Here is a 233,272-nt window from a genome sequence, read left to right as displayed (position 1 = left end):
GCATTAGTTTTTCAGGGTGTTTGTTAGCAACGTAACTCAAAAAGTTATGGGAAAAAATTATTTTCCGGAAATGTCAGAAGTGGAATAGAGGAATAAGTGATTGCATTTTGGGGGTGACTGGGACCACCGTATGGATCAGGAATTTTTTTTAAAGATTCTTTACTATTGGGAGATGGGGATCATTTTGCCATTACAGCAACAGATACAATTGTTGGCAAAAAACACCATGACATCATGGTAGATGTTATAAAGATTTTTTTAATCCCGATCATGTTGATATTCTGGATCTGGTGATTGAGAGGTTTCAAAATGTAGGGGGTACTGGGTGGACTGTTGGGCCTTTTTCTCAGGTGATTGACTACATGGCTTGGCGGAGGTCTGTGCTTCTATTTTTATACATTTTTTTTTTAATTTTAGTCTTCAATACAGGTGAAGGTTGTTTGCTTTTACTGTTAGAGACACAAGGTGTGTTAAACATGAGGTGTTGACACCATGTGGAAAATGACATTTGTGTACTTGTATTTAGAAAAAAATGCAAGTGGACACTTAATTACTTAATTACTGTTAGAAAAATTTCTCAATGAACGACAGACACTCAGATTGGGGAGAAGACACAGCTGTTTACTGCAATTGCAGGGGTTCACAACACAGACCAGCTGACAATGCTGGAACTGGCTCCTAGTTCAGGACACATGGTTATATACCCCATCCCCTCTGGGAAAGGTGTCGCTCGTCCTCTGGTGCTGGACCCCTGGAGTGAGGTTCACGTTGACCGAGCACAGAAGAAGGCAATAAGGTCCTTTGATGTGTTTTACAATTTTATTCACTCAAAGAGGTTGACCTTAAAATAACACTGTCCCATGAAAGCAGCTCTGGCCACAATTAATAAATGAGTGGTTGTCTTTCAGATTTATCACAATATCATCAAAAATCAATTGACAAATTATTCACCAGCAGTTTTAAGCTTTTCTTATATTTTCCACTGAAGTCAGATTTGTCTGTAATGAATACTGTAAATAATGTAAATGTATTACAGGAAACAAGTGAATTAAGTCTTGTAAGACTTACATATTAAGTAAACTGGTTTCTTGGAAAGAAGAGGAAATAACATTTCCTCTTTCCTTATTGCTGTGTTCTCCAGTGTTTCCTTATTATAAACAAGAGAACATATGTTAGCCAGGAGAGTCAATGAAGCAGCTTATGGGAAAGATTATTATGTGGTGTCTTTAGAATCTTTTCTTGTTCACAAGTCTGAACTATTTTGAATAAAAAGAAAAACTAAATGAAAGCAGTCATTGTGTTCCTTTGTTTTATTGACAAAATTTCCAGAGCTAGAACATGAAAAAGATTAAACATCATGACATTCGTGCTTGAGAATTTGTTTAGTACATACTGTTACCTTCCTTCTTAAAAGGCTCACTTACTTTACTCACTTGGCTTAACAACAAACTTTCATACAAAACAAGACAAAAATAAATCCAAAAACCTACAACAAATCGAGTAAAGATGAGACTTCCTCAAGCCCATTCAAGCAGCTGGAAGGTGGGTCAGGCAGGGGAAGCACAACAATGCCAGGAATAGAAAAGTTGCTCCATCACTACAAAACAATGCTGTGAACAGAGACTCCACATCTGCTCTCCCCCTACATTTCATCACGGTGCACCGCTGGCTGTCTTCTGAATCTGTTCTTTGAGTATGAGGATGCTTTGTCGCTGCTCGGGGGGCAACATGGCGATCTGTTCTGGGGTCAGTTGCAGGACCTGCATGATCAATGCGGCCTAAAAAGATGGACAGAGAGAATGATAAATGATAATAAAAAGAGGAAGAAACTGGTGCATCAAACTGGTCGTAGCCAGGAGAATCAGAATATCTGATAAGAAGGAAAAAAGTTGCCAAAACTTAACCTGATACAGCCAAGCTGATTAAATAACCACACAGTGAAAACCTTGTTCATGACAGATAAACTGAAACCCACCTTCTCCTGGTCTTGTGTGGAGACCTGACTCTGCCCTGGACTGAAGCCTCCTCCTGATGGGGGAACACCAGAAATACCAGGACCCTGCACAAGAAAACACATTGAGCTCCTACGGAAAATAAGCCTATTTGAGCAGTGTGTACAATGTGTAACAGTATATGCTTTCACCAAATCTAGCCAAATGGACACATTTTTCTTTTTGTGTGAAAAGTTGAAAACCTTGATGTTAAGGGGGGAAAAGAAAAACTGCAGGACAATAAAAACCAAAACAACTAAAGACGAGAAGCTGTTACCGGTCTTGCAGGTGGAGTAGCGTTTGAACCCATGCCATGAGGCACAGGGCCTTGCATCGCTGTTGCCATGGGAACCCTTTGACCTGTCACTGGGCCGCGAGCATCCATCGCCCTCGGGTCACGGCCTGTGGAAAGAAATCAATAACAGCTCACCAAAGACTGAGTGAATCCTTGAAGGGTTATGGCCATGAAGACAAAAACAACAGTATAATAAAATATTACATGTGGTCTAAAATATTAAAAATATGAGTGTTCTCATTTCATTAAAAAACTTCAGGTAGGATGAATACAGTTTACTGTCGCTGAGTTTGTCTGCCACCATGGGCTGAAAGTGACCTGTTACAGATCTGAATGTGCACCATACCTGCTGTTGCTGGACATAATGCAGGCAAGCGGCTATGTGCCAAGAGCAATGGTGTCTCCACAGTCACTTTGTGGGCTTGATCTGAACTCTGCCACCAGATTCAGATTTTGTCAGTGAGACGTTTTGCCACCAGTTTTTTTTTTTAGCTTGGCAAGTATTCAACTGGAAGTCTGAATGTGGAGCAACAAAACTTAACCTTAATTAGCAGTAGCTGGTTTACTCATATCCTTGACGGATGTGCGATTAACTGCCATGTGGATCTATTTTGAGCTACTGAGCTGACATCTTTATTATGATTTGTGTGCAGCTTTTCCTTATACTGGTGTTGTGGTAAGTTTGCTGTGGGACACGTTAACATCTATCTGTCTGAAAAGATCTGCTTTTTAATAGTATTAAACCGTCGTTTACTATTATTTGGGTTGACTGAGTACTTTGTGATTAGTATTCAATAGTACTTTGAAAAACAGCTGGATGGAATTAACATGTTACATTTCCACATCAGTTTCTTTCGTTTGACAACAGTTGTCTCCTTTTAGGAGCATGATTTATTTGCATCCCTGTCTTCTGCTGTGGAGATATCACATCTACAAATTACAAAATCGCAATAACACAATAAAAAAAGACTGGATATATAAAATTGACAACGAAAAGCATATTATGAAATTAAGAGATTCAAAATAGGACTTATCTTCCTGTGTTAAAAACGGAATCATCCAACAGCAAAATGACTCAATTAATTAAATATATTTCTGAGAAAACTGCGTTACTGTAGAAAACTTTGCACAAGCCTCCTTCACAGCAGCCAGAAGTGTTCCTCAATAATCTATTTTAGCCCTCACTTTATTTTCTGTTTTCAGTAATGTTAAGACGGGAATTAAATCAAACCGACCTAAATTTCTATACTGATGACACAATCATTTATATAGTGGCACCACCTTTGAGTCAAGCTGCAGACCTCTTGCAGGAAACTGTATTTCAGTCACTGTTAGGACTAAAACTGGTTTTAAACCCCCCAAAATATGTGATCTTCACTAATTCTTGCCTTAAACCAGCTGATTGTTGTAGTTTGAAACTAGATGGTAAATTGAAAGTCTCACCTCTTAATGTAAATGTTAATTAGCTGTTTAAAAGTTTTGTGCTAAAGTGTGTTTTGTTTAAAAAATTTTTGTCTTTGTGGCCAGAAAGAAAAACCCACAAAATTATTATTTCTGAGCTAGATTATGATGATGCAATCAATGTGCTTGCATCTCATTCTTACTTAAAAAAAAAGAAAAAAAAAGGCAGATTTGGGATTTCAATCTGTATTTCGTTTTTGTAATCAAAGTAGAGTCAAACATTCACCATTTCCCCCTGTACGTGTCTCTAGGAGGGTTTTCTCTAAACCAAAAGCGGCAAATAAACACGTTGCTGTTTATTGCAAAGACATCACTAGATAAATTACTAACCTACATTTCTAGCTCTCTATCATATCACACCGCCCAGTAAGATAATAAATCTGCTAACAGAATTATTTTAAAAGCTCCTAGGGTCCTTTATATAGTTTTAGGACAGGTAGAGAATTTTGCTAGATTTGGTTGTGATGGTTCTGTATTTTATTTTTAGTTATTTTAATTTTAAAAATGTTTGAAATGGACGTTTTAGTGAGGCAATGTTTTAGTTTGCCATCTTGAGCAGGATACAAAGATCTTGTATCTCAATGAGCTTTTCTTGTCTTAATAACAGAAATAAAGTTAAATTAACTAAAAAATTAGGGTAATACATCAGAATCAGCAACTCCACAACTGAAATACATAAAAGGTTTTTGGCTCAGAGCTACAATCCCCTGGTTTTAAAACAAGTCTAGCTTGCAGGGGCCCGATGGCGTATCTGAGACTAATATAACTTCCTGATCTTACACTATGAATCTTTACTGGAACAGCTACCTCTGGTTTCCATTGGCGGTCCCCGTGGTTCCATCATTGGGGGCCCTCGTGGGTCAACCATCATGGTTCTTGGTTCAGTCATAGTTGGGCCTCTCATGTCCATCGGAGGCCCTCTCATATCTGGAGGCGGGCCACCTCCCATCTGTGGCATGTGTACAGGTGGGGCTTGGTGAGGTGGTGGAGCTCCCATGTAGGCCCGGCTTAATGCAAACAAACAGAATATTTCTGAGACTAATATGGAAAATGCAGATTTTTTGTTATAAAGTGATGGAACAAGCTAAAAATTCTTTAGGTTTTTACGACATTTGCATCCAATAAGTACTTCTCTTTAAGCAGCTTTAACTGCTCATGGAAGAGTAGCAAGTTCATGACTTCTGCCACAGCAGAGAAAGCGTTTCTGACTGGTGATCTTTGTTCAAGTGGTCAAACAGGATGCCTTTTATGTATTTATTAATTAATGGAAAAATACATTCATAATCTAAAACAAATACAGCTGATCATTTATTTTTTTTAGAGCTGGATAAACTTGCTGTTAGGGTTACAAGGATGTGTCCTTGTATGTGTCATGGCCATGCGTTCCTAGCATTCATTTGGCACGTAGGCCGCTCACATTTACGCTCGCTAACTTGTCACGTGCACGAGTTGCAATATGGATTTGAACACTAGGAGCACTCATGCGATCAAGAGAATAAACACGGCAGGTCTGAAGTAAACACAATGGTAAACAGTTTTTAAAACTGTCTGAATTTGTCTGCAACTACCGGTGCGTCCACCTGATGACATGAACAAGGACAAATGACACCTCTACTGAAAGCACACATCTCATAGATCCTCAAACTCTAAATTTCATCTAGCTGTTACCAAGATTTACCAAACCAGAGGCAAACGAAAGTCCAATTTATGCTTCGCGTTTGTAAAATACAGTCATAAAATGTCTTTCCTTTGCTGTCTTGCCTCAAAAACTTATATCCACCATAACTACATTTAGTTAAAAAATAAAAATAAATAAATAAATAAAAAAAAAGAACCTTGTACGTATCTCATTGATTAATGTGGTGATCCATACATGGATCACCACATTAATCACTAGTTCCACCACATCATCCAGACTGAAGTATTGAGGATGAAAGGAGTAACGGCTTAGGGCAGGGGTGGCCAACGACGGTCCTCGAGAGCCACAATCCTGCAGGTTTTCCAAATTTCCCTGCTCCAGCACACCTGACTCAAATTAAATGGATCCAACAGCCTATAAGGATCTGCACAATGACTCATTAGTTTAAGTCAGGTGTGTTGCAGAAGGGAAATTTGGAAAACCTGCAGGATTGTGGCTCTCGAGGACCGACGTTGGCCACCCCTGGCTTAGGGAGACAATCCTAAAAGCCACATCTGTTAATAATACACTGACACAGGTTAATGTCTTACTTGGGGTCTATGACCTCTCCAGTAACAGACAGCAGAGTTCCTCCTCTCGGGTCATTGGGACCATCCCCCAGCAGCCCTCTTGGGGGAATACCACCTGGTCCTGCAATGAGAAAATTACATGTTCAGCTAAACAATCAGAGCAAACATTCACAAGCAAGAAAACACATGAATATTCTGTCAACACCAGGAGGCAACTCTGAATGGGCTGAAATTCCCAACTGACGCGCATTTTAAAAGGTGGGTGTTTGCTCAGGTTTAATATATCCACAAACAGATTTGTTTTGGGGACTGATAAAACACATCACAACAGAACAACGTACAGAGACATGAAGATGTGAATACACGGACACACAGACACACACACACACAGAAAAACCTGCATGTAAAACACAAATCTACTTTAGCAAACACAGAAATCAGACTTATGAGATGTTATTTGGCCATGAGAATGTCACACAAAGGAGGCAGCAGTTTTCTATCATTATGGACTGGCGCCTCCTCTCTGTCGTCACATCAAATCTTACATTTAGTACTGTGACATCAGTTTATTGAAACACTCCATAGGACTTGTTGCCAGTCTGTTCACGGTGTCGTTTAGCAAACCTCAACCTTTTCTCCAGTTTCTTAGAGCAGCAATACTGAACTTTGGCAGATTTTCTTACTTTTGTCCCTCCAAATGAAGGCTAATTCGGCATCCACTCTCTTCTGTAATTTGTGTCTGGTGTTCACCCTTGTCTTATTTCTTACTCTGTAACTTTATTTCTTTTCCCCACTTCCTCCAATAATGTCTTTGTGGGTTTCTTTGCTAAATCAGCCATGGTGCATGTCCAAAACGGCCATTTTGTTCATATCCAGTTGCTGGTGTGTGGCATTTTGTCATAAAGCCAAACACAGTTGTCAGGTGATGCTCCGGTTTGGAACACAAAGTTAAGTGCAGCTTCTCAGCCACAGGATGCTGCAGGGCAACGATGGGCCCATGAATGTGAATAATGGATGTTGGGGTGCGATCAGAACAAGTCAGAACACGGTTTTAAGGTAAGAAACTTATGTGGCGTTGCTGTAAAGACCATAATTGATAAGTTTCAGTTAGGGTTGGGTGATATATATCGGATATATATTATCCCAGAAATCACAACAATGACAAGGAGACTGATTGTTCAGCTGTGCGTGTTTCCCATCAGATGTCATCTGCATGTCAATCAGCTTTGCAGTGGCCTGGTAACAAGCCAGTCATTTGATTCAGGTGTGTTGGAGAAGGGTTGAGAACATATATATATATGATATAATGGTCAGGAAAACACTGGGTTTTATTTAATGTTTTGAGAGCAGCTCCCTGGTTCAAAATAAAAAGTTTGTTGAACGTGAAAAATCACAATAAAGATCTATTTTGCTGAGCTTGCTTAAATCCTACTGGTGTCTTTTTATGCATGATAATGATGAATTCAATATTTACACAGTGTTTTAGAGGAGATTTCAAAACAGCATATACATATTGCATATTGGGATGAGGCAAAAAGAAAGTGCCAATGTTTAGGTACAGGGACTGAACAGAAATTTAGGGGGAGAAAAGCAGCCTGAAGAAAAGCTTTGAAGGATTTTCAGAAAGTCCTGAGAATTATGGCTCAAGGCCATCTTTAAAAAGTAAAAAATCCTGGCTCTTTGGACTCAAAATGTAAATAAATTATTGTTGGCTCAAGACCTGTGCATAGTACTTCATCTTTAACCTTTGAGCATCCCAGCTTTTACTGAATGTCTTCATGTTCGTTTCTACTCAATTAAAGAAGTGGGAGTTGTGTAAAAGTCCTCAACACATGATCAAATATAATTTCAGAATGACATCTCATTTGATCTACATGCTAAACAAAAGGTCTTGTTTGACTTTGTGTAGAAGAAACTATGTCTATAAGCACACACAGTTATGGAGGAGAACCTCCATTTCCCCAGACTTGCTGACCCAAATTTTCCACAACGCCATGGCAACAGCACCGCAGCTAAAAACAGAAGATGTGGCCTCAACGTGCAAGATGCCACCGAGTGTTAAGCAGAACATCTTCTATGGTCAGCGATAATCAGTATCACAATTAACTGAACTTGTTACCTTGATTGCAATTCATTCGCAATTATTTTCGTGTTTAATGTTTTAGCCCTCATAACTAACTGACAGCATTTGTTGCAAATATTTTCATAATAGAAGAGCAGATACTGATTTTATAATTAGGGAAAAGAGGCATACACAGTTTAACTATATATGGTTATTTAATAAATATTTATAAAATATATTTAAGAGAATTTAAATAGTTGACATGAGCAGGATTATTAGTTCTAAATGTCGGTTTTGATTCACTTTCAATTAATTGCCCGTCCCTAGTCTGCGACTAGTCTGAAATTGCATCTAATCCCAACTTTGCAAAGATGTACAAGGGAAGCTTTGCAAACTAACTGGAAGATTTAATGCTTCATGAAGATTTCATACACAGAATGACAGTTGGTATCCTTTAATAAAATCTTAGCTCTTAATTATAAAGAGAGCAATTTGCAGCAAGAAATGCTAATGGCTCCACTTTTTTTCAAGTTTAATGACACTCAGCTGGGTAGTTTTGTTTTTTAAGACGAGCTTTAGCCTTTATCTACCAACCAGACTTTGGCAAGCTGTTTAAAACATTGTGCCAACGACGCCTGTACGTGTAAAACAGGTCACAAACCGGTTGGTGTGTTGAACTGATGAGACATTGTCTTCTCAGGATGGATTCAAGTGCATTTGTGACAAATCCTTCTCCAAGTGCAAAATAGGTTTTGTGCATACATTTAGCATATATAAAAGTTTGCATTTCAATCATTTGGAAACCTTTTAACACTTTTTTGATGCCATTTGTTCAGATTCAGATTGTAACTAAAAGTAATTATGAGAAGAATGCTCTGGTTTCTGGCCTGTAGTGGTAAGTATGCAGCATCATCCACGTCATTCTGCTAAAGTTACAATATTGAACTGAAATCACATTTCTCACAAAAACAGGCTGAATAAAAAACTAAGATTGAAGGCAAACAGTGGGAGAATTGACACTTAATCCAATGTGTGCAGTACATTTGGACAGTACCCACTCCTCAATGGTGCAATGAGCTGACTGGAGAACTAGACTGAGGGGAGTACAGTGATACCTTGAGGCCGCTCGATAGCAGCTTGACCAGACGATCCTGTGGGAGAATGCTGAAGGTTCCCTGAGCCAGCATTAAAGTGAAAGAACAGGAGACACAAGACTCAAGAAAACAAAGCAGCTTTGTGGCACTAATGAAGTCACTGCATGCACAAACAAGGACACACAGGGCTTAGGGGGGTATAAATAGTACTAGAACCCCCAAAACATATAACAATATAACAATATACAGAATGTTGCTGTGCGACTATCAACAGTCAACCTGACATTCCTCATGCAAGGTCTCTGCTAACTACACAGTTCTGGTGACATCTAGTGATCCCTGTCAGCCATGACACATGGAAAGAGTTCAGAAAGCATTCAGACTTCTTCAAGATTTAAACATTTTACTGTTGTTTAGATGTAATTGTTTGCATTAGAAATGCATTTAAACAACTCAGAATAGAGAAAGGGAGTCTGTAGTTTAATAAAACACAAAATAACTCATTTTCATTTAAAACTTCTTATTTAGACTTAAATGTTGAGACTTCCCAACAGACTTTTTGGTTTGTTTGTTTGTCTGAAAAACAACTTTTTTTTCCCCCCATAGACCTTTCAGACCTGGAAAATGATCAAAATCAGTTTTCACTAGTTTGGGAAGACAACCCATTCTAGAAAGAATCTAGGTGGTTCAAAACTTCTTCAATTTTACATATACTGAAGCTGGACCTTTCTAGGACAACTCAAAGCTTAAAAAATGTACAGTGATGTGTGCCTGCAGCAAATTCTATCTAAGATGTCTACAAAGAGTTTGTCAAACATCTTGAGTGAGATTTTTATCTTTAAAATGCTGTGTGAACTGTGAGATCTTTAGCTACATTCATACTGCAGCACATCAGATGTGTTTCACAAATCTTTCCACATTGTTCATCAATCCGCCTGTAAGGCCCGCTATGAAAACATGTATTATAATGGTGGGCTCCTTTCAGATTTTCTCACACAGAACATTTTCTACAAAACTGAAAAAGAAGCATATCTGCATCCGTCCACAATCTGATGTCCTTCATGGTGCTCTAAAAGATCATGTTCAGTATTGCTGTCGCTCTGGATTTTATATTTTCTATTTGTCACAGAGGACACTTTGAAACAGGTTTTGAGCAGCTGGGGTGCCCTCACTCTATCCATCACATCTTTCAAACCACTTCCAGATGTGATTAGAATCTAGCAAATCTGATCATGACCTTATGGACACCAGTGAGCCTTATAAACTATGACTAGTCCCCTAGATTTGCCACCACAAAAACAAGCGAGATGCATCTGCAATGTGAGCAAAATGTCATTTTAGCTTTAAGAGAATTTTTTAATCTGTAACAATTCAAAGTGTTTTGAAAACATATTCATGTTGTAATTACAGTGTAACTTTTTTAAAAAGGCAATTTCATCCATTTAAAAAACAGAAAGGTCTGAATACTTTCTGAATCCACTAAAGAAAAAGTCTAAATGTTTATCAAATGGCCACTAAATGTAGAAATGCAGTACGCATTTGAAATAATGCTCTGGAAAACAACCAAAACTGCACAATAATATGCAAATCATTGTGCTACCTTTTTTTTAAATTAAATATTTAAGACAACATGTCGTGTGATGCCTACCTGGAGGTCCGACAGGTCCTTGTCCAGGTCCTGGTACAGGTACTGCACCTGGCACAACACCCATGTTGGGCGGCTGCATCATCTGAGGTGCTCCATTGACATGCATGCCAGGCTGATCAGATGACACAGTGATCATTATTATCATAAAACACAAAATAAATAACTTAACAAAATTTACTGTCCTTCTTCAGGGATTTTCAAACAAATTATGATGTACTATTTCATGTTTTGACTTTTGGGCATACAAAACTAATCGAATACTAATAGAAAGTCATATAATGATTGGAGAGAAAAAGAATAAACCTTATTATCAGCGGGTGGGCAGGCAGGTGGTCCATGAATAGATATTCTAAATTTCATTCTACGAATAACATTTGGGATGTACGCAAGTATGAACAGCAGAGTTCTTCATTAACCCCACATGTTCTACAAGCACATGCTCACCCGTTCATGGTCATTTGCACTCAGGAACGCCCTCATTCAACCATATATGGTAACAAAAAAAAACCCACCTCTTTAGGAGTCAGGAGAAATTGGTGCAGAGTTTATAGCTGATCAGACATCACTGTTTAGTTCACCTTGCTCATTTATTCAAATTAACATTTCATGCATGTAGTAACACAAAAGAAAAAAAATTGAAGTGCAATTAAAAAGTGCAATAAGAGGAGATAAATAATATTTAACAATCCTCTAAAACAATGTACTGTCAAAAAAGGTGTAATTAGCAAAAAAAAAAAAAAAAAAAAAAAAAAAACTTTCATCTTTGGGTGCTATATTTTCATTCAGTAAAGTTCTTTATTTAACCGTGGTTTGTTTTAAATTTACTGCATAAATAAAAGTGGCCTGCTTTGACTTGCACACACATTGCCAGAATTACTGCAGATGCAGATCTGTTTGATTTCAGCTTGATGTTGAATTATTCTGGGGAAATGAGGGTATTTTGAACCCAGAGAAAAAACACATCCAAGTTAGCCTCGTGATCGTTAGGAAAGGCCTTATCAAAAAACCACTTGTGAGTTTAACTCTGCAACACAGGACCCGAATCTCAGCCAATTCTACCAGGATCTGGAAAGTGGCACTTGATCAGAAGTTACAGCTGTTGTTGGAAGTTTTGAAACCAACTAGGCTACATATCTGCTTTTGAAGAAACATGATTAGTAATTGCTAATATTTCAATTAGATAAATAACATGTTGGACACTGTGTCAACAGCAAATTTAAGTGTACTTCTACCACCAGATTGCCACTATGTGCAGCATGGTCAGAGCTGGTTTTATTGGGTCTACTTACTGTACTGTTAAGCACATTTCAGGACTGGTCTGTATATATGAAATGACATCAATCCGGTTTTGCAACAGCACGTTCAGTATCTTTTTTCACGTTCAGTGGAGCTGAGGGACCATTAAAGTTCGATCAGTCCACTTAACTAAACCACTGTCCTTGTCCCAGTGGACGTGCAGAGTAAAGAAATTGGTTGCCACAATGCTGACAACTGTGTTGGAGAATGCTCAAAAAAACCCTGCCACTTTTAACTTTTTCTGTGGGAGACCACCGTACATCCAAGTATAGCTGAATTCACTGCACAGATGCTGTCTTTAATTTCTGTGATTCTGACGACAATACAACCAGGATTAGCTTAAAAAGCAGAGTGATAGTCTGGAAATGTTTTATGTGACTGCAAGCTAACACAGAGTCTTAATAAGCTGCTTTTTTAGTCATACTTCCTGAACCATTTAGCTGTCTGACAAAAGCAGGAGAATAATATGTGAATGACATCAAGCTTTATTAGTAATTTGGCTGGATGCCTAGACCTATTCGAGTTTGGTTCAGCATATACATGTAGAACTGTTTTTAATCCCAGCCACACTATCACCACATTATCTGGTATGAGGCAGTCCAGCTTTGGGAGCCTTGATTTTGTATATTTTAGTTCTATTAACTGCATTTCAAAAGTCTGGTGTTGGCAGAGCTACCAAAATAATTAATTTATTTCAAGTATCATTTAAACATGCTCATTGTTTAAGCATATAAACCTGCTCTACTTACCACAGGCTGAGGCTGAGACACCGGCGTGCTGGGCTGTGCGGGAGGAGGATTGCCTGGCGGTGCTCCTCCACTCTGCCCACTTGGAATCAAAGGCTGGACTGTAGTTTGACGGTGAAGCATTTTCTGCACACATAGTTAAAACAAGAAAATGGCAATTAAAAGTGAAATTTTGAAGCACAAGATTCCACTTATGTCCATTGACAAATGTTTTGGTCAAAGCCATCTTATTCTTTTCACTTTACATCAGATAATCATCAGAAGATTTCACTAAGCTCTTCTTCTTACCAAGGCTATCTCAGGGTCAACAATCCGCATGACCACCTGAGCCTGCAGCAGAGCATAGGCTAGCTGAGGGTTCTGCAGCAGCATGTTTCTCGCCTCCTGAGGACTGTTTTGAACACACAGCTGGAGAGAAAAAACATATGTTCACAAATCAGAATATTTAGTACATAAATATATATCCAATAATACTTGTGTCTGAGACAGCACAACAGATGTAAATGTAAGACAATGAAAAGCATCTGCATGTAGTTTTCAGACTGGGGGGCATATTTGTACCCCTTTTTCCCAAACACTCAGGCCTAGTTCAAACATTTTCAGACATAATCTCTATGCCAATTTAAACAAGAAGCAAATGGCTGGTTTGCTTAGGTGTGACGGGCATGTGATACAAGTGTGATGATTAAGTGGTGATTAAGCAACCCAGGCTTTTAGTGCTCTTGTTGCCAAAAGTCTACAGTTTTCCAGATAAGAAAGCAGCAGTAAAAATAATCTGTTGTCTGAGGAAAACCTAAAGTTGGCAGTAGCTGTTCTTACATTTTAAAATCTGCATTTAAAGAAAAAAACTAACATTGAAACAATCATTTTACAGACAAAAATCAACTTTATTTAAATGTGGCTGCATTTATAGCAGCGATGAAAACAAACTTATTTAAATGCCATGAATCTATCTGACCCAGAGATGGATTTAAAATACGAAGGACTCGATAATACAACCCACTTAGCATTAGTTGGGACAGGTGTTGGATTATAAATGCACCTCTTACTAACCCTCATGCACTATAAGCTGTAAAAGCAGTTAAATATCTATGAATATAAGTTAATCAAAATAAACTGTCTGCCAGAAAAATATTTGAAGACCCGCTTTTACAGATGCAATAAAGCAGCCCACCTTCATCTGTTTCATCAGTTCAAACATCTGCTCAGGTGGCAGACTGGCCACAGCTCTGCTGATGGACTCTGGGGCCTCCTCGGGATGAACGCTGTCTCCATAAGGAGACTCAATAATCGGGGCTCCTGTTCCCAAACCTGTGCAGGATAAATAGATAGTTTTGGGGTTTTTTTTTTTGCACCGACACCTCTCAGTCAAAAGTAATACTTGGTTACATTCTGAACTGTTTTAGCTCTGCTATGAGTGTTTAAACAGAACTCATCTGGGTCAGTGTGTTCTTCAGCTAGAACATCCAGTACATAGTGACAGATAAGCAAGAACCAGATGTAATTAAGAATCATCAGTTAGATATCAGTCTAGTCTGTTGCATTAGATAAATGACTCAATTCAACATGCACACATATTGTACAGCACATCCCAATCTTTTGCGTGAGCAGTGGGTGACCTGCTTATGTCTATGATAACTCGCCAATTACAATCAGTTGTTAAAAAACAAACAAACAAAAAGAAAACACAATCATAAATTAAGAATAACGACCTACTTTTGAGCTCTTCCTTGTTTTTCTCACTGGCTGCGTTGTCAACTCTGAGAGCCCGACCGCTGAACTCTCTCCCATTCAGGTTCCGCATGGCACTAAGGGCTGTCTCTTGGTCTTGATATTCGCAGAATCCATATCCTTTTGGCTTTCCCGTCTCCCTATCATACACTAATCTGAGGAGAGAGAAAAGATGCACGTGTGACCATGATAACAACACGATGGAATCTGAGTAACGCGAGCAGGGAAAACACAGAAACTCCTTGACTTACCTGAAGCTAACAACAAGTCCGACTTCTGAAAATATGTCTTTTAGCTGTTCCTCTGTGGCTTCATATGGAATGTTTCCCACTGAAATAAGTATTACAGATAAATGAACAACGTTAGAATACAAAAATAAAAATACATTCAGAGTTGTTTTCCTAGTTTTCCAAGTAACTTAACTCAGGTTTTGTTGCCTCGTTCCCTAGCTAATAGCAACACTAGCAAGATATGCTACCAAGCTTTCACTGATTAACTGTTCGTTTATCTAATTAACATACGTCTAGCGCGTGAAACCACCCTTTCTTGACAAGTAGTGAAAACAGGCTTACCAAACACTGATCGTAATGACCGATCAACGGCTGGGTCTCTATTTGCGGCGGCGGCCGCTGCAGCAGCAGCCGCGGAAGCAGCTACGTTCGCCATTTTGGGGACAGAAATAAATGTGACACCAGGATATCGTTGGACATAACATCCGTTCTGGAAAGGGAGGGATATTTTCAAATACCAATAGCTCGACTCTCCCCTTACGTCTTCAGAAATTACATTGTTTGCATTTTATTTAGGTTTTAATTAACAAGCAATGAACAGCACTTTGGAAAAGCAGAGAAAGTGTTGCAGAGAAACGGTCACCGTACTGTAATAGAAAACAGGTGGCGCTGTTGCTACGGTGACGTCGTTCGTTGTTTCCTCACTGCTTTTTTTCCAGAGCAAAATATGGAAGGTTACAAGTCTGCACATAAATGTAAATCAAGTGAACAGACTCCCACAGTTCACGTTTTTCTACAACAGGAGATTTGGTGAGTAAATATCGAAGCATATCCATTTTAAAATAGCTTATTAGCTAATGTTACTTAAAGTGCCGTTGGTAATATCAGAAGGCTGTTAGTTTACCGTCAACACCTGTAGAGTGCGAGTATATTAAGACCAGACACACTGTATATAAAACAGGTTTATTAATTCATTACAGTTGAGTATTTTACTCACTAGGTGAACTTGTAGTGACATTTAAACACAAGTCAGTGGACCTGGATCACCAAACTCCCGCTCCTATGTATTTGTAATATGCAGGTAATTGTAATGATAGGATTTGATTTAAACATTACAAAGAAAAAAATTAAAATGATATTTAATTAAAAAGCTGTTCCCACAACTCTCTAATAGTTAAGGAAGGTGCGACCCACAGAAACAAATAATTTAACGTTCAGACCAAGAAGGAACTCCGAATCTCTGTCTTTTGGGTTTCCCTACATTCTCAGGAAAATAATTTATAAAAAGTCAGTCTAATGTAAATTAAATGTTATGCATACATTGCTAGTTCACAGCAAAATAAATAAGTAAATAATCTGGGTAATTTGGAGAAACTTATATTGTCAAGCGTTCGGCAATAAGAAGAAATAAGACATGTGTTTAAGAGGTAGCAATGTTTAGCAAAATCACTCAGGAAGGGCAGCCATCTTTTTTTTTTTATTAAGGACAGAGAGACAACAAACAGTGGACATTGGGCAGGTCAGTCAGGTCTGTCACAGTAGGTCAGAAACATGCAGAAGTGGTAGAGACTTACAGAAAGGTGCAGGAAGGGAAAAAGCACTAACTACAGATGAGTTCAAGTTACTGAGTTGCAAAAATGGCACAACAATGCACAGAGTGAGAAAGAAGAGGGGATGTGCTCAGACCACCATGGGAAATGGCTCGGGTCATCAAAGCCAGCCCTGATTTTATCAAAAAGTAAAGTTTCCAAACCAATCTTAATAGTAGAGGGTGTGCACTCTAAATATAGCTGGGAATGTGACAATTACATCGAGAGGCAACTCAGCTGTGCCCAGACAAATATGTAATAATAGTTTGTGTTGTCATGTGTTATACAGCTGATTTGGTGTTTTCATTACATTTCCAAGCTATTTGTCAGGCTAATCTGAGATTTTACAGATGCTCATGTTTTTTTCTGATAAAACAAACTGCTTGGTTGTGTTTGTATGAAGCATTTCTTCATTGCTGCCAGTGTATGACTATAGATACTTATTTACCATAATGTATAAACAAAAGTCAGGCAGATGTTGAAAATGAGTTGTTATGAACATCTATTATCTAGACTTCAAATAATCATTTAGTTCTTAGCTGTTTATGTGATTATTGGTCTCACTCTGAAAATTGATATTTACTTTAAATTGGTGGACGTGAAGGCCTTTGTCAGTAAAATGAGCATGTTATAGGCTGTAGGTACTTAAATACTAGGGTTATGTTTGCTGATTTAATATTTTTTGGTTTATATAATTTATTTAGGTATGTACGTATGTGTGTGTGTGTTTTGTTATCCGCTAATAATCTTCACTTAAGCTATGCCTTTTTAAAAGAAACCCATTATCATAAATACCTAATGTTTTAGGTTCACATCCAATCTTAATATAAAGCAAAGAATGGCTGGTAGATGTGGAGAGCACAGCAGTGAAAACCTGAGCAATGTGATAAGGAAATTTATTAGGGCTACTATTATTGTTTCAGAAATTATTCTCAGATACAGATTCATTACGTTAATCATTTTCCTATATCTTTATTTTGATTTTTCCTTTTATTAAACTACTCCTTTTTTGTGTTGTTGTATTCAAGTAATAAAAAGCTATCATAACCTTACTATAACTCAACTTTTCCTTGCTTTCTTACACAAACTGCAGTAAAAACATTTAAAAAATAGCCAATAACTGATTTTTTTAAATTAATAACATTAATATACTAGCTACAAATTTCCCTGAGGACTCTCCAAAGGGATTAATAAAGTATTTCTATTCTATTCTATTCTATTCTATTCTATTCTATTCTACTGTATTTAATTATAATGTCAGAAAATAAGTTAGAAACAAAAAGACTGCATTCTCTGATATATGTACATTCACACACTGTGTTGATGTTTTGTCTTATTGGAAGGACAGGTGGCACTTGGTAGTATACAGAAAGGCAGAATAAGTAGTTTACACTCCAAAATAACCAACAAATAAATAATAATATTTTAATTGGTGCTGATATTTTCATATAATCCAGTTCAACAGTACTTCTACAATTTTTTCCCCAGTTGTGCTTTTTTAACATGTAGTGGACACATAAAGTATGTCTATTACTTGGTCATGAGAATTAGAAATGGACAGAGATGATTTTTTTTGTGGCAGATTGCATAGGTTGAGCATAGAAACACTATCCTAAAGTGAAAATTCATAAAGTATTTAAAGTCCACACATTCAAATCAGAGCCTGAGAGCATATGAAAATGCAGGATCCATCCAAACAAACTAACATAACGTCACCTTCACAATTTAGGTTGTATTAGAATTGTACTGAAATCTGTCCTGAGGTCCAGTTTAACAAAATTTCAATCAATATCTTATAGTTAAGGTGTAGATAGATTTATGCTGCTGACATTTCTTTTGTTAGAAACGTGTAAAGTGAGGGTTTGTAATAACTTGCATGCCACTGCTGTCGTATATGGTTTGACTGTACAACACCGTGATGATTAACCACAATTGGAAGGAGTCAGGAGACTGAAAAATACACATGGTTCCACTGGGGCTCGAACCCAGGACCTTCTGCGTGTAAAGCAGACGTGATAACCGCTACACTATGGAACCATAGAATACCGTAGTCCAATAAAATCAATATAAACGTGACCGTATATATTGTTTTCATGTACTATTTCTGTATTATTCCTGCAGTATCATAAAAGAACGACAACGTCCACGGTCCGTAGACATTCGCTGCGCCGCCCTTTAACGTCTGCGATTCTCCGCTTTCTGTAGCAACGGAGCGCTGCAGTCCCACGGAAATCCCCGCCTCGGACAATAACCCAGCGTTGAGTTTATCTGCTAGTGTTTATATTCAGCTGGGAGTGGAGCCTTCTTGGGACGGGTTTCTCTTGTGGCGGATTCCGGGACATTATAGTAGTTATCACAGGAAAACCCAACTGCCATGTGTGTGGAGAGAGAGAGAGAGAGAGAGAGAGAGAGAGAGAGACGGAAAAGCAGTTCGATGAATCTTGACTCTGCTTCTCAGGACACTGGAACTAACGACATAGCTAGGCAGGATTAGCGTTTGCAAAGCAGAGATCTGGTTTGGGGTTTCTATCTAGCATTAATAAAGTTTGCACAAAGGAGAAAAGGACTGTGCAGTGCAGCTTACTGTACTGTCAAAAATGATATACATGACATGAAGCAAGATCAAAGCTCTCTGACAATAGCAGTTCACAGATTTAACATTAAAGTTTATAATGACTATATTTTATTTTACAGAAAATTCAATTTACAGACCTGCCTACAGTGCTTTATAACAAATAAGGAGTATGCAGCCTGCTATTTATTCAACGCAACCGTGTATTGTTTATGTTTCACAGCAGAAACACAGCACACACGTGTTTTAACATTACACATCACACATTGACTGTGTGGCATTTAAAGAACCAAAATATCACTACAGAGAGCAGAGACATGTCTGACTGAATCATTCCATCTATAAATGTGTTAATAAAGCTCCTATGATACTGCACCATCCTTGTCACACCTCTTTTAATGCAAGGTCATCAGTCGTGCTTAGCATAAATGCTGTAGAACAGAACATCAGTGCAGCTGCTTTGTGATAGCTCTTTATCTCCAACACTGTTTACTTGTGACTACATGCTTAATGTTTTTGGATGTAAGAATGCACATTCATTTATCTTAGCAGAAGTAATTTCTTTCCCTTGGCTTCTGCAGTGCCCTGGCTGTCAGTTACATCTGTGAAAAACTGATTTTCTAAGCAGTCAGTCTGGTTGCAATCGGCTTTGAGATGCACTTAACGTGAATGTGCAGACATTTTAGGATTTGTGTGAGCTTGTCACTGATTGATGCTCACATTAAGTAAGTCAGTCAAGTAACTGTCCAGATTCTATCAGAATATCTGTCAAGATGACTGTCCCTGAAATCAGTGATTGCAGTTCTAGTCTTTGAATTGACTGAGTCTCTTGGAAAGGACACTTTTACACAGCGTTTATCACACTCCTCTTGACATAAACGCTCTTTGTCCAATTTTAGCCATTGTGATGACAGCTCTTACAGGTTCAGATGAGGCCAGTAAGTAAGGTTTTGTTAAAAACGTAGAGCTGAAAGCTGCATCTATCATTTAGGGCAGTGGTTCCCAGCCTGGGGTCCGGGACCCCCCCAAAGTGGTCACCCAAAGAGCACAGGCGATCCCCGAGGCTTTGAACATTCAGAGCCATTGGGGCAGATATTCCATGGCTTTTTAGTATTTGCATGAAGGGTGTCCCCAAACAAAATAGGTTGGGAAGGTTGGGAACTTTGTTCATCAGCAAATGTTTACCTCAACAATGTTCTCTGTGTTCAATTACAAATTGACTAGAATACTTGCAGGCAAATGTTTTCTGGTCATAAAGGAGAGCATGAAAACATGTAAGACTGTAGGAACAAAACACTGCTTTACTGCAAGAAATTTTGTTAACAATGTTCCATTATAGTAATGTTTCTTGATTTTCCGACAATGGACAAATAAAGTTCAACTGTGAAATTGAAAATAACATTATTGTTGACATGTTTATGATTTTTGTCAATATCAGGGCATTCAAACTGATTTCTGAAATAATTATAAATAAACAGGGAGTTTATAATTATCTGACTGCTTATATTCATTGATGAAGAAAGTAACAATGGGCAGTGATAAAGAAAACTGAGGATGTAACACATAGTGATGCATTGCTGAATTGAATCGTATTGTGAAACCAGTTAAGATGCACAGCTCTACAACCTACATGTATGAAAACAGAAGCCAAACCACCATCATATTTGTAATATAAAGTAAGCATGTAAATTGAAAATCAATTACAAAGAAAACTTGCAACATGCTAATGTTTATGGTTATAATTTCTGTTACCATAATGGTAAAATGAGTACAAGATAATCTCAATTTCAAAAGACTTAAAGTCAGAAATGACACATTTCTGTAACGTTTTTGACATGACTGCTGCTGTGTTTCAATTAAGGCCCAAGCAGTTTTTTTACATGCATTTTTTATTTCTCTTTGCTATTTGGGCATGTTTTAACCCAATTAGAATAAAAACCAAGCTTCATATATTGATGTTATGTACTTTTAGAGAAAAATGATGTCCACATATGTGGACCAATGTTCTGAATTTTCATAAAGTGCTGTCCATATATATAGCCGCTAAGCCCTAAGAGGTTAAAATAACATTAAGGGGGGAAAAAGTCGGACACAAAATACACAGAGTATCTAGAAATACCCTGTTTTTGAGAGTATTATTGCTGAAAGATGAAGTTTTGTCTTGGCAGCTAAGTATTTAAAAACTATTACACACATAAGAATTTTCTAAATCTGAAGAGATTTTTTTTTATCTGTTAGAAACACCACACATGAGGATTAAAAAAAAATCTGGCATTTAACAGTTCTGATCATACTGTGTGTGGTGTGGTGTGCTCCATTAATCTTAGTACAGAACACCACACACAATGATTCTGTTCCGCAGCCGATCTAGAATCTAGTACTCCAAGCCAGAAGTCTTGCGTGATTAAACATGATCTAACAAAAACAAAGAAGAAGAAACACAGCAACAACTGGAAAAACGGAGAAGAAGAACCATGGAAACAACCGGAAAACACAACACAACAATGAAGTAATGATGGTGGTCTTGCAACTATGGCTAACAGAAAAATCCAAAACTGAAAACATTAACAGACTGGAGACAGCGTGAACACTGACTTTATATCCTTCCTTGCTCCTCAGTCAGCTTGCTCTCTGGATTGGCTTCATTCTGTTCCACGTCACAATCCACAGAGTCACAACTCAGGAGTCGTCGGCTTTCCCCACACATAAAGATTTTTGGTCGTAAATATTCAACATGTTTAATTCTTGTGATTATCGGCCATGACCCATTTCGGAGCCGATATTCAGGACAAATTCGCTCTTAACACACCTCGGACCACAGGATAATTTTATAGGATAATCTTACAAGACTTAAGATATTTAGGCGTTTGGCGTCCTTGGTCGGGAAGGGGGAAAATATGGACAAAAACAGCCCAATAATTTTTATGTGTGTGCCCAGCTTAACTTCTTGTTTTAAGAATTTTGCAGATTTTTTTTGCGAAAGGCTTATAGTATCGTGAGAGTATTGGGCTATCTTGCATGCACTTTTGATGTCTTTTCATGGATTTTTTTAAAAGATTTATTTCAGACGGATACAAAGCTTAACAGATGGATTTTGACAGATTGGACTACTTTTCAGTATGCATCAGCACAGTTTATAAGTTCATTTGCAAACATCTGATACAAAATTGTGTGATGATTATACAGTAATGGTGTCAATCCATGGCAGCTTTTACAAAATTCAAAATTAAAGAATATAATTAATGTCGTTTTTGATTTTATTGTGATTTTTGCTATTTGAAGCTGCCTTTTTACTACTTCTGAATGCTTTCTTTGCACCATCGGTAATCCTTTTAATGTTTTATGTAAAGCACTTTGAATTGTCCTGTACATGTAATGTGCTATATAAATAAACTGCCTTGCCTTGCCTTACCTTGCCTTACACACAATACACTACTGCCTCCAAGGCTAAATTGGCTTCACATGATTTCAGCATTCATTATTAAGACTTGCACAACCAAATGAGAAATAGTGTGATTAGACAGTCATTGTATTTCAAAGGGAGTATGGTATAAGTTAATATATCACATATTTCACATGAGTAAAGTGTAATGTATTAGCTCATTTCACTGTGTGGTCTAAACAAAATGTCTGATATGTTTACAGGTGTCATCACCTGTTTTTTTCTTGTATCCACTGTCCTCTAGGTGTCTTTAAATATTTTTTGAAAACTTATAAAAAAAAAAAAATCAAACACAGAGCTTGTTCTGACCCTTTGCTCATACTACAACTTTGTCTCGTGAGAGTTCATACAAGCTTTTGACTAATGTTAATGAGGTGCACTCTGATTGGCCGCAGGTAGGCCAGAGTTGGAAGGGGGGCTGGCCCAATGCATTCACAGTGTGTCAGACTCCAAAACATCTACAGCTTATGCCTGGTACACACATAACGATATTTGGGCTGTTTTTGTCCTTCCTTTGGTTCTTCCTGACCTCGGACTTCAAACGCCCGATCATTGTGAGATTTCCCTGTCCAATCATCATTTGGTCTGTGGTGTGTTACGAGCCGATTTGCTCCAATAATCCACTCCGAAACGGGTCGTAGCCGACAATTGGGAACATTGAACATGTTTAATATTTCAGTGCCGATTTCTGAAGAACGCCGACGACTCATGCATTGTGACTGCGTGGGTGGTGATGTGGCACGGAATGTAGCCAATCATCGAGCGAGCTGGCTAAGGAACAAGGAAGTAAACAAAGTCCGTGTTCACGCCGTCTCCAGCCTGTTACTTTTTCAGTTCTGGCTTTACTTTTTCAGTTCTGGCTTTTTCTGTTAACAATAGTCCCAAGACCACCATCATTCCCTTGTCCTATATATCCCCTTCCATGCTGTGTGTTGTGTTTTCAGATTGTTGCTATGTTTCTTCTTCTACGTTTTTTGCCAGTTGTTGCTATGTTTCTTCTTCTACGTTTCAACGTTTGTCCGGCTCAGAGGACTAGGTTGTAGATGAGTTGCTGGACATCATTGTCATGTGCGGGTTGTTCCGTGATTACTTTTTCGGAGCACACCACACAAAGTACGATCAAAACTGGGTTTTTTTTATCTTCACGTGTGAGGTCACGACCAGAGTAAAGGGCCCAGACGGAAAAATTGACCTTACAAAAGGCTTTCGGGGAAGTTAATAATTCAGTTCAACACCAATACACATTCTTTAACTTGAAAAAGTACAATTTCTGGGTGATGACTCCTTTAAACAATCATTTTGAAGACTTTGATACAGCAAGGTATTCTGGGAAATTAAGTCTGTCCTATCACTTTCTAATTTCACAATTTCTTGCCTTTGCTGTTACAAACTTGGAAAGAGCTACCTGAAAACTCTTTGCTGTACTCTTCTGCATTGTGGGCATCAGTTATTTAAATATTAAGTTCTAAACAGCTAATATGACATCCAGTCTTCTACAAATTTTCTACAACTGTGCAGTTGTAGAAAATTACCATTATTACAGCAACTACCATTATTTTACAGCTGTTGCCTGTAACCATTTTATACGTCTATTTTCTTGGTCACACTGGTGATTCTGGTGACTCTGTAGACCAAGGGTTGAGTCATTTTCAACTGTTTTAATTTAACTTAATATTCCTATTTATTTACTTTTCCATGTCATTTTAAGTAAAATGGATTTATTTGGTCATTTTGTTTTATTTATTTTTTTCTCCTTTATTTTTATGTGAGTATTTATTTATGTATTATTGTCCTTTGACATATTCTTATCCACAAAATAGTTTATTTTTGTATTTTATTTTCATCTAACATTTTATTTATTTATTTATTTACACTTTTTTGTATTCACAGTCATATTTACGTCTTCATTATTTCCGATCTGACATTGTCTTCCTCTTTTTTTATCTTTCCGAGCATATTTATTTCTGGGTCTTCTTTTTACATTTCTCTGTCTCCTTTTTATATTTCTGCATGCATTTCTGCCTCATTATGCAAATGTAGGGTGGGGTGGGCTTTCAAGGCATGTCCTTGGGGCAGATCCTCGCCTAATGGTCAGTCAACACTGAACCGGTTACAGGCTGTTAGTGCATGGATAGCTGTCCACCCGATCCTTCCTGCATGGCTCTTCCACGTGTGGCTTCAGGAAATGAAGGTTTTAAGCCAGTAGAAATGAAATGGCTGACTATCGACAGGAGACTATACAGTATCTTTGGCATGATGCTCGTTTAGCTGAAAAAAAATCACACATTCACTGATGACTGTTTACTGCTTGGTGTGGACGCAGAGAGGGTGTTCTAGGTCAGCTTGGAGCATCATCTTCTTAGTTTTGTCCTCTATTTCAGCTCTACATCACTTAGCAGCGGTGTTATTCATACATCCGTTAGCTGTACTTGCTTTGTACAGTTTGAATAAAAGTGAATAAAAATTTAATAACATCGATTCACAGCCTCTGAGATACATTACATGGCCCAGCGGTGTTTTATGAAAAAATTTAGTAATTTCACTGTAATAATAATAATAATAATGTAAAAATGATCTTATTTACTTGACTGAACTGAACTAAATAAAAATGGCTCAGTTACTCAATTGGGAAACTCGCACAGGGTGCTGCGGCACGCTTCATAATGCATCTCAGAGGCTGTGCATCAGAAACCAACTCCACGACTGCTGGGGTGCAGTGCGCCCTGTCCTGACCACTGGTACAATGGGACAATGGCCACGTTTGCACGAGTTTTAATTCCCCTTTTACTCAGAATAAAAATTAAACCCTCTTTAAAAGCACTTAAAATGCTTTCATAAACACCCAATTACAAATTAAAATGACCATTCCGAATTAAACTTAAACCTGAAGTCAGTGGCTGGTCTATTCTGATTTTAAATCTGAATTTAATAATTCTTCGATCATGTATACGTTCATTACGCTTTAAATTAATTCTGGTTGTTCCGTGCACACTCGTTCCCTTTTCTTTAATTAATGACACACATATGGTACTCTATCTCACTTCGCCTCAGCTGACGAAACTGAAGTTGTATGCTAATGCCAAGCCTTTGCTTTAAAAACTATATTTAAAATCAAGGCGAAAATACTGCTTACTATGTGGTCTTTCATGTTGTAGCCTAAAAGAAAGGAAGCAGGAACTGGAGTTTGTTTTCGTCTGGTAGATGTAAGTACGTCACATCCACCCCCTGTTCAATCAGAACCCTTCCCAACCCCCAGACCTTAACCAGAATTGAATAAAGGCGATCAAACATGTTTTCTATGTAAACCTCAATTCGGAATTACTATTTCCATGTAAACATAAAGGAAATACTTTAATTACGAATGATTTAATTCTAAGTAATTAATTCCAAATTTAAAAACATCTAACCATGGCCAACGAGAGCTGTATTGTTTAATCAAATAAAAAAAATTACCATGTAGTTGAATTTATTTATTTTTTCTGTATACTTGTCCTTACCAGTGAGGGAAACTGTCAGGGATGCAGGCTCACAAGGCAGACCAGCGAAAGAATGAAGGTTTTATTCACAGACCAACCATGAAACACAACAGGTAAATGACATGAAGACTACAATGGATTCGCAAGGTGAATAGGAAATCAAGGGGTATGCAAAAGGACTGTATACAGTCTTTTCTGTATATAGAAAACAAAACTCAACTCAAATTTATAGATAGAGCACTTTAATATGTCAGTTGAAACAAAATGCCAAACACAGCATAGAAGCAAAAAATTTAGAAGTAAAATAAAATGCAACGTAAAAACAGACACAATAGCAGTAAAATTATAAAACAATAAAACACTAAAAACAATAAAGCAATAAAAGCAAGAGTCTCATGTTAAATCGAAAGCCAGGTCATAAAAATGGGTCTTCAGGCGGGTTTTAAAAACGGACAGGGATGGGGCTTCTCTAACCTGTAGTGGCAAAGAGTTCCACAGTTTAGGAGCAGCGATCGCAAAGGCTCTGTCCCCTCTGAGCTTCTGCATAGACCTCGGTATACCTCCAAAAGGAGCTGGTCAGCTGAACTGAGGCGTCGCCAAAAGCAGCTCAGAGAGGTAAAGCGGGACCAGACCATTTAAGTGTTTAAAAACAAATAAAAGAATCTTAAAAATGCACAGGCAGCCAGTGAAGCGATGCTAAAATAGTCATAATGTGGTATCTCTTAAGCGCTCCAACCAGAAGACCAGCACCAACATTTTGGATGAGTTGGAGACACAAGAGAGATGACAGGTTGACTCCAAGATAAAGTGTGTTACAGTAATGCAGCTGGGAAGTGATGAAGGCATGAATTATTGTCTCAAAGTGCAGATCATTTAAAAATGATTTTGCCTTAGTGAGTTGACAAAGGTTGAAAAAGTTATACTTTACCACCAATTTAATCTGGCGGTCTAGTTTAGAGTTGTATACACCTTCTTGTGCTACTTGGACATGTCATCGGTGAAGAACCCGGGGTCATAGGGTGTTTCGGGTCTTTAATCTTCATACACTCTTGCCCGGGTGACCCAGACAGGGGGTATCTGTCCCTGCCTTGTGTCCAGGTGGTGTTTTTTTCCACGGATCCCCTATGGATCCACAGTCACCTGGAATCCCTCTCTGCGGCCTCTAAAGTGTTCTTGATGGCTCTCCTAGATCGCAGTAGTTTGATTCCAAGGAGTATGGGTAGCAGTAGAGAATGGCCAGCAAAGCCTCGGCCCCTGACCTTGACTGTCTCTCAGCGGGCTCTTCAGCCATTACTCTGGCACTCTGTAATGAGCTCATCATACTTAGCCCTCTTACACTCATTGGCCTCATCCATTTGGTCCTCCCAGGGCACAGTCAGTTCCAGAAGAACTACTTGCTTAGTAGACACTGATGTTAATATCATGTTTGGGTGGAAAGACGTAGATGTGATGTTGACCAGAAACTTAAGCTGTTTTCTGAGGTCTGCTTGAAGCTGCCAGCTCCCCTGCAGAGCTTGGCTGATGTTGGTGAGCCTCCTGTCCCGTTTGAATATTTGGGGGCAGCCTGAGTTTTACTGAGCCTGATTGCTGTGCAGATGGAGTCTGCCAAAGTTCTTAAAACTTGGTCATGGTGTCAGTGGTATCATCCCTCTCCGAGCGCTTTTGGGCAGCAATTCAAGATGTGTTCTAGGGTTCCCCTCTTCTGGCATAACTTGCACTCAGGGGTGTCGGCTAGGTCCCAAGTGTGCATAGTTGGCCAGGCTTGGTAGGATGTTGTAGACTGATTGGATGAAAAACTTGATGTATGATGCTTCAGCCTTTTAAAGCTCTGCTTAGGTGACCTTGCGGGATTCTTCCCACTCCCATCAAATTCATATGTAATAGAACAGGGTTGCAGTGCACAGCACAAAAAGGCAACCAGCTACGCCACTGAGGGACTTTACGCTGCAAAGCAGCCCCGTTTAACATACAGACATGCAAAATTATCAATATGCAACAGACAATAAGAAGCCAATACGAACTCATGCAACTAAATAAACAAATTAATGCGAACAGAGAAAATTAATTTAAAACAGCATAAGCCTGCTTGGCCAATTAGTCCATGCTTTGGCAGCCAAGCAGAGTCAATGCGGTTCGTGCAGTGGACAGCCAACAAGCCCACATCAGAACCGAACCGAGCAGAATGGAGGCCGAACAGACAGAGCATAAAGCTACACAGAGCCAAAACAGCAGCATTCTTCCAAGGAGTGGTGGCGGAAAGCAGCCCAAGCAGCCCAAGACCTGCCGCCTTACTCTGTTGGCATGGGCACAGCCCCGGAAAGCATGCAGAGGAGTTTCAAATGTCGCAGCTCAATTGTACTGTGATCGGAGGGGACTTTTAGCAGCGAGCACAGCATCCACAGAGCAGTTGATTTCCATGCCTCAGCAGCCAGCCACTCTGCACGCAGAAGACTGGCCGTCACCCACAGCATGCCAAGACAGAAGGCTTAGCTGCGCCAAACCACAGCCACCCATGAGATGAAGGGAAGAGAGGCCGAGAGAGCTCCACTTCTGCTTGAATCTTGTCCTGAACCAGCTGGCACCTCTCCTTTCCACGGGCAAGTCATTCCGCAGTTTTTGAAAACACCAAAAACCTGCTCACCCCCTTGCCATGGAGCCAACAGCGTCTTGTGTCTCAGTCGTGCCTCTGCTATGGTGATGCCCTCATGTGCTTGCCACTTTCTCCCGGTCTTCACAAGAATTCCTGCTGATGCAACTCTGACATTTGCAGAGTCCCTATACATCAACTCCTCTCTGGAGCAGATGACTTTAAACTCCTTTGTTAGTCCACTGAAAGGAAGCTGCAGTTTGGTGGAATGGCTGTACAGGGCGATAGGGCTGCTCGATTATGGAAAAAATGATAATCACAATTATTTTGATTGAAATTGAGATCTCGATTATTTAACACAATTATAGATAAGAGGTTGGGGGGGAGGGGGGGGGTGACATTTGAAGTGTTTACTGTAGTAATGCCGACTACTTTCTTTCCACCAGGTCCCCATAGCTATTGTTTGTCTCAGACCAGCAGCTATGTTCTGCCTGGTGTGATCTGGAAAAAAATAGTCTGGAGACATTTCGTTTTCACGTTGAAATCTGCGTCAATAAAATGTAGCGCAACATTTCTATACGGCTCTGGTGCGGCTTTACCACAGGTCCGTAGCGGTGGCGAAACATCGGACTGTCACCACGTCTTTCACAACACCCTCATACACTCATCATGCAGGGAAGAAAGAGACAGTCCACTCAAATGGTGTTGAGATGGCAGTGATACCGTTTGTCCAAAGTGTTGATGAGTTTCTTAAATCCCAGATTGTTCACTGTGTTAATTGAGAAAAAAGTTCTGTTTGTTTATAACGTTTGTCTCTCTGTAACTCTGGGAGCTGGTGGATTATTTAGTTGCGACTCACAAAAATTGAACATTTTTCTATTTTTTTGTGTTGCGTCGCAAGCCCACGTGTGCACGTCTGCGTGCACGAACGTAACATTTTACATGCACGACTGTCGCCTGTCGCTTGGCTGGAGGAGGGCAGCGATTTTCGCTTCCTCGCGCAAGTTTACATAGAAAATGGAGATGGAGAAGGAGCGACGCCGCCTCCCATGTGTCCAGGTGTCTGCAACTCGTTCTGAATAAAACTAAAGCGGTCGGGGCTGTGGGAGGTGTCTGCACCAAAGCGCTGCAGTGACAGCTGTGCTCGATTTGAAAACAGCACAAATCAAAGGACAAAAAATAATCGGACCATTTCATTTTTATGATCGTTGAAAACCCAGATCATAATTGCGATTAAAATTTGATTAATTGCCCAGCCCTACAGGACGATACTGCTCAGGGACTGTGGTAGCCCCAGCCATCTCCTGAGATACTGGCTGATGGACTTCTGTTGTGCCTCCACTGTTATTAGTGGTACCTCGTAGAATAGAAGGGGCCAGAGTATTCTAGGCAAGACTCCTTGCTGGTAGATCCAGGCTTTAAATTTTCCTGGAATACCAGATTTGTCAGTGTCTGTGAGCTAGGTTGCCAGGTCGCACTTTGTTTAATGTATGGCTGCTGAGTCCTTCAGGGAGCTGTCAAAAGTCTTCCCCAGAGTCTTTACAGGTTTTTCCAGTCACTAATGGAATTTTGGTCCCTCCCAAAACAAAGGGCAAAGTGATACTTTGCCCTTTTTCAGGACCAGAGACCTGGACTTAGTGGGCTTGAAGCTCATCCTTGCCCACTGAATGAGCCATTTAAGCCCCTGAAGGAGCTACCTGCACCCTGGAACCGATGTTTAGTCATCCATAAAGGCTCTTTATGTGTTGTGTCCCTGACATTGAGTTTAAAATCACTGTCCAATTTAAAACCTAAATTAGTTGGTTTTATAAAGCTAAATAAGGGGCCCAGATCAACCGGGAAGGAGTCGCTGGAACCATTCATCCCAAACACTATAGCTGCTGTTTTTTTTCTCATTACAGTTCAGAAGATTCAGGGCCATCAACTCCTTGATGTCATGAAGGCATAAGAGAAAAGGCATCCTTTATTTTTAGAGGTAGGTAGATATATCTGCATATCGGCATACAAATGGAAAAATACGCCATGCTTTCTCAGGATGAACCCTAAAGGAAGCAGATATAATGAAAAAATGAGGTCCCCCAAAACTGAGCCCTGTGGAACCCTGTGGATCCATAACAGACTTGAAGCCAGCTATAATGACACACGTGGTTCTATCCATCAATAAGACCTGAACCAGTCTAATGCAGTACCTTGGATCCCTACCAGGTTCTGGAGCTGTGACAACAGGATCATGTGGTAAAAGTGATGGCGAACAGACTGGCAGTGAAGGAAATCACTGCACATCCTGCAGCAACATTGCGGGCGCAAGATTTAAATGCAGCACAAGAAAATCCATAATCAAACACTATTGGCATGTTGCCAAAACAAACTGTTCTGGTAACAGGGCTCTGGAGGGTGGCTGGAAGGTCACACTGACAGGAGACGGAGATGAGATCGAGGGGGCTGCCCGGGGGTTGTGACAGCAGGAGACTGGGCTCTGGAGGGCATTCAGAGGCTGCAACGAAGAGCAGCCAGAAACCAGATGACAGAGTAGCAGGATCAGCTCTGGCAAACCACAGGGCACCTAGTGAGCAGCAATCCCCTCAGGAGCAACCCCTCAGATTCAAGAACCAAGGGTGGAGGGGGAGCGATCCCTGCCAGGACCAAGAACCAAGGGGGCGGAGGAGCGACCCCGTGGGAGACAGGAACCAGATGTGGGGGAAGATCAACCTCTCTGGTCACAGGAACCAGAGGTGGAGAAAGAGCATCCTGCTTGGGCGCAGAAAACAGAGGTGTAGGGAGAGTGATCTCCTCTGAGATAGGAAAAACAGGAGATGGAGAAGCATCCCATCTTCATCTGGATGAGGAACGTCCCCTTGCAGGACCCCCTCGGAAACAGGGACAAGTATACCATGGGTGTGGATCGAAAACTTTTTTTTTTTTGTTTATCATTTTGCTCTTGCAGATGTGAATGGGGACAGCTCTTGACATCAGCAGAGCGGAACTTTCTTCTCGTGGGGCTCCAAAAAGTATTGTGTAATTGGTCGAACATTTGAAGTGGGCGATGTTAATGTGGAAATGAATGAAGTGGAAAGTTGCGGCTTTCGTATTTCCCCTGATGCAAGGCTGAAAGGATAGTTAACAACTGATTGAGGTGGTGAGAAACTACACTACCGTTCAAAAGTTTGGGGTCACTTCCCTATTGAATCCCATAGCAAAGTGACCCCAAACTTTTGAACGGTAGTGTATGTAAATGTATACAACACATGTGGGACAGATACCGCCACATGCTCAACACTGCCCTGCCATGGACAGAGTTTCTCGTTAAATATGAAATAACCCGGTCAGCCGTTCATTGTACATAAAAACACAAACATCTGCCCTGCAGACAGAATACACAAGTGGAAACATACTAAAAGACATGAAAACAGAACTATACATGACAAGACTACAAAACCTAAAATAAAACCTACAGATCATGACAATAACTTGCATGATAAGAGAATTAAATTAAATATGCTCGAATATGCTCTGCAATCAGAGAGCGTGTTATTCTCTGGGAGCAGCGGCTGCAGTGGACTGGAAAAGAGGAATGGAAACTGTAGGTTGGGGGAAGGTTCTTTAAATTTTTGTTGCGACCTTCAATGGACATAGAAAAGTTTTCATCTCAACTATCCAGGAAACATTCTCTAAGCATCACAGCCAACTTTACCAGAACTTTCAGCCCATTTGTTGTGCACATACGCAGCTGGAACATCCTCTCACTTACTGCATCCGAACCAAACAGTAAACAGTCATCAGTGATTGTGTAATTTTTCAGCTAAAAGAGCAATGTGCCGAAGATCCTGTAAGATTTTCTGTTGAAAGTCAGCCATTTCTGCCAGGGTTGTACTGCTTTAAAACCATCATTTCCCTGCTGAAGCCACACTTGGCAGAGCCGTGCAGGAAGGATGGGCTACACAGCTCTCCCAGCGTTAACAGCCTGTGACTGTGAATAAAAAAAGGTGTCAATAAATAAATAAAATGTTAGATGAAAATAAAATACAGAAATTAATATTTTTGTAGATAAGAAAATGTAAAAGGAAATTATCATAGAAATAAATACAGACATAAAAACAACAATAACAAAAAAAAATCACCAAATAAATAGATAAATTGACCTGAAAATGACATGGAAAACTAAAATAAAACAGGCATATTAACACAGTTAAATTAACAGTTGAATTACAAAAGAAATATAAATTTGTGTCATATTTTAAAGGTTTCTTAATGGAAAAACAGTTTATTAGTTTATTTATTTTTTGTATCATTTATTGGTTTGTCATTTGTTTAATGAGCCATATTTATATTTCTGTATTTATTTTCCATTTTGTTTTGTTTTTTTCTCACCCCTAAACCCAGCCCAACACCTCTCCCTACAATTCCCCAAACCCCCCTCAGTCCCCCTTCAAACCCCTACCCCATTCCCTGTCCCCGGGTCGTACCCTTAGCCCTGGGGTGACAACCAGACCCTAGGGCACGCACCAACCTACCCAATGGCGGCACATCTGGGCAGGCCCAGACCCCCCGGCACCAACCACCACCACTCCACCCCACCGCAAGAGTGGGAGCCACTCCTGGGCACCAGAGCCCAGAACCCCCACCCAGCTTGTCCCAGAACAGCCCAGCCCACAGCAAACGCCATCCAACCCAAGCCCCACCAGCGGCCAAACCCCACTTCCATGAGGCGGCCCCATCCGCAGGCCCCCCACAGCCTCCAACAGGACTGGACACAGTGCCACCCTCACAACAGAGCAGCCCAGATTCCCACTGTGCGAAACCACCAAGCACCCGCAGCCATCAGGCACCCCCCACCAAGATCCAACCCCCAAAGCGTCTAGGTCACAATCCTCCACCTACAGTAAGTGATGGAGCTAATCACAGGGGACCAGATGGAGTGAAATTCATCTAACTGATTCTTTGAGAAGGCAGACATTGTCTCAGTACTGACATGGTCTACTAAGAGATTACTAAACTTCTTTATAAATATATTAATTTAGTTTTCCAGTTCAGAAGGATAGTTTTCTTTGCGATGCATAAGACAGTGATTTTTCATTTTGGCAGTTTCGGTCCTCCATAATCAAGACCTTTCTGGCTGAAAAGGGCCAAAAGTATCCAGAACTGGAGGACGAGAAGTGGATGTGCTCTATATGGATGGAATAAAATTACATATATGTTGGAAATGTTTTTGTATTTTGTTGTCATAATTTAACTGTGCGTTACAGTTTATAATGGCACACTTGTTGAGAAGAAAATTTCAAACTGGCACTCCAGGTCACAAAGGATGCCGACCCCTGCTGTAGACACAGCAGAGCGCCTATTGTTGAGTGTCTCAGTCAACATAGTGCTTTTTATCTAGTGGATTTCACAGACTTTAAGTGACCATTCTACTCAGACTCTTCAGTCCCATTTGTCATATTTCTTGGAAATAAATGCACCAATCATCATCTACTGTATAGTATTTGTGGAATGATAAAGTTATCAGTATTACACAGGAACATTTTATCCATGAATCCAAACTATCTGAATATGTACATCATTGCAGGCTTACGTGCTGCGTTTTCAGTTAACCCCTTTGAAATCCTTCTCTAAAATGGATGCGTGCAGTTTTATTTGTGCTGATAAACATGTTTTTAGGAAAATGCATCTTAAAAATTCTGCTGCAATGTCCCAGTCACTCAGGATAATACTCAGAAGTCACTGTCAACAGTTTCCATTGGGTCGGGCTCTGTCAGTACAAAGTACAGTAATTCCAGTGACAGTTGCTTACAGCAAGATCTCTAGAATATGCAGAGTAACCAGAGTATTAATTCTAGAAGGTCATGTTGCTTTTGAGTTTTCCATGATAAATTTGCATTGACTGAACATACCTTGTGTTAGAATACCATTAGACAAGTCAGAGGCATACTCTTAAAGCTTTGCATTTTGACAGTCTGACATTGTGTTAATTATTGTGCCACTTCTGGCACATTTTGATTGTGTCCACATAGTTTTAGTTTTTCTCAAGTCAGTTCATTTTATTACATTACACATGAAATTGTTTGAGTTAGGACAGGTTGTTTTTTATTGAAACTGTCCGGCATGAAATGACAAATTAAAAAGTGAAGTGAAAGTATGATAGTAATAACATTCAGCATAACTTACAAGCCACAAGATAGGAACTATAAATTGCATTTAATTACAGAGAAATGCATATTGAATGGCTATATGTGATCAAGAACAATCATATACTTTTAAATATACTCACAGGCCACTTTATTAGGTATGCCTTGCAGGTACTGGATTGCTTTTGCTTTCTTGGTGGCGTAGATGCAATATGATGTTGAAAACATTCCTCATCAATTTTGACCCATATTGATGAGATAGTGTGACGCCTTTGCTGTGAATTTGTGAGCTGCACATTAACGATGAGACTCTTCCCTCCCACCACATCCCAATGGTGCTCTATTGGGTTGGGATATGGTGACTGTGGAGGTCAGTGGAGTGTAGTAAACTCATTGTAATGTTCATGAAACCAATTTGAGATTATTTGGGTTTTGTGACATAGTTCATTATCCTGCTGAAAGTAGCCATCAGAAAATGGGTACACTGTGGTCATAAAGGAATGGACATGGCCAGCAGCAGTACACGGGTAGGCTGTGGTGTTTAACTATTCTCATTTGTTACTAAAGGGCCCAAAGTGTGCCAAGAAAATATCCCCTGGACCCATATTCTCAAACGGTGGTATGCGTACCACTGATTGTCTCCCTCTAGTGGTAAGCTAAAGAATTTTCCAGTATAATCGATATAATGCCGATGTAATCACAGATCTAAAGATAACATCTCTGCAGTTAAAAGTGGGTTGGAATGGACAGGCACTACATTTCTTTCGATAAATCTGTCATTTAAGTAAACGGGTAAAAAAAAAAGTGTTTGGTGGTTTTATTGTAATAAATAGTACTTTTTTCAGTTCGGATTTGTTAATAGATGAGCAGTTTCTGAAATATTCAGAGAAGTCAGTCTGGCACCAACAACCATGTCACATTCAAAGTCATTTAAATCCCCTTTCTTACCTATTCTGATGCTTGGTGTGAACCTAAGCAAGTCATCTCGGCCATGCGTGCAATAAGATTTACTGGCAGTTAAAAAGGTGTGCCTGATGAAGTGGTCAGTGGTGTATATCTTTTTGGATTTTGGGTGACTTGAGCATAAATATATAGTTTTTTGTAATTGTGTTCAAAAACAGCTCAAATGACACGCTAATGAGATAAACAGAGTAGAGTCCATTTAACCTAAATTGCTTGGGTGTAAAATCCAAAAACACACACTATAGATACGATGTATTTGGGTCTAGGCCTGTCACGATAAGCAATAAGTCAATTAACTGCACGGTAAGAAAAAATTAGTGCGATGAGTTTGCCGGCCGCTATTACTTTTTATTAATTTATTTTTTTCTATCTTACTTTACCATAGGCTGAGTATGCCAACAGGTTTCACAATGGAGTATCCCGACTGAACACTTTTGTTTCTTGCGGAGTTATCTCTCTCGTGTCATACTTGACAGCAGCATGTTGCAGCACGAGACTGTGGTGAAGCACTTGTGGTGAAGCCGCATTGTTTACAGGGCTGCCAACTCTCACGCATTGACCGTGAGACTTGCGCATTTGAGTGGCTTCTCATGCTAAACCTCCGATTTCTCACGCTGAAATACACATCAAGAGCAATGTTGACTAATGGAGAGTAGGGCTGGGCAATTAATCGAATTTTAATCGCAATGACGATCTGGGTTTTCAACGATCATAAAAATGAAATGGTCCGATTATTTTTTGTCCTTCGATTTGTGCTGTTTTCAGATCGAGCACAGCTGTCATTGCAGCGCTTTGGTGCAGACTCCTCCCACAGCCCCGACCGCTTTTATTCAGAACTAGTGATGCGAAGTTCGACTCTTTTCACTAACCCAGGTCTTTTACTATCGAACAGTAAAGTGAACGAATCTTGAACGAATCATGTCGTTCATTTTTACAGCAGGTGGCGTTGTAAAAAAGTCTGCGATTCTCAAGCAGTAAATACTGAAGGCAACAAAACTACTGGTAATGCCACAAGCAATTCAAACCATGTGAAAACGTAGGGAAGCAAATACACACCACAATAAAGTGATTTGTGTCCTACATCCTCCCTGCCTTTGTTTAACAGCGCAACAGTGACTCGGTAGCTATCACGTGACAAATGAACAAGAGACCGAGCCGAGAGCGAACGTACTGCTGAGCTTGATACAGCTTGAGCTGTGAACGAACGAAGGAAGACCCGTTCAGAGACCGAGTTGCCTGTCACGTGACAGAGAGAAGAATTAGAGAGACCAATCCGAGAGCGAACATACTGCTCGCCAAACAGCCTGAATGATGAACGAGACCGAGAACGAGACCGTGCACCCTGAGCTGTCTGTCACAAATGCCTGAGCAGCCTGGCTGTCACGTGACAAAAGAACGAGGACCTGAGGACGGACCTGAGCGAGTCCTGAAGGAATCATTTCTGTTTCCTGTCCTGACCTACTGACTGAGTTTATGCAGCTGCCTGCCATGTGGCGAGAGGAGGTACCCCATGAAAATGAACGAATCGCTCACTGAGAGGACCCGTTACTCCCGAGTCATATAAAGGATTAGTTCATACTGAACGAATCGTTCGTGACCGACACATCACTATTCAGAACGAGTTGCAGACACCTGGACACATGGGAGGCGGCGTCGCTCCTTCTCCATCATTTTCTATGTAAACTTGCACGAGGAAGCGAAAATCGCTGCCCTCCTCCAGCCAAGCGACAGGCGACAGTCGTGCATGTAAATGTTGTGTTCGTGCACACAGACGTGCACACGGGGGCTTGCAACGCAACACAAAAAAATAGAAAAATGTTCAATTTTTGTGAGTCGCAACTAAATAATCCACCAGCTCCCAGAGTCACAGAGAGACAAACGTTATAAACAAACAGAACTTTTTTCTCAATTAACACAGTGAACAATCTGGGATTTAAGAAACTCTTTGGACAAACGGTATCACTGCCATCTCAACACCATTTGAGTGGACTGTCTCTGTCTTCCCTGTATGATGAGTGTAGTGAGGGTGTTGTGAAAGACGTGGTGACAGTCCGATGTTTTGCCACCGCTACAGACCTGTGGTAAAGCCGCACCAGAGCCGTATAGAAATGTTGCGCTACATTTTATTGACTCGGATTTCAACGTGAAAACGAAATGTCTCCAGGCTATTTTTTTCCAAATCACACCAAGCGGAACATAGCTGCTGGTCTGAGACAAACAATAGCTATGGGGACCTGGTGGAAAGAAACTAGTCTGCATTACTACAGTAAACACTTAAAATGTCACCCCCCCCCCCCCCCTCCCACCCAACCTCTTATCTATAATTGTGTTAAATAATCGAGATCTCAATTTCAATCAAAATAATCATGATTATCATTTTTCCCATAATCGAGCAGCCCTAATGGAGAGGTTTGGTAGGATTCCCAATGGGCCGCGTTACTTGTGGGCTGGTGTCCTGGCAGCAGCAGCATCGCGTCGCAGCAGCGTCGCGTCGCAGCAGCATCGCGTCGCTCTATGAGCAGTTCACTCACTGCTCATAGAGCAGTCTGACAGCAGTGATGAGGGGAGATATTTCAGCTTCACACACACACACAGCAACGATGTGCAGTATTTTTTCCCCCTCTCTTTTTTTTAATACAATGGTACTAACTGGCAGTTTTACCTAGTTTAATATTTTTATAACATATTTTTTGAAGGGCAGTTTTGTTTACAGAACAGAGACTTTATTATCTATCATACCTATTGTTTTTGGTTGTGTTTGGTTTTCATTCATGGTTAATGAGACTGAGATAGAGATGTGTGATAGAGGTGGAGTGTTATAAAGTATTGTTGAAATGGGGCAGAGCTATATAAGTTTATACTTCTGGCTACTCCTTGTCAGACATGGAATGTGAAAATGTACAAATTGTTAATAACACAACATGTTTGAAATATCTATCCATCCGCCTGTCCGTCTGTCTGTCCAAAAAATAAATGACCATGACAATGAAAAAAAAAGACAAAAGACAGGTAAACAGTCTAAATTCACAATTCAGAAGTAGGCAGTTCTTGGCCTTTTAACATGTTTTAACCAACCACTGACTAACACATAACTTGATGCAAATCTCTGAACTTGGATTACCCAGATTTTAACACCATAATGAAGAAGTCAATGACAACATCAGGAAAGGACAATTTGGCGTCTTTTTATTTGTTTGATCGTAATTTAAGACTCCAAATAGCGATGCTGATTTTGTCACTGAATCAAGCCATTTCTACAAAATTTATAGTTGATGTCCAACACTGCTTATGGGTTTCACTCATGTTGGGTGGTTATGTACATGGAGGGATTTAAAAAGATGTTTGAGGCAAAAGCATCCATGCTGCTTTTTTTTTAGTTTAGTTTGTTGTTTTACCAGTTGACAGTGTAGAGAGACACAGGGGACAAGCCAAGAGACAGCTAGGAATCAAATCACCATGTTTTTTTGTCTGCCACTAGATGCCTCAACTTACTGTAGATTGAATATACAGTAGCTGTCAAGTTCTGCAGTTGTTTGCAAATGGCGTCTCAGTATCCATATTTTTTTTCATAATCAGGCTCATGTCTACAGCCTCCTTAACAGCAAATCTGCAAAAGTTTAACTAATATTACAAAATACAGACAGGGGGTTGGAGTATACATAACCATTTTTCTAGCGACAGAGTTTTTAAACACTTTTAGAAAACATAGAAATTTCTGTATACCTGCTTTACCCTGTTTTTGGTTTGCTGAGTATTGAAGTCTATCTAAGCTGCTATGGTAGGGATGGGCGACTCCAGTTTTAGAAGGCAATTGTCCTGCAGGTTTTAGGTGTTTTCCTGCACCAACCCTGATTCTAATCAAATTGATCCAAATGTCATTCAGACTGGAGAAATGTGGCAGAATGGTGACAAAGCGAGGGAAAGTAGTTTATGCAGAGAGCCTTGCATTTCCAGAAAGCAGAATATTGAGGAGAACTACAAGTACCTTGGAATACCACAGGCAAATGGCCACAAGGAAAACAGCAACAGTCAAATACCTGTAACGAGTAAGGCAAGCCCTGAGAAGCCAGGTTAATGGTTAAAACAAGATCCGGGCAATTGACAGCCATGTCCTGTCAGTGCTCCCTGCCAGTGGATGGACTGGAGACACCTAGGTAAAAATGGGAAACATCTCCGAAGGAGGTGGTGAATGAGAATGGGAGAGATAAGATCCTCTGGGACTTCCAAATAAGGAAGGTCAGACCAACCATCTGGACATTGTGCACATGGAAAAGCAGCAGAGGAAAACTGCTATGTATGGTTGTAGCCATCCCTAACTATGCCAATATTAGGAAAAGGAAACATGAAAAACTGGAGAAATACTGAGGACTCAAGGAAGAGCTGGAGGAAGCCTGGAAGGTGAAGGCAACAATAGTGCCTGTGGTCAACAGAGAACTGGGGACAGTGGGCCTCATTCACCAATATCTTCTTATGGAACTTCTTAAATATGTTCTTAAGTTGTACTTGAGTACAAAAGCCCTCTGTCAGATTCATGTTCAACATGTTCATAGGCTGCTGAGATGTTCATATCTTTCCTCTTAGATTGGTGAATGAAAAGACGGACCAGACAACCCCTACTTTGCATAGGTATACGCCCAAAAAATGACCATAAAATGGTCATGACTTAGGCCATGTGCAAACAGACACAGAGGAGAAACAGATGAGGAAAAATAACAAACAGAATGACAAACTGATGAATAAAAACTAAAAATAGTAATAACGATGTGCAATGAAGATTTATTTTCTTAATTTTAAAGTGTTTACTTGATTATAAATAATCACATGGTGAGCTAAAAATCATTAAAAAACAGCTTTATATACAAACAAATATACATATATTCCTTCTGAACTTGGACAGCAGCCTACAGTCTGGTTCCATGAGCAAGTCAAGATTCACATCGTAGTGGTGCCATGGCTAAAGGGGGACGTAGTACACTGTAGAAGAAAATGTCATCACATAGCCCACTGTACCTTATAAAGTTTGTAAAGCAAATTTCCACCTGCTGTGGCATCATTTTAAGATGAGGTTCACCTACGGAGTGAGGGGTGCATCTGACGAATCCTTTGGGTGAGTCTGATAGGTGTTATTAACCAGGAAATACCCTTTATTTCTTAATGAAAGTAATTATAATAATAAAAAGACACAGTTTTAGTAAATTTTACTAACTAAAGACCACATTCAACAGTTGGATCTGGGAGTCATTGGTGACTTGGACATTTGTGGAGTGATATTCTTTTAGTTGAGGAAACGGATCTTGCATGTGTGCAGTCTTTTGGACTGATTGTGTCAAGAAGACCTGAATTAGATCTGTCTTGACTGTGACTTGTTCTTGAATGAATGAAAAGGTTGAAAAATAGTGTAATTGTCCCTTGAAGGAAATTAGAAAGTTTGGATCTACAGTATTGTTATTTATCTGAAATAGCAAAACGTTTTGTACTTCACTCAAAGTTATTTAAAAATCTGACAAAAACATTACTGTAGTTTTATTATTGTATGTTTAAGAACAGAACAGTAGAAAACAACACAAATGTTGATTTTGTTCGACGTGTCAGCTTTCTAAGAACAAATTTGTTATATTAAAGGTTGGTGAATGAGGCCCAGTGATCCCCACACTGGAGAAGCGGCTCCAACAGATACTTGGAGAAATATCTCATCTCAGTCCAGAAGAGCGCTTGCACAAATGCATTTGTCCAAAGGACATTGTTGCAGAAGTCTTGTGGTTTGATGAAACTAAGCCATTCTGCCATATTCTTTTAAGAGAGAAGTAGCTTTCTCTAAGAAATCTTTCCTAACAAACCATACTTGTTCTTTTTTTAAGTGTGCTGTCATGAACTTCAACATTTAACATGCTAATTAGGTCTGTAGAGTGTGAGATGTAACACTTGCGTTTATTTCAGTTTCTCTGAGTATTATACAATCTGACCTTGGAGGGTTCTTACTGGGACACCCATTCCAAAAAAACACTGGCAAATGTCTTAAATAATTTCCACTTTTCAATAATCTTTTTCAATCAGTAGTTTTACATTCCTCCATCGATCTATTTTCTGTACTGCTTAGTCCAACTCAGGATCACAGGAAAGCTGGAGTCTATCCCGAGAGGCATGGTACACCCTGGACAGGTCACCAGTCCATTTTTGCCCAAATATGTGACTCATATCAGACTTTTTAATGAAAGTCTGATTGGTGCAAGTCCGATTTTTTTTAAATCCGACCCAGGTCACTTTCATTTGTGGTCCTAGATTGGATACGTATCCGATCTGTGTGACAGCAATCTCAGCATGAACGGTAATGCTGCGTTTATCTGACTTTGACATCACAGAAATCAAATATTATAATTTTGCTGTTTCATAATATGTGTTGTTGTCTTTTCCTTTTTTATTGTAAATGAAAACGACGACAAAACAACACCATCACTTTAAATATATGAATGAATTAAGAAAAGTATGCAAGTAAAGAAGAGGTGTATTTACACTTAGAATGTGTAAACATGCGGGTCAGGTCACGTTTCATATCCTACATCATCGGGTCAGGTCCAGATTCCACTGGAAGATATCCATGAGTCAGGTTTGGTAATCATCCTAATGGGTTGCGGGTTGGTAAAATTGGACCTGTGCAGGACTCTGCACAGATGAACTCAGCTGCATTGTTTGTACATGACTCTGTACAAAAGTAGGGGCCACTGCTCCACAAAAGGCCAGTGGTGTGCTCCTTTTTCTCAGTCTCCTTCTTTCATTCATCAGTTGGGCATAATTCAGAGTGGGCAAATACTTCCAAATTGATAAACAGATGTAAAGCATCCATTACATCCATAACTATTAGGCACTATGTGACGTTGTCTTATCCTCTGTGCATGTATGTCACTTCGGGCCCACATACCGTTCACACTTCAGCATGATCAAAGTTGCATTGAAATGATAATGTGAACAATCATGCAAAGAAATTGGACTTTTATTTAAAAATTGGATTTGAGCAGTAAGACCTGCAGTGTGAATGTAGCCAGAGAGACAAACAACCAATCATGCTCACATTTGTTCCTATGGAGATTTAGAGTGGCCACTTAACCTAACATCTTTGACCTAACGTCTTTGGACTGTGGGAGGAAGACGGAGTACCCAGAGACACAAGGAGAACATGCAAACTCCACACAGAAAGGCCACTGTTTAAAACCATCCTGCATTAAACCTCACAATAAGATCTGCATTCTCCATCACTCATACGTGAGACATGCATCAACATATAACTTTGACTTATTTTGTCCTACTGTTTTAGTTTACATAAAAATGAGAGACATATTTTCAACTTTCACTGGTGATCCTGGTTTGAGAATTTTGTTGTACTGGCCCACAGAATGTTACAAATGAATAGTCCAGAATCAGACAGTGTTCAAAAGCAACACTCATAACATTACAAGAAAAGAAATTTAAAATGTTTTAATTTAAAAGATTAAACTATCAGCAACATACATTTAAGCATTGCATTGTAAACCCCAGCTTATTTAAATAAATTGTACAACTTGTTAATTTTATTCTAAAATAACTGGAAAATAATGCAACTTTTGGATGAAAATGAAAACATTTCTGTAGTGGGCCAAGCCTCCAGTGTTTTAAGGTCTTAATAGCGCCCCTGTGTCATTTTGTTATTAAAATAATGCTCTGCCCGTGTAATTAAACTTGAAAATGTTCATATTTCAAAATAATTCTACAGCATGTTTTCAGTGTGAGAAGTAGGGAAACTCTCTGGGTCCCTGAGGGGACAGCTTGACATGCTGCGATGGAGAGACGATTGTTTGTGTTTTATTCGAGCCTTTAAAGAGTGAAACCCACTGAGCCCCATATCTGTTTGTTATTCACCTGTAGGGCTTTACCCGGCGCTAGGACCCAGGGTGCGCGATTTTCATCTCCAGCTGCTGCAGACTGAAAACTGGCAATAAGGGAAGATCGCGAGGACAAGCCAAAATTGCTTACCATATTCATTCTACTTCGAAATCACACCCGTGCCCCCTCTCCGAAGCCTCCCTGCAGACAACAATAGCTTGTTGCGCTGCTTGCAGGCTTTGAGGCTGTCGACAGCTCGGAGCGCAAGGTAAGACGGTGCAGTTCCATGCGATTACTAATAACAAAGGCGTTACGGGCGAGCAGGGGGCATTAAAGGGGGCATTGCACAACGCTATTGAGGGCGAGTGAAACTCTGCCAAACTTTGACCTGGATATTTGCGTTTTTACTGTAGTTTAGTGTCTTGCTGGAGCTGCAGTAGTTACGGTGATGTTTCACTGGTATCCCGTGGCATTATATGTAGGCTCGTGTCACATGTATGGACAGCCAAGTTGTGTGTCGAGATGACATCCATTAAACGGCTGTCCATGCGTGCCGGTTCTGGGTGACATCAGCTACCTAATCCCTGACACGGTTTCAGACATTAATTGCAGAATTTGATTTTTCAGACACAAATTAAACGTCTTTTGGACATCGGGCCATCCATTAACCTGGAGAACAAGAACATCACTCTTGACTGTTCCCGTGATCGGCTGCCACCCTCCCTTCGTTTATTGAAGAATAATCCATTACTTATACCACGATGGGAGAATATTGCCTTTGATTCGTACCAGACTTCGACCCCCACCGTCCTCACAACCTCGACATTATTGACCAGGTGAAGCTCGAACTTAGACGGGACATCCGCGCCGCTGTAAAGCATGGCGGCCTAAATAGGGTCGATAATCTCCGATATGACTCACAGTTAGATGACCATGTGTGCCCACTTTTGAAGACACACACACAAAAAGGCCTTCCAAATAAACATGTCTTCATCGGTGCTATCGCAGTTGTCATAGTGCATGTGCGGAATACCACATCCCTGCTCGACAGATTTATTATAGCACGCATAACAAGTTTTTTCTTTTAAATCCCACAGCTTCAGACATCAGTTGTGGAGCTGTGAATCAAACTCGTCTAGTAGGTGAAGCCTCGAGCAGCCGGTCACTACAGGGATAGCTCCTGCGCGGTCGTTGAGGTCTCCGGGTTACCCCGGCTCAGACACAATGCGATGTGTCAGCTGCCGACTTTGTGACACTGTTTACACGCTTCTCTACGGCGTTCCCCTTTTTACTGGTCGGCGTTTTTTTTCTGAGTTTCCCAATTTCACATTTAGCCAACGATTTGCCCGCATGCACGCAGCCATTACTGAGCGAATGGCGAAGGGCATGTTGGAGGCGCTCACACAGCGACCCGCTCCGCGACAGCAAAGCCTCGAAGTTGTTTCTCCCGGATGGACGGACAGGATGGTTGTCTTGCACAGTCGGAGTGGTTCGGAACGACAGCGATCACGCATGGCAGTATAAACTGTCAGTCATACAACGATGTGAGATTCACTACATGCTTGGTTATTTCCTCACCAAGCAAGTGTTGAGAAAAGTAGGAAATTTGTTGAACCTAAGCAGTGGATACCCGTGTAAACAGCAGGCCTGCTCTGCTTTTAGGATTCAGGTAAGACAAGTGGCCTAATTACAGCACAGCAACCTGTACTGCTTAACTACTGTGCCAAAATGTGATTATGGAATAAGAGAGCTAAATATCCTGTGGTTGTTTATCTTTGGAGGTAGAATCAGGCAAGAGTAAGTGCAAATCCCCTGTTCTGTTGACTGTTATGAAAGAAATATTAATCAATTTCAAACCATTGTTTATCTGTGTGTTAATAGAAGCTGCAGATGTGTTGACATTGACCTCTTAAAACACAGGCTGCTGGTCCAGGTTTTATCAACTCTCGTGTTGTCTGGCAGCATCTCAGTGTGAACGTTTTAAAAGTAAAATATATTTTAAAATAAATTAAAGACATGTTTTTATAAGTAATTATGTCCCATTACCAATAGGGTGTATATATTACTCTCACAAGAAGCTAATATTACCCTTAAAGCTGTTTGATCATGATGATTCTTAGTGTCTTGAATTTAAGTTACCCATAACATCTTCTGTGTTAGACATAGTGCAGTTGCATTGTTTGGATTGTTGCCAGTAGGTTGAAGTCTCTTGTCCTTGTTTTGAACTGGTCCGGCTGTCTTAATTTGTGTACATAACATATGAAAGGAAAATCACAGCTAGATTAAGATCCAATACCTGAATAATATATCTTCCCAACTCCCTAAAAACATTCTTTTGCATTAGTCCAGTTAAAACTTGAACTGACTTGATAGTAACAGGAAATGTGATTTTGACACACAGCACTGCAAAGAATGGATGGCAATAAACTAAAGACGCACTGCAGAGAGAATGGTGCTGCCTTTGTTCTGATATTCATTATAATTTATTATTAGCCTCTGTTTTTTTGGGCTGCTATTGCCACATATTTCCTGAATCCACTGAGTTCTGATTCACAAGGTTCCAAATTATTTTGATGCAGTTTATGATATTTGAGTTGCTGGATCTAAAAGAGATGAACCAAAGGTTGCTGTCACTTTGTGAGCCTTTTGGATAAAGCAAAGGTTAAGTGTATTATGGAATTTACATAAATTGATATTTGATCATTAACATGTATATTGATTTGAATAATAAAATAATTTTTAAAGGGAACTCTGACTAGTAGCGACTGTAAACCTAGTTTGATAAACATTTGCTTCAGCTGTAAAAACATATTATGAATTCTCCACGCTACAGTTTTTAATAATTTTAAACAACTAATTTCACTCGAACAGCACCAGTGTTGTTTACTTTATGTATGTTCTTGGTAAAGATGTATAAAGGTTGTAGCGGTCTCAGTGCTATATAGCAGTATACTGGCTCAATTTTTTCTGTTCGGTCTTTTCAATGTGAAACCGATCTTATGGACTAGGGAAACAGTGAGGAAGAAATCACTGAAAACACACTTAAAGATGAGGGACGAAGAGGACAGAATCAACCAAAATGTCTGTTTGTTTAAAAGGTACTGGCTAATAATACACACTGAGACGTTTACTGCAAAGATCTCTGCTTTCTGTTAGCGGCAGTTCGCGGTAAGTTCCAGGATCAGGGTTTTCTAATAGCTGCAGATTACATTAGTGCCTTACACATTTTACAATAATAAAAAATGAACACGGTAAAATCACACAAACAAGTAGATTACCTTTAACTGCATCAACAGATATGTGCATAACGGCACGTGAAAACTTCAAGGCAGTTTATCTTAGACTGAGAAACAAGACTGACAGTTTTCCTCTTATTTTTCCAGCTGCTTACCTGCGTAAATATGATCCGTAGTTATAAATATGATCTTTAGTTATCGGGAAACAGACATCTGCTGCCGTTGTACCGCTGCATCTGATGGGCTGTCATCTGTTTGAGTTGCAGCATCGGTCATAGTTGAAGAAAAACTGGAAGCTTCCAGATTGCAGGCCTAAATGAAGCGGTGGTTTGTCAGGTTCCTCCATGTATAGGGTCGGGCTGATGGTTCTGGGTTGGTTCGGTGGTTCAGAATCGGGTTTATGGTTCAGAGGCTGACAGCAGGACATCCAGCATCTCTGATGTTTCTCTGCATGTTTTTTGACGCCAGCCTGAACTGCGATCTGGCGTCTTGTTGTTGATGTTTTGTTGTTAGTTTCAGACTATTAGCATCAGTGGTCACTAAGTTAACTCAAAGACGGAGAGAAGTGTGGAGAACATAAACCTGGTTCTTTGGGAAGTTTTGTTCTGTCCACAGACTTTATCCCATAAAGCTCTCCTCTTCTTATCACTCAGAAAACAGGGAAGACTAAAGTTGCTGGTTTTTTGTTTTGTTTTGTTTTTTTTTTTTGCCTTTTGACTAGAAACTGAAACCAAGAACAGCTCAGTGCAGCATTGTTCATGTGGATCTACAGTTTAAGAAGAAAAACTTGCCAGAAACAAGTCGCATTTGCTTCGCCTCCATGTATTCTAGTCTACAATGCAACCCTTTTAATACCCAACTCAAATATTGACAGTGTCATGCGTCCTCTGCAGTGTTGGCCCGGTACAAAACTTTAGAAAGCTGTGAGCAGTTACCATGTTTAGTTGAGATCTTGTCAGGTTATTTCACTATTAGCCCTAATTAATGTGAGGTATGTACACAGAACAGTAAAGGATGCTGATAAGCATCAGCTGTCTACTTTATTTACTTTTTATTATGATTTTTTTTTTTTTTTGTATTTTAGTAAGAAGATTAATAATAAAAATTGGATGAAAATGATTGGCTAATTCTGGCTCTACAGGTTTGTAATCCCACTTTGCTGAAATCGTTGCTTCACTCATTCCCTATCAACCAAAGTGAGCACAGGAGGCATAATTGGAAATTTTTTAAAATAGCCTTTTGTCAAATTCAGTAGAAAATCCCCACATCTTCTCTAACCTATAGGTCCTCAGTCTACAGCCTGCAGTTGGAAAGCCTCCAGGTCCTACAGTCTAGGTTCCTTGTGTTAATTGTCAAGCAACAGACCCACATCTCTCCCATTTTCTCTTTTTAGTTTATCTATTTTTTAAGCCCACGCAGAGCCTTATTATCTATAGCTAACTGTTAATTGACCTGGCTGACACTGACTCTTTCCAGATTTTTTTTTTTGTCTCTCTCTTTCTCTCTCTCTTTAGTTATTTATTTTTTAATACAGTTTATTACTTTGTTGCCCCGATAAGCTCTTTCAGTTTAGCGCACCGTTACACTCTTTGATCGCGATCCCCCATTCCCCTTGAGCGGCTGGAGCTCGCGTTGCATGCCGGTACCTGCAGTCCCCACCCCTCCTAGCTTCTCCAGCGACCAATGCTGGGCGTGGGTAGCCGAACACTACATCTCCCATGCTGTCACCGTGCACCCTTCTGCCCCTCTCCCTCCGCTCTCTCACCAGACTGGAGGCTGGAGATACGGAACGGACTGTCTTAACGAGCCCCCCACCCCCACCCACTCCCACCCTCCTCCTCCCTTCCTCCCGCCCCCCCCCGGACTTTTAGAACCGAAAACCGTCGAGATTAGTGAGCAGCCACGAACGGCAGAGGCGAAAGCCTGGACGCGGCCGTACCACAGTCGTGCTTGTACGTCGTTCACTTGCCATCTGGACAAGAGGGTTCGTAACTGTTTGTGTCATTAGACATCTTTTACCTCGCCTGCTGATTAGCATGGGAATGATTCAATATTTCAGATAGAGTGTAGAGGGGCCCGGAGAGGAGAGGCTTGGTGGGTCGGGGGCTCGCTGAATGCCTTTCAACGCCGAAGTGGCTCAGTCAGTCCACTAAAGGGCCGATAAGAGAGACGGGAGCACTTCATATTAAGGCGACCGGAGAAAAATAACAGTAGCCTGCCTGAACATGTAAACCACTGGCAGTAGTGTGAGGGCTTCGCGGAGACTCCGCTGCGCAGGGAGCTGGACCCGTGCTGGAGGTAGTGGCGGTCAGCAGAGTTAATATTGTTTGCTCCCTTTTCTTTCCGTGGTCACTCCAGCGGCACAAGCCTGTGTAATAAGTTGTGTCACCCACCCCTCTGGCCCTTTTTCTGACGGATACTTTTCACACATAATATAGCAGCAAGTCCATGCCTTCAATTTGTGACATTAGATGGAAATGATTATTTGTTTGTGGAAACGTCCGACGACAGAGTCACTTTGTTGGGTTTTTGTTGGTCGACGAAACAGCCTGATGGTGGTCAGGAATTTACTTTGGTTCTCGTTTAGGTCTTTCTCTGTGTGGCTTTACATGATGTTGACTTACGTTATCAGGAGATGTGACACATTACCACATTGTGTTCCTACCTAGTCCAGGCATCCACTCGGTGGGGGGAAATCTCCCCTGTCACTTGCTGTTACCTCCCCAAACATCTGTCTTTCATCTCGAAACATCTCAGCCCCTTCTCCTTTGTGATACTTAGACAAGGTCTGGTGGTGAGAACAGCCTGTCTGCTCAGTTAGTGTCCGTGTTTGTCAGCAAATGGACCGATCACCTGGGAGCCAGTTGCTTTCCTCTTATTATGCTCGCCATCTCCAGCCAGAGGGGCTGCGACCCGGAGCTCTCCAGAGTTTTTACGTGCTGATATTTATAACAGAGACACACGCGTGTATGTTGTTTTTATTATGCACTTTTCAGATGCGACATTGGATCGTGTGTCTTTAATGCCGTGGGCAGGACAGCGATCTGACCGGGTGGAAGTGGGCTACAGTAGGATAATGTGGTGTCTTGCAGGCTGTTTTTCCTCAGAGGTATTTCCAGGCTCGACTTTGTTTCGTCTGGGCAGAGCTACCCACGGCGTGTGTGCGGACCACTGCATGCATTTGCTGGCCTACATCAGAGCAGATGAAATCAGATGTTGCGGAGCAGACCGCGATCGGAGCACAAAGACAAACTAGCTGTGAGCAACTGTTGTACGGTAATGTATGCAGACCCTCCTTTCACGGAGCGCTATCTGCATCGCTGGATTCTCCCCTCAGTGCTCGCAGATTACAGCAGAGATCGGTGTGTCTGTCACTATGTGCAAAAATTTCGTTGTGTCTCAATGACTCAAAGGTGAAACATTTCCATTCCCTCAAAGCTTTCATATGGATTTTCTTTTTTACGTACTCCCTTTTGTAATCGTCTCATGTACTTGCAGATGCGCTCGTCTGTGCTCACCTCTTCCACACACGAGGGTCTGTTCTAGCGTGGGTCCCGGTATACACGGAAATGTTTCAGATGTTGCGTTTCAGATTACAAAGATTTATCATTTAACGTGTCTCTTAATCATAATTGCATGTATGGGTATTTTTTATTTGTTTTTTGTTGTTCAAAAGCAAATCAAACATCAAGACCTTAATATTATAAATTTAACTATCCATTTGCTTGATATCCTTAAATCTATAAGCAAGCGTAAACTTTCACTGATTTCCAGCCGCTCACTGGTGTGCTTGACTCAATCAACACAATACACTCTTATAATAGATCATTTGAGCAGTCACAGGTGATTGTCTCATGATGGATCACTGTATGAGCATACAGGCAGGACCCTGGGGTCTGAGAGGTCAGGGGCCATCTTGACGCACACATATATTACCCTGTCATTTGATTTAGTGAATCTTCATAACAAGAAAATATTAACTGCTCTTTTATTTAATTATTTTGTTAATTTGTTTTTATTTTCAATATAGCAGGGTAAGGCATACCTGGCCTAAAAAAACACCACTAACATTAGTAACACAATTTAAATTCCCTTTCCACTCAAATGTGTTTTTCCCTTTGTTCCTTGACTTGAGTGTTTGACCTTCGATGATGCATGTTGACCACTTTCACATTTATCTGCAGAACAGGAAAAAGTTTCACTCTGTTCTTGTGTCTATATATTTTAATTAAGCTCAAAGCCCTCTTAGCAGGTTTCTGTTACATCACCAATATAATTCCTTTTCCCCAAAAGGCAGGTTGCTGAGATGCAAATACACACATGAATCAATAATCTGCAAATCATGTACAGCTTATATTTAATTGAATACAGTAAAAACTACAAATCAAATGTAAAAATTGAGAAAAAGGTATTAATTTTGAAATTAAATGTTCAAGTTGAATTTGATGTTAAAGTTTGGGACAGGCCCGTTAACTACAGCGTTTCATCACCTAACAACATGTTTGTGTTTGGGAACTTGGGAGACTGAGTTCTGTAGTTTTACAGGTGAAATGTTGATATTTGCTTAATATGATTTCTGTTGTAATGTGTGCAGATTTTGGTTAGGCATGGTATTTCCGAATCAAACAAGGCTTACTCTAGAAAAATAAACATCATGAGGACTGTACAGCAAAGCAAATTTAACACATGAAGACTTTCTTTATGTAAAGCTCAACAAAATCTAAGGCCCCACTTAGATATGAGACTTAGATTTTAATATTCTTCACATCCACAGATGTGAAGAATATTAAAATAATTATGGCAAAAGCAACAATGTTGTCACAGTTCAAGACAACAGAGATCCGATCAGAAAACCGATAGTGTGCAAAGTGGTAACTTAATACATTACCGGCCTGCTGTGTATGTCCAGCTGCACAACAGTCTTTAAACTTTCAACTTTGTATTCAGGAAGATGATTTAGCTTTGATACTGCTATATACAACATGGAAAGCCCCAGAATTTCAGACCAAACCCAAGTTAAATAAATTTTATTAAGTGAATGTTCTTGATAAATTAGCATAACTAGTTCTCTGGCCTCTGTTAGATCCAGTATCTGTTATATCCAACATAACCTTTACAAATCAGTAAATAAGGAAAGTTTTGTAAACATATGTAGCCTATTCTGACTCCCCAGCTAACTGCATGGTTCCCATGGTAACGTGACACACAGTCTACAGTTTCTTTTGCTGTATCTGCAAAGCTTTTTTGGTGGCTTAACTTACAGCTCAACAGGTTTCATATGTAACCTGTTTTCTCAGGTGAGAGCCACCATAAGTTTTTATTAGACCACTGAGCTCTGGCCAGAAGGTTAGATTTATGATTCAGGTAACTTACTATATAATCGATTAAATGCTGAAAATATTGTATTATGATTAACGTTGATTCTAAAATGTGTTCTAGACCTAAATTCACTGACTGTTAAGAAGATAGATAAATAATTGATTTCTTTCTGTTGTTTAACTACTTGACTTCAGTTTTTAATATCAGTCAAGCTCTTATATTTGGGTTATAATGTCAAGCTTCAGCATAAACTCAGTAGTTCTGTGTGAGGACATTTTAACATCTCAGTGGCAATATGCTGTCTGGGGTATCCTCAGTAAAAATAATCAGCAAAAGTATAGCACATTTTACAAACAATTTTATGTGAACGCTGATCATAAACTGCTTTGGAGCAAGATATGAGTCCAGACTAAGTTACCATGGTGATCTAGCAGGTTTAAAGAGGGTCACCTTCATGACACTGAAAGCTTCTTGACATTGAGCTCCACATACCTTCCTAAGCCATTTATCTTTCTTCTAGTACACCCCTCTGGATGGCAGCACATATTGCTCTGAAACCTTATTATATACAAAATCATCAATGATGTCTACACAGGTGTACTAATGCCCCAACAAGCATCATGGATGTTGAATTTTTAAGATCACAGCTTTTCACTATTAGTTTTGATTTTCTTTTCTTTTTTCTTTGCTTTTGGTTCTTTGTGTACAGGGACTTCTCCAGAGGTTGTAATATGTGCCATAGACAATGAAACGTGTTGTTGGCATCAACTTTTGAATGAACATATATATATACTAATTAACATCAATAAAGGGGATCCATGTGAATCTGCTGTGACTGGCACATTGTTTGATTTAAATTTTGTTTTGGATTTTTATCACAAAGCTGTTTCAGCAAAACATTACAGGTGCAGTTAATTTGCAAAGTAACAGAAAAAGTAATAAGGTGTGTTTAGGTTAAGTTGTAAAATTTTTCTGAAAGCAGAAACTCAATGTGAATATAATAATAATAATAATAATAATAATAATAATAAATCCAGCCTCTGTTTTGGACAGATTTGTCTAAGACAGCTCAGATTCTAGATTGACAGGCAGTCACACCAAGACAAAAAAAACACTTCTCTCTGCTGCCCTAAAATGCTCTGGTAATATATATATATATATATATATATATATATATATATATATATATATATATATATATATATATATATATATATATATATATATATATATATATATATTAGTAATATATTGGATTTTCAAGCATCTCTGATGAAACAAAGTTTTCAATCACCCATCAAGCCAATGACTGTTGCATAAAATATTATTACTACTTCACTTAGGTTTAAATATAACCTCTTTAATTAAAAAGAAAAGCACACCCCAATGTCGGTTTCATATTTTTTTCTTTTCCTGTGTATTCTGCAGCATATCAGTGCATTTCAAAGAAAACTGTCCTGACTGGCTCAGCTACCACCTGAGGCATGTTGTGCTAAAGAAACACCTATGCAGGTAATTAAATTTTTTTATGTTAGCTTATCTGATTAGAAAATGTTTACCTCTTAACAAATGTAACACTGGCCTAATGGACTTTTCTTATTACTCAGGTGGATTCTACACTAATGAATGTAGGGGATGGAGGCACGGTGAGCAGAGAGATCAGTGCTCCAAATAAAGCGTCGTCTAGTATGGTGGGAAATCCCCCCCAGGCGCTACCTCCTGAGTTTAGAGGAGATGTAAACCTCAGTCAACAAAACAAGACCACTCCAACAAGAGACTGTAAGACAGTAAAAGCATGCCTGGACACTAGCAATTGCAACCACACCCCTGAACTTTCTCCGCCTAAACAGCCTAATAATGCACCAATGTCCAGCTCAGTTCTCACCAGCTCAGAGAAGAGAACAGACAAAAGGACAGAGGCCCCTAAAGTCCGAGCCAACAGTGCTGGGGTCTTCTCCACTCCTCAGTGGCCAAGCAGTGTAAAAGCAAGCCGGGAAGACTCTCTCAACCCTTGTCACAGCAATGTGACATCCAGTAAGAAATCACATCCGCAAACACAATCCTTGCAAAGTGTTCCTCCAGGGTTTCAGTGTTCTGCCATGTTTAAACCAGCCCAGTCTGTTGCCTTTCTTCCCACTAATTTTTCTTCTCCACTTTGTAAAATTACTCTTCCACCAGCATTAGGTCAGATTGCAGCTTTGAGAGAAGCCACAGCTAGTCAGTTTCCGAAAGAAATCCATGCTCAAAGCTCAGGTGTTGGAGGGACACCTCTCATGCGGACCTATCCCTGCTCATTGTCTGTGGGCCGGACTCCAGACAAAAAGGCAGGTGGATCAATGTTAAAGCTCAAATCTAACCACTCATCAAGTAAGAATGCCAAATCTCTAGAACATAAATCTTTAGCCTCTGTGGTAGCCTCACCAGCTATTACACTACCGTTGCAGCACCCATCATTAACTTCAACAGCACCCACCCACTACACCTTGTCTCCCACTGCTGCTATTTGCTGCGGCTCTGCACTGGCCAGCATCACCTCTCAGAGCAGACTGCTGAACCATGTGGAGAAAGGCAACAGCATGGATAAGACAGCCACGGGTTGTCTTAACACAGCACCCCCTACTGCTACAGGGGACCAAACATCTAGCTCAGTTGAACAAAGAGACGTTCCTCTCGATTTGTCTGCAAAATCAAAACGTCCAAAATGCATAACCGACGCTCCAGTTTCCATGATGGTGACTCATATTAATGAGTCAAATCCAAGAGATTTTCTGAATTCAAAGAGGACTCATTCTACAACCTATAGCTCAGCTCTGCAATACCCCGTCTTACCAAATACCCACAGGAACGGATCTCATCAGAAGCAAATAAATAGGACTCAGAATCACCAGGTCCCAGAACCTAAGCCAACGTGGGGTAAAGGATCTTCACAGGACTCAATAAAAACCATCCCTGGTACATATGTAGGTGTGGCTAGTCCCATACTGGCTTCTACCCTAAGAGGCAAAGATGGAAAAGGGACCTTTGCTGATGAATTTCAGAGTTTTGCAAAGCAAGAGTTTATATCTATAATTGACCAAGGAGAGCATCTGGCCTCAGGGGGAAAGAAGCCATCCTGTCTGATGAAGGGTAACCAACATGCGCACAGTGTCAAGCATGTTAAAAACACCAGCACAGCCATAACTAAGAACTGTCCCCCTAAAGGAGCCCTCACAACTGCACTGTCAAGTTCTGCTAACGCTCAGAGTCATCAGAAATCTGGATCTGGCAAAACTCTGGTGCCATACTCTACTGCTGCTGTCAATCCTTCTTGGCAGCAGCCGCCTCATCTTCCACACCAACCCTCACCTGTTCAGCGAAAAATCTCACAGGGATCTCCAAAGACAAAGGGCACTACAGTTACAGAGGGATGTACATTTCAAACCGCCCATCACAGCCCGTCCAAACCTGAGGAGGATAAGTGGGAGAAGATGAAGTCTCCTTTGTCCAACCTTGCGTCTATTGTAAAGCAGCAGACTCTCGAGACAGCACTGGCAGGTGAGGGCAATACTCACGTCTCGCCTGGTGCTACAAGACAAGTCGATATTCTGAATTCACTCACTGGGAGCCAAGATCCTCAATCCAAACACACTTGTGCTTTTGAATACCCACCATACTGGTCTGTGGACAAATGGCCTGGTGTGCAGTCTCAAGGGGAACTGACTCAAGCCATGAAAAGACCTGAAAAGGTAAACCCTGCTGAGCCCCAGGAGAATGATACTGCCATGCACACCAGTCAGGAAGAGCACATGGGACAACAAGCAAAGCAAGGCTCCTCAAAGCCTCCTGGTCAGTGTCAGCTCTTTGGAAGCAATGCATCAACAAATGGAAACAGGATGGAGAGCAAGCTAGCCCAGGTGTTAGAGGGGGAGATAACAAAGAAGGAAAGCAGGACATCGGACAGTCCGCACAGTGAAAAATTGGAGGGTATGGTTGCGTCCATTCTTACGGGCCAGTGTACTGGTGGAGGTGGCAAGTTTGTAAAGAAGGCTAACAGAACCAAAGAGGATTTGCCAACCAAAGCAAAAACTGCTGCCATGAAACAGAAGAAGACCACCCCGAAGAAGCCAGCAAAGGAGAAGTCCCCAGCAGACCCATTAAAAAAAACAGCAAGGCAGAAAAAGCAGGACACAGAAAGTAACCCTGTCAAAGTGTCCCAAAATAAAAAGGTAAATTTAGTACATTACGTTTCCCTTTTTCCTGTCATATGTTAAATTATGGAGGTAAATCTTTTAAAATATGAATTTCATTATTTTAATTATTGAGTTTGTCATTTAGTTTACTTTCAGCATTTTAATTTACGACTGATGATATATTGTGAGTTCTTTTTTCCATTACTATGTGAAGTTCGTGATCAGTATTATCCAAAACTATGCGCTCAACACTGTCCCTTGTGTATTTCAGCAGAAGAAACAATGTGCAAATGTGCCGGATCAGAACCTGTTGGAAGAGAAACTTTCCCCACAGTGTAAAAGGGTGATTCCAAAGGCAAAAATCAGCCCCAACGAGGCTGAGCAACCAACCCGCAACAAAGCAGGTACAGGCTTTGTTCCTCATAATTGTGACATTTACTGCCCTTAAAAGTTAGTCTTAGGGATAAATACCCTGCAGTAACTCAGAGTGCCATGTGTGCACAGACAGAAAATGTCTCACATTTCCTCTGGTATGTTGTTATTCCTCTTACATTTAAACCAGCTTCTATGCCTAAAATATAACTATCAGATGTGATTTAATCACTTACAGATAGCAGGAGCCGTCCTCAGAGTGAAGAGACTTCAGTGTCTCTCAGTAAATCTGCCGTATCCAAGAAAGAGGTAGATGCAACAGAGCTCTCCATCCCGAGACTGAGGAGAGGAAGACGACGAGCTGACGATGCTCGACTTGACCTCTGGGGCTTTGCAACACCTTCTCCTCCACCCCCACCAACGCCTCTTCCTGCTGCTTCTCCCCCACTGTCACCCTCATTGACTCCCACCCAACCCGCCCGCCGCCCAAGAGGGAGGCCTCGATCGAACAACCTGCCAGAGCGCATGTTTCAGGGCAAGGCCAAGACAGCCGGTGCAGTGGGTGTCGCCCCTCCTCATAAGAAACGCCGTCGATGTTCCAGTAAGAAGTATGAGACTGGTGATTACATCACAGAGAGAGACAAGCTGGAAGACGGAGAGCACCTTGAAGACTCCACGAGACAGGAAACTGGAATTCCAAGAGGTACGCAGCTCTGTTTTTATTTCACTATTTCCAGACAGCTCCAGTCATGGTCATAATTACTATAGTTTAAGAGTGGGTCTTTTAAAATTGCATAAAGCTGCAGTGCTTAAAATTGAATTCTGGGTAGAAATAAGTAGCCGATTGACAGGAAATTTAGATCTGAGTTTCAGTGATAATTTAAGCATTCAGTTCATTGACCGACAATGAATCAACAACTATGTTTATTATGTCTAGATTATTTAAAATAATTTATTTTTAATTAAAATAATCAGTATATTGATTGATTGTAGCTGTAATTTTAAAATATTTTTTAGTAATCATTCCAGTTAATTTAAACACATCAAAAATCAATTGGTAAAAGCTTGATTTGTAAGGCTGAATCATTCTTTCTTAAGACCTTATTATTCATTAATTCTTTTTTGGCAGCTGAACTCAGCAGCGGTGACAAACATTTGGGCAGGTTTTCTTGTGATGGTATTTATCATCATTTGACGTTTTATAGATTAAGTGATTATTCATTCTCTTTGAAAAAATCATCAATGAATCAGTGCTGACTACAGCTGAAGTGAATAATTGTGGGGAAATACTACAAAAAATATACTTATATGTATATTTTCTGTATAGTTTTCTATTAAATAGATGTAGAACAGCTAGAATAACCTAACATTTGCATCCACGTTTTTAGGTACACCTTGCCACTAGCAGGCAGGGCCTCATTTTTTGACTTTTCGAACTGCCTTAATTCTTGATGGCATACTGTAGGTTTAGTAAGGTGTTGAAAACATTTCTAAGAGATTTAGGTCCATATTGACATAGCATCACATAGTTGCTGCAGATTATCTGGATGTGCATCCACAGTGACACTTTTCTGCTCCACCACACCCCAAAGGTGCTCCACTGGATTGAGATCTGGTGACTGTGGAGGTCATTGGAGTACAGTAAACTCATTGTCATGTTCAAGAAATGATTCACAGATGATTTGAGCTTAGTGACGTGGTGCATTAATCCTGCTGGAAGTACCCATCAGAAGATGCTACACTGGTCATGAAGGGATGAGTGTGATCAGTAGCAGCAATTAGGTAGGCTTTGGTCTTAATCTTGCTCAGTTGGTACCAAGGGGCCCAAAGTGTGCCAAAAACTGTCCTACTATCCTACCTACTACACCAGAGATCCCCAACTCTGGTCCTTAATGCCTGCTGTCCTGCTGACTTTTGATGTTTTCCTGCTGCAGCACACCCAACTCAAATTAATGGCTCAATAGCAGACTTGTGCAGCGCTTGTCAGATTTCCATTTAATTTGAATCAGGTGTGTTGCAGCAGGAAAACATCTAATACCTGCAGGGCATCGGGCCTTGAGGACAAGGATTGGGTATCAGTGCAGCCTACACCATTACACCAGCATCACCAGGCTGAACTGTCATTACAAGGCAGAATGGATTCATGATTTTTATGCCAAATTCTGACTGTCACAGCAGAAATTGAGATTCATCAGACCAGGCAACATTTTTCCAGTCTTCTGTTGTCCAATTCTGGTAAGTCTGTGTGAATTGTAGCTTTAGTTTCTTGTGTTGTAGCTGACAGGAGTGACACCCGGTGTGGTCTTCTGTTGCTGCTTCAAGGTTTGGCATGTTGTGCTTTCAGAGATGGTATTCTGCATACCTTAGTTGTAACCGGTGGTTGAGTTCCTGTTGCCTTTTTGTCATCTCCAGCCATCGACAAGGCATTTTGTTCCAGACAACTGCTACTTACTAAATATTTTCCCCTTTTCTTACTATTTCCTGAAACCCTGAATATAATCCTGCTTTAACAGCCCAGTGGCTCAGCAGTTAAATGTGAAATACAGCAGTGAAATACTCAGACCAGTCTTTCTGGCACCAACAACCATGTCACATTAAGTCACTTAAATCCCCTTTCTACCCCGTTCTGATGATCAAGACGACTTCAGCAGGTTGTCTTTATCATGCCTACATGTCCAAATGCATTGAGTTGCTTCCATGTGGTTCACTGATTAGCTATATGTGTTAAGCAGTTGAAAATATATACCTAATAACGTAGCCAATGAGTCTATTAAGATAGATTTGGGATTCAGATAAAATCAAATTAAAAAGGTCTATTTAAAATAGTTTTACACATCTTTGGACAGTACATAGTCAGTAACTGACTTTGAATTACAATAGGCTACAACCTAATAGTGTTTAAAAAGTTTATTACTGATTTTCAAACTTATTTAAATACTGATAAAGAAATAATAAATATATGGGTCTTTGAGTTTTCAGGTGAAATAAGGTTTGCATTTAAAAGTAAAACCTTTAAAAAAAAGACAATTTAAAGCTCTTATTATTCTTAAAAAATATATTAAAAAGTGCAGTTTTTGTTTAGCCTTTCTTTTTTCTTGTTTCAGATGTAAACAAAGACCACATTTCTTCCTTTCTTTCGTCATTTTTCATCACTTGTAAATCTGGGCTAGAATGAAGTCTGGGTCATTCTTATAGTCACAAAGAAGCTCATCTGTGATTCTTGAAAAATATTTATTATTTATTTTTTAAAATGTGCTCATTGCGAAGAGATGCCTCCTCAGTAACTAGAGTAGGGGTGCCCAAGTCCGGTACTCGAGATCTACTATCCTGTAACTTCTAGATGCAACCGTTTTCTAACAAACTCAATCAAATGAATGGCTCGTTAACCGTAGTCTGCAGAGCTGACAGACATGCGGATGAGAGAATTCAGCCACTGAATTCAGGTGTGTTAGAGAAGGTTGCATCTAAAAGCAACAGTGCAGTAGATTTTGAGGATCGGATTCGGGCCCACCTGAACTAGAGCAAACGTGGCAAAGAAGCTCAGTGCTGCTTTCCTCAGGCCTGAGTAATCTGTTGCTAAGACCACTTGGAGCCAGAGAGAGGCAGGGCCAGTTTCTTTAAATTATTCTTTAAATTATCACCTCTTAGAGATCAATGATTTGCATCTGGAGAGAACCACAGTTGGCCCATGTAAAGTGCTTTGACTTCTTTTGATAAACTGGTGAAATCTAGCTTTCATCATTTATATTCAGTTCACTCTCTTTAGAATTTAGTAGCTCTAATTGTTCATAAAATTTGTGTCAAGTTTTAAAGTGATGCATTACAGTCGACTTAAAACAATCTCTACTGCCTCAGAACACAACGCCAGGCTGGATTATAATCTGTATTTTTCTGGCCAACTTTTCCCATTTTAGAGCAAGTCATGTCAATATTCTTTTACTCAGTTACAGTATTTCTTCCTCTGACTTGGGTGTCATTTCTCGTCCTCCGGCTGGCTTCTGCATTTTTAGAGGCAGACAGCTGGCAGATTGGTTAATGGGAGTCCTGCTTTTAACTGTAGTTATATTCACACCCTTACATCTAGCATAAACGTGAGAAAGGCATTCACAAGCTAAAGTGTGAATGCTCCATCACTATCTAACAATTGGTCTGATTCCAGATAAGACTATTTGATCCAAACTACTGTCCGCCAGTAGGTGACCGATCTTTTTATATATATATATATATATATATATATATATATATAAAAACATCAGCAACTTGTATTCTTTTCATCCCTACCTCTCCATCCACTTGTCTGCTGTCTTGTGTCTCGTGTTTTGACTGAAGGAAAAGTTACCGAATTTGCCGATCTGGCCAACAGGGAAAAGGAATTGTGTAGAAATGTGTTTATTTTTTTTTATTTATTTATAATGTAACTGCTGCAGCTCAATTAGAAAATAATGTGTAATTTCTTTGATTTATGGCTTTATACTGCTACTAGAGTCATGCAGCTCACGCTGTGACACTTAAAGACATGACACTTGAACATATCTGCTGGGAAATTCTGGGAGGATGGAGTGTTGCATTTACATGCAAATTGAGAAAATTGGGCCCTTGGATACCTTGTAAAACTGCTTAAGTATTTAAATATATATCACTGAAGATCTGCTGAGTTATATGTCCCATGATGAAAAAAACGTACGTGTCTGGGCTGAGTCCAACTCAAACTTGCAGTGAACATTCCTGAAATATGTCAAATCTCCATCATGAAGTTTGCATGATGTACCCAAAACAGCAAACTCTAGATTCTGATTAGAAAAGCAGAGTAGTTCATAGAAAAGAATTTCAGCAGATAAAATGGCAAAGACAAGAAGCACTGCATGTCTGATGTACAGCCCATAAAGCATTCAATTCTCCATGTTAAGTATAATGATATTAATGGTGAATTCATTGAATTAATGATAAAATGAAGAGGTTTGGCACTTTGAACCAATAGTAACATATCTAGTTAACCTGTTTGGTACCAGTCAGCATATTTAATCTTATTTGTCGATACAGATGCACCGGCAGATCAGTGTCCAAGCCCGGCTGCCTCTAGTCCAGAGTCTCCCCTGAGGAGACCCTCATTCACGCGCTCAGGATCAGTCCGCTACCAGGAAAGCAAGGAATCTCCGGAGCGCAATGACAAACCTTCAGGAAAAAGGAAGTTCAAAAGCAAACATTTATGTGACAATGAAGAGCAGAAGGTAAGCTTCAGATGCTGTCTGTTGGATTATGGTTCAGTTTAAATCATGCAACATTACATGAATATATAAGATTCCAGTGCCCCCTTGTGGCCTGATAAAATGCCATTTGTCCCAGTTATGATAGCAGCTGGGATTATAAAGTGTAGTTCCATGATCTGTGGAGCCTATTGTCCTAACTTGGCAATGCATTACAGATAGATGAAGTTTTACACAGCACTCTTATCAGGAAATATTCTTTTCAGAGTAAGACCAAACGCAGCAGCTTGGGGAAACGTGGTGCCTCCCACCCCCTGGACGATGATTGTGAAGGTGTAAAAAGATCAGTTACCCCACCACCCACTCCAAAAAATTTCCCATCTTCTCCATCTCACAAGAAAAGTTCATCGGGTAAAAGTAGCAGTTCAGACTTGCCACCAAAAAGGCCCGTTCCCCCAGAGGTCCGTCGGCTGATTGTCAATAAAAATGCAGGCGAGACTCTGCTGCAGCGGGCTGCCCGCCTTGGCTATCAGGTAAACTCCCACCTGTTAGCTTCTGTCATCAGTAACAATATGATTGTGGAAAACACTGCAGTCTGACTCTCTGTCCTTCCTCTTTTCTGTTCGGCAGGACGTGGTTCAGTATTGTCTTGACAAGGACATCAGGGAGGTCAATCGGCGTGATAATGCAGGTTACACTGCCCTTCATGAGGCGTCCTCACGAGGGTGGACTCAGATTGTCCAGCTGCTTCTGAAACATGGTGCAGATGTCAACTGCAGTGCTCAGGATGGAACTCGGTGAGTCTTCATGGTGGATGATGGTGTTTCTTAGTTCATTTAACTTTTTGTTGTCGTGCATGTACAATTATCCATGTAATAAATTAAGCATGAATGTTACCTTTTGACCTTTTAAACATGTTTTTTAAAAAATATAGAAATGTCATGGGGTAAGGTCTATCTAGATTTTTGGTATCACCTGTCCAACATCTCACAATCCCCAATAAACAAAACAAACATGCTGTGATATTTGGTTGTACAAGTTCATGTAGTGTCTGAACTCTTTTTTTTTTTCTTCTTTTCTTTTTTTTCCCTTCAGGCCGCTTCATGATGCAGTAGCAAGTGATAACCTTCCGATAGTTTGGCTGCTCCTGAACCACGGTGCAGATCCGACTCTGGCAACCTATTCAGGACACACACCGGTCAAACTGGCACATAGTCAGAGCATGAAGACCTTCCTCATAGGTACATGAGCTTTTTAATACGTCTTAGTTTCTGTCAGACAAGCTAACTTTGGCTAAATTATCAAAGAGCTGAAATGTTTTACCAGAGTTGAGAATATTTTTTACATCATCAACATTTCAGACACAATAACCATCACAGCATAAAGACTTTCATCAAGAAAACTGAAAGTACACATAGAAATAAAAATTTACCCCGTATGTGCCAACTTGTCTTCAACTCGTTTACAATTGCTTGATTAATGAACTCCCTTTACATCTCATCTAACACAGTAAGTTTAAATTAACCAGTTGAAGCACAAGTGAAAAGTTTGGTGCTAAATCTCAGTTTGACAGCAGCTGTTGTCAGACATGACTCCAATAAGCTCAACTTTATGATGCAAGTATTAACTGAAGTAACTGAAATGAACATGAGTTTGCCAGGTGCAGATGTTATTGATAAAATAATTATAAATTAAATGGCACATAGAAATGTAATCAATCAAACCAATATGAACTGACAAGGCTGAGCTGACTTAGTTCTTCCTGCTCATCTCTGGAATGCCATTCCATGCATCTAAGATTTGGAGGTTCTTTATTGCAGGGATATAAGTGAAACAGGTTCATCTTGGTGCTTTTTTTTCTTTTCCTGAGCATCTTGTGTTTTTTTAGTCCGAAATTTGCAGTTAGATGGCTGAACACAGGACTCGCTAATAGGTCCTCCAGTTAAGACTTGTTCTAGAAAAAAATGAAAAAGATTCCTCTCGAGATTTTGCGTTGCGTCGTTTTGAGTGATTTTTTATCACAGTAAGACAGCTGGCTGCTCACTTTTAGCTCTGCTGTTTAAGTCTGAAGGCTGCAGTCCAGTCAAAAATAATAAACTTTGACTAATCATTACAGAAAATGATTGTAAAGCCATGTTCCAACAAAGCCTGTAGGATATAGTGTAATACCATCCCTTCATGTTGTCATAGTTACAGTCTTGTCCCCTGGGAGTTTGTGGTAGCCTAGATTCGGGACCGGTTCTGAATACATTGTGGCTTGCTTTAGCAGGTGTACCTGCACTAAGTAAACACATTCAAACCCACTACATTTCATATAAAAAACAACATATTTCTAATACAGACTCAGTCTCAGCTGATATCCATTAATCATCTGCACAGAGCTGCAAATTGACCGTATCACAAACACCAGTTACAGCTTTCCGTACAGGCTGATTTTTCTTTAGCAGACTTTTACTGTGAAGGAGCTCTCCAATTTCTCCAATTTGCTTCTTCCTGACAAGATGATGATTGTTGTCAAACTGTGTTCTTATGTTTTCAAACAAATTGTCATAATCATTACAAAAATAATTCAACTTTTGTTTCTTTTAGACTATTTCACAGACCTGGAAGGCCGCAATGGACAGGATCCAGGTTTACCTTGGGATTTCTACAGCAGCTCCCTGTTTGGTAAGAAACCTGCGTTAATGAAATGTCAGCAGATTCATCATCTAAACATCCCGTTTTCATTTATAAGTGCAGTGAGAGAAAAAAAGTTGTTGAAATCTCATTCCTCTGCTGCTCTTGAGGCAATTTTATTGACACTTGTGAGACTTAATGAGCAGGTTGATGCAGGCTAAGAGGTCGGACTCATGTTCGGCCACAGGCACCCAGTTCTCCATCAGAGGCAGAACAGAGTTATGTGGTTGCCAGGAAGAATGTTGAGAAGCCTCAGAAAATGAGGGCCCAATCCCAGTCTTCACTCTCTTGGCCCTAACCCTAAGTTTTTATTTTGGGGATCGAAATAAGAATTTGATAACTACTAAACTCGGATCTCTAAGAGAAAAGGGACCCCTACTCTAGCCCAAGAATGAAAAGTAAGGGGCTAGGGCCAAGAGAAAAACTGATATTGGACTTTGGGGTGTAGCTTAAATAATTACCTTAAATACAAAACGTGAAGTACTTTTAATCAATGATGAATATTAATTATCAGAATAAAGTATTTAAGTCAAGGAAAAAAATGTAATTATTGTGCTGAATTCAGTGGACTGTCAGCCTGTGGAAAGAAAGCGCTCCTGTATCAACTGGTAAAGTTAAAGAGGCTGTTTACCTGTTTCTCTGCTTATCTGTACCTTTACAAAGGATTGATTGTTGATGTAGTCTGATCAGTCTGCTGATCTACATGCAGCTGTTTGTCTTAACATTGTTGTTAGTTTGTGCAATTAGTGTTGTCACAGTGAACTAACAAGGCAAATCAGCCAGTTTGTAAGTAAGTAAGTTTGTGAGGTTGATCATGCTCACCACCAGTAGTCCCTTAGTACAGGCGGCACATCCTGCTCTGTTGGTGTTAACATAATCCCTCTCCTGAGAAGCCTGTGCACAGTGACTGGAGATATTGAGGATATTTTAATTGGCAGCAGAAAATATTAGTGCTCACACAGAATAGAAAAAACAGCCCTCAGCAGCAAAAAGCCAAGAAAACATAGAAAATATTTAAGCTTGTCAAGGTTTTATTGGATTAATCTAATCTTGATATCAGGATATAAATAGTAAGCAAACAAAACAATACCCACTAAGATATTTTGCTTGTTATCACTTTTTTTCATTTCAATATACTTCTTTGTGACTGCAAGTATTTCAATAAAGTTTGTGTTTGAGCTTCAGTGTATTGGTTGTGTTGAATAAACTGGCCACTAGAGGGCGTTCAGACATCGTGTGCTGCAGCAGCGAGCCTCGCGCTCTCCTTTTTCTAACCTCAGCAAATTTTACTCCACAGAGACTGAGCAGGAGCCGTGCTGGGACTTCCTGCTGTCTGAGCAGAACCAGGAGCAGGAGGAGAACAGAACTGGGAAGACTGAGAGGGATTTGGACAAAGATTGCCTTCTGTTTGAGTTCTCCTCTGAGCCCCTCCTACCCTGCTATCATGTTCAGGTGTCATTAACACAGGGGTGAGTTCACAAAGATGAGAAATCAGCATGTGGATATAAGAATAGTGAAGGGTAATGCTAGCACGAGTGCAAAACTGTTTAAATGAGTCAGCGGTTTGACTGCTTTGAGGGAAATTAAGACCACTTATAGCATTACAATCCTCTACCTCTATACAATCCTTTAAAGTGGTTCAAGTTTCACATTATTTTTATGAATTACTGCAGTCTAGGTGGGACGGCTTAAGATTGAAGCAGATACCATGATGCAGCTCTGACTCATATCTATATGGCAACCATCTTGGCTTAGTCTTAGTTTTCTCTGTTTAATAGAAATATACAAGCTCCTCTACACAACCCAGTTTCCAAAAATGTTATAACAATGTAAAAACATGAAGTTCAAAATAGTACAACAGCTTGGTGGCAGGGTCATGTTTACCACTGTGTTGCATCAGTTGTTTATTTAGCAACACTCAGCTGTGGCTGTAAAAGGGAAAGGTATCCATCCATCCATCCATTTTCTGCCGCTTATCCGGAGTCGGGTTGCGGGGGCAGCTGCCTAAGCAGGGAAACCCAGACTTCCCTCCCCCCGGCCACATTCACCAGCTCATCTGGGGGGATCCGAGGCATTCCCAGGCCAGCCGAGAGATGTAGTCCGTCCAGCGCGTCCTAGGTCTTCCCCGGGGCCTCATTCCAGTGGGACGTGCCCAGACCACCTCACCAGGGAGGCGTTCAGGAGGCATCCTGACCAGATGCCTGAGCCACCTCTTCTCCCGGATCACCGAGCTTTTCACCCAATCCCTGAGGGAGAGCCCAGCCTCCCTGCAGAGAAGACTCATTTCGGCCGCTTGTTTTCTCAATCTTGTTCTTTCAGTCACTACCCACAGCTCGTGACCGTAGAGAATCAGCACCTCCAAATCCAAGACCATGGTCCTCAGCTGGAAAAGGGTGGAGTGTCTTCTCTGGGTCGGCAATGAGGTCCTGCCTCAAGTGGAGGAGTTCACGTATCTCGGGGTCTTGTTTACGAGTGAGGGAAGGATGGAGCGGGAGATCGACAGGCGTATCGGTGCGGCGTCTGCAGTGATGCGGACTCTGCATCGGTCTGTCATGATGAAGAAGGAGCTGAGCCAAAAGGCAAAGCTCTCGATTTACCAGTCGATCTACGTTCCTACCCTCATCTATGCTCACGAGCTGTGGGTGTCCATGCTTGTTTGATATTGTTGGAGTGCCAGTAGGTCATTTTGACACTGTTGCTGTAAAATGTGGTTTTGCATTGTCTTGCCAAGCATGATTTTCCCACAAAACACTGGTTGTGGCAGCATACTTACGTCTTCCCCTTAACCTGAAGAACACATATAGCAGATCATCAGACCACAGAAAAGTTTTTCACTTTGTCACCATTCATTTTAAATGTAAAATGAAAGTGTTTCTAGATCTTGGGGATTACTTTTCTTTGCATGTTGTGTTTTGGGAGGCAGAGACAAAGTGATCCCGGACAATGGTTTACAGTTTTACTGACTGAAGGTTGAAACTTTTGAGTTGTCATGGAAATGCATTAAAAAAAGTTGAGTGTGTTTAGCATGATAACTGTACAGAAAGAATATGTTAATATGACAGGATTTGATAATCTAATGAAGGATGTTGTCTCACCAGAAAATGTTTATCGTCAAATACATTGAAGCTAGTAACACTTAACTCATACCTAAACCTAATTACAAATCGATAAGCACATTTACAAAACAATAGTTTACTTTATTCTCTGCTTACTGGAGTTAAGCTCCAAAGCACATACGTAGCTGTTGTTCTAGTTTTGAAAATATGTAAAATATTAAACATACACTGTTCTAAACGGCAATCACACACTCTTACAATGACTTCACAACACCACTGAAAAACAGCTGATTCTGCTCATGTTGAGGTGATTCAGTCTGCACTTTCACAGAAAGTACAGAAGCTAATGTGACTACTTTGTGCCTTCACAAAAACCACAGATAAACATTTTCTTTGTTGCTGAACAAATGTAACGTTATCTGTCAGACTCCCTGCTGCTTTTTCTTGTATAAAATGCTGCAGTTCATCGCTCATGTTTAAAAGAAGAAGCCTAAAATGGCAGATGTTACGTTTTTGTGTTCTAACGTCAGACATCTCTCCTCTTCCAGCTTTTGTAACTGGTTCCTCCTGACAGACGTGCTGAAGCGTCTGAAGATGTCAGCACGGATCTTCCGGGCCCGTTACCCACACTTCGAGGTAGTGAGTTTGTCTCAAGCTGAGCTCTGGAGGCAGGTTTCTGTCAGCCAGGTGAGCTCCGCTTTAGCTTCTCCCCACAAAGGCAAAAATAAACAGGAAGACAAGGAAGAAGAGGAAGAGGGACTTGTAGATCTGGTGTGTTGTGTACCAGAGCTCCAGAGACTACTAGGCTCCTCCATTCACATCCTACAAGAGGATGAGGAGGAAGAGATGCTGAAAAACACAGGGAAGCCTAAAAGCTGATAGCCTCCTCCAGCATGCAGACAGACTGCTGTCGTCTTATCAGGCCAGGTCCTTCACGCAAGCAGCAGCTTATATGAAGCTTCTCCGTCCGATGTAATGAGGGTCATAGGTTTAACTCCAGCTACAGTAAAGACTTGACACTCCACCTTTGACCTCATGCACAGGAGTGGTCAGTGTTGGAAAGCAGCTTTCAGGTTCCTATCTATAGGTATATTTGAATACACAAGAAACTTTTTTATTGAATATGTATGTATATGGTAGTGTATATGTATATCTTGCCATCAGGGTTAACATGTTTGGTTATTAAATGACTTCTTATGGCAAGGGACGGATCATTTTTGGACTTTTTGTTTGAGTTTGTTCCTGAGGAAAAGCGATATTTTTCATCAGGAGATAATCCAAGGCTTTTTATCTTGGTGAACTCCTGTGTAAAGCTAAGACGCTTAAGTCAGGGAGGCCACCTGCCCAGATGGTTTCTTTGAAAACCTCAGAGACCTGCAAAGAAAGGAGACCATGGAACATAATGATTCTCCCAGCTCAGAGCTACATTTCCAAACGCTCCTCTGTTATACTTCATCATCCTCAAGAGATCATGACTGGATGCATCTGAGAGCTCATCTTTCCTCAGCATTTTGCAAAGTAAGCCTAGGCAGCACTAAACAGTCTCCGTCCCTTCTTGCAGTATGAAATAATGTCATTTTGGAGCTTGAGATTGATAGTTTGTTTACAGAATGGGACACCGTAGTTCTCCAGTCCTCACAAAGTGATACAGAATCCTGTGGATATCTCTCGGAGGAAGAACTGTACCATCTCTGGAGCCCAGAGGAACTGAAACGCCCTCTTAACTGCAGCCACGATTGTCCCCCCACTTCCTGATATAGTGTTTTCAGATCCCAGAGTGCTTTGTGTTGCAGTGTTTTATTTACATTGTTTGTTGTGCTTAATTTAATAGTCATTAATATATTTGACCTCTTGTGTATTTGAAAACCCTATCTATGAAAAATGCTTTCTATGGTTGGTGCTTCATTCTAAAATGTACTTACTAGGATCCCTTTATTATGAGATTTTCCTCCCGCATTCAAAAACAGTATTTCAAAAAGCAAAAGTACAGTTTTATTGTACTGGTGCTAAGATAGATTTTGTGTTGACAATCAATGAAGTTTTGGTTTGAAGTCACAAACTTAAAAAAAAATGTTATTTAAGAGACTTAAGGTGTAAAATATAGTTTAGCTGAAGAAAATGGGATACAAGACTGGGAGACTAAGAAGTGTGTGTGATCCTGAAAGAGTCTTTTATTTGATTCTTTTATAAGAAATCCAGCAGAATAAAGCATGATTGTTAATCATAGTTTGTCTTTGTTTTGTCATCTTATTATATTAAATATGTTCAGGGTGTGATTCTTTCTCAGGTTTTAGTTAAAAGGTCTTGCCGTGAAGTTTGCAGCAGCTTTTTTTCATCTCTTCATAAAAATGAGCCTGACCAGAAACAAAAGCAGGACTGCTGTTGCCTGCTCTGACCCTTTTCAATCACTTCTTGGTTGGCCTTGAGCAGTTTTATCCCTGGCTGTGCTTTAGACACTTGTTTTAAAAAAAATATTTCTGCCAAATGTCTTCTCACGAGGGATTAGTTGAATTCACATTCTCAATAATATTCAGTACCTTCAATACGTTTACTTGTTTCAATCTGAAGTTAACCAGTTACAGTCTAGCCATCCATTTTCCCAGTTTTTCCAATGCAGAGTTGGACCTATCCTACAGGTAAGAGGCAGGGTACATCCTGACAGGTCGTCAATCACACTCATTAGGAAGAAATTAGAAACTCTAGTTCACCTAGCATGCATGTTTTTGGACTGTGGGAGGAGGCCAGAGTACCCAGAGAGAACTTGTACATAAGCTCACGTCTGTCTAGTGATTGTGAGGTTTGATTTTATTTTATCCACTAGAGGGAACCACTGACAGCACCTCCGGTCATACGAAAGCTAACAGGAGAAATCCTCTGTCTGCTGCTCTGGTCTCAATCATCACAAATTTATTGGTCAGTTCTGACTTTAATAATGTTACTGCTTCATGTGTTTTGTAATAAACCTGAGGTATCACAGTGTTCAGATAATACAGTCATAAGCTACTCTGCCAGCTCACACTGAATCTGAATTTTAGATATGGAAGCTAATCACTGACCTGATACTGCTGTTCAAGCACACAGTAAAGCTTCATTCTGCCAATTATGTTGGGAGTCTTTACTCAGCGATATACAAAACATACAGAAATGTGATACCTAATTAAATCTAGTAATCCTGTGTACCGCTAGTACATAGGCCCTGTTTGTAGCCCCAGTGTGAAGGAGAAGCAGTGACATGTTTCATTGTGCTGAGACTTGAAATACCAGTCGCAGCCCCTGGCAGGGCCTCCTGGCACAGATGGTTCTGACTACAGTGTAACCTGTACAGCCTCTATCTGCCAGCACTTCCAGAGCTCTCTGTAATGCTCATATCTGACAGGTTTTATGTACAACTGAGGAGCAGCTTATATATATAAAAAAAAATAGCAAAACGTTTGTAGTTCAGAGTTAAAAACTCCACGGTTTGCTGTTTTTATAGGTTTTTTTCCAACTTAAAAAAAAATCTTGTCAGCCACTGTTAACATCATTTGGCTGACTCACTGTTCTAAGGGGAGGCATCGTGTTTCGCAAGGGTGTCGGGAGTATTAGGGAAATTTTGACTCTCCTGTAAATCAAGCGCCATCCCACATGGACCTGGGCCCCTCTGGTCCGCCTATTCACCAAGCCCCTGCTTTACCTTGCCACTCATTGGCCTGCTGTAAGGGAACAACAGACTCTGACTGGATAAAAACGGGGGGCAAGTCTGCACAAGGCCAACTGACAGACTGACATGGAATGAGGAAGGAAGACTAGCCTGCATGTTTGCACTGTTCTTAGGAATATGAGGGGGGGGAGTGCGTAATACATGTTCAGGGAATGTAGACAAACAAGATGTCTGCTCTTTGTCTTCAGCTTTTCTTCATGTTTAGTGTTTTGGATTTGAGTTCTTCTGAAAGTATCATGAATCGCTTTTGGTTAACTTTAACTCTCCTGAAGTTGAGCTCCCTCTCTGTGCTTGTTGTTGGCTGTATTTGTTAGAAAAATCCAACAAACAAATTTTCAAAGGTTTCAGGCCAATTCCAGTTCCTCCTTTTAGCCCTAGTTCAGCTTTTCATTCTTGCTGATGGAATAGGTTCTCCTTTCCTTCTTGACATTAAGCTGTTAGCAACTATCAAGCCATCCTAACTGAACCTCAGTGCCCCCACATGAAGGACTACATGTTTACTCTTTCTTGATCTCTAAAAGAATACCAACATCTTTACCTGCAAAATGAAATGATAGGGACAAATCGTAACAGCAAAGGTCAGAGATGGGATCTGGTCCAAGACAAAAAGAAGATGCAGGTTCACTGTTTCTGTTGCTAAAATCTTCAAATACTGGTTCAGTAACATCAGTATCACTGACCCACTCACAAGAGGCTGTTATTTACTTTCCAATTACAGATTGCACAGTATTTAAATAAATAAATTTGGATATCATTCTGGTCTGCTGTCTTTTATCATTAGTCTTGGGCTATTTGTTAAGCTTTTATTCACTGGATGTGTGGGAGTTTTAAAAGTTGCCCCAGGCTGCAGAAGTTCACTGAGGACATTTGTTGTCTTTGTTAACAGCTTCTGGATCAGGTTATGTAAGAGGACTCTTTCAAAAGAACATAAAAAAAAGTGCGAAGCACCCCGAACAGAAAGGGGAAGTCCTGCTCTCAGCCTGCATGTAAAGCTGAGTCTAGAAGCCTCCCAATTGAAATCAGCCTCTCACTGTTGCTTAGTCGACCGCTCACCAGAATCTCAATGATCTAAGAATGAATATTTTAATCCATCTGAGTTGTCCCTTGAGTGTTTCAGGAGTATTTCAGTGTTAGAGACACATGAAACCTGCTTTCCTAACATAATCTGTTTGTTATGATTTAGCATTTAGATGGATGTGTTACCTCTGTGCCCGTTATGTGCTGAACAAACTGATAAATCACACAAGACATAGCCCAACTTTAAAAAACACTCCCAGCAGTGGTGTCGAATGTCCTTTGTCTGAGCTGATATGAAGACATCTAAGGGTGTTTAATCCAGTGCCTCCCTGACTCCCAGCCCTGCAACTCTAAATATAACTCCAGGGGAATATAACACTGTCATGCACTGCCTCCCCACTATGCTGCAATGAGGATGACCTTGTCCAGACATCTGAGTTTTCTTCTGTATGCGGCCAGCTCTTCATCCAGTGTTCACATCTGACAAACCATGTAGACAAATGAATAAAATTGAGAAACACTAAATCTAATTTTTTTAGATGTGTTGCAGCCATCAAATTTAAAATTAACACATTTTCCATTAAATAGTTACAAATTTTTTATAACACGTCTTGGTGAAAAATGCCACATAGTACCAACTATAAATGTACTTTTCTTCTCATAGCAGCCAGTTTTATGGTGTGAACTGAACTTTACTTTGCCCTCTCTTCCTCATTTTTTGCCTTTTTTTTATGATTGGCTTACATTTAATTATGCTATATGCTGTATTGGGTAATGCTACTTAAAAAAGTAACTACTATACTTTTGGAAACAAGTACTTTTGCATTACCAAATATGAACAGCTCTTTGCAATTCATTTAGTTCTTTGGTTATAATTCTAAATCTTATTGGATAGTCTGTTCTCTGGTGTATAATCTGACCTTGTAGAAGGATAACAGATAAAAGAGCACCTTATTGATTATTATGTTTGCAAATAAACATCATCTCAACTTCGTGAGGCTCAATGCATTACAGAGATCTTAACTATTTTAGAAGATGGACAATCTAAAGTTGTTGGTTGCTGTAACGCGGCTGGAGTGGACCCAGCAGTTATAACAGTTACAAACATGTTATTACAGAAGGAGAAAACATTACTTGCTCTGAGAGCTCACACTAGCACATGCCAAACAAATAGAAATGTATTTTGCTGGAGTTTGTATTTTAAGATTCTTATGTTTCCGTCATCTACAGTTCATTCGTGTTGTGAGTCAAACTGGGTTCTATTGCTGTGTACTTGGTGCTGAGTTTAATAATAAATGAGAACTGAAAAAAACATTTAACAAAATCATTAGACAGATTTTCTATTTAGGCTATAACAGCCAAAAACAAGAATAAAATGTATTATTAGCAAATTTCTATCATGGCTACAGATGATTAAATTTTATTTTTTATATGTCCACTTAAATGCAAATTGCTTTGCTAGTTTCTTGTGTTTACAATAAAGTTACCACACAACAAATGTTGTATTATCTATATTCTGCCAGAGAGGGAATTTATCATCATTATCATCAATAAATCATCATTTTATTGAAAAGATCAGAGGGGAATCTTTTTAAATTAGTGGAAATGACTTCAGGGAGCACTTTTCCAAGAACACACATAGTGATCATGTTATGGAAATCCCTGCATTGTGTCAGGAAAACTTCTGGTCACTCACAGTGGATGCAGATTAGCACTACAGACAAGTTAAAACTATCTAGCAAAAGATAAAAACATTAAACAATATGAAGAGTAAAATTTACCCGTTGTTTCATCTGTTTAAATGAACTTTCTAAAACTAATATATTTTGTATTCTCTAAGCTAAACAGCACATAGCTCATTGTAGCACATAGCATCCATGATGGCATGAAGGTGAATTAGTGCACGACATGTTAAGTAAATTATTTAAATGCTCAAAATATCACAACAAAACAAAGGCACATTTCTGCTCTTTGTCCTGCATCATATCTGAGGTCATGTTGTTCCTTCCCAATGAACAAACACACTCATTAACCGCTAAAGCTTCACATCTAAAAGCAAAGCAGGAGCCACATTCAGCAAACAAACACCAGTGTTAGAAATCTGATAGTGGTGTTTTCTAAGGACTGCAGGAGTTTCCAGTGGCTCTGCTGACAATAGAGACTTTCATGTGGGTGAACTCTCTCACAGGAACAGCCTCCCCCCGTCTGCCTACTGCAGATTGAATGCAGCAGCCGAGCAGAGATGGACAGAAGCACTGACCTGCAGAAACCTCTTTTATCTGACTGGATGATGACCCTGATTTTATCACCTATCTACCTGATTATTAAAGCAAACTTTGGAACAGCGGCTGTACACATGGGGTCGGTGGTGCAGTGTAATTCTACTTTTGAGTGGCAGAATTAAATATCAGAAAACATACAAGTAATATCTGACCTTAATATATAATCAACTGTGTGCCTTTACTTCCAAAATCTGGGTTTTTTTCATACAAGCAAAAGCTCTGAGCTGCACTAGTATCTTACAAGAAGCTATCACAGAGGTGATATGAAAGCATCTTCAAATCCTTCATACATGACAGGAGGCTGCACTGACCTACATAAGTTGCACATACAGCGATAGGGTTATAAGCATGTGCAAGCTGCATACAAGGCTGAGAGGATTGTTCTCTCTCAGAGACGCGCTGTGTCAGTCTGTAAGCAGCTCCAGCTGGACTCCACACCCTCCCACTCGCCTCTTACATAATCTCATACGTTCCTGCCTAAAATGATCTGCACGTAGCGGGCACAGACTGATTGTGGAGTGACATTAAACAGCATGGCAGAGGGATCTCTGGTGCTCTAGTCTAGTATCTAGGAAAGTATTCTGTGCAAAAGTAAATAAAATAAAAAAAAAAAATCCAAAAACTTATGGTGTTGTAAGGAACTCTCCATTTTCTTCTTTCAAGTTAGTTTCACTCTGGCATTGTATGCTAAAGACATGGGTGGGTTCTTTGCCTCTGAGCTGTAGTGGTTTAATTGGAAATCCTCTGGCTAAAGGGGAACATAGTGTTCCCAACTTCACAGCTGTCTGTCCTTGATGACATGGCAAAAAGCTGAAACTGAAAGGCTGGACAGCAGTGTAACCCGACACATAGAGTTTATACTCAGGATTTATAGTTGCAATCTTTAAACCAAGGCCTTGTTCAAATGTCTGAATAATAATGAAAGAATAAGAAAACATTCAGCTGGATGTTCATCTGATGTACCAAGTTCAGACTTTAGTAAAACCACAGTTCATGTGTCATACACGGCAAAACATCAAATAATCTGTGAGTATTGTAATACTGGATCATTGTTACTAACACAGAAGCAGCACAAATGTTGTCGATGTAAAGATGTTTAACTACTTTAAAAAAAAAAGCATGAAATTCATGAACAATTGAACAAATACTTTATATGATCTATAAGAAAACAAAATAAACAACATAGACGCAAGATGCATCACCTGGTATGTTAGTGAACATAAAGTGAACACAAGTAGTAAAAAAAATTCTACCTCACAGAAACAAAACAGTCACAATGACCCTAAACAAACAATCTGAGACAAAGACACACAAAGTTCACCAAAGCAAAACAAAGTGACACAAGGCCTCCAAAATAAAGACATGGAACGACCATAAAGTGGCAGAAAAGAAGCATAAAGAGAGACTAAACAATCCCTGAGAGATGCAGAATGACTCCACATTCAAAGAAATTTAAAACATATTCAGAAATTATAGTGGACAGACCTCAAAAACACAAAAAGAAGCGAAATAAAGCCACAGAGCAGAAAAAAAGAGTTTTTAACAAGATACAAAGTGACAGATCATTTTATCTGTACGCTCATTTATGACACTGTGTAAACAACATAAGTATTATTAATGTTGGGTACACAAGGACCTGATTTTAATGCCTACTGCAGCTAAAATGAGTTTATTTATGCTGCCCAGAGCTGACTGAAAACAACATTAGCTATTGATTGACGCTAAATATATTCGGACATCTAACACTCTGGTTCAAAGTCCAACGTTGAGGCAAACAATAACACAGCAGGGTTTTTTTCACCTGCCTGAGCATGTTATTCTCCTCAGTAGTTACTGGCTGTAGCACAGTTCAAAAGCTGTGCATTATTTACATCTTCTGTACTCTTTCATGAAGTTTCATGCTGACCGTTTAGCTGTTTTATTATTTCACATCATGAAAAAGTGGAGGTGCGTTTTGTCTCCAGGAATGCTCTCTGCAGCCTGAGAGAAGTCAAACACACAAATGTTAATGACATCAGTGCGTGTCATGCTGGTTCACATTATGTCTGCAGCACAAGGCAGAGCGTTGTCTCTGAGCTGTGCCGAGCGATGTGAGCTTCACATGGGATGATTTTACGTCACTGACGATGCCTAGCAACATTAACTCTACTGCACACAAGCAAAATGCATCCTATTGCAAAACAACAAACTTGTTTTAATCACAAGCAGTCACTACCTCAAGAACAAGTTAAAACCTGCAGGAAGGCCGTTCAGGTTTGCCTTTCTCAACGATGGAAAGACACAGAGCTCCAACAAGCTACAGTGAAGAACATTTTCCATGTAAAAACTCCACTCAGTATCAGATCGATGTTAACTCAGCTGTGAGAAAGTAAGGCTTGACTTGAATTTCACTGTTTACAATCAAATGTTTAAACAGTTGATAGAGCGGTGTGCACCTCTACGACTCTAAAGCTTGGTGGAGAAACTATTATTCTTTGGGTTTGTATTGCTGGTATTTCATCGTGTGACTTATGCAGGTTCATGGTCCTCCAGCTAACAAAGAAGTGGTCAAACAAACCAAAATGGCTATTGTTCCGCAAGGACAATGTTAGAGATTTTGCATATTTTTTACAGTTTAGATGGGAGTTCAAGCACTACATGCCTTTAAAAGGTTGTGCTATGTGATGAAATAGATCCTTATACATCATCCAACAACAGTTTAAGTAAAAAGAAAAATATCTATCATTCAGTTCCCTGATGTCTCTATGTTGTGTTTCAGATTCTTTGTGGAAGTTTAGTCTATGTTATTTGGATCATGAAGAAGGCTGGGTCATCCTGGTGAATAAAATTTGCTGAACTCGCATGCTGTTGCCTATTTCTTGCTCAGCTACCTTAATCTTTATCACTGCAAACTTTGGGATGCTTTGCACTTTTTTATCCCAAAAAGAGGATTGCAGCCACTTTTCTCTACATATTTTCATAAAATCCTTGTCTTGTACTCCCTTTTTATATGGCTTCATGAGGAATTCTAAGCTCCATCAGTTTCACCATCTAAATAACTGGAACAATCAAAAGCAATGCAAACACACCACATATAATGTGAAGGTGACATCAAGTAAATGCCAGCAGTAGCAGCCAGTGGCAATGGATGCTTTTGGATAGAAGAATGAAGTGAATAATTATTCTAAACAAGCATAATTCAACCTGAAGATTTCTCCATGGAGCATAAATATCATCAGAAATCCCTAAACAGACCTCACTGACCAAAATGAATGCTTTATACTATTCTGTTTTTTAAATATTATGAGACTTTAAGAGGTGCAAATTAAAATTAATCCTGCTGAAAAGAAATTCTCGGTATCTAATTGATCAGACTCTCTTAGGTGCCAGGAAAAAAAATGATTGAAAAAACATTTGTGAGCTACTGTAAAACATGATAGTGGTTATAGATTAAAGATTCACCCTTAGACAGTAACCAGTAACCAATAAAACTCTGCTTACGCCTCAAAGTGCACCAGTTTTAACACTGGAAACAGAAAAGTTTTCTACGTTTACCTTAGTAAAACATCAGATATTACATAAATATAAGCAAATGTTTCAAATAGTTTTCCCAAATGCATTTACAGTGTCAACGTTTGTGTCTGTTGTTCACGGTTTACTGAAGGTGCCTGTATTTTAAAGCAAAGAGCACAGTGAATGCACCCGGCTGTTTGCTCAGGGAGCAGTGTTGTTGCTATAGAAATAGAAAATGACTCTAAAAGCGATAAGAGCAAGCATAATGTAGGCATGATAGCAAGAAAGATGTTGGTGATGTAACTGCAGATACATGCTGATGATTGACCTTTAGACGTCACTCTCCATCACCTGTACATGACATGATCTGGCTCATAAAGTGATAATCTCTGCTTCTGCTCTGCCTGGTTTTCCAGCTTTACAGCCATTGAGCAACACAAGTTCATTGCTAAAGAAGGAACACCAGACGCTGCCTCGGCATGCCAGGTCTGCTGTCACGCTGATGGCAGGCTGGGCGGGGCAAAGACCTGCCGTCCACACCAGTCTTTCAACACAAACATGTCCCAAGATCTGTCTGTCACATTGCACTGAACCCAGAGCACGTTGCAACACTAGAGCCATGCCAAAATTACATCACATCTGAACATTTTGAATTCAGGGCCAAACCAGGGTGAATAAGACTTAAACAAAAAACCCAGTGAACTTTGAAACGTCACTGCTTCACAACAGCATCCTCCTCTTCCTTGTGCTCTAAAGCCATTTCAAATCTAGAGTGTGCTAAGTGGTTGCAGTCTTTCGCTCTCAGATTTCTTAAGCCATAAATGTGACTTGGCAGTGAGTCTGTATTACAGAATATCAGTGTCACGGTTCAAGTCCTTTGAGATTTCTTTGATGAGAACATGTGATGAAAAATACTGCTTTTAAGAGACTTTACTGTTTGGATGCAACAGGTCTGTTAAATAAATCAGCCAGAGATCCTTTGTTATTAAAGGAAAGGTTTTAAAATTTTGGGGGGTAGTTTTTTTCTTTATTCTGAAAATCAAATTGTTTAACCTTTTGCAGTTATTTTAGAACAGAACCTAGAGATTTCATCATCTTTAGGCACCCCTCCTCATCTATTTCATTAGTCAGTGGATTCAGTGGGAACCTTTACTATATGGAGTAAAAAGCTTTTAAATTTGGGACGTTTAGTCTTCTCACCAAGTTTCACATTTGAACTGTGAACAGTCCAGAACAACCACTGTGTTAAAGTTGGGGGGGGCTTTCTTGAGGTAAATAAATTTAGTTTCTGACAAACTACAACAGAAATTTCTGACACAACTGCAAGTCAGTGTCTAACAGTTCAGGTAAACATTTCATTTTAAGGGTTTTTTTTAATTAGTTGCTTCCAAACCAGCAAAATAAATAAACAAAAAATAAAAGGACAAGAAAAGCTATGTGGTGTGGCCTAAAATACCCCTGTTCATTAGATTAACTTTGCATGTTTGATAAAAAATACACTGTTTTACTAAAGTTAATCTGGCACTTTGCAGTCTGATGTGTCTTAAACAGCAATACATAATGCCACTAGAGGAAAAATGGGGTGGATCATTTTTAAGATGGTAAACTGCAGCTTGTTTCCCCTCTAGAGGTGTTGAAATATGCAAAAATGTGTTTTTCTCTCATCATTGCTAATGAATTTTAAGAAATAATTTTGTTTTCTGTTGAACCTTTTGCAATCGAATTAATGTTGCAACCACTTTATTAAAATATCATTTAAAGGTTTAAGTTGTAGTAGTGTACAGTTTTTAGAACAAATTTTCATGTTCTTTCATAAAAAGATTAGTCATAACCTTTTTAGCTCTGGAGTTAAGTGTTTCAGTTTAATGTATTTTTTATTTCAATTACTTCTATGAAAAAAATCCTCTATTCAGGTTTCCAGTGAGTGTGGGGCCAGCTGTCACCGGTGTAGGTGACCCAGTTTATCCGAGTGGTTAGAGGCACACTGACCGCTACAGCCATTTTGATTTGCATCCTTTTGTGTGGTCCATTGTGAGTGGGAACGGAGAACTGCAGCCTCTCACTACAGTGCACATCCATTTTACCCCCCCTTTTTAGTGCCCCCAGCATGCTGGCTATTGTTGCTGGTCAGTAAAGCACCAGTTTGTTCGGTCATGTTGCTGCCTGGATGCCCTTCATCACACTACAACCTCTTAAAATCATGGCTGTGCCTTTGGGTGAAACAGAGAAGGGGGGGGGGAGTTAAGAGGATTGGTGGAGCTGTTGCTAAGGGGAGGGATTCACCCACTGATGGACAGATGTGGTTGAACACACAGCAATACGAACATTTTTTTACTCCACTGCCATTTCATTCAATGTTCCAAACCTGCAGAAATATGCAGCATCACTTAAATCTTAAAAACCCTTCATGTTTACAAACTTGCCTTGCTGCCATCGTTTCTCAGCATTATGAGATTTTGGCCTTACTTGCACCTTTGGGTAGACAGACTGCATTGCAGTCAGACAAACTTTAGTTGCACAACATGTGGGGGTGCTGAATTTGCAAGAAGACAGATGCCTGCTTTTGCAATACTCTTTATTAAATCCGTATGTGTCATTTGCATAAAATGGTGCAAAACTTGCTCCAAACATCTCAGCTCAAGAGTTTTGGATTAGAGGAAGAGGCTCAAACTCTATTACAGAAGTAACCAAAGACAGCATAATTCGGTTTTTTTAAAATTATTTATTTCAGTTATACTGCATTTTGTATTAATATAAAACTGGTTTTGAAATATTCAAAGGACACAAAACACCATTACAAATCACAATGAACTGAACAGGGCAGGATAGTAAAAAGAGTCAAGGCACATAACCAAAGGAAAAGATTTAAACCTGCTGCAGGTAAGAGCCCTTCAGCTCAACATTAAAATCATTCACAATTTAAAAAGAGGGACAGAATAACCAGCATTCAGCATCTCCTACAGGCAGAAGCCTTTATTCATATACAACTCCACTTATGTGTTAAAGTTTCATAGAACATAAAGTGAGGGTGGGGTTCGGCATAAACCAGAACAGTGCTTCATCTAGCATCGAGACAGAGAACCTCCGCCAAGTACAGCGTCTCTGCAAACAAGCAGGTCAACACATGCTGGCATCACTGGTTTCAGGGGGGAGGGGGCAGAGTGAGGGTGGAGTGTCATTCAGAAGTGAAAGAATGGATGCCCTGATCAGTTCACTGTCCACTGACATTTCACAAAACGCCCCATTGTTCTACATAAAGCAGTCCAGGGTAAAAGCAGAGTTTATCTCATGAAGTTTCCTCCTCCGATTTCTCTCTTATATCTGTTGGTGAGGTGGTCCGCCTGCATTGTGAGCTTGGACAGAACTCCAAACAGTCCTCTGAGGTGATAATGAAACTGATATTCCAGGTCAGCATTGTCGTCCAAAGCTAGATCCCCAGTCATCCGCTGCTGCTCTTCCTGCTTTACTGCCATCTCCAGGAAGCTGGCACCACTGCTCATCTCCTTCTTTAGCAGACCCCACTCCATGTCATTCTTTATGGACTTGAGGAGCAGGTAGTGCTCGTACATGTCCCTCTGCTTGTTGGTACACGGCGGTTCATTATTGTTGGCCTCTGCCTGGGTGCCAGCCTGCTCCTCTAGAGGCACATCTCGTAGCAGGCTGGGCACCATGATGGTCTCATCCATATTGTTGGCAGCTGCTATGAAGCGGTGCATGACATTGATGAGCGAGTGCTTGTTGCTGGTGGAGTCACTGCTGATTTGCATCATCTTGAAGGGTTTAAAAGCTGGCTTGGTCACAATGGGGAAAAAAGGGAGCTTTAAGGCAGAACTGAGGTGGCTGATCTGCAAGAGAAAAAGCATGAACATGAGGATGTAGAGAGAAAAAAAAAAAAAAAAAGAAAAAAAAAAAAAAAAAAAAAAAAAAAAAAAAAAGGCTATACATGGACAAGTCATAACTCTGCTAATGTACACAACAGAATGCATATACTTCACATCTAACAAACTCCTTTACTGGATACATAATCCCTTATCTTACTGCACCCGAATTACATCAATATGACCTTGACTTCCGGCTACTAAAAATCCTAATTATATACATACACACTTTCAGAACAAGACGACGACGACTGACCTGAAATATGAGAAAACCGGAGGCGAGTTTTTGTTGGCGTATTGGTTAGATTAAACCAAATCTTCACGGGAACCGGACAACACCTACCGGGAAGGAAAGTAATAATTTCCTCAGCTGTCTGGTAGCTTAACTCGTTTTTTATACCCGACTAGCCGGTAGGAAAAAAAGAAAACTCCTCCTTTCTTCTATGCTGCTATTGAATTGATTGGTCTGTGTGAGGAGATGTGGGCGGACCCGAACAGCATCTGATCCGCAACTGACCAATGACACTAGACCTCGGAGCAGCCAGTCAAGTGTGTTAAGGCTGTTATCTGCAGCCTGGTTACTTGTCATTTCTCCACAGCTGTTAAGGGGCGGCGTGGAGGCAGTTCTGATACTAGGCTGTTTGTTGCACATCAGGTTTGTTAAAAGGTCCGATCTGCCAGGCATTTTACCTTCAGAAAACAATGGTTACTGATTTAATCATATTAAATAGGACTCCCCCCAAACGTCACTAAAGTCTCGAAATTGTTGCGCAACGCTGCCCCCTGCTGGCCGAGCTGTGTCAGTTCAACTTAACCTGACAGCACCGAACTGCACTTTGCTTTTCACTGGTTGATTCCCATTTGTGGATAATTAATCCGGCACTCATAAAACAATAACCCTAGTGCAATAGTTCTGCTAGCATAATGAATTATTGTGGAGATAAAAAAAAAAAAAGAAGAAGAAACACCTCTTACCGGATACTTTAGTGGGAAATTATTCCGGGTAGCGACCTCGACCGACAGGTATAAATCGTGCAGGTTTCTATGCTTTTATGAAGCAGACAGAAGCAGTGAGCCGAGTAACAGGAACAGCGCAGGTGTGTCTAATGAAGTTAATTAATAAACAGGTGTACTGGGATTATCAGGCGCGAGCAGACCCGTGGTTACATAAAGTCTTTTGTAATTTTCAAAACTATTCAATCATATTCAGCATTAAATTTGTTTTCTGATGAAGAATGTTATATCTACTTCAGGTGAGCTCTAAAGGTCAACGGAAACTTAAGAAATATTTTTATATTTAGAAGTGAAATGCTGCAAGTGTTTGTCATCTACTTTAAAAGGAAAAAAATAACTGCTCTAAAAGGTTGTATGTCAGCCATTAGACAAAGCTGATTGATCAACGCATCAAAATATGTCAACCCGTATAAACTGAAAATAAAGGTTTCCACAGTTTATCAGGACCAGTCAGTTTAAACACCCTATTATTACTAAAACCAGGCTCAAAGTGTCAGGTGTGTGCTATTTAGTTTTATGGTAGTAAATCACCTGGCTGGAGAATGAGAGGAGATAATGCCACTGTTCTCATGAAGTAGGCAGTACTACATGTTAGAAATGACATGCTAAAAGCACTTTTATTTATTTTTAATGGGAATTACTTTTAATGTGGATATTTACTTGTATAAAAGTATATTTGAAAGAGTTGGCAAGTGTCAAACTTTGCTGTTTCGACACAGAGAGAACTTTCAATTATTCAGGTTAAACAGTCAAATCTTCTGCAGAATATCATCTGTGCATGCACACACAGTACGAGAAGTCCACTGATTAACCCTTTAGGTACGATTCTATCGCCGCCGATAGAAAATGACACCCGCGATTCAAATTAGCGTAACTCCGCGACCATTTACGCTATCAACGTAATTCCAACAGATTCTGAAAGCCAAGAAACGTAGCTTTCTGTTGATATATGGCATGTTACGGTTTTCGCGGGTTACGCACGAGTGGGCGGGGCAAAAGGAGCAGCGGCGGGAAACAACTGTGGGAAGCAGCAGCGGAGAACGAGAGAACATCTGTCGGATCGTAGCGGTGATTTTAGTGCCATCTAGCGGGTTTTCTCGACGTGTTTTGTGTAGATACCTTCTGTAAATAATATTTTGTAATTGTAAATAAAAGGATTAGTATAGTTTTTTATTGTTTTAGTGTGTTTTTTCTCTTTTTTGCTGTAATTCATCTTTTTTCTTCATCATTCCACTTTTCTTGCTGAAGTTAGTTTTTTTTTCCATATTTCCTGGCCTAATTATTTGTAGTCATTGTAGAATTGTGTAAATAAATCTGTAAATAATGGAAAGAGATCATCTGAGGAGATCAGACAGAGAGAGGAAAGTCCCCCAGAGATTTCTGGAGAAGGATGAACAGGATGAGACCGGTGCAGCAACATCCTCTCAAACACAGTAAGTGACAGTTTGTATGCACTGAACATCTATTCCTATTTTCATAATAATAATAATAATAATAATAATAATAATAATAATAAAAATAATAATGATGATGTGCTTTCATATCTAGTACATGTTTTTTACTGGCTTTGTCTGAAATGACTTTATTTATGCTTGATAAATTTTCTACATTCTGTGTATTCGTGTAGGCCTTCATTTTACTGTAGAAACAAGATTATATTCTCTTTTTGTGAATATTTTCTAATCTCATGATTTTTATATATTTTTTAGATATTATACTGATGAAGGTCCATTCAGTAAGGATGATAAAAGGAGGGGACGAAGTCAGATCCGTGGCCAAGGTCCAAGGAGCAGAGGTGATGATACTGCTGGAGATGGCCATCGTAGCAGGTCACCACATCATCACGAGGCCTGGAAAACAGAGGCAGACCGCGATACTGCCAATCCTCACCCACCTAGATTTAGCCCTAAACGTAGCACTGGCGTCCAACCCCCTCTGACCACTGGCACACATGCTCCAGATGAAATTTTTTCCCTCTTTTTTGACACTGAGGTCCTCAAGCTTTTGTGTGACAACACGAACCGAAATGTCCAGAAAAATTTGGAGAGGGGAAAAAAGTTTGTTTGGACTAACCTAACCCCACAGGAGCTTTCAAAATACCTGGGTATGATGCTGTTTATGTCTGTCTGCAACCTCCCAAAAATGTCCGACTACTGGAGGACAAAAACAATTTTTCATGTGGCTTTTCCTGCTTCAGTCATGTCAAGAGACAGGTTTCGGGCAATCACCTCAAACTTGCACATGAGTGATCCAGAAAAAGATGCTGTCAATGAACTGAAGAAGGGTACAGAGGAATATGACACCCTGCAAAAGGTCAGACCTCTCATTGAACTGATCAGAAACCGCTGCAAGAGTGTATATCATCCAAAGCAGCACATCTCAGTTGATGAAAGGATGGTGGCCACAAAAGCAAGGCTCACACTTAAGCAATACATGAAAGCCAAGCCTACAAAGTGGGGAATTAAATTTTTTGTGTTAGCTGATGTAAATGGGTACACAGTTGACTTCAAGCTGTACACAGGGAAAAATCAGGATGCCTCAGGTAATGGGCTTTCTTTTGACGTGGTGGCAGAGCTGGTGAATAAGGAGTACCTGGGGAGTGGCTACATTGTTTACTGCGACAATTTTTACACAAGCCCTCTCTTGTTCCGTCATCTTAGCCAGCAGGGGTTTGGGGCATGTGGAACCTACAGGAAGGGCAGAGCTGGAGTCCCAAAAACTCTGGAGAATAGCCTGGACAAAAGATCTGAGAGAGGCTCCATCAGGTGGATCAGGGATGGTGACCTGCTGTTCATAAAGTGGATGGATACCAGGGAAGTCTCCATCATCTCCACTCTTCATCCAGTTTACACTGGTGAGACTGTCCTGCGGTGGCAGAAGACTGCTGATGGGCATAGTCATAGGGTCCCTATCCCAAGACCCACAGCTGTGGGTGAATATAACAAGTACATGGGGGGAGTGGACACCTCTGACCAGATGCTGGGGACAAACACGGTGCACAGGAAAACAAAAAGATGGCCCATGACAGTGTTTCAGCACCTTCTGGACATAGCTGTCACCAACAGCTTCATTGTGCACAAAGAGCTCAGCAAGAGGCAGCAGCAGAAGCCGATGACGCGCCAGGCTTTTCAGGAGGAGCTCTGTGCAAAGCTGCTTGGAATGTCTGGTCCTCCTAAACCGCCGACTCAAGGCCATTTTCCTGTCCCCACTAACACCAGGGAGGACACAAGCAGAAGTCAGAAGGCAAGCCAAGGGAGGAAACAATGCACTCTGTGCAAAAGATGTACACCCTGGATGTGTTTGGAGTGCAAAGTTGGCCTCTGTCTTCAGCTAGACAGGAACTGCTTCACCATCTACCATGGCTGCTAAAAAACGCCTGAAAATTTACAAATATAAAAGCCTCAAATATGAAAACTGAAAGCTGCAGGCAAACAAAACTTTTTGTGATGTTGTAAAATAGGTTAAATTTCATTTCTGTAATATTGGATTTTTTGTTCCTATACATTTGAATTGTTCATAAAGCAAAACCTGGTGATATTTCAAATCCGTTTTTTTACTTTTTTGTATTTAGACACTGTTATAAGCATTAAGAATACATTAGAATGACAAATACTTGATATATTTTTAAAGGTACATTTGTCCTCAAAAAAAGTGCAAAGTATTTCACTAAAATACTATTTTCTGACACTTTTATTGAAAAAAAAAGACTAAAAGGACTAGGCGGACTGCCATAATTACAGTACTTAAAGGGTTAATAACCACTGTTTCATTGTTCAGTGTGTTATCAGGAGACTCAATCTAACACACTGCAAATGAAAAACTCTGCCGTCTGTTTTCATTTAGCTATGTATTTTGTAGTTTGTCTCAAACACGCGTCATTTCTCCAAAGTACCGAGGTATGTTAAATACATTTAGTTGGACATAGGAACATATACTGAAGTTGTTTTGACAACTTAGGTCTATAAATGAGTTTTCTTTAATATCTACCTTAATAGAGCCACAAAAAAAACAGCAGCTGTGTTCATCTAAAGACCCTTCAATGATGATGAAATATGAAAATTGACTTTTCACCTGGTTATGTAACTCCTGTCTCGTCTTTAGCTAGCATTACTGAAATAAAATGTAAAACTAGGAACAGTAAATTCCTTTTCAATCACAAAACAGACGTCATTAGTGTTTTGTTTAAAGCTATCATACTGTAAAGCACTGTGCTGATTAAACAAAGTCATCCTTCAGTGGAAAGCAAACAGTCTTCCACTGCTTGGATTTTACTTGACGAGGCCAGTAAAGAATATTCCTCCACTCTTGCTGGTGTAGAACAGACACATCCTGAGACCACACACTGTTAAAGATACACAATTTCATCTTTATTTTTTCACATATTTCACATGAATCCACAGAAGAAAAACACTAACACTGAAAACTGTCGTACGAAGTTGACAGAAATTGGCACATATGAATGCAGGCTTTGGACAGATCTGGACTAGATAACCGGTAAGGCTTGTTATCGCTCAGACTTGATTTCATGGTACAGCCTTCAGGCTTCTGGGAGTTTTACACATATATTCGTGGTGTTGAAGTTGAACTTTTACCAGCATATTTTACTACTGTAAGAAAATAAGAGAACAAGACAAAAAAAATGTTGACAAATAAACTCAAAAATAAGTGACAGCTATATAGAGATTGCTATACATAAATAAATCAGAGGAGTAACAGAACTCTGAAATGCCCGGGGTCCCTTTTCTTTTTGGTCAGACAGCATCACAGGTTATTTCCTTTTTATCTTCCCTCCAACATCTTCCCTTTAGCTTGTTTGTCATTAATGAGAATGAATAAAGATTAAGTCGTTAGTTTTTCCTCTCTAAAATGATATCAACTAACACATAATATTAAAATCCAAAATCAGTTTGCAACAGCAGCTTCATCAGAAACCTGCAGACAAAGAAAACACACAGGTTGTGGCAAAAAACCCAAACAAAATAACAGCTAATGTGCATCCAAACAAGAATTCACCTGTGACTGTTAGACCATCTCATACTGGTTGCTGGTGATGTAACGAGACAAGCAGCAGGCCAGGAAAATCCCAATGAGCTGAAAGACATTTTCAAATTGAAACATCAAAAGTTTTAAATAAAAAAAATAAATAAACAAATGTCCTTCTAGGAGTAAAACTATTGAGCATTTCACTCAGACTATGTAAAACTACAAAACAACTTCACACACACAACTAATAAAAAGTGATAAAACGAGAGGTCAAAGTTGACGTTATTATCAAGCTGCACAACATGAAGGTTCAACTTTAACCTGCTGTCCTTTTACAATACGATAACTGATGGTACCAGTGGTCACATGACCTGAACACGAACAGTTCAGGCCCAAATGATCCAACCAGCACAACACCACTAACTAAACAAGTTTGTAAAACAAGCTCGTTGCTGAGGACAAGCAGAAAAGTGCATTAGAGGCTGCCGCTTGCGTGTCGTGGCATGTAGAAAATATAGCTGCTTATTTAGGACATTGATTTTCCCCGAGCACAAACCCAAGCCTGGAAAGGAGGATGCTCTTAATAATCTAAACTGCTCACAGGGATCCCAGTTTGGGAACCACTGACTTAAAAGATTATTTCTTTTTTTTTTTAAAAATGCATTTCAAGCTAGCATTTTTGTCATTTATGGAGTGTTCAGCTGACTTTGCACTTTCCAAACAGATCAGAGAAATTCAAAGTAATGCAGAACATCACACATCCGGAGCTCCTTATTTCCATTTCATGTGAATCACTTTGTATATTCGACCTTAAATGTTATCAAAGAGGGTAACTACACTGAAATCCTGCACTACTCGTTCAAACACACAACATGAATGAGGGAGCAAGAGCTGCTGGAGGTGTCATCTTGTGAGTATCGAGTGTGTGATGGGGAGGATTTGTGATACTGACTGATGGCCACTCAAAGAAAAAACATAAAGTACAATGATGGAGCTTGTAGTCAGAGTTGAGTCAGTCAGTTTCTCGGTATAAAAACTAGAAAGGTGAGAAGTTTGTTGGAGCTTTAGCAGCCTACAGAAGCCTAATTATCCTGTTCAGCTCTGAATACACAAGTTAAAGGCAGACTTGTGCTGCATTTACTTCCACTGAAAAGCAGTAAGTGATAAAATAAAGTTCTTGCTGCTACCAGTCAATGTGTTTGTGTGCTGCAACAGCCCAGCTTGTATTGAGTAAACTGGGTTGACTATTCGACACACCTGAAAGAATGCAATCCCAAAGGAGATCCCAGCAATGATTCCCAGGTTGGCTTCCATCACACTGGTCACCAGTGCAAAGCAGCCCTACACAGCAGGAAGACAAAGACTTAGTGCAACTTGAAGCTTCATATGATCACAGTAGGACGGTTTCTTTTAGTTGAGCTGATCACCGCAGCTGTTCCTAACTTACCGTCGTGTACACTATTTCCCCAACTTTGTCGGGGTCTTTCAGGCTCTCCTCGGAGCATTTGTCTTTACAGCAGCTGGCGGGGATTCCCTTGTCGCGAAAGTAAGCTGTGGTGTTCCAGTCAGTGTAATTTTTCACTCCGCAGCAATGCAACTACAAATAGAACAATTTCCTTTATGCAACAGAAAAGGTTTGTTTATAAGAATAAAGAAAAGGGAGTGGGATAAGTGAGTGCTGTCTCTGCAAAAGCTATGAATGATCTGCTAGAAAATCATCTACAGCAAACAAGAGATGCATGAGTGGAAGAGCGATGCTGCAGCAGCTCCGCTCTCTGTGGTTAGCTGCTAAGTTGGTATGATTGATAACATCCCACTTACAGTTCTCTGGATGGTGTCGACTGCAGCGCTTATGCTATCGGTGCTATTGTAGTACGTCAGTGCATTCTGAAACGCGGTGCCCATTTTAGCCTTGATCTGGGGAATTCAAAACAAAGTGCATTATATACTCTGCTGCCCTGATGCAGCCACTTTTATAAACATATTTCATGTTTGATTGCCTCACCTCATGCCTGAAGATGAAGCCTGAGACTCCAGCCACAAGCTCAGCCAAGAACACCAGGGTCAGAAACATGGCATACTGAAAGAACAGAAAGGAAGAAGTTACACCAGGTCACATCTGAAGGGGATTTATTTTTCTTAAAAAAACAAACAAACAAAAAAAACTCCTTCTTTTACCAGTTTGAGCATCCATGGGCTGCCGCGGCATGTAGCAAAGCAGCCAAACAGCCCAAAAATAACGATGATGGCTCCAGTCCCAATGAGGACATATGGTGCATTGGTGCTCTCCTTAGAAGCCAGAGAGAGATAGGCCTCCAGGCTGACCTTCCCCCACACCCCGACGGCCAACAGGATCACGCCTGTGAACTGAAGTCAACAGCAGGGCAAGTCGGCACCAGCACAAGAGCCACACAGAAAGAAGAGGAGTGTTTTCAGAAGAGTAAATGACAAACATCTAAGTTAAAGACTCAAAACCAGCTGGTCTCACACGATATTTGTTATTAATATAATAGTATAATTAGCTTTGTATGATTAAAAAAAAGAAAGCTGGGATAATACAAGATTTGATCATTAAAATCAAAATGAAACAAAATGAAGTTACTTCCTCAATCTTGTTTTATGCTGATTTTGCTATAAAACATTATGCTTAGCTGTGCATGCTTCTTGTCCCTTCCGAGAAACCAATGATCTACATCCTCTCTGGTGGATATCAAGGACACTTTTACTTAACCATGAAGTGCTGAATCCAGGAAAAAAACAGCTTCCCACATTGATTTCCTTTATCATCCCCTGCTGTTGTCAGGGGAGCTAATGTAAATGAATTTAAGGAGAGGGGGGATTGTGTCTCTGGAGCAGACGTGCAATGAAACAAACAGGATAAGGCCTCCTTCACTTGGACCAGACACAAAGTACCTGATTAATATGCCATGCTTTATCTACCTCCCTGTCCGTGTTTAGTATAAATACATCTGAGAAACGCCTCTAGCCTCGACATGTGGTTCAAACATCTCTACATCTTCTTTAGAGCTCCCTGCACGAGTCATTACACTGAGGTGGAGGGGGGGCGGCAGCTCAAACAGCCAGCAGCAATAAAGATAAAAGCCCTGACCTGAACTTTGTGTTAGCAGCAGCATTAACCTCAGCTGGCTGTTTGATCGGTCCAAAGATTAACACTGAAAACAATGATAAGTGCTCATTTTCCACTCAAAACAAACCTAGATTTATTATTTGTAGGGATGCACGATAACTATCGGCCCGATAATTATCGGGCCGATATTAGGAAATTGTGACGTCATTCCGATAAGTCCGATATCATGATGACTTGCTCCGATAATTAATTTAAAATTGTCAACACGGCAGTCCTCCGCAGACACAGACACTATAAACTGAATGGTCTACAGTGGTCTACCTTTAGCATGTTTTGCTTCCGGGACGCGCGTGCGTGCGCGATGCATGCGCGCGTGTACCGCCGCGTGACGCTGGATGCATTGGCGGCCGCGGGACGCGCGCGCGTGCATCACGCATGCACGCGCCTGTCGCTAGCAAAACATGCTAAAGGTTTGAGCTCTAAAAATAAACTAAATGATGTCGTCGCGAGTAAATGATGGACGCTACCCACGCAGGACACTTGGATTACTTCGGACGAGCAGTATGGAGGAATATTGACAAGTTTTTGTGGACTTTTATGGACCTTTTTTCACCGGACGCCATTCAACACCATTGTAGCCGAACTGAGACAAAACGAAAACCTCCTCATATCTCCGGCTACATGATGAATATCAAGAAAGTGTTCCAGAGTGTTAATCAGCATGAGGGTGAGTACAGAATGAAGGCACATCACTCTGAGGGCGGAGTATTCCTTTAAAGGAACCAAAAGTTTGAGTGTTAAGTTTAAGTAATGTCAGGTCAGAGATATGTTTAAGTATTAAAAAATCCTTTAAACTTAGTTTTTTTTGCCACTATGGATTCCATAACATGGAATGCATTTTTTGCGTAGACAAGTCTAACTTGTTTCAGTGCAATATTGTTCTTGGTTATGAGTGCACTTTTTCAGTTTATTGCATAAAATCTAACTTGTGTCAGTGCAATATTCTTAAGTGTACACTTATTCTGATTGTGCTTACGAACAGTAGAAATGTTTGAATGCAACTTGCATTAATTTTCTGATCTTGTTTTTTTGTTTACTTCTGAAAAACAGGCTTTTTCAGTTTGTATCCCAATGCATGTATTTGCATCAGTTTAAGGTGGTTCAAGGAGCCTTTATTTTTGTAAAAGTAAGTGCAATGCACCTTCTTTGAATTGATGTGCATTTAAGGTATAAAATTGTTTTGTTTGATATCTTTTAGAGCGTTTGAGAGGCTTGCCAATAGCTTTTCACTGAAAAAAATAAATGTCTCTATCAATAGTGAAAAGTGTTTTTTTTTTTTTTATAGTATTGATGTAATGATTGATCATCGATGCGTTATCGGTTTTCAGTTATCGGTATCGGCCTTTAGGAGCTGAAAGTTATCGGTTATCGGTATCGGTCTCAAAAAAAAGTTATCGTGCATCCCTAATTATTTGTAAAGAAACAACAGGGTGAGTGCAGCTGCGGATAGCAATCATTCCTATCCTAAGTCTTCAAATGATAATACTTATTATTTGTTTTGATTTCTTGCAGTCAAAGACCATCAATTGACATTACTTTCGTCTGGCCCACAGCCCAGACCTGAAGGTTAAGCTGGAGTAAATTTCAAGAATCAGACTGAAACAATTGGCTGACTAAAAGGTAAGTCAGCTGGAAAAACAAATAAATGTCTTAGACATTACTAAGTACCACCTGATTCTAATTTCACCTTCAAATAAAATGCTAATCTCAGAGCTTCACACAGACATCTCCAACATTGGATCACTTTCCTCAATAAACTAGAAAACAGGTGTAATGGAAATGTATTTTCTTTGTCTATTTTTTAGGATTTGTATGAAAACGTTGATGCTTTTTAAGCATTTTTCTAAAAGAAAATTTAAATAATACAAACCCAAAATAAGGTGATGGATGCAAATCTACATAGGATAAATACACAAGATGTTTAGCCTAATAATTAAACCCCCATCTCAAAAATGATATATAGATGTTGGTCAGCCCTTCCCTTAAACAGTTATCATAAAAAACTAAAAATGTTCAACCTCCTTAAGGTCTGATTCACTGCAGCGCTGTTGTTTTCTGATGCAACTTTCAGCAAAGCCGGACTTACAGAGAGCCAACTGTGTATCTGGAAAATAGTTTCCATGTTAATGTCAGAAAATACACATTTGGGTATTTCTTGTAGAATTCAAATTTAATGACATAATCCATCATCTAATTAGTTACACACAAAAAAAATAAAGATCATGTCTTAAAAACGTGTCTTTATCAAGTGGGAAAGTGGATATGTGGAAATTAAAATAAAAATCAACAGGTTACAATACAATTGCATTGAATTCTAGCCCCAAGGTGTAAACAAGTGCTTTCTTTATTGACTGTGGACTGCATTCCCTGCTTTAAAGTGTGATAAGAAAATTCATCCAAAATCATCTTTTATAGATGTTCTTTTATTCTAAAATGTCACCAAAACTACCAAGATATTTTAACCTGGCCATATCAATTAGACATTTTCATGAAATATCATGGAAATGAGCACATTTTTGACTGGATCTATCCTTAGATTCACACCTGAATATACAGTTTAACAGAACTTGTGACAGGGAGTGATCTAAATCATTTTAATGAAACCTTAAAGTACAAGACTTTTCTAAACCTATCCTAAATAATCTAAATAAATTTGACTTTTGGATGCTGCTTGTGGAATTAAATAACCACGAAGGAAGTAAATAGCCATTAAAAGTTGTTAAGTTGCCGCATTATAAAATGTTACTGAGTTATGAGTTAATCTACAGTAGTTAATCGATTAAACGGGGCTCATTTAACGGCTCGCAGAGAAGCTAACGGCAGCTCAGAGGACCGTTGTTAAACCTGAACAATCGGGGTCGTCCGGTGGCCGCTTGAGTTCCAACAAGTGACTGAGAGATTAACAGAAAACCACTTGTGTGCATTTATGAAACATGTACAACTTATTTAGGGAATTTGTTGTTAGCCTCGTCGAGCCCATTGTTGTTGTTTTTTTTTTTTTTTAGCTTGCTGTCCCCCATTACACGTCCAGCGACTCACCCAGAAAATGAGGCTGTAGGAGATGAGGAAAGTCTTCAGGCAGGTAATCACCGGCTTCGTTTGAAGCCGTCGAGACGGCGGCGACATGTTGGAGTTTTATTTTAGAACTGAAAAGAAAAAAAAAGTTCCCGGCTTGGTGTCTCAACACAGATATGGGGGAAAAAAACTTCAGGGTGAAGCCAAGGGAAGAAGGGGAAGTGTCGTCACTTACACTGAATCACTTTCCTGATGGAATAAACAGCTTCCCAGAGATAAACGGGGGGAGGGGGCGTCAAACCCGCAGCAACAACAGCATCCAAACGCTGCCAAAGTAAAGGCTGCTTCATACGAATTACAGACACAGCAAGGATGTCCCATGTCATCTTTAAAAACATAATTATCAACTTCTCTTTCTTTTCTATCTTGTTCAACACAGTTCAAACTAAAGCAGCTATAAACCTACATCCTCACACAAATGTAAAATCCAAAAGTTGTTTTTCTGCCTATAAAAAACAAAACAAAAAACAATAGATAGGATAAAAATAAAGTTTTTTAAAAAGTTGACATTTGACTGATTAGCATCATAATAAGCTATCGAAATTACATTTTTTAATTGATAAATTTATTTTTAGATTTACATACAAGCAAATCTGGGAAAGAAAACAAGCCTCTGTTTTTTTCTGAGGGAGAGAGAAAACAGGTTTTCGCTTTCCCTTAAAAATGTCGGCTTTTATTTTGACGGCAGCAGCACTTGTTTCCGGTCTCGCATACCTCCGCTGCTGTGTACAGACAGTTAATGTTTAAGTCTCAATTACATCCGCGTGGTTACTAAAACCATCACAACGTGGCACTCATTGAAACATAAACATTGAGATGATTTTGTTTTGATCTAACTCTATTATTTTATACGTTTTAAATAGTTAAATATTTGCCTTGTGTGATGTTTTCCAGACAAATTAGCTGCAAGTGAAAACACTTTTTTCCTTTTTTTTTCAACAAACAGTTCGTGGTTTCTGTTATTAATTTTCGATTTAGATTTTAAAAAGAAGAAAGAAATTAAAAAAGGATAAACAATAAACAAATAAAGTAAGTTAAGTTAAGTAATTCAAACAGATTAGTTATTTACGTGTGTGTAAATGTTTTCAGTGGTCATGTTTAATGCAGCAGTGGGAGGAAACACACAGAAGTCCGCTAGCGCCACCGAGTGGTTTTGTCTTTTATAACCAGGAGGATCTTCTCGCTGTTCTACTCAAAGCTGTGGAGTTCTGGCACAGCCGGAGTGTTTATCCTCAGCGGGGATTACAGTGTTGTTTAACCCATTGGAACTTTTCTCTGAGTTTTACATTCCTTGTTTTGCGTCGGACTCAAGTTATCATAGTGTATAAAAATCCTTTTCCACCTGGAGTGTGATCGTTGTGTCTCTGATATGACTTTTAGCCACTCTGCCGCTGTTCTCGTCTTATTTTTCTTCACAGGTGAGTTCATGGGTTTAAACACTGAAGGAGGCTAAACCATTTCAAATCAGAGTTAACACATATCACACTTATAATGGTGTGTGTTAACTCTGACCTTGATTTAATGCATTAAAATGACTTTGATTCCATTTGTGGAGGAATAATTTCAATAGTGACATACAATCTTATTACATGATGTGCATACAGCCCTTCGTTGGTTAAAGCGAGGCAAATAGTTTAATAGTTTTGAGGTTTAAATGATTAATTTAAAGATTTATTACAATATGTGAAAACAGTGAGATGATTATATTTCTCTACAGCCCCAAAATTTAAAGTTTAACAATACATCAAATTCTTTTAGCATAGCATATAATTACCTAATTAAATGATAAACACCTCAAACTGTTTGTTTGCATTTGTTGTAGGTGTCATAATAAATTATATTCTATTGCTGGAGAAAGATGGAGTGACTCAAACATTCATGGTGCTGCCCTGCAGCTGGAAAAAGCTCCATCTCAGCAGCAACAACGTTTGTATTAGACACAGATGTGCTGATTGCAAATGGAGCCCTATCCTCCTCTCAGGAATGAAGAGCTTCTCTTTAACATCTCCCAACATGCAACTGGCTAAACTCCAGTCAAGATGAATTTCACATTAGCTGCAGCTGAGCCGGTCCCCCCTTCCCCTCCTCAGGTGCTTCTGTCTGCTCACTGGCCAAGCAGTTTAATTACAGCTCAGCTCCAATCACTGCCAGTTAATTACTGAGGAGCCCCCCCTCCTCCTCTGGGGACCAAGCCTGCCAAAGCCTTTATTTAATCCTGCAAGATAACAGAATGACCTGACAGCCACCCAGGGGTACACATGAACTCAGATGGTAATGTAGAGTGAATGAAAGGATGTTGGTTGTTTTTCCCAGCGTTGTCATTAGGGATAGGTGAAACCTCAAACAGGCAACACCTTTTCTTTTTATGGTGAGTCATTTCTGCTGCATGGACTGCAATCTTGCCTGCAGTATGCATGTCTAAAGTCTGCAGAGCACTGAGAGTGACACACAGTGCGACTTCTCTAGGAACCTGAAGCATTCATAGTCTCACAAGACTCTGCATCCTTCACCTGATAAAATTGTAAAATAAATGTATCTCACAGCCTCACTAGCACTAATTTTGTCAATAACTTAATTTATTACTTAATTATTACTTAATTTAACCTGCAGATAATGAATGATGCATATGATACATGCTGCTTTAAGTCTGCTGCTGCGACTCTGGGAAAACATTGAAGTGATGTGCTGAGCTTGTTTATTTCCTGTGTGACTAATGCTCTGTAAGGGGGGATGTTAAACTGAGGAAGTGATACTGAGAAGAACACTGGACCCATTATGAAAAAAAATGCTGACGATGAGTTTAATCTTCACGTCTTCTGGAACAATCTGTTGCCAAAGTAGGGAAGTAAAATGTGATGTATTATTATTAATACAAAGTGTGTCAAAGTGAACTTGAAGTGGTTGTGAACATGTGTGAAAGAAAACTGACTCAAGTGAACTGATGTAAAGGAAAGCAGAGCAGGAATTGTGCTGAGATGGGGGTGGGGGCAGACAGGCTGGAAAGTTTGGCACCCAGTTTTAAACATGGAGTCATTTTTGAGATTTCAAAAGGGATAATGAGCATGAACCACGAGAAAGAAGGGTACTGTAACAGTAAAGACTGATCCACTGTGCAGACGCTACAGTACATGGAAAGTGGTGAGTTAGAGGTACAGTGGGTAATGAAAACATAGTTTGCCTTAATGTGTGGTTACTTTGTCAGATAAAATATTTTAGATGACAATAAAAAAAAAAAGAAACACTATAACAGTCTAACATTCTTCCTATGTACCAGCATTATTCATACAAATTCCAGTGTTTGATTAATAATTGTTTTTAGTTACCCAGCTGATTTGATCTGAGTGGAAATTACTACTAAATTACTTATGGACTTAAAACACTCTTTTGTAAGTGTTCATTATTAGTTCCATGTCTAAATTATAATAGCTTTCCAAGCTTTCTACATGTCTCCCAAGGGATTTTGGAACATTTTCTCCTCTCCAACCATCTCCAGATCTCTGAGATTTAAAGGCATCCTGACCATCACTCTCCTCTTTGTGTGGTTTGGATTGTTGTCAGATTTGGAGCACCCCTGTTAACCATTTCTTCACCACACTGACTGTATAACAAGTCCTCGACTTGTACAATGGTTCCAAAACTGAAATAAATCTAATTTTTGCAGACTGCCCGAAGTTTTCTTGCAGATGTTTTTTAATGTTGTCCTCTGTTTCAAAGCTTCAAGAATCACCAGCAAGGCAATCCTGAGAAATCTCAGCAGCACTGACTAAATACAACTCATTTTTCTTGATACCTAACCCAAAATCCCTCATAGAAAAAGAAAAAAAAAGATATATATAACACAGAGCTTTTGTTTGGGAATGAAATGAGATATTCCTCACAGATAGTATCATCCTTGAAGTTAAGCAGAGTGATAGAAATCTAATGCTCTGTGGGTTTTGTTTTGATATGCTTTATTCACCTTGCAGGTCAGGATACCTTGTCAGGTAAACAGCATCAAAAGAGAAGATTATTGCACAGAGATTCTGGAGAGAAATACCTGGTAGTCTGACAAGAAACCCAGTTTTGGGGAATGTTGGACCTAACAGCTCAGAAATTACCTAGAACATACAACCAGAATGGTCACAAAATGATTCAAAGGTTAATAAAAAAATTTGGTTACAGATGAGATCTAAATCCCATCCAAAATCTTTGAAGGGGACCGGAGTTAAGATAAGGACGCATTTCAAATATTAAAAATCTGGAAACCAGCACGGAAGAATGGTCCAAAATCCTTTATGGAGACATGAACAAAACCTGTCTGTAGTTGTAGAAGACTTCAATTGTTGGGATGTCATGTAGAGATTTCACTGCTGATTAATGAGCTATGTAAAAACAGAACTAGTCTCCAACATTACAGTCAGGTATAATGGACTTATTAGAAAAACAAATCACTGTAAACACAATTTTGATGTGTGTATGAATAATATGAGCTTAATAGTACAGATATTTCTTCAAGAAAACATGATCTTCAAGCCATTTGAACAGGTTATAAACCATGTGGAGTTTCCATTAGATTTACTGATTACAAAGCCAGGTGTCTATGCTGTGGAATGCTATTTCTATCTTTTGTTAAAAGAGGCCAGAAAGCAAGACATGGAAATGGAAACATGTTGGGAGAATGATCACATATTATGTGCTTTAGTCAAAATATTTCAGTAACCAGTGAAGCAGTGTCTGGCAACTCTGTCGTATTAAACTTGTGGATGTTTGCTGTTTCAACATGTCTGCTTTTTGTTGTTTCAGCTGGAGTGGGGACCACAGTCTACGACGGCTACAATGACTTTCCACAGGAAGATGTCATTCCTCAGCTTGACTACAGTGGTGCGTATCTAAAATTCACTTACATATATAAAATCATAAACACACACACACACAAATATATATATATATATATATATATATATATATATAGATAGATAGATAGATAGATAGATAGATAGATAGATAGATAGATAGATAGAGCCATTTTCAGTCATGCCATTGTTGCAGCTGCTTTCCAAGTATTGAACCTGTGCACTAATGTCTTCATGTTGTGTAATATGCTTTAAACTAATATGTGTTGTTTAAATACAACAAATAAATGTATAATCATACATGCATTCATTTTTAGATCACACAATAATAATAATTTATCATGACGTCCTGGCATTATCTTTAAGATGTTTGAGAAACATTGTCATAATTACTTCCAATACTATTAAATTTCATTTGCACATCATACTGATAGAAAGTTGACATTATTGTTGTCAATGAAAAGGAGGCTGTGCAGAAAATGTTTGGGAATATATATCAATATTATGAAAAGACAGTATATGACAGGAGGATTTTAATCTGAATGTTCACACACAAAGAGCTCAAATGATTTCTTTTTAATAAAAGAGTATGTTTTGTAAGCACATGGGATTTCTCAATGTTTACGTTCATTTAAATCTAAAACCCAGTCTGTATGAAGTTAGATATCAGTGGTCTTACCATCATTTGCACCTCTTTGCTGTGCTCTGCTGCATTTGTGCTTCACACAGATGTTCTCACTCTTTTAAAATAGATCCTTACTGGTGCCACCCACCAAGTCTGACCAATGGTGAGGTGACCTGTCAGTCCCCTCGAGGTAGGGCCTCCAGGAGTACACTGGGCACCCGCTGTGAGATGACCTGCGACCGAGGCTACCGGCTGCTGGGAAGAAACTCTATTCAGTGCCTCCCCAGCCGCCGCTGGTCTGGGACTGCTTACTGCCGCAGTATGTGAAGAGTATTATTGGGACTCATCTGGTGGTATTCTGTGTTATTCTTACTATCAACACATTCCAGGAGAATACCAACAAGCAAAGCGGAATGTAACTTATGGTGGTGGTGCTTGGTGTTTAGCTTTCAGCTTAATTTGCATGGTACTAATTCATTACATAGTCATTGCAAGGCACTTTAAAAGAAACAATCCAATTCATTATAGTCCAGTTATAATCTGGCTATTAGGATTATAACTGTCATGCAGCATAGTGTGCATGACAAAGGTATACATCACTGTAAAATGCATTTATATAGTCCCCGTCTGGTGGATAGTTTGACATGTAAAAAAAAAAGAGCAGCTGCCTCGTAATCTTTCATTTGATGTCAGCCCACCACCTGGAGCAGACCGAGCTTTGTGGAGGGGAGCATGAAAGAGACTGGATCTAAAAAAAAAGTAATACATACCTAAGGTCACAAAACGTACTGCAGCAATGTGCAGCACGAAGAAATAAGTGTTTTGAACTTTAAAACATGGAAACATCCTCTTCCAGCAGTAGATGCCAAAAATGCTATGAAACCCTAAAATTAGCATTATGATGGCTCTTAAAAAAACCCTTCTCCCAATAAACTGTTTTGATGTTTCTTTAGAGATTCGCTGCCATGTTTTGCCCCTCATCCCTCACGGCAGATACACCTGCACTCAAGGCTTTGTTGTGGACTCCAGGTGTGACTTCACCTGTGCCCCTGGCTACCGCATCGCAGGGGAACACTCACGCACCTGTCTGACCATGGGTTCCTGGAGCGGAGGACAGCCGGTGTGTTCAGGTACTTAAAGGAAAACTGGCCTAACGTTCAAACATTAAAGTTCTTTTAGAAATGATCTGAGCCATAGTTTTAACTTTAGTTCATTCCATCTGCATCGTTGTTTAGTTATATTTCCAAACCGAACCTCCTAAGAGTTCATTCTCTCAGTCTAACAAAAACAAGCTTATTTCCTGTTTCTTTGCTCTTTGGCCTGGATCCAGCCTGCAGTCTGCTGTCTTCAAACTCAGCTTTTTGTAACTGTTGCAGATTATCCTAACATACGCCATCATTCAAACCAGTTTGCTTCCTCTAATGTTTCCAGTGTTTAAGTTTCCAGCTGTTTATTTCAGATACAGATCCTCCAAAGATCAAGTGTCCTCCTTCCAGACTGAAGGTTGCCGAGCCTGGGAAGCTCACTGCCAGGGTGACATGGGACCCCCCCACTGCTACTGATACTGCTGACAAGTATCTCCGGTATGTTTCTCCTTCCTTTTCCTTCGCTTTCTTCATTTTATTTCTTTTTACATTTAAGTTTACCATGTGGCCTTCTCTTGTCTTTCTGCAGTTTGGTGTTAGTGGGTGAGGAGCCAGACACTGACTTTAAAGAGGGAGCAAGCATTATTCGATACAAGGTGTTTGACCAAGCCAATAACAGAGCTGCCTGCAAGTTTATTGTACGTGTTGAGGGTAAGCTACCAAGATTTTTTTAAGATATAAAATGGGTTGAAAGACTACACCAAAGACCTACATTATTTCTGCTGTGTTCTCTGTCCAGTGAGGCGATGCCCTGAACTGCTGTCACCTCTACATGGTTATGTCAGCTGCACCTCTGATGGGAATAACTACGGTGCAACATGTGAATACCACTGTGAAGGAGGAAATGAACGCAGAGGGATGTCTAGTCGTGTCTGCCAGTTCGACCGTAGCTGGAGCGGCAGTCCTGCTGAGTGCGTCTGTAAGTACTGGGTCACATACAGAAGGTAAAAGTTTAAGTATCATTGCAGCAATGTAAAAATTTTTATCCCAATTAAAATGCATTCACACGTTTTCTGAAACGACTAAAGTTAGTTCAAGGAGTAAAGAAATTGTGACTATAATTTTTGTTGTCACAATGCTTCTTGACAACAACTCATACAGCCTGTTTATTTCCCTTTTAAACTGAGCCACGTTTGTAAAGAAAATGCATTTGTGGGATGAGCAGCAGAGTGGAGTATGTGTGCCTGTGAAAGCATGAAAAACTTTTCTACCAATGCCAAATAACTTATTCTGCTTTTTACTCTTGTGTTGTTTCTTGCATTGGATAATTGAAGGCTGAAGAAATAAAACATGTTGAACAATTTCTTCACAAACAGGGACATGGGGTTTAACATACAGGGGCCTCAGTAGCATGTGGAAAACACATACACAACCACAAAGAGCCTGACAGCTCCTCCTCATGCTGGTCACCAGCTGGGATGTACACTGCTGTGGGATGACATCCTATTTTTTAAAGTCATCCAGTATGGTTGTATTGGTCACCTTGGCATAAACTGCACATCCAAGCTGACAGTGGCAGAGAACATTTAGCAAGTTTTTCATGGGCACAACCTCCACACTCCACTCTGCTGCTCATCCATCCAATAAATTTTCCATACAACTATGGCACCATTTAAAAGGGAAATAAACAAATTTATAATCAACCAAACTCAAATTTCTTTACTTTTTATTCTTAGTTCATATATTCTATTGGGGTCAAACCCTGTCTTAATCCATTAAGGTCCTTCCCATGAAAAAATGGTAAGAAAAGTCCAATTATTTTTAATATGAGGTCTTTATTTGGCCCCTTTAACAAAATGTAACAAAAAAATTCACATTTTTTCGGGAGGGATATTTACCATTTATCACCATGTGATACATTAAAAATATTATAATGTGGTTTTCTGGGTCTTTGCGATTTCAAGGAAAATTTTAGTTTGAGGCCAGTCAGAATTTTAATCAGCATTTATTCAGTGTTCTGAGGCAATTAACTGTTAATTCATTATATTCATGACTTTAACATCCTTTGTTACTAATACAAACACTCTTGATAGATAATCTGCTGAGGATCAAAAGGACAAAGATTGGAAATTGTTGCTTTGATCTCAAGCTGTTAATCATAATTCATTCCTAAAATGATTTATTTCAAGATGTTATCTACTATGGATAGTGCAGTAGTGATAGTGTATCAGTATGGATACACAGTACTATGTCTACAAAGTCTTCAACCACATCTAATTTCTTTACATTTTGCTTCCCAGCAGCCAAACTTTCATAAAATCTTTAAAGTGGTCTTGAACAATAGTTCAGTTTTTCTTTGGACATTGCCTGCTTTCAGCATTTCACTGCTTTGACTTATTTTCAGTTCAGTCCTCGTACTGGAACATTTTCAAAGGAATATGGTACATAAGCCATGAACCAGTGTTGTGTTGATACATAACAGACAACTTAGCAAAGAACCAGTCTGATGCAAAGACTCATCATTTGTTTCTGTTTCTTTAGTGGTATCTATGAAAAGTTCCAAAGCTAACAGATTTTGATAAACATGATAAAGTATTTTTGCACTGAACAGGTGTTTTGCCTCATATGCAATATTTCCCTTTATGTCTGCAAGTTTAAATAAACTGCGACAATAAAGAAATAAGGAGTGACTCTAGACTTTTGGACAGTACTGCAGAGATAGGAGAGTAGATGAGAGAGAGAGTAGTGCTGAATGTAATTGTGATAGTGTGTTTGTAGCAATGGAGATAAAATCCGATGTGAAGACAGCCTCTGCTCTCCTGGATCAGTTCTATGAAAAGAGGAGGCTGCTGATTGTATCTGCACCCAACATATCTGACCCGGACTACCAGTTGCAGAACATCATGATACAGGTAAGAAGACATCTCTCCAGATCTCCCCAGGTGCTTTCTATAGAGGTGTAATGAACAAAATAAACTGGAAAAATAAATAAATAAACTTTTTTTTGTCCTTTCACCAGAAATCGGACTGTGGATTAGACCTCAGACATGTAACAGTGATTGAGCTCCTGGGCTCTCCACCTCAAGAGACGGGCCGCATTAAAGAAAGTCTGCTTCACTCTGAAGTCATAGAGGGTTTGAGGTAAGAGAGGTACTTCATCACTTAGTTATTCAGCTGTTTAATGGCTCATTCTGGGAGAAAGAGTTCACTGAGGTGAAAAATTCCATCCTGAAATGGCTTTATGAGTCTCTGACTCATTAACAGCAGAGAGGAGTTTCACCTCACTCTTTAAATGTCAGGAGTCTTCCAATAAAAAAGGACCCTCTGTTAGTGTGACTTTAAAAGGAAAAAAAACCTGCCTCAAAAGTTTAACCCTGTTGAAAACAGTAATATATTCATTGCTGGTTCACAGTATTGGGATTTTAATAGACACAAACATTTTTTCCCAATAATTTAGCAATTTGAGTAAGGAGATCTACTCAGTTTTTCCACTCTGGAAAAACTGAGTAGATCTCCTGACATCTCTCCACTGACCCACAAGTCCCATACTGTGTGCATATGAGTGGGAAATTACTGCAGACATGGCATGCTAACATCCATCTAAGACTAATCAGCAGGGCATCCTTCAAGCAAAATTAAAACATTAACAGTGGATTGTTGTGCATCATTAGGGAAGTTATTTGTATTAATAAACAGAATGTTTGCATGTCTGGATGAGTTTTTACAGGGAGACTTACCTAGTTTTGTTCCTCATAATGCTGCATTTCTTCTATTCAGGAAGATGTTTGGAGACTGTGCACCATTTTATGTTTTCCATTGGAATGAGATATTTCCATGATTCTTTGTTTTATCAGATGCTAGGTTGTTATCTCTAAAGATAGAAAAGCTAATCTAGCTTTGAACTTTGTCTGAAGGTTGTTGATGTGTGTGAAAAATGACAGAGATGAGAGCTCCAACCTGATGCCTAGATATTTGTAAGTTTTAACATAAAAAACAGGGCCAACCCATCAGCACAGCAGATCTTAGGGGCACTAAAGGCATCACTTCTCCAATCAAAGATGAGGTATTTGTTCTGTTTGCTATTATGGGAAAATTATGAAAATACTGCTCCACAGAGATACGGTTGAGATGCAGAGTGAATACTACAGAATGAAGAGAAGATTGTATCATCAACATAAAGATGGATCCTTGAATGGTTAGCAGCTTTGACTATTTTAATATTAAAGGAAAATAAGATTGGGCCCAGGACAGAGCCTTGTGGCACACCTTTGGAAATGGTGAGTGGTTTGCATAAGATGTCTTCAGCTGCTGGACATGGTTACCAACGTAGCTGGCAAACCAGTCACACAGGTGGTAGATAGACCACTACTAAAGTCAGGTTATTCTCATGCTGGAATATGTATTTTTGATTTTCCCTAAACATAGCCCTTTTCATTTTAACCAAGTAATTCTATGATGGCCTCATCTCTCTATTAAACCCTTTTCAAACATCCTTGTCCATGTGGTCTGTAGTAAATTTTCTTTTCTTTTTAGAAAGCAGAGGTTTTCACTTTTAAGCCCTGCCATGCATAAGAAAGGTTGATAGAAGTTAGTGGCTTCCTCTGTGACATCACAGACTATAACACATTCACCGCTCCTTGACTGGATAACAGCAGTCTTGAATTTCCTCCATTACTACACAGTTAGATAGATATTAATTGATTTGCATTCAAAATGTTTTCAATAAACACCACAAAACAAGAAAAAATAGATAAAGCTAATCAAAAGCATTGGCTGAAGCACATGCTTATCATGCCAACAGTCAGAATGGAGATCAGAGGAGTACAACCTGTTTAGAAATGGATTTGTATGAGTTATTCTCAGAAATCTTTTTTCATGCCAGGATACACTTCCAACAAACATGTGTTGGTAAGGTCAGATTTTAATAAATCCATGTACAAACTACCCACTCACACCTGATCATCATCAAAATCTGGCTCTTAATCAGCTAAATGTTCTGCCATGTGAACCAGATGGTTGCTTACCATGTCTCTCTGCTGTTTGGCACAGTGGGACATTTCTCAGCTCCCCTTTCCACAGTCCACTCAGACTGTTTTCTTTCTAAAAATATTCTTCATACCTATATATGTATGATAGACTGTAATAAAAAAAAACCCAAACATTTGTACTACATTTCTCCTCAGGCAAGCATTCAGAATCTCTCGTTCCTACTTCAGCATGGTGCTGCTGGACAAGCTCGGGCTGGATCGAGAACGCTTCATTATGCCAGTATCTGCAGATGAGCTGTTCTCCTACATAGACAGCTTCCTGCTGGAAGAGGAGGAGCGGGAGAGACTGGAGCTCCGCAGAGATTTCTGCGATTAATTTGATGAAGATCTCTGGTTGCCACAGCAATAAAGTCATCAGTATTTCTAAGACAGGACGAGGGAGGACAGACAACCTGGAAAGCAAGTCTAGAGGGACACTAGAATGGGATATGAACGTCATTTCCTTGTATTAATATGTGATCGATATACAACACTGAAGAGCTGTTTATGTTTGCTCAACATAAGATTAGTTAAGGGTCAAATGATTGCAGTGAAAATAATTTTCACAAAAATACAGCCTGCAAGATGCAGATTCTGTATGATCATGCAACAAACCAATACTCAACACTTAATTATTTGTATGTATGAGCTGATTGATTTTATTCCTCCTTTTTCTATCTGAGGAAATGTAAAAACTCCCTAAACGACATACAGATAAATTACTTGTACAGAATCTGGGTTTATTATTCATGTGATGAATATAGAGACAAGACTGTGTTGTTTAATTAACTTTTATTCTGTGAACAAAATATTCAGGTATCCTTTAGATAAAGTTGACTTTGATCCCACTTGGAGGAGTTTAAAGTTAAAATCTATATTTAAAAACAGAATTATTTAATTTCAAATAAGGGTTTTAGTCCAAGTTGTATAAATAGAATTTGTACAATAATATTATAGTTTTATAGACTCAACCAGGTATAATTGGTTGGCTGCAACACCAGCATTTCTGTTTAATATCCATTTTCCTAGTGTTATACTGTACACAATTATAAAGACCAGTGTGACATTATAAGACATTTCTGTGCAAAGTGTTGTGTATGATTTTAAATTGCAATAATACATACAGCCTGGATTTCTAAAGAAAGTGACCATATCATTATCTTCAAAACAAAGTTGATGTTGAAAATGTGCCAAAGCATCACAACACTAACACCTGCTGTCAGTGAGCTGAAGAAAAGCTCCAAATAGTGATGCAGGAGAGATGACTTGTAATGTTCATTAGGCCAAAAAACTATGTGACTGCTCACTTCAGTGAACAAGCCTCTGGTCTGATCAACTTACAAAACAAAATTAAACCACAGTCTCATGCTCATCTTAGAGTCCACTGCCTCTCATCACTTCAGTCTTTGGATCATTTGAGGATTCAGTCCTCTGCTGTCCTCATTTAGCCTTTGCCTTTCCCATTGTGGTACGTAGTGGAAGAGTGCCCTCTGCCCACGAGTCGGGGTACTGCATCATCTTCTCCCAAAGACTGACCTCCTCTCCAACTGAGTCCAGTTCCACTTCCTCTTTCCCAACTTTTACAGTGCCTGCAGAGACCAAGTTTACACAAAGAAAGCAGAATGAACTCATTATGATTATGGGTGAAATAATAATTTGATAAATCTTTTGTACATATGAGAGGAAAAGACATAAAAACCCTTGTGTTTCAGCAATAATCTCAAGACTTTGACTGTGATGTTTTTACAATAAACAAACTGAAAAAAATGGTTTTCCTTTCCATTATGTAAAAAAAAAATTATTACAGCCACTGTCACAAGTCTCTCCAATAATAATAGTTTAGTGTTTGTACAGATTGTTTGTACTGGCTGAGATCTCCTCCTTATCAGAGCCTAAGTTTTGAAATGCAGAACAAAATGCACAGATCTTCTTTTGTCAAAATGTGAGCAACAGTTTGTTATGCCAAAATGAGACCGCTAACTTAGTATATACATGTAAAAGTTATGACTTTGTTCTTTTTTAGTTTCCTTGTTGAGCTGACAAATATTGGGATTTACCTTGTCCAGAGCTGAGGCGAACCCCTCCCAGGAAGTCATTGCTTAGCTTGGCTTCATCCCACACAGTCAGCTCCAGACACATCCCCCTCAACTGCTTCAGAGTCACCTCCTTATACACAAATGTGGTGTCATAATGGGGGTTCAAATTCTTCTTCACAACTGCAGTCTTCCTCTTTGTTGTCTTTTCCTTAGTTGGGAACAAGAACCTGCAGAGGCACAAACCAGCTTTTGGTTAAAAAACACAAATGCTTGTTTAAAATGAAAAGTAGGATTCTAAGAGTTGCTTGCGTCTCACTTACCCTTTTACAAAGCTGTCTGAACTACCCTTAGATTTCACTGCTATCAGATTCTTTGCTTCCTTAATGAGGACATGTAACTCTCCTTCTGCAGGTGCTGCTTTTTTGCCTGAAGACAGGACAAATCCTAGAAACTCAAGTACATCAAACAGAACTAAAAACAGCTTTATCTTTTCGTCTTTTTGTTTTTTACCTTTGGCTTTCTCAGTGTTCGCCTTTTCAGGGGTAATGTATTTCAGTGAGATGATCAGCTCTCCTTTGTACTGCACAAAAGCTGAAGCTGGTACAACAGAGCCCACCTAATAAACAAATTATGATTATCAGGGAATTAGTCCTGTTAACCAATGAATAGTGTCACCTCATTTTGACTTGCTTGACATTTGGGATCCTTGCTTTGATTTAAGGACACAAGACTGTCCTGCTAAGTTTCATACAACTCCACTGATTTGTAAGAATCATGTCTACATTCATCATGACTGCCACCGCTAGCTTTGAGCATTAGCGGATAACAAGTAAATATTGTATCATCTTAATTAAAGTCTCTTCCTCTGATCTACCTTGGCCATAAGCTGCATTTGATCCTCACATGGAGAGCTAAGGTCTCTGCAATCCAGAGCAACTTCCACCTCTCCCAGGAAAGTGTTGCGGCTGAGACGACCATGATGCCAGACTGATATCAACATGGAGCGGGTGACCAGCTGAGAGCGGCTGATAGAGTACTGCTTGGGAAAAAGACCAGGCGATTATCAAAGGGTTGTCTCACGGCTGATGGATCAGTCTTATGTCATTTTAATGATCTGGGGATGAGTGGGTTTTACTGTATTTACTGATCACAGATGAAAACAGACTAAAAACTAGGATGTCTTCAAAAACGAATAAAGAATATATTTTATCTTTATTGTCTAAAACAAATTAAAAAATTACTGGGCAACTATCTGTTGCTTGGACTCATTCAGCTCATTTCTCCATCAGCAGTTTATTTGTCACTGTATCTAAGCTGACTTCATTGGAAGAAGGAGCAAAAATCAATATTTGACAATAGTTGTACTAATCTGCAGTGTCAATATCCATCTTAAGGTCTTCATAGGTGTGGTCATTATTTACAGCAGATACAGCTCAAGGGAGTGTCATGGGACATCAGGATGAGGTCAGCAGCTGCAGTCTAGTTACAAACCATCACCTTTAATGTTTCATTGTAGACAGGGTTGATGGTGTTGCTCTTGATGCTGGTCTTCCTCTTACTATGGCGAGACTTATCGGGGAGCAGATAACACTTAACATAGCTGAAACACAGAAAGGAGTATGTTAAGCAGTGTTTTTCCTCGCCACAATTATTAGTCTTCAATTGCATTTCCTGTGAAATACGGAGGAAAAAAAATATCTGTAAACATTCAATTTCCTGTGAAACTCAGCTAATCACCTCTGGGATGTAAGTACTGAGACTGTAAGCACTGCAGCTTCTTATCTTCACTGATCAAAGCTGTGGCAACATTGCTGAGTGATGTGTGTGTGCACTAGAAATATGTGTGTGAGACACGACCAGCCCTGGTGCACAAGGTAGGTCAGTGTGAGCAAATTTTGCTTCAAACTATACATTTTTCCTCACATTATAGCTGGGTGTAAAAAGCTGAATATTTACGGGTTGGAAAGCTGCCGTGAGGCATTGCCGAAAGCCAGATTGCGGCACTCCTTAATGAAGACCTGGAGACTCTTGGTGTGTTCGTTGTAGCTGATAGAGAAAACGACATCTCCAGTCACCTCCACGGTGTCAAAGTCTCCCGCTTCACTGTAAATACTCATCAAGCTGCCCAGTGTGCTCTAAACAGACAGGCATGAAAAACTATTTACCGGGCTTGCATTTGTCTAAGTGCAATTTACACGGAACACAGAATTTTATATGATCAATCCAATATTCAAGAACACATACACACACACACACACAAAAAAAACAATATTATGGAAACGAAGACATGTTAAGATTAAAACATTAGCAAGCATCAGTTAGAAATTATCAGGACTTTCTTTTGATACTAAAATCCAGAATAAAACATGGGAGTCTGCTTTTCTTTCCTCTCAGGATCTGTTAATACCAAACAATTTGGCAGACTGCACATCAGTTTTGCACTTCCTAATGTGAGAGGATATCCTGAGGTTAAAGATGCTTGTTAAGATTGCTTGACAACAGTCCTGCAATGAGACACACTCATTTGTTTTATAAGCTGAGAGAAGTGTCAGTGTGTTGTTACTTTTGAGCTTTGCAGGCTGGGGGAACTCGAACCCATCGCTCTTTTATGGAAGTTTACCAAGCTGTCAATATCTTCGTCCTCCTCTTCATCCTCCTGCAAACCCTTAAAAATAAATACAATTCTTGCTGGCTTACACATATACACATCAGTTTCTTGTAGCATTATGTATTACTAAACAATAAACACACCGTAAAAGGTGGAACAAGAATATATCTAATATTTTACAAATAGCCACCATTATTGATATCTGACTCTGAAAGAAAGGTAAAATATAAATGTCCCTTTAAAACCAGCTGTTTAAATAAGGCCAATGAGGAAGTAACTTCGACCTTTGTTCCCACAAGCAGTCAAATATTTCATTCCAAAACATTTCAAAGTTTAAGAACCAGAAAAGAAAAATCAATCAACTACCAGCTTTAGTATCAGCATCTAAAACCAGAGGCATTCTCATTTTGGAGTTTGTGTCCAACTATTTTTGTAACTGTCCAAACAGATGGCTCGATGTTCAAATCCATGTGCAGCTGAATGAGGTGAGAACAGACAGGTACTGCCCATTCTACAGCCTTTTCTATGAGTTAAAATTGTATTCACAGAAAGACTGCATAAATGTGTAACATAATTTATGTTTTCAAACACGTCTCTATAATTTCATCTCAGCTTGATTTGTATTTTACATCTTCATGTCACCATTTAAATATGAATGAATATGATTTATGTCTAGTTTGATATACATAAAACATTATTAGATGCTGGCAGTTTTGGCCCCCATTCTCTGTATGAGCACAGTTGACACTGTTAAGTGTTGGTTAGCATAGTTTTAGTGTTTAGTGAGATTACTCCAATAGGTTTTAGTTTCACTTTTAAAAAAAAGGTGATTTCCAGGCAAGAAGAGGAATGTAACTATGGTAAGAGACTAATCTTTTTACATACACTGTCTTCAGCCTTTGAACCTACAGGTGGTGTTTAAATTGCAGTGTTTTCATGACTCTGCATGCAGGTACTACAGCAACTTGGCAGCTGTAGTAACTTCTTCTCATTACATCACTGCTGTCTGAAGACATTTAAGGGGTTTCCTAAAGATCCTTTAACTTAATATAAATCAAACATGGATGAAAAACTGTCATTTAAATTATTTTATTCCTTCTGCTTTGTGGCTTAATGCTGACAGTAGATTTTGTTTTCTGTCTTTACCACCACCTAATTTTCTGCACATGACTTGTGGGTACCACATGCCGATCTGCTGTCAATGATGTGTTGTTGTGCTCGAATATTCTGGTGATTCTTTTCAAATCTGTACTATAGAAACCTTGAGGACTGTCAAATGACCCCATTCAGGAAAATAAAATTTTCTGAAGTGAAGTTAACTTGAAGATTGGTTATATAAAAAAAATAAATAAATAAAAAATTATACAGAAGCAGTAGTTTATTTCTTCTAAGCACTGCTTACCTGAACATCTAAGCCCGGTACAGACTGGCTCCGGTACCCCATTGAGGCTTCTGGTGCGTCACATCCAACACGCAGGTCCAGAGTTGAGACACACTCTAATAAATATACAGATAAGCAGTTCAACACAAATCTTTCTTCAAAGCATGTTCATATGAAGATACAAACCTGCCGGTTTATGGACCCGTTTGCTCTTCTTGAAGAGTCTATCAACTTCATTCTCTGGGCTCAGACTGACTGGTTTCACTTCCATGGCCTACAGTGGGAGAAAAACAGCTATCTGATATGAGAAAAGAACAACAACAACAACAACAAAAAAAAAAAACTATTTGAGACCAACAGAAATGACCTTACAGTGTTGGTGATGGAGTTGGGGCCATCAGAGACATTATTTACTCTGACTGGGACAGTCAGACTGGAAATGCTTGATCCTGATGGGCTGGAGGGAACCGAGTGATGCTCTGGCCTAGTTGACAAAATAATCAACAGCTACTTTTCAGTATTCACATATACACAAAAACCTTCAATATAGTGCGCTCTCTTGAAAAGATGATGTCTTCCCCTGAAACTCATCTCAAAACATTTCATGTGAATCCTGTGACGATTCAATAGCAACACAATGAACAGGACTGAATTCTTCTTCTTAAACTGGATTTTAATATCTTAAAAATTACGCCAGAGTCCGCCCATTTCTCTCTTGCCAGCACGGAGGTAATGATGCATGCTTTTATTTCTAGTAGATTAGATTATTCTAACGCCCTGCTCTCTGGTCTTCCCAAAAAGTCCATTTCAAACCTACAGCTACTTCAGAACCTGGCGGCACATGTTCTGACAAGGACCAGGGGGCGGAAACACGCCAGATTTAAAATTGCTGCATTTTAAAACTCCTTGTGTGTTTCAGGATTGATTTAAAAGGTTCTTTTATTAATTTATAAATGTCTTAATGGTCTTGGGCCTTCTTATTTATCGGACCTCCTTTTAAGTCATGAACTCTTGCGTACCCTAAGGGTATTTATTCATTCATTCTAAGCTGTTCTTATTGTTTTTTTAAAGTTATTTAGTTTTCGTTTAAACTCCAGTGTTTTCCTTGTGGGGATCCTCCACGCTGGGGGTTTTGTGTGCTCGGTCTAGGGGTTGTTGCCGCGGTGATTACCTTTGTCTGGGTGGCTGGGGTCCTGCATTGAAGCCTTATGGCTTTGGTGTGGGGCCTGATCTACCCTGATTGGGGTCGTTGCTGCGGCGGCGGCCGCTGTACGACATGGGTGGACTAGCTCCTGGTGTGGATGAATCCCCATGACATTGTTTCCTCACAGCAGCATCAAGCCAGATATTACTTTTAATATTTTGGAGACAGAAATTAGAGAGTACAGACTGGGGGGCTGCTTTTTGTGTGTGCATACATGTGTCTGCAACTGTGAAAGATTTTAATGAGTTTTTTTTTTTTATTGTTAAGTAATTCTATTTTGATGTGTAAAGGCTTGTTTTGTTTTTAATATGCATGAATTGAAATATGCTTTTTAAAAATCATGTAAAGCACTTTGTGTTGCCTTGGGCATGAAAAGCACTTTAGAAATAAAGTTTAAAGTTTAAGCCAGCATCTTATGTCTCCTTAGAGTGAGGCCTGGTACACATGTAAGCTGCAGTGTTTAACTGAAACATATTTTTGAAGTGCAGATTATGTCTTTACTATATATTTTTATTGCTCAACTTTTGAATTTCTGCTATAATATTTTCTATATAGTAAGTTATGATAACTTTAAACTCTCAAATAATGAAAACAGTGATCAAGAACCTCAGAATAATCATCTCCTAACTTACAGAGTGGTGTATGCTCATCAACATTCCCAGTTCAAACAGGATCTAACTCAGCTGTGTTCAGTCAGGTATTAGAAACAGATTTCAATAGTTACTTTGACTTGGCACAAAACCAGATGTTGGTAAGTGGGAATAAATCTTGTACATACTGATTCAAATGTTACTTAAAAGTTCATGTAAGAACTACTTGTGATAGTAACTGGCCATGAGTTTACCTTGGTTGCTCAGGAGTCGCACTGCCAGATTCAGTCGCATTTTTACTGCTAGCTATACTGCCTTTCTCAGCAGACTCTGTGTCACTGTGAGATGGCTTTGATGTCTTGTCGCTCTTTGATTCAAGGGATTCCCGTGAAGCAATGGATCCTGAATTCTCACCTGAATGACTGTTAAAGAAAATGCAAGAAAAATGTCAAGGCATTTTCCAATGTGTGCTTTAAAAACATAATACTAACATTTCAAAAGCAGGTACAACTGATATGAAGATATAAGATGCACCTTTTGTTAACCGGCTGATTTTTCAGCCTGGGCAGAGGCACAGGTTTAGCAGGATTTGGCATGTTTTCAACACTTTCCAAGATGAGTTGTCCTGTTGTCTCACGCTTTGTCACTAAAACACCCAACAAAATGCTGTTATCAAGCTTCATTCCAGCATGGTAATGCAGTTCTAACATTTCTCTGTGTTTCCATTGAACTGAAACCACACTGCTGTAGCTACAGGGAGGGAGAGTGATGTTTACATTCCAAGTTAAACCACTTCCTGTTCCTTTACTCACATGGCAGCCTTTTTTTCAGGGAGGCTCTCACTAGGTTATGTCCAGGAGCCTCAGAGAAACGGTTGATCCTTTGATTGTAGAACCAGTCGCCTGTCTTTTTCTTCATATCCCTACAATCCAATATTAATGCTTTCATAAAAGATAATCAGAATTTATCTCAAACTCAACATTATTACATTAATAGAACACTGTACATGGTGATATTGCTTATGATAACAATGCTACTTTGTCATACTGTAGAGAATTTTATCTAGTTGTGTCAGAAAATAACAGGGTTGGTACTTGTCTGGTTAGATAAGAAGCACAATGGACTGTTGATCTAAGTCTTTTTACTTGCTCACGCAAACAGCCTGTGGAATTTACACATTTAAATATTTGTGGACTGAGCAGAGCTTAAAATAGAATATTAAAACCTGTATTCCAAGTTATTTTTATATCATTGTTTTAAATACAGGCCTACAATTAAACTTCTGTGACTTTATTATAAATACTTTGACCTCTGCATATTCTTTCATAAACCTCATAATGATATGAAATAACACGCTGGAAAAAATACTTTACAGTATGAACATGTCCACTTCAGATTACTTTGATTCAATCCCTTGAACATCGGCCTTGATGTGTGCTAATTTAAGAAGCTCTTCAAACCAACCAAGAGTGATGTCTACTGAAAACTATAATCTTTTTTTTCCAATTTTTCTAAAAGGAGCCACAGCAAGACTAATAATAATGTTTGTGAGTTGTTCCTAAAGATTATGAAGTCTAGAGGGCACAGATAACCTAGAGATTTTTCATGAGCTGTGTGGCAATCCAATAGGTGTATAAAACCTTAAAAAGCAAGCTTAAGACAGGTCACTTTACATAATATATGATGTGTTAGATGTAATCATTTAAGAAACTGTTGATGGATGTTGTCTAAAAAAGGAGAGACACATAAGAAAAACAACAACAAACTAACCCAGCTTGGCACAGTAAAAGCATAGCGACCATTATTGGCTCACTTCAATAAGCAAGTGAATACCTTTCAGGACCCATTACAGTTTGCATATTGTAATGGGCTTGGGGTTGAAGACACCATCATCTACCTGCTTCAGACAGCCCACTCTCATCTGGACAAATCAGGCAGCACTTTGGATGGATTCTTTTTTTTTTTTTTTTTTTAATGTAGGACTAGAGGAATACAAGTACCTTTGAGTTCAGCTGGACAACAGACCAGACTGGAAATGCAACACAGAAGCCATCGACAGGAAAGGCTAGAACTGACTCTACATCTTAGGGAAGCTGAGGTCATTTAATGTCTGCACCAAGATGTTGCATTTTTGTATAATTTTGCTGTGGAAAGTGCAATCAGCTTTGCAACCATATGCTGGGGCAGCCAGAGTCAGAGTTAAAGAAGCTGAACAAACTAATCAAGAAGTCTGGTTCTGTGCTGGGAATAACTCTGGAGCTGCTGGAGCTGATTGTCCAGAGAACAATGCTGCACAAGTTACTGAACATAACATAATATTTCATTTTTCACATCCATATATTTCTGTCTGCCACAAGTTAGCTTCAGCCAATCAGATCAATGGGCTTGAGCCAGCTGGTAAAAACTTAGCATCTAAAATAACAAGAAAAGCTTTAGTGTTGACTTTAGTCCTTCTTTTAACAAAAAATACCTTCCACTTCTGATGAAACTGTTGTTATAGGAAATGTATGCTAGGCCCTTAAAACAGCTGATTACACCCGGTTGCAGACATACACATTGACCAGTCTGCCCCTACAGGTATGGGTATTTGTCATGCACACTTCAGATTTGGAAGTAATAACACCAGCAGGAGGCTTTTTCTCAGCTGTCTTCACAAAACCTACCACAGGTGCCAGTACTGGATGTTGACTGGCTAAATTTAATTTATAAGCATCCCCATTAGCTTTTTTAGGGTGGTCTGAAGCTTTCTGGTTTGACACAACTCCCATATATAGCTTAAAGCTTGGCTGAGTGAAATCCATCAAGCCTCCAGAGAATACAGGTTCCAACATCTGGATTTAATTTACACACATATACAAATACTGGGACAGTATTAATAAAACATTTCTTACGATTCTTTCACACACACGCTGCACAGCCAGGATCCGTTGGGCAGGACTGTTTGGCAGTTGCGGCAGACATAGTGATTGCACATCTTACACTGGTTGGAGAAAACTGTCAGACGACTCAGAGGCTGCTGGCATCGGCCACAGCTGTGTTGACTGTATTTCCCACTGCCACGTTTGGCTCCTTTCCTCTTAACTTCCAGCAACCCTGCCTTCAGCTTCCTGAGTGTGAAAGAGAGGGACAGCGAGTAAATAAATAAGACCACCACCACAGTTTGACATAAAGAGCTGGATACAGACATGTGAGAAGCCCTCTGGAAGAACACATTTTTGTTGGTTTTTTTCTTTAAAAAACAAACAAAACAAACATGTAAATTAAACAACTGGGGATATGAAAACTAATTCTTTCTGAAGAAAAGAAAAATCAATGTATAAGGTAAGAATTAGACAATAACTAATATTTCTATGTAATAATGATATTAGGATCCAAACCAAAGGAGTTAGTTAGTAAACAATATAAATAATCTTGACATCCAGGCTTGACACGCAAGTCTTTATTTTTGGGTAATGTTTAAATAAATTCAGAAAAGCTACCCAACTTTAGCATCAGAATGAGAAAGCAATCCATTATTTTTTTTATTAAATTAAGTGGAATGTTTCATAGTGGTAAAAATGAGCTTGTTGGTGCTGTTGTGTGGAAAAATTGGGCATATCCAGTCCCGTGTTATTTGAGGATAGTTTGGCCTTAGTAAGATCTGACATATTTTGGAGCTTGGGGAAAGAAATGGGAAGCAATCTCTCCTCACCGTACACGCTGCTCCTCTACCAGCCTCAGCTCCTCGTCCCGTCGGAGAACCTCCAGTATCATCTCCTGCTCAGAATCACTCAAGAAGCTGAGGTTGATCATGTCAAGAGCTCCCACCATTGTGCCTTTAAACGAGAATCGCCACTGCAGATGAACTGGCTCAATCTTGTCACTGTGACATTGAGATGTAGTCTCTGAAAACAATAAAAAAAATCAGTAATTGACTGAAAGTTTCTGCTCTTTTTAATTAAAAAAAAACACAGCAGAAGACACTTCATGGGTGAAAACGCTGAAATAAAAAGTACATGCTTTATAACTGTATGAAATCTCATTGCAGACTGAATCTAGAGCTGTTTTATACTGCTCAGCTTTGAAAAGCAAAACAAACACTGAAGTTAAAAGTGATGTCTCTGTCAATCTTAAAACCAACATACAGGTTTCCCACGACACATGACCAGAGGAATCAGTCTGCAGCTTCAGATTAAGTTTCTTGCTCAAACAAGCTAACCAAAATGGATAAATGAGAAGAAAGAACCAGGACGCTAGAGGATTTAAAAATCCCACAGAAAGCCACTGTGCGGGTGAAAGGTTGTTTAAAGTGTTAAAGTGGGGCAGGCAAAAACAACATGAACTTGGCTGTCCTGTAAGGTTCCCACCCTCTTCGGATACAGAGCCGGGTGGAGTTCAGAAGCGTAACCATTTGCTTAAGATCAAAATCACGCTTGTCATCTGTCATGGTTCCATCTGAAACTTAAGCTTCATATAACGTGACACGAAAGGACATTAAAGTGCAGTTCGCTGCGTGCAAAAACACAAATCTTTTTCCTCATTGTTTGAATGCTTGTACCAACTAACTTATGCAAGAGTTAAAACGATGCCTGCAGGGTAACTTCGAAAAAAATTGAATAACTACCAGGAAATTGTACTTGTCTAATAAAAAGAACTGCACTTTACTTACCAGAAGTTTTAGTGGATGGATATTTTTATATTAAAAAAAATCTAAAAAGTTAATATTGAATTTAGTATTGTACTCTGGTTGATACAAATATATTTTAATTCTTGAGCGACTTCATGGCTCACTCGGGCTTTATGGCTCACCAGTCTGCAGCCATTATGTTTAATTGCATTTTTAATAGGTTTCTTAAAGCCCACAATTAGCAGTTAACGGCGTCAACGGTCGAGCGTTGACATTACGTTACTAGCTTAAAATGAATATAACGTTGCTCCCAATTTCATCTTTAGGACTAACAATATGCTTACGGACCAACAACGAAGAGTTATACCGGGAGACAGTATAATTACTCCTCTACGCAGCTGAGTCTAAATAGTATATTTTGTCTTTAACTGAAGAAAATCACACACACCTGTCGGTAAAAGTCGACAACACTCCGTACACGGTGCTTGGCTTGTCGTGGTTACTCCGGAGACAGAGTTATTCCTAACAGAAGCACAAAGCAACAACAGTTTAACAGCCAAAAACAAGTTAACCAACATTTAAACTGCCGTGTAGCTACAAAAAAATAATTCTTTCTCATTTTTTTTTTTTTTGGTCACAGTCATAACCATAAAAATACCTTTTTTCTTTGCTCTTGTCTCCCGTCTCCTAAGTTGCAATTGTTTCTGTTCAGTAAGGGAGTCTCAACAAGTTCCGGAAGAAAAAGGAAAGTTTCTAATAGTCAGGCAGGACCTCCTCTCCACATTTTCCATGACAGGTGCATTTCCTCTGCTCCGTTTGCCACAAGAAGACTGAATGTGGAAAACTGGCCCCACGGTGACGACCCAGTTATAATGAGCGGCCGTTTCCTTACCCTGCCCAACTCTTTCGTTTTTTCTATGCTAACAAAACTTGGAACAGGGAAGTGCATGTCATACTTTTTCTTTACTCTGTGGAGAAACAACTCCCTACTTACTACATGCTGTAATTAAAATTAAATTAGACTAAATGAGACACGTGTGCTCAAGAAAATATTTATTAATTTGACAATAAACAAAAGACTAATTGGTAACATCGGTAACAAACGTTTTGAAAGTTTCCCTGAGGCAGATGTCATTTACATTAAATCTCAGGTAGGCTATAAAAGACGAGTTAATTAATGTATTAGTTTTTCTTTTATTTTTTACATTTAATCTTATCTAAATATTGAAATCCTGATTAGTCACGTTTACAATGAGGTCTTGAAAAGATCATGCTTCTGTGGAACAAGCAACACAGTTAAAAGTGAGGGTACTGCCCCTCAAAAAATATGCCCCAATCCCCTGCAACATTCCCCTGTTGGCATCAAGTCTTATTTTAAGTTGTTTGGATGTGGATGATTGTGCTTTCCCACAGTATTATGGAAACAACGCATATCAGCTATTTTTACACAATTTTTTTCACAATGTCAGGGACCTCAGTGGTATGTGGAAGATCCTTACACAGTCACAACAGCTTGGTACCTCCTCCTCAACGCTGATCACCAGTCTGATCTCATTTTGATGAAGTGTGGCGTCCCATTCCTCAACCAAGAGTTATTAAAGGTCAACCAGTGTGGTTGTGTTGGTCACTCAAGCATGTAAAGCATTCCCAGGCCGATCCCATAAGTGTTCAATTGGGTTGAGGTCTGGAATGATGGCAGGTCATTTCATCTGCTCCAATACCAGATTTTCGAGATACTCAGTGGTTATCCTGGCTCTGTGGGGGAATGTTGTGATCCTAGAGCAGAATTACTCAATTCCCTGTACCACAAGGGCTGCAACACTTCAGGTTTTCAATGTTTCCTTGCTCCAACACACAACTCAAATTAATGAATCGTTGTGCAGAACTTCATAGGCGGTTGGATCCATTGAATGTGAGTCAGATGTGTTGGAGCAGGAAAACATTGAAAACCTGAAGGATTGTGGCCCTCATGGGACCAAACTGAGTAGCCCTGTCCTAGAGGGTGGAGTTAGGTCCCAGATTCTAAAGATATAGGATTACCACTGGTGTCATACTCTCATTCTGACATGTCTATCAATTGTGTGCTAGTCATGACACACACATGGCAGCACTGGAATCCCAAAACATGAGGGAATACCAACAGAATATTGAAGGCGACTGGGCATATTTTTGGGAACAACCCACACAGTTTTAGCTGTGTTGCTCCTTCCTCAAAAGCACAATCCTTACCAGTTATACCTGTTTGTAAAGGTGACTAATGAAGCTTTCCAACTATATATAACACCAACTGATATTAAAGAGGGGAAATAATTGACCAAATACTATTTGAATTTTTTGTGCTTAGTTTACGTAATTAAATTCTGGTGATAATGTTTGCACTCAATATCAATTACATTTTTATTTTTATATGTATTTGTTCCTTTGTTGTATATGTAATTATAGACTTTACCACAGACTCTCTTTTAATCACAACTCAAAACACATTTGTTCAGACAGTCCATCATCTAATCACACGTGCACCATCATAATGTTGTCCTCTGTTCTGTTTTGTACTAATTGTTTTTAACCATTTTGATGTTCTTCTGTACAGTATCCTTGAGTGTTTTGAAAGGCGCTTTTTTAAATAAACTGTATTATTATTATTATTAATTATTGGATGAGAAGTCCTTACCATGGTGTAAAACAGGAATGGGCAAATCACATGCAAATTATTAATATAAACTTTAACATGTTCATAGCTATACTAACCCTCTATTGACTACACAGTGCGTCTTTAACATTAGGTCAACCTGCCTCATACAAAATACAGAAAATCAAATGGTAGGAATGGTCAGAAAAATCGTAGTAAAATCCAATCTGTTTTTTGTGTATATCGTAAATATATATCTTCTCAGCAGATATAGATGTGTAAACAAGGAAAACGGAAAGCAGCAGCTTCATTAGTCTGACTGAACGGATGAACCCCACTCATCCAGAAGATATTTCCTTATTTGGGTATTAATCTTTTGATCTACTCAGCAAAGTTCAAGTCTCATGGTTGTGAAAGTCGTGTCATGTGATTCACATTATATTCACTCTCATTAACTCCTCTGCATGAAAGCATCTGTACTCTCCATTTCCATCATTCATTAAGATTTTCCAGGCATACCAGAAACACTGCACTGAACTGAACACTTCCTTCTCTTAAAGATCTAATTACAAACTGAAAGTAAAGAAAGAAAAAAAAATCCCACTGTATCAACATCTTGTTATAAATCTTGTAGATGTGCACTTTTAGCTCTGGCTAAACCATAGCTACATTGGAATTTAAGAACTTTGGTTTTTCCTATATATTACTGAGTCATAATGAAGTCTGCAGACGGTGGCAACAATGATGTGTCCTTGAGCAAGGCAGCTGTTTGGTGGACAGCAAATAAGACTGTGTCTGATAGTGATGTGCCATGCGCTCTGAGAGCTGATGCTTTGTAGTGAATCAGAAGAGCCGGCTCGCGCTGAATGAGGAAAAAAAAATTTTTTTTTGAACACCAACCTGCACTGAGGACATTAATGCTGCTTTCTTGAGTTTGGTTCTTGCTCTGTTTTATGGATTTGTTTGCTGTTGTTTGTTCATTTGTGCAATCTAAGAATTTTGTTGAAATATTAAACAAAAGTAAGTGGTTTTGTATCAGAATAAATGCACAAAAGGAGGCAAATATAAGGCTTCTTGTAAAAATTCTGAATTCAAACAAGTTTTAAAACACAAACCATTACTTTTTTTTAAAAGTTAAGGTAAATTATGGGGCTAAAAAAGATGCTAAAGTAAGAGCCGTTTGGGAGCCAAAAGAGCTGACTCTTCTTTGAGAGCAGAGGCAAAAGAGCCGGCTCTCTGAAAAGAGACGAACATCCAGTCACTAGTGTCTGATCTGGCCACCTGTCAGATACAGCAAAGAAGAACTGCATGAGTCTGATGTTTGTGCTCCATCAATTAGCCTTGGATAAATAAAGGTTTAGAAAAGATTACAGCAGTTGATTTAACAACCTGAACTACTTGTTTGTTTGTATAGGGAAAATCTACATCTTCTCTGGAATAAGGCCACTGGAACATTTCAAGCTGCTTGGTACCACAGTGTCTGCTTAATATACATGTTAATTCAGGATGGTCTGCACTCCAAGTCCAACACAACATGGTGGACATGAGGTGCATATGACTTAACATGCTCTATGTGTTGGATGTTAGTTACCCACAGTGCACCAGTGAGGTCCCTTAAAAGAGAAACTATGTGGTTTGCTGTTTCATTAGCCCAGGCCTGCCACGCCTCCCTGTCAGCTTTCTTCCCAGAAAGTCTCTGATTGGGATCATTAGCTGCAGTGCTCTGTATTGGTGAGGTGACATTTTGGTGGATGTGTAAAATTCCTCCAGTTGATCTCTTCAGCAGCCGGCAGGCAACAGGCCAGCCATCCTCAGAGCTTGGAATGAGACCTAAGTTCACATGGTCTGCAACATTGCACAGCTGGAGCTGGGGGAAAAAAAAAGAAAAAAAGAAAAGAGAATTATGAGGTATATCATATCTTGCAGCTACTTTAAAAGATCAGTTAACATTTTGCACTGCTACTGTGATGCTAGAATCAGGTTTACAATTATAAATGAGAACAATAAAGAAGAAAAGCAAAAAGAGAGTTGTGATAAGATACTAATACTACCACTAGAGGAGGAAAATAAACATTAAATAAACTTTACTGTCATCCCTGTTGAGAAGCTGTCAGTTGTTTGAAGGGAAAAAAAAACTTATATACACACACACACACATGTGTGTGTGTGTGTGTGCGCGTGTGTGTAATAAATATTGCATCTTAAATCAATTTACTTGACGATTGTCTCCTTGATAAATAGTACAGCGGTCAGACACTCGGTTTGCCTCGAGGTTTTTCTGTAAAGCTTTAACCGAGTCAGGGTTCCACTCACAGGCATGAACATGACTGGCCTTTGCATGAACCAGATAAGGGAGAGTGAAGTATCCAATACCTGATAAAAGAAATAAATGTGATCATTATAGATCAATAATATTCATTATTCAGATTGTGGTTTAATTAGACTACAGCTGCAATCAGATTCAAATGAATGTAAGGTAAAACAAAAACTGGACTAGCTGAAATGCGAAAAAAAAAAAAAGGTACACGAACTAAATTTGAATAATATCCATCTTTCCATCCATTGTATATATACCGGTTTATTCCAGTGCATGGCTCTTAAGGGGCTGGAGCCTATCCCAGCTACTAGGTACCTAATCCATTATAGGGCCAACACAGAGACACAGAAGCATTCATGCTCACACTAACTCCATGGGAGAATTGTGACCAATTAACCTAACATGCATATCTTTGAACAGAAACAATCTCCTTTATATGTATGCAAATACATAAATAAGTAAAGATGGTTCGGCAGCATTTAAAGCCACTAAAAATGCAGTACACATTATTTTCTTTGTTTTTGCACAGTGCCTCTGTGTACTCTCACTCTAAGACGAGAATGTTGCTTAAACAAAAATGTACAAAAAATGTGTCAGACAAACAAAAAAGAGTGTTTTTAATTCCAGGAGCGGAACACCTTGTTATTATGTTCCACTTTAGCAAGGGCTTTCAACGGTTTTCAGTCAGCAGGGACAATCATAAAGCTGAATGACATGTGTATAATGATCTTGAATATATCGAAGTTTGTTTAGCTCAGTAAACATTTCATTAAGCCCTTTGTGTTCCTGTAAGTAATTCACAACAAAAAGATGATATATATTTCCTACCTGCATATAAATCCACTACTGTCTCTTCTCTGCAGTTAAATCCAGCCACCCGGAGCTTTTCTGTTATGTTTCCAGCTGAGAACATGCACTTGGTAACATCAAACTCATAGCTGAAACAAATGTGAAGTTTTACATGTTTTTTAAGCTTTACATATTTATTGGGAGTTTCTTTATAAATTATTAAGAAAGCAAACAAAAAAAGAGACACTTACCTGATACCATTGTCCACATGTCTGACCCAGCTGTGATCACCCAACAGCACTGACACCACAGGGGACCTAAATCCATCCTTGGATATTCGGCTCATCCTTGCCAGACGCTGTGCCCCCAGCCCTTTGGCCACGACACTCCATAACTGATCACCTAAATTTGTGAAAAGCAAAACATTGAATGACCAAAATATTTTTACAGTTTTTAATAAAAAAAAAATATGGTCAAGTCTGAGAGCTCTACCCATTTTATCCCATAATGGCAGGGTGAAACAGTTATCTCCTAACAGGACGAGATCCCCATGCCGCTGGAAGTTATGAGGGAGGTCCCCTCTTAGCTCCTCTATCCATCTTTCGCCATGAGACTCCAACAGCTCTTGGATGATTTTCTCTAGTTTATTACCACTTATCACCCTTCTTTGTTTCTTTGACTGCAGTGGAGACTGTAGTGAAAATAACAGAGATGGCAGGGAAAAAAGAAAATCAACTCAGTATAATGCCATTTACTGCTGACATTATTTATTTAAACTGTTATTACCTGACTCCAAACTATTTCACAAATGTGTGGCGCTTCAGTGTTTCTGAAAGACTGAAGATCAAGTAGTGGCAGACAGGATGGTAACAACGGAAGGAGAACTGTTTCATCTGAGTCTTTAACTAAAGACAAGGTCTTGTCAAGAGCTCCCTTTGACTGTAGAAATCCCCTACAAGATAAAGAAAACGTATCAGGTACTCCGTATAGACAGAACACATTAAACTGATATAAAAACTAATTTTTTTCCAGTTTACATCAGCAGTCTCTGATCGCCTTATGCTAACTGCTAGCTAGTTTAGCATATGCAGATTTAATAGAGGTGATTACCTGAAATGCTGCGCATGACAGCTAGACACACGAAGACAAGGCACGCCGTCCATCTATCTGCAAACAAACAAATCTACTGTACTTACGTTTAAAGAAAGCTAACTTAATCGAAAAGGAAATTGTAGAAATTAGCCGGTAGTCGTCGCCATGACACTCTGTGTTTCTAGTCGGATTATTATGAGGAACGGACGCGAACTAATGGCTGGTACCGCATTGCGTTTTTTAATCTGACCTCTCCAAAATGAGACATTAATTTTTTTTAAGTTGATGACTGTAGCCTTGTTTGTGTTCCATATTTGTTGCAGAACTAAGCTCATACTAAATTACATAAAGACAAAAACACAAGAATGATAATTAGTTTATGTAAAATACTGATTGATGCCGACAGGTGGAGACAAATAGCCAGGATGGCAGCTGAAATAAAGTAATGCAGAAGTTACGTAAACAAACAAAAACTGACATAAATTGTATCCCTCAATGTTATCACATTTAACCGGTTTAGTGCAATTAGTAAATCCTGAATGTAAATAAACATCTGAAATTTTAATTAAAATTTAATTTTAATTAAAATTTCTAACTCTTACAAGCCAGATTCGTCATAATTTTTGCTGAGGCCACAACATGAACAACAAGTCTAGTCTTCTTGCTAATTTCACATTTTAAATGTCCCTCTATAAAAGGATCTACCTTTTATAGAGGGCACCTTCACAGGGGATAAAAGAAGTATGTAGCCTCTGGTTTTGTACTAGAATTAAAGTACAAGCGAACCAGTGCAAAATAGCAAAGATGTAGCCGTAATCAGTCAGGAAAGGGTTCAAACTGACCAAAAAACAAAACAAAACAAACAAACAAAAAAAAAACAGAATGATACAAAGCAAATCTAAGATACAAACACAGTTGGCAACCCAGAGTTGGATATACATGATTAGTTATTGTTTCTGACTCTCTATGTTTCATATCTGAGGAGTTTGCCTCTCACCAAGCAATGGAGTCATTACACCATCAATGTATCAAATTACTTATTTGATGCTTTGATGACACACTGTCCTGATGAAAGATCATGATCTTATTTAATTATTTTGAGTTATTCCTGTACTACTGCTTGAAGAAAGACTCTACCAATGTCTGATATTTGAGTGATAGCATAGTTGAGAGTTACTGATGCCTGACCTGAAGTGTTACTCTGTGTTTATCACTAATCGTACATAGAAATCTCCATGTGTCCAAGAATTTATTTATTTTTTTTATTTAACTTTTATTTGTACAGGTGATCCCACTGAGATGCAGAGTCTCATTTACAAGATAGACCTGTTTTGTACCTGTTTTTTTTTGGGTCTAATTTGATGCTTCAACCTGTGAATTTTATTTAGTTGTGGTCATGTTTAATTCTTCTCTACCTTGGCCATGTCTCCAGACACTTCACACCCAGCTAGTTTTAGAAACTCTAGGTATGTTTATGACTTCTAAACTAGGGACTTGTGGTTTCTATTGATTTATTAAGATTAGGGTTGGTATTTTTCCTTTTTTTGTATCAGTTAAATCTCTTTTTTTGTTCTGAGAGTATGAAACTGCTTTCTAATTATACACACATTCATTTGGCATGCTGATAACTTTAAACCACAGCCTCCCTAATTAGATAATTATATTTCACCTGAAAATGACTAGATATACAAAGGTTTTATAGTAAGAAAACAAACAAAAAAAAAGACAGTAAACTCTTTTTCCTAATAATTGTGTTTAGAATATGACTATTAAAATAACTAACTGATAACTATTAAATAAGCGCATTATGAACAATTATTCTATGAAAAGACACATCACAGAGTGTGCTCATTCAATCTTATGTAGGCACAGCAGCTTAAAGAAATCTATGATGTCAAAAATTTAGTTTATTACCTTTTTGTTTTGCTGAATTTAATTTATATTTCAAATTCCTGATGACCAGGTGTAAAATTGATGGAATATCATTTTGAAAAGATTTTTGAGTCATGAAGTTTAGAAATGCTGCAGTACTTACTTCTGTGAGTATCAGAGAGGCAGTATTGAAATGTTTTTACCCTTATGCCAGTGAAGTTATCTGTCAATTTTAAAACTCATGCGATAAGTCATTCCACACATTTTCTTTCAGAGAGATCAACCTACGGCAGCCTCTTTGATATCTCTTGGTGTCATTAAAAGTGGGTACTGAATTTAAATTCAGACTTTAAGATGCTGCTATCACGAGTACATTTAAATTCAATTTGGCAAGTTGGTCAAAGCAACATCTGATGGTTCATGCATTAATAATGTCCTTGTCTGAGATGGATAGAAAGACACAGGCTTTCTAACTAAGAAGACACTGTGGAGTTGATTTTCTGTCTGTGATAAGTCAGAGCGAGAGTAATGTTTTTGTTTACTCTCTGGGCTGTTTATGGTTCATCTGTCTTTTGTGTTTCTGATACATTGTCATATTCTTGCCTCTATAGCAAACAGGAGGGGATATTAATTCTGTGACTGAGGTGAGTCAATATTGACCCATCATTACATTATTTTTTATGCTTTTACTTTAACAGACTGCACGAGGCTGTCATACATTGTGTCCTATGTAGGAGACAGATGATTTTATGTCACATTTGATGCCAGCTCTGAATGATAATTGAGATTTAGGGTATTTTAAGTTAAAGATCATTATTAACACAATATTACATTGTTCAAATGCTTAAGGCTGTACTTAGTTATCTGTTAGAGCTGTTTTATAATCAGTAGTAATTTATTAAAATTCCCTAAGAAAGAAAATCATCAGAAAAAAAAAATACTTAAAGTTTGCTTGAACATTCTTATATATAATCATGTTACTACCTGAAATACTATGAAGTATATTTGGAAAGTGGAAATGGCTCACATTTAATTTATTAATCATGAATTTTTTTCCTTCTTTTTCTTACCTTTATTTAATCAGGAGGTCTTTAAGGGCCAGGAGACCAGATTATAAAGAGTACAATAATGTGTCCTGGGTAAGAAATTAGATCTTAAACCCAATGACCAATGATAAACAGAATCAGTGTAACTCCACATATGATAAAGCATACATATAAATGGTATCTAAAACACTTAAAAATGTTACCTGCACAAGTCCTTTCCTTGTAGTAAACTTAAAGCAAAACGTATTTTAATAATAAAACCCAAGGCTAATTATTGGTTTCTTTATCAGGTGTTCGATATGCTCTCTGAGAGAAAACTTATTTTCTACACAGATATAGAGGAATTATAACATGACACGTTTTCAGTGTTATATGAAGATAGGTAGCAACAGATATGAAATGGGGCTAATACAGAACCTTGTGGGGCTACCTTAGAAATATTCAAAACATTTTATTTTACTCCATCACCATCAAACACCACAGCTTTTAATCTAATAAAAAATTATGATAGCAGAATCAAATCAAAGACATTTGACAAACCTAAAAACAATGCCACACATGTGGCATCAACACACATCACAATGTTTTAGGGTCAGAATCACCCCTTATATTTACAGTATTGGTTTGCACAAAGAAAACATGTGTTATAACTGGTATATTTTCCTGTTGCCATAATTGGGCATTTTATACATTTATTGTTTTATTTTTTTGATTTATTTATTGTTTTATTTTTATTCAGACATTAAAATTTCACTTGCATGAAGACAAAGAAATAAAAAAAATCACAAAAATGAAGCAGAGTTTCATATTACAGAAGAGGAAGTAGGATACAGAATAAATCCTTTAAAGGAAAAACAAGACCTCCACAATGTTTGCCACTAATTTTAAATATCTTGCTCTGGTTGACATCAGTTGAAACCACATGGTCTCCTGGTATGGGCCGCTGCTCGGTTTATGAATCTGTGTCCTTTGTTCCCTGGTATCACCTGTTCTGCCCCTTTAAGATCAGACGTTTCAATCTAGGCGTGTTTCCTGCTGCCATTGATTGAAACCGTGCACTGGCATCCTGCGGGGAAAATAGCACATTTTACAGCGCAACACACTCCCGTCCACACAGGCGATCATTTCTATTTCATTATTATTAAAATGTTTTATTTTTCTTCTTAAAGCAGGCCAAATTCATGTTTCTGTGAACGCGCAGCAGCCGCTTCATTTATGATTTATCGAAATGAAATGAATGTCAGGCGGTCAAGGTCCACTCTGGCGATGCAACAGCCACGGCTGGATTTTCTTGCTTCTGGGTAGGAAACATCTGTCGCAGTGGTCTGGATGGATTCCTGATGACCGGACCGTGGAGGGATTAAGACTGTTGGAGCAGAAGTGGAGCCTCACTGTGGGAATGACACGCTGCAGTAAACACGGGAAATAATGGATTAAAAAAAAACATTAATGATGTTACTGCGACACTTTAACCGATAGAAAATGCTTCTTAGTGAGTCTCTTTGTGCGCACGTCGTTGTTACCTCTGTCTGTGTTTTGACTTAACATTATTGTTCGAGGCGTTTTATATTGTGACAGTTTACATTAAACCAAAAAAAAAAAAAAGCGCAGATCTGGGAAGAGGGCACAATGTCTGCGGTGATGATAACGCGAAAGGTGCGAAAATGGGAGAAGCTCCCGGGTAAGAACACTTTCTGCTGCGATGGACGGGTGATGATGGCCCGGCAGAAAGGGGTCTTCTACCTGACCCTGTTCCTCATCATCGGGACATGCTCTCTCTTCTTCGCCTTCGAGTAAGTCATTTGAGCCATAGACCATAATCACCTGCCTCAGATAGTTCTCATTAGGCGATGTAGATCTCTTCCTACTCGTCAAAGCCTGCATGTTTTTATAGTGTTCATTGTGCAACCATATCCAGCTTTTACAAGGTTTAGCCTCGCAGCAACTCATCGATTAGTCAATAGAAACTATATCTGCAGACATATTTTTTTATTTTATAATTGATGAATTTTTTACAATGAGTCCTAACACAATTTCTTGCAAACCATTTGAGGACATTACTTTGGGTACTGGGAATAATTATACACAAAGTAGTAAGTAGCAACTGTTCCATGGGCGAGACCACAGCTCATTACTGATCCATCTGGATATTCTTGATTGAAATGTCGGGCAGCTGCTAGAAACAGCTGAATGGGGTCTGAAAAACTTTCCCAGTCTTTATGTGTAAGGTGTAGAATTTGCTCCATTTATTTAACTGAACATCTACAACTCAAATATTCCAAATAACCTAAATCTGCTGAATATTCCATCAAGAAAAGACGAGGTCCTCATATACATACACAATCCAACAAATATTTAGCATTTTTGCAAGAAAACTTACCGAAATGACAAATCATTAAAAATAATGATGGAAATCCAGCTTTTTATCTCATGTCAGTCACTTCAGTTGTTTGTACTTTATCTACCTGATGCAGCATTGATAAATGTGTATTGACACCTACAGCCAGTGTACTTTGTTTGGTTTCACTGTAGCTCATCTGTAACCTTCTGCATGACCTTCCTTTGTTACAAGGAATAATTTCTCTTTAACATTTCTGGATCCATGTTTTTGGGGTGTTAATATTCACTCTCTGGCAGAAAAAAGGTTTAGAACTGACCACATACAGAGTAGTTTAATATTTAATAACCAAGCTGTCCAGGTTTACTTGGTTTCAGATAGAAAATCTCAATTTTTTGCTGTCTTAGCAGTTCTGACTGACAGATCCCAGTAAGTTCATTATCTCTACAAACATGCCCTCCTGCTCAGATGTTTCATGTCCTATCAGTTTAAGGCTATACTGACAAGTGTTTTTAACAATAATGAACACGAGGCACATAAATCTGTGCTGCTTCCACTTTGTGTCTCACTAACTCCTTTTTTTTTCCTCTTGTTCTGTATTTCCTTTTCTGCACCAGACTTGAATAATGAGCACAGAATCCTGCAGTATTACACAGGTTTCTTTCTTGACCATGGGTGTTTTTTTTTGTTTTGCAGCTATCAGGTTGAATCCATTTAGAGCAAATAAGATAAGTAGTTGCTCTCGCATAGTGCTGGGCCCTCCCCATCTATCTGTGTTGCACATTAATGGCCTCCTGCTTTCCTTTGAGCCTGGACAGAAGGAGCTGTTGTCCGGCTGGGAGCTTGGAGTGAGAGAGAGATGATACTGGTTACAGTGCGGATCAAAAGCTCTGAGGATCATTGTGATAATGGCTTGAGGGTCGTCAGCCTGCTATGTTCATATTACAGTGGAACATAATTACCTTGCGTGGGTGGGGGATATTGAAGTCGAGATTATGCTCAGACAACATGGGGGTTAGTGTGATTTGGCATTGCATGGCTACTAGACATGGATCTGATTGTAGCCTCTGAGTAAAAGGTATCTGCTAAAAAATCTGCATGATATGAAGTCTTAAAACTATGAAGTGCTGTTTTTTTGGTATTGTAGACAGCATATATTCAGCTGTTTTGAATGTCAGTGGCAGTTGTTTTTCATAACTAATAATTTTATAATTATGCTCCTATTTTTTAGGCCTTAATAGTTTTTCTTCTATTACCAATCTTAAATTCCCAGAGGCTAATTTAGGTTGTTTGGTTTAATCAGTAGTCTAAAACTCAAAATTCCTAAAAAAAAGTGTGCTTTGCATAAAATAGGAAAACTCAGATGCAATAATTGTACTCACACTAGAACATAGAAAACATACTGTGTCAAATGTAGAAATTTACATATTTTATTCTAATGAACAACATCAGTTCATCTTGAATTTGATAGCAGCAAAACGTCTCCAAACAAGTTGGTACAGGAACATGTTAATAACTGTGTTGCATCTCCTGTTATTTGACCAACAGACTGTAAATGTCTGGGAATTGATGAGACCAGTTGGTGGACATTTGGAAGATGAATGTTGTTCTGTTCCTGTGTGACATGGGATGCTGGGATGCTTAATACTCCAGGATTTTCTTGTGTTCCAAGATGTACTAAATCCTTTTAGCTGGTGAAAGATCTGGACTGCAGGCAGGGTGGTGCAGCACCTGCACTGAACTATGAAGCCATGCATAATGCAGTATTCAGCTAAGCATTGTCTTGCTTAAGTGTGTAAGGCCTTCCTTGAGAAAGATGATGACAATTGATGACTATTCAAGTCTTTGCAACCATATAATGTGGAACATTATTCTTATATTGCTCAACAATGTGTAGAAACAGATTATTAAACCTCTGCCAGTCTTTACCTCTGAGAGACTCTGCCTCTTTAAAGTACTCCTTATGTACCTAATCTTATGACTGAAATGTTGCCAAATAACCTTAATCAATAGCAATTGATACCACTTAATTTTCCAGTGTTTTGTTGCCCCTTCTCAACTTTTTAAAGAAGTTTTATTGCTAACAAATTTAAGCTGAGCTGATCATTTTCATGAATTAGTAAAATGTCTCATTTCAACAGTTGACATATTTTCTGCGTTCTACTATCAGTAACATTTTGATGTATGAGTTTACATTTTGTAGACATTTTACACAGCATCTTTACTTTTGAAAACTGGGGTTGTATATTCAATTTACCTCGAAGAGAAGCAGTAAAATGCTGATAGTTAAAAAGTGGAAGTATTTGGCATTTTTAGTCAATAGCTTTATGTCAGCCTGTCAGCTGTGCCACCACAATGCAAGAAATAAATAGAAATGACCTCCAGAAATTTGTGCTTTTTCTCTTTTTAAAAATGCCTTCCATTTAAAATATCTGACTTTGCAGAGTTTGTCAGTAGGTATTTTTACATTCTTCTGATGGGAGAGATTTCTGCTCTTCCCTCGGTCTGAGATGTTATTATATACCAGGTGAGCTGGAAAGTCACAAATTCAAAAGCCAGTCACGGTTCAACCTGGATAAAGTGAGTACAATGAACAAGAATTTGCATTAGCACATTAGCAGTGAAAGTTTTGAAACCATGCTATGTTAGCTGCTGCAAGTTACAAGCAGCAATGTTACCCGGATCCAGAGGAAGTGAGGTGGAGAAAATGGTCTTTGAACCTTCTTTTGTGCTGCTGTAATTCTTCTTCTTCTTCTTCTGCTTCTTTTTTAGTTTTAATGTAGGTAAACGATATTGAACAAAATATTAGATTTATGTAACTGAAGCTCTGATTTCTTTGGAACAGCATCACCTCTGTGTTATTATTTATTACTATGCCGTTATCTGCTTATTTTTAAAAATATTCGCGCTGTTCCCAGACACAGAGCAGTAGTGGCCATGGTTTATCAAGAGCACATTTTGTTGGTGCTGATTTAAAACAGAATTTTCTCACACACTGAAAATCAGATGTATCCCTGTGAAGTGGGCTTGGGGTTGAGCTGTGTGCTGTACTGTGGCACCGATGGGGCAACATGGAGGGCAGTGTCCTGCTTTCTCTGGCTTAAACCCAGCCCCAGCCGAGCACACATCTCACGGTTTTCTCCAGAGCGTGCTGGGTAATTACTTCTTGGTTTAAATTGAACTAAATTGAGGAAAGGATCAGAATACATAAATGGAAACAGTAATTAGGAACATGTAAACAGATTAGTCACTGAAGAGGTGGGCCCAGCCTCACTGTTGTTCTGTTGGTTTTTCAGCTTTCCAGGATGTACTTATCCTTTTATCCTCCTATTAAACTGGGTATTATATGCTATGAAACATGTTATCTGTGGTGTACAGAGGGCTTTGAATTGTATATATCTGCAGAGGCTTTTACTCGCTGACTAGATTGTTTGTATGTTTATTTTTTGTGTGTGTATGCTTACATGCATGCGGACAGTCACCCATGGAGCTCAGTTGAACGAACAAGAAACTGGAACACAAGGACAGTGTGTCATCTGTCCACCACAGGAGACTTAGCCACTAGGCTGGGGAAGCATATGTGCATATAATGGGTCTGGTGTTTGTATCTGTGCTGCATCTACTTCCACACACACAGTGATAATGTTCACTTTGGCTGACAAACATCCTCTGGTCATCTGTGTGAAGGTCTTATAAAGAAGTAGAAGGGAAGGGCTGTGCCTGCAGAGCGAGCAGCTGCAGTCGAGGAGATCTTATAACGGACCTATGAGCCTCTCCTCAGCATCTGACCCCACCCTGTCTCCCTGTTAGCCAATAAGGAAACAGCATCCAGCTGAGGCTAAATGAGAAATAACATGATTTATGCTCTATTCAGAGTATATGCTCCACTTACAGTAACCGTGATCTGCAGGCTTTGTTCTCTGGAAGCTTCTCTGCCAGGAGGAGAGTTCTGCTGGAGGGTGAAGTGATATATTTTGGCCCACATCCTGTTACTGGGAGAGACTTTTCATATTCCTTTGCATTTGCTTGGTTCATAAAAGATGCTACTCTTGAAAAAATACATACAGATTATACCTCTTTGATCGAGCTGTTTAATCACAAGTCATGTTTTGTCTATTTTTGTCCATACTGTCTGATTACTCATTAGTTTTGATTTCATTTTGTGGATATTTTATGATGCAACAGATGTGATCATAACTTTAATCCTGGTAAAAGATCAGCGATGCTGGCTCTGATATTTTGTCCCTTTCATATGGTATTTAAATGTTGCATAACAAGAAAGACAGATTTAAACTGGACAACAGATTATAAACTACAGAGCTTCAGATCCAGAGGTCACAATCTGAATCATAGAACGGAGATGTATAATTTATGACTACTTTTTGAGACATGAGGTTTTGAGAAAAACCTCTTCTGAAGCAGCATAGATTATATTTTTTCATTCAGATAGTGTAATGCACTTTTAATACCTCCAGATATGTCATCATAGATTAGATGCAAATGCTATGGCTGTTTTTATTGAGAAGCATTTTCTGGAAAACAATACACACACATATATATATATACGTATATATATATATATATATATATATATATATATATATATATATATATTATAATTATTAAAAACAAGAGCACAATCTAGAGAAGAGTGATAAACATTTGTGGACAAAACAGCAATTTCTACTGAGGAGGGATGTGTCAAAGCTCTTAAAGGTGTTTCATCTCTGTATCTGTTAAAAGAGAGGAAGGGGGGGCTCACAGTCCATCCTTGATGTTTGCATGACTGAAGGCTGTTCTCGAGGCCCACTGCTGGTCTGCCTGCACAGTAAGTGCATAATTAATTTGTAGTATGATCCACGCATGATGGCTCCATCTTACAACCGTTAAATATTAATAAAGGAAGGGCTCTAAATATCCAACAAAAATGAGGTGTCATGAGTCACCATTCTTGACATGGTGACAAATTAATCCTGGGTTCAGGGTTTCATAACTAAGACGTTTGAAGTGATTTTAATTCAGTGTTAGCCATACTTTAGAAGCTTCTTATCTCAGAGTCATCCTGAGTTGGGGGGGGGGTCCTCTGGATCAAAGTCAGCAACAGAGCAGACTCACAGAAGAGCAGCTATTGCCCCAAACCTTTTCACACATACATGTGAGAGTAGCTGTAAGTAGCTTATCTCTTTTTCATGTTTAATGAGACATAATTATTTTATAAGTGGTCTGTTATGACCAGCAGGTTTCCCTTTGTTAAGCAACAATGTGTATCCTGTATCGAAACACTGGATGGACCAGTGTTGTATCTACACATAACAGACAGCTTAGCAAAGCACCCATTTTGAATAACATTTTTTAATTAGCAGCCTATTCTCATGTCTTTATTTGCAAAAATCTAAAATATTATTGTTGCACCAATAAGGTGTTTGCTGCAAATATGACATATCCAGTTATATACTGGACATAGTCATAACCTAATAAGAAACATAGACAGCAGATGAAAACCATCTAAGCGTGGTGTTTCTGAAATTGGAAACGGTTCAGCAAATACCTGATAAAGGACCTGAGACATGCATCTGGACCTTCAGTTGATCCATTTACTCTTTACTGAAGCCTGTAGGAATGGTTTTCCATGGAACAATGGTGGTCAAGAAGCCAATCTTAAGGAAGAAATCATTGAAAAAGGGGAATATAAAGGGGGATTTATTGTCCTTGGGAACATTTCTGAACATTTCCCCCTCATCGACAAACAACCTGATTAAATCAAGTTCTTCTGCATCAGCTGTTGAGCCCCAGGAATCAGTCCACCAGCACCACCCAGCTCCTCAGCAGTAGAGGAAACGGTCATGCCCAGATAGGATGTGACCATCGGGGGTGTTTGATGGGAAGTGATGATAAAGTGTGACTTGAAAAGCTACCAGTCATCATTACAGGAATTACACACATCGACAAGCTGCGTCCCCCTCAGACTAATTCCTTGTCTATGCACGGAGATCAGGAGCAAACATACTTAACAGTGGAAATATCTATTGATCTGAACTCCGCTCCTAGTTTCCATTAGTGCAAGACACAGTGGAAAAACTCCTCAGACTAGTTCAGCTGGTGTATCTTGTATGTCATAACTGCTCAGGTATGCTGACACACCAGGCTGATTTGCACAGTGTGACTGAAAAGATGGACTTTGTTATGTCTTGTTGTGCTTACTGGCACTTCTTTATTCAGCCACAACTCTCAGCTGCCTAGTGAAAGCAGAGCAGGTGTGATTGAGGCTGTAGTACCTTAATAAGTAGTCAATTTTCTCGCTTTTTGGATTAAAATTCAGTTTCAAATTCAGGCTGGGTTCTTTGAAAAGTTTTTGTGGGACCTACTCGTGTTTTCTAATGTAGGGGAGTGCTTTTGCCATAGATGGTGGGCAGTAATGAGGTGTCTTTGTTGTCTTTGCCTGATCGAAGAAGGCATTAGGGGGAATGGAAACAATCATTGTAAATTGCATCTCACCTTTTGAGGATTACAATATTGAGACTCATCATTTCAGATTTTCTTTGCTAAGAACTGGAAACACAACCAATGGTTTTAATCTTTAGCCTGATTAATAAATGGATTAGGACAACCTTACAAATAAATATTTTTATTCAAAATACAAAGAAGAGGATCTAATGTTGTGGGTTTTTGTTTTAAAGTCGATTATATAATAGATTATGAAAGTAGTTGCAGATTTATCTTTTGATGACCCACCAAATGAATAATAGATAAAATGCTTACTTATCCTGAACCCATGTAATTAAGATGACTAAAAAGAGAATAATGTATGAATAAAATACACCCTGAGTATTGTGTGTGGGTAGTTATGTGCATGACATGCAGTGAAGAAGTTGTTGTTCTGTTTTTCCATCCTGTGTTGCAACATTAGTGTTGTATTATGAATATATGATCTTGGTCTCATGGCAGGGAGTTAAGGTCACATGGTTTAACTATTAATAACTGCATGCTGAAGGCTTTGTTGCTGCTGTTGCTCCGCTTTGTTGCAGCACTTTGCACTGCAGCTCACATCTGTTACCGAGCAGCAGGCGGTTTGGAGGAGCCCTGCTGGCCCTAAGCCCAAAGGCCTGGCACACTGAGCTATTCTAATGTTTCTCCACTCCTCCAGAAGGCGAGGGGAGTGTAGCATGGCATGGAGTTGTTTATTCACAGCACTGGCTTACACAGAAAGGACAGCTCTCACAGTTCATGACCCCGTGCTCTGAACACCAGCTCAGAATGTGTATGGTTTTGTCATGGCTTGACCTCTATATAAAGGCTCACACTCAGAAGGCTCATATGTTTGTCTGCAGTCATCAAGTTTTGCTGTGATAAAATCTTGGTAGAATGTCATAAAATCACATCTTTCTTGATCCAAGGGAAGTCAAATGTCTTGCTTAGGCTATTCAGGAGTTAAAAACATCATGATCATTTTGACACAAATTAAAAAAAGAAGCCAGTACTCAGGCAGGAGGTCCTTGTACTAGAGAATATTTGGTATTTCACAAAAGATGTGACAACCAATCACCTCACTGAGATAATCTCAACCAATCCTCTTTTACAGATGCCCGTACCTGGCTATCCATCTGTCCCCTGCCATCCCTGTTTTTGCTGCCGTGCTCTTCCTGTTTGTCATGGCTATGTTGCTGAGGACCAGCTTCAGTGACCCTGGGGTTCTGCCGCGGGCCCTTCCAGAGGAGGCCACATTCATTGAGATGGAAATTGGTGAGTTGCAGGAATAGTTTGGCTTCATCACTTATTTTTTGTCAAGACCTGAACTCGTTTCTTTCCTACAGCCCTCTTAAAATTTGACTTTTAATATTTATAAATAATATTTAACTAATGAAATACAGCCACATTTACATCTTTTAGATTTATTAGGAGTTTAACTCCAACAAAGTTGGTGCCAATGACGTGTTTCATTTGGGCCATATGAGCATGGTTTAACCAGATTTGACTGAAAGAAAAACAAACCACTTATTCAAATATAGATTCATATGTTGCTCAGACCTGATTTGTGTGCAAAACCTTTCACCGAAGGTTTTTTCCTACTTAATCTTACCAACTTCCAACCAGAAAAAGGGCAGAGAACCACACAAGTTCAGAAAAATGTGAAAGCAATGTTATTGCTCAGTTTGATGAATTTGCTGTCTGATCTGCAGATTAAAAGCTTTGGTTCACTGTGACCAAACTCACAAGATAGTGTTTGGCTACAGAAAGAAGTTCCCATGAACTGCTGCTCTGGTGCTATTTACCTCTGCATGTTTACTGCAAGGATTAGAGAGGCTGTCCACCTCCTGAAAAAGCCCAACCTGCTCTGATCGGTCAGCTGCCACTGCCTGATCCGACTCCATCCACAATTTCTGCATCAGTTCTGTTGAAATTTGATTTAAAATACATCAGTACATACAGGCTAAGTCAAAAACAATCATTTATTTTTTCACTTTTTAAAAAAAAATTGACAAATGAAATTCTCTAGGAAATGACAAACGTCGCATACCATCAAGAAAACCTCCAAAAGTGTGGGTGACATACAAATAAGAAGGAGATAAAATAACTGTGTGAATCTGATGTATGCTTGTCTATTTCTAAAATGTTTTAGTAATGACTGCTAAATAACAGAAAGGAGTTAAGCTGACCCAGAAGTGTCATCATTCAGTCATGCACCTCGCAGTGATATGCTCAATGAGAGGCTGTGCAGATTCTGTCTTTTTAAAGAGCATGTGGCCTTTCCTGTTCCACAGTTCTTCAAGTGTGCTGAACTACTCCTCACTATCACTGCTGATAATGCCACAGCCACCTCTCCTTTATCTACATACATTCACATGTTAAGTCACTGAGATGAATGAACTGTTACATCATCTTCACCTGGGGAACTGTTTGCATGAAATGACATCAGAGATGTAAGATGGAAATAAGGTGGAAACAGTTCAATTGGAAGTATTTAGGAGGAATAAATATTTTAGTGTTATGGCTTGCTAAACAGCAAGCAAGCAGCTTCAGTCCTCTTGATTTATTTATATTTGTTATGCTTTATGTTGTTATGCTTGGTTATGTTTCATCTATGTTTGCTTATTTCCCTAAAATGTTCACCAAACTGTCTGCAAACAGACTTAAAAGAGAAAGCCCTTTTTCTTTTAAGCCGTCCTCTTTTCCTCCCACCGCATGCCTGTGTCAGTCTTCTGTGTTCTTTGTTATTTGCACCATCCATCACCACTCACAGACAAGAGGCATGGGTGGAGATTTGTCCCTGCTCATGACAGAGGAGGACTGTAAAAGCAAGGCTGAGGCGACTCGGAGGATGAGCTAGCTTGCAGTCAGCGCCGCTCTCATTATGACTGTTACTTATTCCACATGCAGATTGACAGTACTTCAGTAAAAACAAAAAAACTGACGCTTTGGCTGAGAACTCCAGATGAAAATACACCTCTAATTCTCCACCTAGCGATTAATTCCTTCAATATAGAAATGATGAATTTTTCGCTTATTGCCCCTTTAAAGTTGACATGTAAGAATTCAGCATGCAGGCTGTATTATAATGTTTATATATGTATATGTTTTATACCATTGATGCCCTCATGATGCATCATTGGTGTACATATGTCCACGTATATTGACCATTTGCAAGTCGATTGCTTCATCCACTATCCTTTATGTGCTGTAAACAAAACAATATGATTTGTGTAAAAAGCATTTTCATATGTTCTATTTTTGTATCTGTATAGCCTGTGAGAGGATCTGATGTTTATGTTAATGTTTATTGAGATCCCCGTTAGCGTCAGCAGCATGCTGCATCAGCTATTCTTCCTGGGGTCAGTTTGCGGTACAAAAAGTATACAGTTCATTTTTCACAGATCACAAATTAAATATTAAAATAACATTTTGATCATCTTACTTTTTCCACTAATACAATATTAATTCACATACATTGTCATAATTTATACATTAATTTACAGTTTAGTCATACTTATCTTATATACTATCATACTAAAATACACTCACACATTATTTAAATCTAATTATTTTTATAGTATATTTTCAGTTGCTTTTTTAAAACAATAAGCATTGCATTGTTGTGTAATATTTTGTGGTAGTGAGTTCCACTCATGCATGTCTCTAAACGTCACTGTACGTTGGCTTAAACTTGTTTTACATTTTGGTGAAACACAGCCCTACTGCATGCCTTGTCGAGTAATTATGTGTGTTTTTGCTAAATGGAAGTTTCTGGTAAAACATAGATGGTGTTTTTGTCATAATAATATTATTTAAAAAATTAATCAGTGAATATAACCATCTATCCTTTACCCATAACCAGGAGAGTCGATTTTAGCAGCATTTGCCATAAAACCACATTTCAGAGCAACACGTGCTGCTTTGTTTTGTACCAACTGTAATTTTCTGATATTGTTTAATGATGTATTTGCCCAAACCACAGAACAATAATCCAGATGAAACAAAACTAGTTTGCTTAGTTAGATATTCTGAGCATCTTTTGATAACAGACAAACTGCTACCCATTTTAGAGACCACTCCTTGAATGTGGTTATCCCAGGATAGTTTATTGTCTATTAGAATTCCCAGCAGCTTTACCTCCTCCACTTTCTTCACAGATATATCTTTTATGTGGAGATCAAGTTAAGGTTTATCTCTTAAAGAATGATTTGTACCAATAGCTATGCTTGTAGTTTTAGAAACATTCAAAATTAGTTTGTTACTGTTCACCCAGTTGACTATATATTCAAGTTCTTGTTTAAGGCTTGTTTTTATGTCATGGATTGACTTTGCTGCAAAGTATACTGTTGTGTCATCAGCAAACATTGAAATGCTGGCTTTTCTTAACACTGATGGTAAATCATTCGTAAATATTGTATACAGAAGAGGGCCAAGACAACTGCCTTGCAGCACTCCATGTTTTACAGTTTTGCAGTCTGCGTAGTGGCCATTATAATAGACCAGTTGTTGTCTATCACACAAATAACTACTAATTAACTGTAATGCTGATTCCACAAAGCCATAGGACTCCAGTTTTCCAACAAAATCTTATGATCAATTATATCAAAGGCGGCTGAAAAGTCAAGTAATACAACTCCAATGATATTATTATGTTCCATTTCCCAAAGCCAGTCATCCGTCATCTGGGTTAAAGCAGTCACCATGGAATATTTTTCTCTATAAGCTTACTGATAATTTGTTAATAAGTCTTTAATCTTTAAAATAGGTAATAATCTGTTCATACATCATTTTTTCCATTAATTTACTCAGAATTGGGAGTAAACTAATCGGTCGACAGTTTTTTTCTGTGAATTTCATTTTTTAATTTTTTGATAGAGGTATAACTTTGGATATTTTCCAAGCTGAAATAAATTTATTTCCATTAAAACACTGATTGATGAGGTGGGTTACACTCTGCGCAATAATTGAGGCAATAGGTTTTAATAGTCGTCCGTCCAGTTCATCCACTCCAGGAGGTTCATCATTGTGTGTTAACAGTAATAGTTCCACAAGTGATATTTTTGAAAGTAAAATTTATTATTACTCATCATTTCATTTATTAATTTAAAAGATATATTTTCCTCAGTTAACTTTAAGGTGTTTCTAAAGGAATCAATTTATTTAAAAAATAATTGTTTAAATGATTAGCTATATCATAAGATTTTGTTATAAATCCATTGTTTGTCTCCAAGTAGGAGGATATAGAAGTATACCCTTTCAGGCGAGAATTTGGAGTCTTCCATAATTGTTTACTATCATTACTAGTTTGTATTTTCTCATTATAATATTTTTTCTTCTTTATTTTGTTTTGTTTAGTTACAGAGTTTCTTAGTTTGCGATATGTAAGCCAGTCTGACTGAAGTCCAGATTTAACTGCAGTCAGCTTAGCTTGATCTCTTTTTATTATCATCTTCATCATCTAACCATGGAGTGTTTAAATTGCGTACAGTAAACTGAAAAGCTTCTTCTGGGTCTTTCTCTACAAGAACGTTAGACCAGTTGGCTTTTTTTTGTCTCTTCTATATATTTATCTAGATTAAAGTTATTGAATGTTCTTTTTCTCATAATCTTTGGACCAGTTCTTGGAATTTTTGTTTTCCTTGCTGTAGTTATTAAATTATGGCCACTGAAGCCTACAGGAGTGGATGAAGAGTCAGTGCAGAGATGTGACATGTTTGTGAAGGTCAGAGATGCCAGTAACGCGTTACAAAGTAACGCGTTACTGTAATCTGACTACATATTTTAACAAAATATAATCTAACGCGTTAGGATGTCCTACAATGTAATCAAATTACCGTTACTCTTCATATTCGTCCTGCGTTACTTCGGCACTCCCCACTCCTTTCACATATGATTTGAAATTAAGCGCTGTGGACGAAAGTGTATTTATCTAACTCAACACACCTTCTCATTAACGGTGGTACAGAAATTTTATGTACTCGTAAGCATGCAGTTACCTTTCTTCGCTGAAACTTGACCTTTTTTAAATCGACAAACACAAATCATTCACTGCACATGACTTTAGAAAAAAATATGATATAGAAACTTATTACCCTGGTGCATGATGGGAGGTCCGCCTCTCCACTTCCCTCATCAGAACCTATTCCAAACCGAATTGATTTTTTTTTTTTTAATAAGTCCGTTACTATTTCATTATTTTCTCATGTGTAAAAGTAAAACATAATGCAGATTTGTCTTATGCTTAACGAGAGATGTTGCTTTATTTTATTGTTATTCATTTGAATTAATGTATATGATGGTAGGGAAGAAGCACTGAATGATTTACAAAGTTAATAAGAGACTGACTATGTTCATAGAAGGTGAAAAACAATTAAAAGTTACAAGTTGCAAAACATTGTAAAGTCACCATTCGTAACTAATGCACTTTCAGTAAAGTATATGCGAAAAAAAATCGATTGTCATTTTTTTGTTTGGGGGGTTTTAACTAATAAAGTAACTAGTAATCTAACTTAGTTACTTCTAAACCTTAGTAATCAGTAAAGTAACTAGATTACTTTTTAAAGAAGTAATCAGTAATCAGTGGTCAGATTACTTTTTCAAGTAATCTGTGGCATCACTGGTGAAGATATGGTAAATACAGGTAGATACTTAGGTTTCATCACTTCTATAACTTACTCTAGTTGGTTCATTTATAATTTGTGTTAGACCACAAGCAGCAGACAGAGTCATAAGTTTTGATTTCAGTTAGAAGAACCCCAGTCAATGTTAAAGTCTCCCAATAAATAAACTTCACTGTTTGTGTTAGTGACAAGATCCAGCATCTGACAAATATTTTCTAAGTAATCATTTTTAGTATTTGGGGGTCTATAGCAACAGCCGATGAGTAGTGGCTTGAGGTGTTTTAAATGAAGCTGTATCCAAATGGCTTCGACTGTGTTCAGCATTAGATCTGTTCTTACTTTCACTGGTATATTACTTTGAACAAAAATTGCAACTCCTCCCCCATTTGCATTTCTATCTTTACGAAATATATTTTATCCATTTATTGCTACTGAACTATCATCAAATGTTAGTCTAAATGAGTTTCTGAAATTGTCAGCACATGGAATTTATTTAAAGCTATTATATTTTCTAATTCACATATTTTATTTCTAATACTACAAATATTATTATGTGCAAGTTTTCATTTATTGTTTGAAGAATTGTGTGACATCATATTTGCTGTGTTTCGCTATATTAGACGTCTTTGATTTCATTTTGTTCATTTTAGTTCATATTGTTTGACCAAGCATCTTAACCTCACCTTATCTGTATTTGTCTAGGTCTTTGAATTCTCTAATAAACACCACTTTGGTACCATCATTGGGTTGTATAGTCACCTTACAATTTCTCGTCCATGTTACCTTGATTTTGTTTTGTTTTTTAAGAGCATGTGCATGTCTGGCAATTTCTGCATTTTTGGGAGTCAAGTGCTCATTTAAGTATACATTAGTACCTTTAAGTTTTTTTTTGATTGTTTAAGTAACTTAGTTTTATGTTTCCTATTCCAGAACCTGACAATTGTAGCTGGCTTTGCTGTCTCATCCCTTTTAGAAAGGGGGTGACATGCTTAGCTCCTCTCTCCAGCTCCACTGTAGCAGCAGTAGTGGCCTAGCTCCTCTCTCCAGACTGATGACTCTGATTTGCTCTGGAGGGTATTTTACTGGAAGATCTGTATTTCATTAGAGTATTCTGAGTAATCACTGTTATAACACGTTTCCATCCAGATGGGAGTGGTCTTTTTCAGGATGACCATGCCTCCAATCGCAGGAATTTAATTTAATTGGAAAATATTTTAATTGAATGCCGAGATCAACTTGTTTGATGTGGTTTATTATGTATTTACCAAAGTAAAAGTTAACCGAATGATCACTAAATAGTTTAATGAGTATCAAATGTGAATTTGTTGTTTTGGACTTTCAATTTTAACCCAACTGAGTAACTATAGAAGATTTTAAACTATTGAATTATATGGTGCTTTCTTTCAAAATCATCACAACACCAAATCTTCCATGAACATGGTTTTAGACAGTTGCAGAATCCGTGCCAAGCTATTCTGAAGCTGCTCTGGTGCCATACGGTGACCCAAGGCCTTGCTGACAAACTCCATGTTGCTTTTTATTTTAATGAGTCACTTTTCTGTAGTTTTAACTATCATCCCACGTATCTCGACATTATGCAGTATGTTTTTTTTCAAGTATTTGAGCTGCTCTTCACTGTTGTAAATGAGGATGCACTAAAAGCAGGCATGTTGATGGAGCCGCCACTACCTTAGTGCTCTGTCCCCTCAGCCTTTTAGCAGCAGTCCCAGAGGGGGAATGCTAATACGATGAGATGCATCCTCTTGGAATATATAATGCCACTAGCAGATCGAGTCGTGCTACCCAAGGGAGTGGGATCATTCCCCGTGAGTGATGACTCACAAATTTATTCTCCACTGGTTTATCCTAAGGGCTACTAATCCTACATTCTGTATAATGCTCATTATTTTGTGCTGTTTGAAAATAATATTTTCCCATCTTCACAGATGGTTTTGTACAACTTGTACATCTGTTAGTTTGGTTTATTTGTGGAAAATCTTGCATGTTTTAAATTGCAGAGAATATTTATTGAGCACTTTGTACAAATGAAAAATATGCTGTTGTGTTAAATTACCCTCTGCTCATTTGTGAACATTTTTTTAGTCCAGATAATTTAATTTTCACAAAACCCCATCTTAATGTATCTCGAGAAAATCAAATGAGCTTGCTGGCCCAGTTCCTTTAACTCCACATTCATGCCTGCTTACAGCAGCATGTTAATAGTAGATTTATACACAGCAGTTGTTCTCAAAAACTCCTGCCAGCAACCCTGAGATCATTTTCCTTCTTCCCAGCTCCTACAGTGTAAGATAATCAGATAAATCTTAATTTTCAAACATAATAAAATTTTAATAACTCAATTTGGTCACTGACTGCTGTGCTTAAACAAAGCTCTTGTAGAAAATTTATACAGGAAGATTAGTGTAAATTTAAATACAGCAAGACATGTTACAATATAAGGCTGGAAATAAATAACAGTAACAGTTCAGCAGTGATTACACATACATCTACCGTTGTCGGCACTGTATTGAGCCAATCTTGTGGTTCACAGACATTTTCAAGGTTCAGCTGTTTGGATTTACGTCCCATATTTTTCTGGTTCTTGTCGCTGAATCTCACATTGCTCACTGCTCGCTGGATACAGCAGGTGAACTGTGAGTTTCTGTCCTCTACAACAAGGTCCAGTGCAATTAGCAGATTAAATCCTCCACCTTTGTAAAGTTTTATCATCCTTTCTGTTTTATTTCCACAGAGGCTGCCAATGGGAACGTCCCCGCGGGGCAGAGGCCGCCACCTCGAATCCGTAACGTCCAGATCAACAATCAGATTGTCAAACTCAAGTACTGCTACACCTGCAAGATCTTCCGCCCGCCGCGAGCGTCTCACTGCAGCATCTGTGACAACTGTGTCGGTAAGAGATGTCTGATCTGCCATCACATGTGCTGCTCAAATAAAGCTTTTCCAGAGGTGAGGTGGGTTCACTGAAGTTAGGCAGAAATAGTAAAGTGAGTGAGGTTTGGTAGGGAAAAATAGCTGGCTGACAGGACTTTTGCTCAAGGCTCTGTATTCATTACCTCTGCAGTTCAATGTGATGAAATGATTTAGAAAGCTTTATAGATAAATTTTGAAGTAAGCAGACAAGGTAAGTTTTCAGAAGCTTATTTGAATGTGCCAAAACCCTCACAGGGAGACTTTTCCTCCCTTTTATTCTTTTTTTTTTTTCCACACATGCTTTGATTTTTAGAGGCAGTTTGGTTTGTGAGGGCGTGTGCTCAGTCATTGTGTGTGTGAGAGAGACTGTTTCATCTTTAAACCTCAAAGAATAACAGTGATATAGCTGCTGATGATTGAAGAATGTGTTTGAAGAAAGCAGAGTCATGGCTGATATGAGAAGACAGTAGAGTCTCAGTGAGGGAATAAACGCCCAGTCATTGTGAACACTGGTTTGTCTGTGTCCACCTGCTACTCACACACACACACACGTGCACAGACACACACACACCCGCCCACACCCACACACAGCCCTGACATTACACATCAGCATGCCTCAGTCCCTCTTTTTCTGCAGGTGTCAGATTTTTTTTGTCTATGATTGTGAATGTGTTATTTAGAATCTAATATATCAATAAAAAAGCTAGAACATGTCACTATTATGGGATGCACGTGTATGGGTTGGTCAGTTTTGTAGTTTAGCCTCAAACTGCTGAATCACTGCCCACTGAAAAATGGAACTTGAGTTTAATTATTAAGCCAGAGACCAGCCCACAGCTTTAATAGTGACTGCATGAGGTGGAGAACTATTGTGCTGCTGCAGTCTCTATACAATTTGAAAATCTGCATGACTCTTTATCCACACATAGACTGCTCCGTGGAGCTGTACGTTAAATGTAATGCTTGAATCTCAGATGTTGCTGAGCAGTGACAGTTGCTAAGAATTAAACAATAATGGATCTAAATGTCTTGGACTTCTTCTAACCTTTTTTTCAGACAGCCTAAATAAAGTTAGTACATTGGTATATCACGCAACAAACATAAACATAAAGTAGGGCTTGTAAATGATCCGATTATTTTTGTCCTTCGCAGTTTCCTCTTGTGCTGTTTTCAGTTGCAAATCGAGGGCCACTGGCTTTGCAGCGCTCTGCTGCGGACTCCTCCCACAGCCCCGACTGCTTTAGTTTTATTCAGCGCGAGTAGCAAACACCTTTCCAGTTAAGGGCTGGACACACGGGAGGCGACGTCGCTCCTTCTCCATCATTTTCTATGGCACTTGCGCGATGAGGCGAAAATCGCTGCCCTCCTCCAGCCAAGCGACAGGCAACATGCGTGCATGTGAAATGTGGCGCTCGTTCACGCAGACGTGCACCCGGGGTTTGCGACGCAACACAAGAAAATAGAAAAATGTTCAGTTTTTGTGAGTCGCGACCTAATAATCCACCAGCTTCCAGAGACACAGAGAGATAACAAACGTTATAAACAAACATAACTTTTTTCTCAATTAACACAGTGAACAACCCTGGATTTATGTGGTCATGTATGGGGTCCATGATTGTCTAATGTCTGTTAATGGTCAATATTGTTTAATTTAATATGTATCCTGGCTCCCTCAATAAGCTTTAAACAGCTTCCATGGGAGACCTGATTTACACAGTTATATCACTCTCCTTTAGTTTATATGATAACCATTGTATGTCAATATATAATCTAAACTAAACTAAACTAAAGCTGATGCCAATTTATTGTCAGTCTCTCCAACAGAGGTGGAGAACATGAGACTGAAAACAATAGCAAATGTGTAAATACCTGCGTACTATTCAGCAAAAAATAAAAATATGATCATTGCATTTTGTCTGTATGTGTACAAACTTCTTCACAGCTCGTGTTTCTGTCTCGATGTTTGCTGTATGTTATTGTGAAACCCCATCTAGGGAGTGTATGCTGCAAAGAAAAGTGTGCAGTTGTGTTTGCCTATTCTGTGAGTTTAACCCTGCCCTGCTTTCATCTGGCTCACCTCCAAATGATAGAGGAGGAGAAGTAAAGAGGAAGCATTCACTATATTTAGACTCTGATTTTGCAGAAATGCTCAAAGCTGTCTTTGGCTAAAACTGGTGTATTTTTAACACTTTTGATTCTAAAATTGTATTTGTTAGATAATCATAAGTCACTGTTTTTCTTATTTTTAGACCGTTTTGATCACCACTGTCCATGGGTTGGCAACTGTGTGGGCAAGAGAAACTACAGATACTTCTACCTGTTCACCCTGTCCCTCTCCCTGCTTACCATCTACATCTTCACCTTTGACATTGTGCATGCGGTCATGCGTGAGTATCCCGGTGCTTCTAACACGTTTAACTAGAAAAATGTGGCAAAACAGGAGGACGACCTGCCTCATAAGCTTAAAAACCTAGAGTCAGCTCAGTATGTAAATTTATGCACATGTGCTGAAACTGTGACCAGGGTTCACCGACATCCTGATATGATTCTTTTTCATCCACACCCACTGACTTCCTGGTTTTACTGGACACAGATGGTAGGAAGGCAGAGAGGATAATTAGCTTTTGGGCTTGTTAATGTATTGCTTGCTATTATTGAAATCAGAGAGAATAATCTCTTGTTAATCTGTTTTTAAATGTATGTTTCCCTGTTTACAGGTTCAGTGGACAAAGGCTTTTTGAACACTTTGAAGGAAACCCCTGGAACATATCCTTTTAAGTTTTAATGTACTGCATCATGTGCTTTGACTAAATAGAGGAGTAAACATGTTTCCATTGATCTATTATTATATCAGTGCCCATTATGAGATGCAAACTCATCAAAAGGTTAACGTAGGATTAAATTATCACTTCTTTCTAATTTAACATTTTACTGTGCTGATAAATCTGTTCTTGACCTTATATATATGGGTGAGATTTTTTTAAATTGTGATTAAATCAGCTGGAATTTGTTCACATGTTGAAACTTTTCTAGCTAGTCAGTGTTTTTTTCTTTTTTCTTTTTTTTTGGCTTTTAGAAAGAAACAAAGGCATGACAGGGAATTTGAAAGGAATTGATTAAATGTAATGTTTGTCTGCTCTAATATAAGCTGCAATCAATAACAGACCAACTAGTTGACTACTAATTAATCTAACAGAGTGTGTAGTGTTCTTGCTGTCCTGCTCACTCTTTTAATTGGATCTTTAGGAAGGCTAGCTGCCAACAAACATCACACCTTAGTTTCAGGCAAAGCACCGAAACCAGGTTATGATAAAGCAAAATAAGAAAATAATTTCAAATTTTTTCCTTATTGAACTACAGTACTGCAGTAATATGAATGATAACAGCTCAACAAGCTTAAAACTGATCTTCATATGTTCTTTCATATTTATGTTTTTCTTTTTATAATTTTTTTAGTGCCTAGGTTAAAAGTGAAGGTGTTGTTACTTGGAATTAAAACAACGTTTCTTAAAGGCTTAAAGGGTTTCTTTTTGCTGTGGTTGTCTGCATTTCCACTGCCATTTACAGGCAGTGCTAGCATACAGAGGCTGCCCTTCCTCTGCTCTGTCATGATGCAGGTCTGTCAGAGCACCTGGGCTGAATGACTGCACACCAGCATGAAGCCACAACAACAGAAATAAAATGCTGGGAGTGATTGAAAAATCAGACATGTTTGGATCTGTAAGGCTCATCTGAAAAAAATATCTGGATTCTTAAAAGTTCTACCAATTTTCCCAGATTTGTCCTCCCTGCTTTGTTTCGTGTCTGCGTTAGAAACACAGGTAGTCAGGGAAGCTGACCACCCAAAGCTTTCTAGTATTTATGTCAAACCAAATGTCTAAAATATTAATTTTTTACTATCTTTGTCTGAAATCAAGGAACTGCTCAACCAAATTATTTAATAAAATTTTTAAAATTTATTTCAAAACAAGATTTTATTCAAGCTTGCCATTTTATTCTTTCTTAAAAAGTTAAAAGTTCATATCTCTCTACCTTCACTCCTCTTTGTTCTTCCACTGACATGCTCAAGTTTTAATCGTGTTACGTAATATCCTGCTGTTTTTCCATCACGAACTGTCCATGAATCAGGCTGAAAAACATCTGTTGCTGTTTTCTTAACTGGAGCTTACTGTGCTGGAGGTGCTGGTGTGTTTCTTCACCCTGTGGTCAGTGGTGGGACTGACTGGCTTCCACACCTACCTGATCTCTCTCAACCAGACCACTAACGAGGATGTAAGTGCTCCAGAGCATGTTGTCACTTGTTTTGTGTGTTTACTGCGAAGTAGGTCATTTTTGTAGAAAGTAGACTGAATATGTTTAAATGCACCTCAGACTTTGCAGCTCGTTTTCAGGTAGAATGCAAAGGCACTTTGTGTTCACTGATCCTTTAGTCAGGCACAACACAGATCTAACAACAACCTGTAAGGGGATTTTCTATTGGCTGGATGACTGTTTCCAAAGCTGATACTCAGATCACTCAAACATGAACAATAATTCACTGCCTGTAAAGACAGAAGGACCTTTGTATTTCTGTGTTATGTCTACACAGTGTCCTTGAGTTAGATGTGTGACAAATTCTTTTGAGTGCTCATGTACATCCTGCTGGACATGATGAGCTCTGACTCGTGCCACATGCAAATCTGGTTGCTCCTGCTCCAAACTAGAGCATGAAAATTATGTTCCCCAATTTCTTAATTTGCTTTGTACATACATATCTTTGTACATCAAGTTGGAAGCAGTGAAATGCTTCTTGGTTGTATTCACAGTGACTTTATTTAGTTTTCTTTAACCATACAATTGAGTGTAAGTGTTAGATGAACTGGGTCACCAAAATTACACCAGATTAAACCCAAGAAGTGAATAAAAACTCTGTTTTGATAAAATCATACAGACTTAGTGTAAACATCAGATGGAAGGAAACACAATCACACTGATAAATGATGAGAATAGAAGTGTTAAACTAATTATATACACAGATTATTTTAATCCTCACGTATTTAATTTTAGATGAAGACTTAAAATGTGTTCAAGCTCAAGGCTGCTGTTACATTTATCAGGAAGTAGATATTCAAATAACGAAGATAAAGTTTTGAGTATATGTCTGTAAATATCGTAATCAGACAGACTGGTTTCATGCGGCTGGAAAGACAAATATTCATCTTTGAGGTGTTAACTGCAATTTCTCAGAGCGGAGAGTTGTTACCTTGACAACTGCACCGCCTCGCTCAGCACTGAAGGACAGAGGGCTGGTAAAATGCAGCTTGTTAAACAAGGTTGTAATACTGCAAACCAAAGGGAAAGCAAACATAAAAAACAAGAGGTTGACTCGGGCTGGAATAGCTGCAGCTATAGACAACATACCGCCTTTTTAAATAAGAATTGCCTTGTGTTTTGTGTGCTCTCTTGTTTGTTTAAAACCTTATTTCGCTCGAGTTTTTTCTGCTCAGAATCTGAGCCATATGAGAAATTTTCTGGTAAATCTGCTCAGAGCTAAAACAAGCAGTTGGACTCCTCTGCGCTCAGCAGCAGGTTGATGTTATCTAATCATCTCAAAATATGTATGAATAGCTGCTATTCTGATAATAAGTGTTGACAGATTTCAAAAGCAAAACAGATCCACTGGTTTCTGCCTCTCAATGTGTCGGCTACATTTAGAAGATGTCTCTGAGGCCAAAAGCAGAAAAAAGGAAAATGAAGTGATTGCTTTCAGCTGTACCGGGCCATTATTTAGTAACCACACACAGAAACAGACACTCTGATCTAGGCTGATTTGAAGCAGATGATGAGCGACGCAGGTGGATGAATCCATGGAGGGGTGATGTGTCTGTGTATTTACATGTATGTATACATCACTTAAGGTTTTTGGTATCCAGATCAGACTGCAGAAGGTCTGATGAGAAGCAGCAGCGATGATGATGATGGTGGTGGTTGGAACTTCTAGATGCCTGAAAGCAAAAAAAAAAATATGTACTGATACCTTGTTGTAATGATTAATTCATAATTCCCCTTTTTCTTATTAGTGGGATGGCTGGCCTATTTTTTTCTCTCATTTAATCAGTAATGAAGCTTTGCAGCTTGTGCCTACAGTGTAACGTTGCTCCAGGTGTTGAAACAATGGCTGTCAGCCCGGCAATTTCAATGTCTGTGATCGGCCTAATAATAGATGCATCAATACCAGCAGGAGCTGGGAACAGAGCCAGAACTACTGCTGTGGCAGAAAGGAAACAGAGGGGGTAATACACAGAGGAGAAAGGATGAACAAAGGGAAGGCACCTTGAGTGTTATAGCTGCTCTGGTCTCCCATAGATGGCACATGCTCAGTCATCTGTGTCTCACACACTCAGCCCTGTAGATGCACAGCGGCATGCAGCACTAAGGCGCCTTGTGCAGGCTGGTGACCCACATATACAAAGCTTTTTCCTGTCTGCAGGAGAGTCAGTCAGTTCACAGCTGGGAAAAATGTTGGAGTCATAATACTGACTGCAGATGGACTTTAACTCTCAGTCAGCCTGCTGGGTGTTTACATGTAAACAGACATTTTACCTAACTTACATGTTTAATTTAACCCCTGATTTCTGTATTATTAGTATTACTGCAACTTTTCTTAAAGTTATTTGACTTAAATCCTGCTTAATTTCCTTGATCACAGTGACACAGTTGTTCTTTACAAGCTCTGTGACTTTACTGGCTTTGCGTTTTTTTAACCAATACAGAAAGACTGGTACAGAAAGAAGCATTTTTTTTTACAGGGGAATCCTTTGAATTCAACCTTTTATACCCTGTTGGCACACAGAGTTTTTATTAAACCAGGAATCATTAAATCCTGACAAGATGCGTTTTAGTAGGTCAAACCCACGCCAGTGGGAGTAACATCTAAAAATGGTAGTAGCTATGAATAAGGTATAAGCATGAGGAGAATCTTTATGAGAGTGAACTGAGTAACTTTGTAGGTTGTGTTTGGGATGTTAGTTGCTGCTCCATTGATGGGCGCTGTGATCTTTTGTTTGCCCAGATAAAAGGATCCTGGTCAGGAAAGAACAGAGTCCAGAACCCTTACAGCCACAAGAACATCATTAAAAACTGCTGTGAGGTTCTGTGTGGGCCCACACACCCGAGGTAAGTTCTGCTGCTGTGCTGCAGTTTCAAACAGGGCTGGTTATTGTCTGTCTTAGCTTTTTATGTTAGTGAGTCCTGTGTCAGTGTCGGTCACTCTGATCCTTGTTTTGGTGAGTAACGCCTTTACTGACTGATTACCTTGTGTCTGCTTCTAGCGTTTTGGACAGAAGAGGACTGATGCAGGAGGATTCACATGTTTCTGCAACCAGTGCAGCTCCCTCCTCCTTCAACAACCCAGTGCCACAAACCACAGTGAGCTCATGCACACAACTCACACTGCAGTTCCTCATTTAGACAAGTTCTTCCTAATGTTAGTGGTTATCTTTAACCTTTATTCAACCAGTAAAACTTCATTTGTCTGCATACCATACCGTATGTTATTCATGTAAACATTTTGAGGAAACATGCATGTAGACAATGTCATCATTATCCAGCATAGACACGAAGGTGCTACAAGCTACTTTTTGGTCCTGAATTAATTTAATGAAAGACATGATGTGCAAGACACAATACTGAACACAGAGCAGACAATAAACTTTAAGAGAGAAAAAGGCTGAGCTGTGAAGTTATTACTGAGTGGAATAATATTTGAATAAACTATGATTAAATATTTGTTATTGGGATAAACAACATTTACCAACTTAACTTTTACTTCAAGACCTTGAGAAAATACAGTATATTGTCCATCACATTGATCAGTTTCATAAAGAAACCTTTCAGTAATTTTTTTTTTACCGGTTTTAAAAAATGTGATCAACAAAACAAAACAACAGAAACTTGTATATGTGCTGACTGTTATTTTAAGGTAAAACGTGCTTTTAAATCACAGGTGAGGCAGTTTTTGAGTCTTAAACTCCCAATAAACATTGATCATGAAAACATGATGCTCAGAGAGGAATGCTGAAATTAGAAGTCAGGTCCCTGATAAGATCCCGTCAAATATTTTGTAGTCCCCTGTGCTACTCGGTTAAAAATACTTGTCTTAAAAAAATGGAGGGACAGCATTCAATCTTTTGATTGGGCTTTGACACAACTGCTTCATCCAGAAACAATTACGTGTACAACAATTAAGTGTACATGTTGCATGACCAGTTTAGTAGCTGGATAGCTGTGTTGTAAGTGAGGTTAACATAGAAAGCAGCTTTTAGAATCAGCCTGAATTTTGCTTTTTTTGCTTTTTTTTTATTATTGTTATACATTGCAATTTGATCTCAAGTGGGCTGGACAGGTAAATAATAACATAACCTATAAATGATAAAAAAAAAATCTATATTTTCTAAGTAAAAATATTTGTAAGAAAAACAAAAAAATGAACAACCTGATATTTATTGTAGATTTTCCAATATTTTATGTTTGCATTATATATATATATATATATATATATATATATATATATATATATATATATATATATATATATATATATGTAATTTATATGACTTCTCATGTTCTTATTTATATTTATTTTATATATATATTTTATTTACTTTATTTATTTACAAATCGTTTTTACATATTATACAGCTTACAAATCACTATACATCTACAAAATCAGAAAACATTTAATCACCGTTATCTGCAACTGAAAAATGCAGTATTTTACTTATGATCAGAGTAATTTTTAAAGAGCTACAAGTTATTTTAAACATACCTGTACTTTTCCACTTCTGTCTAGTAATCCTGATCACTGAACTGACTCGCCTCACAATACAAACTGAAGTGAGATATACCAAGAATGATATAAAAGATATAACAATGTATCCCCCTGCCTTGTAAATGTTTTATATTTAAACTTAAATTTGAAAGTATAGTTAATTTAATAAAAAAATGCAGTTAATGTCTTCTGCCATTTTCACATTTACCAAATTCATCCCATGGCACAGATTGGACATTCTGGGCTGTGTTTGGTATCCCTATTCTATGGTCTGTAAACAGCTGAGCTCAAATTATACATCCTTCACATGTTTTGTTTGTATGAATTATCCCATACATCTCAGTTTGTCATCAGTGACTCTTGTTATGTTATTTCTGCAGAAAACCACAGCTCCACTCATCCCCAATGAGCACACACCTGACGATGCCAAGCCGAGCATTGCTGCTTTAGCAGAGGAGAGCCCCTCCCCCAAAGAGAAGAGCTCCTCTTCTAAAGTGGAGCATCCTTCGGCTCAAACGCTGCCACCCCTCGCTTCACCCGAGACTGATGCAGAGACATCCATTGCCAAGGACAATACCCATTAGCTGCATGAGGTGGGCGGCTCAGAACTTCTTCTCCAGCATCCTGCCTGATCATGAACTGAAACATTATTAATCAATGTCTGAATACTATGCGGGTGACTCACTCATTTTCTGACTCTTACACTTGATTCCCCAAGAGAAGTGGAGCCTCTGCTGCAGCTCCTCCTCCCTCCTCTTCCTAGTAGTTGCTGCAGAGCTGTTGGATTGACACTTCACTCCTGGAGGAGGAGTGATTAAATGAAAAGTCAGCAGCTTCTTGCCTCCTGAACACTGCATGGAAAAGACACGATGAGGAGAAGGTGGAAAAAACTAAAAATAAAAAACAAAGAAACAAAAAAAAATATATAATAATAATGGGCTTGCTCTGATTGTCAGTCATTCTTTATTTAAAATTGTATCAAGACATTGATGTGGATGTTCAAATATACTCCTCTGGCAGAGACAGAAGGTATGACTTCTGGATGTGTGTAAAACTCATACAGTCATCTATGTTGTGCATATATTACATGTCCTATGCAAACCGCAAGAAGGCTAGACAAGGTTGGTCTTTATGAAGAGTGTGGATGAAGTTTTAACTTTTGCGAGTACATACTATGATGTCCAGGCAGGAAGAGAATCCTTTGCTGAAAAATCCTTCAGGCTCCTTCCAGGCAACGTCTACCTTATTTTCTGATATCGCTGTATTCACTACTGTTGCCACTTATGTACATTTTTTTAAATAATTTTAAGTGATCATATTCAGACCAACAGCTGTCTTTACGTTTGTATAATCAAAGATGTAAAACCAGGTTGGCACTTTTAAACTGAGGAAACTTACACACAGATAAAATCCATTTGATGTTGAACCTCTAAACCCTAGTATGTGTGAGAGACTAAAGGCCTGATGAGCGTAGACACTCATACTGACAGTGCCTTATTGAAAAAGTTGCACCACCTGCAGCAACTGAAGTCAACCAAACGAGAAGCCCCTTGATAGTGTTAAAATGCAGATGAAATGATGAGGTGAGGTGAGTCATAAGATTAAAGAAGTGGTTTGATGTTATGGTAAAGATGTATACATCTTTCTTGCTTATGATGAGCAGTCTGATGAGCAGATCAATACTACTTACCTGCCTCTGCATTTAATCTGAAAGTACAGCCAGTAGCTGCCTAGCTTAGCTTATCTTACCAAGGAAAAAAAACTTTCTAGTGTTAAATAGAAAATTAATCCTATGAATCCTTAAATGAAGGAGTGGTTAGACCTTCTTGAAACAACTTTATTAACTATTTTCTAGAAGTGTGGATTGATACCACTCTTATGTGTCGGTGAAGGTACAACCTGCAGTTCCTTAGGTTAGCCTAGCTTCGCCTATCATCAGAAAAAAACATTTTGATATTATTAATCATTGTTAGAGTTCAAATATATGAGTAGTTTGGCTTTCTGAATAAGAGGTTTATTCACTTCCTTGCTGAGTTGAATGAATGTGATAATACCACTTCCCAGTTTGCCCATGAAATCATAGTACAAGGAGCAGCTGCTTAGCTTAGCATAACCGTTAAAAACAAGGGGAAACAGCTAGCATAAGCAACATTAACATTATTATTTGAACTTTCAAAAGGTCAAACTGGTTAATTAATTAGCTTTAGAGGTGCTGGCAGATATGTTTTCTAAATTTTGAACCCAGCAAGCTTCTCTCCTCTTGGTTTTCAGCCCACTTTTGCTAAGCTAGGCTAATGAGCCGCTACATATCATGATCATTCATTTACTAAAGTGGTATTGATCTCTTCATTGAACTCTCAGTAAGAAAAGAAGTAGTAATAAATATACGTCCTGAAGTGTCCAATTGTGTACTTGAACAGGAAAGAGAAGCAGAAAACACATTTGTAATATTATACAACAAATTTGTGATCCTCCCATCTTTATAGACTGAATTAAGTTCCACAAATAATTAAAAAAAATTATCTTTGAGATAATCATTCTTTGGCTAAAGTGGTCATTATAGCCTCTGGGGATCAGACGTTGCTGTGTCACAAGAATAAACTGAAAAGGAGTTTGAGAAGCAAATAACTAAGCAAAGCCATTATTTAAACTAAATTACATATTGTTTCTAGCAGGTTTACTTGTACTGGAACTTAGAAAGCTGATGACTGAAGATGGTAGAGTGGGCAGTCAGGGTTAGTTTTTTAGCATCTCCTTCTGTAAGTCATAGAAGAGCTGATTTTCCTCAGAGTCCTGCTGTCTTCTGCCTCTAAATTAAACTCTTCCTGTATTGTCACTTGCGTTTTTGCTGTGACAAGTTGCTCCCGCAATGCGGCCATGTTTGAGGCAGCTTTCACTTTTGTTCATAATGGCAGAAAAGAAAGGATGTTCAGTCCTCTCTTTTTATAAAGCTTTTTAATGTTTTGGAGATTGTTAAAGGGAGGAGTGTCTTCACAGAAAGGGATATTAAAAAAAGTCCAGCTAATTCTTAGTATTTAGATGATGTTAGCTGATAGCGAGAGTTTAAGTGCTAGTGATTGTGTTGTATGCAAGACAGAGTTTTGTGAATCTTATTCATGTAGTATTGTATCAGGCAAATCTACCCAATTTCAGTTATTAAATGAGTCAAAGCAGACACTGTTGCTCCTTAACTTCCTTAAAGTATATTTTTAGCTACAGTAGATAAAGTAGATTTCAGTACACTGGAATTGTGTTTTTCTGTAACAGTTTACTGCCCAAAACCAATATCAGAAACTTTCTGACTATGAAAAATAAAAAATAAATAAGGCCACATTTTACAGATTTCTCTCTACTATTGGTTCATCTTTTGATTATTTGTTTGATCAGAAAAAAAGTTGTTTAGAAAGCTGAATAATAGTGATTTGCAGTCCACCCCCACCACAACCCCTGCATATTCAGTTTACCTATATAAGTCTAGCAAATGTTTACTTTGACAAACTGCATCCCTAACTTATTGCCAGTCATTATTTTGTGAAATAATTAGTCATCATATTAATCTGACACATCTCTGCTGGATGATGTAAAATGTGTGGCAGTATTACTTTGTGTAATTTGTTTGAAAAAAACTTTCCAAAAATTGTTAAATTTCCAGTAAGACGTAGTAAAACCAAGATCAGTTTTAGAGCTAAACTTCTTTTCTTTGTAGAAGGTGTTTGAAATGGTGCATTAGATCATTGTTGTCGCTGAGAAACAAGAATGTGTGTTGCTGATATTCGATAGGAGGGATGTTTGTGTTTTTAAAGCACATTTTAAAGGGACACCTAAACTTCTTAAGTTTTTGCCAACCAAGCTGAACTCTAGTATTTATGATTCCTGTGTTAAAACCATGATCAGATTTGAGTTCTCTGATGAATCAATGACATTGCATTATGTATACAAAGTAATATGATGGAACGCTTATTTATGTTCACTTTGTTTAGTATCAGCACTGTGATTATATGTATCATTCATTTTACTTCACTTCTTTTTACATGATCAGTGTGTCTGATAAATAAACAACATGTCTTATTATAAAGCGTCTTTTTAAAGATACATAAAATGTTTGTGTCCAGGTATTATTACAAATTGCATGAGGACAAATATGTTGGCTTTTAAAGAAGATGGAAGAATTATTACAGTCACAATTCCCGTCTGATGCTTTTTGGTTGATAAAAATTTTACTTCTTGTGGATTTTTCAATGTAATAATGCTTTGTAATACACAATTTCCTTCCAGTCTGAAATATCTCATCACATGTTGGTTAAAACCTTTGTAAACTCTACATGGAGCTGCAGGCATAGCTGTAGATTTTAATTTCAATGCAAGAAAAGTAAATTACAAAAAAAAAAAAAAAAAAAAAGCATCCTTGCCTTTCCCTTGGTATTTTTGTGGAAGACATATATGTAGCCCTGAAGATGCAGGCCTGTGGTTCATCTTTACAGGTCAAGCTACAGCCTTTATTTCTCAATATCTACACCCTAACTCCTATCTACAGGAATAAAAACTCACCCCATACACAGCAGCTGTAATCGGTACATCTAGTATCTAACACGCTTGCAGTCTCATGGAGAGCATAATCTTAACCAACAGTCCTCTGCTTGTTCTGGGTGTCGTTTTTGTCTACATTTGAATTTGGATGCTATGTTGTGGTGGAGATATCTCAGTTGCCAAAGCTGGTTATAATAACTCAACCATCCCCACAGCTAGACAACAAGCTCCAATTGCTGACAAGACGGGAAAATAAAACCACAATAAGAAAAGGCTGAACAATCCAGAACAGGATTATTTTTATTTAACTTGTATTTACAGCACCTACTAATGATAAGTGGCAGGCATCAGTGTAATACGACTGTAAGACAAACGTGAAAATATTTTACATTCTTTTGTTCAACATAAAGATATACTGAGGAAAAAAAAACTTTTTCAAAGGGCTTACAATCACACATTTCACATGACACTTTAAAGAAAACAAAATATATTTATGACAATACAACAACTTACTCCAGAGGAATGATGCTGGTTTGTAAAAAGTTGTGCTGCTTGTTCAATAGTGAAAGCAAACTGTTGAAACTTGGCATAAGACATGTGTCTTTTAAGCTGTCAGCTGTCCCACACATCTTAATGACATTAAACAGTGTCCTTGAAAACCAAGGAGGAAGAAGTTTGAATATTCTCCATCGCCTCTTATGGTGCTTCGTCCACTATCAGTGCCTGCAGCTGCTCCTGTACAGCCTCCAGCTGCTCTGATTGTGTCTCTTCTGGCTTTTGCTCCTGTTTCTCACTTTCCTTGTTCGTCTCGTCCTCCGTCTTCAGTTCTTCTCGTCCATTCTCCAGGTTATCTGAACTTTCAAAGCAGCCCGAGTCTCTCGGCTCCTTGGGGTCTTCTCCAGATTTATCTTTCTCCTCTTCCTCCTCTTCTGCCTCTTCTTCAGCTGCATGAGATGAAAGCAGTTAGATTTTGACACAGAGCATTTAGGAGAAAAAAAAAATCTGTTTTACACTATCTTATATTATTTATTTTTGGCTGTCCACACTAGGGGACAGCTATGATATAATCTTATGATGAAATGTGCTCTGTGGATGAGAGTTTGTTTTCTGATCGGCAGCTGTAGAGTAGCAGAAGTTGGAAATGTTCTGGGTGTTTTTATCATCACTGAGTAAACTTACAGTCTCTGAGGAGCTCCATGGCATTCAGGATCTTGAAACGTTGCTCTGTGTCTGTGATGTTCAGCTCATTTAGATGAGACTCCTTTAGTCCTGCAAAGTCCTCCAGGCTCTGGAAACCATGCATGGACAGCAGTGGACTCAGCTCCTGAAACACGAGAGGTCATGTGTCATCAGTTTGAGATTAGTTTCTGGACGACAGTGATCACTGTGGTAAGCACTCAGTCCTGTTTCTCTCACCATCAGGCCTATGCTGTCCAAGACTTCCTCCAAGGTTTTTGGCTTGGATTTGTTTTGGTGGTTCTTGCTATTGCAGCGTCTCCTCCTGTTTGGGGGACTCTCATCGGGGAGGAGGTTGACGTAGATGAACTTGAAGGAGCCCACCTTGTTGTTGAGTTTGCCTGTCCAGGTGCCCACAGGGGGCTTGTCAATGATGTGGATGACGTCTCCTTTCTGTAAAACAGAAGAACATGAATATGAGGGTGAGGACATTATTGACAGTAAGATAGAAGATGAAGGAAACAGAACAAAAAGCCGTCATCGTCAGTTGAAACAATCTCAGTGCTGAACAATGAATCCATACAGGTCCTCTAAATAATCATTACTTGTATAGCAGCTTTGAAAATGTGGATTTATTGACATTTTAATCGTCTTTTATGAAATTTTCTTTTTGCAAATCAATTTATAATTTGAGGTCAGTAGTGGTTCTGCCCTTAAAGGTGATAATCAGTGGAAGCTGTCTTGTTTCACACAGTTAACAAGCTCCCTGGAGCACAACACAAAGAGACAGCAGACAAGGCCGAGGGCCAAGTCCCAGCCAGCGAGGAAGGCTCCTCCAGAGACTCACTTGCAGTTTGAGCGACTCTACATCGTAGGGGCTGGGAGTGAAGTCAGTGTGGACCAAAGCACGGCCACAGAACGGCCCGCTGTAAGAAACACCATTGTCCTCAAGCCTCATGCTGTCCCTCTGGCAGTACCCGCTGTCCAAGCTCTGTCTGTCGCTGCCTGAAGAGGATGCATAAGAGAAAGGGTCAGATCCAACCTGAGACACCAAACACACACTGCAGGTTTACCACAGTGAATACCTCTAATTGAGCTTTAACCCGATTTTCATGCTGCACGCTCTTAATAGGTTGATTTAGTCACCTCTGTGTTGCCTTTGTTTTGGGGCTTCATTTCCAACCATGCTTTGTTGGTTTTAAGTGGACCAAGTCAACTAGCTTGAGCTTCATTTTGTGGCTTTTTACTTTTTTTTATGACAAGACTTTGTTAAATTGTGCTCATAATTATCCTATTTAACAAAGACAGACTTAAATTCATTAACAGATATAGGAGTAAAAACTTACTCAAAAGTTCACTTTTAATGAAATTGTTACCTAAAAATTCTGGATATATGAGGACCTTTTGTTGTTACGGGATAATTAAATGTACAAACACAGCAAACAGCTCAGCTTCCTTCATTTCAGCTCCTTAAACATTTTAAAAGTTAAAAGTAAAATTTTGTTGTTGCTTTGTAGTTATTTCACTACACCTCAAACTGCAAGTTTTGCCATCTGTCAGCAGGGGTTAATAAATAACATCATGGAAACATAAGTCTTGGATTGATTTAGTCTCAGGATAGCGTGGTGTTTCTGTCCAACATGCACAAATTAAATGACGTTTCTGTCTATTGTCACAAAAAAAGATGTTGAAATTCATAGGCCCACATCTGAGAGAACATTATTCTGACATACATTCTGGGTTTGGTTTACAGATACAGACTTACTGCCAGAGAGCTGGCGGCTGATGGGGCTGGGGGTGGTGTCCTCTGAACCTGTGGAACACACAGATGTCCTCTGTCCTGCACACAGATCTGGAAGAAAGTCAGAGGAGACAGGGGACAGCTCCTCACCACTCTCCCCCTGGAGACAAAGAGAACAAACACTTTTAGTTAATGATAATTCTGTCAGAGTGAAACTGAGGGTCATTTAATGATCAATTAAATTAATAGTTGTAATCAAACAAATCAAATATTTGACACATCTAATACTTCCTTTAGTATATTGTAGTAAAACTTTAGAGTGCCACCACATATGCGTCTCAATAAACACATTTGCCCATAAGCTGCCCAACAGCTGAGTAAATGCACTGTCAGTCACTAAAAAAATCTAATTGAAGTTTGTTTTGAGGCTGCAATACAAAGTTTGTCCACTAGGTGGAGACATATTTAAAGTTTTATGTAGTCAGAAAAGAAATTGTCAGAAGTCTTCATGTCTATTTGTAACAGTAATGCTAATTTAAGTTTATAAATGTATTAACAATTACAGTTTAAAAATATTTGTGTGCTATGCTGTGGTAAAGAATGTAAAACTTTGTTACCCCCTCCTCAGCAAGCGCCTTCTGGACCATTTTGGATGTTTTGCGGGTCATTGTACGGGAGATGACGTTGCGCCATTTCTTCCCCAGTTTGCTGCCACTTTTTACCACTTCTTCTGCTGCCACACCATCTGCCTCCTGACACGAGAGAAAAAACAACCAGCTTTCTCATAAATTTGTTCGAACACCGAACACTTGGGAAAACAAGAAAGTGAGACTTAAATGTATTTCTTTTTTTAAATCAAACATGTCTTTTGTTAATGTAACATTAACAGAAATAGTTGTAAAAAAATACACTGTCAAGTCACAAAAGTGTTCACTTTTCACAAACTAAAGCACAAACTTAAGCATGGGCTTTGTGGTTATGCGGTTTACATACACAGATAGTATACAAACAAAGTCACACGCCCACACCTGCACTCTAATGTGGCCGGGTGCTTGAAAGTACAAATACCAAACTCCATCTGCAGCCCCACTGTGAGCTGATCTACAGTTTGACTTTTAGTTTTTCTTGATTAAGCTCAGTAGTGAAGAAAAGCAGATGTTTATCTGCAGAGAAACGACAACTAGCTGCTATAAACAAAAATGGAGTAAAAATTGAATTCTCATATTTTACAAAGTAATCTATGAAATTAAAATGGATAAACTTGAATCTAAAATGTAAATATTCTCCTGGGGAAGCCTGTCAGACTCCTGGTTCAATACAGAGGCTCTCTGCTTGACTAGCTCTCACCATAGGACATCCTGTCTGCATGCTGCTGTCATTTGCTCTCTGTGCTCTCGTTCTTATTTCCTTTCTTTTTCTGTGCTTCTACACTTGCTTGTCCTCCAACTTCCACATAGTTTGCGGAAAGTTTCTGCGAAGTGATTAATATGCTCTGTGAATTCTGAAATATTAACACGTGTATCTGTGTGGCTAATCAGGAAGCATGAGCAGGGTGCTTCTCTAAGAGCCACAACTATTCAGAGTTTGTGTTTGGCCCCTTTCTGGATGCAACATCATTTCAGAGGCTGGATGAAATGTTTGCTGCTTGATGAATGAGGAACATGTTGATAAAATATCAGTAGTACTCATCATTTAAGAACTTTAGAGACAAAGACAACATAAAGCATCTACTTCCACTTCTCCAAACTATTATGTTTGGAGAATTATGTTTTGTGTTTGATTTCTATGACTGAGAGGATGAACTTACATTCTCCTCTAAAGTGAACTCCTTCTCTGACACAACAGGAGAGGTGGGTTTGGGCTTCATGAAATCCTTGAAGCTGCTGGACCTCTGCAAGGTGAGCTGCAAACACACAAACTGGGTGAGAAAAAGCCTAGCAAAGCAGTGTGAACAAAAAGGTATCACTTGAACAACTTTAGAAACACATCAGTCGGTTGCTTGGTGGTTTTTGGTGCAACACTGATAATGCTGTTCTCATGGTTATGCACACATAATATGCTCCTATCTCTTAAGATGTTTGAACATGATGGATCTGCAGGAGAATTTCTCAGAACAGACAACTGATCATGTTTCTCTTCACATATTCAGTGAAGGTCCTCGAGCGTTTGCGTGCTGTGACTCATACAGCGGCTGAAATGTTCGTGTAAATGCAGCAGCTAAGCAGGAAGCACAAAGGAGATGTTGTGTGCTGAATTATGAGAGTCCTCTAAATAAACAGCTTGTACTCATAAGACTGACTTTTAAACTTATAAGACACATGGAAACAGATGAAACAACACAAATGCAACTTTCACGCTTAACTCGGTACCAGAATTAGGAGGAATGGATGGATGTATATGAAAAATAACATGGAAATAACCAATTGGGAGATTCGTTTTTGTTTTAGTAAATTTTAGATTATTTTTGTAATCACTAAGAAAAGAAGAAATACTCATCCTTATGCTTCCAGAACATTAAATATCTTAACATGTGTGACAGTCTAAAACTCCATAAACAAGATTAAAAACTCAAAAACTTGATGTATTTTTTTTTTATCAGCTATTGATTTAATAAACTTATTTTTAGCTCTGGTAGAGGTCTACACGTTAAGATTACATTCTGCTTTTAACCACAAGAGCTGCATTTTTCACTTCTTTGCATATTTTTCACCATGTACAGTTTCATCTCGCTGTTATGGAAATTATGTCTAATTTTCCATTTAACCACGTCACTCTGCAAAACTCATATCGCACTCATCCTTTTTTGTTGAAACCACAGGAAAAGGGCAAAGCTTAAGCAACTGCTTGCAGGCAATCATTCTCCGTGCCTGTGGCTGATGGTTTGCATTAAACCTGAAAAATTAAACCACCAGTGCATGCAGATGAACAAGTGACCTATACCATGACACGTTTTGTAGCTAAAGGTCAAAATCAATTCAGCAAAAATCATTGTTCTAAATAATGCTGATAATCTCCAGCCTCGATTTCTGTGTCTGAGACTTAAATGTTAGGAGGTGTTTGCAGACAGCAAAGGGCACCGAGATGTGTAATGACAAAGCGAGAATTAGACCACAAGAGTGGAGACCTAGATGTAAAATATTGGCACTAGTGTTGAGTGTAGGAGGTGTGCTCGTGTGATGGCAGCTGGAGAGAAAAGCAGCAAAAGCCACAGAGCCTGATGTGACTCAAAGTGCATCAGCAGCAATGAATCACCCGGCCAAATAGAGGAACTTACAAAGCACAAGTTGCAGCAGGATTAGTTAGACAACTTTAAAATGTTCTGTCTTAGATAAAAATGTTTTCTTTAAGTTTTTTTTTGTGTGAATGTGTTTGTGCGTGTTCCTGTGTGTGGGTTTGTTTAGCTTCACCGCAGAGCTCTGCGCTAACTTGAGCTGACATCCTGTGTTGAAAATAGATGCACAGAAAGACAGACGAGTGTCTTTCAAAAGCTTTTAATGACAATTTTTAACCTGAACTCAAATAAAAACTTAGTTTGAGCACATTAGCTGCTTCTTCTCTCCACCTTCAAAAACAAGAGTAAGAACCAAAAAAAAAAAAAAAACATACCTTCTTCTTCTGCACCTGTTCTTTCTCTGAGGCATTGGAAGGCCTTCGCCTCAGCATCCTTGCTGATCCTGTGATCTCTGAGAAAGTTACACCGTTTTTAAATCAGTGAGGATATCTGTCGCCCGGCTGTCACAGCAAGTATCAGATGAAGAGAATGGAGAGGGCTGAGCTGCACTCCTCTGCAGCCGAATGAAGTGCACAAGCCAGGAAGTCACATGACTGTGCTGAAACCTTGTTTCTGTTGGCCAGGACCACAGACAGGCTACTGTGTTTCTTATAGTATATTATTACGTAGAACTGAAACAGTTCATTAAGACGTCACTACAGCCCAGTTTTGACTTTTACTACAAACAAAGTTTTTATTGTGAGTCGTGCTAAACACCTTTTCAGTTTCCATTTGTTTAATATGTTTAGTTATCTAAACAATCTTTGAAGGATTATCATGTTGCCTTAACAGCAGTGTGGCATCTGTAATGGAAGAAGGTAAAGCAAACACTGAGTGGTCATCCAGCTCTGAGAGTTTGTGATATACAGATAAAATGACAGGTTTAGTTTTTTCAGCAGTAATCATAGTGAGCACATATGAAGTGTGGAAGTGAAATATAACCGAAGATGACATATTTAGAAACTCAGTAACAGCTTTGCAGCTGCAGCCTGCCACAGCTACAGTGAATGACAAAAATCTAAAAATGATGCTTACAGAAGATGTCTCAACGCAAAGTGATATATTGGACAATTAGCCACACACAAGCTGATGCTGTACCAACATCCATGAAACTCCATCTAGAAAAAAACAACTCACAGAAATGTGTGTGCGTGCTTTTGAATGTGCACTCAGCCCGCAGGAAAACATTACAAACCTACGAGCAGTAAGTGCAGAGAGGGAAGTACAAGGCACACAAGTTTAGCTAGTTATTTTGGTGGGGTAAAAACCACATGATAAAGAGGATGCCCTATTTTAGCTTCCTGTCACTCAGCTAAAGGTTGGCATGAAACAGATCTGACTGCAGATCTTAGGGACAAAACAAAAGCAAAAAGCAACATCTGAGTGAGGAACAAACCTGAAAAGATATCAGACAAAGAACACTACAAGTTTTAACTCGATTCAATAGGTTTTCTTGTTATATGTGATATATAACAAGCCATTCAACATGGCTGAAAATCAGCATTTAAAGAAATGTTACAGAAGTTTAAAAGACCAGTAGAAATTGACAGAAATCCTCAACTTGCAAATTAAGGAAGACATTCTAAAGAATTTCAAATAAAGTGAAATTCATCAGCCTCCACAAACATTTACGTACAGGGGCTAAAAAGAAAAGAAAGGTACCGTAAAACTAATTTTCAGTTATAGTTTTATTTGAGTTTAGTCTCTAGGTTGAGTTGTCTTTGCTCATAAAATGTTGTTATACTTCATAAGGTGTTTGTGTATTCGTACATTATGATTAAAAATAAAACAGACAATTAATTGCAGTTATTTATTGGGCAAATAATTGTTTTCATCATTGTATAATAACGAGAGTCCTACATATGCTCAACAAATTGCATCTAATTATGTCTTTATATTCATAATAATTTCCACTTCCATCATGTACAATGTCATAATATTAATTAAAATAACTAGGCAAATAAAACTTGTTTAGCATTTCTGAACCTGAAAGACAAAAATAAACTTTTTAATAAAATAAGCATTGACTTGTTTGGGTTTTTCTCTGTTTGTTTTCATATTAGTTTAGGATTATAGCTGATAGATGCTAACTCCACCTCTTTAACATAAACATGCACCTATCTAGAGTCAGAAAACCCCAGCTTGATTTCTAGTTATTATCACCAGCATATTTTACTTCCTAATTAATTTAATTCCAGTTGATAATCAGCATTAAATCTAAGTTGACATTTATTAGAAACAAAATCTCATGAAAATTGTTGCATAAGTGGATTTTGGACACCAGTGGCCTGTACTATGAAATAGCTGACTGTCTATAAGTAATCTTGTTTAGCTAACCTTATCAATATAGAGCTTGCTAAGGTGAATCTAATATTCCTTTGTTGAACTTTGTGTGGGTTCAGGGCAATTAATATTCATTCTGTATTTCAGCCTCTGTAAGTTCCTCCAAATATTATCTAACAGAGGTCAACCACTGTGGGCTTTGAGCAAGGTCTTTAACCCTTTCACAACTGTTTGCCTATTTATTATAGACTTTGATGTATGATATTGTTATTATAACCCACACTTTGTGTGTCTCACACGTGGTGTGACAATGCCAAATCAAGCTTGCAGGTTTATTCTGAAGTACATGATGCAAGTCACTGATGAGTCATTGCAAACTAACCTGCATCTGGATCCTAATCCTCACTTTCTGTAACAGCATTAAGTTAATTCTGATTGCATCTCCAAAAAATTTATTAATATGGGCAATAAAACTGAGAAGTACATGATCAGTCAGGTTTTACCTTGAACATTTTGATACCAACCACATTTTTACTTCTAGTAAATATTATCTTTTTTTTTTGTTTGTTTTGCAATTTTTCCAAAGCTTTCTGAGCTTTCTTGTGATTTCAGAGGCAAAATATTGGATTTCCTGCAATCATGTTTGAAGACACATCTATCATCTTGACTTTGCAGGTATTGGAGACTCAGGCTGATCAGAGTAATCACAATTGATTTCATTGCAGATGAAAGGCCAAACAAAGTCAAACAACAGAAAAATAAACCTGTAAGAAATTAAGGCTGTCCTGATGTAGAAACATCTTCATGTACACTCTTTTCCAACTGACCCTTGATAATGTTCCACTGAAATATGTTGATGAATGCTGTTAAATAATATAAAATATAAAATAAAGTCTTACATCTTCTCACAATTAAAAGGTTTCAGCATTTTATCTGACATATTTTGGAGATGTCAAAACTTGTAAATGTTTGAAAATAATACACTTTCACAGGGCCAACAAGACCTGAAAGAGGAAAGAGGTTAATGTAACTAACATGACAAGAACCTTTCTAACAAAACTGTTATCTTGTGAGGAAACCCCCACAGAGAAGTTACTTTGCACTTCTGCATGGAGATGAGAAACATCACATATGGTTGTGAAGTGGAGAAATTACGACTTCGGAAGCTATGTTGTCCAAACATCACTGTTTGGGGTGATGGAGTGGTTTAGCAGAAGCTGCTGTCATACCATTATCTAACTGAAGATAATTGCTGGGAAACCAAGAGTAAACAATGAACGATGGAGAATCTGCTCCATATTACTAAGTTTTTTTAGTCAGACTGACCAGAAGGTTTTTACTGAACTCAAACAGAGTCCTTATGTCTAATAGTTACAAAACCCAAAAGCAATCCTTGACAAGGGAAGGGGCTGAATGCATATGATCACAGTGAAAGGGCAGGACCAGTCAGAGCCCAAAAATTCCTGTAACAGAGATTGTTACCATTCTGACAAGACCCAAACTTTATCAACTGCTGCACCTGTTACGTATGAATGAGTGAATAAAGATGGTGGAAGAAGATCCTCTGTCTTTTGCTGCATCTCTCTTTCTCGGAGTCAAGTCATTAATTGAACTTATGCTTTATAATATATTTTCAACTACAGCTGCATGTGGATTAGCAATACAATAAAAAAAGTAGAAGAGCTCTTTGCTCACAGTAAACAATGATCTCATACTTAGAGTTCCTCTTTTCTTCAGGTTACCATGAAAACCACAGAGCACGCCTTTTCTGAGAGCTGTATGATTCTTCCTTATATATTTAGTAATCCATGTGGTTGAACAGAGCATGCGCATATGGAGTGTGCACATTTGCACCTTCAAGATGCACAAACAGAATAACTGCCAGCAACCAGCCCCATGCAGACCAGAGCTGCTTGAAACTGCTAAAAGATGAGAGCAGTTATCTGACACAACAGGCTGAGTTTGAGCAAACTGATGCAGTCAGTCATGGTAGATGCAGAGAGCTGATTAATTCATGTCATGATCACTAAAATGTTTGTACTTGGGTTTTTCAACACCTAAATGGAAAAGTGTTCAACCTTTTTTTAAAGTGCACTTTCTTTAATTACCAAAACCTAGGGTGGAGTTGCTCAGCATGAGGATGATGTATCTTGATCAGGAGATGTGGAAAAATTGGCTTTCAGGCAAAAAACGTCTCTGGACGCTGACTTGAATAATAAAAAGAAGTTTATTACAAAAGTTCAGACATCAAAACAGGTCCCAAAACCAGAACGAAGACCTAAAGACCTGATGTGTCGTTCTGTCTTATATAGGGTTTAAACAAAGAAAATTCCTCAGTCCTGTGTCCTCCAATCATAGAGTTTGCCTATAGGATGCTCATTTGCATAGAATGCATGTTCGTGTGTCAATTCAGTCTGTAGGACAGAGAACCTTATATGGTAAAAACTTGAGTGTGTACCATACAAATGCTATGCTTAGATACCTCAAGGATTAGAGATTTTTGTAAAGACTTAAAAAAAAAAAAAACAAATAAAAAACTACACTGCTAAAAAGTTTTTTTAAAAATAATTGTTTAATGATTTTGAGAGTAGGTTTCCCCATAACTACACATCTTGTTCAGAATGAGCTGGAAATATTCTACTTCTAATATCTGTTTGATTTTAAAAGCACTTTAATGTGCACTCTTTTATCAATCAAAACATTTTTCAAAAACATGTTTGATTTGTTGAGGAGCTCACTAAAAAAATAACCTAATGTAACAGATTTCAACCTTGCTAAAATGACTAATATCAGTTTCACAGTGGCATTATTGTACACAGAATTTTCCAAGTCTTGAATTTTAGACTACAACAATGTTTTATTTTATTTTTTTAGCCGGGCAGTTTTAGGCAATACAGTACTGTGAACCTGACTGCTGTGGTCAGTCAGCTTTGCATTTGGCTTTTTCAGTTGACTGTTTTTGTTCTCTACATTCAGACTAAATTTACTAAAGTCAACATTCACAGATTTTTTTAAATTCAGTTGCAGCTTGACGTTTGTTCATTAAAATACTACTACTACTAATAAATATAACCTCCTCCAGCTATTCATTTTGTTGGACTTTGAAAAGGAATAATTATTGTTCCAATAATGCTGTTTTTAGACTAAAGATCACATGCTCCCTGAACAGAGCATCAGATCTTCCGTCCACTGATCCATTTTCTTGCTACTTATCTGAGGTCGGGGAGCAACTGCCTGAACGCAGACGGACCCCCAGTCACATTTGCCAGCTCGTCGGGGGTGATCAGCTATTTAAAAACATACGCACAGAGTCTATTTTTGACGTAGCACGCGTCCAAAACTCAGCAGTTCAGGGGTAGACAGGAAATCAGACACCGGGTCAGTGTAAAAGCTTCCGGTAGTTTCAAAATAAAAGCCCGCATCCAGATTTGCTCTACTGAACCATGCAAACATTACATCATTAATCGGTCAGCGCGTCTCAGTTTTTCCCCATCATGGATAACGATACGTTTATTCATGGAAGTGGAGAATTACAAGATCTCCTTTTGATTTTGTGATCACGTGGATCCAGCTAGGCGGACTGCACTCGCGGGCGCTTCGCACCTTGCACACTCCCATGTAAGTCTACTCCAGGTACACATGTAGCAAGTAAGAATGAGAAGCGAATGAATAATGGATAGTGTAAAGCGCTTTGGTGCCTTGAAAAGCGCTATGTACAGTAAATCTAACACATTATTATTACTATATATTTTAGCTGAAGGCACATAAGCGACAGTGTGATGGTGCAACAGTTGCAGCTCTCTCACAGCTCCATCACTAACAGTGTAAGATTTACTCATCAGGCTATGAAACGACTATTTTCTTCCAAAATAATAAAAAAATAATAGGTGGAAAAAAACAGAAAATAGCCACTCCCACGTCATCAAGAATTCAACTTAATGTTTTAGTAAACTAACTTCCATATAAAAATATTTTAACGCTGTGCCAGCACGCAAATATTTTATATGTAATTCATATGAAATGCCACATGTTTGTTTATGTCTCTGTTTACAATGATAATATATATTTTAGTGTCATAATAGTTCATTTCATTTAAACAAAAAACTAATTCAAATCTGGTTTTACATTAGTTGTCAAATTATATCTATCTATATTTCTCTTTCGTTGTTTTGTTCTTTCATTGAAAGCCTGAGATCAGAAAACATCTGCGTAATTTATTTAATCACAAGTAACATAATGCATCACTGGGATCAGAGAGTTTCTTTCTTTCTTTTTTTCTTTCTTTCTTTCTTTCTTTCTTTCTTTCTTTCCTTCTTTCTTTCTTTCTTTCTTTCTTAGTCCACAATACATAACTTCAGTCCACTTCACAGTTTTAAAGTGTTACTTTAATAAAATAGAAATTATATTAGCTGGTCATACATATTTAAAAACTCAACTTACAACATCCAAAAATCACACAAAAGATCATTTTAAACTTTGAACAGCACAAGATTATACATTTAACCAAGTATTTAAATTATTAAACATATCTTACAATTTAAAAAACAAAAACAAAAAACAAAACAAAAAACAAACAAACAAACAAAAAAAAAAAAACAATGCTAAATTACTATGCATCTGTCAACGTGGAATAGCTGCTCAGTAGAGACTGCATAGGGGTAGCTTTAGTGCGCAAGTCTACAATGAAGTGCAACAGGAGATGCTCAGACTATATTGTGGAGCAAGACGATGGCCAGAATGATGAGAGTCAGGGAGGAGGAACAGACAGAGGCTGAGGATCCAGATTCAGCAAAAGGTTCTGTGTTTTTGAGCATCCAGTCCTTCTCCTCACGAAGACCCTGCCTGTCTAGCTCAGGACCCACCAGCCTTCGGATTGTCTCGTAGTATTTATTCAACCACTGAAGCTGGAGAGAGAAAACCAGTTGTTGGAATGCAATAAGATGCTCTAAAAGTTCACTGATGTGCAACACTTGTGAGTTTGTCCAATATTACATCTAAATATAACAATGTCAAGTTCAAATTTTGACCTGGTGGTGGAACTGGAAAAGTCAAGGACATATACACCAAGTGGCAAACCATCTAATATACACTCACCAGCCACTTCATTAGGTATTCTGTTTTAACTGCTTGTTAACCCAAATAGGTAATCAGCTAATCACAAGGCAGTGACTCAATGCATATAGGCATGTAGACATGGTCAAGATGACTTGAAGTACAAACTAAGCATCAGAATGGGGAAGAAAGGGGATTTAAATTACTTTGAACTTGGCCAGATGGACAAATTATTAATAAGTATTTCCAAAATTGCTGATCTACTTGGGTTTTCATGCACAACCATCTGTAGGGTTTTACAGGGAATGGTCTGAAAAAGAGAAAAAATCCAGTGAGCAGAAGTTGTCTGGAACAAAATGTTTTGTTGAAGTCAGAGTTCAGAGGACAAACTGGTTGTAGATGATAGAAAGACAACTCTAACTCAACTCTAACTCTAACGGGGTGTACAGAACGCTATCTCTGAATGTATAACACGTCATAGGCTACAGCAGCAGAAGACCACTCTTCCCATTCCTGTCAACCAAGAACAAGAAACTAAAGCTTCAATTGCACATAAACTCACCAAAATTTAACAATAAAAGATGTGAAAAAGCTTGCTTGGTCTGATGAGTCTCGAGGATCAGAATAAATAACATGAAAGCTTGGATTCATCCTGCCTTGTTTCAACAGCTCAGCCTAGTGATGGTGGTGTAATGGTTTTTGGCACACTTTTAGTCCCGTAGTATCAGCTGAGCATTGTTCAAACACCCCAGCCTACCTGTGTATTGTGGCTGACCACGTCCATTCTTTTTTGATTACAGTGTATCATCTTCTGAATCAGTTCAGAAAGCAAAAAGGGGTTCAACCGGACTAGCAAGGTGGACCCTATAGTGATCATACTACAAACTTCATACTAAAATTAAAAAGTGGAAAATTTAATTACATTTTTTATAAAAACAATTTAATTTATTCAAATATTTTCCTTTGTAAAAATTTGTCTAATATTTATTTTTTTCGTAAGCACAACTTGCTGGTCATGACAATAAAGATTATAAAATATCTTAAGTTTCCCTTCACATAAAATGAGCCAAAACAGAGAAGTGAAGTTAACACGTGGTTTTGTTTTTCTCTTTTTCTGTTTTGATCTCTGAGCTGCAGAGATGCTTCAACCCCAAGTGTAAAAGGGGGATTTTAAGAGGAAACCAGTGCTCGTATTGCAGGATAAAGAAAGACTTCACACTCTCGTATACCCAGAGGTATTTACAAATGAAACAGGAAACTGATTACAGCTCTAGGGAAGCAGATTCTTTCCATAGCAGATGGGCTTTTTCTTTAAAGTCAGGTCACAAACTTTAGTACCTGCTTTTTGGATAATCTTGACTTCTTGTAAACGAGATATTGACACTGACACACTCACCTGCTCTGAGCTGAGAAGCGAGGTGTCAATAAGCTTTCTGTCATATGGAACCAGTGACACAGTGTCAAACGTCAAGTAGTTATGTCCATACTGAGAGACAGGAAAGCACATTTATACAGAGATTAACTTCACAACAGACTTGTCATGTTTTATTTTACCTGAAAAATTCTAAATAATCAATAAAGCTTTGATTTTACCTTTGTATGAGCGGGTACGGTTACAGCAACGTCTTCAATCCTGATTCCAAAATCATTCTCTTTATAATATCCAGGTTCTGACAGAAAAAAACATGATTACTTTGGCATTTGTACACATTTAAACATTTGAGCCATGAAATACAATTTATTTTTATTTTTTTTTATTTTGCTGCTGCCATCATATATATATATATATATATATATATATATATGTATATATATATATATATATATATATATATATATATATATATATATATATATATATATATATATATATATATATATATATATATAAATTGTTCTATCAACATTTGGATATTTTGAGTATTCATATGCAGCATGTAAAGAGGGTAAAAAAAAAAAGTGAATTAACTCATCATCATCAGAAAAACGAACCAGTTATGTTTAGTTTTCCTCAGACCTGAAATGCAATATCTCATGTAACAAAGAAAAATCTCAGCTAAGTGATTTTACATCACAGCTGCATAAATCACAGAGTGTAAAAAGCTCAATGTGCTTTCAAAGAATAAAATGGGGCAGCTTATAATGCTGCTAATCATTTAGCATAATAAAAGCCACATAACAATCAGTGAGCTTCCATTTTAGTTTTTGTTAGCAGATTCTCTTTCATCTGTGAAGCATCTGGTTCCGTTGCATAAAAGTGGAAGTTGTGCAGAGATTTCAGTTGTTTGCCGTGTTGTGTTTTTGTATTTTCTGAAGAGGATGTAGTTGTAGTCTAAAAAGATAAAGGTCTCACCAATAGATGTGAACATGCCCACTTTGAAGGGAATGTTGTTGCTCTGAAAACCAACTGGCCCTAAACAAAGATTACACATGATCACATGATGGAGAAATATCATTATGACAGAACAGTTGTGTTTTTACTGATTTAATCTCAATCCGTTTTGCTTTGATGCATTTAAAAGTTATATTACAATTCAGCTGTTCTTCATGTCGTTCTTACTCAATATCAGTTTGACTGTAACATTAAGCCATCAGGCTGTTGTTTGAGTTTCATAAAAGGGTGGAGTTTTTGTGAGTTTCTACTGAGGATCTCTAAGTGTTGTTATTGCTAAATTCACATGTTCGATTCAACATTTTACAGTGCAGTTAGAAAATTTAAAAGTTTAAAATTTTCTAGAGTCTTTCAGGTGAAACTTATATCTGTAATTATAAAATGTGTAAGATAGAGGACTTTTTAGGCCCATTGCTGTTCAACATATTGCAGTTGTATTAGTTGTATAAAATTTGTTACCACTACATTTAAAGATGTTTAAAAAGCTGGCTTTATAGATTCATATTTTTTATTTCTATTATGGCCATACAGAAATATGAATAATGAATAAACTTGGATATTTATGCATCTATAAATATATATTTATACAGCATTATAGCATGAGATGGATTAGGTTCAAGTGAAAAATGCATACAGGGTACAACACGCTATTAATGTTTGTTCAGGATTGCAGTTTCCACATTGAACTCCCTTTAATCATCATGTGGCTCATTTTCTTCTGCTTTTCTGGGTTTTTAGTGAAGTAACCGCATCACAAGTGGTCATATTGCAAAATAAAATGTGCATCCTTGTCAGCTTTTCTCATGCTCAGCTTATTAGCTTGAATGTGTAATAGGCATTAATGTAAAATTTAGTTTTGTTGATTATATTCAAAATGCTAATAGATACCACGGATCACTGGAATCTGCATGTAAAAAAACAATTTTCATTAAAGATAAATAAATAAAAGAATGAAATGTCATACACTCATGAACTCCAAAGTAGTTTCCAACACCATGACCTGTGCCGTGTCCGTAGTTAAGGCCGACTTCCCACAGCGCCCGGCGTCCAAGCATCTCCATATTTACACCTGGTGATGAACAAAAGGCCACATACAGAGACGGACTCAAACATCCTGCTGCAGATACATTACATATGTGCATAGAAAAATGTTGTGGAGGTGGAAGGCTCTCTAGTGGTGAAACAAGGGAAAGACTACAGCAAGAAGTTAATGTTTACAACAAGCAGGAATGTTTTCCATTTACCTCTGGTCCCAGTGGGAAAAACGGTTCGAGATATCTCAATGTTTCCCATGAGCACTCGAGTGAAGGCCTCCTGTGAAGCATTACACATAATAAGAAAAGTATATTTCAAATGTGGCATTACATTTTTTTTCAATATTTTTAAAGCATATCTTAAATCAGTAAAGGTTAATATCCCATTTAGCATCACTTTTACCTTTTGCATTTCTGTGGGTGTCCCCCAGTGAACTGTTCGTGTTATGTCAGTGGTCCCATCTCTAACAGCAATGAGAAACAGTGACTCATTATAAATGTACAACACATGAAGTGAAACTAGGAGGGGGGGGGGTAGTATGAGCAGAGATCATTTTTACTCACAGATACTGACCCCCGGAGTCGACCAGGTACATCTCATCAACTGTCAACCTCCTGTTGGTTTCTTCTGTCGGGCTGCAACACAGAAAAACAGGAAATGATCACAACGCTGCGCCTCTATAAAAATAGTAGTAGTCTTTACAAGGTGGCAAATGAAAACAACATCACTGCTGATCATTTTCTTAAGAGTGCCTTAACTATGGAGCTAAAAGAGCAGAAGTGTGATGTGTTTCAGTTAGATTTGGACTAAACTGAGCTAAAAGAGCTGCTGACTAAAAGAGCCATACACTCAGAGGAATCATATACACTAGACTTCAAATCCAAATACAATCAGTTCATTATTGATTTTGGCCTTTTTGTTTATTTTAGAGGGGCTCAAAGGGCAAAAATCACAGAACAGAAGATACAGACACTTGCTAAACCTAACTTTTAGTCTTTTACTGTCAACAAAGAGGTAAGTGCAACAATTAGCTAATAGTTTGGATCTTATTCCGGCCAAACCATCAAGGATGGTGTGACTGGTGTAAATACTCAAAAGCAAAGTGTAAACTGGGGTGAAATTATTTCCTTTTCCATGAATAACAGCTAATCGAATGTTGGTGGTTATTACAGTAATTAATGACTAGCTTCATTTTAAAAATCTAAATTTATTTTAGTCTTGCACTAAGCTAGGTTTAGGTTAGCCAGTCAGGGGTCAGAATACCCTGTTGTCACTGGTTTTGATCAGCATAAAATCTTTGCAGTTTAACTAATACTTCTTTTGAAGCTTCGGCACTGTTCCTGGATTTTGGATATACTGCAGTATAACAGTGTAATAATGTGGAACTTCTTACAGGAAAATTACTTAAAAGACGTTTTAACTTTAGCTAGATTTCCATATCTGTAAAGCTGTTTTACAATACTATGATTATTTTTAACATTCTCATAATGTTTAATGAAAAATTCATACATTTTTCATACAACTGCTAAATTTGGTACATTAATAAAAGATAAAAGCAACTATGTGAATACCAGAACTCTTAGAGGAATAGCTGTATTGTTGTGATACCTTGTCATTGAGGATTATGTTCTCCGTCATCAGCATTTCCATCAGGTAGTTACGCTGTTTTCTTTCATCCTTCTGGTTTTTATTCTTTAACTGCAGACCTGGCCATTCCCTAGTTTTTCCAATGCACTGTATAAACATTCACTATAATACTTCAATCTACTTCATGCCTCGTGTTTGGAATGGGACCCCCAGGCCTCCCTCTTCTCGGTGACCTCCTTCAGTTCTTCTAAAAGAACACTGAGACAATCCCACGCCATTTGAGAGATATAATCTCTCCAGTGAGTCCTGGGTCTTTCCTGAGGCAACCTCCTGGTAAGTGAACACCTCCCATGGCAGACACCTGAAGGGCATCCTTAACCAGATGCACAAACTACCTCAACCGGCTCTTTGTTATGCAATAGCGGAGCTCTTTACCCTACCCCCTAAGGTTTACCCCAACCCCCCTTTGGAGGATGCCAACTTCAGCTATTTGTATTTATGACCTCATTTTTTAGGTCACTACTCTCAGTTCATGGTCATAGGTGAGGGTAGGGACATATCACATGTCATACACCCCCTGTTTCTGCATTGCTGATGTCACGGAAATATGTGATTAGGAGATTCTGAATGATCTCAGCAAGCTAATTTTTAGGTTTTAGGTTTTTAGGCAGTTTGGGTCAAACTGAATTGTGTCCTTTTCAGAACAAAGAAAAGCTTATAAGCACAAACAGACTGGGAGTCTTGAATTAATGATGAAATGATGAATGGATAATATTGGACTGCATGAAAATATTGATCCAGAATCTTTTGTAACTCCACCTGTTCTGCCTGTTAAAACATCCAAATTGCCACTTTACAAGTGTTAGAAGGAGAAAGAAATGATTTTAACATGCACTGTATAATCTGAATGAAAACTAGTGTCAATAAGAGGATGGAGAACATGAATTAGTCTCACCTGTAATGGGCAAGAGCAGCATTGGGTCCACTTGCAGAGATTGTTTCAAAACTTGGGCCTCTGCTGTCTTTCTGTTTACTGTAATAATGTACAGTATATACATTTGCTGTAACACCAGATTATGAAGTACTGCATGTCAATTCTCCACAAATGTACAAAAGGTCTACTCACCTTCTACACTTATTGACATATTCTGCTGCGCTCAGCTCAGTCTCCTTCCCCTCTGGAACAACCTTTTCCAGCCACATCAACAGCTGGATGACAGCAACTGCATCCCTCACCTGCAAAGAGCCGCAGTGACACACTGAGCACAAGAATCTCAGCCGTCATCACATTCACAATCATGTTCAATGGATTAAGTCTTCTTCTGTGCAGCTAGTGTGTGTCTTTGTGTGGAGGACATACATGGGCCTCCCTAAGAATTTGCTGCTCAGTCTCATCTTTTACAGCTTTAGTCGTCAACACAGGAGAGTAAGAGCTGGTCACTAGTTTGTCCTACCAGAGATAAAATGAATTATTATGTATTAATATAAATAACACTAATACAATCCTAAAATTTTATTGATTATTATTTATTGATATTCCACAGAACAAATGAGCTAAAATCTTTACATACCTGTGGTGTGATGACCTCATAAAGTGCGTAGTTTGTGTACTCTGTACCAATCCACACTTTAACCCCATGCTGGGCCACATATGTGCTCAGATGTTCAAGGACAGAGTCATAACTTTTCAGCTGCACACACAGGGCCTCGTTACAGGAGGCATTTAGGTATAGCTTCAAATCCTCTGTCACTCGGTCATTGTGGACAAAAAGCCTTAATTCATAAAAAGGGAAAGTACAAGAAATATGATTGTGTATTTATAATAGGCATTATCCTTGAAACATTTGAAATGAATTCATAGTATTGGCATAAAATTCCTGAAGAAAAAACACATAAAGAAGACTAACCAAATCTCATTCATTGTGAGAAGAGTGTAGGAGTAGAAAAAAGGATTATAAGGAATGTCATTCCCACGCAGATTAAAGAGCCCTAAAATAAAAACAACAAACACAGTAGCAAACATCACCTTATGATTTGAAAAGCAGCACTTCTGTTTGGATTTTATGGATGCTTTTGGATAAATCACTGTTCCTTTACAAGATGCTGATCTGATAGTTAAGCATAGTCTGCTAAACCCTGGAGTCATGCTGTACTTTTTACTGTTTCAATCAAGTTGTCGGACTTATAGTGAGATGCTATTTCCATTTTTATTAAACTTCTGTAGTTTGTTTTGGTTACTTTGATTCTCTACAGGGTTATGGTTTGGACTCTAAAAATGATCATGCTCCCTGAACAATCTATCACTTTGTACCCAGCAAAACACTGAATTGTCATCTTGAAATACTCCCTTGCTATGAATAACAGTAAAAAAGAAGTTGTTAATGGAAAATGCTAATTATTCAGTATATTCAGGTCATCAGCTGAGCACATTTTAGCCCTTGACATTGATGAAACAAGACTTGACCAACTGAAACAACCCCAGATAATAATGTTATCTTCACCGGCTTACAAGAGGCATACAGCATCATGTGAACAGCACTTCATCTTACATTGATGTGACCATCAGTGTAAATCTGGACTCATCAGACCACAACACCCTTTTCCACTGCCCCACAGTCCAAGCTTTATGCTCCCTAACAAAATCAAGTCATTTTTCAATAAGTTTCCCTGATAACTTGTACTATACAGCCGCTGTGTGTGTCTGTAAGTGTAAGATTTTCTTTATATAACATTTGTTCTTTGAAAGGGATGGTTCACTGTTATCCTTAAAAATTTTAATTATGTTTTGGAAAGTCCCATATTTCTATTTTGGTGTTTTTTGGTGTTTTTGGACCAATTATTAGACTCTTCTGAAACACTTTTATGACCAAAAGATGTGACCGGTAAGTATTAAATAATGTAAACAGCTCAAACACGTTGACATTTGCCGTACTTTAACAATAAAAACAAACAAACAAAACAAAAACAAAACAAAAACATTTCACCAGTTTACTCACAGGCTGTTTCATCCAGAGCAGAAAGCAGGAGGGCTGTTGGCTCGTATGGATTTTCCCTCATCAGGCTCCGTATGTGCTCTACTTTTATCTGCCAGGACCTTTCTGCAAATAGACACATTTAATAGTTATTTGCATCCAGTAGCAACTACACCAGATGTGGCTTGTGTTTGGCATTGAGAGTCATTTATCATCACCTCAATAAAAACCTTTTAATATCCTGCTCTACTGTTTGGATGAGCAAAGTTTTTAGTGACTATAAATATCTTATTAAATTAAATCTTATTAAAAATGAGCTGAATTAAACCTGCACAAGTTATATTTACTTCTTGGTTTTGGTATGTAGTGCCAATAATAATAACAAGTAATTTGCTTAAATGAATGCAAATAAAAAAAAATGATGCAAGGAAAGCAAAATTACTCCCACATACTCCTAGCGCCTTATGGTTACCACCTACGTTGGAAATCGAGTGGATCATCATAAAAATGTTGATCAGTATAATGTGATATGTAATAACTATTAATTAAAAATGCAATTAATAGTTCTTTTTGTAAATACAGTGCTTCCTACTAACTTTGCAATTTTGTCCTTTTCTTTAATGTTTTCAACATCTACAACCTTTTCATTCCTTTCTGGACTCCATCCAGACTGTCTGCCAAGAAAAAGATCAAGCTTTCTAAATTATTAGACAGCATTTAGACTCACTTAAAGCCCTGTACAGAATGATTTGTCCAGATTGTAGTCAAATGTACACACATGGACCATTAGGTTTATGGTGCTCTCCATTTGTTCCGTTTTTCTATTTTCCAGCCATAAAGACTAATAAGGCCCAGGAGCATCCAAACAGCTTCCTCATCTGCAGGCCTCTCCAGTCCTTCTAAGTTAGTGTTTAATCTGCCCGACTGCCGTGAAAACATGAACAGGCTGTTTATGGCTGTGTTTGCAAAGCTGCTTATTGCTCTCTGTCCAGTTTGCAGGTATTTATCTGCACAAAGATAATCGGCACCACGCAGGCAGACAGGCAGCACACACACACAGCAATTAAGTTAAGGAAACTTACGTATGACTCTATCAGGCAGGCGGATAAGGCTGTCAGGTGGGAGCTGTGGTCGGTCTTTCCACACTTGGTCAACCAGGTTAACAGTGATGGACTTAAGGCTGCGATTGCTTGACTCCAGATTTAAGGCGTAGTTTTCCTGCGTGTCTAATGGAGGAAATTGCAGAAGATTACAAACACTGAATGTGATCAATCACAAGTAAACAGTCTGCACGGTGTCTGATGGCTCCATCAATAATATTCTGTCTGCTTGGGCAAGCACTTTATTGATGTTAAGCTGGAATGTGAGGTGGGGGGGAGAACTGAGACTCACTGAGGGAGAAGAGAAAGGGATCAAAGCCGATTTTTCCACCTGATGGTACCTCAGAGATGAGCCACTCTGCAATGCTGCTGATGGACACTAGAACATTACACAAGACAGTTATCACTTATCCCAGAATATATTGGATTAACAAAACATTTAACAAACATTTGAATTAAATAAAATTTAAACTGCAACATCAGAGTTTCAATATTGTGATTATCATTACACAATGCCTAAATCCTCTTTGAGTAAACTAATATAGTTCAAAGGTGCAACAAACAACATAGATTTTAGATTTGAAAGTGATCTAAGCAAGCAGCATGAAGTGTACAGGAGAATAAGATACTAGTTATATGACATTACAGTGAGCATCAACAGGGATCAGTTGAAAAACGTTCTTTTTATTTTATAATCTCGACTAATTACTGACAATATTTGTTCATAATAATAATCACAATGCATTTAATGTTTCATGTAAAATATAATAAACATATAAATGTATTTGTTTTGTTCTGCCAAGAAAAGATTTCCAGAGAGCTGTGAGCAGTTGTGAGCATGAATTTATAAAGAAAAACTGAGATTATTGTCATAATGAGCATGTTCAAGTACTTAGTCACAGTGTCACTCTAAAATCTGAATATACTCTCCGTTGCAGTACTATAAGACTTTGGTGTTCCCATTAATTAGGTCTTTGCGGCTCAGCAGGCTTAAATGAGCACCTTTTAATCTCACTTTCTGATATTTGTTTTTTATAGTTACAGCTACATTTTTTATATTACCACCCTGAATGCAAACATTTAAAATCTTTACTGAGAGGTCACTAGCAAACATGCTGTTTCTTTTTTTATACCTCTTTCCAATGGAGAAATGCTCACTTTCATTTAGCCTAAGGCTCTCTAATCCATCTTTGACTTTCCACCTGTCCATGTCTCTCAAAGTTAAACATTTTGTGGATTAATGATTTCCCTAAACTACATGTCTTGTAGTTTTTAGGAAATGTTTCCTAAAGAGACGTATCTGGTGCTTTTTGCTGGGGACTATTTTTGAGCTTTGGTTTATTGCACATATAATCCTGTGGGGAGTATTTGGCGCCTTTGGCTGATCAAAGTCTGACTGAAGTGGAGATGAAGGAAACATTTCACTAGATACCTCAAGCGTGTCTATTTTTTGTGAATTTCTTCTTCTTCTTCTTCTTCTTCTTCTTAATAATAATAATAATAAACTTTTAAAATCACAATTTAGCACTCTGATGAAATTATTAAAGCATTATGTGCACAGAACAAATAATCAATAAGCATTAAAAAAGATCATTTACAAGTTTTTCAACAGAAATGGGTTCAGTTTTATGCTTTGCCAGCATGTGAAAATTAGCCTGTACACTGTTAGGACTGTTTCTGCACAACAAAAACAAATCAAGCTGTGATTTGGTTTGTGTGTTTTTCTTTTCTTTTTTTTTTTTTTACCACAAGTACCCTGTAAGTACATGTGCAGCATGTGACAGGCTATTTTTAAGTGAAGAAAAAACAAAAAAAAAACACAAAGATTTTACTGAAATCCACGTGTGCTGTGTTGTCATAACAAGTAAACACAATATAATAACCCCTACCATCTTTTTCTAGCTGCCAGTTGCAGTCCAGCTGTCTCTCAGCTTGAACCCAGTAGCGGCTGTCTGTCCACAGAGCGGCCTTAGTCTGAGTAACTACAGCGGTGCCTGGGGAGAGGAAGGACAACAGCTGTGCTATGAACTGGGCAACAGTGAATTACAAATGACTTTAAATGTCAGAGGTATAGAACAATGCGTGATGAGACAGCTAATGTAGAAAAATATGAGTATGAGATGGAAAAACAGGAAGGTGACTGAGGAGACAGCAACCTAGTGATATGTGGAGGATAAATCATTGAGGGATAAATAATTGAGTTTTACATTATCATGCCACTGTTGCACCAACACAGCAGATAGATTTATCACGGTATTAACAGCTGAGTGGTTTTATGGAGTCTGGCATAGGATTGTCCTGGTGTAAACCTCAATTTACTGATCTATCATATTTTCTCATTTTATCCAGGAACAGTTGAACACAGAAATATGAACAATGGTTCCTTCTATTCATGATTACAAACCTCTTGATCTATCGGTCAAACCACAGAATAAGAAGTTGCAATGATGCAGTGAGTGAAAGCGATGAAAACAAATGAACAAGGAGCTGGTGAGGATGTGGGATGAAAGTAGAGGAGTATTGTGACCGCAGCACTCAGATGCAGGGAGTTGAGTCATGAGGAGGAAGAAGAGGAGGCGAAAATTGTACCTGCGGAGCCTGTAAAGCCAGTTATGAAGGCCATCCTAGCATCACGTGGTGCAATATACTCGCTCTATCAAAGAAACACAGTGGGTTAGAACTACACACACAAGCTGTAAACCCAAATGGATTAATTATGATAGATGGCAGATGTACCAGGTGAGCATCAGTGCCTGGAATAATGTAGGCAGAGATATTCATAGGAAGCATTTGAGCTCGTAGCTCCTGCAGCTGCAGCGTGGTATTTACAGCTGTGCTTGGGAGGAACTGAACACAAACAGAGAAGGAAAAGCCTTAACATAAATGAAAACCAGAGAAGCTGCTGATTCATCTCCTTCTCTATCTTGCTCTCTAATCATTAACTGTTTAACACCATGTTTCGTAACAGGACAACGCTAGATGACTGCTTTGAGGTCAATGTTACAATTTAATTGTTGTAATTTCATGAAAAGAAGTTAGTTGTGAGACCATTTGCGATGCTGAAATCACAACTTAATCTTACCGGTGGAGTTGCAGAGCAGTTCCTCTCAGTTTGCTCATATATAACAGCACCAACATTCCCTAGGAGCAAATGCACAGTAATAAAAGACTTTAAAAAAAGGCATGGTTAGAGACTGAACTATCTGTAAAAAACATTTATGGATCAGTTGAACCTCACACTCTTTCTTACTCATTGTACTACACATGCTTATGCTGTGAGTATCAGACCAATCTGTGCAGTTAATGTGATTTAAAGATCCAGTTTGAAGACAAAAGTCAAATAAAGGAGAAGACACCAGTGCATTCACAACAATTTAGCCGGTAAGATCAATGCATTTAATTAAGATAGTCAACGGCTCATCTGTTGAACATGAGGAGAAAAAAAATCAGTGTAGGATATAAAAAGAGCGGTTATCTCTACTAGGACAAATTTAATCCAAAGAAATCCTGAAGACATGGAAGAGCAAATCATCTTATTATAGGACAAACAAATAGATTTTGCTATAAAATACATACTAGATCTTAAGTAGAGCTCCTACATATGGCTAGCCTTTACACTTACACCACCTCACAGTTTCTGTAATCATATGCCATCACAAATATTGATCTCAGAGTGACTCAATAAAGAAAGATTAGTAACATCAAAGACAAACTCTTTACCTGAAAGGGCTGCCACAGACAAAGCCAACAGCCACGCACAGGAAGGCATCTTCAGCACTCTGTTAACAGATCTGCTCTCAGTGTGGCTGCAGAGTTGATGTGTATGCAGGCTATGTGATAAAGTGTGTGTGGGTGCTCGTAGGACTGTCCTCTATCCCTGCTCCTCCTCTCCCTGCTCCTCCTCTGCCACCACTCACTATCTCCTCTCCCTTCAGCCTTGGTGGGAGTCAGGTGCAGCAGTTCTGAGAGAGGATTTCAAGACTCAGCAACAATTCTGTACAGTAGAGTGAAGCTACAATGATCATTTATCTCTAGTCTCCGTCTCACTCAACATTTTTTCACTGCATTATGGGGTGTGAGGTGAGGGTGTTTTTGACCAAATACTATTATGTTCATGCTAAAAGAAAACTCAGAAACCAAGCCAGCGTGTTCAGGCTCGCTCCTCCAGAAAAAAAAGGCACCCGTGTCATTTAACCCTTACATACCGTGCTTGGTCTGGGTCAATTTTGACCTAGACCAAGGATCCTCTCATAGTCGGTGTCTTTGACCCATTTTGACATTTAAGAGCAGTAAAATTACCCTAAATATAATTCTGGTTGCCTGAAATTTGATGACTTTTCTTAAAAAGCTTAAAAAGAATAAAACATGGGTGAAAAAACCATAAATGATTATTTTTGGACATTGAGGCTGTTTTGAGTCATATTTGTTTTTGTTCTTGGTTTTTTGGTGTTGAGGGCTTAGTTTTGTGTTTCTTTGGTTTCTGTTCGTTAGTGCACCTTGTCTGAGTACTCATGCATGTCACCTGTGTTTAATTTGTCAGTCTGTGTATTTAAGTCCTGGTTTTTCAGTCACTCTTGGTCAGATCCTTATTTGGTTAACTCCCTGTCATGTGTGGTTCCCTGTCCTGCGGTTTGTAAAAAAACCCTTTACTTGCACTGATTGTGCCTCCTGACTGATTCTGCCAGCAATTGGGTTCTCTCCTCCACCGCTTACAGAAGGATCTGACCAGACATGTTGGGACAGTTGGGACTGGCCACATATGGACTCAAATGGACTTCCTTATATCCCATCATCAGGGTCGGTGAGTTGGCTGAACTGGCGTGCCACTCTGACGGATGATGATCCCGAGGATTTTTCATTCGAAGGCTCCAAACTGGCGAGGCGACCATTGCCATTTGGTTGCCACTTGTCTCAGGGGGCTGCCTGAACAACGGCGATGGCTAGGAGAAGGCGAGCTCCAAGGTCCATGTCACTAGTGTCGCCACTGGCTTCACAGTCAAAGTCTCCGGAGTCTCCGCCTGCTCCACGCCTCGCATGTCCAGTGTCGATGCCAGCTCCCAGGTCTGCTCCAGAGCCTCAGAGCCCCACGCCGGCTCCCAGGTCTTCTCCTGTTCTTCAGCGTCCGACGCCAGCTCCAGGGTCCTGGCCAGTGCTGCAGCGTCCCATGCCGGTGCCCAGGATCCGTCCAGTGCCTCAGTTACCTCCTGTGCCTGAGGGGGTCCCTAGAGGGGATGTGCCTCTTCATGTTCCAGTTCCTGAGGAGGTCCCTGGAAGGGGGGGACAATTCTCTTCATGACCTTGTTCCTGAGGGGGTCCCTGGTCAGGATGCCTCTCCTCTTGTTACCGTTCCTGGGGAATTCATGGTGGAGATGCTCCTCCGTTGCCCCTGTGGGCCGCATCGCCGAGGGGGTTGCTCTTCCTCCTCCGCTGTGGTTATTGACGATTTGACTATTCTATGTTCTCTGGTTCCAGGGTTCTCATGTTATGGTGCCTTTTGAGCCCTCCAGAAATTCAGCTCCAGTCAGTGCGCTTTCCTAAGGTCCACCCCCTGTCAGCGCGCCTTTCTGAGGCTCATCCTCCTGAGATCCAGTCTGCTCAGCGTCCGGAGATCCGGTCTGTTCAGCCGTTACTCCCAAGCCTGGTGTTTGCTCAGCTTCAGGGCCGACCTCCTGAACTGACCCTGTTGCCTGCTCTATAATTGCTTGCTTTGAAAAGTTTCCTGATTAACACATCATTTTATATTTGGTGAAGTTGCATAAAGCTTTATTCACAAGACAGGGCTAGTTAGTCAGTTAAGTGCAAATCCTCTATCACATGAAGCAGTCTGTTTTTGCTGACTTATTAATGTGGTGCACCAGATTCATGCACAGATTGTAATGCACATAATTAACTGAAAACATCTACCTGATATGGGTACATTTTTAGGAGGCAACACCTCTGGGGTCCACCAGCTGTGAACACGACTTCAAAAGCTGGCAGGAAATAAGACTGACAGACAGTGGCATAACAAGGTAGCGATATATGTTGATCACAGCGCAGTGTCTCTCAGTTCTTTTCAGTGAGTCAGAAAGAATTCTTAAATTGGACTATCAAAATCCCTTTGATTTAAAAAAAAATCCATTTTTTTCATTGTCCAATGAGAGCAGCTGCACATTTTAAATAAAAACATGAAGCCGAGCAGAGTCTTCAAAAAGAAAACTCAGTGGTTCTGCTTTTCTATATATAAACCACAAATAGTTATTTAGCAAGTAGAATTTTAAACATGTTTACAATTTGTTAATGTGTCATAACAAGCATTTGTTAATTAGCATGAAAAGCAAAGTGCAGCTGAGGTTTAGAAGAAATTCAGAACATCTCCAGTCAGTCAGCCACAGAGTTACTGGTTCTGGTACTTGATGAAAAGTTAAGGTAAGGGGAAACCAAAGTAAATACAGTTTATCCCAAATAAAAATATATATGCATAAATCCAGTGAATTGTCAATTAAATATTGGACTCAATATTCCGGTTACCCCAATTTCAATACTGGGGGACTGCACACACATTTAGCTGTGTTATTTTCACAAATGCGCTATCCTTAAAAGCTATACCTCATTGTAAAGGTGACTAATCAGGCTTTCCAGTGATATAATACAACACCTATTGGTACTGTTAAAGGGGAAAATAATCAACCAAACAAAAATTATCTGACATTTTGTGCAAAGTTTATGGCTAAATATAATATTCCATGTGTGTTACTTAAAAACACGTGTAGTTACTGATGACTTTAACAATGTCCTTAGAGAGGTTTGTGCAGCACATTATGAAGAGGAGAACTCACAGTCCATCTGCAACATTGTCAACAATTCCTAGAAGCATATGTGCAGCAGTATTCATGTGAAAGTGATCTGTATCCACACTGGTGTTTCCAGGTTGTTTTGTACAATGACCTAAGCCCAAACTGAAACACTAACATGCATCTCTTGTTTACTTGCCTTCATTTCAGTTAGCAGACATCAAAGCTGTATAACATTTGATTTCTGTTAAGAAATGAAAGAGACAACATAGCGATACACATCACTGACATTAAGTAAATGCAGATTAATGAAAACAGCTGTGCTAAATGATCGTCTGTATTGATGTTTAAATTACAGAACAAAACTATAAAAGTAGTTTCCTGCTAGCAACAAATACCTCCTGAATCAAAAATAGCCATAACACATGGACACATAACACATATTTTCTTCCACCACAAATATTTAGCAAAATTGTGAGTCAAAAAGCAGGTCTCGTTCCAGCACTGTTGGTGAGAGCTGAACACCGCAAACCTCTGTTCAAATCTTAACCACTAATGTCTCACAGAACAAAACTGATGGTCCCACAACAGCTGAAGAAGGGGCGGGACTTACAGTATGAACAGCTGACATGACCCTGCATGCTTGAACAGAACTTTGTAACGTGACCGAGTCCCTGCTCAGTCAGGGTTTTATAAATAATTCTAGTTACCTGGGTATTTATCAACCATATTCTAAAGCCTGGTATACACATAACGATTGTTTAAATCTTATGAGATTTTTTATCTGATCGAGACCTCACACATAAAGATAAAAATTCAGTTTTGATCATACTGTGTGTGGTGTGCTCCGATAATGTAATCACAGAACAACACACATATAACGATATAACGATGCTGTCCCGCAACTCGTTTACAATCTAGTCCTCCAAGTCGGACACATGTTGAAAAGACAAAGAAGAACCATAGCAACAACTGGAAAAAATGAAGAAGAAACTTAGCAACAACTGGAAAACACAACACACAGCATGGAAGGGGATTTATAGATCAAGGGAATGATGGTGGTCTTGGAACTATTGTTAACAGAAAAATACAGAAATGAAAAAAATAACATACTGGAGACGGCGTGAACACGGACTTTATTTACTACTACAGCCAGCTCGCTCTCTATTTGACTACATTCCGGCTCATGTCACCATCCGTGCAGTCAGAATGCACAAGTCATCGGGGTTCCTCAGAAATTGGATCTGAAATATTAAATATGTTCAATATTTCTGATTGTCGGCTACAACCCTTTTTGGAGCCGATTATCAGGACAAATCTGCTCCTAACACACCTCAGACCAAATGATAACTGTACAGAAAAACCTTAAAAGAGTCAGAATAATTGGGCGTTTGCTGTCCATGGTCGAGAAGAGGCAAAATCGGGACAAAAACAGCCCAAAAAATTGCTATGTGTGTAACAGGCTTAAGGCATGAATGGATGAGGAGTCTTGGTCAAGAATTTACAAATGATATCTGTATCTTTTTTTTATTTATTTATTTTAGAATCAGTCTCTGAGGTTGTGTGATCCTAGAAACCCTAGAGCAGCTGGAGGGGGAGAAGAGCAATATGTCAAAAGAACTAAAGCAGCTACCATTGTCCTCCTACTTGTCACATTTCCATACGTCTGTTGCCCTGCCCAGCTGCAGTATTGTAAATAATAATTTCCAAAAAGCATCCCATGGGTAGCATTGTGGTACAGGAATTTGTCATCCACACAGAGTGAACTACAGCACTAAGACATGTTAGGATGTGCTTTGTTATCTTGATGGAAACACCTCCTGAAACTGGTACAGTAATGAAGGGACTCTCAGGAGTGAATGTAAAATCATTGTATTATGCTGCTTTAAATTAGCACTGTGTAACTTTCTGACCTTTAAAATATCAGTTCTGACTTATGTGACGGCACATCAACATTTTGTACAGTTCTGAAGCCATTGCTGTCCAGCAGCATCTCCACAGTGAGGAATCACACTTCACAACTTAATCTTTTGGGACATCGCGTGGCATTTCAGCTGTTTTGCTTTACACACCGCATCACACATTAGCAATCGGATATCAACACACTGGCTGTTTTGAATGCACACACTAGCTGATTCAGCAAAGAAACGTGTTATCGTAGGAAGAGATGTAAAGAAAGAGAGAAAGGGACAGAGGAAGAGATAATACAAAATTCAACATAGGACTAACTTTTACTGTCTGAAGAGAGCTCACAGTACAGGTAGGATGATAGATGGATGCTGAATTATCCATCGTGGCCACAGGTGGCATGTCTCTGAGAAAATCTGTCAAAGTTCTGTAGTACCTCTTTAAGTTAAGAAAGTTACATAGTGCTACTTTAGTTATTCTGACACATATTCTATTGAGATCTATGAAAGATGGAAATTTTGAATTTGTTTCAACAGTAAAAGATGGGAACAGACTAGCATGTTATTTAAAACATGTTATTCATTTATAAAAAAAAAAAAAAAAGGTGGAAAGGCATAACCAAAGACAAAGGTAGTTTGTGATAACTCCCAACTAGCAATACTGAGAGGCAATGTGCCATTGGAAAAATCATAAAAAAGTCATGAAAATAACCATAGCATCATAGCTATGCTTATCACAACATCAAAATGATTAAGGCTCCTCTACCATTTAAACATTGGATCAAAGTCAGCTGCTTTACAGCTGTTAATGTTTGGCCACCATCTGTCGCTGTGCACTGAGACTGAAAACTGCAAACATCAGTAAAACCCAGGATTGCTCATAAAGCTTGTTTGCATAATTTCTCAATAATACAACTACAAAAGAGAAGTAGATAAGGATGCAGTAAGTGCTTTCTGTAAAAAGTTCTATTCAGATTTTCCAATGGATTGTAAGTGACTGTGTAAAAACAGAAATGTTATAAGAAGTATTGAAAACTTTAAAATCTTTATTTCTTAAAGTCAACACCCATATGTGTTCACATATATACACAACCCATATGTATTTTATTTATATGTTCATCACATTCAGATATTTACTAAAAGTTGTCTAAAAATAATGATTGAGTGTTGAGGCACTGTGTTTATCAATATAATTAGTTCTACTGTGAATCTAGTCTACATTTACCAGGAATGACTGCTTCACTTTGCTTTGCTAAACATTTCTATATTCTGTCAACTGTATATGTAAACATTTTTAATTGCTCATTCACTGGGCCTCATTCACTGTGAAAACACATCTGGCGATGCCTCTGGACACATCTTCAGTGATGTTCCTGAAATATTTGGGTGTTTCGGGTCTTTCAGCATCATACACCCTCCAGGTGACCCAGCTGAGGTTGATCAGACCTTGGCCCAAATGGCTAGATAGCTACCTTGTCTCCAAGGATCTCCTCTCTTGGAGCCAAAGCCATCTTGAGACCCTCTCTGCCACTTCTGTGGTATTATGGATGGCTCTCCTCTTCTCCTATCCCTTGATGCCCTTATTGCTGAAGGCTATGGTTGAAAAACGGGCCACAAAACATCTGCAACCCACCTCCACTGGGAAGCACCTCACTCCATCCAACCTGCTAAGAGTCGCTGACCAGTGGTTGGGAAACTTCTGACTGGCAACCAACAGCTGCCATTCTCTTGTGGCGGTCAAGATGTCTACTGGCATTGAAAATTAAAGCATTAATGAAGAGATAAATCTTTCAAATAAGCACCTTAATTTTTGACACATTACCTCATAATCAACAAAGTTAGTACACGTCAGATTAAAAATCAAAATTTGACATTGACTTTGGGCATGTAGGTTCCTTGTCACAGCAATAAACCACCAAAAACCACTCTATCCTCCTTATTTATGAAAATTCTAACAGTTTTCCAGTCAGTACATAACACAATCACTAAAGGCGGATTTATGGTCGCACGGCATCTGTGTCTGTGTAACCGCTGTAGGCACTGCGTACCTCTGCAGAGGTTTGACGCACGCCTCAGGCGGTTACGCTGAGTTACTCGCTTGTGATTAGTCAGTTTGGAATCACGTGTTGCTGGATATCTGGATCTTCTCGCTGAATTTGTGTGGTAACCACATTTTAAAAAACAAAACAGTGGATCAAATTGATGAGAGGCTCATCGAATTATTTCTTTGATTTCTTCCACAAGCTAATAAAGACACTGAACCATACTGGATGCCATTGTTGTATTAAAAAAGAAAATACCCACTGAACAGAAGTGAACCATCAAAACAACTCTGACCTGGTGAGTTTACAGGTAATACCACCCCTACTGGCACCTTCAGTTTAGGAGGAGAAACTGCAAGACGATACCAAAACGATGCACACCCCCTACGCTCGAGTGCGAGAGCAAACTCATCAGCGTCAGCTATGCCGTAACCGGCTGCATGCAAACGCCATGTGAGCATAAATCCACCTTAAGTTGTTGCGTGGGGGTGGGGGTCTTGAACACCACCATTCATTGTTCAAAAAGTTTGGGAACCACTGCTCTAGACAAACTGCTATCATCTTGGGAGACTAAAGACCTCTTGTTCAAACATGATTTTTGTCTTTATGGGATTCCGTCTAAAGTAGTGTCCGACTGGGGACCCCAGTTTGTCTGTCAGGTATGGAAATTTTTGTACTGCCATGGGTGCTATAGTTTCATTGTCCTCTGGTTACCATCCTCAGTCCTATGGGCAAATGCAGCATCTAAATCAGGAGCTCGAGGCTGTCTTCCTTTGTGTCACATTTGAGAACCCCCAAACCTGGAGTCAACATTTGGCATGGATTGAGTATGCTCACAACTCTTTTACCACCTCTGCAACTGGATTGTCTCCTTTCTAGGCTTCCCTGGGTTGTCAACCTCCCCAGTTTCCAGAAGAGGAAAGAGATCTTGAGGTTCCCTCGGTTCAACACCATTTCCAACGAGTCCAATACATTTGGGTCCAGACTTGCAAAGCCCTACCATGCACTGATAAGCACAAAGAACAAAAAGCAAAAAGCAAATCCAAGATACAAAGATTTTAGTGCTAAAATTTTCGAAAAATGCTCATAAGCAGGGTTTCAGATGTAGGATGAGGAGTAAGCATAGATGGCAGAGTTGAACCAAGGGGGCAGAGTCTATAAAAAGGGGGCAGAGAGTTCACTTAGGTCTTTATCCCTGATGCACCACATAGAGATAGGATTTATTGCTCTTTGAAGGGAGCCAGATCTTGAGGAGCCATTCCTTTCAAAGAGCCATTCAAGAGACTGGCTCGTTCTTACAATATCTAACAAAATTTCACAATATATAAGAATGACAAACAATCAAAATATGTACCCATATAAAATCTACTATAAAAGATTAAAAAATTTATAGGAAAAATATAGATTAAAAAAAAGGATAAACCGAGCAGTCAGTGCAAATTCTAGTAAATATTTTGAATAGAACTCATAGTATTTGTTTCCAAACAATACTCTTTGCCCATACATGCTTCACATGAATAGAGTGTGTTGGACATCAGACTTCTATGATGTCACAAATGTGATGAAGGCATTGTGGAAAATTTGTATATAAAAAGAATGGCTCACAAATGAACAGCTCACAGCTGTGACTCGGTTCCCATTGTTCATTTAAAAGAACCGTTCAAAAGAATCGATTCGTTCATGAACGTCACATCTCTAGCGCCACACCTGAGAGCAGCATGCAGCAGAGGTCTTTGTGTGGTGAAATTAAAGGCTCAAGATAAAATCTTGAGTAGCGGCTTTAACAGAGTAGTCAGGACACAATGTATGCCTAAGCAGCAGCAGCATATGACCTCCTTTATGAATTAGCAAATCAGCATTGATTGTTTTCATACATATGTTGTTTCAAACAGTTTTCAGTCACCTCCATGCACCTGCAGGAGTGAGAGAAATGAGTGGGTGCCTGTGATTTAACCAGGTATATTTTTCTTTCCTGTTTGGACAATTTAAGATGTATTTTACGTTAATTTCTTTTTCCTTGTAGCTCTTTCACTAGGATCAGCATCGGTTGCTAACCACTGTTTTTCCTACTCTTTGTTCTTTTCTGTATTTGTTCATTTGAGCCATTGGATGGGCCGCTTTTGTTTTTGTTTAGATATTGGACTATAATAAAAAGGGGGTTCCAAAAGGGGAGTGGTATTTGATTGTTTTGTTGTGTTTTAAGTGTTATCATTTGGTTGTTTGCTTTTAATTCCATGCAGCATAGTGTGGTTTGTAACACTGCCCTAACTGAGCCTCCCCAAATATAATTGTTATTTTGTTTCTTTCGTTTGGTCCATTTCTTTGGTCTAAAGTGTTCAACATCCAGACCATTAAAGTTTTTAAAAGAGTTTATTCTGTTTAATGGCTTCATCAAAAATTTGTTTTTTTAAATATAGTTGCCTCTTGTTCCAGTTCATTCTGGTGTTTTCCTGGGTTAAATAACACAAAGAAAAAAATTGTTTATAAGAACAGTTGGTGAATGAGGCCCATTGTCTGCAGATCTGCATTTGTGTACAGGCTCAGCTTCTGCTAAGTGCTAATTTACCTCAGCAGTGTTTACAAAAACCAGGCCCAGTGCAAATACTGCACAGGTAAATTGGCAATTAGCAGAGGCTAAGGGTCTGGTCAAATAGGTTACATAGGCATAGGTAGACTATAGGCAGGAACTATGGACAGTTTACCAAAGGAAATGTACAGATTTGCTTAGAAACCTTAGATGAGAGAAATGACCTGAAAGTATTTGAATGGTAGCCATGATAAGAGCTGGTCAAATTCTCTAAATGATAAGGGAAGGACCTTCAGCGCTTCCATCGTTGTGTCGCTAGATAACCCTGGAGCCACCTTTGTAAAAGGACAAGAGATAATTCCATTCAACAACTTTCCACATTCAAAGTGATGTTTCATTATTACACTGAGGAGACGAGGGGGGAGTGAGATCAACCAGTGACAACAATGTGTTTTACCTACTTTTTTAGATGAAATACTTTGTGTCTTTAGTGGAATATTCCTGAAAAGCTAGTTTCTGTACTGTAGACTCACATCACAGCTCACTGTGTGTGTTCAGAATTTTGTTTGCATGCGTTCATTTTATTGTCTTTTTTCCCAGCACTCTGCCTCATTTCAATATTTTCCAAATTTGTGGAAAAGTGGCTAGAAAAAAATAACAAGTTATTATTGTTTTATATTGTATACTGAGACACATAAGCAGCCTCTAGCTCCCCCTAGAAGAGCTGTAGGAGGTGACAGAGAAGAGGGAGGTCTGGCAGTGTCTGCTCAGACTCTTGCCCAGTGACCCACCACAACCTGGAGAAATGGTAGAAATCAATTGATAGATGGGTATTTGTATTGATATTAACAAAATAATTAGCAGTTAATATTCTTATTCCTCATGTTTCTATATATTGTTAGGCCTGAACAAAAATAAAATCATTAGCCCTGGATCTGTTTGCTTTTCAAGCTCACAATAAACATTTCTATCTAATTGAAATGGATTTGTTTCCTGTGTGCAACGTTACTTGTCACTCATTAGTTTGTTTGTACTGCAGGACACAGAACAACTCATTAATATCCAGGGGCGGGTAGGATGCGGATATTAGAAGTTTCAGTATAGGGATCCAGGAGGAAAAAGAAGGATGAAGTAAATTTTTTCTTGTTTCAAAGCTTTCAGTGATTAGGAATGCGTTGTGAGAAACTGAAAGAAATCTCTGAAAAGTGAAATCCTCCTGTATTTATAGGAAAACAAATATTTCAGAGCCACTGCGTTACGTAAAATTAAAGCTGTGTAAAAAAATTAAAGAATAAATGCTTTGCTTCAAACATGTGCGAGTAACACAAAACAGTAAACTGAAAAACAAACAAAACAAATGAAAATAGTCAAAACAAAGAAATAATATCAACCCAACATGTCTGAAAAGGAGTAGGATGAAGCATACGCTTATTTAACCCTGCACCTTCTCCACTACTCAATTAACAGTCTCCCCAAACATACATATTTACACAATACATATTTACAAAAATGAGAAATGAATAATAATATTTAATAAAGTCTTAAAAAGTCTTAAAGTTTTAAGATACACCTGTAGATAGTAAACTGACTAAGATTTGGTTGGAATATAATCTTTTTATCAGGACTGAAGCGAGAACTGGAGTGAAAGCAGAGGAGATGAGGAGTGTCATGGATCAAGGAAACACCAACAGAGTTTCTGGAGGTGAGAAGATGTAGAGTGAATATTTGATTTCAAAATCTAAAACTTTTTTTTTTTTTTTTTTTTAAAGGAAACTATATACCCTGCCTTTGAGTTTTGCAGTTGTTTTTCTTACATGCACATTAGTTCCTGGTACCATTTAAAAACAGAAGACGTCTGCTAATGTCATTCTGGTGAGGCACATCTACTTATTTCTAATATTTAATTTAAACTCATCATCATGCTGTCCACCTGCAGAAATGAACCATTTTCTAAACCAGTGTGCTGGAAAACTTTATTTTAGTGAATGTGTGTCGGCTGTCATTAGGCAGAGATCAGGGTCAGTTTTAGAAGACTTCCAATATCAAGTAGCCAATCAGGTGCAAGATTCAGTATGCTGGACAGTTGCTAGCTGAAGTAAGGTTTGCATACAATTTGGTAGAGATTTCTGCTGACAGTTTTTTTTCAGACAAATTTATAAGTTAAAGCACATTTTAGCCCTAAAAGAGCTGGAGAAATTAATTCATGCTTTTCTCATAACCCACCTGGATTACTGTAATGCTCTCTTTGTTGGAGTTAGTTGGTTGTCCACGTCTTGCCTGCAGCTGATCCAGAATGCTGCTGCTCACCTGTTAACTGGAACACACAGACAGGAGCACATTTCCCTTTGTCTTCCCTCTACTGGCTCCTTGTCTGCCAGACAGTGGTGGACAAAGTATTTAACTCAATTTATTAATCCTCATGGTCAAATCTTGTTCAACTACAAATAAAAGTCACTCAGTCAAAATTTTACTCAAGTTATAGTACTGAAGTACTTACTTTTTAAAATACTCAAGTATTCATAAGTACATTTTCTAATATCAGTACATTGCTGTATTTTTTTCTGAGTTCTTTTACAGATCCTTGTAACTCTCTGAAACCACCTAATGTTGTTTAATCGCGGTGAAAGCAAACATTTAAACTTGTATGAATCATTTCTCATTTCCTAAATCTCAAACATTGAGATGAGATATGGCCATGGGAGTGCTGGTTTCTCTGCTTGAGTTTCTCCTACTGTCTCCATTGCAGAGTTTTATTTGAATAAAGATGGGAAAGCTCGGTACACAGAACGAGGATGACTTATTTTTAAATCCAGGTGTGAGCGCTGACTGTGATTGGGTCCCTTCTGTGAGGAGCCCAGTGTGTCGCCAGTTGCATTTTAGAAAAGAAAAACAGCAACAGCTGACTACAAAGCTGTAAAAGTAACGACAAGCTTCCTAGAAACGTAATGGAGTCCAAAGTACAATATTTGTCTTTAAAAATTTAATGGAGTAGAAGTCATAAGTTTCCAAAAAAAACAAATAATATACTAAAGTACAGATACTCAAAAATGTACTTAAGTACAGTATTCAAGTAAATGTAGACTGTTATTGTCCACCGCTGGTGTCATAGAATTGATTTCAAAATCCTTCTTTAACTTATCTGTCAACATGGGCTTGCTCCACCCTACTTGTCAGAACTGCTTCAGCCTTATGTCCCTCCTCGGCTAATAAGGTCTGCTGAGCAGCTCACTAGTTGTACCAGTGACAAGCTCAAGCTAAGAGGTGACTGGGCTTTTGAGACTCTGGAACAAGTTACCTCTAAATATCAGGCAGGCCTCTTTGGTACCTGATTTTAAATCTCTTAAAAAGCCACTTGTTTATACAGGCTCGTCTAATATATGACAATATTGTTTTATATGCAATTTTTATGTTGTATGTGTGCGTTGATGTATATGTGTGTACATGCATTTGTAAAATCTTATTATTTTACCTTTTAATGTCAATTTTATTTATTTTATAAATTTTATTCTATCATTTGCTTAAAATTGTACAACACTTTGGTACAACCCAATTCAATCCAATTTATTCATAGAACACTTTAAACACAACCCCACTGACCAAAGTGCTGAACAATAAAACAACAACAAATCATTAATAAAATATCTATAAATAAATGGACATGTCTATAAATATCCTAAAACATAGGTCAAAAATAACATCAAGAAATTATAAAATGACAACAAAACCTTAAAAAACATAAAAGCACCACCTCAACTGGTGTGAAAAGCCAAAGAAAATAAGTTTTAAAAGCAGAGAGTGAGGAGGCCTGCTTTATGTTTGAAGGCAGCTGGTTCTGCAGCTCAATGCCCTCCAAGCTTCAGCAGACCTTAAAAGTCGTGACAGGGTGTGGGGCAGGTCAGATAAATATGGTGATGCTAGACCGTTCAAGGATTTATACGTAAAAAGAAAAAGAAAATTGACTCTAAAACCAACAGAACGCCAATGAAGTAACGCCACAATAAAATATATCTTAGTGCACCCTAAGACTTGAACAAATTCTACATTATTAAGTAGTAGTAAACCCAAATGGCCACTTGGGGGCAGAAGTGCAACATAAAGCTTCATGTGGCACTGATGCATCAAGACTGAAGAGACTAATAATCACACAGGACTTTGAAGGTAAATTCTATCTGATTAGAAATGCACAATAACAGTTTCTTTAAACAAGAACAAAATTCACACTTATCATATATGAGAGAAAATTGAGAAAACAAGGTCTTGTTGGATCTTTAGTTTAACAACAGGGTTTAAGAAACTAGAGAGTAGCTCAGCTGCCAATCTGTACTGAACAAACTAATTCATTTATTAATTTTCCACTCGGTATGAAGGACTGACATTGACAGATGTGAATCGATCTACATCTAATTAGAGCAAAGTAGTTAATCAATAATTGCTTATTTATATATATATATATATATATAGTTTTCTGCTTTTATACATATATATATATATATATATGTATAAAAGCAGATAACTCCCTTTATTAACCAGATGCAAAAGTCTGTTCTCTAGTACCTCCCTATCGGGCAGATATTTCTTGATTCGGTCGTAGTTAGGAGGTGAAAATACATCTGTACATCTACCATAAAGTTATAAAGTAATTCTTAATTCATTCCACTTTGTTGTTTTTTCTTTTTGTCCAAATTTGTTTTCAATTGATCAGCATGTGTGGGTAAAATGTGGGCACACAAAGAAGACGGGCTGCAAATGAGGGAACTGACCACAAGGGGGCACAAGTGTCCAAACTATTCCACTTCCACATCTCTCTGTCTCAGTGAACACCCTGTTCTTCATAAAGCTTACTCCATTATCAGCTCTCCCATTCATAATCTACATTAGTTGGACTCAAAGTCATTCCTGTGAGTGTGTTTTGGCATGAATGTGTATCTGTGTTTGAGTCAGGAGGATTCACTGGTAGTGTCAGCCATCGGCCATGCTGCGGCTTGGAGATGAGGCTCAAAGTTATGAACCAGTATTAATAAATGGTAGCCCTGGCAACAGTGTTGAGTGTATGAGTCAGAGGAGCTGAGGCAGAGGGGAAGGCAGGGGACTGTGGCCGAACATGGATGCTCTCTGAAACCTGCTGTCAGGTCTGGCTGTGAACCAGTGTCACATCTGTGCTGCACTAGAGTTAGATTGAATTATCACCAAATCAACATGAGATATTTATATCAGTGAGATCTTTCAACAAAGGGGTTTTGGCTCTGAGGGATTCCGAGGTTTATTTGCTTTAAGCCACCATAAATCATAGCAATTACATGAAAAGACTTGCGCAGCAGTGTTTGAATGGTTGCAACAACGTAAAGGATTAGAATGGTGTAAACAATCGAGGGAACACAACATGGGTGTTCCCTTTGCTGCTATGGGATTGTTGGGATGTTGTGTGGTTGTCTTGCACATCCTCTCAGATCTCTGAGGGATAGATGATATTTTTAAAGTGACCATTATGGCTGTTGTGGAGTTTGGGTTTATGAACGAGACATAAATCAGTTAAAACTGCTGCAGACAGTAGACACCAGCCTCCAAAACCCTACAGACTTACAGAGAGACAATAGATTGCAATACAGAGACAGTAAATGAAGAAACTTTTAGAAAGGTGAAACATGAATTAATGAGTAGCAGACCTGCCATGTTATGCAGCAGTGACTTCAGTCACGTTTACAGAGAGCAGTCCTGAATGCAGCCATCGGTCTCTGTATAAAGTAAACAGCAACTCTCCAAGTTGGGGTCACTCACTTTCAATCTTTGAGCTGCCTTTGTTTGCTGTACCACTGCAGAGGTCTGAGGAAGCTGATTACAAATCACGCCACTTCCCCAAGATTACAGAAACATAACAGTTTAAAGTTTGTGCAGATTACCCCACTTCATATTTGCTCATAAAGCCTGAAACAAAGTAAAAAGTAAAGATTTTGAACATACTTTTCATGCTCTTCCATCATCATTAAACAAATATGAAATATTTGTTAATGTTTATATTTATTAATAAATATATTTTAATATTTATATTTATTTTTATCTGTTAAAAAAATAAATGTGAGGTTTTTGATTCATTCTAACAAGCCGCTTGGTTATTGTCGTTGCTAAATACAGTAAATTTAAATGCTGCTTGGATCCATTTAGTTGTTTAATTTAAGCAACCTGTAACTGTTTTTTTTTTTTTTTTTTACCACTGTACAAACAGTAGGGGGAAAAAATATGTAAAAACATACTTCATGTTTGATATATTATCAGATATGATGGACAAGCAGTCCAGTGGTAAATGCTAAGGATGTGGAAATGTCTCAGCTCTTAGAGCCCTTCTACACCAAGCTGCCAATCAGCCATCAGGCACATCTGGCATGTCTGTGAATGTCTGCTTCTTGTATTTTTAGCGTATAACACAAAAAAGTCAGCTGGAGTCTCTGACTCCATTGACTTTCTTTCCAGCTATGTTGGGTGTCTCTTCATTTCTCCAGAAAAAGCAACACTTTTCACAGTATGAGCATGTAAAGAAGCTGAAGGCCAACTGGTAACCATGAAATAAGTAAAGAAAAAAAACAAAAAAAAAAAAAAACAAAAAAACACAAAGCACATGCAGCTATTTTTACTTCTTCTTTTAATCCACACATGTCCGTGTTTCCCTGTTTGTATATTGCACGCACTACAGCGCCCTTCGGCTTTGGAGAAACTCTTTCGTCTTGCCCAGGAACAGGTTGTATAACCTAGCCAGCAGCTGAAAATCATATTTGGGGTGTAATTTTGAGCTGTTGTGTTTGTTCAGATGTTGGTGACCTGAGGAAATACAGCAGGGGGATTCTCATCACCGTTGGTTATTCACATCAGTTCGTTGAAAAATTCTGTCTTGAACAACCTTGCATTGGGGGAATGAAAGAAAATTACTGTCAGTTTGCAACCCAGACAAAATCATCTGATTGCTAAATTGGTGATTTTTCTGGTCTCAGTGAAAAAACAAAATTGTGCAGATCTATTATGCAAATTTTTCATTGTTACTTTTTCTTCCAAAGAAGAAAAAGTTACATTATGAAGCCATATCATTACAACTACACCACAAAATATATGTTTTAGGTATATAATCAACCACATGAATACAATCATAGACATAAAGAAGCACATATGCATGCATACACACATGCAAACAAAACCAATATTTAAAATGATTTATAGCACAGCAAACATAACAAAACAAGAGAAGAAAATGCTTTACAAGTTCAGAGTTATGAATGATAGGCTTGTGAAAACAGGAATGTTTAGCTTTGTGTATAGACAGGTGTAATGAATTTCAGGTCAGCAGGTAGTTTATTCCAGAGATATGGAGCACTGTAACCCACGGCACTGTCAGCAAACTTGGATTTTATTCTGGGAACAACTAAAAGACCTGCTTCTGGTGACCTAAGAAGGAAATGTACTGAGCAGCCAAGGTGTGACTTTCTGTACAGACTTTTAGTAGGATTTTACTATCTCTGATGTAACAGAATTAATTTTTTCTTCTTCTTTTTTATGTTGAGATAAATGCATTTGCAGTGATCACAAACATGCTGCGTTTGAAAAATGTTATTACTTTTCATCTGTGTCATAAACAACATCTTGAAGATATTAGGATTTTTCTACACCAGCTATATATAACAGGCCATTGCCTTCTTATTCTTCATGACACAATACATAATTTTAGATGCCTTGGCTGGGATGAATACCTCCTCCTCTCATTGTGTTGACAAAGCCCTCTTAAATAGAGCTGGGAGCCCAAGTGAAACCAGATTTCGCAGGAAGATATAGAAAGCAGAAGATAACCATCCATAAATCAGATGCTGCCGAGACAAATGTGCATCAGGGATACTGTATCGAATGGGAGTAACACCTTCCTTGGGTGGCAACAACTGAAAGAGTTGTAATGGTCGGATGTTTTCATTGCATAACAAACACTTTCAGGTCTCTGAATGGAAACTGCAGTGACTGTTTTATTCACAGGAAAACAATGCTAACATTTCACAGCTATGCTAGCAGCTATGTGAGGCTGCTCTCAGAATTAATTAGCTAATATCTGTTGCTAACATGCTATGCTAAACCAGGGTAATGTTTGCTCTGCTTGTCCTGATAGAAGTGCCAGTATCATTTAGCTTTAACAATATATTAATAAATACCCCTTTCCACTTTTCCACAATTTATTCCTTCACTATGAAGATTTGTGTGAAAGGACAAGGTTGCAGCTGTTGTAAAAACACAGCTGACACCAATAGAAAATGTGTAGTTTAATATCTATTTCATCAGATATATTAGATTTGTAGTTGGGAATTTGCAGCAACATCTGTGGATCCATCTGTGGCTGTTATTTATTGCTTAATTCACAGTTTTTTACTACGTAAAAGCAAAAACGTCCAATTTTTTTAAAGTTTCTAATATCTCACTCTGGTTTGATGACAAGGATGTGAAGACTCATAATTCAGAAACATTCCAAGTCCACTGAGCCCAGCAAGGCTTATTTTTACCTCAGACTTTTATAGCTATTACTGACTGAATTTTGGGGAAAGTTTCTGGGTGGCAATTAAAAAAATTGCTTGCAGCTTGAAGGGAAAATGAATGATAAATAGAGGGGGTAGAAGTTTTAGTCGTTTTCTTGGTATTTGGTCACAAACCAGAGGATTGAACAAATTACATACTTTGGTGTCCAGCAAAATTTATCCTGAAGGGACACAAATATCTGCACCAAATTTCATGCCAATTTATCCAAATGTTTTTCCAACCTGTTCTCATTTCCAGAGAGTGAACTGCTACTGTTTTAAAGTAAAGTCTCAAAGACATGGCAAAAGTGTAATTTAGTCTTTGCCGTAAAGATCTTGATTTTCAAACCATGCTTTGTTTTTATTTTCTCAATCCCATTTTTTCCACACAGGTCATTGTCATGGAGTATATCTTATAATGTGGCTTTATGGACAAACATCCAAATTTTTGCTATGAAGCTATGCATCTGTGGAGCTATTGGTCTCTCATTTTTTTCCTTTAACCTCTTTGATTAGTTAACTTTTTTTAAAAAACATGGTCTGTGAGTTTAGGTGTTCCCTGCTTTCTTGGCAAGCTTCCTTAGTAACCATATTTCCAAAACATATAACATTATACCTGCAGGTTGTACTGCTCTAAACCACCAAATGGAAATGTGATTTGCATCTTTAATATGGTAGCATAAAAAAATCTTTTGAAATAGGATTTTTTGATTTTATGGAAACACAGCAAATGTGACATCAGAAATCAGAAATCAGAAATACTTTATTAATCCCTTGCAGGGAAATTCATGTTTTCATAGACCTTGTTGGTGAGAAATTTAAATCAAACCCACACAGCTGAGTCTCATGGTAGCAATAGAGGAAAGTTCAGGAAATCTAAATAGAAAAAAATCTAGAATTTATTCTCTTGGAACCAAGGACGTCTATAAATTATTCTGACGTATCTGTTGGAACATTTTAAGTGATGGACCAACCAACATGCTGATGCACCAACATTGGCATCCCAGCAGCAGAGCTGCAAGCATAGCTCATAGAAAAGGAATTGATGCAGAAATTCTACCCTAAAACAAAACCACTGACTTCTGTCTTTCCCTGGCAACTCAAGATAAAGGACACTCCTCTAAATCAGGCTTGATGAGATGATATAACAGGACTTGAAACTTTAAAGCAAGAATGTAGATAGAATGACAGCAAACTTTGGCCAGTAGTGGAGTTGGGGTCCTGAGTGTGATCGCCTGTCAATTCAGCAGCAGATCAATGAGCTGGCAGGCTTTGATGCTTTAGCAGGTCACATGCTTGTTGTCCATGTGTATGCATGTGTGAGGTAACAGGGAGTGAGATAGTGAGAAATACTGGGATTACTGGAAGGTCGAGAGCTGTCAAATGAGATGGATGCAAGACTTCTTCTTTGGTGCTCAAATCACAAACACACACACTCCGAGGAGTGGAGGGGTTTGAGTCCCCAGGCGCCAATGTTTCATTTGCATTGCACAGGAACACATGTTTAGATGTAAATGCACATGCATACATGTACTCACAACAAAACAGATGTGTGTGTGCAGAGCTCTGCAGTCACCTCTCAAACTGCATACATCCTACTGGGCTGCACTCCAATCAGCAGGATTAATGAAGAGGTATCACATTTTACTGTACAGCAGCATGTGGAGCTCTGGGGAGCAAATGCCTACAGTCTGCAATTCGTCAAGTCTGTCCTCAATAATGTAATCGACTTTTAGGTTGGGAGATAGCATAGTTAAGGCAATTTGCTGAATTTTGTGGCATGGTTGAGTTATGTTCCTTAACAAGACCCTCACATGCAACATGTTTTTTTTTCTTCTTTTCCATTGATCAGAGACCCTCATGAATAACCTTTATGAAAATACTGTAGCCTACTGCCTAAAAGAAGCATAGTGGTGTAATGTGCTAGAAAGTATTTGGTGAAGGAATTCACAATCTAATAATATGTTTTGAAAAATAACTAAATCTAAAAAGAGCTCACTAAGTGAACTTAACTCTTATCAGCAAGACCTGAGATTATGTTGAAAAACTAAACCAAACCTGGAACAACTCTAAACTAATGCTTAGTAACAGCTCTTCCCTCAGCAATGAAACATCAAAAGAATACTGGCATACTGACCGTCCCAGCTCCAGACTTGTTCTTTGGCCCTTTTCATGTTAAAAGGACATTAAAGACATAATACTTGAGGTTTCTTTCACAATAATCCACATTCAAAGACCATTTTTGGGAAATGAGACTCAATTTTATTTGACACAGACTGAGGTCAGTGTTCATTTGCAAGAGACCCTTGAGAAGAAATAGAAAACCTCTGGCTGTTGCTCTCCAAGTTTTTGAATGAGACTCCAGTACCAGGGTAGATCTGGTGTTTCTGTGAAGGGCACAGGCTGCTGCGGGGAAAAGAAAAAAAAAAAGAAAAAGCGATGGCTCTTCCAAGTGCAGCTGATGAGGTGGTGGCATGTTTGGCAAAGAGCGGGATGATATCAGTGTGTAATGATGGAGCGAAGTGACAGAATCTTATTCTAATACTCCAGGGCCTCTGGACACACACCAGGGAGACTTCCATTTGTCTCTCAGTGTCAAATTCCAAACTGCTGAGGGACTAACCCAACTTGATGCAGGCGAGAGGGAAAACTTATCAGCCCAGAGTACAGTAAATGAGTGCAAGAGTAGCAAGTTTGAAACGATAAAGGCCTGATAAAGTCTGGGGAGAAAATAGGATACAGTGTCAGCAGAGCAATTCTAAGAAAGTAAACAAGTCCTTCGTTATCACAGTATATGTCTTGAGTTTGCACAAAAGCATCAGAGTTTTTCTGTGTAAGCAGACGCTGAGAGAACTGTGTGTATTTGAATGTTGGCACATGACACATTAAAGCAAAGGCCATAATGTAAAAGACCAATCAGTGACCCACATATTGAGCGTCAAACAACCAAATCTCCCTCTCGGGAGGCTCACCACCTGCAGGAGGGGCCATAGGGGTCGGGTGCAGTGTGAGCTGGGCGGCTGCCAGAGGCGGGGACCCTGACGGTCTGATCCTCGGCTGCAAAAGCTAGCTCTAGGGACGTGGAATGTCACCTCTCTGGCGGGGAAGGAGCCTGAGCTGGTGCGCGAGGTTGAATGGTTCTAGCCAGATATAGTTGGACTCACCTCGACGCACGGCTTGGGCTCTGGAGCCACTGTCCTTGAGAGGGGCTGGACCTGCTTCCATTCTGGAGTTGCTCCTGGTGAGAGGCGCCGAGCAGGTGTGGGCATGCTCATTGCTCCCCAACTTGGCATCTGTATGTTTGGGGTTTACCCCAGTGGACGAAAGGGTAGCCTCCCTCCGCCTTCGGGTAGGGGGACGGATCCTGACTGTTGTTTGTGCTTATGCACCAAATAGCAGTTCAGAGTACCCACCTTTTTTGGAGTCCTTGGAGGGGGTGTTGGAGAGCACTCCTTCCGGGGACTCCCTCGTTCTGCTGGGGGACTTCAATGCTCACGTGGGCAACGACAGCGAGACCTGGAGGGGCATGATTGGGAGGAACGGCCCCCCTAATCTAAATCCGAGTGGAGTTTTGTGTTGGACTTCTGTGCTCGTCATGGACTGTCCATAATGAACACCTTGTTCAGACATAAGAGTGCCCACATGTGCACTTGGCACCAGGACACTCTAGGTGGCAGTTCGATGATCGGCTTTGTAGTCATGCCGTCGGACTTGCGGCTGCATGTTCTGGACACTCCGGTGAAGAGAGGGGTGGAGCTGTCAACTGATCACCACCTGGTGGTGAGTTGGCTCAGATGGTAGAGGAGAATGCCGGTCAGCCCAGGTAGACCCAAGCGTGTTGTGAGGGTCTGTTGGGAATGTCTGGCAGAGTCCCCTGTCAGAAAGAGTTTTAACTCCCATCTCCGACAGAGCTTCAACCATGTCCCGAGCGAGGCGGGGGACATTGAGTCCAAATGGGCTGTGTTCCATGCCTCTATTATCGAGGCGGCCAGCCGCAGCTGTGGCCATAAGGTTGTTGGTGCCTGTCGTGGTGGTAACCCCCGAACTCGTTGATAGACACCGGCAGTAAGGGATGCCGTCAAGCTGAAGAAGGAGTCCTATTGGGCCTTTTTGGCCTGTGGGACTCCAGAGGCAGCTGATGGGTATCGGCGGGCTAAGCGGAGCGCGGCCAGGGCAAAAACTCGGGCATGGGAGGAGTTTGGAAAGGCCATGGAGAATGACTTCCGGATGGCTTTGAGGAGATTTTGGTCCACCATCCGGCGGTTCAGGAGGGGAAAGCAATGCTTCGTCAACACTGTGTACAGTGGCGATGGGGGGCTGCTGACCTCGACTCGGGACATTGTGAGGCGGTGGAGGGAATACTTCGAAGACCTTCTCAATCCCACGAACACGTTTTCAGATGAGGAAGCAGAGTCTGGGGTAGCTGGTGCTGGCTCTCCTATCTCTGGGGCTTAGGTCGCTGAGGTAGTTAAAAAGCTCCTCGGTGGCAAGGCCCCGGGGGTGGATGAGGTCTGCCCAGAGTTCCTTAAGGCTCTGGATGCTGTAGGGCTGTCTTGGCTGACACGCCTCTGCAGCGTCGTGTGGACATCAGGGACAGGACTGGCAGACTGGGGTGGTGGTCCCCCTCTTCAAAAAGGGGGACTGGAGGGTGTGCTCCAACTACAGGGGGATCACACTCCTCAGCCTCCTTGGTAAGGTCTATTCAGGGGTGCTGGAGAGGAGGGTCCGTTGGATAGTCGAACCTCGGATTGAGGAGGAGCAGTGTGGTTTTTGTCCCGGTCATGGAACAGTGGACCAGCTCTACACACTCTGCAGGGTCTTTGAGGGGGCATGGGAGTTTGCCCAACCAATATACATTTGGTTTGTGGACTTGGAGAAGGCATTCGACCGTGTCCCCTGGGGACTCTGTGGGGGGTACTCCGGGAGTATGGAGTGCCGGACCCGCTTGTACGAGCTGTCCGGTCCCTGTACGACCGGTGTGAGAGCTTGGTCCGCATTGCCGGCAGTAAATCAGAATCGTTTCCAGTGCGGGTTGGACTCCGCCAAGGCTGCCCTTTGTCACCAATTCTGTTCATAACTTTTATGGAATTTCTAGGCGCAGTCGAGGTGTTGAGGGGATCCGGTTCGGTGGCCTCAGAGTTGGGTCTCTGCTCTTTGCAGATGATGTGGTTCTGTTGGCTTCATCGGGCCGTGATCTTCAGCTCTCACTGGAGCGATTCGCAGCTGAGTGTGAAGCGGCTGGGATGAGAATCAGCACCTCCAAGTCCGAGACCACGGTCCTCAGCTGGGAAAGGGTGGAGTGCTCTCTCCAGGTCTGCAATAGGGTCCTGCCCCAAGTGGAGTTCACGTATCTCGGGGTCTTGTTCACAAGTGAGGGAAGGATGGAGCTGCAGATCAACAGGCGGATTGGTGCGGCGTCTGCAGTGATGCGGACTCTGCATCGGTCTGCCGTGGTGAAGAGGGGGCTGAGACAAAAGGCAAAGTTCTCGATTTACTGGTCGATCTACGTTCCTACCCTCACCTATGGCCACGAACTGTGGGTAGTAACCGAAAGAACAAGATTGCGAATACAAGTGGCCGAAATGAGTTTTCTCCGCAGGGTGGCCGGGCTCTCCCCTAGAGATAGGGTGAGAAGCTCCTGGAGGGGCTCAGAGTAGAGCTACTACTCCTTCACATCGAGAGGAGCCAGATGAGGTGGCTGGGGCATCTGGTTAGGATGCCTCCTGGACGCCTCCCTGGTTAGGTCTTCCGGGCACGTCCCACTGGAAAGAGGCCCCGGGGAAGATCCAGGACACGCTGGACAGACTACATCGCTCTGCTGGCCTGGGAATGCCTCGGGATCCCTCCGGATGAGCTGGTGAATGTGGCTGGGGAGAGGGAAGTCTGGGTTTCCCTGCTTAGGCAGCTGCTCCTGCAACCCGACTCCGGATAAGCGGAAGAAAATGGATGGATGGATGGATGGACAACCAAATTACAACCTGAGGTCAAAAAGGCCATGAGCTATCAGTCTGAAAAATGTCAGTAGATATGTGAAGGATTTAGTGTAATCCTAAATCTGATAGCAAAGTGTGGCTACAACAGAACAGGATTTAGTTGGCATTCAGACTAAAAACACTGAAAGAGTGCTGCATCGGATGGAGTGACTTAAATATTATTTAGTCACAAAAAGAGTCTCACCTTAACTTCTTTTAAGTTGTCTTTCCTGTAAACAAGCTCAACCAGCATTAGAAACATGCAGGAGAAAATAAAAGCTCTCTATGATGCTGTTGCTCCAACATGCATTTATATACAATATTTAAAGAGGCATTAAGCTGTCCTCTGGGACTGAAAAGTGAGGCAATGCAGAAGTGCCAAATACAGTTTCTTAGAATGACCACTCCAAAACAGTTTTTATCCTCAGATCCCTTTGTCAAGATCTTTAAATGTGCAGCTATTTAAGCCATATTTATAGCCCAGTACCCCTTCATATGGAGTTCTCTTTTAATACAACTCTGCTGTTTAAATTGCATTAAGAATTAGAGTGAGCAGTTAGAGTAATGGGAGTCATCCAACATATGTGTATGGTGTCCCTGACTTCTCAGTTACACAAAGCCATTGCTCTAAAACACAAAGTGGTGATTGACACATTTAAACCTTTAAAACCAAAGAAAAAACGTCAGGGCAGCTTCACATGTCTTTTCGGTCTTTGTGGGGTATTTATCAGCTAGCAGAGTCTTCATGTTTCACCAGATGCTAAAACACTGCACAGCAATTTGTCATACTTTGGATTTTACAAATGTGAAGGGATAAAATGGTACATGCTCATCATTTTATTTTAATCCCCTCCATTCAAAGTATATTAAGCTTGAGAAAAATACCTAAACGTTATGCCAAGAAATGACTTGATTTAATTACTTAATTTAATTGTGATCCATCTAATTGTTGTTTAGACACCCAGCTTTGCAACAAAACCAGTTAGTAAAACACAAATTTACTAATGAGATTAACATTTATTTATCCCTTTAAAATTTTACACAGCAGTTAAAAAAAGGTAAATGATAAAGTTGTCATTCCATAGAGAGGAAACGATTTTATTCTCGAAGGAAGTCCTTGGAAAAGGCATTGTTTTATTTGGCAATGAAAGCATTGGGGGAAAATAGCTACTTCTTATAGTTGAGCACAGCTGATGTGCAGGAGGTAGCTCTGCGGCTCCAGAAATAGCAAAAGCTCAAACCAGCATGATTTCAAAACAATGCAGCGTGCACGAGACTCCATTAGACTTCCCTTTGCTGATATTTTGAGAATTTTTAATGATGTCCGGTAGCCAGAAACGGCAGGCGAGAGCTGTTTGGTCCACAGGAAGATATTGACTTTAGGGACCAAAAAGAAAGCACCCAAACAAGCAGGCAGCCAAGTTAGTAAACAGGAAAATACACAGAGGAAGGCACCTGGCTCAAGTGCACAGTGCCTTCAGGGACAAGGGACACACTCCGGCTCAAGCTGTGTTGTTTCCTATTGACACACAGCTTCCTTACTTCTGGACATCCTGTATGTGTGTTCGTGTGTGTGAGTCAGTGAGTTTGTCATTGTGTCAGGTTGTTTGTTTAACAATATCTATACCTGGTATCATTAATTATACGTTGGAATTTGCTCCTTTCTAATTGCATATAGGATGTTACTGTGTCTGGAAGAATGACATTGTGTTAATCTGTGCGGATGGACAAGTGATCATACAGCAACACATGCTCTTGGAGCCCAGACAAACATTGCATGGCTCAATTCCTGCAGTTTGATTACAACTGGATATAGCCCAAAAATCCTAATCATGTAAAAGTTTAAAGTAAATTAGACACAGCAGGTTGGCAATAAATGAGGAAAAGTCTGGTGAGAAATTACTGTAAGCAGTTGGTGTTCTGGCTAATGAGCCACTAGTCTGCAGTAATCAATATTTTTGTAATAACAGTGGATGAAATTACAGTGTGTGTGTACTGACGAATCCATACTTTGCTGTTATATCCATATCACTAAATTCACTGTGCTGTAGATTGGTGTTTTATGACCCTCTGTACTGCTGATTTCATTCACTTCCACTTCTCCCACTGGCACAAATCTTCCCCTGTAGCTTGGAGCTGTTTGTAGGGGATAAAACTAGCCCTTAAACTCAAATGTATGCATCATCGCCTATGGAAAGACTGAACACAGAGGAGTTAAATGCACTATACTAACATCGTTAGAGAATGCCCAAAAAAGATTTACGAGAAGTACAAATGTGTACAACTCTGTAAAAAACACTGTTCAACATTGCTAGCAGCTCTGTGGTGCTATACTAAAGCTCTGAGGTGTGTTGGACCAAACAGAACAGTAAGGATATTAACATCTTCATGCAACAACCCAAACATATTTAGCAAGAATGTTTACTATCTTAGTTTAGTCTTAGTTTAGCTTGGCCTTAATGATGACGTAGGGCCTATGATCAAAGCTGTAAGAAGTCACGAGAAGATCCAAAACATCTGCACAGGACCAGATCTCCTGGCAGTTCATTTAGCAATTATCAAGAAATCCCAATAAAAAAAAACAAAACTTATGTGTGAAATTTGGCACTGTGGGAAAAGTAATGAGGTCATGAAAGTCATTAATTACAAGATATTTCTCTACATACGTAAAAACTTTGATCTGCTGGTGTTGACGCCATGAACATCTGTGTTAACATTCCCATCTCAGAGTAACAGGGAATACTGGAGCAGAGTACATCCAGAGCTGTAGCAGCGACTTAAAATATGGCACAGCTCGTGTCCACACATTCAAGAGCTCATAATAGGCTTGTGTTGGGATTAGTGTGGTGCCTAACTTGACCACTTGACCCTTCAGAAAAAAAGCTTTTTGCACAACTGGGAACTAGACAGCAGCTGAAAAAAGGCATACACCTCTCAGTTGCAAGGGGCTTTTGCCTTGTCTCCACAAATTCCTCTTTGCCTCTGACACTTGTAAACCGCTCCACCATGGCAGACTCTGACCTCCATTACAAAGGGAGGGCTACGTCTCAAACCCGGGCAGTCAACTTGGCCCATTATATGCACTGGTTGGGGGTTAAGCTGTGCCCTTACAAATGGTGAAAGAGAGTCGTGGCTGCTGTCACAGGGAGTTTTAAGTCTGCGAACTCCTTTTGTTTGTTATGGAATATTTTGAAAGAAGGGGAAGAATTGAAGAGAAAAAAATACAACCTAATCTAACTTTTTTTTTTTTTTTTGCTTGTTTGAAAACATTACTACCCATGAAGCTGCCGTGTTAAGAATATAGCATGAAGACAAACTTAGAGGTGAAACCATAGCACCTCTTAGTAAGAATGAAATCTTAATATTTGCAATGAGTCACTATTCTAGGATCATTTTATTTTTTTTCTATTCAGGATCTAAGTGGAAACAGATAAAGTCTATAAATTCATCTATTTGATGTTTAATGTGAATATAAAGCTCCACTTCATTTCAAAAATCCCAAAACACTGATAGGAATTGACATATATGATACATTATTAAAAGCTAGTCAAAGTGAACACTATAATTTGGTCTAACTTGTCATATAAAACTGGAAGAACAATTGCATTTATGTCAAATTCAGCCCATTTAATGTGTGCACAGAGAGATTTTTAGAGCCTCTCTTGGAGGGAGAATAAAAAGTAAATCTCAAAGCGAGGAGACCCTGCGCCTGCACCCCTGTCATGTGCAGAATTTTATAGGTGTCATTAGCGACCAATGGAAAAATGGAGCCACTGCTGTCGGCACGCAAGGGTTGACCTCAGTCGACATATCATCCAGTCTGCCTGTTTCCTCAAACACCTTCTCCCAGCTCTGATGACGAAGGCTATTTATAGCTGTGGTATTACCAAGCTTTACCCTTTTACTGTACCCTTATCTAACATTTTAAAGTGATTAAACCAGCCCACATTTCCGGCTCTTCTACTGTGAACAAATATTATAGTAGCCTTTAAAAATTGCCAACCCCTGAGAGTCTGGCAAGATGAGCAAAATGTTGAATATCTGAGAGAGAAAGGAACAGCAAGTGTATTGTTTCACATGGTATATCTGACTGATGCTACGTCTATGGCATCAGAGCGAAATACCTTGCATCAATTTCTCAATCAATTTTCTTTGCGAAAAGCTTTAATAGAAACGCAGCTAATTATTTCAATTATTGACAAATGACTACTTTCTTGACTAGTTGTTCAATTTGGATTTAAAATGTCAACAAAGAATCGTAAAATAAAAGTCAAAGTGAGTGGTGGGGGTACTGACCAAAATAACACGTCATGGTATTTTTCAAAATCACACAAATTTCACTCTATTTGACAAGATTTTCTATTTCCCTGAATGACTTGGTGTTAACCTCATGTTCTGCTGACTGAGAGAAGTAGTGCATTAGATTGGCTGAGAATTGTCTATTTCATGTTTTATTCCTACACCATTCTTATGTCCACAATGGAGCCCTGAATTTGTCTTTCTCGAAAGTACTTAGCAGAACAATCATAAACTATATGGATTGCGATGGTGTTGGTTATTTTTATCCACCACTACCTCTTTTTAGTCATATGCAGTACCCCCACCCAACTACAGCTTAACTTTAGGAACTTTCTCTATCACATAACACCGGTGCTCTGCAGCATGCATGTTTAAAGGTGCAGTGATGTAAAAGGTCCCTCCTCAGTTTCCAAGTGCACCGTGTTCCAAATGTTGTTTATGCTATTTGACCCAGTGTTTGCAGTATAAGAATAAAAAATGGTTTTCAAATGGTCTTTATTTTAAATGTAGGGGTAAATACCTAAATTTAAAAACACATTGCTTTTGGTATAAATGTCTGCTGTATCCTCTTGTCTGTATACTTCTAGCCTTTCTTGAAATTGACTTTTACTGAGCTTTAAAGTTTTGACTTTCTTTTTTCTTTATGTGCACATTATTGTCAAACTTGTGAAGATTATTAGTTAACTTCTGTTTGCATGTTTTATTAAAATGGGGTGTATAAAGATCAACATCTAAACAAAATCCAGACTGATCTCATATTTGATCCTTTACATATAAAACAAAGAAACATGAAACAAATAATAAAACTATTACTCTCAGCCTGGTTTCACCAGAAAAGGCTGTAGTAGGTTTGTTTGTCCACATGTCCAAAAAGTTTTAGTGTCCATGGTTCTAAACGGTGAGATAACATCATATCTTTACATTTTTTTGCTTCTTTTCCTACATAATTTATGGCAGTTAAAGGAAATTATGACCAATAAATCATTAAAATGTGTAAACTGTATCATGTACAATTTTGTAACTTTCTAACCGTGTATTTCGTAACATACTGAATTAACCATGTGCATAAATTCTAACACTAACCATGTCATTTTAACATGTATCCCTGACCACTTTTTGGGTGAGAGATCAGTAGAAAAGTAAGGAATGGAAATGAAAGGGAGGGAATCAGAACAGTGTAGTGACGGTAGAAATAATCTGAGATGCATTTCTTGAAAGAAGGCTCATGGATCAGCACTTCCACAATCATCTATTTTTCTCTTTATAAGTATTTGTGGCCAGATGAACAGTAGTGAGACTTCTGCAGTGAGATTAGTTTGCCTCATTTATATAATTTTACTCTTGTCAACATTTATACAATGAAAATGTAAAAAGAAATATCTTCTAGTGAAGTAACAAAAAACAAACAAAAAAAAAAAAAACGGTAAAATTACTAAATTGAGACATTTGCTTGCTTACAGACTTGAAAGCCTTTGGAGTTTATTTCTTTGAGCCTAAGAGGCTTATGAACAAGACAACATCACTATGAACAAAATGATGAAACCAGGTGACCAGCGTGGAGCAGTCCTCTGTGGCTCTATAAGCTCAGCCTCTGTCTGTCGATTCATTATCTCAACCAAGAGTCTCTAACAGTGAAGCAAAAATAAGCAGGACGCCTTGAATAAACAAAAGCCTGGTGCTAATAAATCTACCAGAGGCCCCTCTGAGATCCTTCAGGTCATCACTGCAGCACAACAGCACTGGTTTGGGGTCACGGAGGAAAGGGAAGGCATGACATACATTAACAGCAGGGCATCTAATTCCCTGCAGAGCTGCTGCAACCCATCATGGACAACTTCCTGATTGTATGTCTAACCTTCAGCAATTTGGGCGACAACCTGCAGTGTGTAACATGCTTGTTGGAGTGGGGCTGCATGCCTTCTATGTTAAAAACAAGCTGTTCAAAATAAATTAAAACAGTGCATGCTTTTAAATATGTCTGCCTTATTTATGTAGTCCATACATGTCTGTCTATCTTAATGTGTTTACTTCAGGTGTTATCTTCATCCTTAGCTTTGTAGAGCTGCCAGAGTCTTCATGATGGAGCCTTGCGAGTCTACGTGGACTCACAACATAAACCAGCTCCAGATTGCAGAACCAGGTGCCTGTGTAGCCGTTACTGCCATTTAAAGCTTGTTACCATCTTTACACACTGGTGTAAACACCTGGACATTTCTCACACCGAGTTACTCTTTGGACCGATTTAACTGCTGATAGTTTACGTATTTCATGCTCCACGATTTGGAGACTTTTAAAGATTTGACTGTTACTCTTACTGGGATTAAATCTATCAGCAGCAGTGATTATGAGATGCTGAGCAGCAGCTGTTTCTCAGATAAAAAGTTGCTGTGGTTGGTGTGGCTTAGGAAATGCATAGCATAGGCAAATACATTCACTATCATCTGACTGTCATCACTGTAGAGGGAAGGAAAATCATCATGTTTAACTGCATCACTGGGGACCAGTGGTGGACAATAACGGAGTACATTTACTTGATTGCTGTACTTAAGTACATTTTTTTTGAGTATCTGTACTTTACTTGAGTATTTTTTTTTTTAAACTTTTGACTTTTACGCCATTACATTTTAAAGACAAATATTTTACTTTCGACTCCACTACGTTTCTAGGACGCTTGTTACTTTTACAGCTTTGTAGTCAGCTGTAGCTGTTTTTCTTTTCTAAAATGCAATTGGCCACATGCTGGGCTCCTCACAGAAGGGAACCAATCACAGTCAGCGCTCACACCTGTGATGCATTTGAAAATAAGTCATCCTTGTTCTGTGTAGCGAGCTTTCTCATCTTTATTCAAATAAAACTCTGCAATGGAGACAGGAGGAAAAACTCTAGCAGAGAAACCAGCACTCCCATGGCCATATGTCATCTTGATGTTTGAGATTTAGGAAATGAGAAATGATTCATATTAGATTAAATGTTTGTTTTCACCGCGATTAAACAACATTAGGTGGTTTCAGAGAGTTACAAGGTTATGTAAAAGAACTCAGAAAAAAAGACAGAAATATACTGATATTAGAAAATGTACTTTGTGCTTTTGAATACTTGAGTATTTTCAAAAGTAAGTACTTCAGTACTATAACTTGAGTAAAATTTTGACAGGGCAACTTTTACTTGTAGTTGAGTAAGATTTGAGCATGAGGATCAATAATTTGAGTCAAGTGCTGGAGTTGAATACTTAGTCCACCACTGCTACCACTCCTAAAATAAAGGATGCTATGAATGATTAATGCTTTGTTTAGTCACTGTCCATTTCTGAACTTTTACAGGATCAAGCTATATATTTTCAGGATATTACTTGTCAGAGATGTAAAATGAATGTCTGCTTTGGCAAACTTTCTGAAAGCATATTTTTTCACTGTTTGTATAAACAATAATAAATCATGAATCATTCTCTGTCATCGTACAAGAACCATCTGACCTTTGCCTCAACATCCTCGTCAAATCATGGACAACAACAACACAATGGAGCTTGAGAGTATATTAAGTCTACAGGTGCTCAATATCACTAATGAAGAGCCCATTTCCATTTAACAATGGCTGCATTCTTGGCTGAGCTGGTGGATGTGGAGGTGCTGCTCAGGCTGACATTCCTCACTGTTTCCTCGACTCATGCTGTGCTACCTTCATTGGGGGGGGCCCATATTTTTTCCAGGCTGCACATCCTCAGCAGTGGTGGAGCAGAGATTCCAGCAGAGTATAGGCAGCAGGTGTGAGGCCTAGGCGGACTTTCCAAGGATGTTAAGTCAATGGAAGACTCATTAATGTCCTTCCCCTACCGCTACAAACAAAAGGACTGGAATGCAGGAGGATGCCTGTCGACATGCCGCAGATGGAGAAGATAAAGTCTTCTGAATGGGATTCTGATCACTGGTTGCAGGTAGTTTATACACTGGGGGCTAACTGGGACTTTTTCAGCTGTTCTTAATAAAAAGAAAAACTCCGTACTGGGAGAATGACAACCCTCCAAAGGATTAAATGTTTGCTTCAAACAGAAAAAAACAACCTTGTAAAGCCATCCATGTCTAAATGTTTGCCAATATGAGCAAACAATAAAGCCAAAAATTAATATACTGTTATACAAAAAAACAAAACAAGAGCAATGTAAAAGAAAACGTAATAGTCTTAGGATGGATGTATTTCATAAACTGGTAAAATATGCTGAGAACAAAAAGTGGTCAGAAAGAAAGAAACACATATTACCACCTACTGCATCTGTGTTGTTTGACTCTAAACACATTTGAAATATCACCATGGTGATTGCTGAAGATGGGCTTGAGAGCTGAAATTGCACATAACTGCTCTATCTCAGCATGAGTGAATCCTTCGAGGGCTTAAAGTGCAGGCAGCAAACAACAAAGCTCTTAAAGAGCAGCAGGGACACTAACAAAAAGCAAGTTCCTCATCTTATATCTTAAATATAATTAGATTTTTTATTCTATTTTCTTGGCATCCTCATTCAATGCTACAGATGTAAAAGAATAAAACAATCACTAAAGTGTTGGCCTTTTTTTATTAGCTGCATTATGCAACAGCATGGACATTTCTTTGACATATTTAATTAATCTAAACTCAATAGAAATGTGGAGTGATTTGTTCATGTTTAAGAAGAGATTCTTAAACAGATGCTCTTGTACAAATTGCAAAGTGCAAAGAGCAAAGTGGAGAGACGATACAAAGAATGTTAAAGAAAAAGCTAAGGATTTATAAAACTTAAATATCCTTTTTTTCCAGAAAGCAAGGCAGGTTTATTTGTACATCACATTTCATTTTATTCAAGACAACTCCAGTGCTTTAATTAAAACATAATACAACAAGGTGCAAAATAAATATTAAAAACTGGAGAATAAAAAAAGAAAAGGGGGGGTGGGGGGGTAATAGATTGGCTAATATATTGGGTATGCCAAGCTTTTTTGGTGGAGAGAAGCCTTAGTGAAATACTTCAAAGGAAACTGGATTGAGGAGTCTAAATGGAACCACAACAACATACACACGGAATACTTTAATTCCTGAAAACATAACAAGAACTGTCCATCTCGGCAAAAAATTCACCCAGTCTAGGTCCTTCCATGTTAACCACAAATCTGTTCCCCATTTGAAGAAACTTAAAATTCTTTATCTAAAATTATACTGAAACACATTCACTATGAGTCTTGGCTCTGTTTCGATGGCACAAACAACGGTAAAGCTGCTCATCCCAAATGTGTGAACAGGAGAGTTTAATTCTTTAGATTCAATGTCATTCTTCAGAAGTTGGAACATAACAAAACATAAGTTAAAAAGTCTTCAAAAAAGTATTATTTATATAGCATTTCTCACAGACGCTCATCACAAAGTGCTTCACAGAGAAAGTAAGCCAAGAAAATTCACATCACTGAAATAGGATGCTTGTGTCTCTTAGTTAGATTCATAAACAGTATGGTTAATATAATAACTGGAGGTGTAAACTACTGGCTCTTTCACTCAACCAATCTCTCAGTTTATGATAAACTTAGGAAATATGTCTATGAGACGTAAAAGTGATGTAAGCGCAGAATGACTTCAGTGAGTTTGTCTTCACAAGAAAAAAAAAAAAAATCACAAGCTTGACAAAAGTCTACAGCAGGTATACTGGATGTTTTAGGTTTTCTTGGGTGAATAAAGGGTGATGTTTGAGTCCATCTGTGAGACTTATGGTAATTTTTTTAACCATAATGTTTCCCTAAGATTAAACACAAACACTATGTCTGACTTTGACAAAGTAGATGTCAGGGGGTCCAAACTTTTTTTTATTCTCAGACCTTTTTAAAGTAAAACTTATTTTTTATTTGATCTCATTCTAATTGCATCACACAGATGTTTTTTTTTTTCTGTCTGAATGCTGAGACTGAACTTTTAAGAAGTCGCCTGTCCATCTTTAAAGGCATCCTTTTTCAGAAATTCCATATAACACGCTTAAGGGGACAGATCGACTCCTGCTTTTCCTTTCTGAGTTAGTTTAGTTTTTGAATATATATATATATATATAAATATATATGTCTTTTAAAGCACAACACCCAAAGAGGAATGTATTAAAACTAATCATGCAGATTTATTTACCAAGATATTATAAATGCACAACTGTAATGTAACATGCATTTCAGTTATGACAGTTACCACCAAAAAAACACATCTTAAATGCTGTACCTGATATGACTGTAAAATTTGCTGCACCAAGGACACGCAAGCAGGGCACAAGGAAGAGCTTCTTCGTTCATGCAAATTTATTTGCAATGCCAGACGGGGATGTACCAAGGCCATCTGGTGACACTGACAGAAAAAAAAAATTAACTTGTGGCCACACATTATTAAGTTTTGGCCACGAATTACTAACACATGAGAATGAGATAACTAAATCGTGGCCACAGATTACTAATGCAAGATGACAAGATAATTAACATGTGGCCTTGTGTTAGTTAAGCACATATTTATAGGTAATTATTATCTAGTTTGATTCTATTTTAATGTAATGATTAATTACAGAATTGTAGCTGAGCCTACTGGGTTCAACTAGCTGAATAGTTTAACTACAAATCAACAAGCTTAGTCTGGTGTCCCATCTAACAAACTTAGATGGGAAACCAGGTTTAACATTGGACAGCAGCTCCACAATGATATTGTAATGATATTTGCTAAAGACAAAACATCAAGTTATTATGGTTTGAGCTGAAACACATTACTTTTACAACGCAACCATCACTTTAATGGATGGCCATTTCAATATTTTCATGGTTATATGTAATCACAACTGTTTACAACTAAACTTAGTCATTTAATATGTTGGCTTTAGGCTGTAGCATCACTTGGGATGAAAAAAAATGAAACATTATGGCTAAAATACATTCTTTTTGAAATGCTCACCATCATCTATGCCATTTTTATCCTTCACATTCTGTGTTGCCATGACCATTAAATGTTGCAAAACCATTGGAGGTAATAATAGGCCATATTCACCTGATGCACAAATATCACTTGAACAAGTTTTGGGAAGGAGGACAGTCTCCTTTAATAGTAGGTATTGGCCTGCAGAGTCACAATTTACAACACGCATTTTGGACTGCAGAAGGTTGAAACATCAACTGAAGCTTTCTGGCTCATGGTCTATTTAATCTATGTTGATTCCACTAAATTATTTGGTTTTGTTGGCAATAATGTAACATCTGTACTGTACATGATGTACATGATGATGGCCACTTCCACTTAAAGCAGTGAAAACTAACCTAAGCAGAACAGTAAACATGTGGAACAAAGTAATAGTTTTATATTTAGATTCTGTCTACTGTCTACTGTCTACTGTCTACTGCAGCTGCAATTTAAGAACATCCACCTTTTACACTGGTCACCATGACCACTACAGAGGCCCCAGCTGGCTTGTCAAGGTGTTTTAATGGGGCTTGTTGATAGATGACTCCATTACTGTAGCACACTGTGTCACCTCCAGCAACAAACAGCACTGGCATACTACTCTCCCCATCAGAGGATGTTGTTCTGTTGTTCATACTGAAGGAAATAAATATGACTAAAAACAACAAACAGCCTATCTCATGTGCAAAAGCTTCCTGATGACAAGAAAAGAACTTGATTACAGCAAGTGGTCAATAGATGAGGCAGGCAATGTTGACCAGTGATATGAGGACAACATCCTGTTGGAGACAGCCTCGACATGACACTCTTGAGGACCCAGACCACAGCAACCAGGCTGAAAAGAGGTCAGGCAGCTGTTCTTTCGTTTGACTGAATCTCTAAAACAAAGATGCAAGTGGAAAAAGAGGAGAGTTGATTCGACCACAACAAAAAAGGTTTGGCCCAGATCAAGGTGCTCCCCCATCGTCTTCCTGCACGCTATCTGAACCATATTAGTCAAGCTTGAAAAGACTCCCCCTGTTTCCCAAAAGACTTCTGAAGATGGACGAGCAGCAGGAAGGCAGATGAAATGCAGGTAAAAAAGAACAAAAGGAAACAGGCAGGGAGTTACAACTTTTCTTTTATGTTCAAGACAAAGTCCAAGACTTTTTGTCAGCATACAAAACCACATGGGCTCACTCACTAATAAATCCCATGTGTTCATGTCTGTTAGGTGTTAAATCTGAAGGGTCTTGCCCTCCTTGGCCTCAGGGCAGCAGTGAGCTGTGCAGGGTAGAGGACCCAAGAGACCTGTCACACAAGATCACAAGTCACATTTATTTTGTTACTTCAAATTGTAAATATGTGATTCAGTTGCACACAAGATGCCGGTTTGTGAAAGAGTGTGAAAATTCAGTGTAAGTGCAAGCTGAGATGCATACCCATGAAAATGCTAAAGGGCAATTGCTCTCAGATTGATACAGCTCCACAGCCTACCATCAGGGGTCTGCTGAAATGGGGTGATAAAAAATTTACAGCTCTACGATAAATTTTTCACTGACAAAAAAAATCTGCACTGTGCCGGATAGCGAAGTCTGGCAAAAGACATCTATGTTGAGAAGACTTTGAAATCTCAAAAACATTTTCTCCATTTTTTTCTGCCTAATTTAACATTATCTGCTCCCCAAATCTTTCCAATCATGCATGCACTTTATCATTTCTTGATTGAGTGATTGTATTTGTTGCCAGATCAAGAAGAATAAAATAGAAAAAATTGACCGCAGGGAGCAAATTTCATTCAACTTGCTGATTGCATCGTCACTGAACCAGGTTATGAAGCTTGAAAGAATGTGGTCAGGAGACTCCAAAATTACATTTCCATTCAGCACTGAGGCTTAAAATAACACAAATTTAATTCACTCCTTTAGGCAAATCCAACAATACAAACATGTAAATTAAGATGAGAAACCCATTTCCTTTTCCAATTATGCCTCTCATTTAACTTTACTTCATTTGGTCTGACTTGCCAAAAAACTGCCGCTACAACTCAAACAGAAATCAAACAGAAGTAAATCTACTGCTGGGGAGGAAATGAACATCTGCTACAGGCTACAAACTGTTTAAATTTCACGGTGCAGGAATGTGTCACTTATATTTACAGTTTGTTGTAGAGTGACGCAAAGTAAGGAAGTGGAAGTGTTGTAGTTTAGGTCATGTATGGTGTATTTGTTGCAGACAGAAACGTGAGAAACTACTAAATCCAGCCGAATCCTACTGAGCTGTTGAGGCACCTGTTTTCTGCAAATGCCAGCAAGCTTTTCCACCCCGCCCCCCACCCACCCCACTCAAATCTTATCCCCAAGGGGATTGTGACTCCTCTTATCGCAATTCCACGGATCCTCTCTCCTGGATTATTCCCATCCTGTGCAGTGACTAGTGGGTGCCAGCAGGCCACGACTGCCGACACAGATGGGAGTCCATGCCTGTGATAGCTTCCATATGTCACATCGTTCTTTTTCTTTTTTTTAATGTTTTCTTTCCATCTCTCATCTCTTTCTCTGTTTTGCTTTGAAAAAAGTCCTGGGCAGGGAGGGAGAGGTGAGCACCACCAAGGTTGGAGAGGGTCAAACGTGATTCCCATTAATACATTTCAATGCAAAGTGTGCATTTAGTTCCAGCTTGAAGTCTACTTTGAGCTGAATGATCGTTTCAGGTTTAAGACAGCCACTTTTTACTGCCAAAAAGCCAACAGGAGATAATTTGTACGCTTTGGAGTGCCCTCAGTGTCGATTGCACCCTTGGAATTGGACTCATGGTGAGATTTCCCACCATAAATTCTTCCCCATTAACTGTCAGAGGCTGAAGACGTCTAAAAGCCACCCCGAGGAAGCTGTGACATGGCTTTGTGTTGTTGCACGGTGAATATGTACCAAACGGAAGCTGAAAATCTCACTGTGGCACTGCAGCACTGGGAGGTTTTCCCATCTTGACTGACACATGAGAACTCTAATATTCCCTGCCTGATTATAATCCCTGTAGTCGACCTCATTAGCCAGGCATCCGCACTGAACCCTGGCTGAGTAGGGTCTTGGAGCTCGGCTGTCAGTCAACACCTTTTTCTTCAAACAAAGGGCATCAGGGAGAAATAATCCAGCGCTCTCCCTCTGGAGCCTATGAGCAGTCTGTTTTGGGATTTGTACAGACTTATGCATGCAAACATGCACGCACTTATGTCATATTACCTCCATTAGTATATGTTTTAGGATGAAATTAAATAGAAAAAGAAACCTAAGATGGGTCTCAGAAATTTAAAATCCTGTTTTATTCTAACTGACATCAATATTTTCAGTTTCTTTATCATTGCACTTTGACACTCTGTAGGAGTGGTCCACACCAAAACACAGTTCTCTCTCTAAACCTCTCCCTTGAGCACCCACACAAAGTAATTCTTTGTACAAAAATCTCACGTTAATGCATGTTAACTTATACGTTCAGGTTCACGTCCTCAAAGAATGCAATAAAGCCTCCACTTTCCATACTAAAAGAATTAACTGAATTCCTTGAGGTTCAGATTGTGGACAAAGGTTGGAGCGAGGTTTTTTGGTGAACTCTGGGCAGTCTCTTTGTATATGTCTCTCCATGCATCTCTACTTTGGTTCGCCACTTCAAGTAAACATCAACATATAAAATCACATAATTTCAAAAGGGCTTTCTTCTACAACATGGAGTGAAATAACCAATAAAATGACGCTGGCTACGGTCAGTGTGTCGCTTCAAAACACAGAGCTGCCAAAGTGATTTACGGCTCGCTCACTTTTCCTGAGGGTGACAGCATAGACAGGGAGGGAGACTGATTTGAGTCTTTGTGAGGTCTTCTCATAAAAGGCTGAGCGATGAGACCCCTACTGCTCTCATAACATTCCTTTGTTGTTTGGAAACATACCAATACAGAAAATGATATGCCATCCACGCCATTTGCAGTGTCACCAAACACTACTGCCGTTTACCATCCAACTCGCCTCCTTAAGAGCGTTGAGGTGTCTTTCATGGGAAATGCACAGGGACTGACAGCTTTGAGACTAAATTTAAAGAGTAAACAGTTGTACTAATGTAATAAACCTTGTCTCCTGCATTCTCTGTTGGCATGTTGTAAGTTTATAGCTGAGCTATGTGAAACAAATGATGACTGTGCCAGTTATTTTCTTTGAGCTGTGAGAGTGCCACATACATGAAACAGACAGACGACAGACAGATGGGTAGTCTGAGTGTTAGAGAGCCTTCTTTTTACATCTCTGTGCAAGCTGAAAAAACCCATTTTGCCTTTACGAATGGACATGGTAGGCCAGCACACACAACTATGTTAATGTGAAATGCTGCAGTGCCAACCGGGTGGCATGGTGGGCTGCTCCCTACTCCTTCTTGCCTGTGCATTCAACATTGCACTGCTGGACCGCCGCCTGGGAAACAGATGGCAGGGAATAACACTGTCACCCACCCTGAACACTGACATCCTGGGCCAGTCCTCTGCTGCGCACTTTGCTATCTGTCTGTTTGCATCGGCTCTGAAATCCCCCCTCCCTTTATCCTCACAGACCCATCAGCAGATTAGGAGATACACATGAGTGAAACTGACTGGACAGCTGAGCCTCATTATCCAAACATACGCTACGATTTTAAAATAACTCTGTGAGCTCGAGGTTGTCTTTTTGGTGCGGGTGGGTCTGTTGGGTGGGTGTTGTTTTGGGTTTAGGACAATAGGACTAATGACCAGTTAGCCAAACCCCACGGGAGTGCTTCAAGAGCTGGAGGAAGATGATGGAAGTCTCCTTATTCTCTGTCTGGATTTAAACAATTAGACAATTAACTAGTTAAGAGGGATCAATTGGTCCAAGGATTAGGACAATTAGGAAATGCTGAAATTCTTTAGATTAGAGAAAGATTACAAAAAGAACCCAATGTTCTAATACCGATTTGAAATAAGCCTCCTTCCACCAATACAAGTCTAACATTTGTTAATGAAGCTTCTGCTCAGTGTCAAGAAATTCAAATCTCTACAAAATGTTGTTTGCTACATGAAACACAGAGAAATGTATAAATTATATACTCCCTAAGAGCAATTTGATTTTTGTGTTGAATTTGTAATGGTGAAATAACAGGTTGACAACAAAATCGGGTAATTAGTGTTAAGTTGAAGTCTAAAACTGGCAATGAGTTTTCATTAAAGCTACCCTTAAAAATGAATGAATGAATGACTGTATGAATGAATGAATGAATGAATGAGCACATATTTTAATATTTTTAACACAGTTACTGCATGTGCGGCATGAAAAGCCTCATACATCCATCATTTCTTTGTTATGACTGCGGGAAATGGAGAGAGATGGAAAAGACAAGCTGTCTGGCTCTATCGATGGATTTGAGCATAAACTCAGCATTAATGGAGTAACCCATGGATGTCGCCTTTGTGGAGAGTGAGGGTTTTTAACACACATTCTTTTCTTGGTGAGAGGGTTCCACTTTTCCCGTATTTTATTGTTTTTTTTTTTAAACTTATCTTGTGCTTTGCACCAATGTGTCTGCTCTAGTGGCTCTCTGGTCATCTGTTTGTGAAGTGCAGCTGCTCCTTCCTCTCCTCTTATGTTCTGTGAATCATGACGGCTGTCTGTGATCAGCTGATCGGCTTCTCTCTTGATGTGTTTGTTTATGGTTCAACTGAGAAAGAATAAACTAGTGGTTCATGGCTCACATTGTCACATATTTAATTCAAAGTATTGTTCTTAGTGGGTCCCTTCTCTAACCCAGTAGTTGGCTGGTGGGGAACAGGGTTTATGCTTCAGCTATTCAGGGGTGGGTCTAGAAAAGTTCTGATGGGGGACCAGGCAGGAGCACTGATCAGGAAAAGGGGGGCACAAATTAGACCTTTTTTTAGGTTTAGATTTTATGAAATATTAAACTGATTATTACAATTAAAGTGATCATCTAATGTAAAAAAGTGAAGAAAAACTTGTAAAACAAACAGCCAATTATCTATTTTATCAGCATTTGGGTGAAGCTGCTGTAGGACTTTTATCACTGTTGCACAAACACTCACACTTCTATGATAAAAGGAAAAACGAGTTCTTATCCAGATCATCAGTTTTATCAGAGTTTCTTAATCAATGTAGGCTGTTTAACTTCGGCCATTATATCTGCTGGTTTTATGACAGAAATTTTCACCATGGAGACAGTTGATGAGATGATGATATACAAATTCTGAATTATGATCTAGAACATGGTAGAGATGATTTAGAACAGCATGTAGAAGTACATTACACGCTGCATTTACTGACCCATGGACATCTGACGTTTACCTAAGGGAAAGTCAGTTACCACTAAATATTTGTAGCTTTGGCTCTTTCTGTTGATACAATACAGTAAAAATGGGCAAATTTCAGCCATAGTCGTGATTAATATTGATTAATTTGTAAGCTGTGATTGATCTGATTAAAAATTTGAATCATTTGACAGCCCTATTATTTATATATATATATATATATAGGTATATATATATACACACTCTCTTTTTCTTGTTCAGCAAACATCAGTTTCTTTTGTAGTGGAATTATAATGTTTTTTAAATGTTTTTAAAATCACCCAAATATTTTTTTTTTTTGTTTGTTTTTTTAATATTCATTAATATTAATGTTCCATGTTAAAACAAGCCAAACAAGTAGTTCCTCATTGCTAGGTGTTTATCCTTGGAGTACAGTCCCCATGTACTGATTTAGTACTGAGAATCATTTAAGAAACTACCTTTATCTCAAAGGAAAGGCGGCTGTAACCATTAGATTGTAACCTGATTGCTGTGTTTCTAGGTTTCTGAAAACTATGACTTTCTCCGATAACTATTTGAATACTTCACCAGCTGCTAACTGTCTTGCAGTGAGGCTGACTTATCCAGTAACTTTAATCAAAATGAACGGTCACAAATATGTTTAAACACCTTTACAATGACTGAGAATTCAAATATGCAAATAATTCAGTTAAAAATTCTGCATAGAACTCGTTTTACCGGACAAAGGATGTTCAGAATGGGTCTGTCACAATCAAATATTTGCCCACACTGCAATGACAACACAACTGACAACTACTTCCATGCTTTGTGGTCCTGCACACCTGTCCGCAGGTTCTGGCTTCAGGTATGTGAAGACATGCCAACATGGTTTAAATGTAATATTTCTGCAAACCCCACACAGTGCCTACTAGGTGACTTGGGTGAAACTAAAATGTCACAGTCTTATGCATTACAAAGAAAACTATCCTTGTGAACTGGAAAACCAAAAGCAAACAGCCTCCTACTAGGCCACATCAATATTGAGAAAATGTCTGCCTCCTCAAAGAACGCCACACTTAAAACTGCTGGGTTAAAAATCACCCAGTTTGGGTTGTTCTGCAACCCAGCTGCTGGGTCAAATATGGACTGATCCTGCTATGGGTTATTCTAACCCAGCAGGGTTAGGTTACAGGTTTGAACCAATGTATTGGGTTATGTTTTCTACCCAAACAAAGGGTTAAAATGGCACTTTTGTATAGTTAAAGCTACCTAAAAGTGGATTAAAAAGAAAACCCAAAATTTGGTTTATTAAACTACTAGCAGCTGGGTGAAAATTCCCCAAACCAGCATTTATAAATAGCAAATAATAACAAAAAACATCATGTTTCAGTCTTTAATTAACAAAGGGCAAACCATCTTAATTTGTAAAAATATGCTAAACTACAATGTTTGAAACTAAAATGAAAAATGATAAAAGCAGAGAATTATTCAAGTTAATTATTTCATATCTGATTTTGTGTAGCTGACAAGACAAAAATGTTCTGAAACAACTGTACTCAAAAGAGATGGATGTTAATTGGCTGTCCCATTTATTACCAGATTTACTTGGGTAGCCTAGCGCCCCTCTGCCAGCATAACGAACATAGATCCTCTTCTGTGGTATCAGGTACTCCACCATGTTTTGTTTCAATCTGAGAAGCATAACAAAAACAAAAAACAAAAGAGGGCATAACAAATCTTGAAGCTAACTGTCACTTTGGAGTAGGATGTCAAATACTACTATCAGCTCACAAGCTGGATGTCAGCAGGAGCTGCAGATCTCCAGACCTCCGGGTAGCAAAATTCTTCTTCCAACTTTTGGATGCAGCTGGGAGGAGCACCGGCAGCCACTGTAAAGCCATGTCCCCTTATCCTAAAATTAAAAATATTTGTCAAATTTCCTACAAATATACACAAAGTTTAATGTATAAGACTAAGCTTAAATAATCTAAAACGTAAGGATTTTCGCTCCTACAAGGTCTGTACGTCATATATCTGCAGGGCCCTCTTGTGTATCTGCAGCATCTATTTCAACTTGTTTTATCTTTAGGGATGAAAACATTTAATGAACCTGCTTCACTCACCTCTCCCCTCAATAGCTTCTTCACCAATGGAGACACTTTGGACCTTCCACAGCGTACTGGCCAGCTCACTTTCTTGATGATCACGGCATTGTCAGAGAACATCCCGAGCTGTATTGCAGGATAACACTTTTATTAGGTTCAGTTTGGTTCTTTGTCGGACTGTTACTGTCTTTTTTTTACCCTGGAGCATCCTCAGCTGTACACGGCACATGCTGGAATCTCCCTGTGGTTGAAGAAGGGAAAGGGGCTTTTCCACACTAAATGAAGCTGGTGACTCAGGTACAACAAGATTTCACTGGTTTTCATCCACTGTAATTACATAGAGAACAGTACACTGTGTCTGTTTTTAGTCCTCAGTCTGGCTAAGTAAGAATTACAGCACCAGTACCATGACAACAATGAACAGACCAATGGTTAGAGCAACTAACAAAAGTAAAGCCTGCTAACAACTAGTGCAGCAAGAAACCATTATACATTAGGAAACCAGAGTATCTGACAGCTTTGTAGACTGGGACATAAAGTGCTGCTCCGGTTATTTGATGTTGTGAGCTTAAGCTATTTTTGAAAGTGAAGACTGATAAGAGAAGGTCTTTTCTTTTCAAAGATGAAGCGATGGCAGGATTTTGTGAGCCAATATGTCAAAGTTTGGTTATTTTTCCCGATAAGACATTCATTTTTGTCATCCGTAATGTTTTCTTGAAAGCATGAATCATTGTGCTGTTTTAGACTGTGTATTCAGCATATCTGGGTAACTTTTTTTCTTTCATTTCAGTCAGTCTAAACTGTATATTTAAAATATATATATATATATATATTTAAATATATTTAAAAAAATATATTTTTCATTAAGCTGTTTGACTAGATTTGATTTTTTTTCTCTCTATCTCTCTTTTTTCACAGACCCACAAGAGACAAGAATGTCATAAATATGAAAAAAGAAACATTATTATAACTTTGAAAAAACATTAAAAACAACCAAAGCCAGAAGTCTTATAAACAGATATCTTGGATAAAAGGACAATGGCAGTATGCAAAAAATAAATAAATAAAAAAAATGTTGGAGGCATAAATTAAACAATACTCTCCAGTCTAATGTAGGTATAACAACCCACATCATAAATTTAGGATTTTCCAAAAACTATTCACTTAATTTTTTTTTTCATTTTTGTTAAAACCAGGGGAACCAGCTTTCATAAGGGTAAACTATTTTTTTCCCCATATTTTACTCAGTATCTGATCATAGGTCAAGTAAATGATATTCTAACAGTTCAAATAAACAAAGGTAATTTTGATTATACTGAAAGTTGTCAAATGCCAAATCCTTCATCAGTTAATTTTAGCTGGTTTTTATGCATGTATAAATTAACACCACTGAAAGGTTAAAAGTAGTGTAACATACTTTTACATGCAGGTGACTCATATTCAATGCTGCCACTTTCACTTCTTTGAGAGCTTTTGAGCCTTCTCAGAATTGCTCATGGGGCCAAACGTCAGAAAACCTCAGTGACAGTCTACACGCTCCATTTTCCTCTGGACCTTGACTAGAAACCCTGCGGCGTAAGCTGTCAAGCCATCAGTGAGGCCACCTTCACCTGAAAATCATTGCAGTTCAGACCACCAAAGGTGCCCTTGACTAAAAAAAAAAAATATTGTTGCCCATATATAAACCATCAGGGGAACTATAAGCCAAGAGAGATTTTTTGGAGGGATCCTTTTTGCGTGTGTAGCAGGAAATTAGTGTCTCTTTTTCCACAGGTGGCTCCACATCTGGAAGCTCCAGCTGCATCAGTCTGGATCTGGAAGACCGGATAGATGGATGCACTGTGGCTGGTGGAAGTCCTCATTACCCATTAACTTCCTTCTAGAGAGGTTTGTATTTTGAGGCAATTAATCTTTGGCTGCTTCAGGGGTCATATGTCACTTCTAGTCCATCACTTCCTTGTTTGCCACGCCATCTCACTCAGACACACACACACACACACACACACAATGTCTGACAGGCACAGACAGACTTGTTGTGATGGAGTTGTCCATGCGTGAGAAGCCAATAGGGTGTTTTCATCACTGAGTGAAGTACACTGACAACACAGACTGGTAGCCTCAACAGGTCAGTCAGACTCAATTGCAACACACAGTGTCTCCTCAAATCACTCACTGAATCTGGTACAAATACTGGAGAGATTATTTAAAAGCCTAAATTAAATTTTTAACACGTACTTGGCAAACTACAATGTTTTCATTTCCAAGTTGCAGTCATCCAGGAGAATATCTACATTTACTTTGTTCCTTTCACTTCATGAAGCAACAATGCTCCTCATAACCCATCATTCCCATGAAAAAACACTGCTTAAGGAGGGTCAAATATGTACTCTAAAATAATAAAGTGTCTAAAAACTGTGTGGGAGAGGAAAAACTGCAGCTATTGAATTGCACAAGGTGAGGATGTAGACTGAAGATAAGAGGGCCTGAGAATCTGAACAGGAAAACGTATATCATATTCTTTCATGTTTTTTTTTGTTTGTTTTTGTTTGTTTTTTTCTTCTTTTTTTTTTTTTTACAAGAACTTGCTTCAATGAAACTTGTTGTGGTTATTTTTATTTGATAAGTTATTTAGTTAGAAATGGAAACTTTATCTGGAATCAGTGAAATCAACTTGACATGAAAGACAGGACTTTATCATCTTAAGAAGATCTCCAGAGTCCGCCCATTCCTCTCTCTTGCCAGCACTACAGTGCTGATGCATGCTTTTAATTCTAGTAAAATAGATTATTGTAACACCCTGCTTCTCTGGTCTTCCCAAAAAGTCTATTTCTAATCTACAATTTCTGCAGAACTCAGTGGCATGTGTTATGATGAGGGCCAGAGGGTGGGAACATGTTACACCAGTTTTAAAATCACTGCATCGGCTCCCTGCTGCAGAGACTGTTGATATTTTTAAAAAGAGGCTCAAGACCCACCTTTTTAGCTTTGCTTACATCTGAATTATTGTTTATTTATTTCTTTACCATTTTTGTAGATTTTTAACTTAATATGCTTTACTATTTTAAATATCACTTATTTATGTGTTTTTGTTTGTTTCCCAAAGTACACTGTCTTTAATTATTTCCTTCATTTATATTTTTAACAGGTTGTTTGTGTCAGGACTGTGGCATGGATAAGGTGTGGACCCAAAAGCAGGCAAATGACAAGGCAGAAGGCAGACCAGTGCAGGAACAAGGTTTTAATGACAACAACTAACCTTACAAAATAAAACCCTAGAGAGGCAAGACTGTGACGGGGTGTGGAGCCTACAATGAACTTGCAATGTTAAAAGGAAACCAAGGGGTATATATACACACAGGAAGCAGAAAGCAAAACAGAACTAAACATGACAAGGAACTAGGATCAAGAAGAACATATCATGACAAAACTACCAAACCGAAACCCATGGCTAATTGTTTAACTTTTTTAACTCCAGTATTTCCCTCATGAGGATCCTTCATGCGGGCGTCTATGCCTGCTTGGTCTGCAGGGTTGTTGCCATGAGGGTCACTCTTGTCTGGGTGGCTGGTGGCCCTGCACCGCAGCCCTATGGTGCATACCTCTGCCTGTCCTGATTTGCGTGGTTTCCAGTGTTAGCGGCCTCTGTGGTCTTCAGTAGCTTGGCTCCTGGTGTAAATGGATCCCCAAAATATTGTTTCCTTACAATAGTGTCAAGCCAGATGTTTATTTCTATAATTATATTCAGTTGATAGGTGGGTGGGTTGGGAGGGGTGAATGCATATTATGTGAATGAGTGAATAGGAGAGACAACATGATCTGGTTTTAAATTTGTTAGTTGCGTGCGTTTACTGTATATAGA

At 38.9% G+C, this 233,272-nt stretch overlaps 10 protein-coding genes, 1 long non-coding RNA gene and 1 other non-coding gene across 19 annotated transcripts; 4 read left to right on the top strand and 8 right to left on the bottom strand.

Annotated features, from left to right (window-relative positions):
• Nucleotides 1-1,295: 1,295 nt before the first annotated feature.
• Nucleotides 1,296-15,223, bottom strand: cstf2 (cleavage stimulation factor, 3' pre-RNA, subunit 2). 2 transcript variants are annotated; one of them, XM_041990818.1, is made up of 13 exons: nucleotides 15,105-15,223; nucleotides 14,784-14,862; nucleotides 14,518-14,687; nucleotides 13,976-14,112; nucleotides 13,090-13,209; nucleotides 12,805-12,927; nucleotides 10,760-10,871; nucleotides 9,133-9,192; nucleotides 5,977-6,076; nucleotides 4,555-4,754; nucleotides 2,269-2,393; nucleotides 1,976-2,059; nucleotides 1,296-1,778 (listed from the first exon to the last, which is right to left on the bottom strand). In XM_041990818.1, exons 1-13 carry the CDS (start codon nucleotides 15,196-15,198, stop codon nucleotides 1,653-1,655), a joined length of 1,530 nt encoding a protein of 509 aa, XP_041846752.1. In that variant the 5' UTR covers nucleotides 15,199-15,223; the 3' UTR covers nucleotides 1,296-1,652. The 2 variants fall into 2 exon arrangements, with proteins under 2 accessions (XP_041846752.1, XP_041846753.1); XM_041990819.1 differs by lacking the exon at nucleotides 9,133-9,192.
• An 89-nt stretch (nucleotides 15,224-15,312) lies between these two features.
• On the top strand, nucleotides 15,313-69,623 carry bcorl1 (BCL6 corepressor-like 1). 5 transcript variants are annotated; one of them, XM_041990816.1, is made up of 14 exons: nucleotides 15,313-15,572; nucleotides 43,410-43,635; nucleotides 53,351-53,434; nucleotides 53,530-53,956; nucleotides 54,101-56,127; nucleotides 56,363-56,495; nucleotides 56,702-57,166; nucleotides 61,504-61,691; nucleotides 61,934-62,200; nucleotides 62,298-62,464; nucleotides 62,763-62,908; nucleotides 64,257-64,334; nucleotides 65,641-65,812; nucleotides 67,948-69,623. In XM_041990816.1, exons 3-14 carry the CDS (start codon nucleotides 53,429-53,431, stop codon nucleotides 68,276-68,278), a joined length of 4,407 nt encoding a protein of 1,468 aa, XP_041846750.1. In that variant the 5' UTR covers nucleotides 15,313-15,572; nucleotides 43,410-43,635; nucleotides 53,351-53,428; the 3' UTR covers nucleotides 68,279-69,623. The 5 variants fall into 5 exon arrangements, with proteins under 5 accessions (XP_041846750.1, XP_041846749.1, XP_041846746.1 ...); XM_041990815.1 differs by having other exon boundaries at nucleotides 53,530-56,127; nucleotides 56,366-56,495; XM_041990812.1 differs by having other exon boundaries at nucleotides 53,530-56,127.
• trnav-uac lies at nucleotides 18,316-18,388 on the bottom strand. The gene has a single exon. It is a non-coding gene; the product is annotated as a tRNA-Val (tRNA).
• Nucleotides 69,624-80,595: 10,972 nt separating the features above from the next.
• Nucleotides 80,596-82,847, bottom strand: mid1ip1l (MID1 interacting protein 1, like). Of its 2 annotated transcripts, none has more exons than XM_041990541.1 (2): nucleotides 82,744-82,847; nucleotides 80,596-81,735 (listed from the first exon to the last, which is right to left on the bottom strand). In XM_041990541.1, the coding sequence occupies exon 2, from the start codon at nucleotides 81,658-81,660 to the stop codon at nucleotides 81,172-81,174; it is 489 nt and encodes a 162-aa protein (XP_041846475.1). In that variant the 5' UTR covers nucleotides 81,661-81,735; nucleotides 82,744-82,847; the 3' UTR covers nucleotides 80,596-81,171. The 2 variants fall into 2 exon arrangements, with proteins under 2 accessions (XP_041846475.1, XP_041846474.1); XM_041990540.1 differs by lacking the exon at nucleotides 82,744-82,847 and adding an exon at nucleotides 82,025-82,179.
• A 1,138-nt stretch (nucleotides 82,848-83,985) lies between these two features.
• On the top strand, nucleotides 83,986-86,326 carry LOC121643231. The gene is made up of 2 exons (XR_006011069.1): nucleotides 83,986-84,215; nucleotides 86,001-86,326. It is a non-coding gene; the product is annotated as an uncharacterized LOC121643231 (long non-coding RNA).
• An 801-nt stretch (nucleotides 86,327-87,127) lies between these two features.
• On the bottom strand, nucleotides 87,128-94,174 carry tspan7 (tetraspanin 7). Its single transcript, XM_041990324.1, has 8 exons — nucleotides 93,953-94,174; nucleotides 89,944-90,132; nucleotides 89,771-89,845; nucleotides 89,587-89,682; nucleotides 89,213-89,362; nucleotides 89,023-89,106; nucleotides 87,796-87,873; nucleotides 87,128-87,714 (listed from the first exon to the last, which is right to left on the bottom strand). Exons 1-7 carry the CDS (start codon nucleotides 94,037-94,039, stop codon nucleotides 87,805-87,807), a joined length of 750 nt encoding a protein of 249 aa, XP_041846258.1. The 5' UTR covers nucleotides 94,040-94,174; the 3' UTR covers nucleotides 87,128-87,714; nucleotides 87,796-87,804.
• Nucleotides 94,175-95,167: 993 nt separating this feature from the next.
• On the top strand, nucleotides 95,168-106,236 carry srpx2 (sushi-repeat containing protein X-linked 2). Its single transcript, XM_041990017.1, has 10 exons — nucleotides 95,168-95,406; nucleotides 98,771-98,848; nucleotides 99,573-99,764; nucleotides 100,399-100,575; nucleotides 100,905-101,028; nucleotides 101,120-101,241; nucleotides 101,330-101,509; nucleotides 103,309-103,442; nucleotides 103,550-103,671; nucleotides 105,714-106,236. Exons 1-10 carry the CDS (start codon nucleotides 95,358-95,360, stop codon nucleotides 105,892-105,894), a joined length of 1,359 nt encoding a protein of 452 aa, XP_041845951.1. The 5' UTR covers nucleotides 95,168-95,357; the 3' UTR covers nucleotides 105,895-106,236.
• Nucleotides 106,237-106,332: 96 nt separating this feature from the next.
• Nucleotides 106,333-118,925, bottom strand: sytl4 (synaptotagmin-like 4). Of its 2 annotated transcripts, none has more exons than XM_041990015.1 (18): nucleotides 118,641-118,925; nucleotides 118,431-118,504; nucleotides 117,068-117,260; nucleotides 116,268-116,483; nucleotides 114,189-114,298; nucleotides 113,911-114,022; nucleotides 113,631-113,798; nucleotides 111,955-112,066; nucleotides 111,769-111,856; nucleotides 111,604-111,698; nucleotides 110,157-110,258; nucleotides 109,550-109,728; nucleotides 109,091-109,193; nucleotides 108,468-108,629; nucleotides 108,104-108,209; nucleotides 107,914-108,019; nucleotides 107,615-107,820; nucleotides 106,333-107,146 (listed from the first exon to the last, which is right to left on the bottom strand). In XM_041990015.1, exons 3-18 carry the CDS (start codon nucleotides 117,184-117,186, stop codon nucleotides 106,998-107,000), a joined length of 2,133 nt encoding a protein of 710 aa, XP_041845949.1. In that variant the 5' UTR covers nucleotides 117,187-117,260; nucleotides 118,431-118,504; nucleotides 118,641-118,925; the 3' UTR covers nucleotides 106,333-106,997. The 2 variants fall into 2 exon arrangements, with proteins under 2 accessions (XP_041845949.1, XP_041845950.1); XM_041990016.1 differs by having other exon boundaries at nucleotides 117,068-117,191.
• Nucleotides 118,926-119,020: 95 nt separating this feature from the next.
• trmt12 (tRNA methyltransferase 12 homolog) lies at nucleotides 119,021-125,003 on the bottom strand. Its single transcript, XM_041990018.1, has 7 exons — nucleotides 124,828-125,003; nucleotides 124,504-124,669; nucleotides 124,210-124,408; nucleotides 123,969-124,119; nucleotides 123,757-123,866; nucleotides 122,827-122,984; nucleotides 119,021-122,478 (listed from the first exon to the last, which is right to left on the bottom strand). The coding sequence occupies exons 1-7, from the start codon at nucleotides 124,878-124,880 to the stop codon at nucleotides 122,113-122,115; spliced, it is 1,203 nt and encodes a 400-aa protein (XP_041845952.1). The 5' UTR covers nucleotides 124,881-125,003; the 3' UTR covers nucleotides 119,021-122,112.
• Nucleotides 125,004-128,632: 3,629 nt separating this feature from the next.
• On the top strand, nucleotides 128,633-159,292 carry zdhhc9 (zinc finger DHHC-type palmitoyltransferase 9). Its single transcript, XM_041990095.1, has 9 exons — nucleotides 128,633-129,520; nucleotides 137,645-137,805; nucleotides 145,906-146,064; nucleotides 148,334-148,471; nucleotides 148,802-148,850; nucleotides 150,254-150,356; nucleotides 153,136-153,239; nucleotides 153,395-153,491; nucleotides 155,274-159,292. Exons 1-9 carry the CDS (start codon nucleotides 129,357-129,359, stop codon nucleotides 155,475-155,477), a joined length of 1,179 nt encoding a protein of 392 aa, XP_041846029.1. The 5' UTR covers nucleotides 128,633-129,356; the 3' UTR covers nucleotides 155,478-159,292.
• A 410-nt stretch (nucleotides 159,293-159,702) lies between these two features.
• On the bottom strand, nucleotides 159,703-166,135 carry sash3 (SAM and SH3 domain containing 3). Its single transcript, XM_041990094.1, has 8 exons — nucleotides 165,944-166,135; nucleotides 164,145-164,240; nucleotides 162,955-163,089; nucleotides 162,362-162,497; nucleotides 161,444-161,601; nucleotides 160,837-161,049; nucleotides 160,600-160,744; nucleotides 159,703-160,364 (listed from the first exon to the last, which is right to left on the bottom strand). The coding sequence occupies exons 1-8, from the start codon at nucleotides 165,998-166,000 to the stop codon at nucleotides 160,117-160,119; spliced, it is 1,188 nt and encodes a 395-aa protein (XP_041846028.1). The 5' UTR covers nucleotides 166,001-166,135; the 3' UTR covers nucleotides 159,703-160,116.
• Nucleotides 166,136-172,258: 6,123 nt separating this feature from the next.
• On the bottom strand, nucleotides 172,259-185,884 carry xpnpep2 (X-prolyl aminopeptidase (aminopeptidase P) 2, membrane-bound). The gene is made up of 21 exons (XM_041990745.1): nucleotides 185,750-185,884; nucleotides 185,112-185,170; nucleotides 184,766-184,876; nucleotides 184,619-184,682; nucleotides 183,919-184,023; nucleotides 182,322-182,408; nucleotides 182,012-182,155; nucleotides 180,954-181,055; nucleotides 179,865-179,946; nucleotides 179,529-179,730; nucleotides 179,318-179,407; nucleotides 179,084-179,193; nucleotides 178,913-178,990; nucleotides 176,934-177,005; nucleotides 176,773-176,833; nucleotides 176,580-176,649; nucleotides 176,300-176,404; nucleotides 175,297-175,356; nucleotides 174,537-174,613; nucleotides 174,340-174,429; nucleotides 172,259-172,795 (listed from the first exon to the last, which is right to left on the bottom strand). The coding sequence occupies exons 1-21, from the start codon at nucleotides 185,796-185,798 to the stop codon at nucleotides 172,595-172,597; spliced, it is 2,019 nt and encodes a 672-aa protein (XP_041846679.1). The 5' UTR covers nucleotides 185,799-185,884; the 3' UTR covers nucleotides 172,259-172,594.
• Nucleotides 185,885-233,272: the final 47,388 nt, after the last annotated feature.

The sequence above is a fragment of the Melanotaenia boesemani genome, chromosome 7 (genome assembly GCF_017639745.1).
Source record: "Melanotaenia boesemani isolate fMelBoe1 chromosome 7, fMelBoe1.pri, whole genome shotgun sequence".
Taxonomy (NCBI): Eukaryota; Metazoa; Chordata; class Actinopteri; order Atheriniformes; family Melanotaeniidae; genus Melanotaenia; species Melanotaenia boesemani.
Note: the sequence above shows the minus strand (reverse complement) of the source record. Positions and strands in the feature narration are given on the sequence as shown.

What these genes read in the sequence shown, in the direction of transcription:
- sash3 (XM_041990094.1), bottom strand. Translation starts at nt 166,000, where the DNA reads ATGCTGAGGCGAAGGCCTTCCAATGCCTCAGAGAAAGAACAGGTGCAG. An exon ending in AACAGGTGCAGAAGAAGAAG is followed by an intron (nt 164,241 to 165,943) that starts GTATGTTTTTTT and finishes GTGTGTTTGCAG; the next exon opens with CTCACCTTGCAGAGGTCCAG. An exon ending in AGGCGCTTGCTGAGGAGGGG is followed by an intron (nt 162,498 to 162,954) that starts GTAACAAAGTTT and finishes CTTTGTCTCCAG; the next exon opens with GGGGAGAGTGGTGAGGAGCT.
- bcorl1 (XM_041990814.1), top strand. An exon ending in ACCAACCCGCAACAAAGCAG is followed by an intron (nt 56,496 to 56,701) that starts GTACAGGCTTTG and finishes AATCACTTACAG; the next exon opens with ATAGCAGGAGCCGTCCTCAG. An exon ending in AGTGCTCAGGATGGAACTCG is followed by an intron (nt 62,465 to 62,762) that starts GTGAGTCTTCAT and finishes TTTTCCCTTCAG; the next exon opens with GCCGCTTCATGATGCAGTAG.
- xpnpep2 (XM_041990745.1), bottom strand. Translation starts at nt 185,798, where the DNA reads ATGCCTTCCTGTGCGTGGCTGTTGGCTTTGTCTGTGGCAGCCCTTTCA. An exon ending in CCGTACCCGCTCATACAAAG is followed by an intron (nt 174,430 to 174,536) that starts GTAAAATCAAAG and finishes CCTGTCTCTCAG; the next exon opens with TATGGACATAACTACTTGAC. An exon ending in CGCTTCTCAGCTCAGAGCAG is followed by an intron (nt 172,796 to 174,339) that starts GTGAGTGTGTCA and finishes TTCTCTCTCCAG; the next exon opens with CTTCAGTGGTTGAATAAATA.
- mid1ip1l (XM_041990541.1), bottom strand. Translation starts at nt 81,660, where the DNA reads ATGATGCAAATCAGCAGTGACTCCACCAGCAACAAGCACTCGCTCATC.
- sytl4 (XM_041990015.1), bottom strand. Translation starts at nt 117,186, where the DNA reads ATGGTGGGAGCTCTTGACATGATCAACCTCAGCTTCTTGAGTGATTCT. An exon ending in CCAACTCCATCACCAACACT is followed by an intron (nt 111,857 to 111,954) that starts GTAAGGTCATTT and finishes CTCCCACTGTAG; the next exon opens with GCCATGGAAGTGAAACCAGT. An exon ending in AAATGCAGCTTATGGCCAAG is followed by an intron (nt 108,210 to 108,467) that starts GTAGATCAGAGG and finishes TTTGTTTATTAG; the next exon opens with GTGGGCTCTGTTGTACCAGC.
- tspan7 (XM_041990324.1), bottom strand. Translation starts at nt 94,039, where the DNA reads ATGTCGCCGCCGTCTCGACGGCTTCAAACGAAGCCGGTGATTACCTGC. An exon ending in TCGACACCATCCAGAGAACT is followed by an intron (nt 89,363 to 89,586) that starts GTAAGTGGGATG and finishes TTCTATTTGTAG; the next exon opens with TTGCATTGCTGCGGAGTGAA. An exon ending in GGGAAATAGTGTACACGACG is followed by an intron (nt 89,107 to 89,212) that starts GTAAGTTAGGAA and finishes CCTGCTGTGTAG; the next exon opens with GGCTGCTTTGCACTGGTGAC.
- zdhhc9 (XM_041990095.1), top strand. Translation starts at nt 129,357, where the DNA reads ATGTCTGCGGTGATGATAACGCGAAAGGTGCGAAAATGGGAGAAGCTC. An exon ending in TCTCTCTTCTTCGCCTTCGA is followed by an intron (nt 129,521 to 137,644) that starts GTAAGTCATTTG and finishes CCTCTTTTACAG; the next exon opens with ATGCCCGTACCTGGCTATCC. An exon ending in CATTGTGCATGCGGTCATGC is followed by an intron (nt 148,472 to 148,801) that starts GTGAGTATCCCG and finishes CCCTGTTTACAG; the next exon opens with GTTCAGTGGACAAAGGCTTT.
- srpx2 (XM_041990017.1), top strand. Translation starts at nt 95,358, where the DNA reads ATGACTTTTAGCCACTCTGCCGCTGTTCTCGTCTTATTTTTCTTCACA. An exon ending in AGGACAGCCGGTGTGTTCAG is followed by an intron (nt 100,576 to 100,904) that starts GTACTTAAAGGA and finishes TGTTTATTTCAG; the next exon opens with ATACAGATCCTCCAAAGATC. An exon ending in CAGTCCTGCTGAGTGCGTCT is followed by an intron (nt 101,510 to 103,308) that starts GTAAGTACTGGG and finishes GTGTGTTTGTAG; the next exon opens with CAATGGAGATAAAATCCGAT.
- cstf2 (XM_041990818.1), bottom strand. Translation starts at nt 15,198, where the DNA reads ATGGCGAACGTAGCTGCTTCCGCGGCTGCTGCTGCAGCGGCCGCCGCC. An exon ending in GTCATTACGATCAGTGTTTG is followed by an intron (nt 14,863 to 15,104) that starts GTAAGCCTGTTT and finishes TACTTATTTCAG; the next exon opens with TGGGAAACATTCCATATGAA. An exon ending in TTGACCCTGAGATAGCCTTG is followed by an intron (nt 12,928 to 13,089) that starts GTAAGAAGAAGA and finishes CTATGTGTGCAG; the next exon opens with AAAATGCTTCACCGTCAAAC.
- trmt12 (XM_041990018.1), bottom strand. Translation starts at nt 124,880, where the DNA reads ATGGACGGCGTGCCTTGTCTTCGTGTGTCTAGCTGTCATGCGCAGCAT. An exon ending in TGTCATGCGCAGCATTTCAG is followed by an intron (nt 124,670 to 124,827) that starts GTAATCACCTCT and finishes TTTATCTTGTAG; the next exon opens with GGGATTTCTACAGTCAAAGG. An exon ending in AGTAGTGGATTTATATGCAG is followed by an intron (nt 122,985 to 123,756) that starts GTAGGAAATATA and finishes TTCTTTTATCAG; the next exon opens with GTATTGGATACTTCACTCTC.